The 288358-nt window shown below is 37.7% G+C and overlaps 4 protein-coding genes across 4 annotated transcripts; 2 read left to right on the forward strand and 2 right to left on the reverse strand.

The window, feature by feature from the left end:
* Positions 1–1192: 1192 nt before the first annotated feature.
* Positions 1193–9153, reverse strand: LOC134754395 (ATP synthase subunit gamma, mitochondrial-like). The gene is made up of 5 exons (XM_063690699.1): positions 8961–9153; positions 8649–8875; positions 7525–7688; positions 2132–2296; positions 1193–1630 (listed from the first exon to the last, which is right to left on the reverse strand). The coding sequence occupies exons 1-5, from the start codon at positions 9050–9052 to the stop codon at positions 1364–1366; spliced, it is 915 nt and encodes a 304-aa protein (XP_063546769.1). The 5' UTR covers positions 9053–9153; the 3' UTR covers positions 1193–1363.
* Positions 9154–17616: 8463 nt separating this feature from the next.
* LOC134754333 (protein henna) lies at positions 17617–37333 on the forward strand. The gene is made up of 6 exons (XM_063690601.1): positions 17617–17730; positions 25123–25426; positions 28497–28856; positions 30300–30562; positions 31001–31230; positions 36269–37333. The coding sequence occupies exons 1-6, from the start codon at positions 17671–17673 to the stop codon at positions 36423–36425; spliced, it is 1374 nt and encodes a 457-aa protein (XP_063546671.1). The 5' UTR covers positions 17617–17670; the 3' UTR covers positions 36426–37333.
* Positions 37334–39345: 2012 nt separating this feature from the next.
* LOC134754392 (LIM/homeobox protein Awh) lies at positions 39346–165776 on the reverse strand. The gene is made up of 6 exons (XM_063690697.1): positions 165404–165776; positions 65308–65489; positions 41015–41232; positions 39932–40174; positions 39583–39678; positions 39346–39467 (listed from the first exon to the last, which is right to left on the reverse strand). Exons 1-6 carry the CDS (start codon positions 165506–165508, stop codon positions 39388–39390), a joined length of 924 nt encoding a protein of 307 aa, XP_063546767.1. The 5' UTR covers positions 165509–165776; the 3' UTR covers positions 39346–39387.
* Positions 165777–221113: 55337 nt separating this feature from the next.
* LOC134754251 (G-protein-signaling modulator 2) lies at positions 221114–277947 on the forward strand. Its single transcript, XM_063690450.1, has 10 exons — positions 221114–221384; positions 236296–236525; positions 237033–237311; positions 246064–246303; positions 249714–249978; positions 259335–259520; positions 259740–259978; positions 271776–271971; positions 276972–277109; positions 277724–277947. The coding sequence occupies exons 1-10, from the start codon at positions 221340–221342 to the stop codon at positions 277784–277786; spliced, it is 1881 nt and encodes a 626-aa protein (XP_063546520.1). The 5' UTR covers positions 221114–221339; the 3' UTR covers positions 277787–277947.
* Positions 277948–288358: the final 10411 nt, after the last annotated feature.

The following is a 288358-nucleotide window of genomic DNA, read 5'->3' on the forward strand; positions in this document are numbered from 1 at the left end:
TCGAGACGAGCAAAAATCTAAAAAAATATACCTTCAACCCCCCCTACACCCTCAGCTCACCCCCCACCCCGAGGACTTTGATGTGTTCATCTGGACACCACAAGGTACAACTATACCAATTTTCAAAACTACACGAATTATTCCCGCAAATTTCTTTAATTTTCTTGGGTTAGAAACCCGGGAACGACAAAGTACCAAAAAAACTGCGAAAACGCATGGAACTTTATGGAACAAGCACTAAAACATTGTATTCATACTTTCAAAATGTTAAATTCAGTGTTTGTTTAAACATTTTTAATACCTATATTTGACTTTGTCCATTATACCTATGAAAATCGTCACCGCCACGTGCTACAGATTATATGTTTACAAAAAAAAAAAATATTAGTCCCTACTTTGAAGTGATAGTTTTAACGGGAGTAGTCACGGACGAGTGTTTTGCGATTTCGGGGTTGGTCCCATAGTAAAAGTAGTTCAGTATGACCTACAATACCTATTCACCCCTCAGAGTTCGGTCAGTGATAACAAAATCATTCTGTATGCAAGCTAGTGATGAAACTTACACTCACAACCCTAAGCTTCTTAAGTAGGTGACAGAAAAAAACAAAAAGCTGGAATGAATGAAAGATGGATGATGGTGGTTGACAATTCGATGACCCACGCAGCGTATGAAGACTTGCTGCTTAACCATGAAGAACACTAACGACATAGGGCCAGTTGCGACCACCACAATTGACGAACTGTGATCAGCAGCAATCGGCATCGGCAGTGAAGAATTTAGTATCCCATACAATATAATTTAGCGAACGTTTTACCAGTGACAGAGTGCGGATCGCAGCCGTTCATACATAAGAATTAAGAAGGCCAAGATCATGACACAGTTTCAAAATTATTTCTTAGTGGTCAGATCGTAGACAAATAAATGCATTATTGGGTTTTATCTTTTTATTTATTTTCTATTTATAAATAAGTAATACCGTTACCCTGCAATAAAACTTGCCGCGTGATTGTATCGTATCGTATACATGTTAAGTAGGTAACATCTTATTACAGTATAGTAGATTTAAACAGAAATTCGCTGCGACTGAATAAGTAGACATTCAGAACTAGACAAAGTAGTTAAATTTGTAGGCAAGTAGAAATTAAACATGTGCTTCACAATCACAATTGAAAGTTTATTATATTTTCCTTATCAATATTTTAACGATGAAATGCCTGAATCGCTTTAGCTCAAACAAACATTAAATGTATTTATTGGACCGCATCAACTCTTATAGGGTACTTGAAACATGGATTCTCTGCAAAATGTGAAAGTAACTGACTTGTGTGAAAAACACGAAGTTATTTTATGACGTACCTATCCTTACTCCAACGCAGCTGCACCAGAAATGATCTCGATGAGTTCCCTAGTGATGACGGACTGGCGCGTGCGGTTAAAAAGCAGCGTAAGCTTTCTGATCATCTCGCTGGCGTTCTTGGTGGCGTTGTCCATGGCCGACATGCGCGCCGACTGCTCGGACGCCGCGCTCTCCTTGAGCGCGTAGTACAGCAGCGCGGCCAAGGTCCACTCCGTGTAGCACTCCAGCTGGTCGGCGTCCACGTCATCGAACGAGTTCATGTTAGGCGCACTCTACACAACAAATCAAATTAATCACTTTACTAACTACCTATCTCTACGGCGCGGCGCCTTAAACTGATGTTCCATTGAAGACCTTTTGTATTTAGGTATGGGCAGAGACTAGTAAATATTCAAGACGAAAAACCTCCATACAACATCGCGTTCCTCGCCACGTATAAAATCTTTCACCTACTGCTTTTATGACTTTTAAAGTTTAAACATTCAAACGTTTAATCTTTTACAGTATATATGGTGCTACTTTACCGCACTAGTGCGATAATTAGCACATTACGCAACTATGTCAAAAATGTATAGGGCCATATGTACTGTAAAACGTTGTACGATACATGTGCGAATAGGTAATTCGCAACTCGTGTCGATTTAAAACACTCCCTTCGGTCGTGTTTTAATTTATCGCCACTCGTTACAAATTTCCTATTTTTCGTACTTGTATCGTAATGTACTATTGTTACCTTTCTTTGGAAAATCACCGGAATAAGAACAACAACTCACCTCAACCTTATCTTTGTTGAAAAAAGGTATAACATTTAGTTCATATTTGACAGCGCTGTAGAACTTATTGTAGTAAATATCTCCTATGTCATAAACGTATCCAGAGTCGGATAGCGCAGCGGCCATCCGAGACGCATCAGCAAACACAGGTGTTTGGCGACCAATCTAAAACAATACAATTTCACATCACCTATTCGAAAACGGGCTTTTTCACCACACCAGCTGGTAAAGGCTCTCTTGTTTGTTTAAAAACTGATGAGAAAGTTGGCAATTTATGCAACAAGTGCGGAAATCATCGTTACGCACGTGTATCATACAATGTTTTACTATGCATTGTGCGAGTAAATAAAAAAACATATCATGGCAAATAAGTTTAATTATTAAAAAATTTAAAACAAAAAGCACTAGGGCGGAAAAGTGCGCTTTTCCGCACTAGTGCGAGAAAGTAGTACCATATGTACTGTAAAAAAAATGAAAACAAAAAGCACTAGTGCGGAAAAGTAGTACTTTCCGCATGATATGGCTCCGTAGGAAACGCACTTTTCGAGCACATGCAATGAAGTAGTTATTTACGATACAAGTGCGGAAAAGAGGAAATTCGAAACGAGTGGCGATAAATTAAATCGACACGAGTTGCGAATTACCTCTTCGCACGTGTATCGTACAACGTTTTACAGTACATATAGCCCCTTAAACTTTCGACATATGCACGAAAAGCGCTCTTTACGCACTAGTGCGAGAAAGTAGCACCATATGTACTGTAAAGTAATTAAATACATATTTTGAGTTTTTTCCTTGTTGGCTGGTAGAATTGACTTTTAAATTATATTTTGTATCCATACTAATATTATAAATGCGAAAGTGTGTCTGCCTGTCTGTTACCTCTTCACGCTTAAACCGCTAAACCGATTTTGATGAAATTTGGTATAGATATAGTTTAGGTCCAGGACATAGGGTAGTTTTTATCCCAGAAATCCCCCTTTAAGGGGGTGAATAGGGGGGTGAAAGTTTGTATGGGGAATCAATAACCGCTGAACCGATTTAGTTGAAATTTTGTATACGGATAGTTCGAGTCCAGGGGAAGGATAGTATTTTGAGGACAGGACAGGACAGTAGAGAAGAGAGAAGAGAAGAGAAGAGAAGAGCAGAGAAGATGACCGACGCCGACGCCCGCTAGGGCATGGTAGCAGAAGAAGAAGAAGATAAGATAAGAAAAGAGAAGAGAAGATAAGAGAAGATGAGTGGAGAGAAGATAAGGTAAGCTAAGGTAAGGTGAGCTAAGATAAGAAGAGAACTACGTCTTTTTCGCTCATAAAACTTGTTTCTTTTTTGCTACGATTATTGCCGATTCCGGGTCGATACATACCTAGGTGTGAAGAGACCTGACGCGGCGAATGATGATTCCTATGACAGTTCATTTTTGTGTGGAGTTACTGTCAACGTCAAATGCTTTTAGATTTTGTTGGTACATACCAAAGAAATGTGTGTTAAAAGTACCTACTAAAACACATTATTTTATTTAGAAATGTGACAATCCATACTAATCCATACATACTAATATTGTAATCCACTAGGTTTGCCCGCGACTTCGTCTGCGTGGAGTTAATTTGCGTGGAATAAATATTTAATTGATTTGCTTTGATTTTATTTTATTTGATATTTAACAGTTAGCATTTTCCTTGTGTGTTGGTGTGGTTCAATTTTGGAATCTTTCGCTTGCTCGGGTATCAACTATCAATATTAGCAGGAGAGGTTTAATTAAACATCAACTTTGCTCCCTTGTAAAACAAATAAGTATTAAATGAAATAAAACTATGACAACGGATTATGTCGCGTATATTGAATTTATTATTTATTTATTGACGTTGACCACGAACGCTGTAAAGGGTTCGAAACGTCGGGATGTATACGCGATATAATCCGTTTTCATAGTTTTATTTTATGAGTAACTATCGCGGCAACCGAAGACAATATTAACTATTAAATGTTCTTAATGTCTTGTGGGTAATAAACACATTTGATACTTGTGTCTGTTTGTGTGTTTTATAGTTTTCGTAAATAACTCGTTAACGGTGGCCCATAGCAAAAAACCGGTCGTGCGAGTTGGACTCGCGCTCGAAGGGTTCCGTACCATTACGCAAAAAAACGGCAAAAAAATCACGTTTGTTGTATGGGAATACGAGCCCCGATGCAAATTAGTTCGTTTATTCACACACAACAATTTTGTTTATTCTAATAAATTTTACACATGAAGATAAAATGACCCAGTAATGGGAACCATAATAGTAATGTTTAATCTAGTTTATTTTGATCGTATAATAAAATTGCATGAGACTCTTATTGTTACAAAAATGTACTTTTCAAAAACGTTCTCCAAATCATATTGTCGTCTCCTAGAGCACTGCTGCATGCATGGGCTCGAAACAAAATTGTCAGTACATTGGTAGAGCCGTGTTGCTTTCCCTAGTAATAGCCCTTTTCACAAATGGTCAATTCCTACCCGTCCACTAAAAAATAAAAAATCGTAATTTTTTTCTTTCAGTACAAACGATATTTCTTGTATTTGGATTTAGTTATTGGAGAATATTAAACTACATTAGCATTAGCATTAAATGTTAGTGATTTTAATTTTTGTTCCAAACGCGAGAACCTCAAAAAATGGTCTGACTAGACGAAAACATATGCATCGGGGCTCGTACACTTAAATATTTATTTTATTCCGTTTTTAGTATTTGTTGTTATAGCGGCAACAGAAATTTCAACAGTCTAGCTATCACGGTTCATGAGATAGAGCCTGGTGATAGAAGGACAGACAGACAGACAGACAGACAGACAGACAGACAGACAGACAGACAGACAGACAGACAGACAGACAGACAGACAGCGAAGTCTTAGTAGTAGGGTCCCGTTTTTACCCTTCGTGCGCGAGTCTGACTCGTACTTGGCTGGTTTTGTTTTTAAGCGTTTGTAACAAACGACTGAGCAGTTACTACAGTGTGGCAAGAGGGGCATAGTGAAATAATGCCATCACACATTGTATTGCTAGTACTGTAAAATAACTAGTATTTTGGCAGCAATTGCGACCATACGATTATCCGGATTACCCGGGTATATCAAGTTAGTAGATATATTAACTGATGTCTCTTAAAGCTGCTTAGAGAAATGTCGCGGTATGTATGTGGCAATTCAACTTATTCATCGTAGATATATTAACTGATGTCTCTTAAAGCTGCTTAGAGAAATGTCGCGGTATGTATGTAGCAATTCAACTTATTCATCGTAGATATATTAACTGATGTCTCTTAAAGCTGCTTAGAGAAATGTCGCGGTATGTATGTAGCAATTCAACTTATTCATCGTAGATATATTAACTGATGTCTCTTAAAGCTGCTTAGAGAAATGTCGCGGTATGTATGTAGCAATTCAACTTATTCATCGTAGATATATTAACTGATGTCTCTTAAAGCTGCTTACAGAAATGTCGCGGTATGTATGTAGCAAAGATAGATATAACTCCGTAATAGATGGATACAGTCTAAGGAAAAAACGTGCCTCGAAAATCAAGAAAATTTGATTCTCGTTCAGAGGGCGCTACTAGTTTTGGCCTACTGTCGTATAGATGGCGTTGACGGTTTCGTTTGTTATTTACCAATTTTAACGCATATCAGTGAAAGAACATGGGTCAAAATCATAAAAATAATTAATGCAAATAAAAATAAATCATTTATCTATATTTAAATACATTCTATCGTATTTTTATAAATCTTCATTTTTAGTTTTAAAGTGTGTCGACAGATGGCAGTGAATTTACTGGGGTTACAAAATTTACTATGACAGTACCGCTCTAGTATAAGTTACTCTATGGTATGTAGCAATTCAACTTATTCATCGTAGATATATTAACTGATGTCTCTTAAAGCTGCTTAGAGAAATGTCGCGGTATGTATGTAGCAATTCAACTTATTCATCGTAGATATATTAACTGATGTCTCTTAAAGCTGCTTAGAGAAATGTCGCGGTATGTATGTAGCAATTCAACTTATTCATCGTTGATGATTACGAGACGGAAGTGATTATTTAAACCAATGTCTATTATTGTTATTCAGTATCCATTATGGTGACTATTATTTAGCTCTTGATTGCATCAGCCTTGAAGACTACAGATTTAATTTTATCTATCTATAGGTACGTGATTAAGTACTTACTAAGAATTTCAAATTAATTCTACCTATGTTACACACGTAAGAATTAAGTGATAACATATTAATTTATGCAGAGTCTAGTAAATAAAGAAAACTAACAGTCCTCATACAACGTCTCAAGAATCGTCTCTCTTGTAGATGACTCTGATGCACACGCCGGCTGTACACACAGGCCGAGAACGAGTGTGTACAGTGAGCAGCAGACTGCAGAACTTCCTAAGCGGGCCAGGTGTTCAAAATGATCTTGACGAGTGTTTGTGTACAGCCCGCAATGCCCGCATTCATGAAAACTGTCACCCTATACTGCTAATTATAATTTCAAAACGTATAAAATTGGACTTGACTGACCGCAGTTATAATCACAAAAGTAGATTTAAAGCACAACAAAAACATATGGAGCCCACACACAAACACACATCAGCATGCATGAGCATTATGACAAATGGTTTTAAAACAGAAAAACAAAATCAATAAGAATTACGCCTAAAATGCTTTTATTATGCTTTAATCCTTCGGAACCCAGACATTTAATTGTACTATTGTGTATAGGAAAGCGGCCATAGGAAAGTCGGATTTTACGTTAAAAAAAGTGTTTAGTATTTTAAGAAAAGCGTTTAAAAGCGGTAGGTTAAAGATTTTATACGTATGAAGCTAAAATGAAAATATATTATAAAGACACATGAGGAACGCGGTGTTGTATGGAGTAGAGATGCCACGAATATTCGGCAACTAAGTACCTATTCGGTATTTGACCACTTTCTTGAGTATTCGGTATTCAGCCGAATATTGCATACTATTCGGCCGAATACCGAATTTCTATTACTTATGTATAGGTACGTATTACAAATCATTATAATTATTTAATATTTAAGATGTATTTTTGGGATATAAATTTTGAGAATTTCTTGCTTGGAAATGATTTTATTCATGTACTTACATGATAGGCTAGATTTGCTTGACTCAAATACTCAGGTACTTACACTAATGAACAACAAAACTATCTTAGCAAACATCAGTTTTCATATTAAATACGACTCACAATAGTACCTACACATATTTTACCGAATATTCGGCGCTTCGGCCTGGAGAGTGGCTGAATATTCGGTATTCGGCCATAACCACTATTCGTGGCATCTCTAGTATGGAGGTTGTTCGTCTTGAATATTTATTAGGCTCTGATATATGTCATACGTCTTTAATGGAAACGATCATGTTAGGCGCAAACTGGCGTCGAAGCATGCCGCGTGATTTGTCCCCTATGGCGAATATTTTGTGGGTGGCGCCCTCTGCGTTTCTCGCTACCATATCACGGCGAATGCGACGAGCTACGCCGCTGTGGACCCCACCGCATAGTCCTGTGAAATAACAACTTATGCCATGAGCCGGCTACAGATGGCAGCACTATGCATTTATTAATCACTACTGAAAATATGTAGGTACACTATTACACTGTCTAACAGTGGCGAACAGTCCACATAACTCGATTACCATCGGTTTTCCTAACATAAAACAGTTTGGAAATTTATTGCAGCACCAATGCCTAAACAAAAAAAAAGATTCTGACGAATTGAGAACCTCCTCCTTTTATTAAAGTCGGCAAAAAATAGATAATAAATTAGCTTCAGCCTGCCTTCACATTTGACAGACACCTTTCCCTGATATCTGAAATTTTATAGAGTATTTTTCTTGTTTCAACTGAATCTGCTTTGATATGATATAGTCCAAGTAGTGATGTGGGGAAACAAGGCTATAATTTTATTAAACTATAAAAAAAAAGTATATGCTTAAATTAACTGAATAGCATATAAAATGTCACAACTTACGAAACGATGTTCTTTAAAAAAATATCTTTGTTGACAGTAGACAGGAAATATATATAAAAGGATGATGTCAACGTTTTATTTGCAATATTAATTAAATCAAGTTATTATTGTCTCAAGCGATCAATAGCGGCATTGACACATAGAATATGCAAACAAAATGGAGTCAATAACGTACGATTATAATCAAAATAAAATAAAATAAAATAAAATAAACTTTACGGCAATGGATGAAGCTACATAGCTAATTTTATATCGAAATGAGGAGTAAAAAAGACTTTTTGATCTACATACAGAGACAAACTACGACTATATGGATATTTAATCATAATCGTAATGCTATTTTTTTGTTAATAGTCTTAAACGATTCTTAAGTTAGCACTCTTCACTAATTCCTATCAGTCATACGTTGCTCACTGGCGTATCCGTTTTTCACGCCTCCAACTTCACTGTATAATATTAAGTTGCAAATTGGTTGCAAAGTCTGTATCCTACCTCGATCAGAAGTTACAGCAATGTACACTCTCTTGAGTTTCTTGTCAGCGTCGTGGTCAGGTGCCGCCGTAGCCGCCGGCGCCACCGCAGGCTCAGCTGCCGCTTTCTTGTCTTCTCCTGGCTTGCCATCGACCGGCCCCGCCACCAGCTTACTCGATTCGTAGAACTTTCGTGGGGCGTAGCCGAATGGTCTGGCAGCTCTTAATTCCCTTTCTGCCCTAGTAAACCTAAAAAAATACCTTCTTAATAAAATAAAGTTTATTAAGGTACCTAATTTAGGACATACTTCGATAAAAACTGTTTTCACTTTACTTGCTCGCAGAGACCATCTTCATTGTCTTTGTAATTTTTTGAATATTTTTTATGGACTTTAATCGTAATGATACTTGCTTCAATTGTACCATTTTGTAATTTTAATGTTCAATTACAATAAATAATGTGAATTTAGTTTATCAAATACCCTATACGGCGTAGAAATGACAGATTTGTGACATTTTCCAAATTGACAGTTTGACAGTTGAGGTAAACGCAAAATAAGTATGTATGTTGTAGGTCCAGTTTAAATAACTAAATACTATAAACTGTAATAGATGCCATATATTAAAAAAAGAAAAAGTGACGAAGCCCTCCAGTGGTGAAGGCCGGATTCGAATCGGCGTCTTTAGCTATCGCGGCTAACGGCATGAACCCCTAGGCCACTAGGAGGATATTTTGTTATATCCTCCTAGCTAGGTCACCTCGCCACGGCGGTACCCGTCCCAATTTCTCGACTATATAATGCCATCTTAGTAAGACTAGGCGTCTTTGACCAACTCTAAAGCGAAGTTTAGACTAACAAGAACTTGCATGCAATTTTCATTACATTGCAATATCTGATCAATCAATCAATCAATCAAATGTTTTATGATCAAACTTTTGAATGCAGTTTACAGTTAGTTGCAGTTAGTAGTCGGCAATGTAACCTAAATTGCATGCAAGCTCTTGCTAGTCTAAACCTCGCTTAAGGGCAAGCACTGCGCGCACGAATTCCTTACGGAATAACTAAATACTGTTCGGAAAGAGAAAAGTAGTGAAATGTATGGGGTCCAATACATTCCCCAACTCTTCTCTTTCCGAACAGACTACATGAATTACTTACTTACATGATCGACTATGGACAAAAACGACCCTTTTCTGCGTCTTCTATTTTGCATGGTGTCTAATAAAAAGATGTAAACAAATACCTATTATATGTATAAGTATAGAGGTTTATCGCTTACATGGGTCCTGTACACCATGGGCCAGTGTAGTAGTACTATGCCTTATGGGAAACGGCCGAAGAGATAGTTCAGATCCGGAAACCGCCACCAACTTTTAGTATGTTGTTGGGTATGGTATTGGATCTTCAAAACTGCCGGGAGACAGCGTCGCCGGCCATCTACTTCAGCGGAATGACGTCATCAAAATGACTCCCGCCTCGTTGCGAATATTGCATATTGCACCCAAACTATGCATTGCACATACACGTGTGGGGTATTAAACAAAAGTCAATAAAATATTATACTATTGTCTTCGGTTACCGCGATAGTTACTCATGAAATAAAACTATGAAAACGGATTATATCGCGTATATTGAATTTATAATACATCCCGACGTTTCGAACTCTTTACAGCGTTCGTGGTCAACGGGTGACTGAGGAAAAATTACAAAATGCAAAAATACCCACATACTAAAATAATGAACAATCATAGACTACAAACTTTAAGGCTGGTTGTACATGCAAAATCGGTTCATAAGGCTAGTTATACACTATAATTATTTTTCAAGTAAAGATATATATATATACGCGATAAAAATAAACTATGCCGGCTCCAACCCTACACCACGGACCCGAGAAGATTTAATTCCCTCCTAAATTGTAGGAGGGTATCCCAATATGGGACCGGCAACAAACTCGGCGGGACACATCTTTTCAAAACATCAGAATGTCCAGCATCATCCAACACTACGGTCTCACAGTCTATGTCTCGCTTGCTCCTTTATCAGGTGGACTACAGGATCCCAAGCTGGTGGTAGAGAAAAGCCATCTTCCCTATTAAAGTTTGGATATTTCTTAATCTCAATGGCCTCGCGCAGCATTCTGGGTATGTAACGCTTCTCCTTGGCAAGAACCAGAGGCTTATCAAACTTGATTGAGTGATTGGCTTTATCCATGACATGCTCACAGACAGCAGACCTAGGTCGACGGTGCTTGACATCAGCTATGTGTTCCTTCACCCGAGTGGAAATGCTCCGTTTCGTCTGCCCGACATATGATAGGCCACACTCACAGTCCAGCCTGTACACTCCTGCAGTCTGTAGAGGGGTATTGCATTTTACAGGCCTCAGGAATTGTGACATCTTCTTCATTGGCTTGAAATATGTTTTTATAGAAGCACGCTTCAAGATGTGGCTGATCCTGTCCGTGACCCCCCTGACAAAAGGCAGAATGGCAGGCCTGCGCTCGACTGTGGGGATCTTAATGTGGGACCTCTGGTTGACCCGCGGTATCCTGAGCTCGTTTGCCTGGAGCGCGCGCCTGGCATGCTGGAGCTCCGCGGCCAGATGCTGGTCATCACATATCCTCTGGGCTCTCTGAAACAAAGATTTGCCTACTGTAACAAGTTGACTGGGATGGTGATGCGATTTGCCATTTAAGTACCTATCAGTATGAGTAGGTTTCCTATACACAGTGCGACCTAGGGTGTTATCAGGATTTCTTTTTACCAATACATCTAAGAAGGGGAGAGAACAGTCTTTTTCCATCTCCATAGTAAATTTTATTTTGCTATGGATGGAATTTAGGTGATCCAAGAAAGTTGAAACACTACTTTTTGGAAGTTTAGTAAAAGTGTCATCTACGTATCTTTTAAATATCTTCGGTCGCACAGGAGCCAATGAGAGTGCCCTCTCCTCGAAGTCCTCCATAAAGATGTCAGCGACTACTGGAGACACCGGAGACCCCATGGCCACGCCGTCGACTTGAAGATAGAATTCACCATTCCATAGCAAGTAGCCAGATGTAAGGCAATGTTCCAACAGCTTAGCATATTCCTCTGACATGTTCTGCTCACATAACCTCTTCTTGACAATTTCAATGCAGTCTTGTAAATCTTCTCGGGTCCGTGGTGTAGGGTTGGAGCCGGCATAGTTTATTTTTATCGCGTATATATATATATCTTTACTTGAAAAATAATTATAGTGTATAACTAGCCTTATGAACCGATTTTGCATGTACAACCAGCCTTAAAGTTTGTAGTCTATGATTGTTCATTATTTTAGTATGTGGGTATTTTTGCATTTTGTAATTTTTCCTCAGTCACCCGTTGACCACGAACGCTGTAAAGAGTTCGAAACGTCGGGATGTATTATAAATTCAATATACGCGATATAATCCGTTTTCATAGTTTTATTTCAAAATATTATACATTTCACTAATACACTATGTACCAAAATATACAATAGTTTAAGAGAAACTTAAAAATAAATCAAGATGATGAAAAAAAAATCGATTATTTGGGTTTTACAACCAAACCAAAAGTTGGACGTTAAAGCAATGTACTACAACATTAAAGCTGATGTCTCAAGCCATACACTGATATCAAAATAATCAAAATCAGACCAATAATGTGAAAATTATGCATCAAAATGTAGGTATTTGCTAGAACAAATGTTAAAGTTAAAAAATCGAAATTGGTCATTTTCAGGATAATCCGCATAAGCTTCTAGTATATAATCAGCAATATAAAAAGGATCATAAAACTGCTGGGAGACAATCTCTATTCTATAGTGCCTGAGTGAAAAATAATGGCGTCATACATGTGACCGCTGCCAAAATTTGCAAAATCTAAATTATAACTATACCATGAGTCATATATACACGTATGCTACATCAAACGAAAGGTTATTAAATATATTATGATTCGTTAATACATTATTTATAAAAACAATGTATAATTTAGGAGCTACAAACAAAGAAAAACCACTTTTTATGAGAAAAGTTCGTGTATATATATTTTATAGCTAAACTAAAAACGTTATAACAATGTTGCGTCTAATATAAAAGAAGGTACAAAATAGGTGTTGAAGTATCCCTGACTTCTGAGCTAGGTAAAAAACCTGTGTTACAGAAGTCAGTGTGCTTTCCCAGACAATAGAAATAGTCAGAATTTGCTGTCTACGTGTGATGTACTGTTTACATGGAACTACTAAACTGATTTTGATAAATGAGGCGTCAAGTCATTCGCCTTAGTAGCCCAGGTGCACAAAACTTAAATTTTAACCGACTTTCAAAGGAGGAGATTAGGTACGAAAAGAAACCGTTATTTTGCTTATTTATCAAACAAATTCAATTTATAAATTATGATACCACTCCAAAATATCGTATTCATGTGTTTTATGTAATGTTCTTTCATTTAATACCCGATAATTAGGACTATTCTCTGCATAATATGAGCGCATTAAGGTAGAATTGTTGGCGCGCTTTAGTTTTTTTTGTACAACTTCCACAGTCGGAAATTAAAATTTTTGTCGGAAATTAAAAATTTTAGCTGTGACGTATAGTTGAATAACTGGTTTCTTTTATATTAGACGCAACATTGTTATAACGTTTTTAGTTTAGCTATAAAATATATATACACGAACTTTTCTCATAAAAAGTGGTTTTTCTTTGTTTGTTTCTCCTAAATTATACATTGTTTTTATAAATAATGTATTAACGAATCATAATATACTTAATAACCTTTCGTTTGATATAGCATACGTGTATGTATGACTCATGGTTTAGTTATAATTTAGATTTTGCAAATTTCGGTAGTGGTCACATGTATGACGCCTTTATTTGTCACTCAGGCACTATAGAGATTGTATCCCAGCAGTTTTATGATCCTTTTTACATTCCTAATAACATACTAGAAGCTTATACAAATTATCCTGAAAATTACCAATTTCGATTTTTTTAACTTTAATGCGTTTGTTCTAGCAAATACCTACATTTTGATGCATAATTTTCACATTTTTGGTCTGATTTTTATTTTGTTGGTGGTTGGCTTGAGACATCACCTTAATGTTGTAGTACATTGCTTTAACGTCCGACTTTTGGTTTGGTTATAAAACCCAAATAGTCGCATCTTTTTTTACATCATTTTGATTTCTTTGTAAATTTCTCTTAAACTATTGTATATTTTGGTCCATAGTGTAGAAATGAAATATAGAATATTTAATTGGCTTTTATTTAATACCCCACACGTGTATGTGCAATGCATAGTTTGGGTGCAATATGCAATATTCGCAACGAGGCGGGAGTCATTTTGATGACGTCATTCCGCTGAAGTAGATGGCCGGCGCCGCTGTCTCCCGGCAGTTTTGTAAACCCAATACTATGCCAAATAACATACTAAAAGTTGAAAGCGGTTTCCGGATCTGAACTATATTCCCAAAAGGCAGTGCACTATAGGCCAGTCCAAGGAACGCATTTATGAGTTAGAGGGAGCAAGTGATATTGCTATCTCATTCTACTGTATAGCTGCGTCCCTAAGACTGGCCTACGCTGGGCCACGGTGTACTGTACAGGAGCCATTAGAAGATATTATGGTCAGCTACGGAGTGGTTGAACCTTTGGTTGCATAATGCTGATTTGTGTTATGTTAAGTAGGTAAGTAAAGTTACAAATAAATTGACATTAATGTAATTTGTACTGTAATCATATGTTGTGAAATAAATATATCTAATCTAATCTTATACCTAAACTAGTTTTAGTCACAAAAGTCAGCTAGCTCTTGTACTAGCTATAAGAGAATCACCGTGCATCTTCCATACCGACTGCCTGAGATAAGTAGAAGCCTTATACTTGCGAATTTATGTTCTGTTCCATTCCCAGTCTTAAAGGCTGACTTCATATAGCTTACCGCGGACTTCCATAATTTTAGACTACTGCCTATATATAGTAGATGGCCGCATTATTCGCATTAAGTTTTTGCTTCAACTCAGATGTGGACCAGTTTTGCCGGATGCTTTGTTTACAAGTGTACCTATACTGTACACTTACACTTACTGTTTATAGTGTACTTACTGGGCCCCGTTTCTCAAAAGCTTATTGTAGTTTTGAATGATTCACGGTTAGTTTCACTAGACTTATATTGACCGGGATATAGACCGTGATTACCTTTTGTATTATTTGTGAGCTACAAAAGGTAATCACGGTCTATATCCCGGTCAATATAAGTCTAGCTTATTGTAACTTGTAATACAAGCAGATGTCACTTTTTGACAGCTTTTGTTAGAAAGGGACTTCCACTTATATTACAAGTTACAAGCTTTTAAGAAACGGGCCCCTGGTAGACTATAGTTCCTATCGATTCTACGACGAGTTATCGTGTCATTTACCTACTTGGTACTACTAATGACAAAACACTTAATATTGTTTTTTTTATAAATTTTTCTGTCTGTTGTTTTGTTACATTTTGATAATACTTGTAAAACGGCATCTTAATAAGAATAATAAGAACCAAGCTGAAGAACTGGCGATTGTGTGCTGGTCTACATCTCTTAACTCTATGATGCCGTTAACAAAATATGGAGATAGACGAGTAACTTAAAATTTGCTTTTGCTCTTCAATCTCCAAGCTTCAATGAGATTATAATGATATTAAACAATTTTTAATTACTATAATTAGGTAAGGGTGGTTGGGATAAGTAGGTAGGAATACGAGGACAAGAGGAATGCTTAACTATTTAATTAGTGTTATATATTATTATTATTTAATTTTAGTTTAGTTTAGAATAGTTAAATTAGCATGTACAAATTATAATAATTATTATTTTAATGTAATGCGTTGTAGGGATGAATTTATATTTTGTTTAGTCAATAATCCGAGTGCAGCTGTAAGCGCTGCGCGCTATACAGGACGGTCTAATGAGCGGCCCTCGGTTGCAGCGCTGACAGCGATGCATTGCGCCCGCCGCCCGCAGGCGCAGTGAGCCCTTGGAGACGCATGTGTTATTCTTGCTGTCACGTAAAATTGCATTTCAAATAATTTGTATGTTAAATAATTGTTTTGCATGCGCTTTCGCTTTTCTCCTTCTATTTTATATAGATGTGTATGGTGCCTAAACTGTTACTCTAATAAATCGGTGTGTACAAAGTTTGGTGCCTAATTATTACCACATCTACAGGTTGATACCTAAATAAATAACATTTTTATTTATTTATTTAAATGGATATTTCATGCTAGGTACTCTTACTACCGTGAAACTAAATTTTTCCCGCTTAAAAAAAAAACTATCAAAGCCTAATGTTTTTTCACCGAATCCATTCTTATAATACGCATTACTATTTGTGCACTTTTACATCCATACAAGTTGCATACAGCATTTACAAAAGTGTTAGGATTGTTACTTTTAAGAAAAACTGTTTCAATAGTTTAATGGCCGAAAATATTATTTTTGCTGCATTCTTCAACTTCTAAACAAAGGATAACGAGTCAAATTAAATACAGTAGGTATATATGTATAAACTTACTTTGGTGTATTATGTCTTACTGCTTTACTCTTTCCATCATCTAAAATATTCATTTAAATTTATTTATTTTAAAGGCAGCAGCGAAATTAGGATACTCATCATCATCCTGTCCTGGCCGGTTTCGGCCACGGCGACAGGGTTAGTATTGGCTAGTGAGAGCGACGGTCGTGAGCTCTCAGGTGGCTGACGTAGCCTATTTTTGCAGTGAATGTACGGCCACACTCACCGCAGGTCAGCACACCTCCGACAAAATTGTAGTTGATGACCGCAACTCGTCTCTGCTCTTCGAAGGCCTGCACTTCAGTCGATCTTGTGCCGAAGTCTGCCAGTGCAATGGTTCAATGTCACATCTCCGCATGTGGCGCTTCAGTACATCTTTGTATCGCAAAAGTTGGGCGCCCTGTTTCCGCTTCCCACTGCAACTCTGAGTAAAAGATTTCTTTCTACTTCTAGATATGTATAGACTAGATCCAAAAACAGAATGTCCAGCATCATCCAACACTAAGGTCTCACAGTCTATGTCATATGATGTGTCATGTGTGTGTCTATGTGAGTTTGTTGCCGGTCCCATATTGGGATACCCTGAGTATAATATGTTTTGAAAAGATGTGTCCCGCCGAGTTTGTTGCCGGTCCCATATTGGGATAAATACCCTCCTACAATCTAGGAGGGAATTAAATCTTCTCGGGTCTGTGGTGTAGGGTTGGAGCCGGCGTAGTTTTTATCGCGTATAAATATATATCTTTACTTGAAAATAATTGTAGTGTATAACTAGCCTTATGAACCGATTTTGCATGTACAACCAGCCTTAAAATTTGTAGTCTATGATTGTTCATTATTTTAGTATGTGGGTATTTTTGCACTTTGTAATTTTTCCTCAGTCACCCGTTGACCACGAACGCTGTAAAGGGTTCGAAACGTCGGGATGTATTATAAATTCAATATACGCGATATAATCCGTTTTCATAGTTTTATTTCATGAGTAGTGTGTTTTTGAAGGAAAATAAGATATCAAGTAAGGCAACTCCAAACGCTTGTTGCATCGACCAGTGAGTTAATTTGAGGCGTAGATATGTCGAGGCCAACGAGCTCGGTCTGTGTACGTTTGTACGCGGTACTTTTTATATTTTAGATAACCTTTAACGACTTGTACGGTTGGATATAATAACTATAATATCTGAACATGTTTTTATGCCCAGTTTATAAAATTCTTCTATGACCTGTGAAGTAAGGTAACAAACTGATACTCAGCAGTGAACTACATATTAAAAAATCCATACAATAAAAATTAGCGAACGCTTTAACGTTGACAGACGCTTTGGTCGAACCGACCCTTAATCAGTTATGCACTAGGGCGATGTGTTTTGAAGTGGGTTTTATCGAGATGACGTCACGGTACAGGCGACATAAAAGCTGCGCGCGAGTGCTAGCCGGTTGTTTACGTAGTAGCGAGCGAGGGAACGCTCGCACATTACACTTTTAACATGGAGGTATACAATGCTCCCCAAAATGAAGACAATCTGTCGTCTTCGCCACCAGACAAGGTAAGTGACTAAGCTTAATCAGCATATTTGTACATATTTATAAATCAGGAGCGTGATTCATTATTAAAATAAAAGCTCTTTTTACCACGTGTATCCGAGATTTTAAAGATGAATTCGGCAACGGACGTTTTACTTTTTGGGTAGATCAACTCTTTTATTGTGGTGTCAGCCAGGAGACAACAGAAGAACAGAAATTAAAGAAATAATACGTACAAGTACAGGTACCTCCACACACACATAAGGTGTTGTTTCTTTATTATGTGTCATATTTTTACCTAAGTATCCTGCTTTTACTGAATATGAATTAAGAAACTTATTATATCGCTTGCTACTAAATATCCAGCCATAATTAAATTATGATCCACATAAGTACTTATAATATCAGCTCAGACAGCACTGCGACTCATATAAATGTTGTGAATTATAATTGAATAACTCCCAGCGCTCCATTTATATTCCCTTTTTTCTCTGTAAGTATGTAAATAAATCCGTTTATAAACATTGAGAAGCATCATTACCATAAATTACACTTATTATCGTATATTCAAGAAGGTTAAGTTGATAATAGGAAACCCAAAATAAACAAGCAAAAGCATTACTATCTACTTAACTAAGGTACATACACGATATAACCAGCGAACGAAAAAAGCATGGAAGACTAACTTCAAACAAAATGTTATCCTAAAAGGGGTTCCAAAATTAAAATACGCATGCTCACCAGCGGACTAATTGCAACTCGTTTAGGTATGGGTTTCTTTGACCAAGATTATGATTGATCAATTTCACCAACCAGAAATACTATTGATCTATTATATTATAAAATTAGTCGCTCTGATTGGCCGTAACACTTGACAGTTGAAAATACATGACAATGAAAACTGTCTCTTAGTAGACGGTTTCATGCAATATAAATAGGCGTCATTTAATCGATCTGCAAAATATTCCTATTTTGATGAACAAAAATATATATTTGGTCATCCAAAATGTATACTTGGTCAGCAACTTAAGGTTAGCAAGTATTTCTAAACCAGTTCGCAATTAATGTCACACAGATCGAGCTGCTCTAAATTTATTTGGTTGGCAAATTAATTATTTAATCGGCACTCGGCAGTAAGCGTTCCCCATTAGGCTGAGAACGCACTGCGATGATATTATTGCGGTTTCAGAACCGCAAAAAGTGTAACATACGGCATGCTTCATAAGCGCACGCACTTAAAAGACTGAAACCGCAAGAAATTAGACTGAAACCGCAAGAAATTAATCGCAGTGCGTTCTAAGCCTTAATCAAATTTTGTTAAGCAATCAGTGAGTAAGCGATTATTCCATTTTGGATCACAATTTAACTGATCCGCAGAAATTGGTCAGCTGAAAAATCAGTTGATCAGTAAATGTCTAACCAACCTAACCAATGCTGAATAGCTCATATTTAAACAAAAAAATATTGTCCATCATTTGATTACTTCCCTTTCATTTTGTCCTTCAAAAAACTTACTGCGCAATAACTTTGTTTTCTAGAAGCAGTTGGTTTCTATGAAGGTCGCAGTTCTAACCTAACCTAACCCACTTCTAGTAGCAGTTGGTTTCTGTAAAAGTCGCAGTTCTAACCTAACCTAACGTAACCCACTTTTATAGTAGCAGTTGGTTTCTGTGAAGGTCGCAGTTCTAACCTAACCTAACCCACTTCTCTAGTAGCAGTTGGTTTCTGTAAAGGTCGCAGTTCTAACCTTCCTAAAACACTATTCTAGTAGCAGTTGATTTTTGTGAAGGTCGTAGTTCTATCCTAACCTATCCCACTTTTCTAGTAGCAGTTGGTGTCAAACAAGTAATCATCGAATGAAATGCACGCACACGATTGGCTGCTCGTGTCACGTGGACTGTTTTCGCTCCGCCTACACTGCCGAGACATGTTTTTTCTACCAGCCAATTTTTTAGTTTTGTTAATATCGCAGTCGGCAGCAGATTGCAGCGTGCCATTACTGCCTTACTGTTGCAAATGTCAATAGTGATAGCGCTGCCAGGATTTTTGACATTTGCGGCAGTAATGCAGTCGGCAGTAATATCGCAATTGGCAGCAGTATTGAAGCACGACATTACTGCCTTACTGTTGCAAATGTCAAGATTGATGTAGCTGCCAGGATTTTTCACATTTGCGGCAGTTATTCATTCGGCAGTAATATTGCAGTAGGCAGCAGTATTGCAGCGCGACATTACTGCCTAACTGTGTCAATTGTCAAAATCGATGTCACTAAAAGGATTTTTGACATTTGCGGCAGTATTGTCGTCCTGCAATAGGGTAAAACCTCCAGTGAATAAACACTTAAGCATTTTTTCAATTTCAAAAAATCATTTCTCAGTATTTATTAATAATTGTAATAATTAAATGCAATTTTATCAATCCTCATTTAATGAAGAGGAATATAATTTCTACGATTTTTTATTACTTTTCTAGTTATTGCGTTATAGACAAGTTTATCAAAAAGTACCCAAAAACCTAGTGAATGAACAAAAAAACTAATGAATGAACACAGTAAAACCCAGTGAATGAACATAATTTCGATCTTTTTAATCAGCATTAAAAAGATCTTTTTAACACAAAACCCGTTTCCAGCTCTATTCTAGTAGGTATAGCGAAAGCGTTCATATCTTTTTAATACAGTTGCTCAAAAAGTGCTACTTTTCGTGGCTGTATAGCGTGCGGAAAGTTGGTTTTCGCGAACTAGTGCTTTTTACTTTTCCAATTTTTTTAAATGTTTACTTGTTCCAATTCATGACTACTTATTGATGTGTTAATATTAGTTTCCTTTAAACGTCGTAATCAACATAAAAACCTACTGTTAATGTGAGAATACGAAAAATATGCATATTTAATATTTTATTACTTACCTCTTCATCATTATAAGTATTATAACACGTTTATTTTTTAATGTTCAAAAACCGTTCTTATTAAGTTGTCTGAATGGAACGGAAAGCCTTTGACAAGAGGCGTATTTTCTTACTGCAAGAATGTTTTGAGTTTTCAAAGGCAACATTCGATATTGTTTTTATAAATATACGATACACAAATAATCGTAAATAACGATATTTAGGTAATAATAGTACAATGTTTTAATATTTACAACTGTTTCTGTCTTATAGAACATTTGAAAAAAAAAAAACTTTCATTGAAGTGGGTTCAATAATAATAACAAAATCTATTCTAGTCGAATAAAAGCTAGAAAAACACCTCTTCATAATGTCAATGTCAATGATGTCAGTGTCACAGAATTAATAATATAAAAGTTTCGAATTCCATTCCTTACTTGTTGCTTTTCTTATTTTTCGCAACTGTATTAAAAAACGTCGTTAGATACACATGCGGATATGTCATTCTTCACTCGTCCCGAGTCTTGCCACGAGCCGTAGGCGAGGCGAGGCGTAGACATACTTTCCGCACTAGCATCGAAATGTACTATTTTATCCCCTCCATTTGATATTAAATATATAAGAATGTAATAAAATGATGGTTATTCACCAATAACACAGAAATCTGTTATATATTAATAAGAAAAAGAGAATCAATATTTATAACAAGAAACAACGTGCATATTTTGATGAAAAAAGGTCATACTCAGCAAATAATGCTTAAAATAATAGACTTTTCATTCCGTTGTTTGTGGTTACATTGTTCATACATAGAATTAGTAGAAACCCAATGAATGAACAAGCCAAATTTTGTACTGTTCATACATAGGCATGAAAAATCTAGTAAATGGACTATAGAAATTTGATTTGTTCCAATACTGGCTGAATGAATCAGAATCGTTTTCTATGCAGAATCACAAAAAAACAAGCTCAATAATACCATTTTATTTACGTATAAATTTTGAAAAAAATTAAATTTAGACGACACCAGTAAATGAACACCCCGTTCATTTACTGGTTTCAGAACATTTGATAAACAAAATTCAAAAATTCAAAATTCAAAATGTTTATTCTGTAAATAGGCTTAAGCTAGCTCTTTTACATGTCAACTTATAACTATATATAGGTATACATCAATATTCTATTTTAACATAAATGCATCCTTATCTTCTACGAATTCCTTAACCGTATAATAAGCTTTTTGTAAAAGCTGTCGTTTTACAATTGACTTGAATTTATTCATTGACAATTTCGTTAAATTAGTTGGTAACTTATTATAAAAGCGCACACTGTTCCCCATAAATGACATATTGTTTACTCTATTTAAACGGAATTTCGGAATCGCCAATTTATTTTTATTTCTAGTGTTAAAATTGTGTATGTCACTATTCAATTTATACATGTCGAGATTTTTTCTTACATACATTATATTTTCGTAAATATATTGACAAGCAACAGTGAGAATATTGATTTCTTTAAATTTATCTTTAAGAGATATTCGCGTTCCTAAATTATATATGTTACGAACAGCACGCTTCTGTAAAACAAAAATTGAATTAATGTCAGCGGCTTTGCCCCACAATAAAATGCCGTAAGACATGACGCTGTGGAAATATCCAAAATACACCAGCCGTGCTGTCTCAACATCTGCAAGTTGACGGATTCTTTTAACTGCGTATGCCGCTGAACTTAGTCTACCTCTCTCTAGTAAGCCAGTAATGGGACTATAAAAAATAAAGACTTAATCGCATAATACGCCGACAAAGTGTACATTTATAGGTTTAACTCTTAATCTACCCAAATAACTAAACTTTGTACAGGTAAACATTAAATAAGCACTTCATATGTTGCTCCAAACGTACACTGTTCTTATCTGGGATCTAATTTTTCCATACAAAACTTCAAAACCAGAAGCACGTAACCTTCAAACGCCAGTCACATTCAAACTGGTCGAAAATAAATGTATCACGGGTTGCCATTGCATAGGAAATAGAGTTGTTAATAAGAAAAAAAATACGACTAATGGTAGAAATTGCTATATTTCTTATTTTAGACAAAAAACGTGATTTTGTTCATTCACTGGGGGGGGCGTTCATTCACTGGAGGGTTTACCCTACTGCTGCAATCGACTTCATCACTTCAGGAACTTAAAAATACATAGGTCATTATCTAATACAAAATCTATCAAATTTGGCTATATAAAAATGTATCAAAAATTATCCGTTCCGTAGAGCTGCGCCGCAACCACTAGAACTGGTGAGGGCCGCATGTACTTGTAGCGGAGCAACGAAATGAGAACCTCCTCCTTTTGAAATCTTGAAGTCGGTTAAAATTATAGGTTCAAAATACAACAGAATGGAAGGCCTTTTTACAGGCCTCTAGGCTGCGAAAGGTTAAGTGTTCTATCTAATCAGCACTCGTGCTAGAAATATTTACAATATCTTTGACCTTAGTACAGATACTTTTTACAGTTATCACAAATTGACTGATTATAAACATAACAAATTGATGCAAAACATTATGTTATTGCTTTGTTCTTGTATAATTATCGACACAGGTAATAAACTAATAAGTTCAATTTTTTTTTCCTTTTGATGTTGACAATTGAGTTATACTTATATTAAAGAAAAAAATAATAGTATATTTCAATGCAAGTGTGGAAAGTGTGTTATTATTCACGAGTCGCGACATGTCTTTTATGAGCCGTAGCTTCGCTCAGGAATTAAAACAGTCCTGAGTGCAGCGAGGGATTCAAGCTCGCCCAATACGAAAACAGCTTTATCCCAAAGGAGAATACTCTACTTTTTGCGAGACAATAAAAAGCAAGGCTACTTACTACTGTTGTTTTTATTAAAACAAGTTAAATTATAATCTTTCAACTTCAACCTCCTGCTACTGCAGCGTTTTGCAACACTCGCGGCTATTGTTATATTTTCTTTGTTTTGCGTATATGGCTTGAAGTGGCTAGTTCGATTTTCAAATAAGTTCTAATTTCGCCGGGTTGTATAAAATGTGATGGGTTGATACCTGAATAAATAACATTTTTTAGGGTTCCGTACGCAAAGGGTAAAAACGGGACCCTATTACTAAGACTCCGCTGTCCGTCTGTCCGTCTGTCCGTCCGTCTGTCCGTCTGTCCGTCTGTCTGTCTGTCACCAGGCTGTATCTCATGAACCGTGATAGCTTGACAGTTGAAATTTTCACAAATGATGTATTTCTATTGCCGCTATAACAACAAATACTAAAAACAAAATAATATAAATATTTAAATGGGGCTCCCATACAACAAACGTGATTTTTTTGCTGTTTTTTTCCGTAATGGTATGGAACCCTTCGTGCGCGAGTCCGACTCGCACTTGGCCGGTTTTTTTATCTCATAATATAATACAGCTTTACCGAGTAGTAGCGCTACATACTTATTTAATTGTGTACCTATGTGTTTAAGGTAACGTTGCAATTAGGATAGTCAGGGTAATTAGGGTAGCAATGCAATTGATGAATCAATCAAGACTAATGTATTTTAGAAGTTTGATCTGAGAGTGTGTGCCTAACTTAGTTAAAAAGCCCTTTTATCTGCCACGGGTAAGGACGATACCTAGTAACAGTACGAGTTGTATAATATAGTATACCTACTCGTACTGTTATATTATGTTATAACATAACATGTTATGTTCTACGGTATAAGTAATATGTCGTCAATGCTCTGAATTAAACACAGCGATTGATCGGGGTTGGAGGTTATCTCGTTACTAATTCTTGATGTAACCTGAATTCATTATTTTATAGGGTGATACGTTATACGTTATCAATGAGAAGTTCGACATTTATGATTTATGAATGACGACAGGCTGACATTTATCATAATTATAAATAAAAGTCACGTAGGGAATGACATGACACATGTTGAATTTTATAACAAAATCTAGTAAAATTTAAAAAGAAACAAATTTTAAAAGAAAAACAAAATAAAATCCAAAAAATAAGTAAAAACTGTATTAATTTAATTTCAATTATATTTAAAAAAAAAGGGCACAAAATAATTTGTATATACCCCACCCGTTATCCTTGTCCAGTCCCTATCCCGTCGTAAAGCAAATTTCTGAACTAAACATGTCTTTTTTGTTGGTTTATTGTTTAGCAACTATATACGTAGACGCAATATTTTCTTGTTTTCCATACTAAGATGGGTTCTCAGTTGGACGATGACGTCATGTTCACTTATCGGTTCGCGAGTGAAGTATAAATTTACGGCTGTCTGACTGTCATTTCTGACTATAATATTGATTTAATGCAATGGGCCCTATATAGACATTTGATCCTACAAAAAAACCTGATCGACTGATACTATTATTAATAAAAAAATGTCATCAAGCCTATTCTAATAAGGACTCCTTTCGCTCCTAAGTTTTAAAATTTGGTGCACTAATTCGGCATCATGAGGCAATTTTGATATCCATCCACACTTGTACTTAATTTACCTTTTTTTTTCAGCCAAAATTAATGCACGGTGGAAACTACATAAAAGAAGGCCGTGATTCGGCCAAATCTACGTGGTTATTATTTTCTGCTGAATCACCCGACCAAGCTGGTTGCTTGGCCAAGTTTCTAAGCATTTTTTCTTCTCATGGAGTGAACCTCAGCCACATTGAGTCCCGGTCTTCAGCCAGGCGCCCGGGGTACGAGTTCATGGTAGAGTGCGAGCATGGCACCGGCGACTTTGGGGCTGCCTTAGAAGACCTAAAAATGAACGTGGGCTACCTTAACATCATTTCCAGAAATTACAAGGACAATAGATGTAATTAAATTATTTAACTAGAGAGAGATATCCAAGTATGAGCTAATTTAAGTACCTATATTAATAAGTTTTTGACAAAAATTTCCTTTTTTTTTTTTTAATAAAATACAGAGTATTCTTACAATAATCATAGCCCCGCAAAACTCAATAAAGAGTTTGACTGTGGGGTCATCAGTCTCTAGTTACATATGTACTTAACTTAATTTTATAGTAGTGCAATTACTACAAAATATTGAGGTAGTGTATTTTTAACATAGATTTAAATTTAGACTTCCTATTTTCACATCTTATGGCTTCGGGCAAACTATTAAGCAAATATGGAATTCTTTTCCTAAGGGTTCTATCCCCGTAGTAGTTATTAATTCTAGGAACGCATAGTTTGCCTGAAGTCACAGCCTTTGTGAGTGTGATTAACTGGTGTTAATGCATCCTCTGAGTTAAGCTCCTGCCGGCCATGGACATAGTGACATGTATAAACATCTAAGTGTGCTAATAGGAACTTTGAACTTTAAGTGAAAGAATTTACCTAATAAAACTAAGTTTTTCATAAATATTTTTTTTTGGTACAAGCTTCTATCACTGACTGTACTTTTCTTTCTACAGGCAATTAATAATCATCGAGACAATTCAAACAACCCCAAACACGATAAGGTTGCGTTGTTTTATCACCGAATACCTATATGGCCACCTCCTTGCTGTCTCCATAATCAGATCTCAAAGAACATAACATGTTATGAACATAGATCAACTCGATGGTACCATAATATTGCATTGTGACCCGACTTATTTGCATACATCTATATGCAAATTTTCGGCTTCACCGGGAACCGGGAAGTGGGTCAAATTTAACTCGCAAGATTTGATTACAAACAGACAACGGGACAGATGAAAGTAAATAAAAGCTTGTTAAAAATCCGGGAAGTGGTAGTCGTAGCATCGGACATTGTATAACGATGGGTTTTACGTATGTGTGTATGTTTGGCTCAAATGTTGCAAGCTAATAATGCTTACCATTATTCTATTGCGCTGAAACTTCACATACGGGTTGTTACAATTGTCTCGATGATTTACCTATTGGTTGCATGTGGAAAGAATAGTACAGTCAACGAAAAAAGCTTGTAAAAAATAAAATTTTGGACAGAAATCTTGCTACTTTTACACACTTTTATTTAGCTTGACCCTGTATCTGTAATCTTTGCACCTATGAACCTATACATATAATTATGTATATGTGTGCTTCAAATCTTGTAACTTAAACCTGTAGGTACCACTTCTCTGTATCTGATTCTGTTTAAATTTGGAGTAGGTACATCCGTAATTCCAATGCTAATAAGGTAGCAAACGAGTTTTGGTTTATTAGAAAGGTCTCGAGAAGTACTTGATATACAATATACATGCTAATGAGATGAAATAGGTACAGTCAGCAAAAATATTTTTGACAGTATCTTGTTTATTATTAGTAGGTATTGATAGTTTTGATCAGCAACGAGAACTTGCATGTAATATTAGATCATTCAGGGTTGGGCAGTATTTCAATTACATGTATTTGAAATAGGTACAAATACGTGTTTTGTATTCGTATTTCAAATACTACTTGGAAAAGTATTTTGTATTTGGTATTTCAAATACTGCACTCACATGTTTTTAGTATTTCGTATTGCAAATACTCTTCAAAATACATTTTATTAAATCCCTTGTTCCCATAATGGAACGTCTTTTTTTATATATATTGGACGAGGGCATATACAATGCGATGGCTACCAGAATCCTGCTACATAGGGGACTGGAAAATGTTACTATAGTAGTTTATAAACTACCTTACGATTACAACGTTGGAGTAGAATTTATAACCCCTAAGAATCGAACAAGAATGATGACAATGTCTTCATCGACTTCATCGTATTTGCTGATTTTAGGTACATTATATAACAACATCTATATGGTGGAATTAGAATTTCAGTTTTATAATGATAAGGGAAAAGAACTAAGCGTTCTCAAGAACGCTAGGTATTATAGTCCGTGGTGCACACGGCATAAAAGTGCGATTTACGGCAAATGATGATGATGATGATGGAATTTTATTTTGCACAGTTGCTCCTTTTGACTCACAGATTAATTTACTAAACTTGACCACATATCAAAACTTTATTTTTTACAAATTTCGGGGGCACCCCCCTTAAATCAAAATATTGCATCAAAAATTCGATTGGCTCCCCTTCCTAAATCATTATCTGAGTCAAAAGGAGCAACTCTGCAAAAGGAAATTTCATCATTATCGTTTGCCGTATAATTAAGTGTACACCACGGACTATTAGGACCTTCATAACAATCCACCAGCCAGCCACCACCAGCTGGTGCTGCTCCGCTCCAGCCTAGATACAATTTTCATTGTCTGGATATATTAGTTCAACTTCTGGGCGGAACCTATCCGACAATAGCCAGGGATATGTTTTTAGGAAGATTCGTTAAAAAAAATTAATTAAAAAAAATATTTTGAAAGGTATTTTATATTTGAAATACATTACTTTGAACACTGTAATTTGTATTTTGTATTTCAAATACTTTCAAAAACTTATTTTGTAATTTGTATTTGAAATACGTTGAAGCCAGTATTTTGGCTAACCCTGAATGCATTGCCAATTACTGCAGAGCAGAGTAGCTCAGAGTACAATGAATTCAGTCGGTCGACCATATACCGCAACGTAACGAAAATCGCATGCAAGTTCTTGATCCGTCTAAATGAGCCTTTATTTTCACATCACGTTCTCGTTTACGTGCTTAAATGTGACAAAAATACAAACATTAATAAATAAATAAAAAATAAGTTAAGTTAATATGTCTCACGATAGTTTAAATTCGAAAATAAAAAAATCGTTTAATTCAGACCAGGAGATCCATATTGTTGTTAGTAAATACACTACAAAACATACATCAAAAACTAAAAACTGATTTTTGTGTGGGTATACCTGGTTGCTGTAGTGACAATAAACATACCTACACCTTAAGTACATTTTACCCAATGGCCGATGTAGGTACATAATAGTAACTGTCATTTGTATTTTTGTTACAGCTGCCGTGCCGTGGTTTCCCAGACGTATTCGTGACTTGGATAGATTCGCCAACCAAATTCTCTCGTACGGGTCGGAGTTAGATGCAGATCACCCAGGCTTTACGGACCCCGAGTACCGCGCGCGGCGCAAATACTTTGCCGACATCGCTTACAACTACCGGCACGGTCAGCCGCTACCGCACGTCAGCTACACCTCGCAGGAGACCGCCACTTGGGGTGTTATATTCAGGAAGCTCACTGAGCTCTATCCGACGCATGCTTGCAAGGAGCACAATCACGTGTTTCCTTTGCTGATTGAGAACTGCGGATACAGAGAAGATAACATTCCTCAATTAGAGGATGTATCTAATTTCTTAAAAGGTTAGCTATTCACATAATTAAGAAACATTTTTCCTTTGCCTTCACTTAAATTTTAAAGAGATACTATGAAGTAATAGAAATTGCAAATAATGTAAACAGACCAATTTACATACTTTAATAACTTCATAATGTCGCACTTTTTAAGAACAACCATGAGCTTGGCAACAGTGTAATAAGTTACTTTTTAGTCAAGAGATCTGTGAGTTATCTTATATAAACCTACCTTTAAACGAGCAATTCTTATATATATATATATTAGGTTTAGGGGGCTCGGAGTTCGCACTTCGGCCAGCTCGGCCTTACCTGCTTTTCTGTCTTCCGTGTACGGCTCGCTGTCTCTCATCGGTGTCATTCTAAACCTTCCACAGATACTCGATGATCAGGTAGCGAGCCTCAAGGAGGCCAGAGAAGCATGGTGCCAGTCGTGCCCGAGTGCGGATATCCCAGACGCCAAGCACATTCAACGGGCGCGGGACTCCCCTCGTCTAGAGGTAGTCCATGCCTCAGTTGTAGAAAATAGCCCAGACGACTTTGAACGCGCTCGCATTCTGGCGGTTTCGGCCCCCAAGTCGGGCCACTGGTTACAGGCTCTCCCTTCTAAGGCAATAGGCACGGTTCTGGACCCAAGTAGCTTAAAGATAGCAATAGGCTTGAGGCTTGGGTCCAGAATTTGTGTTTCCCACACTTGTGCCTGCGGCAAAGGTGTGGACCAGCTGCGGCCGCATGTATCGCCATGGCACTATCAACGATTTGTTCCGTCGCGCGCTTGCCACCGTCTCTGTGCCTGCAGTTTTAGAACCAGTGGGCATGGCTAGAGACGACGGCAAGCGTCCCGACGGAGCCACGTTGGTGCCGTGGAAATTATGTATATCGCATTTTTTAGTTTTTATATGTTTTCCGAGCAAAGCTCGGTCTCCCAGATATTTAATATTTAATTGAAAACAACCATTGAAAAATAGTAGTTTATGCAACTGATACGAGAGGCCTGAAAACACAAGTGTGGTTTTATGAAACGAGCGTCAGCGAGTTTCATAATAGAATCACAAGAGTGTTTAAGGCCTAATTATGTACAGTTGCATAAACTACTTTATCTACACACATAAACAATGTTGCGTTTATGATTGCTATACATTTTTTTAAATAAAATGTAAGGAATCGAATGGTACCGTTATTTTTTCCTATTTGAAAGTTAAAAAAAAGTTTTTTTCGAAGAATTGAGGTCTTGTATTTTTTTATTATTCCCATGTAACATTTTTAAGTTCCCAATTTATTGTGATAAATTGCTCATTTGCTATCTATCTAGATTTAGTTATAAAATTCAACTTGTGTCAACTACCAACTACCCTATTACTGTACTGTACCCTGTGACTGTACGTTTCTTTGTTCCGTGCCAAATGGTTCTCGTGTCACAGTTGTCACGTAACAGCTTCTACTTGTTTGCAGACTGCACCGGCTTCACCCTGCGGCCAGTAGCGGGGCTTCTATCGTCGCGCGACTTCCTCGCGGGGCTGGCCTTCCGCGTGTTCCACAGCACGCAGTACATCCGCCACCACTCGCGGCCGCTGTACACGCCGGAGCCTGATGTCTGCCACGAGCTGCTCGGTCACGCCCCGCTATTTGCTGATCCTGCCTTCGCTCAGTTCTCGCAGGAAATCGGCTTAGCATCTCTCGGAGCTCCAGATGACTACATCGAGCGATTAGCTACCGTTAGTTAAACACTTTTTATATTTAATATCTATTTTTACCGTCGACACAAAAAGAGGGGTGTTATATGTTTGACGGCAATGTCTGTCTGTCTGTCTATATATCGGTCTGTCTGTGGCAGTGGCATCGTAGCTCTCAAATGAATGGACCGATTTCGATTTTCGATGCGGTCTTTTACGTGAAAGCGAGTTTCCTTATGGTGGTTCCTAGCTATATTATATTAAAATCGATCCCGTAGTTTGAAGAGTACCTATCAGCTATTTTCCAAAATAGTTTTTTTTAATTTTATAGTTATTTTATAAACTCTTTCTTCGATATTTATCTACTTCCTTAGAGACAAGGTCAGATTAGTATATTAATTAATTCATGAGATGTTTTTATTATTTGTTGTCTGTCGTTGAGATTTTATTTATTTAAATGGATTTAAACTATATTGACAGTGCTTCTGGTTTACCGTGGAATTCGGAGTGTGCCGACAAGAAGGCAAGCTGAAGGCGTTCGGGGCGGGGCTGTTGTCGTCGTTTGGCGAGTTGCAGTACTGCCTGTCGGGCAAGCCGGAGCTGCGCGACTTCGAGCCCGAGCTCACCGGTGAGGAGAAGTACCCCATCACGGAGTACCAGCCCGTCTACTTCGTAGCTAACAGCTTCGAAGATGCCAAGGAAAAAATGATGTAAGTTATCGTACAAGTCCGTTAACTCTCAGGTCATTAATCTCTGTTCTGCTTTCTTATTAACTCACAAAAAGTTTTAAATTTACTGTAAAAAGTTAAATTGTCTCGATGTAAAATAAGCCCTGATTTAATGATATTATGCTTAATATTCGGTTAATGACTATATTGCGATTTGACTTTTTGTCATAATCTAAATAAAACAAATAAAATATAATCAGAATTTGAAATTCGAAAACAAGTTTGAAAACAGATCGTGACACCGTCAGTTCTGATGGAAATTATATAGAGTTGATAATACCAGTCATATAAAAATTATACAATTGGAAAATTGTGATATTATTGTTATGCTGGTATTAACTAGGTACTCTATATAGTTTAAGGCTGAAAAGACGACTGCACTCTTTAGGTGTTGGATTGCAACTAACTCAGTAAGAGACTGTCATTTTCTCTTATTTTTTATTACGCGATTACGACCGATTTTACCCGAAAAACTAATGTCATTCTGAGAGTTAACGGACGTAGGTATTTATGTAGTACTGTAGTACCTACATATTTTCACTCGCGCTCTCGTCATCGCAACTATCTTTCGACAAAGGCAGAATACCGTAAAAACTAGTTTCAACTAGTGAAAATGGGTTTTTTCTAATCAAAACTAGTTTTAACTAAAACATTTTGAACTAATTTTGAGGAATATCGCGGTCGCCGTCGTGGGCGGTCGTGTCATCTAAAATTCTGAATTTATTGTGAAACTGTCAAACCTACATTAGCACTTTTAGGCGAAGCAATAAGAAGGTATAGAGGGAAATGCTAGGAACACAATTTTTAACTTCGTAACACTGGGCCGTCCGACAGGACACGGTCCTGCTAAGCGGCCCGGGTACGCTCTTTTCACTTCGATCTTCATCCATTCTCTCAAGATGGCCAAACTAACGTGGTCTGTGAGCTTTAGTCTCCCGATAGTACCTAGTTAATACCAGCATGACAATAATGTCACTTTTCATTTTGTATAAGTGGCCATGTCGCTCAGACGCATAGTTTCCGAGATATAATCGAAAAACCGAAAAATTGAACCTTCAAACCCCCCTCTCCCCCCCAGCACCAGGGTTACGGCCGGGGACTTTTGATATGTTCATCTCCTAACTAGTCCAAAAAAAGCTACGAAGTTAAAAATTGTGTTCCAAGCATTTCCCTCTATACCTTTTTTGGGCATTTATTTCCTGGCCTATTTTCAATAACTGTAAGTTTTACACTTACACGTTTTGCAAATCAAAGTGTATAATGGGAATAAAATTATGCAAACATGGGAGATGCATTTAATAGAAGTTCTAGGACTCTAAGGACTCCACGAATACGGACTGACGGAAATCTAGTTTTAACCAGTCCAAAACGCGTTTTCACTGAGGCGTAATGAAAAACTAGTTTTAACTAGGGAAAACGCGTTATCACAAAAAAATGATTTTTACGGTATCTCTCTCTTTCTTCTTTAAGAATAATAGTACATTCCTACAGAGGCTGGGAAGTAAGGGGTTGCCGGCCGAATGCATATATACGGCCGAACGTAGTGAGGCCGGATAGTTATGAGGCCGACAACCCCTTTCCACGCCGATGTATGTATAGTGCTTTTCTCAAACATGCAATGAAATAAAAAAAGAAATCTCCACGAAATTAAAGTTTTATTTCTAAAGAAACTAAAAGTAAACGAGGCACAAAATATAACTACCACCTATACGTAGGTATCTTTATCACATGTGTCGTATATTTTACACATGTAGTTTATCAATTTATTACACAAATTTTCAAGATATATTTATGTATCTTTGATTTTTTCGCCTTGCATCCGTCTGACTGTAGTTTTAGCCACATAACTAAGATTACATAGTTTTTTATGTTGATATTATGCTTCACATACATCGTTGCCTTACATATAGTGATTTTTGTATTTTTATAAACAAATCCAGCACTTCCATTTTAAAAATTGACATTTGATGAAGTGGAACTGCTGATGATGATCAGAACGGAACTCTTCAATGACGCATAGTTCACGTTTGGCGATTTGTCCTCTTCGTTATGTTTGTTAAGCAAGTTAGGTTTTCAAGAAACATTTTTGTCAAGCTCGAGTTCTGATGATGGGATCCATGAGGAATCGAGGGAACTCCTCAAATGTGAAAAGCATACATATAGCGATTTTTGTATTTATATCAACAACTCCAGCATTTCCATTTTAAAAAGTGACATTTGATGAAGTGGAACTGCTGATGATGATCAGAATGGAACTCTTTAATGACGCATAGTTTACGTTTGGCGATTTGTCCACTTCTTTATGTTTGTTAAGCAACTTAAGTTTTTAAGACATATTTTTGTCAAGCTCGAGTTCTGATGATGAGACCTACGAGGAACCGAGGGAACTCCTCAAATGTGAAAGGCATACATATAGTGATTTTTGTATTTTCATCAACAAATCCAGCATTTACATTTAAAAAAGTGACATTTGATGAAGTGGAACTGCTGATGATGATCAGAATGGAACTATTCAATGACACATAGTTCACGTTTGGCGATTTGTTCTCTTCCTTATGGACCCAAACCCAAACTTGGACCCGGACTCGGACCCGGACCCGGGTCTGAACATGGACCCCAACTCGGACCCGGACCCGGACCGAACTCTGACCCAAACCTAGACCCGGACAGCCGGACACGGACCCGGACTCGGATCCGGACCCAGACCCGGACCCGGAAATGCTACTAGAAAAGTGGGTTTGGTGGGTGGGTGTGTTTTGAACTGCGATTCTCACAGAACAGAACTGCTATCAGAAAAGTAGGTTAGGTTAGGTTAGAGCTGTGACCCTTTACAGAAACGAAATGCTACCAGAAAAGTAGGTTAGGTTAGGTTAGAACTGCGACCCTTACAAAACGAAATGCTACTAGAAAAGTGGGTCGGTTTACCTCCTTTTCTACATAATTAGGCAAAAGATGCTGTCTTTTTCATTTCATTGTCTGGAATCTAAGAATGCTTTCAGCGGCATCCCCCATTGAAGTCGGTTTTTTTTTCTTAAAAATTATTTTGTTCTTATTTACTGCCAATTTGGTTTGACCAACTATAAATTTGCAATTCAATATTATTGGAATTTGTTAATAATGTTTTATTTATGATTTTTTTGGGAATTTTATACCTACAAATAAAACTGCAAAATATATCAAATTCTTCTTCTTTGTTTGCCATGCCCTAACGGACGTCGGCGACCACCTTTGCCATCTCTCTCCTGTTCTTAGCCATTTCTACCAGCATGGCTGCGTTATCGACGTTCGTCCATTTTTTATGTTGTCAAGCCAGGTGACCCTCCTTCTTCCTCTTCCCCTCTTGCCATCAATTTTTCCTTCTAATATTAGTTGTAGTATATTATATTTCTCATTTCTGTATATGTGTCCAAAATATGATATTTTCCTTCTTTTTACCGTGATCAAAACTTCTAACTTTTTATCCATTCTATTAAGTACTTACACATTCGAAACTCTATCGGTCCAGGAGATTTTTAACATACGCCTATATAGCCACATTTCAAATGCTTCTATTTTCTTTTCCATAGCCTTATTCAGAGTCTACGTTTCGCAGCCAAAGAAAAGTACTGATAGTACATAGCATTTCACAAGTCTCCAACGAAGCTTTAGGTTGATATCCTTGTTGGTGTAAATAGACTGCATTTTCACAAAGGCGTTTCGCGCAACCTCTATCCTGACACGTATTTCCTGCTCCTTGTCCCAGTTCTCGTTCAGCCAGCAGCCCAGATACCTATACTTTTGTACTTTTTCTATAGGTGTATTATTTAATCTTAAAATGTGTGGAGTTGTATTAGATTTGCTTACTACCATAAATTTAGTCTAGCTAATGTTAATTTTCAACTTGTAATGATTTATTTTCGAATTTAAACGCTTTAATAGATGTTGTAATTCTTCAGCACTATTTGCTAGCAGGACGGTGTCGTCTGCATATCTTAGATTATTAATATACTTCTCACTACATTTAATGCCTATATCAACCCCATCAAAGGCTTCTGAGAAGATACGTTCGGAATATAAGTTGAAAAGGCTCGGGGATAAAATACATCCTCGGCGGACGCCTTTTAATATTTCTAAGTCTTCGGTGGCTATATTTCCGACTTTGATGTGAGCAGTTTGATTCCAGTACAAATTTTTAATTTTTCGAGCGTCTTTGCTGTCAATATCTGTTTGATAAATTACTTCCATAAGTAGCTGGTGATTTACGGTGTCGAATGCTTTTTCGAAATCGATAAAACACAAAAACACGTCTTTTTGATGCTCCAAACAGTTTTGTACCAGCACCTGGACCGCTAGCAGAGCTTCTCTTGTTACTAGACCGTTTCTAAAGCCAAATTGAGTTTCGCTGATGCAGCTATCTATCTTACTAAATGTTCTGTAGTGTAATATAAATATGCCATGATGCTGTGTCATAAATATATGTGAAATGGAAATAAAAAAAGCCACTTCCCGGCCTAGGCCTGCAACTTTGTATGAAATTTCATTACAGACCTCTCGTCTAGCCGCGCCTGAGACGTGATACTTCCCAGCCTAATATAAAGAACGTAATATCAATATTGCATAGCATGTTTGAGAACATTTTATATAATGCTTATTGGAGTTACTTTTGTTACCTTACAATAACACCATTTTTTGCATTAAAAAAATTGTAGGAAGTGAATCAGTACGTAGATATATATTTTGTTAAGTACCTAATAATGAGATCTATACCTTACCACACACAACCACACATAACACTGTATGTGACAATTGAAAAGTCATTCAATTATTTACTGTATTCTAGCGCAATAAAATACAATTTAGAAATGGTTTGTCCATATAAAACACAATTGTTAAGTTGAAGTGTGTTTTGACAGGCTCCATCTTTATATAAGTAGTATGCTTAATATATTTTTATTAAATGAGAAAATAATTCAAATAATTCAAATATTATGATACGAATTAATATGATAAAGGACTAAAATGATGACGTTTTTGTTTTAAGTAAGTACGCGTCTACGATTCCGCGTGACTTCGGTGTCCGATACAACCCGTACACGCAGAGCATAGACATCCTGGACTCGGTGCGGCAGATGAAGGACCTGCTGCGAGGCATCCACCAGGACATGGAAATGTTGCTTAATACTATGGAAAAGTTATAAGTGCATAATCTATAAGTTAAGATTAGCGTTACGTATTTTTAATAATCAACAATTTACAGTTAGTTTTCCACGAAGCGACTTCGTTTAAATAAAAAAGGAAAAAATTGGTCAGCGTCTCTTAAGATAATGGCTATCATTGTTAAGTAGGTACTTGAAAATAGTTTAGATGTATAATTATGAGACTGTACTATACTTCCTAAGAAACTAATATGAAAAGAAGTCTTCAAATCTAATCACTGTATATTTCGGGGAGAGTCGGATATATCGTACCGCCGGTTAAATCGTCCCACCTCTAGTTTTCCCATTAAACAACCTAGTTTATTTACACGTTATGTACCAAACAGCTTAGTGCTCTAATGGAATTAAGCTCAATAATCTAAGCTGAGACAAAATATGATTTACGTGGGAATTGATCTAACTTTTGATGTGGGTTTGTGACAACATAACTTGTGATCTAGATAAGTTAAAAATACGCAGTAACCAGTATTTATCTACAAATATAAATGGGTTAAAAAACAGTTCTTTTTATGATTTGATTTTTGTACTGATTATTTAAAAAAATACCAATACAAACCAAGTATTTTTAGTTCGTATAAGTATGATTTCGGATGCTGGCAATAAATATTTGTTACTTAAACCTAAATTAAGGCAATACACTTGCCAAACGCTTCACAGATACCATTTTAATAAGGGTGGTACTGTGCTTCTGAAAAAATGCATGTTGAATGTGTTAATTTAATCCCAGAATTTTCGGAATGTATGTAGCCAAGTAACTAAACTTTTATATGCACAGTAAAATACAACCGTAACTATATCAAAAAACATAATATCCACGTTTAAATAAAAACTGGTACGATATATACGACTCTCCCCTATATACCTACATATTTATTACGTCACAATTGTTTTGTGAATGTGTGAAAATGTAGTTTATTTAGAAAAAAATTGCCATTCCAAAATAAATTCATAGAGCGCCTCCTTCAGTTTTAAAATCTGTGCTAGTACCTACTTACCTAAGTAGTATAAGGTATATAGGTCGTGCTCAACACTGAATGCAGGTAGGTACGTTTGGACACTAGGTATTTAAAAAAGTATTTAATTTTTTTATCAACATATTTATATTTAATAAATTTGTACAAGATTAACTTAAAGTACCTAGTACTCATCAAGCATATAATATTACAATGACGAGATGTTGAATCGCGTTCACATAACAACCTGGCATGTTTTTTGATAAAATGACTAAGTATCACTAGCTATTTACATAATTTAAACATCAGGTAATAAGGAAGTAATGTTCTATGATACTCGCTGGACACGTACAACTTAGAATAATACATACAATATACAATTGACAACTATAACTAGAATTGTAGACTAATCAGTTAGTGGAATTACTCGTAAGTATAATTAAGAATCACGTATCTAAAAAACCAGAACGAAGGCATTGGCACTTGGTTATCATTGAGCAAGGCTAATTTGCATAAAAAAACTTTGTTGAAGGATGTATATATAAGTCCCTAAAGTCCCTTATATATCAAGATCTGTTATATAAAACAGGTAATTAACTTGTGAGAATGTGTTATATTTATGTGATAATGTCTTAAGTAATGACTTTAATAGTTTAATTGTAGCGTACATATGGAAATTAATTCCGGAACAAAATAGTTTTATTTCATTTCATTTAATGATAATGACCATTACTTATTCTTAAGGCTCCGTCAAATTGACGCGGAAGCGATCCGGAGCGGTCGCAGAGCGGCGCGGTAGCAAGGTGGTGATGTCACATTGAGCGCGGTAGAAGGATTGTAAGCGTTTTGATCGCGGACCCGCGTTGTTAGTTACCTACGGCTACGGGTAGGCGGGCGCAGGCAGCACAGCCGCTCCGCTTCCGAACCGCGCCAATGTGACGGACGAGTCGAGCGATTGACCGCGACCGCGCCGCTTCCGCCTCGCTCGCTCCGCGTCGGTTCCGCATTCGGTCGGCGTCGGCGTATCGAGAGCGGATTGAACGCGGTGCCGCGCTTCGGCATTGTGATGTAGCTCATAACGTTCTGTGCATTCCCAGTTGCGCGGTACCGCGCGCAATCCGCGTCGATTCCGCTACCGCGTCAATGTGACGGAGCCTTTATAGTCTAAATAGATTGAGTAATAAATAAAAATATTGTATATAGTTATGTTTCATTTATCATGTTGTGCAAATGTTAACAGTGAGCTTAGTGAATATTGTTACAAAACCCTTCGTATGTATAAGCTCACTGATCAGTGCGAACGAATTTAAACCTATTGGATGGAAAACAATGGACTTAAATTCGTCCGCACTGATCAGTGCATAGACATACGAATGGTTTACTTACATTGTTTGAATGCGATGCGATTGACATTGTCTGAGATTGATTCCAACTTATTAAACTGAGAGCGAGAGATTAGATGATGGAATTGGATATCAATATATTTATGTAAGTATAATATCACTTTATAAATTATGTAGGTATTTACTTACCTATATGAAATAGTTCACTGAACAAAACTTAGGTTTTGGCACAAATATTGGATCTTTTACATAAGTTGGTAGAAGTGAAAAAGTACTAATTCTAGTGATTTTATTATTTGAAGCTTATATGTACTTACCTACACTTAGACGTTAAAATACATTCTATTCTAGGAGCTATTAATTCAAAGGCAAACAATAGAGGTTTTGAAAGCAAACGTAAGTATCACAGTTACTAAAAATAAATAAATAAATAAGTATAACTTTTTACAATAATTTAGAAATAGTTAATTTGATTAGGCTTTATTTTTATACATTGACTTAAATACTATTAATTTACATTAATTTTCTAAATATCTAGTATTTGTGGTTGATCTTCTACCCTCACAAAAGTAGCCAACCTCGAAACCAAAGTTGTAAATTCTGATTTTAAACAAATTACTCGTTTAAAGATACCTATTGGTTTTAATTTTAAACTTCACTCTGCATACAATGGATCGACGAATCTTCCGAGAGCTCATCCATCGAGGAATCCGTAAACGAAGTGCCGTCTGAAACAGCAAAAACAGTTTACGCTTCAGTAAGTAATATGTTAAATTGTCTACCGCTATAATATAAATTCAATTAAAGAACTACTTGAAATAAAATACACTTATAACATGTTACCTATCGGGACAAAAGGGGGCTTGTTCTGGAAGGAGTAGGTGAGGTGCAGGTTGATCGGCCGGCCAAACCCCACCGGATCCGTGTCCCGCGACATCACTGTGGACAAAATACAAAATACACCAACCTGAGAACGAGTCAAACACTTGTTAACTATTCACTTATAAAAAATACGTCAAATTTGTACTAAAGTCGCAGTGACAACATTTCGCTTAGCTACACAAATAAAATTCGCCTGAGGTACAATATCCCGCTTAGCCTGCTAGGGAGGGGGGGGGGGGCATCGGAGAGAGTTCGGCGCGCTACAAAAGTTTTCCCACTGCAATCTGTCAGCCGAGGAAATAATACTAACACTGGTTTTGTTTCCCTTTCCCAGTGTGCTGATGCTTCTTTTGGCGCGCGCGGCTGTTCTGGAACCAGACTTGCGTGACACGCTTGCTGAGCCCCGTCACCTGCGCGATGCGCTCCAAGTCCTGTCCGTCGGGGTTCGAGTCCAGTTGGAAGTTCGCCTGGAGAACCTGCAGTTGCTCCTCGGTGAAAGTCGTTCTTACCCGCTTGGCTTTGCTTTTGTGATAACCTTCAGAGTCGCAACCATCTAAAAAAGAGAGTAAATGATTATATTTATAAACTTAAGAACAATGAAAATGGGTCTCTGTTTTAGTAATTTTCATGCAGTGTCATCGCTTTAGAGCAGGTTTTCTCAAACTTTTTGCAGTCACGGACCATTTTCACAATTTAAACAATTCCATGGACCCCGGTCAAAAAATATTTTAGGAAAATAATAAAAACCCACATTTTCATTTAAAAATTTACTTTTATTATAAGTTTCATTACACTTAAGTAGGTCTCGTCAAACTTGACCTACAATATTTTCTAATAAGTATGTTTATAGTCATGCAAGTAACTGACCTACTGCGGACCCCTGATAAACATGCTACGGACCCCTAAGGGGTCCGTGGACCCCACTTTAAGAAACCCTGCTATAGAGTGTAGTTGGCAATCGTCAATTTAAGAAATGTCAATGTAATTAATTCTTATACCCATTTTACGAGGAAAAGAATGCATTTAGCACCGAGGTGTTGAATGTTGTACTTATGTTTGAAGTACTTATGCATGCCCATTATCACTACATAGTATAAATCAAAGTCGCTTTCCCCTGTCTGTCCGTCCGTCTGTCCCTATGTATGTTTAGATCTTTAAAACTACGTAACGGATTTTGATGCGGTTTTTTTTAATAGATAGAGTGATTCAAGAGGAAGGTTTATAAGTATACCTATAATTTGTAAAGGTTTTGTGTAAATTACTTGAACTACCCGTGCGAAGCCGGGGCGGGTCGTTGGTTAATTATAAATTTATATCGTTGCTGTGTAGGTATAGGTTAGCCTAAGCAGATAGCCATATAATGTAATTCAGTGAATATATGTTAATGTATCACCGTCCGAGGAGATGGAGCCGCCGTCGAGTGTCTCGAGGTAGTGCGGCTTGCAGAGCACGCGGTCCTCGTGCAGCGCGAACTGCTCGCCGGTGGACAGCTGGCGGCCGCACGCGTCGCAGGCGAAGCACGCCAGGTGGTACACCTGCTCGCGCGCCTTGCGCACCCAGTCCGACGACGAGATGCCCCGGCAGCACTTGGAGCACTTCGCGCCGAAACTCCTACGCAAATAGACCAGGGCTACTTCAAAACACGCTACAACTTCTATATCAGTAGACACGCATAGGAATACAAAAATTTTCAACAAGTTTTTATTTTTACGTACAGTAGGATTTACCTGGACGCTTATCTATATACTACTACTACTACTACCACAAAAGCTAGAAAGTTGAAATTTGCACATCAGGTTGCATTTATAAAGTGTACAAGAGATAAGAACCAATTTTGAAAAATTCAACTCCTAAGGGGGTTAAAAAGGGATGATAGTTTGTATGGGGTTCAAGTTTTATTTTAAGCTAGCAATTTGAAACTTGGTAAAAAGATATATTATTAGAATACAAGAAAACTAATTTCAGCGTTTTTGAAAATTCATCCCCCAAGGTGGTGAAAAAGGGGTTGAAATTTTGTATGGAGATCAAAAATTTTATCAAGTGCAGGACTTGAAACTTTGTATATGTGCATACTAATAGAATACAGGAAAAGTAATTTCAGCGTTTTAAAAAATTCATCCCCTAAAAGGGTTAAAAAGGGGTTGAAAGTGTGAATCCATTACAAATGCTTTGAAACTTCTTAGAAAGGCATAATAGCCGCTTACAAAAAAAAAATTCGACGTTTTTTGAAATTCAACCCCTAAAGAGGGTTAAAAAGGGGATGAAAGTTTGTCTTGTGGTTCAAATTTTATTATAAGCTTAGGAACTTGAAACTTTGCAAAAAAGTATTATATAAAAAAACAAGAAAACTAATTTCAGCGTTTTTAAAAATTCATCCCATAAGGTGGTGAAAAGGGGGTTGAAAGTTTGTATGGAGACCAAACATTTTTTTGAGTGCGGGACTCGAATCTTTTTATAAAGGCATATTATTAGAATACAAGAAAAGTAATTACAGCGTTTATAAAAATTCATCCCCTAACAGGGTTAATAAGGAGTTGAAAGTTTGAATCCATTACAAACGCTTTGTAACTTCTTAGAAAGGCATAATAGCCGGTTACAAAAAAAGCGATTTTGACGTTTTTGGAAATTCAACCCCTAGGGAGATTAAAAAGGGGATGAAATTTGTCTTAAGTTTCAAACTTTATTCTAAGCTAGGAACTTGAAACTTTGCGAAAAGGTATTATATTAAAAAACAAGAAAACTAATTTCAGAGTTTTTAAAAATTCGTCCCCCAAGGTGGTGAAAAGGGGGTTGAAAGTTTGTATGGAGGCAAACAGTTTATTGAGTGCGGGACTCTAACATTTGTATAAAGGCAAATTTTTTAGAATAGAAGAAAAGTAATTTCAGCGATTTTAAAAACTCATCACTTAAAGGGGTTAAAAAGGGTTGAAAGTTTGTATAGAGTTCAAATTTTATTTTAAGCTAGGAATTAGAAACTTCGTAAAAAGGTATCTCATTAAATGAGATTAGAAAACTGATTTCATTGTTTTTGAAAATTCACCCCCCAAGGTGGTAAAAAAGAGGTTGAAAGTTTGTATAGAGATCAAACCTTTTTTTTGAGTACAGGGCTTCAGTCTTTGTATAAAGGCATATTATTAGAATACAAGAAAAGTAATTTAAGCGTTTTTAAATATTCATCCCCTAAAAGGGTTAAAAAGGAGTTGAATGTTTGAATCCATTACAAATGCTTTGAAACTTCTTATCATAGTATAAATGGCATTATTTTACGGCAATAAAGTGCGTGTTCAGAATTTTTGAGAACCATGCACCTTACAGCATTTACAGGATACATGTATATTCATACATAAACGTAAATTGAACCTCCTGTTATTTATTACTCTATTAATTACACTACTTTCACATAGTAAATAATAAAAATATCACATTGAAACCCAATGCAATAACCGTTTACCGCGCCAGTTATTTGTAATATTATCCTGCAAAAAAAGACCATAGAATTAATACTTTACTAATAACGTAACAGTTATTATGATGCCAAATGAAAATGCAATGTCCATCTTACCCGCAACTTTGCAGTCTGGAATTTGAGACCATTTCGAATCCCACTCTCTCGTTTTAATACTCTTGTCTCTCAAATAAAAGTACAATTTGGAAAAAGAGCTTGTGTCAAAGATTTATTTTGACGAAAAATATTTCATTTCAAAATAATACGAACCAGGGTCATAAATACTGCGACGTCTGCGACAAAAAGTTAAAATTTATATTTTGCTGTTCCTGATGGTTAAAATATTAAAATAAAAACGCGAATAATATAATATATAACCCATAAATTGATACAGTAAACTCTTTAACCTCTCAGGAACAGAAAGAATAGGTTAGCAGTCATCAATATTCCCAAATTAAACGCTAACAATCGCATAGGCTAGGCGAGGCAATAGTTATTTGTTTTACAAGGCGGCAAACTTGTCATTTAACCTCTCGTGCTAATATTGATACCCAAGCAAGCGAAAGATTAAAAAATTGAATCTTGAGCGTTGAGAGGGTTTCAAGGCACGAGGGTTAAACAAATTTTGACACCGAGTGAAACACAACATTTTTCACCACACCACAAGGAAAATACTAACTGTAAAATATCAAACAAAATCAAAGCAAATCGATTCAACATGAATGTTATTAAAGTTTTATAATTCGAAATCATCATTTTAAAGTCAATTTTACCAGCAAACATAAGAAAACAACTCAAAATTTGCATTTGATTAATTTGCCTCACATGTGAATAAAATGCAACTTTCTTATCAGTTTTTGAACAATCAAGAGAGCCTTTGCCAGCTGGTGTGGTGGAAAATAAATAAAATTTTATTGTAATTTTAAATACTGAGGCAGAGACAAGGGTGAATTGCCAAAAACATTTACGTAGTTAAGCATAGTTAAGGACCTATAATTAGTCTTAGGTTAATTGATTCTATTGTGTTGGGACCAGGCATCGTAAACTGCGAGCGAAATCCATTGAAGTACTAGGGTTGTTACTTAGTCAAGTCAAAGTACGTCATTTCAATGGATTTCGCTGGCAGTTTACGATGCCTGGTTGGGACAATTAACTATGTAAATTATATTTTATTGTATTTATTTAATTCATATACGTTTATAGCATACACTAACACACTTTCATTCATGTAACTTAAGTAAAAATGATTGGAACACAATGTAATCAAATAACTTAACACTAATTGTGTACTATGTAAGTAAATTTATCTGCAATTCATCCACAAACGCATAATTTCAGCAAGAATTTGATTAACTAGGTACCAATTGATGTAGTGTCATAAAACAGTTACATAACAAAAATCCTGTAATAAAACTTAAAAATACATGTTATTTTATGCCAACCTCTATTTATTTCCCTAAAGTATTCGTGATAAATAAAAAAACACGTAGCAGCAGTTTTGCAAGATGACGCTTCCAGGACGCTTTAATACCAAGGAAAAGACCTACAAGTAATTAAGTAAAAAATAAAACAAATATGTTTGGCATGGTAAAATGACCTTATCATTTGCTGGCTGCTCAACTTACCTGATTTCTATTCCAGAGACCTTTGTAATTAATTACTGTTATCAACTTATCACTTATACCAGTTCTTACCGATTTCTAAATTTCGATGGAGGAGAGCTTTTTTATGTATTTATATTTTAAGCATGGGTTTGGTAGCTACTTTCCAAAAAAGTGACACACAAAAAGTGTCACTCTGTCACTGCCCCTTGCGATTACGGTGCGTCGACCTATTCTGAGCGTTGCGCCGCCGGTGTGGATTATACGCGTTACAAACATGCAACATGGGACACAAATGACACAATCACTGCGTTGACTGCGTTTATGACACGTTAGCCTATTTGGATGAGCTGTAGTAGCCGATTTTTTCATAAATAGTGACAGATATGTACTATATCGCAGTAATTTCGTCAAAATCCTTTCTCTACAATAATATTTTGGAAAACTTGAACAAAAAAATTAAGCCGCCGAAAAAACTGAAAAGCACAAAATAATAAACCTTTTTATTTAACCTTAATGAGTTATTAAAGTAATGTAAGTATACCTAAGTAATTTTGAGTCAGCGCCAATCAATCAAGTTCTTCATTTTCTGACGAAGGGGCGTGTCGCGCCGCGCATCACGCTTTACGTAATTAATTAACTTGCTTATTTGGCGCCGACTTAAAATTTCTTAGGTATACTTACATTACTTTAATAACTCATTAAGGTTAAAGATAAAAGGTTTATTATTTAATGCTTTTCAGTTTTTTTTGGCGGTTTAGTTTTTTTGTTAAAAAGTTTTTTTTTTTAAAAATGGAGCTATAATTTACTCACCCCTGTTAAATCGGTTATGTAGCATAATTTCTATAAACAAATATCCATAGCAAAATAAGCAACCAATTGTCACTTACCACCTAAGACACTATTGTACCTACTTATTCTTTGCAAATAAATACTTACTTACTTACTTATGAAATCCCTAAAGACAGAACATCGAAAATCAAAATGTCTAATGTACAAAATTCCTAAAATTGCATGTCCTACGGTTAATCAACCAATTTTTTAAATGTCTGAAGTACAATACTGCTAGTGCACGAAAATACTAACGACCTTTTTTCTTACGTCCAGTTGACTTAAGTTCAAAATGTATAAATTGCGAAAGGCCATGCCAGTGAGATAAGCTAAGTGAATCTGTCCCCAGTGAGTATTGGCTTGTAATTTTTTTTGATGATATGGCTTTCTATTAGTAACAATTAAGTATGCAAAATTTCAGACTCCAAAACTTTATAGTATTTTGCAAAAAAAAAAACAAAATATGATCTTTCTTCGATATTTCTTTTTCTAGCCAGCCGATTTTGACGTGCGTCACGTATGTTATGCGTATAGTAATGACAATTATATGACATCAATTATTTGAATATATTGCAATACAAGAAAAAAACATTTTTTTAAGTACTTTCAGATTACAGACCGCTCCAAGTTTTTCACCAAAGCTTGCATTATTTGTCGGTTGTATTTTTCTACGGGGCACCCGCTTAATGTAAAATCTACCACTCAAAAAGGCATGTAATTTTTTTTCACAATTTTTAAATACATTTAGGGGTCGCTCCCGCACCTGAAAAATTTGGACCCCGGACTAAAATAAAAAGTTTAGAAGTTATTTAAGAAAATAGCCAAAAAACGACAGTTCCCCCCTTTATCTCCGAAACTACTCAGTCCAAAATTTTGAAAAAATTATACAAAATAGCTCTTTACCATAGATCACAGGAAAACCTATTAGAAATGTGCAGTCAAGCCTACCCTACGGATTTTTTAAAGACATCTCACGTTTCACATAAAAAATAGGTACATTGTTAAAAATTGTGTAATGTACGGAATCCTTGGAACGCGAGTCCGACTCGCACTCGACTTGGCCGGTTTTTGAATTTTCTCATTTACCCCCCAAAACTGGCCCCCATGTCTAAAATTCATTTGCTTACGTTACATGCCCGTCTTTGGGTCACAAACTTACGTAATATGTGTACCAAATTTCAACTTAATTGGTCTAGTAGTTTCGGAGAAAATAGGCTGTGTCAGACGGACAGACAGACAGACAGCCGCACAACACGAGTAATCCTATAAGGGTTCCGTTTTTTTCTTTTGAGATACGGAAATAAAAAAATATATATACGCGTCGACTTGAGAAACTCCTTCGTTTTTTTCGTCGGTTAAAAACACTTCTGTCTGATATTGATGATACCCCACAAACTTACCCATTTAATAATGTGTGTGTAAATAGTAGATTGTTAACCAAGGGTTGAATGGCACCCATTACCGTCGAGGAGGTAGTTTGGCGCTCGAACGCAGTGAGAGCTCCAATAATCCGAGACGGAAATGGTGCCTTTCACCCGAGTTAAACACTCTACTTTTCATATCGAATGCGAGGAAACCAAACAAGACAAGGCAATTTTGCAAAATCAGTAATTAAAGTATCTAATACGGCCATAATTTTTTTTCTACGACTTGCAATCGGAGACTTTTTATGTGTGAAGATAAATAACCCCTAGCGAAAAACATTTAGATTGCAATATTTACGAAAACACACATATTTTAACAAACTGCAGTAATTTTAAAATGATTTGTTCATTATAACACGAAAATCAGCGGGATTGCCTCTTACTTTTTAATTTTTTACTTTTTCGTTCTAAAACTCCCAAATAGTCAATGGCATCCCAATCATTTAGCCAACATAATAAAAGTATTTAAAAAAATGTAAATATTAAATTACAATTTAATGAATAAAATAAGCAATTTATCTTATATTTAATTTAATGAATATAGTGCTAAATAACTTTAAAACCCATTCAATTTCAATATCGTACAAACGTTTAACTGTGGCTGTATAAGATTTTATCTTTGCTCATTTACGCAAGTGTAAGGTTTAAAAAAAATCCTTATGAAATCGAGTAAAAACAATTCAATAAAAGAAATCAAGAATAATTTAATTTAACAATTTACTTACATCATTTTTGATAGAAAACGTTTTAATGCGGGATTAGTAAAATTAGAGCAATTACCAATTGTTCCAGGCGGGGAAATAAAGCCACTATTTAACCGACTTCTTTATAAGTTTGTTTCCAGTGGGACGGGGATGCAGAGGAGTACACCACTTTTAATTTTGCACTATGGCAGAAACGTATCACTTTCTGCGCACTTTTTCGAACAACAACGACCCACTTTCAGAGCATGAGATATGAAAAGTATATAACCAAACGTATTTATTACGCATTCTTTTACATACCTACGTAAATATTTTTCTCGGGTCATTTTCAAACGCGACCTACCACAGTATCCACATACTTACTAAAAATATATATTTAAGTAGGTATTTTATAATTAATTTCTTTCTATGTTAAACTTTATTAAGATGAAGTGCAAAGTCGCGTGTTTTAAGAATATTTATTAAGTTGGCCAGTTCTTATTATCGGGTTCTTATCAGCGTCGGTGGCTTAAAGCCGCTTTTGCATTAGGAAATGCAGAATATGTTTAGAAAGAGCACCACGTCTGTGCCCGCGCCGCGCCGCGTCGCTATCACTGCTTATTAACATTTTGTCGCCATCTGATTCAATTAACAGTGGTCCTTGCATAATAATTAACCAAGTGACAGATTAACAAGTTTTAACACTCTGCCGTAATGAAGATGTTGCGTACCACCGCAATGACCGATAAATACTCGAGGTGTTGACTATTCATGATTCATGAAGGAGGTCTGTGTAATTTCCGATATTTATTATCCCCTTATCCAGACTCTAGATAGCATATCCGATGTGGAATAGTTTCTCCAGATTAAACATTTTTTGTCGGGGTCGGGCTTGCGTCGCTGGCGGGGCGCGGACGCACCGGGCTGCGCCGGCGCCGGCCACGTTGCGCGCTGCGCTTGGGCTCGGCCGCCGCGGGCGCCGCCAACATAAATCCTCACTCGTTGATTGCTTTCCGTGGCGTGCGCTCGTCTCCCCCGCGCCTGCCTCGCATTTTAATATCCATTCAAACCGACCATTCACTCGACGACATGATTTAAGTTATTTGTTTTAGATACAACCTCAATCGGAGATTCATTGGCATATTATACGAGCGTTTGTTTTAACAATTTCGAAGCACTCAAGGCTTATGCTCTAGGCAACACGCTGTTGATGAGGAGCATGTAATGCATTCGGGCATAAACAAGCTACTCTTGATAACCACGCATAGATATATGGTTGCTGTACTTGCGGTTGGACGTAGCGTAGGTACAACCATTTATATTGGATTGTTTATCGTAAAGTTGAACTAGAAGATTCATAATTAAAGATGAATTATTCTGTAGCGTTGTGATTGTAAATACCCATTAGAGTACATATTTCCATACAAAATAGACCGTTGTCATTGCTCTTAGTTGTAACAGCTAGGAATATCAGTTTCCACGTCCTTATTTTAGGTTTGGATTATTTTTCATTGGCATCCCATTTTGCAGTTTATTACCAATTACATTGCAGCTATTAACAAACCATTTTTTTACACACGTATCAATAGTTTTTTGCACGTCTATCATTTCCCATTGAGGCCTTACTAATGAGCCCAAACTCGAAATGGTCGCGTTTTTTCGCCGAGAAGTTTCTAACGCCACCTAACGGGCAGTGAAATTGTAGGTACCTACTGTTTTTCAACACCTATCAACAAAACAATATACCCTTCACCATAACCACTCATCTCATGTAGTATACAGGGTTAAGCAATAATGTGCAATTTAGTGGAGTCATTAAAGGACCTAGTTTAATAATGGTGCTCAACCTCGGAAAAACAACAGTACTTATAGGTTTGTACTAATCCAACCGAGCTTTTGCATTTCAGTTATGCAAGTTATATAGAAAGTCATAATCTACTACAATAGTACATTTCGATGCTAGTGCGGAAAGTATGTCATTACCTCACGAGTACCGGGACGAGTGAAGAATGACATTTCCGCACGTGTATCGAACGACGTTTTTTAATAAAGTTGCGAAAAAATAAGAAAAGCGACAAGTAAGAAATGGAATTCGAAACTTTTATATTATTAATTCTGTAATATCATTGACATTGACATTATGAAGAGGTGTTTTTCTAGCTTTTATTCGACTAGAATAGATTTTTATTGAACCCACTTCAATGACAGTTTTTTTTTATAATGCATGTTCTATAAGACAGAAACAATTGTAAATATTAAAACATTGTACTATTATTACCTAAATATCATTATTTACGATTATTTGTGTATCGTATATTTATAAAAACAATATCGAATGTTGCCTTTGGAAACTTAAAACATTCTTGCAGTAAGAAAATACGCCTCTTCTTTGACAGGCGTTCCGTTCCATTCAGACAACTTATTAAGAACGGTTTTTCAACATTAAAAAATAAACGTGTTATAATACTTAAACGACTTAGACACCTTCACTAATAACTGGCCGGAAACAGCTCAACAACGGGTCATGGAAATCAAAGGGAGAGGCCTTTGCCCAGCAGTGGGACACTACAGGTTATTAAAAAAAAATACTTATAATGATGAAGAGGTAAGTAATTAAATATGAAACATGCATATTTTTCGTATTCTTACATTAACAGTAGGTTTTTATGTTGATTACGACGTTTAAAGGAAACTAATATTAAAACTCATCAATAAGTAGTCATGAATTGGAACAAGTAAAAATTTAAAAAAATTGGAAAAGTAAAAAGCACTAGTTCGCGAAAACCAACTTCCCGCACGCTAAACAGCCACGAAAAGTAGCACTTTTTGAGCAACTGTAATTAAAAAAGTATTATCAGTTGCAGATGCCTGAGACCATTTGTGCACTCCCGTTTGATGCTCTTACTGGAAATTGTATTGGATAAGAAATCACATATTAAATAGTCTGGGTTTAAACTATATAATTTAATTATAAAATAATATATAACACGAGAGTGGAAAACAGTTCGATGTAGGTCATTGTCATTGCCCTTTTTTTACCTGTAAAATATATTACTATATACAAATAAGATTCTGGCAAGAATTTAATTTTTGGTACAAGCTTTTATCGCTGACTGTACTTTTCTTTCCACAGGCAACTAATACTGATTAGGACAATTCTAACAACCGGTAACTAGTTTGCGTTGTTTTACACTTTTATCACAGAGTTCCCAAGGCCACCTCCTGCCTCCAACATCAGATCAGCTCCCTGTCTTCATACCTAATATTGCATTTTCATTCGATTTACATATGAATGCAAATTTTCATATCAATCGGTAATCGGGAAGTGGGCCAAATTTAGCTTCGAAGATTTGGCCCACACTAATAACTAACATACATACTAACAGGGCAAGTTAAATAAAAGCTTGTAAAAGCAGCTGATTTTGATGAATGTTGTTAGAATCGGAACCTGCCCAGTGTTTAGGTTTATTAAAATTGAACTATAATAAATACAATTTAATTAAAATTATAATGTTGGCTCTAAAGTAAAATGCATGTTATTTTTTTTCAAATTAAAATAATTTCTCATATAAATGAAATTGTATAAAAAGGCCAGTTTTGAAAAGGTGAATTTAAAAGTTTCAAATAGACAAAAAAGTTACAGTTTTGTAAACTAGGTATTTTATGGTACAGATTACAGATTACTTAGCAGCTCGGGGTCACGATTTCAAGTATCATTGTTTAATATTCTGTGAATCGATCTAAGGCTTGTGTTTGTTTATGCGTCTAGAGATTAATTAAACCCGCTGAAGACATGGTGCATTTACATAAGACATGGCGCGCGCATTTGCAACTACTGCGGTGTGGGCGAGGGACATCGCGTGAGAGCGAAATCCATTGCCTGCGAAAACTGATATGGGACTTTCGGATAATACTTTGAAATCATTATTAAACGAGATACGATGCACAACGACACTATATCGATACACAGGCGAACAAAACAGTGCAAGTTAAGAGTGAACAGATGCTTTCGCGCCTTCGTCCCGAGTGTTTCTTGAACTAGCGACAATCAAACATCCTGTTAAAAACAAAAGGGTGTCGTCGTAGGTGGACCACTGACGCGTAGTAGCGGCTACCAGACAAAAAGGTGCGCTAAATAAACAATGAACAGATAATATATCAACAAAAGCAATTACGCGCGTTGCCGCCGGCGACTGTCGATTTACGTTATGACAACACCACTCGTTATGCGCGTTCCATAATATACAAATATCGTTATTGTGAAATCGTTCACGTTGAGCGAACCCTTAACCGGTCGCCATTTACAGTCCCTTAATTCCTTATACACACAATTATATATTACAAACTTGTCACTCCTTGAATACAGTCGCTAATGTAACCAATTGATTATAAGGTACCTGGGTGACGGTTTGATGGTTGATTTTGTTTTTAATTTAAGTTACACAGTCAAGCTAGTCATCATTTACAGAAACAACACTTTATTTAGAAGCCGTTTTTCACATGCCTAACAGCCAAAATAGCCGTTATTAACGAATAAATACCTAGTTACCTACTCGTTTTGGATTGAGGTACCTACAAACACAGAACAGGTAAAAGGGCGTGATAATTAGTAGGTAATTGCTGTTACGATCTTTAATGGGGACCTAGTTGAAACAGAAAGATTTTGAAGAGTGAAGTGTGAAGAGTTTAAAAGTGATATGCTAACTAAATACGAGTATATGCCGCCCGTCAAGCCCTGGTGGCATCATCGATCAATACTTAATGTCAAGGATGTGAATTGATAGTTAATACGCGAATGTTCTCCCACTTTGTGAAACGGACACTTTGTTCGTTCGTGACGTTCGACATGCCGTGACCTTGTAATCAAACTTACATTCTTATACCTAATGCATTGAGTAAGGGGAGACCAAGATTCGAACAAATTTTACTTTTTCGGTCATAACTATTTGTATTAGAAGCTAGATTTACGGAATCTGTATCATCTGATAGCAAATTCCATAACCATTTACCACCCAGAACAGAAATACCATAGTGTACTTTACATAGACACACATCTTTAATTGATGAATTTAAACAATAAATAGCAAAGTAGTGTCACCAGTAACCTTAGTTTAATTTAGAATTTTAGTTTTTTATTTCAAAAATATGCTACATTAAATCAATATTTTTGTGAAGTAAACTAGTTGTTAGTGACTGAAGCATTATAAAATACTTGTATTTTTCAATAAACTTTCAATTAGTAACCAAAGTGCTAAATTAAAATTGAAAAATATGATTGTATGATTGTGTATGGTATGAACAGCCTCTGACAAACTCAAACAAAAATTAACGAGGTAAGTTGCAACAAGGTGTTTCAACATACCTTACCCTTGTAGTTTTCAGATGTTTACACTTCTTTGCACTTTAAGTTTACAAAACATGGACTTTACTTAAAAACGTTGATATATGTCCAGATATATGATAAAAATCTCTGCCAGAATGCTCCAAACATATATCGAAAAAATGCCAGTGATACGGAAACAGCCTTGAAAAAATGTCGAAAAACTTGCCTTTAGCAATATTTTAGCTGTAACCGCTGTAAACTTTCTTGGGTCATACTTCTAGCGTCTATAGGTAGTTTGCGAGATATCGACGCCGTGTCAACTAATCTTTGTGTTAACTTACCTCTGTCTCCCCTACTTACTTACTTACCCTATGATAATGAAGCGTTCATATATTTGGGCAGGTAGGTACATATAAGCATTTTCTTCGTATCGTATTCGTAACATTGGTTTTTAACGTAGGAGGGTCGTCAACCCAAGGGTATTGACGGAGGAAGGTTCGACGGTCGGTCTCAAAATTAGCCAAGAGAAGACCGAATATTTACACATGCGGAGGCGCAGGAACACATTGGAGCAAAGAGAGAACTTAGTTGTCGATGGTGTCTCGTACAAAGGAGTGAAGAAGTCGAAATACCGGGGCTGCATTATTAATGACACCCACTGCAGAAAAGAGGACATTGAACTTCGCATCCAAAGTGCCCTCAGATGCGCGGCGGCTCTTCACAAAGTATTGGTGTCCAAGATTATGCGCCGGAAAACCAAGATTCGTGTCTACAAAACTGTTATTAGACCGATCTTGATGTATGGTTGCGAATGTTGGACACTTACTCTGAAGGAAGAAAATCAGCTCCTTGTCGCCGAAAGAAAAATATTCCGAAAGATCTTGGGGCCAACACAAAGAGCAGATGGTAGCTGGAGAATCCGAAAAAATCAGGAGAGGAGGAGAACCAAACATCATCGGCGAAACCAAGTCAGCAAGACTCCGCTGGCTTGGGCATCTCGAGAGAATGGCAGGCGATAGGGCAGCCAAAAGGGCCTACGTTGGATGCCACATACCTATGTGGCATCCAACGTAGGCCTTTTTGTACTTAGGACGACAGCGGTACTTAGGACGACCTGCTGGGCGTCGACCTCGACGCCCAGCAGGTCGTCCTAAGTACCGCTGGAGAGACCAAGTCGAGAAAGATCTACGCGCCCTGCAAGCAGAATACTGGGAGCGTAGGGCGTGTTGGCGCCAACTCGTATCGGAGGCCAAGACTCACTTCGGGTCGCTGAGCCAGCGGAGTTAGTTAGTTTAGTTAGTTACATATAAGCAAGTAAGGTACATGGGGATAATTTCGACTGTGGGAAATTTCAACTAATCGAAATATCTTCCATGTTTTACATTATTAATTAAGTGCCATATATGTTCAGATAGCGAAAAAGATTGTGCATAATATCACCACAGAGGGTGTTAATAGACCGAATTCTTTCTGAGTTACGTGGCCATTTTGTTTTTGACATTTTGAAATTCGTTGTAGGCACGTGCGAGTTGGCTCTTCAATATATAAATGCACGTGTCCTGACTGACTGACTGACTCATCAACGCAGAGGCGAAACTACAAAAGCTAGAAAGTTAAAATTTGCACACCAGGCGTCGTAGCACGGTACGCTTATCACCATGCCTGTCACGTTCTAACAAGTATGTGAGTGCGAAAGTGACGGACTTAGTGATAGGGGAACCATGCTGCGCGGGCAGGCTACATTTATAATGTGTACAAGAGATAAGAAGCGATTTTGAGAAATTCAACCCTAAGGGGGTTAAAAAGGGATGAAAGTTTGTATGGGGTTCAAGTTTTATTTTAAGCTATGAATTCGAACCTTGGGTAAAAGATATATTATTAAAAAACAAGAAAAATAATTTCAGCGTTTTTGAAAATTCATCCCCTAAGGTGGTGAAAAAGGGGTTGAAAGTTTGTATGGATATTAAAAATCTTATCAAGTGCGGGACTTCAAACTTTGTACATTGGCATATTATTAGATAACAAGAAAAGCAATTTCAGCGTTAAAAAGTTTGAATCCATTACAAATGGTTTGAAACTTCTTAGAAAGGCATAATAGCCGCTAACAGAAAAAATAATTTCGACGTTTTTGGAAATTCAACCCCTAAGTAGGTTAAAAAGGGGATGAAAGTTTGTCTGGGGGTTCAAATTTTATTATAAGCTAGGAACTTAAAACTTTGCAAAAAGGTATAATATTAAAAAACAAGAAAACTAATTTCATCGTTTTTAAATATTCATCCCCCAAGGTGGTGAAAAGAGGTTGAAAGTTTGTATGGAGATCAAACATTTTTTTGAGTGCGGGACTTCAATCTTTGTATAAAGGCATATTATTAGAATACGAGGAAAGTAATTTCAGCGTTTTTAAAAATTCATCCCCTAACAGGGTTAATAAGGGGTTGAAAGTTTGAATCCATTAAAAATGCTTTGAAACTTCTTAGAAAGGCATAATAGCAGATTACAAAAGTGATTTCGACGTTTTTAGAAATTCAACCCCTAAGGGGGTTAAAAATGGGATGAAATTTGTTTTAAGTTTCAGTTTTTATTCTAAGCTAGGCCCTTGCAATGAAACTTTACAAAAAGGTATTATATTAAAACACAAAAAAACTAATTTCAGCGTTTTTTAAAATTCGTCCCCCAGGGTGGTGAAAAGGGGGTTGAAAGTTTGTATGGAGATCAAACATTTTATTGAGTGTGGGACTTGAATTTTTGTATAAAGGCATATTATTAGAATAGAAGAAAAGTAATTTCAGCCATTGTAAAAATTTACCTCTTAAAGGGGTTAAAAAGGGGTTGAAACTTTGTATAGGGTTCCAATTTTATTTGAAGCTAGGAATTAGAAATTTTGTAAAAAGGTATGTCATTAAAAGAGTAGAAAACCGACTTCAGTGTTTTTGAAAATTCATCCCCCAAGGTGGTGAAAACGGGGTTGAAAATTTGTATGGAGATCAAACATTTCTTTGCGTGCGTGAATCTTTGTATAAAGGCATATTATTAGAATACAAGAAAAATAATTTCAGCGTTTTTAAAAATTCATCCCGTAAAGTGGTTAAAAAGGGGTTGAAAATTTGTAGGGGTCCTAAATTTGAAATTTTGAAACTTCGTAGAAAAATATTTAATTAAAAGGGAAGAAAACTCATTTCAGCATTTTTCAAAATTCATCCCCCAAGGTGGTAAAAAAGAGGTAGAAATTTTTTATGGAGATCAAACCTTTTTTTGAGTACAGGACTTCAGTCTTTGTATAAAGGCATATTATTAGAATACAAAAAAAGTAATTTAAGCGTTTTTAAATATTCATCCCCTAAAGGGGTTGAAAGTTTGAATCCATTACAAATGCTTTGAAACTTCTTAGAAAGGCATTGTATAATATTACAAAAAAAGTTATTTCAACGTTCTTATTAAGAAAGATTCAACCCAAATTCAAAGAGGTTTAAGAAGGGGATGTAAGTTTATATGTGATTCAAGTTTTCGTTTAAGCTAGGAACATAAAACTTGGTAAAAGGGCATTATATTAAAATAGACGAAAATTGATTGATAAAATTTGCATCGGGAGCGAACATTTTTTTTAAATAGTGGACTTGAAAATCTAAGTGTTAAGAGGGAATTATATCGAGGACAATTATTTTAAGTTAGGGGCTTCAAACTGCGTAGTTTGTGAGAGACAAATTTCATGCGTCGTATAATTATTAACAAATGATTAACCGTCCCTACTGATATCTTTTGCTGCATAATGTTCTATGCTCATGTAAAATATATAACCACCAACATACAAATCCACGCGTACGAAGTCGCGGGCAACAGCTAGTATTCTATAAAAATAGTAGTTTTTAATGGGTCTATCTGTGTATTTCAAAGGTGAGTCCCATATTTATAGCCTATTCTATGTTTGTATCTCACTGAATCTAATGTAATTATAGTATAAATAATGCCGCTAAAATTGAGATGGCGGCTAATCTCGACTATTTGGTAGTTGAAATTACCCCTCCATATTTTATATGAAATTGAAAAACACTAGTGATGTACACGATTCGAGATTGTTATCGATGCAAATACCTCATTTAAAAATACTGACCCTGTAAAGGACTGTATTTTTATTTTATTATGCACCAAAGGAGATCGTCGATTTTCTTAACCCTTGCTTGCATGTTTTTTTTGTGAAATAAATCCGGATAATATTAGTTGACCTCTAGATTAAGAACAAAATATTAATAAAATAAGATAAGATATATCTATTTTTCAATATGATGGAAATTTCCATCATTATACAATCAGGTCTTAAGATGGAAAGGAACGACCGTCTCGAAACCGGTTTTCCATATAAACGTATTCCCCATTCTCCTCTCTGGATATTAACATTATTGAAAATATTTTGACACTATTTGATGTATTTTAATCATAGATTTAATTTTTTACTTAATGTAAAAGTTAGGAGCGAAAAACAGGTTTCATATACAAATTTATAAATGTTCCTAACTCTTATAATAAGTAAAAAAATCGAAAACAAAAAACATCACTATACATTTTCTAGAACATAGAATACTAAAGTTGTTGCTGCTTGTTAAAACGACCTGATTAAACCCTCTTTAGAGAAACGTTCACAAACGTGAATACTGGCCATTTATGAAAATAAATAAATAAAAAATAAAAAAGATGTGTAAACCTGTAGACATTATCGATTGATTCTTATAGACACGAGTTCCATCACTACATACTAGGGAGACCAGTTGAAATATTGTCTTTTTTTGCAAAGATAAACGCAGCTACATAAATAAACGGGTTCAATTTAGATTCCTTACGCCATGACTAACCACAGGAGCTCAGGTTTAGCAGCTGTGCAAGTTCACTGTAACGAAACTTATTATCAATAATTGTAATTGCCCCTCGGTGGGGCAATTACAACTATTTTTGCCTTTTCATATAAAATACTCATTTTAAAGTATAAATACCCAACACTTTTGGATGTAAGTCTGAAAAAGTAAAACCAAGATAACTAATCTACAGTATGAAGGTAAAATCAATTTTTTAACATGCAGATACGTGCTGCGAGCGATCCTCCTACTAAATTACCCCACTTGCTCAATTGGTTAAGAGCAACGCACGGATTGCGGAGGTTGCGGGTTCAAATCCTGCCGGAAGTGTAACTTTTTCCATTTTTTCCTTTAATATAAAATTTGGAGTATGAAGGTAATCAATTGCCAGTAAAAGTACTGTAAATAGTAGTTTTCGGTGGTCACAGTTGCACTTTATAACTTACAAGTCGAAATTGTCCCCCTGTACCTTACATATGTTTAGTGTAGGAATCACAAGGACTGACTACTGAGTATAAGCACTCAGTAGTCAGTCCTCACTACTTTTGGGCAACAACTCAGAAGCACGAGGACGCATTTTCACGTAAGTAGATTTTGTATTGACCTTCACAAAACTGACACCCAAAATTTGTATAAAACACTGGGTGCTTTTGAGTCGAAATAACCCAAAAGTTGTTAGTTTTTCGAAAAAAAGTTAATGGTACCGACACTTTTTTCTGAAAACCCTCGTATATACGTTCATAATGTATATGAAGATAAGACCTACAGTTTAACTGATAAGGTGATAGCCTGCTGGGGCCACACTAACGGGAAACGCTGGGAAACGCGTTAATTATCGCGTTAATTCGACATTTTTCATACGGCCAAACTGGGATTATCGCGATAATCAACGGCGTTTCCCGTTAGTGTGGCCCAGGCAATAAGGGTCAATTCATTACTGTCAAATGTTGGATCTTACGTTGCGCCAACTATACGAATACCAATAGTTAAAAAACAATCACATTTAAGTGCCTATATTTTTATAGTACATATCATACCTATCTTTTAATACCTATCTACTTACATTTTTGCAAGTAGGTCCGTCCGAATTGTTGGCGGCAAATAGCACAAATGAATTTTTCGTTAACATAGGCAAAAACCTGGCAGAAAAAGTCCAGGGCGAGCCGTCTGCATTCCCTTCAAGAATACTTTCCGATACAAATAATTCATCCAAATCATTTGTGCTATTAAATACGGATGAAGCTGAGGTGGAAAGAATTATCATGAGCCTAAAAGACGATTCCGCGGCTGGTTTGGGATGGGATATCGAACAAAATAATAAAGACATTCAGACACATCTTGGTTCCACCACTGACACACATATTTCAAAAGTGCATCTCTGAAGGAATATTTCCAAAATGTCTGAAAAAAGCCGTTGTAATCTCTGTCTATAAATCTGGTAGCAAAATACAAGTAACAAATTATAGACCGATTTCTCTTTTACCAGCGACATCTAAAATCCTGGAAAAAATTATTAATAATAGACTTGTTCAATATCTGGAGAAAAATGCCTTCTTGGCAAAGACGCAGTTCGGTTTTAGGTCCAAGTTATCAACCGCAGATGCTGTACACGAATTGACTGACTATTTAGTTCAAAACTAGACAAGGGAAACAAGACAATTGGAATCTTCCTGGACCTCGCAAAAGCTTTTGACACCGTTTCTACTTCCATTTTACTGCACAAGCTTGAATCACTAGGCATTAGAGGCACACAACACAAATTAATCGCGAGCTACCTAGACGGACGAACTCAATGCGTTAAAATAGATAACATTATCAGTTCCGACTTAGATAACACATCTTTTGGCTTGCCACAAGGAAGTGTCCTGGCCTCGACCTTATTTTTAATTTACATTAATGACCTATGCAATCTAAAAATAGATAGTGGCAAAATCATTTCCTACGCAGATGACACTGCCCTACTTTTTTCCGCAAAGTCAACAAACGAGGTCTACGAGTTCGCACAACGCGGATTTAATGTTGTAACTGACTGGCTAAAACGTCATCTACTAACACTGAACTCTGACAAAACGAATTTAATAAGTTTTTCCATGCGGAAAACAGATCCGGTCGCACATAACCTCAAACTTTACGCACATAACTGTAAGGAAAAATCGAATAATCCCTGTTCATGCCCATCTCTAGCTAATACTGACAAAATTAAGTATTTGTGAGTCTTGATCGACGAAACCCTCACTTTCAAAAATCACATTGAATCATTATGCAATAGAGTCCGAAAGTTAATATTTGTATTCAAAAAACTTCGTTCGATTGCTGATCTAAATTTAATTAAGCAAGTATACTTTGCACTATGTCAATCAATACTAACCTACTGCATTTGTTCCTGGGGTGGCACAGCTAAAACTACCCTACTAACCCTAGAAAGAGCCCAGAGAGCGGTACTAAAGGTAGCTACTTCCCGCCCATTTTTATACCCTACTGACCTCCTTTATAAATCATGGGAAGTACTAACTGTTCGTCAATTATATATATTAAGCACAACACTAAAGCAGCACGCCAGAATTCCTTTCAACCCTGAATACAGAAACAAAAGGCGCAAAGATATAATAGGTATTCAAACCGTTCAAAGGAAACACGTATTTTCATCTAGATTTTTTGTCTTCTTGGGCCCATTTTTGTACAACAGGTTAAATGTAAAACTAGACCTATACCCACTTAGCTATGCTTGTTGTAAGAATACTCTACGACGCGCCCTTCAAAATATGACGTACGATGATACAGAGAACCTACTAATAGTCGTAACATGATTGTGTACTTTGAAATTTAATACTTAAGACCCATTTTGTTAAGGCGATTAGACTTCTATTGTGTAAGTACTACTATTAATTTATAATTAAGTGAATAATTAAAAATTGATTAATTTTGTCCTTCACTGCCTGAAACACAGGAACTCCTAGTTCAGGCATTCGTAAACCACTTTCCTCTACTAACAACTCTTAGTCTTTAAGATGAACCTCTGTACAATACTTTTTTCAATAAATTATTTGTATTTGTATTTGTATTTCGGATACCACCACGAAGGAACGTTTTCGTTCCGAGGACCATTGCGTTGGCCGCTAGCTGTCTCGATTAAGGTGGTTCGACTAGGTTACCCAAAGCTTAAACCCCGCTAGATGGCGTCACTTTCGCAAATTTTCAGGTTTTATTTTTTTGTGGAATAGTGTTGGTATCTGTATACTTAAAAGTATGTTTAGCGCACTCTTTACATAAATATTGAACTATTATAATAAACATTGAATACTTCATTAGTGTAAAAAACACTTTTAAAGTCGACAGAATGTTTCTGTCATGCTATTTCCTACTATTACTCACACATGTAAACAGTGTTTCCGTGATTGCTTGTAGTAGACAATTTCATGCAGTGTAAGTATGCTGCAATGGCGTTGCGGTATGTTCGTGGAAATACGTGCAAGAGGATTCGGGTTCGAGACTGGTACGTCAGGGGTACTTTTTTTGTCCTTTTTGTGTTATCTTATGTTTCTTATACCTTTTATTCTTCGAATTCTTGTCCGATTCCGATACAACCGAAATATATTTCAGTGATATCGGAAACGGCTCTAACGATTTCGATGAAATTTGCTGTAAGGGGTTCGATCTAGCTAGGTCTTATCTCTGGGAAAACGAGCATTTTTGAGTGTTTACTTATGTTTTCCTTTTCTCCCAGATATTCAGTATTATTAATAAATTAGTTTATAACGTTTTATAAAAATATGTGACGTTTTGAACTAAAAGGTACCACATTGTCGGTTGTCGATTAGGTTGATTTCATTTTGAAGCTTTATGGAAATATGACAACAATAAGTAGGTACCCGTTTGGTTGAAAACGCCACATATATTGAAAACCTGACTTTCACAAATCTCACCTTTTTGGGTTCTTCCAACTCAGAAAGGATGGAGAATACTGACGATTTTTAGTAGCACTAGCCCAAGGAAGTCCAGGTTTGTAAGTGTCAGGTATCAGTTGTTTTTTAAAGCGCTAAATATAGTTCTACAAGTAAAGCAATCCCTTACTGCCCAGCCTCTATAGTATGTTTCAAACTGGAAGGGTACAATGATAGATTTCATCTCCGTACAATTTATAACCTAATAATGCCAAATGTTGCAAAATTATATTGAATTGAGATCTATCATCGTACCCTTGCAGTTTGAAATAGTTATTTACGATACAAGTGCGGAAAAGAGAAAATTCGAAACGAGTGGCGACAGATTAAAACACGACCGCAGAGAGTGTTTTAAATCGACACGAGTTGCGAATTACCTATTCGCACGTGTATCGTACAACGTTTTACAGTACATATGACCCTTTAAACTTTCGACATATGCATGAAAAGTGCTCTTTACGCTCTAGGGCGAGAAAGTTGCACCATATGTACTGTAAAATACTTTTTAGTACATATGGTGCTACATATACGTTACCGCCCTAGTGCGGTAATTAGTACAATACGTGCATATGTCGAAAATGTAAAGGGCCATAATTATGTACTGTAAAACGTTGTACAATACACGTGCGAAAAGGTAATTCGCAACTCGTGTCGATTAAAACACTTCCTTCGGTCGTGTTTCAATTTATCGCCACTCGTTGCCAATTTCCTACTTTTCGCACTTGTATCGTAATGTACTAATAATAAAGTAGTAATTGTAAAATAAAATTAAAACTTTTTTTATATTTTTTTTTGATTCAAGTAGGTACAGTGAGTAACAACATTGCATGGCCTTCTAATTATAACTATTATAGAAAACGGGATATATTTTTCATATTTGTTATCCGTAGTTGTCCCTGTACCTGAAAGAAAAATAATATCATGATAGCACAAAATCTCTAATGTTATAGGAAGAAAGATGAAGCAACAATATGGATTCTAATAAAGTTATCATTTACTTACCTAGTAATAATTGTGTTTTTCATTCATAGACAAAATTCCATAATTTTCATCCCCAGGAAATTTTTTATTTTACTTTATTGCAGTGAGGATGTCCTGATTTTTTTCTGGCTAATGAAGGAAAACATTTTATTTCCAAGAATGCCTCTTCATTTTGCACAATACCTAAAAAAAACCTAGAGTTAGTGACACATTGACTATTCGGCAACCAAAACAGTAATAATTACATTATATAGGTATTGTTCACTGCTTATATCTACCATTACGGAAGAAGTGAGAATTATTTTCTAAAAAGATCGGCACGAGAAAATTACAATGTACAATGAAGGAATGAAACTTACGAAACTTCACCATCATGAATTCCGCTTCAATTGAGTCTGAATTTTTCTGGATTTTCGCGGACCAGAACACCGATGATTTTTGTAACTTGATTTAGACGTTGCTACATATATTATTATACTCTTTGCGTTGCTATCATTTTCAATTTATACAAACAAATTGATGTCACAATAAACATGACCCTATGTGTCAGTGTCAACACTGTCAAATAAAAATGCACTAAACATGACGGCACTGCAAATCCTGCCAGGTCGGCCAGGCAACGTCGCCAACGTCATAGAGTGGCAACGCCGCACGCAACGTATTTGTACACGACATTTGTGACACACACATACGTAAAATTGATGAAAAAATTACGTTGATTTATGTATGATTTCTGTATGAAACAAAGTTTTTCTATTAATTTAGCGCAAACGAATATTCGAAATTAGATAAATGAGCAAATATTTGTGTAGTAATAGTGTGTAGTGCCTTAATTAAAGCAGATTGAATTTTGTATGAAAATCGAACCACCTTAAAATATATGGTTTCACGTCGCATCCAGTTATCACAATCATAATAAATGACATATGAAAACGCTAGTGTTGCAAGTCACGGAGCAGACTTGCCGGTGTGGTGTATTTTTTACCCTGGCAACGTTTCCCGTCACCGCTTTGTTGTTCTACACTCGTCCGACGGATTTTCAATAAAACCACTCGTCGGGACGTTGGCCTGTTTTTTCTATTTAGTCGATATGTTCTCACGCACCTGTTGCGAGAGGACTCTTTATTTCCCATTTAAACTGATGTTTATGTAAATCGGATCAGATGCAGAGGTGTTTTAGAAAACTTCCTTTTAGTTCTATCTCCCTATTGGTTTTATTTTTGTACAGCTATACATAGTATCATTACCGTGTGCATATGTGTTGCACGTTGCTAGATTAAGTTCGTATTTGTCACACATATTCAACATTGTGTATGGTACCGACATAAATAGGTATGTAATAGTTAAAATTGATATACGCAAGAAAGCAACTGACCGTTTTGTACTTGGTTCCTTCACCCTTATAAGGCGAACTTTGTAATGATAAATAGGCCAGTATTGCTGCAAGCATCGATCAGACGTCAATAATACTAGTGGGTATCGATTCAAAACTTTCCGCTATAATATCACAAAAAGAGCGACGTGTGCCTAGAGCCTGTCAATAGTGCATCATCACGCTCGCCACACAGCGCGCAAGCAGGTCAGAGGTCGGCTACACACCGGACCGCCTACCCTGAGAGCATACCTCCGCACATACCTCGAGCAACCCAACCACTCTGACAATAGCCATCTCGCCGATGCCATACCTAGCATACCGCGGTGATTTCGATTCTGGTCGGCTATTTCGGCATCACGGATGACTTGGTAAATGATGACTTTGGTTATTTCTAATACGTCGAAGGTTAATTGGACGTAGGCAGCGTATTGTAAAGGATTAACGTTTGACCGTCTAAACGATTGTAACGTTAACTTGTGTTTTACGGATCTGTTGGCCAGCTATTTGATACCAAGTTCAAATCCATGAGAAGTTCCTACTTGGGTACCTATGTATATCTTAAGTAAATATTAATAAATACATCTGTCGGCTTTGGGTTCATATTGTCTGACTATACCTACTAAACTGACGTAGCTATTTTAGGGGAAGAATATTGAGGTAAAAGAGTAACAAAAATATACAGATTTTGCGTTTACCTACATATTAGTTTTACTGCTGGCAATTTCATCCGCGTACTCGTATAACGGCTTTTTTAGGGTTCCGTACAAAAAGGGTAAAATGGGAACCTTTTGCTAAGACTCCTCTGTCCGTCTGTCTGCCTGTAGAAATGTGTTATTACCTACATATGTACTTATTTATTAGGTTATGTATATTCTGATCTAAAGCACAAGAGAGCAGAAAACAAAAAGACGCAAATACGAGTAATATAACGTAGGACATAATTTCCAAATGTTTTTGTTGTTTAGATACCTACTGTTTTATAAATTAGTTTATTTTAATGCATTAAGTACCGAAAGGAATTGAGCATTTCTTCTTGGTTTAAGTGGTGACGCAAGAAGCCCTGTGTTTTACAAACAACATATTGGTGTTACACAACAGTCAGAGCGCAGAACTTTCCTTCTTCACATTTATAAAAATCTTTCTACATGAAGTTCCGAGTAGCACGATTTTACCAGTAGAAGGAAATTGCTGACCTGCAAGAAGAAAATATAGGCCACAGGCGGGTGGGACATACTCACTTGGCGTAATCCTGCTTGCAGTAGACCTGGCGATCGCGCAGGAAGCAGGAGGGGTGGCGGTCAAGCTGTACGGCGCACACGCAGCAGCGCAGGCAGGCCGTGTGCCACGCGCCGCCGCCCACCTCCAGCAGGAAGCGGTCCGCGATGGGCTCCCCGCACGCGCAGCACGTGCGGTGCTCCGTCTACAAACAACATACCTACGGTTTACTTAATTATCTATATTAGTCTTTACAAACAATTCTTGCGGACAAGGCTCTCATGAGCAGTGGCAAACCAGTGGACTGCGCAAGGAAGATGATGAGTCTTTACAAAACAAGAACCCGGCTAAGTACGAGTCGGATTCGCGCTCCCAGGGTTTCGAAAATTACCTTTTTTTTCGTCTCATTGATATCGACTTTTTAATGTTCATTTAGGGGAGAGTGGGTAACCCACGTCACGGGTAACAGTGGATCTTTTGCAATAACTTTACTAATATTACTTGTACAAGGGTAAGCGCTTACGGCGTTACCGCTTTTATGTCCCTCCGTTTGCCTAATTAGATACCATCTTCAGAACTAAAATTCACAGTACTAGCGATACTAACTTAAGTAACTAAGTACCAAGTACTGTAAAACTATTTTTTTACACGATTTTCAAAAGAATTGTTTTATTTAAGGCTTGTGATTACAAATTATTTCATTATTGTAAATATGGTTTCAACTTTTAATGTATGAAAAATCGATTTATTACCTTATTTTAACCATAAACCAATCAAATACATTTTTGAGTGATATGTTTTATACAACTACCATCAATGGAGAAGAGTGGATCATATGAAATTGGGTCACAGAGGATCAAAGAAAAATCGGGCATGAAAATTAAAATATTTCTTTTAGAAAAAAAAACATGATAATAGAAGCACAAAACTAATATAAATCTCCACACAAAGAGCGAAATCCCTGTTCTTCAAGTTGTAGCCAGTAGGTATGCAAATAACAAGATAAAAAATCATTGCTCACTATGAAAAAATTATGAACAACGGTTATGATAAAAAATTTGCACATAAATCATAAAACTTATATATTTTAATGGATAAATGTTCAAACAATGCAGCAGCTCTTATCGTTTCGTTTATTCGGACGGTGTTCCACTGTTACTCACACATGGGTAACAGTGAATGTTATTTTATTTCTAGCTTTCTTTACAGCTTTTTTCTTAATAACGTTTAAGAATTAGATTGATAGGCTTAGATAAGAAAATGATACACAATTTGAAGTTAAAATGGCGTACCTACAGCTCTTACAAAAAAAAGTGATTCACTGTGACCCACTCTCCCCTACTTACGTAACTTGTCCGGGTGCAAACAGTACAACCAAAAAGTTTTTACTAAAACATCTGATAAAAAACCCTACGGTTTTGGCTTTGATTTAGTCTGGTCATAGAGAAATAAACTTATTTACATAATGAAACCGAACCTTACTTCAATAAATGTTAATAGGGTAGGACGGGGACAATTAAAACACGTTATGATTGACACAAGTCAATTTTCTTGAAAATTACAAATGTGACGCAATAATGATTGGCGCGAGAAAAAAATTAAGCTCGCTTAAAATTTAACTTCTTCGCATAACTCGCTTTTAACTTATTATCCACGTATGGAGTCAGCATTCTAAGCTAACCTACTTGTTTCTCTATGGTTGGGTAAAAGGCACAAATGACTACAAGAATCTATGTATCTGAATCTCTGAATGGCTGGGAAGGAGTAATAGTCTTGACAAAAAAATTCAAAATCGCTCTCCTTCTTGATGCGACTGGCAAGTCGTGTTACTTTTTGGCAACCGGATTTTTTAACCAAATTTGACCCCGCTGAATCCGAATTTGCCGGTTGCCCGATCGAAATCTTGACCGGAAGTGAGATATTCAAGATGGCGGCCATAATTACCCTACATAGCGACCCTAATGAGTTCCTTGTATGGAGACCTATTTTTTTTTGGATAATTTTTATCCCCAATGACCTACGATCCGATCTGTAACTGTCCATTTTCTCATGATTTCCATGGCTTATCGTATTAAAAATGACGGACTTTACGAAACAGAACTCCAAAATCCTTGAAATTTGCTAGACTTAGTGGACTGCTATGGCTTCCTTTTAACGGTTTTCTTACTGAGACTTCTTTCTTGTTTTCTCATTGCTGAGGATCGCGACCACATGCACTTTAGTTGCACGTCGAATACCTCTGTTCTTCTAGATATTGTCGAGGTTAGACATAGCACTTAGCCATGCCAGCTCTGCGGCGTATCTCGGTGGTGCAACCACCGGCACTGGTTATCAATCCAAGATATACAAACTAGCTCGCTTTTTCGTAATCGCCGAGTGCGTCGGTAACTGGGTGAATATTTGCCCTGTCTACTACCATAAGACTCGACTTAAGACAAAATTGAATATAAAAGTTCTAGAGAGCTAGAACATTTATCTTCAATTTTCTTCAGAAGAGCCGCCTGAGCCGCCATTTCTTGTTGTTATTCCTGTCAGGCAATTACAAGAACTATGTACCAAGTCATACATTCTTTTTAGATGGGCCATTATGGAAGGCTTATAATATTATAAGTTTATAACTACTACAAAAATGTTTGATTAAAAGCCCCAGTAACCCAGGTGACTGTAACCATAGCAACGAGTAACAAGAAAATGTTGCTTCACACATTTACAGCTTACACATTTCCGTAGGGCAATCGTTTGCGCGGTTCGCCAGATTGACAGTGAATCTACAGTGTTGTCACTCTCTCTCTCTTTCTTTCTTTTTCTCGAGAGTATTCACACATAGATATTTTCAGATTTTTCTGGACTTAAATACAGTTTAAGACGCAAGCAAAGAAGTAAGGATGATGGTCGCAACATTAGCCAGTTAGTTTTCCTTTTCCATTCCACTTTGAGGCCCATGTTACATGAGCCCTGTGTTTTCGTTGCTCGCAAGTCTTATCATGACTGAAAATTCTGCCTTCGTATGTGAGGCAATGTGAATTCACAATTAACAAGAAAAAATCCTACTTCATATACCTATCTCTCTTTCATCTTTCTTGAGGCCAAATACTGAGGATTACCCAGTTACTTTTATCGGTGTGTCAAACAGTTTGTGCAACTGGCTATTCTGTTTCATTTAATTAACAATTGATGTATATTTGACAACTGTAACATATATAATACAAAAAAATCCATATTGTAATTCAAATACCAACTTGGAATAGCTAATTAACAACACTCAAGGTCACGCCGATTTCACGACGATCATTTATCGGCGGCGGCGGCGCGCCGGCGCGGCGCACACGTCTACCCTGAAAGAAGCTAAACTGCGCAAAAGACCAAAACACCAAAGAAACTAGCTTATCAATACTTTGTCTGCGAGAGCAGTGTAAAGCGCAGTGCTAGGAGAGATCGCCGAGTGAGAGCCTGCTGTACCGGAGCTGTACCGTGCTGGTAAGAAGCTATGCAACAAGCCACCATCCAACCGACCCATAGAGGACAAAGCGGGAAAGCTTCTTACCACACAGGAAGATAAAATGCGCAGATGGCATGAGCACTTCGCTGAAGTCTTCCATACCGCAGTCGTCGGCGACAGCGTGTTCGAAGCTGATGAGAACAAGACGTTTGCTCTGAACATCAGTGTCGAGACTCCAAGTAAAGCCGAGACATCGAAGGCAATAAGAGCGCTCAAAAGTGGTAAAATATCTTTTGTAAATATTGATCCTAGCGAAAAGTGTTTCACATGTTTCTTGTAGGAAATTCTACGTTAATTATTTATGTAACATGTTTTTTTTACGAAATTATTTACGAAAAACTAAAAAAAGGAACCTAGAATTGATTATAATTAACTTTCCCGCGTTTATATCTCTGAATATTGACCCAATCTAAAAATTGTACGGAATCCTTATGCAGATTACTTGTGTAGAACATTTTTTGCTATGCGCCACCGTTTAAGAATTATTTACGAAAACCTAAAAAAGGGACCTAGAATTTATTATAATTAACTTTCCCGCGTTAACATCTCTGAATATTGATCCTATCAAAAAAAATTACGGATTCTTTCTTGTAGGCAATTTAATTGATATTACTTGTGTAAAAGAACATTTTTTGATATGCGCCACCGTTTAAGAGTTATTTACGAAAACCTAAAAAAGGGACCTAGAATTGATTATAATTAACTTTCCCGCGTTAACATCTCTCTGAATATTGATCCTATCAAAAAATTGTACGGAATCTTTCTTGTAGGCAATTTAATGGATATTACTTGTGTAAAAGAACATTTTTTGATATGCGCCACCGTTTAAGAGTTATTTACGAAAACCTAAAATAGGGACCTAGAATTGATTATAATTAACTTTCCCGCGTTAACATCTCTCTGAATATTGATCCTATCAAAAATTGTACGGAATCTTTCTTGTAGGCAATTTAATGGACATTACTTGTGTAGAAGAACATCTTTTGCTATGCACCACCGTTTACAAGTTATTTAAGAAAACCTAAAAAAGGGACAGAATTGATTATAATTAACTTTCCCGCGTTAACATCTCTGAATATTGATCCTATCAAAATTTTTTACGGATTCTTTCTTGTAGGCAATTTAATGGATATTACTTGTGTAAAAGAACATTTTTTGATATGCGCCACCGTTTAAGAGTTATTTACGAAAACCTAAAAAAGGGACCTAGAATTGATTATAATTAACTTTCCCGCGTTAACATCTCTCTGAATATTGATCCTATCAAAAAATTGTACGGAATCTTTCTTGTAGGCAATTTAATGGACATTACTTGTGTAGAAGAACATCTTTTGCTATGCACCACCGTTTACAAGTTATTTAAGAAAACCTAAAAAAGGGACAGAATTGATTATAATTAACTTTCCCGCGTTAACATCTCTGAATATTGATCCTATCAAAATTTTTTACGGATTCTTTCTTGTAGGCAATTTAATGGATATTACTTGTGTAAAAGAACATTTTTTGATATGCGCCACCGTTTAAGAGTTATTTACGAAAACCTAAAAAAGGGACCTAGAATTGATTATAATTAACTTTCCCGCGTTAACATCTCTCTGAATATTGATCCTATCAAAAAATTGTACGGAATCTTTCTTGTAGGCAATTTAATGGACATTACTTGTGTAGAAGAACATCTTTTGCTATGCACCACCGTTTACAAGTTATTTAAGAAAACCTAAAAAAGGGACAGAATTGATTATAATTAACTTTTTTTTTCGCGTTAATATGTCTCTGAATATTGATCTAGTGAAAAATTGTATGCAATCTTTCTTGTAGACAATTTTATGCAGATTAATTGTGTAGATGAACATTTTTTGCTATTGAGTTATTTACGAAAAACTAAAAAAATTTTTTGTTTAATCTTTAAAGGGCTCTATATTTAGAACTGCAAACTTTCAGAAAATACATGTTATTATTACTGCTATTTTCTGCAATAATTATTATACAAAAATATATTTAAAAAATATGGGTCTCCGTACAAGGAACTCATTAGAATAGAATAGAATAGAATAATGTTTTATTGTATAACTGTGTACGTACAAAGGTGGTAATTAAAAATAATAAGTATCAACAGTTGCCTGCTAGGGCGTACAATTATGGTAGACAATCTACCTATCTTAAAACTAAACTTATACTTAAGTACTTACATCGTTATATATACATAGGTGTCTGTTAACTTGCAAAAAATTCATTGATATCATAAAATACTTTATCTATCAGCCAGTGCTTGAGCTTTCGTTTGAACATAAATCCGTCTAGCGCTTTCATGTCTAGAGGGAGATGGTTGAAAATACGGATAGCCATACCAAAAGTGCTCTTTTTGTACATAGAGTTGGAAGGTATATATCGTATTTGTACTGGTCTCGTATATTGCTTTTTAATGATGACTTATTTATAAAATATGCAGCTTGACTTTTTATGAATAAACATAGCTCTAGGATGTAAATACATGTCAAAGTTAAAAGACGTTTTTCTCTAAATACAGTACGAAGCAATTCCTCAGTGCGCATACGGTATACCGTTTTTAGGCATTTTTTTGTAGTTTAAATGTTTTTTGAACATCGACAGAATTGCCCCAATAGATAACTCCATATGAAAGTAGTGGATACACACTTCCATAATAAGCATTTATGATAAGATTAAACTAACTTACCTGAAGTAAAGTTCAATCTTGATTATATGAAGTATTTAGTCCGAGATAATTACTAGAAGAAGAAGCTCGCCTTTTCGTTGTCCTACGCGATTTTCAGAGCCACTACAAAGAAAAAACAACTGGCAACATTGCCGTCATCTGTCTGTCACTTCGTTTAGAGTATCTATACAGTAAATGGGACGTAACCCATGGTTACCTGAGGAGGATGGGAGCCCCCTTATCCCGGACTAAATACTTCATATAATCATGATTGAACTTCACTTCAGGTAAGTTCGTTTAATCTTATCATTATATTTGTATTTAGTCCGAGATAATTACTAGAAGATGTTTAGAGGCTAATATAACATCAGATAATATGTTAAATTAAGTAATAAGTAACCCCAGAGTTAGAGATGTAAGAAAATTATTTATAAAAATCTTAGTTACAAAATCTTTGTAAACCTATCAAAGGTGAATTAAACATTAAAAGAAGCGAGAAGACCTTCTTGGATTTAGTCTTTCAAACAATGTTCTTAAAAATTAATAATTTTGATAGTACTACAATTTTATTTTCTAATATTATTAAAGGTACTTCTGTAAGTACAATAATACTAAACTGTTAATAAGTACTCTCTAAAACAGCAAACCATTTGGTCACTGAGGGGCAAACACAAATATCTGAAGATTATCTTGTCTGATAGCTGGGTCATCCCATAGTATTTGGGACACACCTGTAACTATTTACTCCTTTATGATAATTTACTATTACATGTTAGGATTATTCCCACAAATTTACAACAAGGAATTATATGTCTACTGTAATAAGGATATATAGAGTACCTATAATACCTTTTCTTTCAGTACCTAACTAATTTGAGACACTTGTAAATAATCTGTACTAACTTTAAAGTGAATATGATCTCTTTTTAAAAGTAAGGATTAAATAAACAAATAATAATAGTCTCGCTTCACTTTATCCTTTTGCCATAAATAAGTAAACTAAACTGGATACCTACAATTTAACTTCAGAAAACTATGATTATAACATGATTTGTAAATTATAACATGTAGGTAAATGTTTAAACTTGAGATTTTTTGGTGACATTCAACATATAATACTCGTATAATATAATATTAATAACATTACAGTCTTTATTACAGTTTGGTCTCTAAGATTTTCACATTACTACATATAGTCTTATGAAAACAGTATTATAACTTGGTTCCAAGTGCTTGAACGTGCACATATTAGGTGTTATTTGCAAAAAGCCTTAAGCTGACTTCCTAAATTCCACCACTATGTGGTTACTTATTTGATTCATCTAAGTTGTAAACTTTAATGTAGATAGGATAATCCTTAGACCGTTAAGTAGGTAATTAAAGTGTAAAGTGGCATTAACATAATTTACTGCAAATTAAGCACTTATACAAATTTACTCACAAACCACCTATAGGTATATTGGCGTAAAGCAATCCCTATATTACTATAATCTACGCTAAGAATGCTAACATATTTAATAGTACATTGTTGATGCATCTCTGTCAATATGCACTTCACAAAAAGGGAAACATTACACATTAAAACTGGATTGAATGTAATAAAATAATATTCCTAAGTATTATTATTATTATTAACAATTTATCTTCTTTAGGTGCCCAATAGGATTGTGTACTTAATTTGGAGACACACCCATGTCCATTATCTGTAAATTTTAATTAATTTTGGGACCATTGAATATGTACGTACGTTTACGTATATTATACACTCCATGTAAAAAAGTTGTGTTGTAATTAGCATTTTTTACTATTAATTTAAGCTGTGAAATGGCTGTGAAGCAATTTTAACCAGTACCTATTGGGGCTATTGGTATATCAAAAATAGAGTGTATAATACCTATCATCGGTATATGATACACAACATCATGTTTTCATTCTAATTCCCAACATATTTTGGGTTACCTAATTATACAAATAAAAGTTTTAATTTTTATACTAATTGTATGGTACTACGTAAACGAAATTAATAACTAGCTTAAATCTAGAATAGGCCCTTGAGGCATTGTACCAAGGATGCTGGCGGCATTTCCTCGCTGTATCGCAATGCTGATACGTTGTGCGAGAAAGCCGCCAGCTCTTCGGTCACCAGTTACGTCAACCAGACGCTTCGCGATTTCTGCAAACAACTTATGCGCGCTGGGACCCCATGGACCTAGAGTTTCAACTCCAAATGGAACGAAGTGATACTCTCTACCGAGGCTCTTATATTTATTACGTTTTAAAATTTCGGCGCTTTCCGCCGCTCCGCCCGCTTTTACATTAGTCCGTTGGAGGTGGGACGGTGCCAGTGTGTCTACGCAGGTAGCATCCCACACCAACATCCGTCCCAAGCTCCAAGGAACCAAGGACATCCCATCGGGCCTCTTGCCATCATCTCTGATAATGCCAGTCGGCTCAAGAAGAGCGGGTACATTGATGTTGGCAAGAGACCGACGGATTATGTCATTAAGCGACGCATGTCTTGAAAAACGGCCGGCACTTTTTTGACAAGATAATCCATGGTGTCCCAGTCGGTCCACGTCCGTGCCACAAGAGCATATGTGTGGCGTACACACCGAAACCCCGAGTCGCAAACCAGTCGCCAGTCTAAGGGAGGCCGGATCCAAGAAAGTACCAGTATTAGGCGAAGGATGGGCATGTAGCCAGTAACCCGCTTCCCGGGCTCCGACCGCCAAAAGCCTCGCGCGGTCTGGACCTGTACAGTTGTTTATGATACATAGTTTGTTAAAGTAATCTTTACTTCTTATCTTGTGTAAGATGCAAGTACAATTAATTGCTTCTATCATAGATCACTAATCACTACTTTACTTGACTTTCAAAATTGTCCCAAGTTCCTCTTCGTCCTATTATAGGGATAGGATTTGTTAGATATTCACTTTATAATGAAATTGTACACATGCTAAATTTATTAGCAAAACCTCTAAATGTAAAAAATGCGGCTGCCCAAACAATAATGTTGGTGAACGTAGGTACATTGTACACGTTTTGTCTTGTACACGCCGTTTGCCAGACTGTAAAAAGTTAGTATTCATTGCAAAATTAAATGCCAACCATATGATTATATTGTGTTACTTGTGTCATGTGTGGATTTATAAAGATAACAACAAAAAAGTTTGAAAACATGTTTCACCATTTTATATTAAACACCTTTAGTCCAGTTTATATACCAAACTAAAAAACCTATTACTATGAGGTGAGATGATCTCTCCCAAACGTACCAAAGCCAAAACAAAAGTATCAATATCTCTGCCAGCTATCGAACTGTTGGTATAGTTGAAACAACAATTTATTTAACTATTAACAAAGATAGATATAACTCCGTAATAGATGGATACAGTCTAAGGAAAAAACGTGCCTCGAAAATCAAGAAAATTTGATTCTCGTTCAGAGGGCGCTACTAGTTTTGGCCTACAGTCGTATAGATGGCGTTGACGGTTTCGTTTGTTATTTAACAATTTTAACGCATATCAGTGAAAGAACATGGGTCAAAATCATAAAAATAATTAATGCAAATAAAAAAAAAACATTTATCTATATTTAAATACATTCTATCGTATTTTTATAAATCTTCATTTTTAGTTTTAAAGTGTGTCGACAGATGGCAGTGAATTTACTGGGGTTACAAAATTTACTATGACAGTACCGCTCTAGTATAAGTTACTCTATGCTATTAATTAATTATTCTGTATATACTGTTTCATATCTGTGATAAGGAAGTAATTGCGACCATTTTGATCATTTGTTAAAAGGACCCAAGTCACGATCCTTCTTCTTAATTTTACTGATATAAATATTGTATTCTGATCAAAAACAATGTAATTTCACCAACCTAAAAAAAAAACCTAAATACATCCGTACTACTACCTACCTACCTACCTACCTAATTTATCTAAATACATACACTTAACTAATCCTGATATGAACTACCTACATTGTCATTAAAATCCTATAGGCCTGAGTTTAATTTAGTAGGGAAATAAACACATTAAGGGATTTAACATATCCCAAGAACTAAGCGATGTTCTAAATACATAGGTAATGAATACCAATATTACCAATTCACACAAATACTTACTGTTCTCAGTCCAATCGTTGACTGGTAGATAAGTAATACATTAAGGCTTTATTTGTGCACCTATTTACAATGAAAGCCGAATATAATTATGTAAATCATTAACATCATTATATATCTTCCAAAACCATTTGAAGTTATTCATTATACGAGTATGTTTAGCATAAATTCACATCCTTGCTAAGATTCCATCTTGTTTTTTAATATTGATGATAACATCATTTTAATATGAATGACTCATGCTTGTTTACAAATAGTAAACATGGAAGATAAAAATGTAACAACAGCTTTCTAATGAATTTTCTGAAGGGAATTAGATACCCCAAAAAAAAAACTAAAAAGCAATACCTTGTTCTTAAATAACAAGTTTATTTACTTTGCATAGTAGGTATGCATCTTGGCCATTTAATTTTGGTGAAAGGGACTTTAAGAACCGCTGTACTGTCAGAAAAATGAGGCCGTAAAGGATGAAATTTGTAAGGTATTGTTCGGTCAGGCTAATTGATCAAAATCAATATTGGTATGTAGTGATATATAAAAAACTGCCTACCACAAGTATACCCATTAGTATATTTTCTTTATTTCTATTTTTGCTATGAAATATTTGCTAATGAAGCCCCCACTATGGGAATAGGTACTTGAATGAATATATTGTACCGCTGAAATAAAAGTATTCAGTATACTTGCACAAGTATAACTTGCAATATGCATGTTAGAAGCACACTTAAGTAATTGTCACAATCTTACTTTATAAAGATTATTAAATTTGGGTCTAAAAACCACTGAAGTCATCAATTTATCTAAGTAAATTTTTATCTCTTGAAATAAATATTGTAAAAATTTAGTACAGGGTTCTTTAAAAAGTTAGTTCACTTCTGAATAACAGCCCACATCAAATACTTATGACAGTATGATTAAAAATATAGCATTTTTAATTATTTGCAATAATAATGCTTCATTATTATTCATGTAATTTTAAGACTCCAAAGAGTGCATCAATGATAGTGTATTATGAGCTTATAGGCATCCAGAAGACTACAAGTAAATTATGATTAGCCTGTGAAAATAATTGTCAACAGCCACTATGGCTGGTACTCAAATGTGGGACATTCCCATTTGATTGTGACAGGTTCTTAACTCTGGCTTACATACGGCAGCTCTGTTTGGACCTCTAAATTTAAGTAAAGTCTATAGTTCTCTACCAAAATAGGTTGAATCATAATGAAGTCCATCTCCATCCAACGGACGGATACCCCATCGTCACACGATGGAGTGAATGACTTTCAACAGATGCTGATAACTAACCCCATGGGTTGGTCATAGGTATAACTCGGATAAAATCATCAAATTAAAGTCTATGTCCCACGGACAGATCGCACATCGTCACACGATGGAGCGAATGCTTTGCAACAAATACCCACCCCACGGGAAGGTATATTCATATTTTTTTCATATTTTTATAAGTATAACACCTAGATAAAATCATTTAGTAAAAAACACTTTTCGCCGCGCGAATATCCTCAAGTTGAGGTTAGGTGTATAAATGTGATAATTATAATATTTTGCCCTCAAACTTCCCCACGGGAAGAATGAGATTTTAATTTGACAGGCCTTTAGCAGGTTACCCCACGGGAACCATGTATTATTACTTTAAAAACCAAGAAATCAGAATTGTGATCAAGGTTACTTACAGTTATTTCACTATTTGCATATTTCCACTTAATTTACACTCTGTAACACTTTCTGTAGAAGAGGAGAATGAAGAAGAGGAGATTAAAGAGGAAGAGGGATTTAGAAGGGGAATTTCGATAGTTATGGAAAAGTAACACAAGCAGTTGACTTATTCGCACCAGGTTTAATAAAGTACTGACATAAAAACATGAATTACAGACATACGTCAAGGGTTTAAAAATAGAGTTCTAGAAAAGAAACTTAAAACTAAACATAGACAATAAATAAGTATCAAAAACTATACAAATACAAATACAACCTCAACATCCCACCCCCTTGTGTGCGAAAGCACACAAAAACTAGCCAGGCTAGGTATGAAGTAGGACTATGTCTCTAGCCTGACCAATTTCTTGGAGGGTCGGCGAAGGATTCCACCTGATGTGGCTACGTCCACCACCCTAACTACTCCGTCTCTGCCAGGGAATGTTGCAACAATGCGTCCACGTGGCCAGGTTCCTCTGGGCAAGTTCTGATCCACAACGATAACTAAGTCGCCAACAGCTAGGTCGCGTTCTCTGTTCTCTCCTATCTGGCGAGGTTGCATGGTTGGCAGAATTTCTTTGACCCATCGGTTCCAAAAGTGGTCGGCCAATCTTAACGCCTTTCTCCAATCAGCACCTCTTAGGAGGTCTCGGTCGTCAAGGGTTGCGGTAAGAACCTGGTTCGAGGATGAGCCGATCAGAAAATGAAAGGGTGTCAGGGTTTCTTGGTCTTCTGGGCCAACAGGGACATGAGTCAGAGGTCGAGAGTTTACAATTGCCTCCGCTTCTAGGAGGAGTATCACTAGGACTTCCGGATTAGGCTCTCTTTCGTGTAGTGTGGCATTCAGAGCGACTTTGACGGTGCGAATCAGTATTTTCCAACATCCGCCGAAAAAAGGAGCAGCGGCAGGGATAAAGCTCCTTTTTATACCTCTGTTAGCAGCAAAATCATTGACCTCTCTTCGATAAAATTCTCGTAAGATTCGGTCGGCACCAACAAAACATGTACCGTTGTCAGAAAATATCGTATTGGGAGAGCCTATCCTATCAATAAAGCGTCGCAAGCTCATGATCGCAGAGTCAGCAGAAAGGGAATGTACAAGTTCCAGGTGAACGGCTCTGAATGCCACACTACATGAAAGAGAGCCTAATCCGGCTCGAAGGACCAAATGTAGAAGAGGAGAATGAAGAAGAGGAGATAAAAGAGGAAGAGGGATTTAGAAGGGGAATTTCGATAGTTATGGAAAAGTAACACAAGCAGTTGACTTATTCGCACCAGATTTAATAAAGTACTGACATAAAAACATGAATTACAGACATACGTCAAGGGTTTAAAAATAGAGTTCTAGAAAAGAAACTTAAAACTAAACATAGACAATAAATAAGTATCAAAAACTATACAAATACAAATACAACCTCAACACTTTCTTTATACATTATTTCTAGTTCTGACATAATTATATTGATAATAATGGAAAAAAACTAGCAAAAAACTATGAATTTTTATAATTTGAAACAATAACGATACATACGCGATGGACGCGAAAAGGAAAAGTGACAGACAGATGACGGCAATGTTGCCAGTTGTTTTTTCTTTTTAGTGGCTGAAAATCGCGTAGGACAACGAAAAGGCGAGCTTCTTCTTCTAGTAATTATCTCGGACTAAATACAAATATAATTACTACAGTTTCGGAACATGTTTGTGAAAGTATTGATAAGGCATAACAACTACTTGAAATCTTGCTATTTATGTACTCAATATGAGTCTTCCAATTTAAATGAGAGTCTATTTTAACACCAAGAAAGCTAGCACTTGCAATTTCCTCAATAGGAGTTCCGGCGTCAAATATATCTAAAGGAGTTGGTGGAGTTTTATAATGCCTTAAATGAATCAGCTTAGTCTCATTTAGTCTCAAGCCTATCTAGAAGTGTTCTAAGGCTGCGCTTAATATTATCGTTCATATCTGTATCCCTATTTTCACATGAAAATAATATAGTCGCATCATCTGCAAACATCACACATGGTTCCTCAATTTTATTTGAAAGTTCGTTAAAATAAATAAGAAAAGAAGTGGACCCAATACGCTTCCCTGAGGTACCCCCAGTAAAACCTTTTGAAAGGTAGATTGTTTGTGCTCAATTATTTTGTTTTGCCTATCATATTGTTCAATAAGCACAGCTTGCTCTCTATTGGTTAAATAGCTTTTGAATAGCTGCAATGCGTTCCCTCTAACTCCTATGTGTTCAAGTTGCTGTAAAAGTACGTTATGTAGCACACAGTCAAAAGCTCTTGACATATCAATCAATAGGGAAACGCACGGTTTACGCTCATTAACGTTGTCAGCTCAGTGTTGCTCAGTGAGGTCGATTTCCCTTTTTGAAATCCAAATTGGGGTGGGCTTAAGGTACCATTTTTATTGAGAAACTTGCTTAGCCTTTCGTGAATAACTTTTTCGAATACCTTGGAAAAAGCAGGAAGTAATGCTATTGGTCTATAATTTCCCATATCAGTTAGGTTGCCTTTTTTGTATAGCGGTTTAATCAGCGCTTTTTTCAGATGGTTGGGAAATATGCCAGATTCGAGCGTCAAATTTATAATATAAACAAGAGGTTCAGCAATTTGGTCTATGCACGACTTAATGAGTGTCATAGGTATGCAATCATAACCTGTACTCTTTTTATTCTTTAATTGTCTAACAATTCTTTTAATTTCATAAGTGTCTACGGGAGCTAAGAATATGCTATTTGTAGTGTTTATTTGAGATGATTTATATTTTGGCGATTGAGTAGAGCTGTGTGCGTTTTGATTAATAAAATATGTGTTAAATTATCAGAAGCATTTGATAAGTTTATCAAATGCTTCTGATATAGCAGAAGATCATAGTTGGTATTGAATTTGTAGTACTTGTATGTTTTTTAATTAAGCCCCAAGTAGCTTTAGATTTATTAACACTTGTTTTTATAAAATTATCATTTGTTATAATTTTAGATAGACGTATAACTCTCTTTAACATTTTACAATATTTTTTATAGCTGTATAATATAGTGTCATCTCGCTTATTTTTCTGTATTCCTAAATACATTATACGTTTGCTTTTACTAGACTTTAAGATGCCTCGCGATTTCCAATTTTGCCTCTTCCTATGATACATTTTTACACTCTCATGTGGCACGCAGAGGTTGAATATCATTGTAAATGCGTTTATGAATTCGTTATAAGCAGCGTTTGGATCTGACTCCATGAAGACACTCGTAAAGTTCATTTGCTTTAAGTATTTTAAAAATATGTCTAGATGGTAATCTATTCGCCTAATTTTCTTATACCAATGCTTTTCCTTAAAGCTAAGACTAGTTGGTATTATAATTATTTGGCCAGTATGGTCTGATATTCCCAAATTTAAAACGTTAGCACTATATTTAGAGCAATTGGTTAAAATATTATCAATGCATGTCTGAGACTGAACATTAATTCTTGTTGGTTCCTTAATTGTGTGACAAAGATTAAAATTTCTAAGAGTCGAGAGATTCTTTTTTTGAGCTGTGGCATTATTTAATAAGTTTATATTGAAATCCCCTGCAACAACTAGCTTTCGTTTCAACTGTCTAGCCCGAAGTGTTAACTTACTAAGTAGAGTTTCAAAATTCTTCATAAATATTTCAATATCGCTATTTGGGCTTCGATACACACATACAATAACAAGGTTAAGTTCGGGTAAGAAAATCCCACAGGTTTCAAAATGTTGTTCGATAGACATATCCGTAACCCACTGTACATTATGACATGTTATAGAGTTTTTAAAATAAATACAAACTCCTCCGCGCGTCTTTTTTGTCTGGCCATTTTGTATTCCTCGATTAGTAAAATAGATGCCTCGTGTCTTTTTAAGAAAGATTCAGAAAAACATAATACATCATTTTTTGCCGAATCAGCAAAGATTTCAATTTGACTAACCTTAGACTTTAAACCTTGCACATTTTGATGGAAAATGCGCAGATTACCTTCATTAGGGACATTTATTTGTATTTCGTTCTGACTACTGTTATGCTGCACTCTTGGTGCGAAAAAAGTAGTACGGTATTGTTCCTTTTTGAGGTAAAATTAGGGTCGGAAATAATGGCCGCCATCTTGAATATCTCACTTCCGGTCAAGTTTTCGATCGAGCAACCGGCAAATTCGGATTCAGCGGGGTCAAATTAGGTTAAAAAACTCGGTTGCCAAAAAGTAACATGATTTGCCAGTCGAAATCGATTTTGTCAAAAGTATGACCTGACTAGTAACTATTAAAACAAATTACAACAATTACACATGATAACACAGTAAGGGCCGCGGAAATTAGTTTAGCGACACAATAATTATCTCGACGCCGCCGGCAACATGTGCGCGCCCGCAGACAAAGCCGCGGCGCAAACAGTATTTATTTGATTGTCCCGGCGCGGAGCGGGGGTGTAATCCAATAAAACTGTTGTATAAATATTACACCCCTTTGATGTACTATGTAATGCTAGTAAAATATACACTTGGGATTAACATAATTATTTGTCTGAACTCTGAACGAAATAAATAAACCCTCTACAATGCTATTTGATAAAGTTGTTTTGCCATTTTTTTACCGACTTTAAAACACAAGAGTAGACGGCGGGGCTGATGAGTCCGCGGCGTCTCCTCTGCGCGAATGGATGAGTGATAAAGGAGACGTACTAATTAAAAACCCATGTATAAAACAGTAAAAATATTATGTGGTAGGTATTATGATGATGACTCACTACAGTTGAACATGTTCCCTGTCCGGGTGCCCCCGATGTGGGGACATAAAGGCTGTTTATCAGGAGTCCGCGTGCTTCCACTATGGGTTCACAACTTTAAAATATTATTATTATTTCTCTTTATTAATCTTTTTTCTTAAGTTAGGATTTTTATAATATGTATATAAAAGTAAAATATAAAACACTAACAAAACAATACAAAATACATATAAACACATTATAAAAAACCTAACCTAGGGTGCCGCCAGCAGCGAGGCAGGGCCCAAGCTGCCGGTGGTCAGGGCCGCAGAGAGAGGAACCGGCGGACTATCCGCGCCGTGTCCAAGATCACCGCCTTCTGCATCTGACCCTTGATCCAACCACCCAGCGAGAGTCTCTCTAGGTGTTGGTCGAGACTCTTCGCAATGAGACCGTTCGCTGACACGACTATAGGAACAATGATCGTCGAGTCAACATTCCACATGGCGGTTATCTCGTGAGCCAAGTCTAGGTACTTGCTGGACTTGTCCTTCTCGGCCTTCACGAGATTCTCATCATGGGGGATGGTGACGTCGACGAGCACTGCCCGGCGCTGCGTTCGATCTATCAGCACGATGTCAGGCTTATTGGCTACAATAGTCCTGTCAGTGATGATAGACCGATCCCAATAGAGCGTGGCACGACCATTCTCGAGAACTGGCACAGGCAAATACTTGTAGTACGGTACTTCGCGGTCCACAAGGCCATATAGAAGAGCAAGCTGCTGGTGAATAATCCTGGCTACGAGATTATGTCTGTGCAAGTACTCGCCGTTAGCAAGATGAGAAAAACCGGAAATGATATGCCTGAGTGACTCTCCGGGACGGCGGCATGCCCGACAAATGTCGACTGTACCGTCCTTCAGGATATATTTCCGATAGTTGTTCGTCATCATAACTTCGTCCGCAATTGCACAGGCAAAACCCTCGGTTTCTCCGAAGAGGTCCCCGAATCGTAACCAGTTCACCGACGCGAGCAGGTCTACATCGGGTCCCGTGAGGGCCTTGTAGAACCGCCCGTGTAGCTGCTTATCCTTCCATACCGCCCTGCGGTCCGCAGTACTTTGTACCACAGGTTTGTGCCAGTTCTCGTTTGCCAAGGAGAGCGGCGTGAGTTTCCTGTCTACTGCCACCACGTCACAATGTATCCCACACTCGTTGTTAAGGAAATAATTCCTGAGATTGCACACCTCGCGGTTGTGGAGATCTTTGGCGTTTAGGAAGCCTCGGCCTCCACACTTCCGTGGGATGTACAATCTCATAACTGACGAGCGTGGGTGTAACATACGGTGTGTGGTGAGCAGTAGCCGGACCCTCCGATCCAGGGCATCCAGCTCGGTCTGAGTCCACCTTAGTATGCCAAAGGAGTATATGAGTAGGGGCATTACCCAGGCGTTGAAGGCGCGCACTTTGTTGCCTCCTGACAAAAGACTGTTAAGGACTTTTGTGAGCCGACTGAAAAAGCGCTCCTTCACCGTCCGTCTAATACCCTCATCCTCAATACCTAACGACTGTGACATACCAAGGTATTTATAGGTTTCTGATTCAGAGATAGATCTGAAAGACATAGTCTCAGAAAGTTGTAAATTTATTGAACTTACAACCTTCCCCCGCTGTACATGCATAACCGCACACTTATCGACACCAAACTCCATTCTGATGGCGGTACTGAAAACTTCTGTGGTTTTCAGTAGCACCATCAAGTCTTGGTTATTTGGCGCAAATAGTTTGAGGTCATCCATGTACAGAAGGTGAGAAATGACTTCACCCTCTCTCCGAAGCCGGCAACCTAACCCTGAATCCTTCAGCGGGGTGCTCAGGGGATTCAGAGCTAGGCAGAACCACAGGGGACTCAGACTGTCACCCTGAAATATTCCTCGCTCGATCCTTATAAAGTCCTGCGGGCCAGGGCGGTCATCTCCACCTCCTGGTTGACGAAGGACTGTGATCCACTGCCTCATACATGCACTTAGGAAGGATATTAAAGCTGCATCAAGTTTATACAGCTCCAATACCCTTCTCAGCCATGAGTGAGGCACCGAATCATCGGCCTTCTTATAGTCAATCCAGGCGGCCGAGAGGGCCCCCCCGTTCCGACGAACTTGTTGGCATATGGTCATGTCTATGAGGAGGAGCTCTTTAGTACCACGGGACCCAACCCTACATCCATTTTGAGCGGAGGCCAAAATATTGTTTGCGACAATATGCGCGTTGATTTTTGCTCTCAAAATGGATGTAAGGAGCTTGTAGAGTGTAGGCAAGCATGTGATGGGTCTGTAGTTCTTCGCTTCCGTGGTACTACCGGACTTGTAGAGCAGGAAGGTGACACCAGTTGTTAAGGAAGGTGGGAGAGAACCAAGCTCGAGGGCTTGTTGAAATTGTGCTGCCAAGCAGGAGTGCGAGCATCGGAACCATTTTAGCCAGAAGTTGTGCAATCCATCCGGCCCAGGACTTTTCCAGTTCTGGGCCGTGCGGATGGCACAACTTATGTCATCGGGGCTGATGGTGACTGCCCCCATAGGTTCGATGGACTCGCACTCATGCTCAACAACACTCATCCAACTCCCCTCTGTGTGTCCGACAGGCACCGACCAGATGCTACGCCAGAAGTCAGTCATGACAGTAGCATCCGGCGTCTGCGTGTCGGACGCGCGAAGGTTGGTTTCCTCCCACCTTCGGTACACCTTCCTTTGGTCACTCTGGAAAAGACGATTCTGTTGGAATCGATCCACACGCTCTCTGTAGCGGCGAATACGGTTTGCCCATGCATAGACTTTCTGCTTTAGAAAGTCGACGCGCTCTGTAACATTGGCCATGTAGTCGCGGGGCCTGATATCCGTCCCCGCGAACGCCTGGTTCACAAAGCGCATTACTCGGGGGCGATTATTGCCCCCCCTAAAGCAGATCAGCTTTGCAATGAGAGTCCTAAACGAGCTGATACGTCGCTCGATCCGCGCTTGCCATGCAGGGACACCTCCGGCGGTCCTAGGTGCACGTTCAGCGTCCGGAAACTTGACTCGAGCAACACGGCACGCCGCGATGGCACCGCAGTACATGATCGAGTGCGTATCTTCTAAATCTTTACTAGTCCGCAAATATGGCTCTAGCAAAGCGTTTAGGGCTCCCATTATCGCTAGATTGCGTCTATTCATAGGCAAACGTGGTAATCGTGGCCTAGTGTCGGGTGCGGAGCGATACTGTGTAATTGCCTCTTCCAGAGTCCTCCTCAGTTGCTCATTGGCTGTGCTACTCACACTCTGCGCGAACTCCTCCTCGTCGGCACTGAGATCCACCCGCGGCGCCCCCGGTGCCTGGTCGGGTGCCGGCACCGGATCCGGCAACGTGGCGGGCGGGTCCCGCGCCGAGGTGGAGGCCGCGCGAGCAGAGAGAGCCTCCAGGCGAAGCCGATCAAGTGTCGAGTCATCCAACCGCTTTAGCCGCTGAATGACACGCACCTGATCCGATAGTCGTTGCGCAGTGACGTCGATGGTCGGTTCAAAGGCCTGAAACAGAGGATGCATCCGGACACGATACGCGGATAGATTAGTTCCCCCCTCTGTAGCCCCATAGTAGGCGCGCATGACGTTCTCATTCGTGGATTGAGACCATCGCATGCGACGCACTACACCACCGGCAGCGGGAGCCGTGGGCGGGGCAGGATGTCCCGCAGGCCCCAAGCGTGCCGGCAGCGGTGGCCGCCCTCGTCGCGCAGGTGGTCGTGGCGGCGGCGGCGGCGGCGGCCCGCACTCGTCGCTCGACTCGCTGGTGTCGGGCGCGGTGGCGAATTCATCGCCCGACGACGATTGCGAGGAGACGGACGAAGCGGGCGAGGGTGGTGAACGTGCGCATTGTAGAGACGCTGATTGACTGCGTGTTTTGCTTCTCGTTATCATTTTGACGTATGTATCTTGTAGTACATGTCGAACATATTTATGGTAGCTTATACCCGATATATACTTGATAGTATGTAGACATGTCTAGGGTACCATTTCCCATAAAAGTAACTTAACGAGCCGAGTAAAACTAGAAACGATTGGTCCAAGCTTTCAAGTAAAAAGAGGAGTAAGGCAAGGCGATCCCTTGTCCCCAAGAATCTTTATTGCTATTTTAGAAAACATTATTAGCAAACTAGATTGGCAAAAACAGGGCTTATTGATACAAGGAAAAACCTTAAGTCACCTTAGATTTGCGGACGATTTAGTACTACTGGCGGAAACAGCACCGAATCTGCAGTACATGGTCGAAACTCTACATAAAGCTAGTCGGCAAGTAGGACTTGAAATGAACATTTCAAAAACAAAAATCATGTCAAATCACAGAAAATCAAACATCACTTTAGATAATGAATTACTAGAATATGTGGAACAATATATATATTTAGGGAAGCAAATTGGATTCAACAGAAATAACAATGAACTAGAAGTAGAGAGGAGAATAAAAATTACATGGAATAAGTACTGGAGTCTTAAGGAAGTGTTTAAAAGTAAAATGCCAATAAAGCTGAAAAGGAAAGTTATGAACGCATGTATAATTCCATGTTTAATATATGCAAGTCAAACGTGGAAATTCACCAAAAAAATCCAGAATTTAATAATTACATGCCAAAGAGGTATGGAACGTAGCATGTTGAACTTGAAAAAAATTCAAAAGATACGACACACGAAGATAAGAACCGCGCTTAAAACTATAGATGCTCTCAACCAAGCTCAAAAGTTGAAATGGCGATGGGCCGGACATGTGGCACGACTTAAAGACCGCAGATGGACGAAAATCGTCACCCTATGGAAAGGCCCTCAAGGCAAGCGACGCAGTGGAAGGCCACACTCACGCTGGGACGAGGACATCATTAAAATAGCTGGACCAAACTGGCATCAAACCGCACTTGACCGATCAAAATGGCAAACTTTGGAAGAGGCCTTCACCTGAGAGGGGTTCCTGTTATATACAAATTATTTAGTAAATATTTATAAGCAACTAACAACCAAAAACTAGTATTTAAGCAAAAAAAAAAAAAAAATTTTTTTTACTAACCATCATAAAGCAAGAAATCGTTAATAATGTATCTGTAATAATTTAGCGGGAAATAAGGCTTTTTATTTTTATTTTATTTATCATTTTGACGTATGTATCTTGTAGTACATGTCGAACATATTTATGGTAGCTTATACCCGATATATACTTGATAGTATGTAGACATGTCTAGGGTACCATTTCCCATAAAAGTAACTTAAAAATCAACACGTAAATACAAAATATAGAAAATAATTTAAGAGAAATTAGAAAAACACGTTTGAAGTTGACAGCGTCATTTTTTTTTTTTTTTTTATTATTATTATTATTTGTATCTCCTTGGATATCACGGGTCTATAAATCCCGGTCTTTTGATAGGCTTGCGTGGGGATATAGATCCAACACGTAGAGGCCCCTTGGAGAGCTTTAATGTCATGTAGAACGCCTGCTGGAACCCGTTCACAGGCGCAACAATAGACACCCATGAACCGGTCGCAGCAGGCATTGGGACTATTGCAGAAAAAGTGAACAGTATACTGGTCTATGGATTGAAGTTTGGGTGGACAATGAGACTGGGCTATTGTAAAGAACTCCGGACACCTGCCATAACAATGTTAATACACGTTATCGAGGCAGGTGGTGACTTGCCGCTGACTAGATGGGCCCCTGAAACTGCCGTCGTGAAGACGACCAGGAGCAACACCGGTGTGAGCGGCTCAGGGGTGTCGAGAGGTGTGCGCCGCTTTCTACCCAGTGGCTGTTAGCAGCCACTGTGCCAACTCGCGTCTTATGCATCTTTCACTTCCACCCCTGGAGCATATAGCTCTTACGACTCCCCTCTGGACGGCCAATGAAGGCAAGCCAGAGCTGAGAGTCCTGCGGGTCCCCTTGGGGTCCACTCCGACCGACGAAGACACGCCGGAGATGGAGACCCTGGCCGACTCTCTGGAGCACTCGGGTCCGTGGGGTCGTCACTCCCCAACAGCTCGCCACAAGCTGCCCTTTATTATTATTATTATTATTTTTAATTCAAAAATTCAAAAATTCTTTATTGCGTAAGACACACTTATTTCATAATATAAGGTGATGGAGCCACCCGGTAAGCAAAATGCCTGTGTTGGGTGGCGCCGCTCTTCCTTCAGGTTACATAACTATATTATAAGTATATTACGTACTTATGCTGTGGTAGGTATTATGATGATGACTCACTACAGTTAAACATGTTCCCTGTCCGGGTGCCCCCGATGTGGGGACATAAAGGTGTTTATCAGGAGTCCGCGTGCTTCCACTATGGGTTCACAACTTTAAAATATTATGTGGTAGGTATTATGATGATGACTCACTACAGTTGAACATGTTCCCTGTCCGGGTGCCCCCGATGTGGGGACATAAAGGTGTTTATCAGGAGTCCGCGTGCTTCCACTATGGGTTCACAACTTTAAAATATTATGTGGTAGGTATTATGATGATGACTCACTACAGTTGAACATGTTCCCTGTCCGGGTGCCCCCGATGTGGGGACATAAAGGTGTTTATCAGGAGTCCGCGTGCTGCCACTATGGGTTCACAACTTTAAAATGAAAGCACACTTGGACGTGTGACTTTGTCATACGAGTAGCATTTTGTATGGGGACAGTGAACGTGTTAAATTCGATATAAGGAGGAGGTATTCAATCAGGTAGAAAATTAGAATGTTTATTTTACTTTATATCTTTCATACCCTAATGGTACTAAAACAAGAAAAATAATACCTACTTTAAAGGCCACATTTGATATTACATATTTAGTAGAAAATGTGCATTCACCGAAAACAGTTGTTTTCTGCAGGCGCAAGTTTTTTAAATAAAAATTGTGATAAATTGCTCATTTGCTATCTATTTTACTAGATTTTGTTATAAAATTCAACATGTGTCATCATCCCTATTATACTAGTTTAATCGCTCGCAGTACCATAAAGCGATATTCTTTTTAGGGTTCCGTACCCAAAGGGTAAAAACGGGACCCTATTACTAAGACCGCTGTCTGTCTGTCCGTCTGTCACCAGGCTGTATCTCATGAACCGTGATAGCTAGACAGTTGAATTTTTCACAGATGATGTATTTCTGTTGCCACTATAACAACAAATACTAAAAACAGAATAAAAAATATTTAAGTGGGGCACTAGTTTGCTCCTTGCAGTTTTTTTGCGTAATGGTACGGAACCCTACGTGCGACTTGTTGAGTCCGACTCGCACTTGGCCGGTTTTTTTTGTTGTTTTGATATATGGATTCAATTTTTAAACAAAGTAGTTTAAATTTTAATTACCTACTTATTTATTAAAATTATTTTAATATGTTAAGTCTCACGGGAATTTTATACCTACCTTGTTTGTACTTTGAACTAAATAGTCAAATAAGTTGATATATAGGTAAGCATGATTTTTTTAACGATTAATAAATGATAATATATTAGTAACAGTAACTGCCGTTTTTGCCGTCTTGTCTGTGATTCTGATAAATAAATAGTTCTGTTAAATAAATAATTCTGAACGCAATGTGATTCTCGTGGCTCGGGACCCTAAATGTGCTTTTATAATTACGTATGTATTTTTGTACATTTATTTATACCTTCTGACTTTAAAAGGGAATTAGGTACTTATATTGAAAAAATATGTAGAATTAAATAATAATATATTATTTACCTCTACTTTGGGGTAAAGGTAAATAATACCAAAGTAGAGGATGCAAAGATAAAAGCTCGGCGGCTTAAGTGGCAATGGGCAGGCCACATATGTAGGATGGAAGATAATAGGTGGACCAAACGGCTGACAGAATGGCTTCCGTATGATGGAAATAGAAATCCTGGACATCCGAGGAAAAGATGGAGGGATACATTTCAACAAATAGTTGGCGACAACTGGATGCAAAAGGCCCGCGACAGAGAAATGTGGAAACGCATGGGGGAGGCCTACGCCACAGAGGCGACTACTATTACTAATATGTAATTTTTATTTTTTTTATTTTATTTTATTTTATATTATTTACCTCAAAAAGTAATTTCTCTGTCTTTTTGTATTTTGTCTCTACATAGATTTTATTAGAAATAGTATATTTTCACAACCTTTACAATCATGTACAAACCCTTCGTTCACCAAACACGCCCAATATCTATAGGTTCATGTCATGCAAACCGTGCCTTCAGTCCGTATCCGTATCGTATAGATATGGACCCGCACCTACTCACAGACAGAATTACGCTTTATCAAACTCTCTGTAATAAATTACTATAACGGCATGTTTGGTTGTTGTACTTCATTATAACACTACTTATTTAAGACGAAAGTGGAGGACCCGTGCGAAATCCTTTAGGCGGGCCAGGACAGATTCGTATTAAATCAGTTGAGGTTAAGGCCTTAATCTGAGTAAGTACGACTCTAAGGTTGCCAGTTTCAATTTAATTCGGATTCTAAATAGGTTTGATTATGAATAGGGCATTTTCTAAGTTATCCAAGTTCCTAAAATGTTAGGTTATTAAAATCTCAAATTCCTAGCACTTCAGATTCTCATTATGCCGAATTCTGAGTGGGACAGAAAATTACATATTGGAATCTTAGTATGTGTAATTCCGAGTACGACCGATTCGATGTTGATCGGATTATGTTATAAAAAAAAAATTAAAAAATTATCTACAAAATATGTACCATTATGCCAAAATAGATACTTGTGCATTGAACATTTCCTTCTTACCCTGAGTCGACGGAGCCCCGCTATGCGGGGCTCCTATTTCTCGGCGGTTTGCCCTTCGGGCATCTAAAGCAACCTAACGAACCTAACCTACCTACCTAATGATTTAGTGTGACGTTATTCATCATTAAAAGATTTTGTTCAATTTCTTAATCGAATCGTTGCTAATCGGATGAGATAAGAAACTGCATTAGTCCTAATCCAACTCGTTACCAATCTGACGTAGTACTGTCATGTCACGGGACCCCTTTATTCGAATCTGTCCTACTCTGAAATTGGTTTAAAGAGAAAGTGACTTCCATATCATAAGTCGTATGTCGAAACTGCTTTATTCAGAAACATACCTATAGCAAATCAGACCTAAACAGTAAACTTACTTAGATTCTGGCCTAAAACCCAACTGCCTTAATACGAATCTGTCCTGGCCCACCTAAAGGTGCGAAATCACCTTTTCATACAAACGTAGTCCTCATTTTCCTCTCTCGATATTAACATTATTGAAAATATTATGACACAATTTGTTGCATATCAACCACAGCTATGCCCCTACGTTTGATTATTTTTTAATTTTTAATTATTATAAGAGTTAGGAGCATTTCAAAATTTGTATGAAATCTGTTTATCGCTCCTAATTTTTACAATAATCAAAAAATCTAAAAAAGTCAAACGTTATGGGTATGGGTATAGTTATGGGTAATGTACATCAAATTATGTACAAATATTCCAGAGAGGAAAATGGGGATTACGTTTGTATGGAGAAACGGCGGTCCTCTTTCCTCTTAAGCTTGCAAGCACTTTAATCCGTGCTTGCCATACCAATATCGTAAGAAAAACAACACATATCGTAATTCGTAACGCGATTTCAAACAGGACAAGACATAGACATATGTACCTACTGAGGCATTACGAGTACCAAAGATAGATATAACTCCGTAATAGATGTATCACTCTAAGGAAAAACGTGCCTCGAAAATCACGAAAATTTGATTCTCGATCAGATGACGCCACTAGCTTTGACCTACTCTCGTATAGAGGGCGTTAACCGTTTCGTTTGTTATTTATAATAGGGTATTTGACAACATTAAAATATATAACGAATTGCTGTCATCCTGAAAGATAATAAACTAATAAAGTATATTTCACTATATTTGAATGTAAATTATGTTTATTTTTTGGAAAATGAACAAAAGAAAATTTAATATTTTTTGAAATTTCATCAGGGACGTGAACGCTCTGTGATTAGTCAACGCTCGGATGACGTCACACGCGGGTAAACATTCTTGATTGTGTTGAGTGTTTTAGCAGTTTTATTTGTATTTAGTTAATTTTAGTTATTGTTTCACAGTTTTCTGATATATCCGTATATCTATATTCTGTTTTTTTATTCCGTAGACTAAAATGACATTTCATGTGGTACTAAGAAATGTTATCTCATACACATGAAACGTCATTTTAGTCTACGGAATAAAAAAACAGACCTTAGTGGCACAATATTCATAAGAATCTCAAAATGGAGCCGAAATATGTGAAAGCTGATAGCGGCAACCTACCAGACATAGACGCATTAATGGTTGCACTTTTCTTTAAAGATAATCCGGATTACTATGCTGCGGAACTTAGAAATGTAAAAACAGCTGTGTGGGTATACGTAGAAATTGTTTATTTACAGACATTTCGTTTTTGATGATACGAATACGACGATATATATATATATAAATAAAATAAATAAAAATAAAAAGCTTTTATTTCAGGCATTTACCCATATTGCGTACAAAATTAAATACTACTTAAGAACTAATTGACACTGTAAAGGGGTGCCAGTCATATTAAAAATAAGTCTAAATCTAGTTCAGTCATTTTCTGTTCTGATCCATGTGAACAGAAATCCAGCGCTTAAACACCGGACTCCTTATATCGTCAGAAACAGCCACAAGTATTTTGTTGTCGGAACAGCGCAGTCTCCTCCAGAACAAGGCAACGCGGGATCTAATTATCGCGAAAAAGTCGGGGACCCCGCGTCCGCGAACATGCCCGACGCGCTGCAGCACCGCGGCAGCCGCATAAGAGCTCGGAAAGCGTCATTGTACTGAACTCTTATTCTGCTCATTGCCTTCTGCGTGAACGTTATCCACAGCTGAGAGGTGTACATGCCTAAGCCGTACGCCTTGAAGAGTGTGTGCTTGCTGCACTTAGAAAACCGACGAGCGAGCATGTTGCCTCTGACGGCGAGGGCCCTCCGCTCGCGCTCAATATCATCGTCGTCCTGCTTTCGTTCCGTCAACAAATGTCCTAAATACTTGAACCGCTTAACAACATTAATTTTCGACCCATTTAAATACACCGCAGGTACGCTGTCCGGCCCAGAACCCGACGCGAATACCATCATCTCCGTCTTGGAAACATTATATTTCAGTCCATGCGCATTACCATAATGCTCACAGACCGAAAGTAGCCTCCTCATTCCCTTGATCGAAGGGCTGAGCAGCACCATATCGTCCGCATAACTAAGGTTGTTTACACAAACATTCCCTACATGACAGCCGACATTGGTGCTCCTCAGCTCCTCGACCAAGCCATTCACGTACAAGTTAAACAGGACCGGAGAGGTAACCCCCCCTTGAAGGACCCCACACTCTAGCCTGTACTCGCTAGAGGTTGCGTCGCCCCATTTTACAATGTTTGTTTGGTTTCCGTACCAGAATCTCTGCAGATTAACCACTCCATTAGGCACTCGGGATGCACGTATAGAATACGATGACGAGAATAGTATCTCCATACTGCACTTTAGTTTGAAAGAAAAAGTATGCTACTAACTACCTACTAATGCTGAAAGAGCTATGTTATGAGGTTATGTAGTAATACATTAAATACCTAGATGTTGTTTCGTTAAATAACAAAATCCGCTGCTTTAATTACCATATTTATTTACAGTTAAATATTACTTACATCGAAGTGGTCTTCACACATAAAAACATTTGTATGCGCTAAAATGCTCTTTGGGGTCTCTTCGCGCTAGTTTTAAACACATTTTTCTTATTTTGGGATTCGTTGGAATGGAAACAAACGATTTCTCTGGATTTTTTATAGTCGTACTTGAACATTGCGGCACTATACACCATTTATATACCATTTTACAGTGAAATAATGAATTCAATGCACATAAACCATAAGATTCACTAAGGTCATTGACTGAGTTTACTTGCGCGTGACGTCACACGTGTCACGTGATTAGCCCCTTTGCAAAAACAGCGTTTAAGGCGCGTTCAAAATAAATAAACTACATTGTTTTTTTTTTATATTTAATGCAGGAAATTTCACGGAAATATCAATGTAGTGTAATTATTAAGTCATAAACAATCAATTAAAACCATTTTCAAAAATTAGTCAAATAGCCTATTTATAATTTTTATATCAGTGAAAGAACATGGGTCAAAATCATATAAAAATAAAAAATGCAAATACAAAAATCATTTATCCATATTTAAATACATTTTAACGTATTTTTATAAATCTTAATTTTTAGTTTTATATGGCAATTTAATTAATTTTTAGATGGCAATGATTTTACAGTGGTTACAAAATTTACTATGACAGTACCGCTCTATCTTATTATATCCTCTTTGCGAGCACCTTACCGCCGTACAACTACACGCGGATTATTAATGTGAATAAACAAATCTTACCCGCTTAGAGTTGATCAGGAATGAGTACCTACACACATGTACAGTCTACCTACTTTTATTTATCACTACAAAATACTAACGGACCAATGCGCGCGAGGCGTACATATGTTAAAAACGCATCCACTTCAAGTTTAGCAATAAACTACGCTGAACAGTGCCATATTTTTTGCCCCATCGTTACAACAAACCCTAAAATGCCGCAGTTATTGACTCCTCGTAAAGCGCACCCGGCCAACGACCAAATAATAACAAACAATACACGAACAACATTAACGTTTAGCGACGCTCCGACACCCCAAAACAAATTTACAGCATTTTGTAAGCAATAAATATGTTGCGGCTGCGGCCGCGCAGCCCCGACCGGCCCTAGCGCCGATCGCTACCTCGTCACCCCGCACCAGCGCACATTATGTAGAGGCTCCCCTGGTACTGTTCCTACACGAACAAAAGCCGTTACCACCTATCAAAATCTTAGTAACAAATTTCTTAAGGGTTCTATTGATAGCGGCGCATAATAGAGACACGGTGTGGTCGCATTGTGAGGACCTCTCCAGCTTGATGCCCACCATTTGACACTGTTGGATCCGAGTGAGCAGCTACTCGTTTATAATGACGTTGTTTGAGTATATTTAACGCACCATTTAAAAGGGTTTGCTTACTTTATATTTCGGTTAAAATTATGCAAATAAGTTCGTTCCTTTTTGTTTGTCTGCCAAGTTTGTGATTTTCGCTCCACGATTCCGCGCGTACGCGGGCGGGCGGGCTCTGTGACGCATAAATGAATACTTTAACAGATCTACTACATTAATTAATTGCTACTGTGAAAATGTTTCACATAAGCACATTCCATCAAGTGGTCGACTCCTTTTGCATTTCCTTTGTTTTACTCTCAACAATCACTCGCTTCGTAGGTTTCCTTTCGTAAAACTTTTTCCCTTGGTGACTTATAAAATCAAATAAAGGTTATAAAGAGATTTTTTGTAGTAAAGTGAAATGATACATCGTTTCGAAGTACTTATTTTTTGTAGCAGACATGGATAACTAATAAAGGTTGACAAAAGAGTCAACAACGGCTCCACTCAATAGCCGGGCGAACACTCGTGTGGTGTAAGCGCCGTTACCAACGCATTGTGAGATCATTTTGCCGGGCGTGACGAGTCTACTAAATTGATCTGTAACCGGATAACTCACACGGTATTCGAATATTGATTCTATAGGGATAGGGTATTTGACTACTAGTCAAATCAGTTTCTTTTTTCGAACTGTCAAAACGATTTTCCACTTTATATGAATCACTAGCAAATGACGTCACGGTCAAGTTACCTACTCTTTATAATTATATATATACGATTTATAAAATATAAATTGAGTCTTTAAATAACTTCTGTCTACGTTTCTTTATTAAGGATCTGGTGCTTTATTTCATGCATGTCGTGAAATAATTTATTTTAAATATAGTCAACATCCCTATTATATGTATTTATAAAGTTTAAATAAGAAACAGTAACATAACACAACAAACAGTACCTACATATTTATTTTCTCGTTCTTAAGCTTAAACGATATCTGCGACATATAGAGTCTGTGCGGAAAGAGAAGTGGAATGTATGGGGCCCAATATATACATTCCACGACTTCTCTTTCCGAACACTTGTATTATTTTCGTCGTTACAAAGACTTCGATGAGCTCTTGAACTTGAAGTGATGTGGTCTCTATTTAACATATATTAGCAACTTGATTGAAGTAGGATAAGCAAGCAGGCCTCGGAGCTTTCATAGCACGGTAAGACGATAGTGAGCTATAATAATAATTACATTTTAGGGGAGCGTGGGGGAATGGGAGCGAGCGGGTGGGTGAATTTCAACAGGTTCAAAATTTACCTAATTTTGGTGGGATTTTTTTATTTTTGTAGTTTACGTATAAATTATGTATCGATAACACGTAACTAGTCACAATCGATATTGTGTAGCAATGGCACAGAATAAGTAATAGTATTATCATACAGAACGGCCACGCACCGCCCCGCCCTGACTCGAATTACCTCGCCCCGCGACACCAGATTGCTGGCTTTTCGCCGGCGCTCAGGTCGGTTAGCGACGCGGTCACGCGATGACGGAACGTTCACAATGCCGATGCATGGGTGACTATCAAATTGGAGAAATAAAGAAGATTTTTTTTAAATATGTACTTAATAATACTTATACCTACGTGTAGTGTACCTAACATGTAGGTACCTATAATACTGATAATACATCAAATAACGCGTTTTCTACAATCTCATTCATTTAAACTACAATTTGTCGAAAACCCAAATGTACGTCAATATAACAATGTAAAAGGTGTGATAATATTTAGATAGGTACCTACCTAGTATCTACCTACCGATTTCAACAACCTGTTCGTTGCACTTGTGAATGTTATCTAACGTTCAACTACCTATAGGTAGGTACATAGATTCCTTCGTAAATATTTTGCTTTTTGTTACACTTTTATCATATCTAAAAAAATATAATATTTATATATAATCGGTTAAATTAATAAAAACAATAATGCAACCTATTTATAATAATTCCGCTTTCAAATTAGATACAGTTGAGTGTAAGATTATAAACCGACCAAGGACCCGGTGAACGGTAGATTGCCCATACAATTTCGTTTGTTTACGTTTCGGTCGAGTTTTCCTGCGTGTGCACGGCCGGCCGTGGCCCGCTCGTGTCACTTCGGCAGGCCTCGAGAATGTTCGGCTCCGCCTTACCCGTATGTCAGATTGTCAGCGCCGCACGAGGGCTGCTGTGCGTGTTGTATTTGAAACTTTAATAGTGTTTGATGTTGTTACTTCTTGGAAAAAAATTAATAAATTAAATGTTACACTTTTAGTTTTCAATTAAGAGCATTGTCCTGCAAATACAACATATACTTTTCTTTCACATTTTGTGCAAGTAATCCGAGGAACTCAAACCATGATTGGAAATATGAACGCTGCCCTGTATTCTCATAAATATGACGGGCATAAATGGGAAAAATAGAACCGCGTAATGTAAATTTTGCGAACTTAAAAATGGTTTCTTTAATTAAGGAATAAAAATATTTATATTCCTTAGTTAGATATTTACATTATAAGAATTACGACAACGCTCCGTGAACTCAAAACATCTAAGTGGCAGCCCTAAGCAGCTTACGCACACAAAGACGCGTGTACAAACGTGCCGTTCACACATATAAACGCAAGCGAGTTTTGATGTATGGCGTGTCCGCCCTGTGGCAATGGCCTTTCATTATACATAGTTGTTTTAGAGATATTATGATTTTAATAATTTGGTTGCCACTAAAATTAGATTTACTGGCCACCAAAGTTGTATATCCACACCAAAATTAGATATTTCTGCAAATTAAAAGTAAATTTAACTAGTTATCAACTGAAAATGAAACGAAGACAAATGTTTAGTAGTTTTAGATACATTATGATTTTAATCATTTGGTTGCCATTAAAACTGCGTCTACACCAAAATTGTATATCCACATCAAAATTAGATATGTAAATTTTAGTGGCATTAAATGTATTTTTTTACATTACCACCAAAACCACTAAAATTGATGCACCGAAATTAGAACCATTGCATAAAAGTATGTTTAAAAGTAAACCGTATCATTCACTTCAGTTTCAAGTTTATATTTTGAAAAATAAACTATAAACATGCTTTAAATACAGTTCACACAAAAACAACTACTTTTCGGTCATTAGTTAGATACACCACCAAAATTGCATTAAAAAGTATTTTTAATACACCAAAATTAGATACTTCCGCGTTTGCTGGACACATCTAGACACGTGCGTCATCGCTCAGTGCCGGAGCGGAACTGAATTAACAGGTTACTACATCTTTGTTAGCCTTGTTGCGTTTCGTTCGATCATAAAATCATTTTCAATATTTACCACCAAAATTTACTATTTTATCCGGACAACTATTAATGCTTAGTTTAGAGTATCGATTCATATACTAATCTTTACTTTCATTTTCTTATAATATACGTAGACTAATAATGAGTAAAAGTTTGTGAAATTTTAGTTAAATCAATGGATGATATGGTTCTACCATAGAAATTATTCAAGAAAAATGGATTCCGGACACTACACCAAAATTATAATTGCGCCGATTTTTTTTTTTAATAAATATCAATAACTTTTTTAACATTTTGCGATTTGGCTTAAGATAATAATTTGTGTAAGGTTTTCAGAAAAAAAATACCATTCTGAAACAATTAGTCCACACTGTCATTATCAGCTCCGCCGCAAAAAAAATTCGTTGAGATAATCACCCGGGTAATGAGAACGGTGTCAATATAGACTAACTTAATGATAGTATTTATACAAATGTAATTCAGGAGTGTCAGGAATCCTTCGCCAGGGCTTGCCTCCTATGGACAACCTCGTAGTTCCCCGCGATTAGTTGCAAGAGACGAATGTTTGTTTTTGGCTCCGCGGTTATAAAAAATATATAAATTTCATCATTGTTGATTAGCATTAAGATATATATATATATATATATATATACTGTTTTGTATTTACACGAAATATATGGCTAAGTCTATTTAATCTTCAGCGCTACTTTTAAAATTGCAACTGCGAATCACATATATATATATTGCACGGGGGGATATGCGGCTAATAAGAGCCTTCATAATACCATAGCAGAACTAGTTAAATTTAGCTCCCATTACCCCAACGCAGTTTATAATTGTTTTCTTATATATTTGACTTTATTTTCCTTTCTAAATGCCACGAAAGGAAGACCTTACAACGAAAAAAGCCTTTTGGACAGTAGAAATGTAATCCAAAACTATTTGAGATAAAATTTGTTCTTTGGCTCTGATTACCCGAAGTGCGGGGTAATGGGAGCGAATTCCATTCTTTTGTTTTTCGTGTCTAACCGATGATGATGGTTTCATTTTTGTGTTTTTTTCTCTGATCATGTATAGCCAGATAAGCAACGCTTTCGTCCATAAATAAAACATTTTTTAATTACAACAAATATAAAAGTTATTAATAAATATCCTTAGTAGGCTCCAATTCCCCCACGCTCCTCTATTTATTACTGGAATATTTTACTACTTATACAATTAGTTAGAATGTTTATACCTGTTAAATAAAAAAAATAAAAAACCCCCGCTATGCCAACAATAGTAAATTGTTAACCAAGGGATGAAAGGCACTCATTTCTGCCGAGGTGTCTTGGCGCTCGAACGCAGTGAGAGCGCCAATAGTCCGAGGCAGAAATGATGCCTTTCACCCGAGTTAAACACTCTACTTTTCATTTCGAATACGAGGAAAGTAAAATGCATGTGTTTTTTCAAAAACATGACGAATAATACATTTTTATAGTATTTATTGAGGGAACTTTCAATTAAAAATTCAGGCAAAAGTATCGTTATTTATGGAATGGAGAGTCAAGTATCACAATGGAAATTGTATAACAAATCCATTTAAACTCAAATTTCAATTGCTTATCGTAAAAAAATTAAAAATATCGTACTTCGAACGTAAAATGCTCTAGTGCAGACACGTATCATTTTCTGCGCACCTTTTAGAACAACAATGACCCTCTTTCAGAGCATGAGAAATGAAAAATCCATTTTATACCAATAATGCCTTACATCATTTTGGAAAAGAGCTGACACTCTTCAAAGTGCTGGATCGATTTATGATATGAGGGGCATGCCAAAAAAAAATTAGATACCATCGGAAACGCTGGTTATTCAGTTATAAATCTCATAATCGGCCGAGAGCATGTCGGGCCATGCTCAGTGTAGGGTTTCATAGTTACTATTCTGTCAAAATAGGCCCAACGGGCTATAGAAGGGTTTTATACGTCTCTTTGCAGCGCTTTGTACGTCTTTTTACTAAGAAAAGAAGATTTTTTGCAATAACCCAAAAACTACTGGACCGATCATGTTCGCTATTATTTTCATTGAACGTATTTATTAAGCTTTTGTTTCACGATTTATTTCATATTTTTTGGATCCATGGTAAACATATTTTATTCTTTGGGACGGATTATTTCCGAAAATATTAACTATTATATATCAATCAATGGTTTTTGGAGACCCTTATCCGTTTTGAAAGACCTATCCACAATACCCCACACTATTGGGATAAAGCAGAAAAAAAAAATATTGTATGGGAGGTACCCTAAAAAATTTTTTTTATACTTTTTATTTTACCGTTCTGTCGCAATGCATGATTTATGTACCAATCCATGCCAAATTGCAGCTTTCTAGCACTAACGATCACGGAGCAAAGCCTCGGACAGACAGACAGACATGACTAAACAAAGGGTTTCTAGGTGACTACGAAACCCTAAAAATGGATCACCCGGTTAGCCTCTTATATTTTTAAAAATATTTTTTTTTTTCTGAATGAATCTGGCGGGAATTCGCCGCGATGATGGAGCTCACTCGACGTGATTTTCGGGTTATGATTTATTATGACTTCAAAAGCCTCAAGCATGTTTTGAACTTTTAGTTACAACTTTCGGTGAATTTGCGTGATCCTGTGCCACAGTTTTAATTGATCTGCTGAATTCAAAAGAGGGCGGGGTAGGTTTGAAGATGAGCCTAAGACGGGGCGGCCACCAACCTCAGTTACTCATGAAAATGTGCAAGCTGTAGAAAAAAAAATTGGTGCGAACAGGCGAATTACATACGTAGCAGAGCTTGAGCGTGAACTGGGCATTAGATCAGCAGCATTACAAACAATTATTCACGAGCAGCTATAATGTAAATTTATGATAGAAAAGTTTGGCGCCGGTGAGAAAAATAATTGGCCAAGCCCGAGTCAAAGCTCGAGGCATTTAGTGTTCCGTGCGCATCGTTATACTTTACAGGGGTTGTTTGCCTGTTTTTAGTTAGGGTTCCGTAGTTAGGAACCTTAAAACCAGACGTAGTTTCGCCATGTCTAACCATGTTTGAACCATGGGTCGAAAAGTATGTAAAAAAAACGTGAAACATGATCAGTCAAGTCGTTTTTGAGTTATCGCTTATCGCAAAACGTCTTCCTTTCATAGGAAAACGACGTACAAAGCGCTGTGAAGGTATTCCATTTTGCTTGTTATGTGCAAATGCAAGTAGCACTAATGTTAGTTCTACGTTTTCGTTTCGTAATTCCACGTTTAATTAAACGTAGAAGCTACCGTGTCGTTACTTGGTCGTTACCGTGTCGTGAAGAGATCACAGAAAATAAAAATTTAAATGAACCATTTTTTTAGATACTTAATGAAGATTAAGCCCGAGGAATTAATGTATGGAACAGAATGGATACGGAAGTGCTAAGGAAGTACTAAGTAGTCAAAGTAAGTGATCTTCTTCGGCGGGAACGGGCTCGATTAAATGCATACGCTGCATCAAAAGTAATACGTCGCGGGGACGGTAATTTGTGTTTTGGGAAAGTATCCTATGAAACTCAGTGACACATTCATACTCAATGTAGTCATTCGCAAGTATATACGAAAAGCGAGCCATTGTATTCGACAAAAACTTAGGAGATACGTTATAGAAGTTGTGCAGTCAAAACGGCAAGTGCAACGTTACATCCAAGCGCTCAGACTCGAATAGGTCAATTTTATGGTTCACCATTATAGCTCGGTATTCTATACTGCTTCAATTTGAATTAAATTTAGAACTTATTATTTTGAGTTGATTTTGTTTCTAGTTCCATGTCATATATATATATATATATATATATATAGACTTTAATATTATTTAGAACTGCTAAAAATATAGTTTGTCTAAGCTAACAAAGTGAGAGTGTAAGTAAGTAGTGTAAGAATGAGATAAACGTCATATTTTCATAGAAATTTGACATTAATGATGACAAATTGACACTCGGACTCTATCAATAATTGGACGTAGTTTAGGGAAAAGGATCTAATCCACAATTTGTTAAAAAAAATATCTTTCTTTCAAACAGAAAATCAATTAATTTAAATGTCATAATATTTTATGGATGAATCCTTTTCACTAAACTACGTTGACTTGATACTGAATTCAGTCCGAAATTTTATAATTAAGTTTTTATAATGTTTTTATAACAATATAAACCGCATTAATGTTATTACTCTACTTAAGCTGTCAAAAAAGTATAAGTTATGAGTAAGTTATTTATATTTTCTGTACGTCTTGAATTTAGGACAAGGGGAAATATATAACATTATCGTGTTTTTCAAAGAATTTAAAAAAGAAAATCTTTTCCATTATTGTTTTTAAAAGAAAAAAATATTTTAGTAGAACTTGGATTCATGAGTACCAAATCTTAACTGATATTTTTGTCGCTGGCTCTAAGGTTGACGAAATATACTGCCCGATTCCAACTTTAAGATACGTCAAATATTACGACTAGATACGATATGGATTAGATATGTCAGTGTCATAAGTGTTGTTTGTTCAAACAAAAAGGTATCGTAATATAATCGTAATATTTGACGTATCTTAAAGTTCGAATCGGGCCGATAAAGTGAGCCGATCTCTCAAACAAGTTTGAACAACATCGGCTCAATTTCGTCAACTTTACCTGTTTCCAAAAACTAGAATAAAAATTTTAATTGTCATATACTATAGGTCTTCCAAGATTATTTTTTCATAACAGAACGGGATCTGGTTGCTGCTCTCACCGATCCTTTCAAAAATATACACACTGTATACAATTATACATAAATGTCATCGTACTTAATGCAAAGGGATATTGTGTATATTGTTTCGACGAATTAGATACTCTCTAATAAATATTAAATGACTTTGTTACTAACTCCATGTGCTTTATTGTGTAAAAAAACAAAACGACAATAAAGAACCGAATTCTTAATTTAATAATTTAAAGTTTACTCCAACAATAAATATGATTCTTGCTGAGCACATCGCCGCTATACTTACTCAACCTCGTATCTGCAACATTCATTTGATGACAAAAACACCCGTATTCCGAATGAAAGAAAAGCGACATTTCCATCAAATGATTGTTGCAGATATGAGGTTGAGTAAGTATAGCGACGACATTGAGATAGTCCATTGGTTGGAAAGCCCGTTCAAATTTAAGCTTATTTGCATTACAACAAGGTTGTATTTTGTAGATCTTTTTTTCTCTCATGCGTTTGGTAGACTATTATACAAAAAAAAAATAACCCACAAAAATAAGCAAGTTGTATTAAACTTTGTGTCACACACATAAGTCATTAATTTCAATGCCAAAGTTTTAAGTAAAGATCTTTCTCGCTAAAACGACTTCCTAATATGAAATTACCAGTAAGAAGCTGATCCAAGCTAGTAACTGAACCTAAGTAACCTAAGATCAGGCTGCAGTTAAAAAACTAATAAAGATAAGGTTAACCTGATAATTTTCCCGCCGTCTCCATACTCGATTTAGTTGGCTACTGGCTGGTTAGCTGCCTGTTAGCTATAGTTTTTCCGAAAATTCCCAGGACAGAGGCGAATATTTTTGTATGAAAACTTGCAACTTTAAATGCATTTTTTATCGAAACTACTGCAGTCTAAAATGAAGTCAAAATCAGTCTATCGACTCAATTTTTTGCAAGCTTTCTAATGGTATCCCCCTGGATTCTAACAAATAAAATAAAAAACAGGTTACCCTTCTTAACCCCCTAAATTACCCCCTAAAATAAGAAATAAGCGGTTTTGACTTATTTACAATATTAGTGGTGGTAATTGCTATAACTGTTTCAAATTTTAGGTATCTATGTCAAACGGTCTCTGAGAAAAACGCATTTAACTGATTTGCAAGACCGTGGTGCTGGAGGATCAACGAACAGTTAATTATCAGCTTGGTGCAACAATCGGCCGAAGTCAGGAACCCGGCACCTGCTCTGGCACCACGACAACGCCGCTCCACACAGTTCAGCCAGAACACTCGACTTCAAAACATATTTCTATCTTGCCTCATTCACCATATTCCCCTGACCTAGCACCCTGTGATTATTACTTGTTTCCGAAAATTAAAGAAAATTTAAGAGGAAAGCGGTATGACAGCAAAGAAGATGCCCTGGCTGCTTATTATTATGAAATTTCTGAGGTGTCTAAAGAAGAGTGGTTGTCGGTATTTTCTAAATAGTTAAAACGGATGGAAAAATGTATAATATATGATGATGTTGCCGCTATTGTAACAGCTTCAACCATAGATGGCGTCCGTCAGGCATTGAACGAAACTGCAGCGCAGCTTGCTCTGTGGTTCAAAACAAACGGCCTCGCACTGAACCTAAAAAACTCACTACATTCATTTCAATTTAGCGGGCCGTGCTATGACACCACTCCCTGTTCAGATTGATGGAACATCGCTAGACCAAACCACCACCACAACCTTTCTAGGGTTTGAAATTGACTCGGGTTTGAAATGGGATAGGCACGTCGACAAGATGTGCAACACAATAGCTAGTGCCTGCTACGCTCAAAGCCGAGTAGCTAGGACAGTGACTCCAGAGGTTGCCCGTACGTGTTACTTCGCTACCGTCCACTCTCTTGCAATATGGGGCTGAACTCTGGGGTCGCTGTGCCGAGTAAGAAAGGGTTTTTCGCCTACAAAAACGTGCCATCAGAATCATTGCACGAGTACCAATTGATACACCAGCTAAACACCTGTTTAAAGAGTTAGGCATACTTACGTTAACTGCTATTGTAATTATGCAAATAGCAGTGTATGTGCGTGAAAATATTAACACGTATAAAACAAATGGCATGGTACATGGTCGCAATACTCGAAATGCAGATAAACTCGTTTCTATCAACCGCAGGCTAGCCAAGTCCTCGAAACTGACTTGTGACGGGCCTCAAGGTATAATATAACCACCTACCAAAAAATATAACTGCGGCTCCTAATGCAAGCAGCTTTAAGCACCGCCTAAAAAGATGGCTTAATGAGCGCTCTTTCTACAATTATGACGAGTTCGTAATAACCAAGGAATTATAATTGTAAAAATTACTTGATTACTTTCTATTAAGTGTTGACTTCCATAATTAAGTAAGATTTATATAATTGAATTATTACCTTGTATCTTTTTGGTTTTAAACTGATATTTAATGTGATTGCGCTTACTATGTAAGGATTATTTATTTCCAGTAATTTTTTTAAGTTGTACCCAAACTGACATGTAAATTAGCTTTACCAATAAAATGATTATGATTATTATAGGTACGTATTCGTGGTCAATAATATTTAAAAAAATAGATACCTGTATTGAAGAATAAACATTACATTTATTGAGTAACTAAATTCTTTTGGCATGACCCTTGTATAATATAGCTAAGAACCACCGCAAGAAAACTCGCTAACAAGTAAAAAAAACGCATCGATATCGATACGCCCCATCCGTTGGAGAGCTACGTTGCCACAGACAAACAGATAGACAGACCGACAGACAGCCATACATTAGCGTCAAACATATAACAACCCTCTTTTTGCGTCGGGGGTTAATAAAAGCAATTCAGAGCGACATTATGAAAAGAGGATGAGTACTTAAATTTTAATGTTAATATATAATATCGTCTCCCATAACATTCGTCTTAGCGCCACTTGTACCATCCAACTAACCCGGGGTTAACCGGTTAAACCGTTACGTCAAATTGTACTGGTAACCATGGTAACTCCAGGATTAAACGATTAACTCCGGGTTAGTGAACGGTGAAGTGGCCCTTACCGTGCTATAATAATTCGGGGCTTGACGATAAGATCGGTTTAGGCATATACTTACTAACTAAAAAAAGTTTTTGTGGGAGTCCTATTCCTATTCCTTACATGTACAGTCAGCAACAGCAAAACTATTAACTTGCGCTTATACTTACTAAAAGACCTGTGTTTAAGAGGCCGGTGTCGATTTTAGTCGCAAAAATGTAAAATTGATAGATTTAGTCGGTGAAATTGTACACCTTTTGTTACCTAATTGAAATAACAAGTACTGATTTCTATTAGCACGTCTTCTTATCTTGCCTTTTATCAGATCAATTTCTTGAAAACAGACACTAAATTAGTAACGATTTTTTTTTTCTGATAGACGTTTAGGTAAACGCGCGTAAAGCACTGATTTTGTCGCTCTTTTTTGTCAATTTCGTAAAATTTGGACTGGTAAAAATGGTAAATTTGTATTACACATATTCTGTACTTGACCTTTATCAGATTACATTTTTGTTATAGTTCGAGGAAATGAAAGTTAAACGAATTCAATTTTCTCCAGAAATTACTTCAAAACAAGTGACAATTTCTCTGACAATCGACTTAATTTCAACGTAATTTTGATACTTAAACAATCTACAACATTTGCTGAAACTATTCTTATACATCAATTTGTATAATTTACCACCATACATTTTTGATGCATTTTTAAAAACTGCCCCTTCTCTTTATATATTTCCGGTGACGCACTCTCGCGACCTCATTATTAAAAGGCAAGATGAGAAGACGTGCTAATAGAAACCAATACTTGTTATTTAGATATTACGTAACAAAACGTGTATAATTTCAACGACTAAATCTATCAATTTTACATTTTTGCTCCAAAATCGACTACGGCCTCTTTGACCTAAGACTTGAGACTATTTAGACCTGAAAAAATGTTTCATCCGTCTTTCTAACTAGCTATTTATAAGTGCAATAAACTTAACATTGCGGTGATAAATACTGATCCCTGATTATGACGAAATCTTGTGATAACTATGCATGATTACGATTGTATTAAGCTCCTAATAGGTTTTCTATAAACCTACTAATATCCGCAGTAATCGGTCAGAATGACGCCTACAAATAATGAATGCGTGACAAAAGAGAGTTCATAAGGCAGTGTATGAAGTATAATGGTAGATCGGATACGGGTCGGGTGCGGACGCCGGGTGCTGGGCGGCCGCGGGCGGGAGCGCGGCCGCTCCGCGGCATTGTGTCGCAAACTGTCGCGCCCGACCATTAGCTCACGGCAGCTCAAAGCTGGCATCATCGCACGGCGCCTGCCTCCTCTATTGTCATGGGCTTACCTTTGCAAATCCGATTTATATTTGAATATAATTGACTTTCGGCCGCATCAGGTACCGAGAGCTTGTAGCTCATTGTGTACGGCTGATCTCTATGGCGTTTTTATCGGCTGAACATGATAAATGTATTGAAAAGATTAAGTTTAGTAGTGGGTGCGCTTTACTTTTGGAGCTAAATGGGCGCGAGAGCTATTCAAAGGTTTTTTGGAATGCGGTTGCTGAGACCAAGATTTCCATCTGTTTTTCATATTATAATACCTATATAAGTAACAACACAAACAAATTTTTGCTAGGTACTTATATAATATTTACCTAGATAGATTTATAAACACACAAGTAGACAAATTTGATTCAATGAAGTTTTTGAAGTCATTCTTGTTTGCACAATAGGCCGCAAATGAGATACAGTTCTCGTGTACATTATCATAACATTGCTGTATACTCGTCGGTTGGTAAAGTTTTTTTCGGGCGCCGTTTTGCATTGAGGGAGAAAACGATTTCTGAGGCGAGAGTAAGCAGTCAGTCGGAAAACTCACAAAATGTATTCAAAATATTTGTCTCAACAACTCTGTATCCTTAAATTGCTTTCAGTAGACGTTTGTTTGGAAGAAATTGAATGTTTGCTGTAACTTTAGAAAGGAACTGATAGAATATTTATTTTAATATGCCATATGCCAGCGAACTGTCTGTTGTCGACATAATAATGACATGATACGCTAAACAGCTCGATAAGAAGTTACGAATTATTCTCTAGAACAAACACCAAGTGCGTGTCGGGCCACGAATAGGGAGGGCATTGGGACCTTTATACGATATAAACAACCATAGTTACCAGCAAAAGAGCGTATATTGCCAACTCTTACGCCCTTTTAACAAGAGAAGTGTTTGGAAGAAACTCATTATAATGGGTCGACCGATCAAGTTTAAAATAATTTTGTTTTTTAATAAATGTTAATTTTTTATTTCTCAACTGAATATTGGGTCACAAAATACACATATGTTCCAAATTTCATTAAACTATAGGTTAAAATAGTTTTCGAGTAAAATGGCCGATAGACGGATAGACATGACGAAACTAAAAAGAAGGGTTATTTTTTTGCCATTTTGGCTACGGAACCATAACAACCATAGTCAGGTTATAGTTTTTCACCCTTCTACTTAAATCTTAAGCTGTTAAGTAATTTTATTATTTGTAATTCTACAAATAATTTATGTCTATTTGGTAGAGTTTAGGTGGAAAAATAAGTAAAGCCTCTTTTGCATGTGGTTGTGTATAGTTTACAAAAACAGGCCAAGAACATTTTGTCGGGCCCAGCTCGGTGTAGGGTTCCGGAGTTACCTGTCACAATAGGCTGCCTTGAACGGGGGCTATCAGTGGGTATCATGTACAGTGAGCTGCGAAATTGCATGGAGAAATTATGAATTAATTAATTGATAAAGTCGCGCCATGCACTTTTGGCCTTATGCTACAAAAACGGTCTAACCGATTATAGTTGCTACAGTTTACGTTAAAATTATTTTCTAATCTTTACTTTTTTTTTGACCCATGATTCAAACGTTACAAGTGGGTCTGAGTAGCGCGAGCTACGTGCTACACAGTCGCAGCCTCGCAGCCGAATAACACGTTGTTTCCGCTTTATGGCGAAAATCGCCTAAGAACAAAAAACCCGCCTGGGAGTGTATGTATCTAATATCAAAATTATATATAGCGATAATTTACGAAGATGTTCACTAACCGAAAAATATTTCTTGAAGACCCCTATTAGGCCTATCCAATTACAGTTCACACCATAGGGTGAAGTGATTTTACTATTCAGACATTTTGCGTTTTAGATGTTTTAAATCTTAGGCAATATGATTTTAATGCATTTTGCTTATTAGGTATATAGCTTCTTAGACATTCGTATTAGGCATTTTGCTAAAAAGGCGTTTTGCTTTTTAGAAGACCTGCTCGTAACCGAATCTATTGGCTGACGAAATTAAAAGTATAGAAGATTTTAAAACTTTTGATAAAACAGTTAAAGAGTATTTTTGGAGCCGTCCTTTTTACTCCATAAATGAATACTTTGACCATGTACCTGACATATTTTATTTCACTATAAGAATGATATCTGATTTGACATTATTATTAGTTGTTTTTTTGGACATAGTGTTTAGGGTTCCGTACCCAAAGGGTAAAAACGGGGCCCTATTACTAAGACTCCTGTGTCCGTCTGTCCGTCTGTCTGTCACCAGGCTGTATCTCATCAACCGTGATAGCTAGACAGTTGAAATTTTCACAGATGATGTATTTCTGTTGCTGCTATAACAACAAATACTAAAAAGTACGGAACCCTCGGTGGGCGAGTCCGTTTCTCACTTGTCCAGTTTTTATTATCTCCATAACTTTACTACTTACTATCTACATACAAGAGAAGCTTTACATAATTTTAACCTACAGATATTTTCTCTCAACATGACAAGTAAAGACAATCTTATCTATATTCTATATATATATATATAAACGTAAAAGTCCTGACTGACTGACTGACACACTTAAATCGACGCCCAGCCCAAACCGTTGGACCTAGAGAGCTGATTTTTTCACAATAGCTAGCTTTTATGACGTTAGTATCCACTAAGAAGGAGTTTATTAAAATTCATCCCCTAAGGTGGGGAAAGAGGGGTTGAAAATTTGTATGGAGATCAAATATTTTTGTGAGTGTGGGACTTGAATCTTTGTATAAAGGCATGTTATTAGAATACAAGAAAAGTGATTTCAGCGTTTTTAAAAAACCATCCCCTAAAGTGGTTCAAAAGGGGTTGAAAGTTTGTCGTGGTCCTAATTTTATTTTAAGCTAGGTACTTGAAACTTCATAGAAAGATATATAATTAAAAGAGAAAAAAACTAATTTCAGCATTATTAAAAAATCATCCCCCAAGGTGTCAAAAATGGGGTTGAAAGTATGTATGGAGATCAAATATTTTTTTGAGTGCGGGACTTGAATCTTTGTATAAAGGCATATTATAGAATGCAAGAGAAGTAATTTAAGCGGTTTTAAATATTTATCCCCTAAAAGGGTTAAAAAGGGGTTGAAAGTGAATCTATTACAAATACTTTGAAACTTCTTAGAAGGGCATTGTATAAGATTCCAAAAAAGTTATTTCAACGTTCTTAAAAATTCAACCCCTAAAAGGGTTAAAAAGGAGATGTAATGTATTATGTAGCTTATATGTGGTACAAATTTTCTTTTAAGCTAGGAACTTGAAACTTGGTAAAAAGGGCATTATATTAAAATAGACGAAAACTGATTACTTACACCGTTTTTGAAAAGTTTGTATTAATAGTTTCGGGAGCAATTTTTTTTTAAATAGTGAACCTACTTGTAAATCTTCTAAGAGGGTCGAGGGATTATATCGGGAACAATTTTTTTCAGTTAGGGTCTTGAAACTTCGTAGTTTGTGAAAGACAAATTTCATGCGTTGTATAATTATTAACAAATGAATAACCGTCCCTACTGATATCTTTTGCTGCATAATGTTCTATACCTATTATGCTCATGTAGCATATATAACCACCAACATACAAATCCACGCGTACGAAGTCGCGGGCAACAGCTAGTTTAATTATAGTTGTGATTGCATGTAAACCCAAAATGTACCTACATTGTTTTTGAACAACACATTAAAACTAAAGTGATAAAAAAGGGCATTTTTTATGAAATTAAAACGTTGACGGCGACGCGCAGGCGAGGCGCTGCGGGCAGGCAGGCCGCGCACACAAAGCGGAGAATAGCGCAGCAGGCTCCGTCGGGATAATGCCCAGCTTCACACCATTCGCAGCGCTCTACAGTTTTTATGATGACGCGGGTCACAAGGAACATCCGTCATACGATAAGACAGCAGCCTCATTCAAATATATGCAAATGTTACGCTATCGAATAGTAGCTTCTATTATATTAAATTGTGGTAGCATTCTTAAAATGAAAAACGTCCCACTGTCCTTAATGTGACATTTTTACGTGTTAGAATATGCAGGGATAAAATTTATTGATATTCTCAACGTTGACATATTAATGCCTACGTAAAAAGTATTTCCCGAATGTAAGGCATTAACGGTAGCAAAGCGCTTGTAAAAAAAAGTTAGGGAAGCGACCGACTGTACGCCGACCGTCAGCACAATGTTTCTTTCAACACAAATAGAGTGCGGCACGTAGTCTGCACGTAATGGTCGGGGAGCCCAAGAGGGGATTTTTGGAGTCACTCGAGCGCGTCAGATTAATATCTTAATGGGGGGTACCTTGCATCCTGTTGAGTACCCCCACCAAGTACCACCGACACCGACACCCACCAACCCGAATCCCACCAGTCAGTTGGTGAAGTGACACCGAGCAGGGAGTCCAGGACAGCCCGTCAGAATAGTAAAAAGAAATTGCCACCTTGAAATACTTGAGCGCGTCAGATTAAGATATGGTGGATTAAGTACTTGTTAAATAGTGCCATTTTAATAATCTGACGATTTTAGCGACCCGTAAGCGAGTGGCAGGGTCACGAAGTTGCAAAAAAAATCGCGACCTTGACTTACTCGAGCGCGTTCGATTTTTTTTAAAGTAAATAATGCAAGAATAACTAAATAAATAAAAAATCTGCCGATTTGAGCAAGCAGAAGTGTCAAAATCGTTTATGAAGTGTAGTGCACCCAGCACTTTTTCCCTTTCACTTTTTAGCTATCTCTGGCTCGTATTTGTAAATTAAGTACACTTATAGATATTTTCTAGGTTAAGTAAAAAAAATTTAATGTAAACATTTAAAATTAAATTTAATTTTCATTTATATTTTTTGCTGGGGTAATATTTATTGTATTTCCTTTTTTTTCTCTCCCACACCGTACCTATAATAGCCCTCCGTTGAATTTATTTTACCAATACGCTTTTTACGAAACAATTAAAGTATTGGTAATAGTAGGCGAGTCCACGATGTTAAATTTGAAGTCACTCCAGCGTCGTAGAGACCTATTGCGTTCGTCCGATTAGGTGATAAAAGGTTATAAATGGTTTCTTTTCTAATATATAGATAGATAAGTCTATAGATTTTAAATAATGAAAAAAAAAAAACAACATTTGTAGCACTTGCGACCATCAGATATGGATTTGATAGTTTCGGTCGCGTAACTGTTACGCGACCGAAACTATCAAATGTTACCGTAACATACCACTGCTATTTTTTTGAATTTACCGTACAGAAAATTCACTCCTTTACAAAAGTCAGATTTAGGTATAAAATTATATCTATACTCGCCGCCTGCAAGCAAAATTGAAACATAACCGCGCACGAACCGTGAATCTTCTTTGCGCGCCGCAGTTTTATGATTATGACCGAGCTGCGAGTGTCGGCAAGGGGTTGTCACTTGACAAGTTTTTGTACCTATACCTACTTATTTATTATTTTTAAGACAAATATGTAGGAATTACAAACGTTGATTCTGTAAACATAGTTTTTTTATCCGGAGATGGTATGTCTGATTCTCACGGAAGTAGTTATGCCACAGAAGTACTTATTTCTTTGAAAATATGTCGGTCAATATAGTCCGGAATTTAAAAAAAATGTTATTTCTGCTTCCTTGTTCTTCCGTATATTCACACATCCGTAAACAGAACAATATCTATAGATTTAGGTTTCGAAGGCATTATGCATTTTCAATTTTGCGCGAGTCGAGCGGCAGCCCATTGCCATACTCCTGCCCGGGAGGCGCGCCGGCCAAATGTAGATACCTAAACTGCGAAGTGACACCCCCCTGATTTTACTTTCAACACAACCGGGGTGGGGCTTAGGTATTGGACGTTCAGGTCATACAAATGACCGATCACAGGTTGTAGCTTAAATCACAATACTGTGCTACATATATGAATCTTTTAGCAGTACGCGGCCACGTTAGTTGTGCCAACAGGAGGGTTCATCCGGCCTCTCCGACTGCGGGGCGGGGCTGGGCGTGGCGCCCCGTTACCTTAGGACTCGGGCGGAGTGACGTCACCGCTGCCTGCCTGTGTGCCATGCCAGCATGCCACGCAGAACGCAGTACTCGTCTATTGAGTCTATAGTATAGACAGCGCATAATTTCAAAACTATAACTAAGTATTAACGACGATTTTATAAATAAATATTTGTCATTTCTTGGTATTGTTTTTTTTAGAACAGATCAAAAAAGAAAAAAGTTTATTGCAATTTTTAACAGAAGTAAGTTTCACTAAAGTTCTGAAGAGAATAATATGTACGTATGTCATCTGCCGGTGCCGCAATTAATTACCTCGTCCTCCACCATTGGAAATATAAGGTGCTAACAAATTAGTTACCTACCAATATTTTCCCGATTTTTGCCCGAAAACGGGCCCCTGGAGCCGAGTAATCAGCGGTAACGGTATTAGACTAATAAGATTAGTCCACGAACTGTCAAGTCGTATGAGTTACCCATGAAGTTATACCCTAAACAGGAGCGAGCTGTCACTTTTTTTGCCATACTAAATTGAACCTTATCACCGAGCCAGAAAGGTGTTCGTACGAGACTAGAGAAAACGGTCCACATGTGATAGCAAAAGTGGGTCGCGGTGTCCCACTCGCACATGTTGCCAATGTTAAAAAAATACCATTTTGGTAGTATTTATATCAATAACTACTAAAATTAAATACCTTCTTATATTATTTAAGTGCTATATTCAGAGTGCGGTTTTGATATCTGTTACGTAATTGGTAAATAGTTATAATGTCAATATTATTAACTGATTTAACCAAGCATGTGCACATCAAAAAATACATTAATTTTAATATGGTAGACATTGTAGTAACTTTGAATATTAATTGGTATCCCCAACTTGATAAAGAAATTTTCAAAATACATGAATGGCGGCGCTCAAGATTTATTTGCGAAATAAAGTATAAAATGGGTAAAAGATATTGTGTGAAAGGTTGCAGAAGTGAAAGTTTTGTTGATTGTGGTATATCTTTTCACAGGTAAGCCTCAACTATTAAAGTTTACGATAAAAATACAAGAAAACATTGTCAAACTCATTAGGGTGACTATGATGTCGGCACGATGTGAATCGGCCTTTATTTCAATTTATTTCAATTTCAATTTATTTATTTCCTTTAAGTACAATTTTAATTTACATCATGTTGTTCATAAGAGCAGGAAACGATTCCTCCGTACTAGTAAAAACTGTATGACGGCAGGAAGCACCACCTCTCCCGGATCACATTTAATCTTATCTAGCAGTAGGTATACATGTATTTGCGCAGTACTAGATATATATACATATATATATGTAATATTGTATAAAGATGACAAGAAAATGAAAAAATAAAACAGGTTGCAACAAGAAAAAAAAAACAAAGCAAATAGCATTGGAAATAAGTGTTTGTGTATGTGCGCGCGTGTGAGTGTATGTGTGTGTGTGTATGTGTGTGTGTGTGTGTGTGTGTTGTATGTGTGTGTTTGTGTGTGTAGTTGTCATCACTAGTGAGATTCTAAAGATCATGAGAAGCATAGCATGTATGGAAGCATATATGGATATATGATGGATATGTAATATGTGAGGGAAGCACAACGTATATAGAAAAAAAAAAAAAATAGATATCAAGATTATCAAGCATTGCGTGTTCATTTTAAGTGGAGGGTAATTCTTTAAAAGTCCAGGTTTTAGTAAGTTAGGTAACCTTTTTGTATTAATTGTATTTAGTTTAGTTTAGACAGTGATTTTTAGGAGTTTTTCAGTGTCATCGTAGTCGTATAGTTTCAAAAAAGATGTAACGGCCGCTTTACAACGATTCACTGTTAGTTGAGTTAAGTTAACATTTTTCGAGATCTTGTTGTACAGAAATGGGCCAAGGAAAAAGGCAAAGCCATGGGCAAAGCTAGTTCTACTAGGTGGATTGATAAAAATTCGGTTTCTCCTTCTCTCAGAAACTGCTGAAGATGGTGCTTTTTTGTGTTGTTTTAGAATGATGGACTTTATATATAATTGTCTTACCGATAGAACATTAAATTCTCTATATATAGCGGTCGTTGAGTATCTGAAATTTTTAAATGTAGCTACCTTAATAACTGCTCTTTGAGCTCGTTCTATTGCAATCATGTGAGACTTTTTGGCACCTCCCCAAGCTTCAATGCCGTATGCTATAATGGACTGGCATAGTGCAAAATATACATTTTTGACAACAATAGGATCCCTCAAATGCCTAATGTTTTTAAATATATACATTAGTTTTCTTACTCGAGAACATAGAGTATTAATGTGGTAGTTCCATTTTAGATTTTGATCTATATTTACACCAAGATATTTAACAACATTAGTTCTTTCAAGTGTGTAGCAGTTGCAGGGAGCCGCGTAAGTGTCTGGACAAGTGTGACCTTGAATATAGAAGTTAGATGGTTGCATGGAGTTCTTTATGCTAAACGTAACATATTTTGTTTTGCTTAGATTGAGAGAGAGGGAATTTTGATTGAGCCAATTCATAACGTGATACAGGCCTTTTTCTGCGGTGTACTTAACATCATGCCATGATGGTCCATCAAACATAAGTACAGTATCATCAGCAAAGGTCACAATAGCTGCATTTCTTAGTTTAAGGCGACAGAGGCCATCTATATATATTAGAAATAAAGTAGGGCCAAGAACGCTACCCTGCGGTACTCCGAATTTTACCAGCGTCTCATCACTTTTATGTTCACCTATTTTAACAACTTGAGTTCTATCAGTAAGATAGTCAGTGAAGAGTTGGTGAGGAGTTCCTCTTATGCCTAGGTTCTGTAGTTTATCAAGAAGGATTGGGATAGAGACAGTGTCGAAGGCCTTGGCTAAATCAAGGAATACTCCTATGCATTTGGATTTGGAATCGAGTTTGTTGACAATATGTCCGACAACGTGATTAATTGCATCTGTAGTTGAAATATTATTTCGATAACCATATTGATTACTAGACAGTAGGTTAAAACTTTGCAGGAAATGTGTGAGACGTTTATTTATAACCTTTTCAAGAACTTTAGATACAACAGGAAGTAGTGAGATCGGTCGATAATTAGTGACACTGTCTTTATCCCCCGCCTTGTAGATAGGAACAACCACAGACTTCTTAAGCGCTTTGGGGAATACACCAGTAGATAAGGCTAAGTTACAAATGTGGGCAATAGGTCTAGCAACTGTGGAAGTCGAAAGCTTAAGAAGTGCAGATGGTATACCATCCCAACCTGTAGAAGAGCTGTTTTTTAGTGACATAATTATATTTAGTACTTCAGTTTCATCAGTAGGCAACAATACTAGCGAATTAACCGGGGTCTCTATACAAGGTTGTTCATCTGGCACATTAGAGGGAGTGTGAATGAGGCGCGTAGTAATACTCGCGGCAAGGTCTTGTCCTATATTGGTAAAATATTCGTTGATAAAGTTGACCGAGTCTTTAGGATCTGATTTAATTTTAATTAGGTTAAACGGTTCACTTTGAGGTTTTTTCATATGACATATCTCTTTACAGAGTTCTTATTACCTACGTACTTACTTAATGTAAAAATAAGTTTACCTAAATAAGTATATCTTTATTTCGGCATGTTTAATTATTAGGTTGATAGATTGATAGATAGATAAATGATTTATTTGTGCACGTAATGAGAGCATATAATTGCCAAAATTTAAATCCAAAATCCTTAAATATTACAGACACATTTATACATAATATTCTATATAAGTTGAACACACATTTCCGTCAGTACACGAAGGCGGCAAAAAAAAAAGGGTGCAATTAACTACGATGACGCTTAACGCTTAAGGAATAGCTGAAGGGTGCAAAAGAGAAGCCATTACGTATATGAACATACCATGAGTGCGAAACAGGCAGACTACAAATGAAAAAAAGTGACCATTTTTAGGGTTCCGTACCCAAAGGGTAAAAACGGGACCCTATCACTAAGACTCCGCTGTCCGTCTGTCAGTCTGTCTGTCATCAGTAACAGCTTTTATAACGACTAAATTAAGTAAGGTTTTGAGAAGCGTTTTACAGAGGAGAGAAAAACTATATCCATTCTCTCTGACTTCCTATGCATGAATGAAAAAAGATCTTGGCCAAACTATACATTCCAACTTATCCTAATATCCCACATACATATGACTTATGGTCACCCTAATTAGAACGAGATGCAACCGCCCACTTTGACTTCTCATGTGGACACACTTTTTGGCCCGTGTACTCCATCCGGTTTATTAAAATCTAAATCCGTGGAGTTACCATGGAAACAGACTAATACCGTTCGAGAAATGGGCCCCTGCATGATTGGCGCGAGAGTATCTCGCCGCGACATAGACTACCCGTTCCCCTTTAATTCGTACAGTTAGTAAAAGACGGGTAGTCTATCTCGCGGCGAGATACTGTCGCGTCAATCATGTGCTCGGCCTAATGGAGTATATATGTATGAAACATATATTAAAATCACATTTACAATCGGGTAACAAAAACAAAAATAAAACAAACAAAGGCAACAAAATAAATTCGCGATAGACCCGATTGTAAATGTGATTTAATATGTTTTCAAAACGCGAAAGTTTTAAATGTTATATGAAACATATAGATCATGGAGACTAATATAAAGGAGCCAAATCAGGGGGGTGTCACTGCGCAGTTTAGGTATATTTGGCCGGCGCACCGCCCGGGCAGGTGTATGGCAGTGGGCTGCCGCTCGGCTCGCACGATAGTCGTGTCACGTTAGTTATTCTGTGGCGAAATCTCTATGTATGAAAAGTGTCCATCAAAAAACAGTAATTAGGCGGCGCCACCATACACCGAAATACTACCAAAAACAACCTACGTAATTTGGTCGGGTTATTTGTTGCCTTTTATGGTTCATGTTATACTCATATCCCAGAGCCTAACTAGCGCCACCGGAGAGATTAGGAACTATTATTTAAAGCTGAAAGCGGTCACTTTTGCAACAATTCTGCCATAAGAGATTGGCATCCTTTCTATACCATCCATAATAGAGGTTTTAAGTATGACGTTTTTATGGGGACAATTGGAAAACATATTTGCTTACGTAAAAACACCCTGTTAATGATATAATTAAATGAGACCTTATTGAACAGATTTTAGAACCTCTTTTTACCTAACACTTAACTGGCCACTTCGCGTTGATAAATCAAATATGTACTTGATTGTCAATGTCATGCTATTTGTTGTCTGGTGGACATAATGACGTTTAAGACAAACAATTGTTGACATCTTGTCAGTTAAATGGACATTTATTTGAGTTAAACCAAGAAAAGTCTGCAGTTGTCATTCAATTAGGAGTTACAATTATATGGCAATCACTAAACGTCATTCACATGGCATGTGTATTGTCAGAATCGTATAGAATATATTGTTGTGTTTGTCTTGTGTTTTGTGAAAACCTTATAAAACCGGCATGCGGGAGCATCAGCACGAGGCTATTCAAGCTGAAAAAAGGCAATGTTTACAATATTTGGAGTTGATGACGGGTAAGTGAAATGAAACATCTTAATACTTGCACCATATGTAGATAATATAATATTGGTTTAGATTAAGGTTTCACAGCAAATTGAACACACCTAATAGGTATAGGCATACTTACCTTATGAACTTCATCTTTAAGTTCCACGTTGTTATGTTTTAAATGTAGATTAGGTACTGTTTAATTAAATACATAAGTGAATGAAAATTGTTAATATTAGGTATATCCTTTCGTATATGGGCGAGACCCGAATCGGGCATCAGTTTTTGCGCCATTTTAAATTGAAATGTTTGAACTTCAAGGTCACTATTTAAATAAAATATTGACAAGCCACAGATGAAAGGATACGCTTAGGGTACCATTTCTATTCAAACTGTACCAGCATTCCTGCTGTAGTATTGTGCCGCGACATTGCTGCTTCACTGCCAGTCGAAAATGTCGAAATCAATGTTGACGGACAAATCGTTGACATTTTCGGAAGCAATTGCTAGATCTGGGCGTAAAGGGAAACTATAAGAACATCATACGAAGATGTATATTGTCTAGAGAATAATCACGAGTAACAAATTAAGATTATTCAGCAGCAAGGTCGAAAAGAATGTGACGGCATCACGCACGCGAACAAAAGATGTATATTATTAAACATTTAAACTTGTTCCACTTGCGTTTATGCATTACCTATAAAACAAGATTCTTTCAGCAATAGTCTGAATCCGAATGGTACCTTTGACAATTTACAACAGTGACAACTCATTGTCTTTTTCGTGCTTTGTGTCTGCTTAATGTTATCTGCTGGAGCCGACTCCTCAACCGAATTCCAAAACCTGGTAACTAGTTCGTCCTCCAATCTGACATCTAATAAACCCTGCTCCCTCCTTCACTTGCTAAACAGACTCCACTAACCCGAGGTTAGGTTAGGTTATAATGCAAGTGGGAATAAATTTCTAAAAACGCAGACTTTTCTTGTTTGCTATTATTGTGTCTTTTTACAACATTTCAAGTTCACTATTTATACACATTTTCGTTCCCTATGCAAAAGCATTTGTAATGGATTCAAACATTCAACAGTTTCAACCCCTTTTTAACCCTTTTAGGGGCGAATTTTTTAAAACGCTGAAGTGACTTTTCTTCTATTCTAATATGTAATACGCCTTTATACAAAAATTCAAGTCCCGCACTCACAAAAATGTTTGATCTCCATACAAACTTTCAACCTCTTTTTCACCACCTTAGGGGATGAATGTTCGAAACGCTGAAATTAGTTTTCTTCTCTCTTCATGACATACCTTTTCACGAAGTTTCAAGTTCCTAGCTTAATGTCAAATTTGAACCCCATACAAACTTCAACCCCTTTTTAACCATTTTAGGGGATGAACTTTTAAAACCACTAAAATTAGTTCTCTTCTCTTATAATAAAATAGCTTTTTACGAAGTTTCAAGTTCCTAGTTTAAAATTAAATGTGAAACCCATACAAACTTTCATCAACTGTTTAACCCCTCTCATCAAACATTTTTTAGGTCGCCACGACGTGCCGATGGTAACCTTTAGTTCCTAGCCTGGTCGCCATAACGTCGCCATGGCGTCGAAACGACCGAAAATGGGCCCATTTTATACGATTCAGCGTCGTAATAAAGTCGCATAAGACATTAATTGGTTGTATAATTGTTGTATAAATGTCGTAACATCCATTTATTACCGCTGCTTTACGACATTTTGTTGTATAAAAGTGTTTATCAAGGTTTATCACGACTATTATACGGAATTTTGATGTAATGCCGTGATACAGTGCCGTAAGGTTTTATATTTATTAATTATGTTTTAAGTTAAACTTGACATCTGCCATTTTATTAATATACTTCAACGTAGTGTTTCATTTCCGAAACTCGTATTCAATATATATAGGGACCCAAATCTATTGGGAAAGTAATTTTATCGACTAATATAATATGTTTATTTTCTCAATATAATCAATGCTCTTCATAAATTATTTAAAATAAATAATATTAACAAATGTTTTAAGAGTTACCTTTATACGACTTAAAGTAGTAAACGCCACCACTTAACTACTTCTTTAGGACTTTTTCGCTGTGTGTACAATTTTTTTTCTGCATCTCATCAGCCATATTTAAAAAATAGTCGTTTAAAAGTCGTAAAAAGGTGTTGGAAAAGGACTTAATATCGTATAAAAGTGATATTTATTACTCTTAAACGACCGGTCACATAGAAGTAGGGTAAAAAGTAGGTCGCGACTCTATTACGACTACTCTCGGTGTAAAAGTCGTAAAGATATTACTATGACGACCATTTTGCTTAATACCACTGAGAGTTGAATAATAGTCATGTAAAACAGTTGTATAGAAGTTTCTACGACGTCTATATGCGACAATAAGTCGTATAAAATGCTATAAATACTTCTTTGCGATGTTTATAGCATTTTGAGTCGCATTAATCAACGACTAAAATGATTGTTGGGCTATGGGGTTGAATTTTCAATAACGTTGAATTAACTTTTTTGTAATCTTATGCCTTTCTAAAAAGTTTAAAAGTATTTGTAATGCGATTGAGTATTTGTATTTGTATTTGTGATGTTAAATTCGATTATTTGTAATGGATTCAAACTTTCAACCCTTTTTAACTCTTTTAGGGGACGATTTTTTAAAAGCTCTGAAATAGTTTTCTTGCTTTCAATAAAAAACATTAAAAAAAACAAATTCCTAGCTTAAAATAAAACTTGAACCCCGTACAAACTTTCATCCCATTTTTAACCGCCGTAGGGGTTGAATTTCTCAAAAATCGCTTCTAATCCCTTGTACCCTTTATTAAATGCAACCTGGTGTGCAAATTTCAACTTTCTATCTTTTGTAATTTCGGCTCTGCGCTGATGAATCAGTCAGTCAGGACACACGCATTTATATATTAAAATTGAAAAAAAAAAACTGTCCTATGTTAAGAAACATAAATATTGTTATTCATATAACATATTTCTACATTTAATAAAGGTTTAGTAGGAAAAAACTACATTTTAGTTTTTAGATTTTAAATTCGCTCCAAAACGACGAAGTGACGTCAAGGTCATATAAACAAAACGTACGCTCTAGACGTTCCTTAGAAGCTTATTAAATAAATTATTTATTTCGTATTATTAAATATGAATACCTAAGTGTATAAATGTTGTGCGGTTCATCAGTGTAATAACACATCAGTAACTACTCCTAATAAATTATTTGTGCATGTTCCACACAATAAAACAACACGAAACAAGTAACTTAAACTTGCAAGGCGAGACAAGGGCCGTATTGCCTAAGACTCATCTTTATTTTATGAAGATCATTTCGATATCTATCTTTTTTGAGGCGTATCTTTATAAAAATACGATTTTTGAAATTCACCTATTTATTTATTGTCCTCAAAGCACCTCCTTTGTTCCGTAAACGAGGACCTCTATAATTGGCACAACATTTTTCGAAACTGGATGTATAATTGGTAAGACCTGCATAAATTAAAAACTTGGTTAATTGTTAATTGGCATAAATTGCTACCATTTTGATACCTACACAAAAATACAATGGAGTGACCTTCAACGCGCCGCTCCCCGCACCGCGCGCGCCGGCACAACGCTAGGGTTGCCGACGCTTCTTTCAAACACTTAGGTAGATATCTAGCTATAAATGTGTCGTAAAAAACATTACCTACATCTTTAAAACAATTTAATAGTACCTACGTAGCTTGTAACTATCGTAAAAATAATAACAGTAGGTGTAAGTACCTATATTGAGAATGTCTACTTACTTTACCTCATCCGTCGAAAAAGGAAAAAACTATATTTTTTATTTGTTTTGTTGTTTCTACATCCATCCACATTCTACACTACCAGCTGTGTTATTTGTTTGTAACGAAGACATTTCTTTGGCATAGCGCGCGGTGACGTGCGTGCGTGAGCGCGTGTGGCAACCAAGTGGCTAGCTTGAGTCCCGCCGGCGGGAAGCGAGTCGTAGGTATAAATCCGAGCTCGCGCGGAGAGTTCCATAGGCCTGGTATCGTGTAAATCGAGTAAAGTGATGGAATCCCTGACTGTAGTGTAAACTGAAAGTAAAAGTAATGTAGAGTTATTTTATTAACAACCACATTGTACTCTAAATGAAAATAAACGCGCTAACCTCGCAGATAGCGCTGCAATTGTTTAAAAAATCTGTTTCTCGTTGTTTGCTGTTCATGACTGATCCATATAAGAAAAAAAACAACCTCAAATATAATCCAATCCAATCAATAGAAACGTATTGACTTGCATAGGCCTAAATGTATTATTAATTTTATAATATATATATTTTTTTGTACTAACACTATATGGGTTCTGTTCTGTGCCTGAAATAAATATTTTCAATTTCAATAATTGTATTGTTCTTCCAATTGTAAATAATTTTTGAATATGACGATGTACAATTACTACAAATAAAATATATCCTATTCTATTCTAATCTATAATATAACTAAAAGATGTGGTCTCTATTTATTACTTTCAACCAATAATTTCATGGGAAAGAGGAATATTGTTTATTGTCTATCATCGATAACTGTTTTGATTCGGCTCTTGTCATGTTTCATAAGCAACTAGGTTCGATGCCATAATCGATTGCAGCCTATCATGACATATTAAGTAATAAACAGCCAGCGGTGAAGGCGCAGCGCGAGCATGGAGCGCTAATTACAAACAATTAGGCGGCCCGGTGCCGCCCCCCGTCGCGGTTATCATTCTATTTATTGCATGTAACACAAAAAACCAACCTTTTTAATAGTCCATTACGTGTTTCGGGATGCCTGACTTCATCTTCAAATTTACCCGTGAAAGGGGTCTAAAACGATAATGAAACTAAGTAAGTAATACCTAGTAACTAAGTACTTACAAACTTAAACGTACTAAAACGATTCTGGTATTTTTAATAAATATATGTAGGTTATCGGGCATGTCGATTTTTATTTAATGTTACCTATTTTACCTAATAATTTTTAAGTTTACGACACTTATGTTAGGACACTTAGAAATAAAACAAATTTCTACTACCTTTACCGTGCCTGGCTGTGAAAATGACTGTATTAAGTTTTTGGATGAATAGAGTTCATATTTTCTCAACGTTACATAATACATACGCGACAAACCTGTTATTTTTTTTAAATGTTGTATTTCGAAATCCATTCCGAGATATGAGGTTTTTAAACAGTTTCCGACATTTGCTGCGATATAATAATCAAGGATTGAAGATATTTCAACAAATATACTGATGACCTTAGTTTGACCTTCTCGTGAGGCTGAATATAATAAAGTCATCGTATAATAAAAGTTATCGAACCATAATAAATCCGTCACTCACGTAATGTCAAAGTTGTCATTGTCATCAATTGTCATAATTAAAAATTTCAGTTAAACCGCTAGTTTCTTACGATTTGATTTATAATTTTTAATACCTAAACAGTAGATTTTGATTGCTTAATATATCAAAAACCTTGTTCCCACTTGTGGGAATGATTCACAAAATTTAGAGTCCGCGAAGACCTACGTGAAAGACGGTGTTGTCGTGAAGTAAATGTGGAATGGAATACTTCAAGTGTTACATTGCTGTGAGGATCACGTCGATGTAAGTATAAAATTAATATTATATTACTATGAATATTTAAAAGTCCATTTTGGTGGTCAGGTCACTATTACCTATTTATTTTCTGTGATGATGTGGCCAGAATATCTAAAGACAAACCGTTTAACACAGCCTATCCCCTACTAGCTCCGTTTTACTGCTTTGAAGTTAAATTCAACAAACAGACATACATATATGTAACTTATAACCATCTTGTAAGCAATAAATAATATACATACAAGAATACATGGATGAATACATTATTCCTACTCAAAATACAACATGAAACTGAAAAGATAATTTCTAATTTCCAGGTACCTACAAGTTGCAGTTCAAGGTTCAAGATGGTTCAAGCTGCTGATATCACGATCATGGCGGACAAAACTAATAAAGAGTTGTGAAAAATAAAACATCTTATTTTTTACTTTTTATTAATTTAGGAAAAACCTGTTTCCCAAAAAAGTGTATACATTATATGTTCAACATGTTCTGCACGTGAGGTTGACAATTAGGGCTTTGTTTAGTAGCATTCAGTTGAAGTTGATGTAGGTGCTACTCTTGTTGAACCAGAAAAAAATTGTATAGTTTGTTTTTAAATCTATGCCCAAGCCCAGGCACTATTCTTGTTACAACTACATTCTCCGCCTTCTCTAGAAATTTGTACATTATATACATCCAATAAAACAAAGTTATATAACTTAAGGCAGATTTGTAGAATCAGGTTTCACAAATTTAGCGTATTTGAGATTATTGATTTAGAGATTCAAATAATACGACGATATTATTTATAGAAACGCGTTATACTAACTTCTTCTTCTTCTTCTTCTTTTAAAATTATGGCTTCAGCCCAGTGGGACTATTTCGCCAGTATCAAGGTATTGAGAGGTTTACAAACGACAAAAATTGTACGGTTGTACAAGACAGTGTACGGTGATTTGTTAGCTCTTGTAAATCGATAGCTAGACTTTACAAGAAGCACGTGGACTACCGGCCGTTGACTCCAAGATGGTGGTTAAACGCGCTTCAAAATTAATTCTCCATTCACTGCACACTACCACATTAGTTTACTGTATAATAAGCTATCGATATTACACTTTAAACAATATTAATAAGCAAAAAACAAAGTAATTAATCACGATGCTAACTATCAAGATGGCGCTCGAACCGGAAGTCGCGTTATACTAACATTAATGACAGATGACAATTATAATTAATTGACAACATAGAAGGTAGGATCCTGTAGAAGTGACAATAATAACGCTTTCTCTGCTACTCCTTCTGAAAGATACATAAGACTATCCCGTTCTGACAGTTCACCCCACCACTCATGCCTATTCCAGATCTATACTAGATTCATGATTGACAATGACAACTACATATTTTTTAATGCTTGTTGTTGCTTGTGCTTTATCAACAGCCACGACATGTAATTTACGAGAAGTCGTATCTCATATTTTCAATAAATTATAAATATTCAACCGAGCCATGAATTACTAAATCATTCAAATTGGTATCCTAAATGAACCTATATTTTCAGAAAATAAAATAAAAATGGGGGGTTAAAAAACATGAACAATGCTAATTGGATCAATTAAAAGGTCTAGTAATTTAGCGTATAAGCTAAGCCAGAGTGGGATTCCGCAGCCGCGCCGCGCCGGGACCGAGCCAAGCCGGCACAACACAACTGTCAAATAACTCAAGTGTTAATAGGGGCGGCCCTCTTGCATCAACTATTAAATACTATTCATGTTTTACGATAATGCCCGACAAACTCATATTGACGTATAAATTTTGAGTTTTATCTTATAAAAATAACCGCAGGCGCCAGTTGTTTCTCAATAGAAATATTATTAATAAACGTTGCTCGTTCTGTTTTTCGGCTTTAACTGCGTCCAGTCAGTGATCGTCAGAATTTCGATTCTGAATAAGCGCTTCAAGAGTAGTAAATTAGTTCGCCGGCAAGCCGCTTTAATATTCATAGGGTCCGGGAACATTTATAAACTAATTAAAAGTTTTGTTCATAACCGTGTCGAAGGTATAGAGACAAATGCGGATAACTCGCCACAATGTTATACCAAACATAAACTTTGAAAACATTTTGTTTATTGCTATCTTTGAATGATTAACTTACCTATGTTCTTATTTTTATTATATAATTTTTTAAACAGCTTTTATTTATCCCACAATATTTGTTAGTTGGTTGGGGCCAGCAAGACAGAAGGTGGTCATAGGAACACAATAATAAAATCATGTCAACTCATTGAGTTAAGGCTCGTAAGAATCGCCTTGATCAGCAGGGTCAATTTTTCATCAGAATCACTTTCATATACATTGTCGATGTAATGTAATAGATAACGTAAGTAATTCAGATATGAATGGGTCAATTGAAGCTATTTGCGAGTGAAGAATATCGATGTGTGAAACCTTGGCGCGGCTGGCGAAGCGCGCGGCGGGGCGCCCGCTCCAGCCGCGCCGCGCCGCTCGTGCCGCGCGCCCACGCACCTGCTCAGCTGTACGACGGCCATTCATACTGCCTTCTTTTGTCTACAAAAACACGCCAAACTTCCTCGTCTAACATACATATTTCATTCTCTTCCCATTACTCTTTAAATAATGAGTATATTATGTAGGAGTGCAAGTAAAGCCAGATTAAGGGGTTCCCCGCGGTTTTCATCGATTTTTGACAAGTTTTGAGCCGTTACTCCTACATTGGCACTACAGATAGAATTATAAGACAAACGGCTAACGGTTCTTCAATCTTTTATCTCCATTCTTGTCTGCCGGTTTGGCCGGATATTGCAAGAAACACTTTTTTCGTAACTCGATTGCTGTTACATATACGAAATCTACATATTTGGGTTTGTCTTTGACGTCAGAAATTTAAAAATTAAAATTGACTAATATTAACACAAAAGTTATGGCCAGTAAACCAGTTTTTTGCCCTAAAATTCTTCAACTATGATGCCAAATATCTCAAAGACAATGAACTTTGAAGTAAATATGGGATAGGGGAGAGCGGGGACAAACGTAATGGCAGATGGAAAGTAACTATTGCTCTGTAGGTTTATCTAATAGGGAATAACTACGCGAAACTCTGCGTAGGGGGCGCCACTACCACAATCTGAGGGTCTATCGCGAAACAAGAAAATCGAAATTTCGTTATCTAACATCTCTGTCACTCTTGCATATTCGAGCGATAAAGAGGCAGATAGTGAAATTTCGGATTCGCGTTCCCCGGTAGGTTCTCTGTAAACAAACCGCCTTGATGCATCAATGTCATATGTCATATTATGTTATCTCTGAAAACTTGTCAAAAACCTGTTAAAGGTACCTATGTATAAGTTACTCTATGGTTTACTAAAAAGGCTAGTCCTGCACTCTGGTGCATTGCAGTAATATCCCCTATACCTAGTCAAAACTCAAAACACCACTCCGCTGCTATTAGGTGATAGCCGGTGGCGCCCCCTTCACTTCATTCAGTCGAAACAGTGCCGCCACGTGCTATTAACGCATTCACTGTCAGGGGGCGTGGCCTAGGAACAAACTTGTATGACGGTGAACGCACATGTTCGTTGGGGTCAGTAAATGTGTTAAGTTGTGTGAGAGGACGCAACGTGATTGTTCGTATATCAAAAGTACGTTTTGTGACTTTTAGTTATTTAATGTTTCTGTTGTATTAAAAGATGTACCTACATTTATCTGAATATCTGCATATTGATTATTGATTAAATTGATTTCAAAATGTTTTCATTTGTTTTTCTCTAGGACGTTCCATTTCAAAGATATATCTTTCATGTTTTCAGAAAAATGCGTTCGGGTACAAAATTAACAAAGCCGTATGGGTACAAAAGTAACATTTACATCCCATATCCCATACAATGTATTGGATCTTATATGGGGTCACATGCGTAATGTGTCAATGTATAACACAATAATGAATCACATCACTTGAAATAAAAATAATTTCTAACGAGGAATTAATATTGATTTGTTTTCTTAAAATCCTAAGGTTTAAGTAGTTAAAATGCAAATATTATAGTGTGCTATAAATAATAATTTACATAATTAGTACTTTGTTTTGATTGCATATATTATTATTCATTACAAGTCTTGTTACTTTTGACCCACAACGTGTTACTGTTGCCGCCACGCATCACGCTTTACGTAATTAATTAATTTACTTGTTTGGCGCCGATTTAAAATTACTTAGGTATACTTACATTAGTTTAAGAATTATTGAGGTTAAATAAAAAAGGTTTATCATTTTTTGCTTTTTAGTTTTTTCGGCGGTTTAATTATTTTTGTTAAAAAGTTTTTATTTTATATTTTTTTGTGGTTATAATCTACTCACCCTTATTAAATCACCTCTGTTTTCCCACCCTTAGGGTAGGTTAAGTTTTTTTTCTAAATTTATATCGGACCAACTTCGAGGAAAAAAAAAAGAATTATCAAAATCGGACTACTCTGTAAAAAGTTATGCGTGGTCATACATAAAAAAAATATATATATATGCTTCGTCGGTTGCGGAATAGCAAAGGGGGGCCGGGCCGTTCTTGTGACTTTCAGTGTAATTTTTCTTTCGAACATAACACCAACTCTTTATTACCTAATTATGGAAAAAATGTTAAAATAATGTATAATTTTTCTCTAAGATCACCCATTATTAAGATAGACGGGTTAGTAATCGTCAATTAAAATTAAGTAATAAACTACTTACTTTTGACCCACAACGTGTTACTTTCGGCGTGCCAAGCCAACGGGGTTATTAGTAACAAAAGACACATTTTTTCGACACACAGTCGAATAGAATTGTTAAGAAAACTAAACAACGAAGATTTTTTTAAATATTTATCGGATTAAAAAATAAATACTCAAGATGAGTTAAAATTAAAAAAAAAACTGTTGGGGTGTCAGTTTTTTACAACTTACAAATCGGTCACTATAATCGTCTATTCTATTTTCATATATACGGAAATCTTCATCACATTTAATTGCGTATTGACAAACTTTTTTCCAATCTTCTGGATCTGGACCAATCATATTGACCTTCTCTTGCAGTAGATTATTTACGCTTGTCAAAGTCATGTCAATATTACGTTGAGCTACGTATTGTTTTAATTGGGCCCATATTTTCTCAATAGGATTAAAGTCTGGGTGGTACGGGGGTAAACGCAGAACAGAATGACCATGTTCAGCCAGTATTTCATCTATGGAATATTGAATATGTTCGTCGTAAATTCGTGGTTTTGTTAAGCTGGGGTCTACTGGAATATCATGTGTTGTCAACCAATCTATCATGTCTTGTTTCCGGGTCTAAAGTTGCGGGTTGTTGCCGGGAATTGGGCAGTTTTTCAGTGTATTTGTTGTGATATGGGGCATTATCAACAACTAACACTGAATTCTTCGGCAAATTTAGAATAAACTGATTTTTAAGCCATTTTTCATAGTTCTCACTATTCATCTCTTTGTGATAATCGTCCGTTGTGTCTGTAGATTTATACATAAGCAACGCACCAGGTATAAAACCATTTTCACTGCCGGCGTCAGCTATTATGAGACGTTGTCCTTTGGAAATTGGTTTTTTAATTCCTGCGTTGCTAGAGTCTGACCAACCTTTGCTACCAATGTGCGACGTGTGTATATACGACTCGTCCATATACACTATATCCCTTCCTTCATTCCTGTTTATTTTAATTTTATCTAAATATTTGGTCCTTTTCAGTCGCACATCATGCTTTTCCATCAAAGTTTTTCGATTATCCCTTGTTTTACAGTACCGAAATCCCATTTTTCGTAGAATTCTTCGTAGCGTGACTGTAGAACCCTTGAAATAATTCGCTTCAACCGTAAATTCTTCAAATTCGGGAAATCTTTGGTATATGATACATCGTAATCAAAACTATCCAGATTTAACACAAAGTCTCGGTCTCTTTTTCTGTGGCGTTTCAAAGGGCATGGATGAAGGTTTTTGGTCGGCTTCGCTTAATATTTTTCTTAATGTATGTTTTGAAATTCCTGTTGCTTCTATCACCCGGTCTTGAATTTTATTAAAATATTTACAAGTATCACTATTCTTAAAAGTTTCCGCTTTTTTTATTATATTTATATGATTTCCCGTGACCTTTTACAGAAATACCCTTTTTGAGACGAGTCCCCATTTAGTTGCCAAAAAATATGAAATTAAATATATTCATGAAATAAAACTATGAAAACGGATTATATCGCGTATATTGAATTTATAATACATCCCGACGTTTCGAACTCTTTACAGCGTTCGTGGTCAACGGGTGACTCCACGAACGCTGTAAAGAGTTCGAAACGTCGGGATGTATTATAAATTCAATATACGCGATATAATCCGTTTTCATAGTTTTATTTCATGAGTAACTATCGCGGTAACCGAAGACAATATTATTAAATATATTGTTTACCTACTAGTTATGGTGGTATTAACTACTCTATATAATTTAAGGCTGAAAAGACGACTGCACTCTTTGGGTGTTGGATTGCAACCAAAGATAGATATAACTCCGTAATAGATGGATGTAGATGTAGATGTAGTGTAGGGACGCCCGACCGGAGGCAGGCGGGCTGTCGATCACGTGTCGCGTTCATTCAGCCCAGTTCCCTGAAGTTGGAGCTGCAGGTTACTGTCCCGGCGGCATTCCCACACTATTCTCCTCAAATCTTCTTATTTTCCTGCAGAACAGAAGGACATCTTTAAGTACGACATCCTTTAGTTCATTCTCTTTCAGCGTGTCTCTACCGAATATATTATATCGCGATGCCGCATACATAATACACTCTGCTAGTAAGTGAAAGCTAGTCTCCTCCTTACCACAATGTGGACAGGAGGCGTCTCTGCTAATTTCCATTATCTTAAGGTGTCTGTTGAGAGTGTTATGACCTGTAATGATACCTGTCAATAGTCTTAGACTGCTCTTACCTAGTTTCAAAAGATACCTGGTTCTCCTGTGATCTATACCTTTAATCATCATCTTCGACTGTCTGCATCCAGCCTCTTCTTCCCATACTCTCTGTGCTTTTATCTCTTTTACCTTCTCTATGACTCCCTTCGTGACATCCGCTGACATGGGCAGAGCCGGTTCCGGACCGATATATCCCGTCTCCGCCCCTATCCTCGCCAGCTCAACTGCTTTCTCATTTCCCGTTACTCCCTGGTGTCCTGGTACCCATGCCACCGTAACGCTTCTTTGCTTGCTTATCGAGTTAAGCTCCTCTCGAAATTCTCTCACCAGAGAGGAGGTAACCGATATTTTCTTTAGTGCCTTCAGTGCTGCTTGGCTATCTGTGTATATTACAACAGCACCCTCTTGCTGCACACTCTCTTTTACTATACGTGCGCAGTGCGCTATAGCACATACCTCTGCTTGGAACACGCTAGCATATCTACCCAGTGGTATCGATACTTTCTCTCCCAGTTTAGGGATCACTATGCCCGCTCCTGCTAGTTTCGTCGAGCTTCTTCTTGAGCCATCCGTAAAGCAGATAGTCGTCGGGTGTCTGAATTCCACCTTCCAGTTGTCTCTCTCTCCTATATGTACTCTATATTTCTTATCAAATATCTCCTGCCTCTTTATAAGGTCGTTATTGGCCATCATCATCTCAAATTTTGATAATGCCTCTCTTTGTATCAGCGCGTGTCTCTTGTCCACGCAGCTTCCCCTCCATTCCTTGCATGCTTTCATTCTATACCACTGCTCAGTGGCTCTTTTCTCCACCTCAATCCAGAGTGGCTTCAAACCTAGCATTACCTCCATTGCATGTGTCGGGGTCGTTCTCATAGCCCCTGTCATCATGAGGCACGCTAATCTCTGTACTTTGGTTAGGCCTTTTTGATATTCCTTAATATGTGCCCTATGCCACCATATCACGGCCCCATATAGCACCCTGGGTAGTATTACTATTAGTAGGATCTACATCCAGTGGATCATTCCTGGCTTCAGCCCCCAGTTCTTTCCCACTGCCCTTTTGCATTGAAACAGTGTTCTTATAGCTTTTGCCGTCTGTTCCTTGATGTGAGATTTGTACCTGAGTGTACTGTCTAGAGTAACGCCCAGATATTTCATCTCGTCCACCATTTCTAGTTCTATACCTTGTATCTTTATGGGTTTTATCTCCTTTATCCTTCTATTAGTGAATAACACTAGCTTTGTTTTAGATGGATTGAGATCCAATCCTCTCTCTCTACACCACCCCAGAACCTGTCTGAGACCTCTTATCATTATCTCTTATGACGCTAAGAACCGTCCCTCTCACTAGTAGCACTCCGTCATCAGAGTAAACCTGCATGTACACGCCCCCTCTGTTGAGCTCTTTCACCATTGAGTCTAGCAGTAGGCACCACATCAGGGGGCACAGACATCCACCTTGTGGGAACCCTCTTCTTGGACTGATCTTCTTTGTTGCTCCTCCCAACTTCGCCGTTATGGATCTGCCTTTGAGCATTCTTTCTATCCATTGCGCTATTGTCGGTCGGATACCCTCTCTCTTCAGGCTTTCCTCTACGGCCTCAAAGGTTGCCTTATCAAAGGCCCCCTCTACGTCAAAGAAGCAGCCTGATGCGAATTGTTTCGTTTCTAATGCCCTTTCCACCCTTACCGTTAGGTTGTGTAGGGCTGTCTCCTTTGACTTTCCTGCCATGTAAGCGTGCTGATTCCCGTGTAGCGGGTCTCCGCTGCTTTCCACTTTCTCTCTTATATGCTTATCTATCACCTTCTCTAAAGCCTTTAGTACAAAAGACGACAGACTTATGCTTCTAAATGATTTCGCTTCTTGGTACGATTTCTTACCCGGTTTTGGCAGGAAGACCACCCTTACCTCTCTCCATACCTTTGGAATGTAGCTTAGTGCTATACTTGCCCTATATAATTCCACTAGGTCATCTTTTATGTATCTATATCCTTTCTGCAGTAGTGCCGGCAGGACTCCGTCAGGGCCCGCAGCCTTGAACGACGCAAAGGAGCTAATCGCCCATTCTACCCTCTCCTCCTCCACCACCTCCAATGCCGCCGCCCAGTCGGACTCCTCCCGACCTTCCTGTTCCTCTATTTCCGTTTCGCAGTCCGGAAAGTGTGATTTCAGCATGACGCTTAGTATCTCTTCCGGTTCCGTGACTAAGTTTCCATTCACTCTCAGACTACCCAGTTGGAACGCTCGGTCTCCCGCCAGCAGTTTCACTACTCGCGCTCCCTCTGAATAGCTGTTTATATCTCCCGTGAACCTCCTCCAGCCCTCTAGTCTAGCTTTCTCTCTCAGTCTGGTGTATTTCTTCCTGACTTCTCTGTACGCGTCCCAGCTCTGAGAGTCATCCCTTTTTGTTGCTACTCTCATTGCCCTACGCACCTTCTTCCTTTCCTTCTGCAATTCTCTGTTCCACCAAGGCTGCCCTTTCCCTGTTTGTACTAGTTTCTCCGGGCACGCCTTATGGTATGCTCCTATTATGATCTCTTTCAGTCTGAGTGCCCCATTTTCTAGGTCATTCACATTCTCATATCTGACTCCCGAGATAGCTGATTTTCTTAGCTCCTCTTCGTACTTCGTCCAGTCAGTTTTACGTGGATTTCTTACCCTCATCTTCTCTAAGCGACTTTCGATACTGTAGAGTATTCTGCAGTGGTCAGACATGCTGTCCCTCTCATCCACCCTCCAGTTCTTTGCCTTGTCGCGCATCTCTTTCATTGCTAGGGTAATATCAAGCACTTCTCTCCTTGCCCTCGTTATAAACGTTGGTGTGTTACCTGTGTTTATAATTTCTAGGTCGTTGCTAATTATGAATTCTATTAGGGACTCGCCCCTTTCATTGGTGTCGGTGCTACCCCACACCTCTTGATGTGCGTTAGCATCGCAGCCAATAATTAGGGGTATTCTCTTCCCTCTGTACATCAGTACCGTATCTTCTAGTTCTTTTGTAGGTGCCACCCCGTCGCCCGGCAGGTAGCAGGACGCCAGCGCCACCTTGTATCTTATCCCTTGTTTCGTCATGAAGTATGTCTCCACAACAACGAGGTCTCTGTAACATATAGTCATGATACTACCCATGTTTCTTATATTATTGCTCACATATATGCATGATCTGGGAGGTAGCTCACCATTCCTTTCGTAGTAGAGAGCTCCCCCCAGATGTCCCAGGCCTGCCACCTGATTCTTCCACGCATAAGGTTCTTGCATCAGTGCTATATCAACTTTGGCCCTCGTAACATATTGTCCAAGCTCGGACATTGCATCCTTGCAGTGTTGGAGGTTTACTTGGCATACATTTGTATGTTGGTGTCGTTTGCTCGGGCCAGATTTGGTATCCCCTTTGGTTTTACCCACTGGAACACCAACCCTTTGGGTAAAACCAAAGGGGATGCCAAATATAGATGGATACAGTATAAGGAAAAAACGTGCCTCGAAAATCACGAAAATTTGATTCTCGATCAGATGAAGGTTTGTCTCGGTGTACCGAGACAAACCTTACTGGTTTAACGGTACTTTTGTAATTAAGTTGTATATTATGTGTATTTACCTGATTAAAATAAATAAAATAAAATAAATGACGCCACTAGCTTTGGCCTACTCTCGTATAGAGGGCGTTGACGGGTTCGTTTGTTATTTATAATTTTAACGCATATCCGTTAAAGAACATGGGTCAAAATCATATAAAAATAATTAATGCAAATTAAAAAATCGGTTTTCTTACATGATTCTCGAAGTACACTACCAATTTCTTTCCCATATTTTCGGGTGACAAACTTCTTCGTCAATGTAGGAAATGGTTGTGTGGCTTTAAGACTCATAATAATATCTTCGTAAAAAAGAAGTGTGTGTACCTTCACTATAGTACTTTTTATATTGTACCAATATTTAGAGAAAGATTAACGGTCGTTTTACGATTTATTTACTGAAAATTTAAGTAAAAACTGATTTTTTAAAGCACTCCCCCAAGTACCGGGAAATCCCGGGAAATCCCGGTTCCATCCTTGCCTGGTACCGAAAATCCCGGTTCTTTGAAACAGTACCGGTTCTGCAATCCCTACCGACTGATGACAGTTCAAACCAGAACAAAAAAAAATATTTTTTCGCTGATAAACTTCGGAGATAAGGGAGGGAGGCGGGAGGATGGTATGTTTTTTCACATTTTCCTTCAAAAAACTTTGGAAAAAACAACAAAAAAATGTTTTGGAATGTACAATTTGAGCTCTTTCAAATGACACCCCACTTGACCTAGTAACTAGACTTTGAAATTTTCCCCCCTCTTCATAATGGGAATTTTCCATAGTTAATAAAAAAAAACACTCAAATTGTCTAAGTTAGCGTTGTTCATAACTATTCGAAATCTAGCTCAAGTAGTTCCTTCTCGAGATATTTGGCAATGTGACAGACAGACGGACGTACGGACGGACAATCGCACCATAAGGGTTCCTTTTGTACCTTTTTGGTACGGAACCCTAAAAACATCGTGTATAAACTACAGGCAACAATCTGTCAAACAGGACCTTTTATAAGCAACCTCTATACCTACACCACAGCAATAGACAGTTTTACCCCATTTCTGATCATTTAAAAAAATACCTACCGAAATGTTTTGTTTGCTTATGAAATAACACCGACCAACGAAATACATCGCAAGCGGCCTTTACAAAACGAACTGAAAGTAGAAATTGACACAAGTGATTCCTGCGCACTGTAAACAAACGCGTCTGTTCACACAAACACTTTCATTTTACTTTTACTCATTTGTAACGTATAGTTTGAATTATACGGTTGTTAATTGATTGACGGGGGCTCGTATATAAGACCTTCAAGTATGACTTTACGACAGGCTTAGTATTAAGACGTCAGACTGTGGCTATGTATATAAAGACTTCAGTTTGTGTTTCACACGCGCTGTCTTCTGTTCGGCGGCGTGACACCGATCTGAATAAGTATATACCCTACATTCTTAGTTTATGGACCGCCGGGTAACACTAACAAAGCGAGGCGAGTGCTAGATTTACAGCAGCAGTTAGGTACAACGCGTTGTCAATGTCGACTACACCCAATTCACCATGAATTCTCCTAGGGTCCAGAGAAACACTCTCGCTAAACTATTTCCTTAATAGATAGTTACTAACTACATAGGTACTTTTTTTATTTCATTATTTATTCTATATTAAAATCTTACATTACATCAGACAGAAAAGTGCCGTGAAAAGTGGGTTTGTATCGATACTGCTGTAAAATGGGGTACCTAGGTAAAACCAGCTGCCCAAATATTGAGAGGTCAAAGAACATATTTTAAAATATATAACTTACCCCATTCATGTTGCAGTTACCGAATAACTATATTATATGTTCAATTAATTTGTTTTTGATTTTTATTACGTTTCCTCCCGGGGAAAGTGTGGGGACAGTTATAAAATCCGCCTAAATAATAATTTTTAATACAGTTGCTCAAAAAGTGCTACTTTTCGTGGCTGTTTAGCGTGCGGAAAGTTGGTTTTCGCGAACTAGTGCTTTTTACTTTTCCAATTTTTTTAAATTTTTACTTGTTCCAATTCATGACTACTTATTGATGAGTGTTTATATTAGTTTCCTTTAAACGTCGTAATCAACATAAAAAGTATAAAAACCTATTGTTAATGTAAGAATACGAAAAATATGCATATTTCGTATTTTATTACTTACCTTTTCATCATTATAAGTATTATAACACGTTTATTTTTTAATGTTGAAAAACCGCTCTTAATAAGTTGTCTGAATGGAACGGAACGCCAGTCAAGGAAGAGGCGTATTTTCTTACTGCAAGAATGTTTTAAGTTTCCAAAGGCAACATTCGATATTGTTTTTATAAATATACGATACACAAATAATCGTAAATAACGATATTTAGGTAATAATAGTACAATGTTTTAATATTTACAATTGTTTCTATCTTATAGAACATGCATTTGAAAAAAAAACTTTCATTGAAGTGGTTTCATTAATAATAACAAAATCTATTCTAGTCGAATAAAAGCTAGAAAAACACCTCTTCATAATGTCAGTGTCAATGATGTCAGTGTCACAGAATTAATAATATAAAAGTTTCGAATTCATTCGAATTCCATTCCTTACTTGTTGCTTTTCTTATTTTCTCGCAACTGTATTAAAAACGTCGTTCGATACACGTGCGGATATGTCATTCTTCACTCGTCCGGAGTCTATCTCGGTACTCGTGAAGTAATGACATACTTTCCGCACTAGCATCGAAATGTACTATTGTTATACCTTTTTTTTTTGACGCAGGGGTAAATGCATTTACGCGTCTCGGCCCCCGGGCATTGGTGAAGCCCATTGGGGGGGGGGTGTTTTATTTTATATTTATTGGTTTACCAACAATTGTTTACACTTTGTTAAGTATAACTACAAACGTTTATTATCGCTTAGCGTAACAATTACTTAAAGGTAAACACCACATGCATTGAATGAAGTAAGAAGACTGCATCTACGTGACACACTTTACAATAATAATAATGCATTAATTATAACAGGGACTAATACTGTTTACAATCGAAATTAACTATCCTATCGTGAGACATATTTCAAGATGTTTAGATCAGTACGGCTTCACTCACTATTATTTTTAGTTCGTTTAATAATAAAATAACAATGCAGAGATTACTAATAACTACCTTAAGTGGATATCATTAACTTATACTATACTATTATTTTTTGCTAAGCAGGAGCGAACAGATTTTTTAAAATGATGCGCAGAGTCAAAGTGTGCATTCATTACATGGCTACAACTATTCACTACTTTGCACAATCTAGGGACAGGTGAATTGCTGCCATGGACCGTCCGACGAAGCGAGGGGCACAGGGGAGTTATCGGGTTGCGGGGTATTCTCTTCGGAGCACGGAAGTGAAGAAGGCCTAGGAGTTGAGGACAATCTATGCCATTATTTAATAATTTGTACAAGAACATTGCATCCGCAATGCTTCTGCGTAGTGATAAGGACTCAAGTTTGAAAAGTTTCAATCTTTGGCATAAGAAACCACGGTTTTGGCTTTGCCCTCTGCAAAAGTTAGGTGCCACAAGAACCGCTTTTGAACCCACTCCAGTCTTAAAGAGTGAGTAGCGTAGTGTGGGCGCCACACTACACTACAATATTCTAATATACTCCTCACAAGGCTGTTGTAGAGCAAGATTTTGGTATTACTTCGTCGAAACATCTTGACATTCCTTATAACAAATCCTAACATTTTATTGGATTTCTTAGAGATATGTTCCACTTGAGGGATGAAAGTGAGTTTTTTATCAAAGATCACTCCTAAATCGCGTATTGTGTCTACTTCTTGAAGAGTGTTGCTGTTAATACTATAATCTGCGGCGTTTCCGTCACCTGCCGTTGACGGGAGGCGCCATGTGATCGCTAGCATTCTAACCACGACGCCTCCCCGACTATTGTTATACCTACAATATATAATGTTTAACCTCTCGTGACCATATTGAGACCTCAGCAAGAGAGATTCCAAAAGTATACGGAATTACGGAGTGATTCAAAAACTGGAATTTTGAGCGTTACAAGGATTCAAGACGTGAGTGACGGACAAATTTTACTGCCAATAAAAGTGACATACGTATTTTATCTTAAATCCGTGAGGAAAAATCTAATCCAAATTATTGTTTTAAAATATTTACCATTCATCGCTAAAAAGTGTATTAAGTGTACAAGATTGTTACTTAAGTGTTTTGTGCAGGACAAAGGCTTCCAAGTAATTAATGAATTTTATTGATTTTGGTGTTGATCGAAAAATACTAATATAATAGAGATGTAATACGATCGTCAACGGCGCTTTTAAATAAATGTGCAATATTCCAGAGTTCTTACACAATAGCAAGTAAGCTCAAGTCACTAAGAGACCAATTTATAAATTATAACCCGCAGAACATCTATAATCCTATCGAAATGAACACTTAAAGGGATTACAAGGCGAAGCACCCTGACCAATAACATTAACTTCTTTGCCAGGGCCCAAGAGGCTCCACCGCGTTTAATATGTTGTGCGAGCGTAGCGCGTGATGTATTGCTGCTCTATTGTGCTCGATAGCCGAAGGCATTTGTAAGCACGCGCTTAATATAGAATGTACACAACGTTTTTTTATTCATTTATAATGAAAAATGATATATATAGGAACGTTAATAAGAAATTTATTCAAGGCTGTTCCAGTTGCTTTTTGTCAAAAATTCAGGTGCTAGGGAGCTTTTTCAATTTATCATTGTCAGCGATTGATTATTATTATTATTTTAAATATTAAAATTAGGTTAAGTAAGGAAGATAAAAATCTAATAATATTAAATGGATATTGAACACAACCATGCCAACATAAATAGATTTATACAGCAAGTGAAGATTTTGGGACTACGCTTTCAGAAAACTGTTCCGGTCTCAGCTCCGGCGTCATGTCTTAGAACCTATTGAAATATTTCTGACATTTTGTACGTTTAAAGTAGGTATATTTATCTTTTGAACTTTTTCTCTTCGTAAGCCAAGGATTCTATTATTTATTACTATAAATTCTTTCTAATTGGAAAACGTTTGCGAAATGAAACATTATCTCTTGGTAAACTCTTGTGATGATGATTGTTGTCGTGTTGAATAAGGAACTGTTGAGAATGAGATGGACACGGGAGCACCCAACTATGAAATAGTTATTTGTTATACAAGGGTGCAAAGTTGTATTTTACCCGCGAGTGTTTCAACACACGAAAAGTACATTTCGATGCTAGTGCGGAAAGTATGTCATTACTTCACGAGTACCGAGATATCTTGCCACGAGCCGTAGGAAAGTGGCAAGACTCGGGACGAGTGAAGAATGACATATCCGCAGTTCCGCACGTGTATCGAACGACGTTTTTTAATACAGTTGCGAAAAAATAAGAAAAGCAACAAGTATTAAGGAACAGAATTCGAAACTTTTTATATTATTAATTCTGTGACATCATTGACATTGATATTATGAAGAAGTGTTTTTCTAGCTTTTATTCGACTAGAATAGATTTTGTTATGATTATTGAACCCACTTCAATGAAAGTTTTTCAAATGCATGTTCTATAAGACAGAAACAAGTGTAAATATTAAAAAGTTGTACTATTATTACCTAAATTGTGATTTCTCTTGTATAGATTAAGTTTTTATTTTTATATAATACTTTAAGCTATATGTATTACCTAGTATTAGCACAATGTCAAAACTTCAGCGTAGGAAGATGTTAATTAAAAATTGGAATTGTCTCAACTGACTCGACAAGACAGGCCTAGGCTAGTGTGGAGATCATAGGTTAATAAAACAATGTATAATTGTTTGGTAAATAAACTATTTTTATTTTTATTTTTTAAATATCATTATTTACAATTATTTGTGTATCGTATATTTATAAAAACAATATCGAATGTTGCCTTTGGAAACTTAAAACATTCTTGCAGTAAGAAAATACGCCTCTTCTTTGACAGACGTTCCGTTCCATTCAGACAACTTATTAAGAACGGTTTTTCAACATTAAAAAATAAACGTGTTATAATACTTATAATGATGAAGAGGTAAGTAATAAAATATGAAATATGCATATTTTTCGTATTCTTACATTAACAGTAGGTTTTTATGTTGATTACGACGTTAAAAGGAAACTAATATAAACACTCATCAATAAGTAGTCATGAATTGGAACAAGTATAAATTTAAAAAAATTGGAAAAGTAAAAAGCACTAGTTCGCGAAAACCAACTTTCCGCACGCTAAACAGCCACGAAAAGTAGCACTTTTTGAGCAACTGTATTAAAAAATACATTTGCACCCGTGTGTAACACAAAACTTTAATGGTGGAAGCTTTGTTTAATAGCAATTACACTGAATGGCAGTCTTTCCATGACTTATTTATGGCATTAGTGCACAACAATGAGTCTTTGCAAGATGTTCAAAAGCTACATTACCTAAAGAGCAGTTTAGCTGGAGAAGCGGAGGCATTATTACGACAATTTTTAATAACCGCTGAAAATTATAAAGAAGCTTGGTTAGTACTTAAGAAACGTTATGCCAATAAGGATACATAGCAAACTGTGTTTTTAAGAAATTTTTTACACAAAAAACGTTAACACACGAATCGGCTACAGCTTTAAGACAACTGTTGGATACTTCGGTGGAATGTATGAGTGCACTGAAACATCTAGGCTTACCTACGAATAATTGGGACGCAATTATTAACTATTCCATAGTATCAGGTGGGATCGTGGTCAAACGCCTGCCTATTCATCATCATAAAAAAAAAAAAAAAATTGAAGTCGTTCCTGGAAAATAGATTCCGTACCCTGGAGATGGTTGAGCCTGCAAGTATACAAACCTGTGAAAACAAAGATGTTTCATGTTACTGCAACGAACGAATTGAAGTGCACATTCTGCAATGAAGATCATTATATTTATCAATGTAAACAGTTTTCCAAGCAATCTATAGAAGACAGATATAGTTTCGTGCAGAAAAATAATCTCTGTTTTAATTGCCTAATACCGAACCACAATGTATTTAAGTGTAAACAAAAGACAAATTGCCAGATTTGCAAAAGAACGCATCATTCGTTATTGCACCGAGAGAAACAAGCAAGTGGAGAAGCGCATACGTCTGGAGAAACAAATAACAACAATGAAGAAAAGATACAAACCGTCGTCGTGGCCCACACGTCGAGCTTATCACAAGTTCTACAACCTGGTCAAGGCACCTTGTTGACAACAGCACTGGTGCATGTCACAGCGTAGTCGGGGCAGTCACATGTGCTTCGGGCTCTTGTTGACCAGGGATCAGAGGAGTCCTTCGCGACTGCAAGGGCGGTCGAGTTGCTGGGTTTGAAGAAAACTAAAATCAGCGGAGTGATCTCTGGTGTTGAGGAGTGTGAGACGACAATCAAACATAGGGTAACGTTACGCATTCAATCAAGGTACGATATTTCCTATTGTATAAATGTAGAAGCTTATGTATTTAGCCCATCAGCTACCATCTAAGGAAATAAGAAGTCTTAATTGGCCACAAGTTAACGAATTAGATTTAGCTGATCCCATCTATGGCTCACCAAGGAGGATTGACATTCTTCTTGGTGCGAGAGTTTACAGCGAAATCCTAGAAGCAGGTTTAATGAAAGGACCAGGAAATTTTCTTGCTCAAAAAACACACCTGGTCTGGATTTTGTCAGGGGGTAATAAGGATACTAATGCATCATTTACTGTTTCACAGCACATTACAAGTCTACATGTTACAACACAAATTGAAGAAGATAATAAACTCCTGAAAAGGTTTTGGGAGGTAGAGTCTGAACAATACACGAAGCACAGAATGTGGACGAAAGAGGAAGAAAAGTGCGAGGAAATATATCATGAGATGAAAAGATGTAAGAGATGGCTAGATTACAAGAACAAAAAATATGATATCTTGAGTGCTGATGAGTTGGATGAAGTTGAAATCTGCTGCATAAGATATTATCAGAAACTGGTATATAGCCGAGAATTTGAAGACCTGAAAAAGAAAGGAAAGGTTAGAAACAAAAGTTCATTAATTAAACTTACCCCGTATGTAGATGAACACGACTTACTGCGAGTTGGAGGACGGTTGAGTAAAGTGGAATTGCCAGAAGACGCTAAACACCCGATTATCGTACAAAAACAAAACGCAAGACTTCTGGAAAATATGGCAGTCACATTACTTAAACACACTCCAGCACAAACAGAAGTGGTACAATGCGATGAAATCACCCTGTATAGGAGATGTTGTCATTATGAAGGAGCAGGACTTACCACCAGCCAAGTGGTTGCTTAGCAAGGTCACGGCACTGCACGCAGGGCCTGACAACTAAGTACGTGTTGTGTTGTCCAGTGCAAGGGCAATCACATTCTAAAAAGACCGTTGTCTAAATTAATATTGTTACCTAAAACTGCAGATTGATAGGTTACATCTGTAGTGGACAATAATAAGCTATGGTGGGCGGTTACATTTATTTCGTTCGTTAATACATTTTAAATAGATACTAATAATGCTGGCCGACTGTAGTTATAATTTATAATACCTACTCAATACATAAGCACAAAGATTTGTGACACAAGCTATTTTGCAAAAAATATCATTGTTATGTTATTTATTCATAGCGCTAAATACTTTGGCCTATGTAATTTATGATAAGTATTAAAAAAACTGCTAAGTTTATGTTATTTACGTATTTATAGGTGGATGCATTAATTACATTTTGTAGATGTTACGTGTATAACACGGATCCCCTCTAGGTTAATTCTTGATATTGGGTTACCGAGCGGATCCCAGACCTTCTTATAATAAGCAGTTAAGCATATTATTGCAACTGATGACACAGCAGTTATATTTTCTGGAAAATCTTGGGATGAGGTGAAGGTCAATGCTGAAAGTGGTATGGCTAAAATCTCGAATTGGCTGAGGATAAATTTGTTAACACTAAACACGAATAAAACAAAATATATTTGCTTTAGTATAACAAATTCTACTCAGCCTACTTTTCAAATGGACCTTAAAATTCACTCGTGTGAGCAATCTAACTCGCCTGTTTGTAATTGTCCAATTATAGAAAAAGTATCTGAAACAAAATATCTAGGTGTGTGTCTTGGACTAACACTTGAACTGGTATTCTCACATTGACCAAATCACTAGTAGAGTTAGGAAAATGATCTGGATATTTGAGACGCTGAGGTACATTACTCCATGTAAAGTGAGCACAAGTTTAACCAACTCCCGCAACGTTTTAAATGAAATTTATATATCTCTGGTACAATCTATAATAGTGTATTGCATACCTGTGTGGGGAGGCGCAGCAAAAAGTCGTCTCATTGACCTGGAACGAGCTCAACGTGCACTGTTAAAAGTCATGTTTTTTCAAAAAAAATAGATACCCTACCGACTTGTTATTCCAAACCAGTGGCCTACTTTCGGTCAGGAAGTTATACATACTACAAACAACACTAAAAACACACAAATTATTACCATATAACCCTAACTACAAAAATATTAGACGTATTATCGATGTAGCTAAGACTTCACGTACAAGATCGCACTTTGCAAGGTCGCAATTTAACGCAAAGTCTGCCTATTTACATAATAAAATAAATAATGAATTAGACATTCACTCAAAGTCACACCGTGATTGCAAAACACTCCTTACTGCGTGGCTAAAAACAAAATCATACGAAGAAACGGAAAAACTACTTATTATTATAAATTATTTAAGTTACAATATCATAAGTTTGTTAAAATTTAGTGTAAGTTAAATGGTCATTTTTGTTGTTTTAGTTTTAGAAATTAATCTTTAGATTTTAAATTTTTATTTGTACAAATAGTTTGCTTTAACCTAGGGAAGAGCGGTGCCTCCCGACACAGGCACTTTTTTGCTTACCGGGCGGGTCCATCACCTAAATCATGGCAATTTGTGTTTAAAACAAATAAAGATTTTTGTATTTTTTGTAACTTTATTATTATTATTACATACAAACGTAATTAAATGCATACGTAGAATAGGTTTGTAAACCTTTCATTTGTTTAGATGTTAAGTTTTTAACCGACTTCAATTTCATAGAAGGAGGAGGTTCTGTTCTGTATTCGGTTGTGGCTATTATTATTTTTTTTTTTATGTATGTTCACCGATTATTCCGAGACCCGTGGTCCGATTTGAGTAATTCTTTTTTTGTTCGAAAGGAACTACTTCCAAGTTGGTCCCATATTAATCTGGTTCTGATCTGATGATGGGATCCCTGAGGAATTGAGGGAACTCCTCAATTTTTAACGGCACATGTATGGTGATTTGGGTGTTTTCATAAGCAACTTGAGCATTTTCTCTCGAAAACGACCAATTTGATGAAGTGGACCTGATGATGATGATTGTTTTGAAGATAGTGATGATGATTTTTTTGATGTAGGATGTTCAGCGATTACTCCGAGACCCGTGGTCCGACATGAACAATTCTTTTTTTGTTTGAAAGGAACTACCACCAAGGTGGTTCCACATTAATCTGGTGCTGTTCTGATGATGGGATCCATGAGGAATTGAGGGAACTCCTCAATTTTTAAAGGCACGTGTATGGTGATTTGGTCGTTTTCTTAAGCAACTTGATCATTTTTTCTAGAAAACCACCAATTTGATGAAGTGGAGCTGATGATGATGATTGTTTTGATGATAATGATTTCAGCGATTACTCCGGCACCCATGATCCGATTTGAGTTATTCTTTTTCTGTTTGAAAGAAGTTACCTCTCCAAGGTGTTTTCGTAATATTTTTGGTTTTGATCTGATGATGGAATCCGTCCGGAATTGAGGGAACTCCTCAATTTTTAAAGGCACGTGTATGGTAATTTCGGTGTTTTCTAAAGTAACTCAAGCATTTCCTCACCAATACCACCAATTTGATGTAGTGCAACTGTAGCCTAACCACGAGTTTGGCACTAAATATTCTTCGTAACTTACTTTGTACACTAATACGCCAGTACGAGCGAGATGCATAAACAGTAAGTTACGCACACGATAGCGAATATATCAATGTCAAACTCGTGGTAAGGCTACTGATAACTTCCCTCGTATGTGTATTATGATTTTTGATGTAGGTAGTGTTGGAAACAACCAAAGAGACTGAGAGGTGAAGGTAGAGGGTATTAGTGTTTGGGGGGTTTGAGGTTGGGGGTTGAGGGGAGGTGAGTTGATGGATCGGAGACTGAGGGGTTGGGAGTTAAGGGATTGGGGGTTAGGGTTAGGAGTTAAGGGGTCTGGGGTTAGGGGTCGGGGAATGGCGGTTGAAGGGTTGGTGGTTTAGGGTCGAGGGGTTCAGTGATCAGGGGTTGATGTGCTGTGAGGTTGAGTGATCGGGGGGTTTGAGGGATTGTATCAGTGGCGGGGCGGAGAATGGATTTACTGACAGGAATGATTTCCCAGACGGACTCGAGGAAAATTCTGATTATTTAATAAAGTTTACGAATTTACAGATAAACATGATTATGTTTTTCATTCATGCGTCACGCTCTTAACAATGTCTTAAAACTAAAAATGGAAAAATAAAAACTTTTATAAAAAAAAGATAATCCGACTTCAAAAAGGATGAAATAAAATATTATCCTTTTTAGGGTTCCGTGTTTAAGTATATGCGTTACCAACTGATATGTTTGAAGTCGGTGCCAAGCCAAGTACTCCAAGTAGTAACAATACCAGTCAAAAATAATCAGCTTTATGTCTATAAATCCCATTACAACTGTACAAATGTTATAAACGTGAAAGCAATTATGTCTGCCTCTTTGCTACCTTTTCATGGTTAAACAACTGAACCGCTTTAGCTGAAATTTTGCATGAAGGTTCCTTGAATTGTTTTATATTTTGAAATGTAGTCCTTTAGATAAGCGACAGAAAATAACTCAGTCCCAATCCCACACTTGCGTGCTATGACTGTTTAAGAATTAGTAAGAAATGCTCTTTAAAAAAATACGACGACAAAACGTATTAGATTTACACTAACGTGCCGACAAGCATGGTACGAACTGCGCCAAGAAGGTTCAACCGTGTGTTCTGTTCTGAGGTGTACAGGAAGTTCGTTTATTGTCGTCGTGTAACGCTGCGTCTTACATAGGCGAACACTCGCGAACACGAAGCGAAGCGACGCGGCACGGCGCGGCCGGCCCAATTCGTTCGCGTTCGCAACGAGATCGCCCACGTAGGACACTTCTATATAGGTATCAAAGGATTAATTAAGGCGCCGTGCCGCGCCGCTTCGCATTCGCGTGTTGTTCGCCTACGTAGTACGCTGCATTAGGTAATCCAACGTACATACTTATATAGCCGCATCTTTATCGAATTGCACCAAAATCCCTATGAATATATGGTTTAAAATTTGGCTTGGCACCGACTTCAAACATATCAGTTGGTAACGCATATACTTAAACACGGAACCCTAAAAAGGATAATATTTTATTTCATCCTTTTTGAAGTCGGTTTATCTTTTTTTTATAAAAGTTTTTATTCTTATTTACTTACCTACCTACATTATTCAACTTGTTTTTAGCATAGAACGATTTGTTTGTTAAAAGCTTATCTAGTTGTTAAGATATTACTTATTATACTTCAAGTCATCCGTAAAAACGAACAAAATACATACCTACATAATACAAAACATAGAACCTCCCCTTTTATGAAGTCGGTAAAACAAAAATAATTTTAGTTAAGTTTACAGTCCACTAGTGTATGTTATGTAATAATTTTGTTATTATGGCTGACCTATTTACCTAATATTAATCTTGTATTTAGAAATAATCTTAGGTACTAAAATGTTAACAAAAGACCCTACGCGGGCACGTAATTATTACCTTCTCGACGCAGGCAGTTAGTTGTTTACTTGTAGAAGTTGAATATTATTTATCAGTATCATCTTGCTTTGGCTCCCGCCAGCGTCGCTCGGATTGTAGTTAGTAATTTGTTGTCATGCAAGTGAAATGCATTGAAATCATTAGTTTTGTTTATGTGTTGAACTTAAAACATACGGTTGTGATATTAGTGCTTGTGGTACTTATGTGTTTTGGATGCATCAATTCAAGCAACTATGTTGTACGTAAGTTTTAGGTTATATATTTGCTTAGTTAAGTAAAAACTGTTGTTTTTGGTGGGCGATATGTTTTGTCGATTTCCGTCCCCGTATACCTACCTACCTACCTAGCGTATAGGTTCTCATTTTTAGTTTTCAATAAATAATGTAACAGACCAGACGCGTTTGCTTCAAATCTTCACCCGCAAGCGATATTGAACCCTATCTCGTAGAAAACAATTTTTTTTACTATAATACGATAATGTAACAGAAAACTCTGAAAGTTGTGTATTTTTACATGTCGGGGTCGGTGAGAAAAATTTTGTTGACAATGTTGACATTTCTGATGATGCGTTTTGAAATTGCATCGACTCAACTTGTGCGTTCCGAATGACATTCAACATCATTTAAAAAAATAAACGTTTCTTATGGAATTTAAGGTTTATGAATATCAATAAATAAAGCTAAATTTGGTATCTTTTTATTAAATTCTCAAACCATTTATTTAATGATAATTAATATCGAACGAACCATTATTATGAGCGTTTTACGTTTTGTTATCTGTGAAAAGGTACCACGCTCCAGCCAAGGTCAAATTACATTCCCCACTAGTGGATAAAATGCGTTTTTCCCCGCTTGTTTTAAAGGTTAAAAGACGGCTTTCCGAGCTAGTGAGGGGAAAAAATATTTAACCTTCAGCCTGCCTATTTAAAATGATATAGCCACGTAAAATGTGATAGTGAAATTTGTGACGGCTATGCTTAAGCGGATGTTAAGAGTTATTCTGGCCTGCTTATGGTGAAGATGTTTCTTTGTTGATAGCCGTGCACTTGAACTGTACACACAGCTGCAAAAGTGCAGACCACTTTATGAATAAATTCCATTCATAATGTGCCCATGTAATTTTGCAGCTCGCTGTACATATGTACAGTTCAAGTTAAGGACCCTTCTGTGATGGAAAGCCTTCCATTACAGAAGGATCCTTATGTTTCAATTCAAGTGCAATAAGGACGTTACCATCTGAAATTCCAACAGAAATTCTGACAAGGTCCTTACTGCAGATGAAGCATAAGGACCCTTCTCTGATAGAAAGCCACATAAGTATATACATTTATGTACGTACGTAGGTATACACCTGCGTACATACGCGAGGCGTCGAGGCGCGGATGCGAGGGCGCGCGGTCCCTAAATCATCACCACAAAGCGTCTTCGCATTATTCATTCACTCACAACCACTCCACCACACCACACCTTAATAATCATAATCCGAATCTGTTCATAATTCAACTGACCGCTGTAAATCGGGGTAATCCTTAATATAAGGCCGGTCTTATGCGTATAAGTATACTTATATTATTTCTTAACTTCTTTCCCCCAACAAACATGAATTATGTAATGTCAATAAATAATTAAGTAAACGTAGATCAATGTACTTTCGGTACCTTTTTATCAATATCAACAATACAATATCTACTGATGTAGGTGGCGAATCTGTCATTTTTAATTAAATGCCTTTTATTTCTGGTCCAACAAGCAGATGGTAGAGCCATCACCAATGAAAACAAAACGATTTTTTTCAACAAATTTCAAGATCACAAGCTCCGAATAATGCATTGATCTTCACAAATCGAGGGCTCGATTAATATTACGCGGCTCGAAACTCTGCCGTCAATACGCATCTGTTTGATGAAATATTAATATGGTTGGATTCGTGGAGTCCATACCTACGCGAGCCATAGAGCATAGAGCACATAGTGACCGCGGCTATATTAATCATCGCAACCCATATTGTTGCATTGTATACTGATCGATCAGGATTCGCTCCTTTTACAACCGTTTTATACTTCCACTCTAGCCCTCAGATATAATACATTTAGGTTTACTTTTTAACCGACTTCAAGATTTCAAAAGAAGGAGGTTCTCAATTCGGTTGTTTTTTTTAAAATGTTTGTTACTGGGATCCATGAGGAATCGAGGGAACTCCTCAAATGTTAAGGGCATACATATAGTGATTTTTGTATTTTCATCAACAAATCCAGCATTTCCATTTAAAAAAGTGACATTTGATGAAGTGGAGCTGCTGATGATGATCAGAAATATCAGAAAGGAACTCTTTAATGACGCATAGTTCACGTTTGGCGATTTGTCTTCTCTTTTTAGGTTTGATAAGCAAGTTAAGTTTCCAAGACACATTTTTGTGCAGCAATACCAAAGTCGGCTGCTCTATTGATGGCACCATCATCAACAATTTAAGCTATGCAGATGACATGGTGTTGTTGACTCCGGCAATGAGTGCTCTGAATAAGCTGCTGAAAATTTGCGAAACATATGCGGAGAGCCACGGGCTAAGGTATAACGCAAAAAAAACAGAGCTCCTCGTGTTTAGGCCGCAAGGTGGTCACGTGGGTGCGGTGCCACCAGCGTTCCTGTCCGCAAATGAGATTAAGCGCGTGTCACAATTTAAATACCTGGGCCACTGGCTCACCGATGAATTATCCGATGGAGTTGATGTTGAGAGGGAGAGAAGAGCTCTGGCGGTAAAATGTAATATGCTCGCTCGCAGGTTCGCACGTTGTACGAAACAAGTAAAAATCTCCCTTTTTAAGGCATACTGCCAAAGCTTCTACACGTGCAGCCTGTGGGTGAAGTATACGCAGAGAACGTTGAACACTATAAGAGTTCAATATAATAATGGGTTCAGGATGTTAATGGGGCTGCCGCGACACTGCAGTGCCTCGGGTATGTTTGCAGAAACGCGTACAGATGGGTTTCACGCGATTATACGTAAGCGAGTCGCATCCCTGGCGCAGCGTGTTCGTGGCAGTACCAATGGCATCCTGACCGTAGTGAGCAATAGGCTAGACTGTCCTTTTCAGAAGCACTGGATGGAGCTTCATGTTAGAGCGCCTACCCAGTCTAGGATGTAATTTTATGTTGTGTGTTTATTTTTTGTAATTGTTTTGTTTTGTGTCCTATGTAATAACTAACCATAATTTAATTACCTATGTTACCTACATGTAAATATTAATTGTACCTATACTAACACACTATGGACCACGGTCTGCAATAAATATTTCAATTTCAATATTTCAATTTGTCAAGCTCGAGTTCTGAAGATGAGATCCATAGGGAACCGAGGGAACTCCTCAAATGTGAAAGGCATACATGTAGTGATTTTTGTATTTTCATCAACAAATCCAGCATTTACATAAAAAAGTGGCATTTGATGAAGTGGAACTGCTGATGATGATCAGAGTGGACCCAGACCCAAACTTGGACCTGGACTTTTTTATGAACTGCGATCCTCACAGAACCGAACTGCTATCAGAAAAGTGGGTTAGGTTAGGTTAGAACTGTGACCCTTACAGAAACAAAATGCTATCAGAACATTGGGTTAGGTTCTTTTAGTTAGGCAAAAGATGCTGTCTTTTTCATTTCATTGTCTGGAGTGCACCATCAACAATAAGTAACCTTTCAACGGCATCCCCCATTGAAGTCGGTTTTTTTTCGTAAAAAATATTGTCATTTCTCCATACAAACGTACTCGACTGTTTCCTCCGTGGTTTTTGAAGCTAGAGGAATGATTTTTTCAACACAGATTAATATTGTCAATATCTGTGTCGGTGTGTTTTGCTTTTTTGATTTTTGTTTTTTAAGGCGCTAGAGCCCTTCAAACATGGCCAATAATGGCCTCACTGACTATGCCGCAATGAGAGGCGTGGTATTCTAAACTGATATCAATTTGCCAAAAAATCAAAACAGTCCGACACAGACAATTTCATAATCATTTAGATTTCCAAATTTGGTTACGATTGGTTAAGTTTTGGAGGAGGAAACAGTCGAGTACAAAACCTCGATTTTTGAGATTTTTACGCAGGATTTTTCGCCTAAGCTGCAGTTATTCTTATCGCACTAATTTTAGGGGCGGGGTCAAGTTTCTAAATACGTACACAGGCAGAAAAGTGATGGGCAATAGTCGACATTGAATGTCGATAATCTAGTGATGTGATAAGATCGATAAACCATAACAAAGTCGCGATTTGCCTCTTAGTAGGCGAAGTAAGTATGCACTTTGGCCTCAGGGGATATCGTTTAACACTATTTATTATTCCTTGGTTCATACAAATTTGAGCTGACGCACTAGCTACGAGATTAAGTCCTGGCTACCCCCCGAAAAGGGAGGGGAAAAGTCGGCTTCTGCGGTCCAGTTTGCCTTTATTTCTACCTATCTGTTGCTATAAGATCAAATTTGGTATAAATTTTGTGTAAATTAGGGACGAATAATTTATTTTCGAAATAATAGTTTCACGTTTTCATACACAAATCTGAATATATGAACGAAACATTAAAATAAAATAAATATTCAAATGGGGCTCCCAAACAACAAACGTGATTTTTTGCCGTTTTTTGCGTAATGGTACGAAACGCTTCGTGCGCGAGTCCGACTCGCACTTGGCCGTTTTTTGTTAATAGCTTTTGATTTTTTTTATGTGGGAATAAACGCTTCGAATACATTTTTCTAGACATCATTCCGAATCCAATGAGGTATCATACGTATTTCTAGAAGTTAGTATCTCTATTAGTGGCAGCCGTACAATTAGCTCCATGCATGAATTTATTTTTATTTTTGGATTCATAATTTATATCGTTGAAACACCGGAAATGATAAAAATACTTTTGTAAACCTTAACATTATTTTATTAAAAAATATTTAAAATGTTGAAAATTATTGAGCGGTTGAAACGCTCATAATTTTTGGCACGAATTCGACAGAGCGTGATGACGTCACACGTTGGGCGGCCCAACTGACGTTTGACACTAATCTGTCGAACGCGTGACGTCACGTGGCGTTTCAAGCGTTTCGCTCACTAGCTTTTCGCGGGCAAATTTTTGTACTTTTTATTTATAATTTTAAGTAATTAAATGGTAATTTAAAAACGGAAATGCATTTGTAACATGATATAACGGTAACAAACATCCGAATAAAACATATTTCGTTCAAATATAAACTTCATGCATGAGGCTAATTTCAATGAAAAACCGCAAATCGATGTACAGGTTAGCCTTTTGGCACACGCATACTAAGAGGTCAAAACAAAATTAATGACCCGCAGTTCCTTAAAAATATCCCTTAGGGGTGTGCTGAAACTTTTTTTTTGTATGGAAAAAAAAATTTTTTTTTTCAAAAACCTATCGTGTGTGGTATCATACGAAAGGGCTTTTTGAGGCGATTCTAAAAGTATACCACATCATTACGTTTTAGCAATTGTTTTTTTGTAAATTAAAACAAATAGAATTTTCAAAACATACCAAGTTTGGGGTCAAGTTAAAGGGTTAAAGAGGTATTTCCCTTTCGATATATGGATATTACGTATCATTGTATGATTAAATGTACCGTATCTGCAGTACAGTTCCATAAGTCTCGTAAAATAGGTGTTGAAGTAGAACTGTGTCACTTTGTATTGAAAAAAAAAACTAAATAAAATTATTTTTTAAATTGCTTTTTTGGGGTTAGATATGAGTATATGAGGATATCACGTATCATTTGTGGTATATTGTACAAAAAAATCAGCCATATCGTATCTGGAGGAGCCCAAACTTGGCATGTTTTAAAAATATTTTTTGTTTCAATTTAAAAAAAACGGCCAAGTGCGAGTGGGACTCGCGTTCCAAGGGTTCCGTACATTACAAAATTTAAACAATGTATTTTTTATGTGAAACGTGAAAGTGAAATGTCTTTAAAAAACCCGTAGGGGTCGGATCAAAAACTAGGTAATTAAGTCCGACTCACGCTTGACTGCAATTTCTAATAGGTTTTCCTGTAATCTTAAGGTAAAGATCTATTTTGTGTATTTTTTAAAAAAATTTAGACCCAGTAGTTTTGGAGATAAAGGGGGGAATGGTCATTTTTTGCCTATTTTCTTGAATAACTTCTAAATTATTTATCCTAAAATTATAGAAAAAATATATTTGAGATTCTCACAATGAGCTCTTTCATTTGGTATATAACACGATATAGTTTGAAATACTTTATTTTTAATTTTCTCATTTACCCCCCAAAAGTGGCCCCGATGTTTAAAATTCATTTGTTTACGTTACATGTCCGTCTTTGGGTCACAAAGTTACATATGTATACCAAATTTCAACTTAATTGGTCCAGTAGTTTCGGAGAAAATAGGCTGTGACAGACGGACAGACAGACAGACAGACGAGTGATCCTATAAGGGTTCCGTTTTTTCCTTTTCAGGTAAGGAACGATAAAAATGGCTAAAATGTAATGATGTGGTATATTTTCAGAATCGCTTCAAAAAGGCCTTTCGTATGATAGATAAGAGAAGAATCCGATAGGTTTAAAAAAAATATCCAAAAAAAAAGGTTTCAGCACTCCCCTCCTAAGAGAATTTTTTTTAGGAACTGCGGGTCAAAACGGGTAACCTGTACATCGATTTGCGGTTTTTTTATGCGAACAGCTTCCACTATATTTTTCACCACCTTGAACGTTTTGTAGACTAGACTATTGTCCCAAATTGGGGTTTCATATTTATTCCGACCAGAATTAAGAGCTCTTCAAACATACCTATTTTTATTAAAAATCTGACTCATAAATAAAAAACGGACAATTAATAAAACTGTATAATTACATCAAAGTAAGAAATATCACATGTCACATGTTTCTTTGTTATGATATTTTATCTAACCTGAGGCTTTTTTTTTTCTATTCAACGTAGCCGGAGAGCGGCAAATTTGTTTTTCATCACACTTGCTCTAAAAGATCTTATTTTATGCAGGTGTACTGAAGGGAAAAGGCCTATATTGTTCCCGCGGGAGTTATAGCTTTCTTTTTTAATTAGGTATGTCACTAATTCATACGAACCAAGTAAGTTATAAGTAAAATACTTTGTATAAAGTCAAGGTATAAGGGAGTTTTACTTTTAAAATACTCACGACTATAATTTAATATTTTTGTTTATATTTAAAAATATTTAATTGGATTAATTTAACAGCCGTTATCTTGTATGTTTTTATACAACAATGTTTTCTTGAATGTCCATGTTATGTTATGTTTTTTTACTCTTCTGTACCTCGAAATGTTATTTAGATTGCAGGTTGTAGAAGGATATTGAATTCAGTTACTTAAAATAGGGTATAAGCAAACGCTTAGTGGTGGTAGCGAGCGAACGAGTTATAATCGAAGAATAAATTTGTAAGAAAAGAACTGGGTATAGCGTGGTATGTGGTATGCATAGCTATAGCGTAGCGGGCCGCGACATGCCGCGACTAAATGGGCCCACTGACTATCAGTCCGCCGGACGATATCGGCCTGTCAGTTGTTCGGAACTGTCAAATTTTTGTTCAAACTGACAGGCCGATATCGTCCGGCGGACTGATAATTAGTGTGCCCCTTTACCACCGCGCCGCGCGAGCGGAGGCCGGCGAGGAGCGCAAATAGCGTGCGCGTCTGTGTGCGTGCACCACACACACTGAGATAGTCCCTCGCTACGCGGTACCGCCCCCGTCAGCGCGACGGCGATATTCACCTTGAAATCTCAAAATTGAAAACGGGCTCACCTCCTGTTGGCTCTGTTGTATCCGCGCGTTTAGTCCCAAAAGAGCTATGCAATATAAGGTTATAATTTCAGTAAGTAAGAATGATACACGATATATGTGTTGCTGGTGATATTGCAATTCTCACAAAATTAATACTTACCTTTGTTTCACACTGATTTAAACTTTCACGATTTTTACTCATTATTATTTACAACGACGGGACTTAATCGCGTAAAATAAGTATTAAACCCACCTCCGACGTTTCGAGGACGGCGTTGTCCCCGTGGTCTTCCTAGGAAATTTTTGAATCAGAATGGCTGGTATCTAACTAAAATATTTGTACGTAAATCTTAAATGGTCATTTAAATTTCGTCTTGGCAACATTTTACATGAAGATGTTTTTGGCGGGATCATTATTAGATGGAACAGACTTGCTTGTTTTGTTCCAAACGATAAAAAAAACTTTTCTATTTTCTAATACCATTATTTTTAATTTGACTGGTAATTTTTGTTGTACGGTGGCCGCTAGAAGTAAAATCAGAAATTAGAGTATAAACAAGTTAACCGTGAGTCGCAAGAGGAGTCGTCTCAGACGAACACACGTATGCACGCACAGTGACTAATGCGTCGGTGAAGCTCTGTTCTCGAGTCCGATTATAAACAGAGGTGTAAAATATTTACCAGGCTAGAGGTGCCGGCCATCTGTCACTGTCCAAACATCGCTCACAGCGAGAACAACAGAAACGCAACGTTTTTGTGTTCGCCGTGGATTAATCTCACAGCGGCTACTTCGCGCTCGTAACGGGTTAATCTTCGCTTTGCTGGCTATTAGTAAAACCATTAAGCTTTCAAAAAGATTATTAATTTACTAATATTAACATATCACGGAGCTAAAATATTACGCCCTCTTAATGTATATATGCATGGTCCAAAACCTAATTACCTAAGTGTGCATTTAATTCATTATTCATTAAGTGGCTCTGATTGAAGCCTCTGCCAATTTATTATTTAATACTTTAATAAACAACTTTATCATGTAGGTCAAAAAATATTAAATGTTCACAAAAACTGCAAGTCATTTATTATATAGGTACACAGTCCTGCGTATCAAAGTCCGGGTAAGTTTTTATTTATTTTTCCGGTCGTGTAACAATGACCTTCAAGAGGACAATTGATTAGTGAGATGCTCGTCTTCGTATTAACACGTCGTCCAGGGAAATGATGGGCTTATTAAAAAATGAAGCTCCAAAATGGAACACGGAGCATTTAGTTGAGTTCCGTATATTTAATTCATATTGTCTCTCAACTCTCCAATATCTAAACGGAAACTGAGCTCTATTTCAGAGATACCTACGAGTATTACAAAGCTTAATAATGTAATGCAGCTGTACAACGCTATTATACTTAGGTCTGTTAAATTAGTGGTATGTTTCGTAAGACGATATAATTTACAAGTACCTAGGTAACTAAAAGTATTGTTGTTAAAGTAACGAGGTACCACTTGAGGGACATCGAGTAGTTTAGGTACTCTATTTTTCTTTACTGCTTAGGAAACACAACGGAAGTAGATCAGCGTGGCTGGAGTGCACTGCGTTTGTATGGTTGCGTAGCCCGTGTGGTGCTGCGCCGAGCGCGGAACCCAGCGCGGAGAACGGCGCGTCATCGCGCACAAAGCCTCCCGCCCGCCGCCGCGCCCTGACGTGCACTCAATACCTGCATCTTGCCCTTGTTTATTCTATAAACAGCCCAATCCTCCTCTACACTTCAACTCCCCTGTCACTTTGATGCCTTTTAACCTCTTTTAACATTCTTTATCTTAGAAAATCTGTTACATTGACGACTTTCGGTAGCGAGTCTTTGGCATCTCAGAATTTTATTTTAGTTAATAGAAATTAAATTAAAAAATTATATGTGTTTAGAAGAGACAATACAACCCATATATGCCCATTGGGTCGTTTTCGACCCACTGAATAATACTCGCTTGTACTAATTAAAAGTAGTAGAAGAATGAGCCTGCATGTAACCTTAAGGTAAAACAAGTTTTGGGCATATATGGGTTAAGTAATATTATGTAATATGTAAAGTTTGTGCCTTGGCTCTTAACAGATCAAATATTTGATTGTGCAGGAAGAAGACATTCGCCAGTCTGTTTTTGACGACCGGTGATACATTCCGATCATTAATATCGGTATTGAGCTGGTGGCAGCGCTGCGGGGCTCCGAGCCTCGCTTTAAATAACATATTAGTCCCCAAAGCAACCGCCGCCATATTTCTCATATATCGAATAAGTTTTTCGGTAAATCGGAACGTAACGAATTGCCGCCGACGACAGCCGACGGCGGCGACGATTTATCGCGTGCACCCGATTCTACAGTAATCGGATTTGATGGAACGACCAGCCAGGCCCAGTCCGGATTACCCACATACCTACCTGTCCACCAAAATCACAAGTAACATGATGTATTGTTTTTCATCACACTTGCTCGAAAAATACCTTATTTCATGCAGGTGTACTGAAGGACAAAGGCCTATATTGTTCCCGCGGGAGTTATGGATTGTGAAAAAAAAAAAGGTTCAACTCCTCAGCTTCAGGGAGTTATAGTTTTTTTACTATGCCACTAATTCATACGAACCATGTAGGTTAATAAGTTAAATACTTACTTTGTTTAAACTCAAGGTATACAGGAGATTTACTTTTAAAATACCGGCGATTATTACTTAATATTTTTGATTGTTGAAAAATATTTTATTTGTAACACAGGATTTCAGATTTCATTTATTTGCACACATGGACAACATATTTAGTATTTACACCATTGTTTGTGAACATGTACCCTGGAAGGGTGTAGCAACTAAAAGCATTATAACAATGTTGCGTCTAATATAAAATAAACCAGTTATTCAACTATACGTCACAGCTAAAATTTTTAATTTCCGACAAAAACTGTGGAAGTTATACAAAAAACACTAAAGCGCGCCAACAATTCTACCTTAATGCACTCATATTATGCAAAGAATAGTCCTAATTTTCGGGTATTAAAGGAAAGAACATTACATAAAACACATAAAAACGATATTTTTGAGTGGAATCATAATTTATGGGTGCAATATGCAATATTCGCAACGAGGCGGGAGTCATTTTGATGACGTCATTCCGCTGAAGTAGATGGCCGGCGCCGCTGTCTCCCGGCAGTTTTGTAAACCCAATACTATGCCAAATAACATACTAAAAGTTGAAAGCGGTTTCCGGATCTGAACTATATTCCCATAAGGCAGTGCACTACAAGAACTCTGTTAAATCGTAATACACTTTGTTCACTAGCATGTTTTTTAATCTATTTACAAACGAATCGTGTTTCTCTTCTGCTTTTATATTATTTGGTAAGTGGTTATAAATTTGGATGGATGTATAGTGCGGGCCTTTTTTGAACATTTCCATTTTTGATTCGGGTAGGACTAGGTTTTGGATACGACAAGGGTTTGTTTTATCTATTATCTAAACAAATGCATGTTTTTACGCACAAATTTTGCTGATTCCAGTATATATAGAAGGGACGGTTAATTTATTTAATCCTATGGCGTATATACATAAATATTCTATATAAAAGTGGATAATAGTCTGAATAAGATAATTATAAGTCCACATTTAAGGTCCCGAGCCACGAGATTACGTCAGGTGTTAATTTAAACCGATCTTCCGGGGGCCTGCAAATGAGTGCAGAGGGCAGCGCTGTATAATGTGCTCAACGGTTTGAACCTCTTCACCACAGTCGCAGAGAGCAGAGTCCCGCCAGCCCCGTTTATGACGAAAGTAGTTACAGCGTCCGTGACCTGTCCTCAATCTGTTTTCACGACACCAGAGTTTTCGAGGCAGGCGAAACCCGTCTGGTTTCGCTGTGGGATCTATGGCATGTAGGGTAGTTCCAGTAGTAGCTTTGCTCCACTCGTTCTTCCAGCTCTGGTTGACGTCAAAACCACTCAGTTCTTGGGCTGTAACGCATGCTGGGTGACGAGACTTAAGACGCTGGGGTGGGGGGTGGCAGAAGGGCTGGTGGCAAGGTAGAGACTGTTGCGCTTGTATTTTTGGCGCTTCTTTTTTTAGGACTTGCAGTCTACGCAGACGCGGCGGAGCAATATGGCTGAGCACCGGGAGCCAATGAAGTGGCGTTGATTTAATTGTGCCTGATACGCATCGCATTGCTTCATTCAGCTTGGTGTCCACTTTCTGAACATGTGCGCTCTCTAGCCATACTGGAGCACAATATTCGGCCGCTGAGAAGACCAGTGCTGTAGCCGACGTTTAATACTTTAAAGGTGACTGTCCATTTCTGACTGCTGCTGCACTGCAGCTGCGACGTTACGCGGTGCAGCACTACTGTAGCAGCACGACTGCGGCTGTTGCGGCGTGCAGTCGCGACAGCGTTCGTTGATGGCTTGTCAATGTCGTCATATAATGTCAGACGTACAAATAAAATACTAATTTACTTTTGTATTTTTTACGTGAAGAAGCGAGTGACAATAATGCTACATGCTACATGAAAAAGAAGACCAGTTTGCCTTTCTACAATAGTCAGAGTCCGACGAAGGCAGCTACGCAATATTAATAAAAAATCTGATATTTAATGGTGATCGTTTATTTAGGGAATAGTGCCGATTAAATGAAAAGCAATTCAACATTGAATGAGACTTAATAATTGAAGAAATACAATCAAATTACTCAAATGAAGTTATAGGAAAAATTATTCTTAACATTAAGGTAAGTTCACAATGGGATATTATCTTCCCCATCCTCTTGCCTAAATGTGTGACCACCGCACACAGCAATCCGACGCAAACGGAACTCATGTAGTATATATACATCACGTATGGCTGGATTTAGAAGTCTGTAATAAATGTCTCCTCAAAACCATGCCAGGTAGGCTCTTTTATCAGGTCTTATATCTTTTTAAGTATCCATATTAAGCCAATTTTACTTTATTTAGGTACCTAACAGTGAAGTATGATGAATTAAATAATTAGTAAGAGCTATAAGTAATTGCGTAATTTACACTTCATATTGTCAAGTTTCCTATTTGAAACTGAAACACAAATTAAAATCCCTCTTGTGTTGCAGGTGTCCATGGGCGGCACGACACTCTTTATGATATGACCGTGCATCCATATAAAACTTGACGGGCGAGACAAGAAATCCTTTATGAAGAAAGCTATTTCCCTCACCTAGGCCGATAGAAAGAACTTTTAATAAATTATTTTGAATAATAAATGGTTTCCTCGTGTTGGTGTGATGAAAAATTGCGTGCTGTACTGTAACAATGTTTGTTTAACCCTCATGCCTTAAGACCCCCGCAAGTGTCAATATTCTAAATTTTAAACCATTCGCTTCTCTCGTGGTTCAATTTTGTATCCTTCGTATGTTTGGATATCAATATGAGTATTATCGGGAGGTATTAAACAACATCTTTGCCCCTTGTAATAAAAAATAATGATTGCTTTGTTTATTTAGCTCAGGAATGGCTTTGCAAATTTTGCAATGACAAAATTAGAAAGTTTCGCCATAAACGACATTATATAATATGATATTACGACTAGAGTTGCCAGGAATATTCGGCCTATTCGACCACTTTGCCGAACATTCGGTATTCTATTTGCCCCTCTATCACTCGTGCCCTGTCGAGCTTATAGCTATCCTCGCAAAACTACGAAAAAATAAAAGAACCGTTTTTTTAATGAATTTATCATGAAATGATAAAAAAATTACGTAGGAAAATATAGCTTGGCCAGGATTAGGGAATATTACGCGAAACTGCGTAGGGGGCGCCAGGGCGCCACTACCACAATCTGAGGGTCTATCGCGAACCAAGATGAAAATCCAAATTTCGTTATCAAACATCTCTGTCACTCTTGCATATTCGAGCGATAAAGAGGCAGATAGCGAAATTTCGGATTCGCGTTTTCCGGTAGGTCCTCTGTAAACAAACCGCCTTGATGCATAAATGTCATATTTTGTTATCTCTGAAAACTTGTCAAAAACCTGTTAAAGGTACAGTATGTATAAGTTACTTTATGGTTTACTAAAAAGGCTAGTCCTGCACTCTGGTGGCAGAACACTGCAGTAATATCCCCTTTTGTCTTAGGCTAGTATACTAGCACCTAAAGGAAATGGATGAGTAGATTTTTGTTTGTTTTTATTTACTGACAAATTGGGACACTATTTCCCCTCTGCCGAGGTACAAGATCAATTGTGCATGCATACAACTAGCGCGTTGCGTGTTGTACACAGTTATTGTGTACAACACACACCGCGTGTTGCACACAATACTTGTACACAAGTTTATTACAATAAACTATAGACCGATATCCTTATTACCTACGCTGTCAAAAATATTTGAAAAACTATTAAAGGTGAGGTTGCAAAGACATCTAATTGTTCATAATGTCCTAAACAATAGACAGTTTGGATACCAGAAAGGCATCCAAACTGTCTATTGCAGAGGCAATAGGCACCTTGGTTCAGGACGTGGTAACAGGTCTGAATGACAGGATGAAAGTGGCTGGCATCTTTCTAGATCTCAGCTCCGCTTTCGGCACTAGACCATGACATAATGCTAAAAAAACTTGAGCACTATGGTATTAGAGGAAAAGTCCTTGAGATATTAGATTCGTATTTAAATAATAGGAAGCAGTACATCGAATTAAAAAAAATAGATGGAGACACTGAGAAAGCGGTCAAATCAAAGACTGCTACTATAAGACGCGGAGTCCCACAAGGCTCAATACTTGGCCCACTATTTTTTGTCCTTTTCATGAACGATTTGATACAATATATAATAAATTCATAGCTTCAAACGAAGTTAGTTGTTTTCGCTGATGACACTAATGCTATTATAACTGCTGAAAATAAACGCAGTTAAATGAAAGGGGGAATGCTGCAGTATTAGCTTTTAATAAGTGGTTTGCAATATATAATCTAAGACTAAACAGTAACAAAACCAGTGTCATACTATTTTCGGCGACAGGAAAAAAAATCGGATAGTTTGGAAATAAGTTTAAATGGCAACAAGATTATGCAAGCTGATGTTTTTAAATTTTTGGGGGTCTATATTGATGCACAACTTAACTGGAATCATGAAAAGCAGGCACTGAGCAGTACTATTAGTTCCTCTTGTTATGCCTTACGCTGTCTGCGAGATGCTATAGATGCCACGCAACTAAAAATGGTATACCACGCTCTTGTAAAAGCGAAGCTTCGTTATAGCATCAAATTATGGGGCAATTATAATGTAAATGCTGCCTTTATACTACAAAAAAGGGCAATCAGAACGATTATACGCATATCACAGATGGCATCTTGCAGAGAGCATTTCATAAAGCTCAGAATCGTTACCGCACCGTGTCTTTACATACTTGTACTTTTGACGGACTTAGTAAAACACAAGTATGAGAACCGGATGGATGGACCCGAGAAATCAGGCTGTCCACTAGGCGGAAAGACATAAAAAAATTCTGATGAAGCACGCCACAAGTTACCAGTGGCAATGCAGCTAGCATATTTGGGACGTTTGGGCCAGGTAGGGGTGAGTATCAGGATGGCGGGTGTACATCAACAAATGGAGCTGCGGTATACGTCAGGAGTTAGTGCTAGCAATGTGCCAAATGTGCGCCAAAATTGGAGCAATGTGCTCTTTAAACTCCAGAGATATTTAAGATATAAATGACGTCCGCCAACCTGACGTCAGGTTGTAACTTGATCCTGTAACATTTTCACTACTTGGTCTAACAAATTATTAGAAACCGTTCAAAAATTTCACAATCCAGTTGTCTTTGAACGGCTATATATTGAAAATATTGAATGGATTATTCCAAAATACATACCAAGAGACTGTGAATATCCTCTATATAATGTTAAAAAATAACTAACCAGATATATCCAAAAATAAAAAAGTACATCAAGTTGAATAACAGTATAATTTTCTGTTACATTAAACTGCAACTACTATTAAAACAAATAAAAAACCTGACTGTTTACATATATTTTCGAAATGGTCTTTTCACTAGCTTTCATTTGGTACCCATATTGCTATAGTATTATTTGTAGAAGACTTCCAAACCAAAAACCGTCCCTCTGTAAAAAAAGTCTGCTTAAACCCACTGACAAATGAGAGTAGGTATTCTTGATGGCAACGTGACGTCACTTTGAAGGACTACAACGGGATGAGATGTTCCCGATGAAATGAATGAAACGGCGCGCTGCAATGCCTGCAATAGCTGCAATAATAGGCCTACACTTCACCATCGTTTCAAAGGTAAAATGTATGTAGGTACACTAACTAGGTACTTATCGCGGTATGGGGATTTTCATAACAAGTCCACAATCTTCATTATTAAGGTGCAGTTATTGATTCTTTTGCTGACTAACTTTTATGTAGTACCTATGTGTTTGTGTAGTAGGTATAATCTCCTGTAACTGAAAGAGATAGGTGGGGAGAAGTCGCAGAAGGAATAGGTAAGTGGTGATTTTATTTTATAACTCATGAAAATTACAGCAAGTATGTAATGCCTACCTATGAATGAGTACCTACTTTACCTACAGGCTTTATGTCTGAAAAGTGTAATAGTACATAGGCACTTAATTCATAGAAATAGAATTTAAAGAATACGGTGAGGCCGGTGATCGTGAATGTAGTAATTCTTATAGGGAAATCAATAAAGTTCATCATCAATAATTTTATTATGAAAAATACCTAGCAGAGAATCATAGAAAGCGTCAAGTAAATTGAACAACACATTGCAAACTGGAAGCAAAAGAAAAACTTTACTTTGACCTTTGTGCACTAGTACGAGTACGACAAACCGATGATCAATCTTGTGCACTAGTACGAGTACGACAAACCGATGATCAATCTTGTGGTGTGCACCAATACCTTGGCCGATCCAATTTGTTCACGCCACTATCATACCCTCTTCTCTAAAGGCAGACAGAAAGGAAAGGAAGACAGCTGAAGGTGTCAACAGGCATAGGTATAACAAGGGTAAATATAACGCTCAGTTATACTGGCTAAACAACTTAAACCTTGTCAGCTAACAATACTTATCTAGTTAGTAGTTTGAGAATGATGGCCGTGTTGAGTTTCCTATCATCAGACAGCTGTGTGGCGTTATACTTTTCCCAAACTTAACAGAAAACCGTTTACTGGGACACTTTCTCGATAAATGGGAAGGGGTAGGGGGCGAGAAGGATATCCGTGGCCGTGGTGTGGGCAGCAAGCTTTTTGCAACTTACTCTACTCTAAGGTACCCAGATTCCTATATATCTCAAGAAAACCGGCATCTTGATTGTGTAATTGTGTAACGGACTTAGCTCCTTGGTAAGTTATTTAAAATAAAATGTAGGTTGGTACTATACCTACACAAAAAAGAAAACGTAAATACCTAGGTCCTTGTGAAGAAGTTACCTGACTACTGTAGGTTTTTGCTTAAATATATCTGAAATTCCACGCTCATTTTCAGGTTAGGTAGGTTAGGTATGGTGTAGGTACGTTTCTCCTGAGCTTTTAAGCATAAGAATACATAATTACTTACATGTTGTAAGATATAAAGCTATACTAATATTGCAATGATCCAATATATGATACGTAGCAACTAGAGGCCTACCTTCATTTCCACCTTTACACCCAACACTTTGTTGATATTCTTCAAATGTTCACTCATAAATAAGAAAACAAAACAAACATTAATTGTGAATTTGGCTGCCTTCATTCATCTTTTAAGTAATTTCAGAAGCACAGGGGTACCGCAAACACTGACGGATGTATGGTAGAGCACCCTGGAGTACAGTTGTGTGGTGGTGGGTCGGGAACGCGACCGCGCCTCGCGATTGTTTCATGTCAACTAAGGCGGCCGCGGTGGCAAGGCGGGCCCTGCGCCGACTCCCTCGCCGGCACCCGGCCCCATTGGCTCACGATCAGCGCCGGGCGTGGTTTAAACACATTTTATTAACTAGACACGGTAGTCTTCGCCTCTTCTATGTAAAACGTGTTCGATTACAGTATAAAAAGTAAAGGTAAATTATTGCTACGGGTACGCTTAAAAGCTCTTTTAAAACGGTTTTTTGCGTTACTTACGCACTTACAGTCTAGCATGAAAGAAACGCATAATGTAGTAAAATAATAGGAACTTACAAAAAAATATCAAAGTATATATAATAAATAAATTAATTTTATTAAAACCAATTTACATGTCAAAAACTTAAAATTACAATACAGTTAAAATATAAATTGAGATAAAACTTAAAATTAATATCTAACTCAACATAAATTTTTATTATGTATTATTAAAATTAACCTATACTTAAACCTAAATAAAAAACCGGCCAAGTGTGAGTCGGACTCGCGCACAAAGGGTTCCGTAAATTACACAATTTAAACAATGTATTTTTTATGTGAAACGTGAGTGAAAGGTAAATTGCGGTTTACGATTTAAGACGTATATAAATAAAACTACTTACTAGATCTCGTTCAAACCAATTTTCAGTGGAAGTTTGCATGGTAATGTACATCATATATTTTTTTTAGTTTTATCATTCTCTTATGTTACAAGTTACAGGGACACACACACACACACACACATTTTACCACTTTGGAAGTGTCTCTTGCGCAAACTATTCAGTATAGAAAATAATAATATTAGAAACCTCAATATAATTTTTGAAGACCTTTCCATAGATACCCCACACGTATGGGTTTGATAAAAAAAATTGAGTTTCAGTTCTAAGTATAGGAAACCCCCAAAATGTATTGTTTTTCCTATTTTTGTGTGAAAATCTTAATGCGGTTCACAGAATACATCTACTTACCAAGTTTCAAGAGTATAGTTCTTATAGTTTCGGAAAAAAGTGGCTGTGACATACGGACGGACAGACAGACAGACAGACAGACAGACATGACGAATCCCTTATGGATTCGGTTGGTGGTTCCGTTTTTTGCCATTTGGCTACGGTCCCCACAAAAAGAATGAAAATACATATATGGATGAATGATTTTTTATATTTATTTTTATTATTTTTAGAACGCCATATGACTTTGAACCATGTTGTTTCACTGATATGTTTTAAAATTGTGAAATATCAAACTACGTCGCCATCTACTCGAGTATAGGCCAAAGGTATGGCGCCATCTATTCGAGCATAAATTTTTCTTCATTTTCGAGGCATGTTTTTTTCTTAGACTTTACTTATCTTATACGGAGTTGCATATATCTTTGGTAGGCATGCCCAGTACTAATATCGTCTGCATAGCAATGAATGTCGTCGATAGACAACATGTCATTGATTTGCAGCAAAAACAGCGTTGGGGATAGCATAGAACCTTGCGGAACGCCAGCGTTAATGTCCATGCTATCAAAGCAGCTTTCATCTACTACGGCTCGCTAGCTTGCATCTGCCTGACAAAAAGCTAGCGATCCATTTGCATAGTCCCTTCCCGCAGTCCATAAGATGGTAACTTTGCCAGTCCCGATCGAACGCCTTCGCTATATCTAGGCTAACTGCCAATGCCTCACCTGGCGTGGCGGAAACCATACTGGCGGTCGCTGATCAGATTTTTGGTTCTTTTTGGAAGTTGCTTAGTGACAATATTCCATCCCCTAATTGGAAGGGTGGGTGGGTGTTGATTAACAAAACCGGCCAAGTGCGAGTCGGACTCGCGTTCCAAGGGTTCCGTACATTACACAGTTTAAACAATGTATTTTTCATGTGACACGTAAGTGAAATTTCTTTAAAAAACCCGTAGGGGTCGGATCAAAAACTAAGCAATTAAGTCCGACTCACGCTTGACTGCACATTTCTGATAGGTTTTCCTGTGATCTATAGGTAAAGATCTAATTTGTGTATATTTTTCAAATTTTTTTGACCCAGTAGTTTCGGAGAAAAAGGGGGAGAATGGTCAGTTCTTGCCTATTTTCTTGAATAACTTCTAAAATGTCTATCCTAAAATTATAAAAAAAATATTTGAGATTCTCATAATGAGCTCTTTTATTTGATATGTAACACGATATAGTTTGAAAAACTTTATTTTTTTATTTTCTCATTTACCCCCCAAAAGTGGCCCCCGTGTTTAAAATTCATTTGTTTACGTTACATATCTGGCATTGGGTCACAAGCCAAACTTCCAAATTTCAACTTAATTGGTCCATTAGTTTCGGAGAAAATAGGCTGTGACAGACGGACACACAGACAGACGCACGAGTGATCCTATAAGGGTTCCGTTTTTTCCTTTTGAGGTACGGAACCCTAAAAACAAATTAAAACTAACAAAAATAAATTAAACTACGAACTAAACAAACGAAACTAAAACTACCTAAAAAGTCCTATAAATAAAAAATTGGCCCCAGGTCTGTGCCGTCCGGTAGGGTGCCCAGAAGGCTGGCGGCGTTGCCGCGCTGAACGGCAACGCGGATGCGTTGGGCGAGGTATGCTCCAGCCTTCCGGTCACCCGTTGCGTCTATTAGGCGCTTGGCCAACTCCTTATAAATGCTGTGCGCGCCTTGACCCCACGGCCCAAGCGTCTCCACACCAAACGGCTCAAACATGCAGCCGGTGTCAATGGCTGCATATTTGCGCCGCATCGGCAGCAGCGCCAGCCCCAGCAGAGATCCCTGGAAGATGGGACGGCGCGAGGGTATCCACGCACGTGGTGTCCCAGACGAGGGGTCGACCCAGCCTCCAGGGAACCAGTGTCATGCCATCTGGCCTCTTCCCATCGTCACGCGCTAGACCCGTCGGTTCTAGAACCGACGGCGCTCCGGCGGTGACGAGGGCCCGGCGCAGTATGTCATTAAGACTGGCGTGGCGTGTCGAGCGGCCGGCGCTCTTGGAGCAAGAGAATTAGAAGTTTTTCAAAGCATTATTAGGTATTTTTCTTAAGTAGAATCGAATCGAACCTTCGGCCCAAAACCTCCTTTACTACAAGTTTAAGCATGTATTTTGACGACCGGTCTGGCCTAGTGGGTAGTGAGGTAGTGACCCTGCCTGTGAAGCCGATGGTCCTTCTTCCTTCTTCCTCGCGTTATCCCGGCATTTTGCCACGGCTCCTGGGAGCCCGGGGTCCGCTTGACAACTAATCCTAGGAATTGACTAGTTTTTACGAAAGCGACTGCCATCTGACATTCCAACCCAGAGGGGGAATCAGTTCGGTTTCCTCACGATGTTTTCCTTAACCGAAAAGCGACTGGTAAATATAAAATGATATTTCGTACATAAGTTCCGAAAAACTCATTGGTACGAGCCGGGGTTTGAACCCGCGACCGCCGGATTGAAAGTCGCACGCTCTTACCGCTAGGCCACCAGCGCTTGTTTCCCGGTAAGGGCATTTTTTTGTGCGATGAACACAAATACTTGTTCCTGAGTCATGGGAGTTTTCTATGTATATAAGAAAGTATTTATCTATATTAGTAAATGTATATCGTCGCCTAGCGCCCATAGTACAAGCTTTGCTTAGTTTGTGGCTAGGTTGATCTGTGTAAGATGTCTTCTAATATTAATTTATTTATTATCTATTTCGTAGTCGTATATGATAACATTGATGACTCTATCGCCTTATGGATTTCAGTGTTTTTACCGAGGCAACGCAGGTCGCAATTTGTGGCAAGCGGTTAAGAAGTAGTGGCGCTTCAGAAAAAGCACCACTTTCCTCCGGGAGGGATATGCCTCTTATCTCTGGCTTGTTTTTGCCGGCTATATAGGGTGGAGGTGGACTTGCAATTCGCGAGAGCTTAGTTCTCATGGGTAGATGCAAACACATAGCTAAGTAAGGAGTTGGTAATAATGGTAAATGTTACCTTCAAGTCTCTACACTCCGCACCGCTGTTGCTCTGAAGCCATCTTTGAAATCGATTTTTATGGGGACACATTATCCGAATGGTCACTGGTCAGTCTCAGTCATCTTCTGGTGGAGATAGATTTGGAAATCTTTTTTTAGACAGGCTTTAATTTTTTCGCACAATACCCCAGTAGTTAGTCTATTCTTTTCACCCAATAGCCTAGTACCAGTACCACATTATAGATTTCATCAAATCCCAATAGTAACAGAAACGGGTAGATAAATTTATTTGTAATGTCGGGTAGTTTAGTGTTATTTACCAATATCTCGATTGACATTTGCTGGGACGTCAGTCTTCCGTGACCACAGCTAGTGCAAACTAGTTGAAACGTCGGAAAAAAGGTAAAATAATGGAATTTAATCGCTTTAGACCCGGTAATGACAGTAATTAAATCCCAATAGTGTTTAGGTAGGCCTCCAACGAGATGGAGCGACGACCTGGTGAAAGTCGCGGGAATTCGGTGGTTGCGAGCGGCACAGGATCGGTCGGAGTGGCGAGCCTTGGGGGAGGCCTATGTCCAGCAGTGGACGTCTATCGGCTGACATGATGATGATGATGATGAGTGTTTAAAATCCGATGAGTGTTTTCTCTGGTTGCGTTCGGTCCCATAACTACCCATGGCAGGGACAGAATCCGTTCCGTGTGTTTCTTATTTGATTATTTAAATGTCGAATGCGACTCTACCTACTGTTGGCTTTGGTTCTGCGCACACTTCACAAATGTCCGGGACACCATAACATTGCCTCGTGTTCAGTAAACACACATTAATATCTACTTATTTATTTGTCATAAAACCTTTACATGTAAGCTAGAAAAAATAGGCAAGTTAATTATTGTCAACCAAGATAACGCCCCACAGGTGTCCACGGTCACACAGATGCACTTATAGGTAGGCACCTACTAATGAAGTATATACCTACACTTAAGCTGTGATTCTGCAAAGGTTTTGACATAGGTTATTAATTCGTTTACCGTTTATCTGCTAGTAGAATTGGCCGTATCAGTAGCACATGGCGGACACGCTATACCTACATCAAAAATCACTTGCGTTTCTATGTGTGAACGGCACGTCTGTACACGCGTCATGCGTCATAGTGTGAGTAAGTTGCTTAAAAATAGTACTGAGCGGCCGACAAACGGCCGTCAATCTGCTGTCGCGGGGCGAGGTAATTCGAATCGGGGCGGGGCGGTGCGTGGCGTATTACTTATTCTGTGCCAGTAGTCAAGGGACTTGACACCGCCGTTAAGGTGAATAAAAAGGCCAATCAATATAATGTGCTTTCGAAATTGCTTATAATTTACTTACCCTCGTAGGGTAAGTAAATATTTCTATATCTTATACACTTACATTAATGAAGACTATGCCGCCTTACCTGCTGCGGATGTAAATATATCTTAACCTCTAGCCCACTTCTGGTATGATGTTCGAGAACATAGATTTCCTGCTAACAAAGTGGCAAACAAAATTTTTACAAATAACCCGTGTACAAAGTAAAGTAGTGAAGGAGTTTTTTTTTATCCTCTATTGTGAGAAGCCGTTGTGAAGATCTTATGGGAGTCTAAACAAAAAAAATTGTTTTGGTTGGATCCTATTGCAAAATATTATTTTAACTTTCAGTAATATAAGATCTCATTCCTCATTCATTGATTTAGTGGCGTTTTGGCGATACCATTCATATTCTTAAATTTTAAGAAAAAATAAATAGTAAGTATTAAAACCATATTACATAAAATCAATCTTCCCCTGTCAATATTGCTATTTGTATGTATGGCATGACGATGTGACGGCTGCTATTGCGTCCATGTTATATTTAGTAAATATCGAGCACTGATGACGTTTGTAGATATTGGTTTAGTTAATGCAATTGGTCCCATGTAGATATTTGATCCCCACAAAAAAACAGGATCGATTGAGACCTACTAACGAAAAAGTTATTTAGCCTATTAGAATGTTGGTTTTTGAAACGTTTTTGGATTTTTTGGATATACCTACGGTTAAAATCTAATTAGAATCTTATGAGGAATTCCAGGTGGATTCTCTAACTAGAAGATTTTCCAACATCAACTATAAAATAACCAATGGTGAGCAAAGGCTAAACCAATTCTGAATGATAAATAAAGTAAACTCTCGATGAAGGATAGGTCGCACCAAACTGTCCTAAATTTTATACCTACTATACATATTGCATAACACATTGCATAATATTCACATAGTCGTCATACTTTTAAATAACACGTTTCTTTTCTTGTAAGCTCTGTTCATGCCTGATATAAACTTTAACTTTTTTGTCATATATTCGCGATTTCGGGGTTGGTCCCATAGTAAAAGTTGATCAGTATAATCCCAAAACCCTGACAATGCATTTATTTTTTAGCCACCGTGTATAATAAATATAATAATACCTGTTCCTATTTAATTGATTCCAATCAATAGCCATTTTTCTCAACATTAAGTCAATGGCATTTTATTTCAATATTTTAAAGTCGGTGTCTTTTTTTTCTTAATCTTAAAATGTTTTCAGTGCGATGACTAACCAAGAATTGCAGTTTTATCTCCCAACTTTTGCTGATACGGCGTGCTGTGCTTTTCACAAGCATCTCAGCAGTACGAGAATAGGACTCCCAGCCGATTACTTGATGAAGTTATGAAAAAAAAACAGTTCCACAACACAGCGTGCATCCAAATCGAAGAAATAACGAATTATATTTAGGGAAATTCTGTGGTCTTTGTCATCAGATCTGCTTCTCCGTATTATATTGGTGGTTATTGAAAGAAAATACGTATAAATATTCTCATAAAAAAATAAGAATTCGCCATAAATCTCTCATTACTTCAAAACCAATTTCTTATGGAATGGGATCACCTGTGTATTTAGTTGAGCTTATAACATATACACCGAGGTTTTGTGTAAGGGAATGGTTGGGTAGGTATGCATATACCAGGTGAACTTTTATCACTCCACCAGCGTAAGCCGAAAAGTTAGTCTGCAATCGCAACTGATGTACTCGTACCTACCTATTTAAAGCATGTTTAAAAATAAATTCTACCATTTGAATTTTTTCCGATAGCCGTAACCCGTAACAAAGTTTTCATGTACAGCCCTTTCGTTTCTTTATCTTCGTAATTTTTTTGAAAGAACTATTTTGAAATACGCATTGGTAACTCAGTACTTAACTGATAGAAAAAGTAATACAACGGTTAAAGTGTCGTGCCGCACTCGCGCGTGGCGTGAGTAGATAATGAGTAGGATTAGCAGGGAGCGCGCAATCAGCGCCCTTGTTGCAGACTCAATGACACTCCAACGGTTTTACTAACTGTCATTTGGGTGACTCGTGATTTGCAAGACTCAAAAGCTGACGCTAATGACATAATTTGTTCTGTGTAATCATACGTTGATAAACCACCATAACTTAATGTCTACGAATTACATTAAACACCAGAGTTAGAATATAAACATAGATAGATAAACCATTTATTCGCTTGCCACAATACACACATATAGACAAAAAAATAACGATACCAAAATAAAAATAAAATAAAGAACAAGAAGCATCAATAAAAGGTAGGTAGGTTTGCTGTGTGCGTTGGATTGGAGCAAAACAAAAGGGCTCTGGCTCAGTAATACGCTCTCCGCTCTTTCGGGTGAAGCACTGATAATTCCGCTAGAGCTAGGTAGCTTCTGGTAAAGCTAGCTTTCTTTTAAATTGAAGGGTTGCCAAGCAGACACACACACACACACACACACACACACACGCACACGCGCACGCGCACGCGCACGCACACGCACACGCACACGCACGCACACACACACACGCACGCACGCACACGCACACACACACACACACACACACACACACACTCTTCTTTCGAGTCCTGTATAGAATTATAGTCCGATCAATCGAGCCAACAGGAAAAAAAAATGTATTCCGATTGATCGGACTAGTCAATCGGACCATGCGACCTAAGGATATATTTCTAGTGTCCCCCCCCCCTGGGTTTAAGTGTGAAGAGGTAATAGACAGACAGACACACTCGCATTTATAATATTAGTATGGATATGGATATATAGGAGTGTGACTACTTTAAAATATAAAAAATATTTAATAAAATAATTTGATTTCATATTAAATCACATTTACAATCGCAATCGATTTTAAATCAAATTTATAAATTCGCGATAGACCCGATTGTAAATGTGATTTAATATGTGTTATCATTTCATATTTACCAGCCGTTTTTCAGTGAAGGAAAGCAATGTGAGGAAACCGGGCTAATCCTATTAAAACAATGTGAGGAAACCGGGCTAATCCTATTAAAACCGCCATAGAATTTTTCATCGAGCGTGCTCGTGTCGCCGGCGGTACGAAGTTACACGAAGTTTTGTCTTATTTATCAGACCTCGGCGAAATAAGCCCGATTTTGTATGTCTTATATATAATGTCTTATTGTAAGGCCTAGTTTCCCCTCTAAGATCAGATGGCAGTTGCTTTCGTAAAAACTGGTTCCTACTTCGATTCGTCGTGCTTACGAAGGCCGCAAAAATATGTGGCACGCCCTTGTGCGCTACAAATAAGATCGTGTCAGATATTTTTGCGGCTTTCGTTGTGACTTATTATTGCAGGTGTTTGTACGAAACTGGAACTAACTCTCTTCTCGAGGGTTTTCCTGTATATTGGAACCGTTTATGAACGTACGCTGCACGCTGTTCAGTCCCATGTGCTTAAATAATAGCAATCAATTAAACGATAGAGTTTTCTTCAGTTGAATATTGTTTAGTATGGTAACTGGAACTACGAGATTTACATGTTATATAAAAACCTTGAGAAAAAAGTCTTCTTTAAAGTAATGCTGCACTGAATTCCAAATAAAAAAATAGAAGCAGACTATGAAAGTTGTAACAAATATTTGCACGCAAGAATCCTTTGAATTTAAATTGAGTTGTAGTGGCTGGCACCCTGTGCCCCGCGCCCCGCGCCCTCTGCCTGCCGTGCCGCTCGTTCTCGGGGAGGTATACTCGTAATTTCGCTTACGTATCACGAAGCCCCCCTGCAACGTACGCTCTCGGCGACTCGAATGAATCCATTTAAATGTGATTTAAAACCTCTACGGATTTTTTTGAAATTACGTAAGTCTTGATTTTACTCATGTTTTACTGGTGTTCGTCTGTAAATCATCTCCAATCATCACTACATAGTATAAAACAAAGTCGCTTTCTGCTGTCTGTCTGTCCCCATGTATGCTTAGATCTTTAAAACTACGCAACGGATTTTGTAGTATAATAGTTCAATGTTCCCATCAGGTTAGAATTTTCTCTTTATTTCAGGAAAACCAACGGAAGCGAACGACTACGCCAGGCAAGCGGCAAGCGCGGGCGGCGGGCGGCGGGCGGGGCGCGGGGCGCGCAATTACTCGCCTTTCAGTTTGCACGAGATATCCGAGAGCCGCTTCCGGGACGCGAACACACTTTTTAAATTCATTCCAAAGCCTCTACTGTCATTCGGAATATCTGATGTAAGCGGAAATGAACTCCAATTGGCCGGAAAGATCGAATGATTCTGTTAAAACGTAACCTATATTAATTTGCAATTCTAACTTCAAATAACGAGGCGCTCCGATTTTCCTTACTTTCGCTAGCTTTTGAGGATATGATGCTACCGAGTAATGCATTATTTAATGTCTGTCTGATATAAATAAAAAATGTGATGTACCTAATAATTTACATCTATCTAGCATAGGGTAGGTGTGTTAGATTTCGTCCAATTATAGGAGTTGCCATCTTTGAAATGCGAAAAAAAACTTAAAGTAGGTACATTTACTTAAGGCGATTGGAGCAGTGGGTAAATATTCATATTCTGTCAATTTACCCCATTTCACACACAAGCGCACTTCACGCACACTACCTCACTTTACAGGGACAGGTCAGTGACCCCATCATGTTTTTTTAAGATAGCACTTTTAGTTTAGTACACAGATACACAGTACTAGTACACAGATATTTGGTGTATTCTATGTATATCTTTAATTTTTAATACGTATAATGACTTGGCCATCGCACGGCTGCATAATGCAGCTTGAGCATTACACATATTTAGGAGTACGGTACGAGTAAAGCATTATGTGCGATTGCAAAGTCATTATATGTATTAAAAATTAAAAGATATCTAATATTGATTTAACACCCCCTGGCACTGACTAAAATAACCGACTTGGTATCACATTACATCTCTAAACTTTTTTGTAGTAGAAGTATTCCGTTGCGAGACTGGCATCTATTTTTGAAATTGAAATTGAAATTGAAATATTTATTGCAGACCGTGGTCCATAGTGTGTTAGTATAGGTACAATTAATATTTACATGTAGGTAACATAGGTATTTACATGTAATGTTTTTGATGGGATCTCATCTCTTTTTGTAGGCAGTCCTTCCTTTCGGGTACTACTTCTTGTACGCCAGCTACCACTTTTCTCATAAGCTCATACTCATACCCGTCCCACACTATACTCGTAATCTCGTACTCAACCTTTACAATACTCATGGCCATACCAAGCTATAAGTACTTGTATTCATACAATACTCATACCCAAGTCCCCATCCCACACCATACCCGCACATGAGTGTCATATGTATGGTATAAACCTATACCATATTCATAGCCATACCATACACATACTATACACATCTTTATACCTACTCACATCGTACATCTTAGACCTTTACTTCACCTACTATTCACCTACTTTATTTGCACTATGTTCTTTTAATGTAGGTATGTCTATTGTCTGTGTGTTTACGAATAAAAAGCCTTTAGACGCATAATGCCAAAAACGCAAAACGCCATTTTGTCGTTTCACGTAATTAAAAAAAAAATACGCATAACGCCAAATACGCTTTATGCCAGAAACGCAGAATGCCAAAAAACGCATAATGCCAAAAATGCGAAACGCCAGATCACTGTCAGAGTTCAGATCAATCTGTTTCCAAGATTTTTCAACCTATTGATTTAGTGTGACATCCGTGAAAACATTACACTTTGTGGAAAAAAGCGTAGGTAGGTAGGTAGGTTAGGTTCGTTAGGTAGCTTTAGATGCCCGAAGGGCAAACCGCCCAGGAATAGAAGCCCCGCGAAGCGGTGCTCCGTCTAGAACGGGTCGAGGGGTTTCGTACAAAAACGAAAACAAGGTTTGGATGATATCAAATAATTTGCTGGGTGTCATTAGCGTTTGGTATTTGGTTTTTTTAAATGTTTGGCATTATGCGTATTTGGTTTTTATACAGCTTTGGCATTCCACGTGTTTGGCATTAACAGAATTTAGCAATACACGTCTTTGGCGTTTCGCGTATGAATGGCGTTTTGCGTTTTTGGCATTATGCGTCTAAAGGATAAAAAGTATTCTATTCTATTCTATTCTATTCTATTCTATTCTATTCTATTCTATTCTATTCTATTCTATTCTATTCTATTTGTTGGAACTGCAAAAGTAACTTTGTAGTAGCATATATTCATATGGGACTACAAACTTACTTATGCAGTTTCTAAATCTTTAAAACGTGACTGATATTGCAATATTGTTAGGTTTTTTATGGCTTGTTAAGCTAAAAACTACTTATGTTTAAAATTTGAAGCTTGTTGGTTGCCTAGAAGTACCTTAGAATTATGATGATCGGTGAGTGAGTGTGTCAGTGACAAAAGTAAGGAACTTTGACGTGCAATAATTCGTAAACTACAAGATTCATTTGAATGTTCTTGGGAATAGGTATATGTAAGCCAACTCAATGCCCTATATGTCACTGAAAATTCAGGGCGTTAGCTTTAGCCAGCACAAAATTACAGGACGTCTATGAAAGAGAAAGGATGGTACGGCCGTGCCCCTTTGGTTGGCTCGACTTGGTTGGCGGGGGCACTGCCGTGCCCCCAGATATCAGTGAACGTATGTATATCGTCGCCTAGGACCCACATAGTACAAGCTTTGCTTGGTTTGGGGCTACGAGTAGGTCGATCTGTGTAATAAGATTGTTTCCAAATATTTATTTATTATTTATTTATTTGTGATTTAGGTTATAAAACTACTTCGTCGGATAAAAAAAATTAAAACAAGATAATATTGGAGCGCTTTTGACATAATTTTGATTATAAGTAAAATATCTTCGTTTGTTATACTATAATGGATGTCAGCGTTACAAAGAATTCCATCAAAGAACAGTTACGAAAACTTGTCCTTCCAAGGAGTTCCAATTACCACACTATAATTATCCCATCAACAGGCTTTGGAATCTAATCAAATTTATAAATGTAAACGTAAATTTGAGCACATGTGAATGGTTAAATATAATAAAAGTAAAAAATGACATAGATTTCAAATTTTATTTTTAAATTGAGATTGACATTTTAACACTTTTTAATACTAACTATACCAAGTTTCATTTTATTATAAAATAGTACATTTCGATGCTAGTGCGGAAAGTATGTCATTATTTCACGAGTAGCGAAATAATTTCGTGACGAGTGAAGAATGACATTTCCGCACGTGTATCGAACGACGTTTTTAAATACAGTTGCGAAAAAATAAGAAAAACAACAAGTAAGGAATTCGAAACTTTTATATTATTAATTCTGTGACATCATTGACTGACATTATGAAGATGTGTTTTTTTTAGCTGGGTGTTATTATTATCGAACCCACTTCAATGAAAGATTTTTTTTAAATGCATGTTCTATAAGACAGAAACAATTGTAAATATAAAACATTGTACTATTATTACCCAAGTATCGTTAATTACGATTATTTGTGAAAACAATATCGAATGTTGCCTTTGGAAATTTAAAGCAGAAAGAAAAAACGCCTCACCTTTGACAGGCGTTCCGTTCTATTCAGACAACTTATTAAGAACGGTTTTTCAATATTCAATATATAAAAAATGACGTGACGTGTTATAATGATGAAGAGGTAAGTAATAAAATATGAAATATGTATATTTTTCGTATTCTTACTTTAACAGTAGGTTTTTATGTTGATTACGACGTTTAAAGGAAACTAATATTAACACTCATCAGTAAGTATAGTCATGAATTGGAACAAGAATAAATTTTAAAAAATTGGAAAAGTAAAAAGCACTAGTTCTCTAAAACCAACTTTCCGCACGCTAAACAGCTACGTAAAGTAGCACTTTTTGAGCAACTGTATTAAAAAAGTTATTTATTATTAACTTCAAATTGTTGTTTTAGGAATACATTTTATAAAATACCCTTTGTTTCTTATATAACGCAAATAACTTGAAAAATATGTAATTTAATTAACTTTAATATCCTTATACCAAACCGGATCCGATCCGACCGGATTGTGGCCAAAATCCGACTGATTTTTATCAGTCCAGTTTTCAATCGCTGATGGGGGGGTGTTTACCATAAGTATTTCGCTGGCGCTAATTTATTTACTTAGTTGGTTCATTCTCTGAGAATATGTCTGCGGTTGCCTCTAATTGCCACGACTCTTTTCATACATTTTGTATGGGTCGCGGCCAAGGCTCGGAACCGGTTTTTTTAAAACCCTAAATAGCTCAATATTTTTAATTATTTTATGCTCTTTACGTATTAGGGCTGAATCATGTATTTAGGTAACAACTTCGTTGTATTAGATTGTCCCATTAAAAATGAAATAATAAACAAAAGCACGAAAAAGAACATAATAATACCGGTATTATTTTTATGAAGGTAAAACCGGTTCCGGGCCTTGGTCGCGGCAATTAAACCGCAGAGATATTTTTTTAGGAACCTGTTGCAACAAATAAATAAAAAACACTAGGCACTAAGTCCTACATATTGTATTATGTTAGATGACTGAATTTATACAATAGAAGGGATTACAATAACTATTATAATTGTTGCCTTAATCAAAGTGAGATTCACCTGTCGCACGGTCCATACTATCCTTGATCAATATCTACCCCACAACGCAACAAGAGACGATCAATTAGTAACATAACATACATAATATAACTAATTGAATAACGTTGTGACAGCGGGCAGCATATTGAATAGAGCCATGAAACCGTGAACACAAACCATAAACTGTACACCTCGGGATAAGCTTAAAAAATGTAAAAATTTAACTAAGTAGGTACTTACTTCGTTGAGTCATTATCACGGCCAGCTGGCACTTAAGTAACTAAGCCAACCTTCCGACATTTGAAGTTGCAAAAGCAAACAATGTATACGGGCAAAGAGTGTGAAAGTGCATCTTACCGAGTATTTTGAATAGATTTTCAAAGGAATTATTAAAAACAAAGAAGTACGAACGAGTGGACAAGCAAGATACATTAAACTATGTCCACGAAAAAAGTGGTCGTGGATGATCTGGTATATATTTTTACCGAATGTACATTTTCAAATACTATATAACAAAAAATAAAATCGTATTTTAATGTATGGGTTTGTGTGTTTTCGCCAGATAAATTCCATCATACCTTTCATTGCTTGTACAGCGTTTTTTGACAATCTTCACTGGCTTCCCGCTACAATGTCACAACTATGGACGGTATAGAAAGGACGACAATCTCTTATGGCAGAACTATTGCAAAAGTGACCAGCTTTCAGCTGTAAATAATAGTTCCTAATCTCTCCGGTGGCGCTAGTTAGGCTCTGGGACATGTGTATAACATGAACCATATAAGGCAACAAATAACCCGACCAAATTACGTAGGTTGTTTTTGGTAGTATTTCGGTGTATGGTGGCCCCGCCTAATTACTGTTTTTTGATGGACACTTTTCATACATAGAGATTTTGCTCCTTTATATAGTCTCCATGGTCACAACTTTACTTGTATTTTTTCTCAAAAATGGACGGCAAAGTCGACGTTGCCGGTTAAAAAGTAGGTCGCGAAGTGCGTAGTTTATGGTCAGTCAAAAAATTAAAAAGTTAAAAACATTGCAGTCTCGATTTCGGGACTGCAATGTTGCATACAAATTCCATTATTTGTCGAGTTCCAAACTTTTTAAAAGTTGAAGTGGCAATATCAAATGAAGGCATAGGTCCATTAAACAGCCAAACAGATGATCAGTACTTATTATTATAATGTTGGTACCGCGACTATTTAGGTGTCTCAAATAGGTTGGCGTATTTTTAGCAGAAAAATACACTTCCATTTTTAATAATAATTATTATTATTACGAGCTTATTGTATCCCACTGCTGGGCAAAGGCCTCCCCCTCTTCTTCCACTCCTCCCGGTTTTGAGCTACATCTGGCCAGTCGCTCAAAAAGGAGTCCAAGTTATCCCGCCATCGCCGACGAGGTCTGCCGGATCCATCCCCGGTTTGACTCATGGGGCACCCACTCTGTGGTTATTTTGGCCCACATGTCATTCGGCATGCGGCAGACATGACCAGCCCAGTCCAACTTTAACTTGTCCGCTTTCCGAGCTACATCTATTATTTGGGTTTTAGAGCGCAGCGTGGTGTCTGTCGACCTCTTTTTCTTGTCACGCCTGGATAGAGATTATTTGGCCCAAATAAAGGTATTCATGGACATATGCAATGTGTTCTCCGTTTACCTCAATCCTACGTTTTGTGCTGTTAGTCATGACTTTGGTCTTTGACATAATTTTTATAATCCATTTATAATTAAAAAAATAAAACGGCGGCAAAGCAAATCTTTTTACTTTTTTCTGTGAAAATATTTACATAAGAATGTTGCTCTGTAAAATATTTCTATTATATTTGCATTTATTGCGCCATTTTTGAGAAAAGCACTATATATGACTCGACTGGAAGGCTACTTGCTGGCTTCGGATTCAATGAGGGCTATCGTTTTTTTGCTCACCAGTTGGCGCCTCTGTTGATGGTGGTCCATGAAGCTGTACCCTAAACTGGAGCGAGCTGTCACTTTTTTGCCATACTAAATTGAACCTTATCACCGAGCTAGAAAGGTGTTCGTACCAGACTAGAGAAAACGGTCCACATGAGATAGCAAAAGTGGGTCGCGGTGTCCCACTCGCACATGTTGCCAATGTTAAAAAGATACCATTTTGGTAGTATTTGTATCAATAACTACTAAAATTAAATACCTTCTTATATTATTTAAGTGCTATATTCAGAGTACGGTTCTGATATCTTTTACGTAATTTGTAAATAGTTATAATGTCAATATTATTAACTGATTTAACCAAGCATGTGCACAACAAAAAATACATTAATTTTAATATGGTAGACATTGTAGTAACTTTGAATATTAATTGGTATCCCCAACTTGATGAAGAAATTTTCAAAATACATGAATGGCGGCGCTCAAGATTTATTTGCGAAATAAAGTATTAAATGGGTATAAGATGTTGTGTGAAAGGTTGCAGGAGTGAAAGTTTTGCTGATTGTGGTATATCTTTTCACAGATAAGCCTCAACTATTCAAGTTTACAATAAAAATACAAGACAACATTGTCAAACTCCTTAGGGTGACTATGATGTCGGCACGATGTGAATCGGTCTTACAGAATTCTTATTACCTACGTACTTAGTTAGTTATGCTGGGCATTTTCCGCAAATCGACATCCAATGTGCCTATTTTGCGTGAAACGAGGTAGCGCTACTCTAACCACCCCAGCTCCTCCACGAAGCCTAGCAAAGTCTTCAGGTTGCTAGTTGCCTCTTTTAGTGTGCATGGATTACCTAGGTATTTGCTCCTATACACTTCTACCTGTTTACAGTCTAGGAGAATATGTTTTGTTGTTTCTTCTTCTGCCATGCACGCTCTGCACATGGGGCTGTCCGTTTTACCCATAATATGTAGGTGTTTGTTTAGTGTGTTATGTCCTGTTATTAATCCTACTATTTTACGTAGTTGGCTTCTTGGTGTTTTCAGTAATATTTTGGTAATTACCTACGTACTTACTTAATGTAAAAATAAGTTTACCTAAATAAGTATATCTTTATTTCGGCATGTTTAATTATTTGGTTGACGTAATGAGAGCTACCTATATCATTGCCAAAATTTAAATCCAAAGTCCTTAAATATTACAGACACATTTATACATAATATTTAATTACTGAAATGTTGGTTCAAACTATACCTATCGATATATCGATTCTATATAGGTTGGATACATATTTCCGTCAGTACATAAAGGCGGCATATTTGAAAGAGAAAAATGTTGCAATCAACTACGATGACGCTTAAAGAATAGCTCAAGTGTGCGAAAGAGAAGCCATCACGTATATAAACATACCATGAGTGCGAAAGAGGCAGATTACAAATAATAAAACGTGACCATTTTTGAGTTGTGGACGCCAACGGCTGACATTTATAGTTTGTCAAAGGACTGTCTTATTTCAAACATAGACAGAGAAAATCATACTATATTTATCTTAAGGGGCCCACTGACTATCAGTTCGCCGGACGATATCGGCCTGTCAGTTAGAACAAAAATTTGACAGTTCCGAACAACTGACAGGCCGATATCGTCCGGCGGACTGATAGTCTGTGGGCCCCTTTACACTAGTACCCGAAAGAAAAGGATGAGTATAGTTCTTTTTGTTCTTATTTACTGCCAATTTGGTTTGACCAATTATATTTATAATATAGTTTGTCAAGCAAATCTTGTCAGTAGAAAAAGGCGTGAAATTCAAATTTTAGGGTTAATTTTTAGGGTTCCGTCCGTACCCAAAGGGTAAAAATGAGACGTTTTTCCTCAATCATCCGCCATTGCTATTTGCTACCAAAAACAAATGAATACATATGAGAATATATAATATGTTTATTATACTTATAAGTGATAAGCAGATTTTTTACGATGCCTGTTTTTGAGAGACAGCATCTCGAACATATACGCAATACAATAGAAACGACATCAGCATTAGACTTGCTTACCGTCTATAGGTAAATATTTGCATCATAATTATCACGTAACACACATAATAAAATCTTATATTTAACTTATCACACCTAATTTATCATGACATTTCGTGATTTTTAATCCCACTTGGTCGAAAAATATTTTATTTCATGCAGGTGTACTAAAGGACAAAGATCTATTTTGTTCCCGCGGGATTTTGAAAAAAAAAACCTGTAATTTTCATTAATATAACTTCCTAGGGAGTAATAGCTTTTTAATTTGGTACTTGGTTCGTATAAATTAGCTCCTAGCAGGGAAGAAAAAGGCCCTTTCTGAATAGGTGAATTCCTTTCTGAATACATTCCAACTTATCCTAATATCCCACATACATATGACTTTTGGTCACCCTAATTAGAAAGAGATGCAACCGCCCACTTTGACTTCTCATGTGGACACACTTTTTGGCTCGTGTACTCCATCCGGTTTAATAAATCTACATTCGTGCCCAAAACACATTACCTCCTAGTAATACATGTATTTCAGACGGACGATAAAAACTGGGATCCGCTAACTTAATAGACGCAGGAATGTCAAAGTGTGATGTGTCAATTTCTAAACTTGGTGTAAGTCCTGATACCTTTGGCATAACCAAACAAGACACATCTATTTCTAATTGGTCGGTTTTATATTGTACTATAACACCGCTAAGTTTTGAAGCACTGCCAATCAGGCAGTCATTTAATCCAGTTATAGGAGTCGGCTCAATTTCACTGTAGGTAAGGTTCAACCTTCTTTGCATTGTTGTAGATATATAAGAAGATTGACTCCCTGAATCTAATAAAGCTTTAGTAATGTGAGTTTCTTTTGTTACAGGATTAACTAAATTTACCTCAGCAGTACAATAACAGCACATAACCCTTGTTGTCTGGGTTGAATGAAGACATTGCAACAGTTGCATTTGTATATTCAAATAAATTTGTATCATTGTTGTCATTAGCTTCAATATGTAATAGTGTATATATTGTGTTTTTATGACATGTCTTACATGGGCTTAACCGGCAACGAAAGTGGTGATGACCAGGGCGCAGACAATTTTTACATAATTTGTTTTTCGCAACTTCATTTTGCCTGCAATCCAATGACATTTCCTTAAACTTGTCACACTCAAAATAGAAGTGATTTTCTTTGCAAAACGCACAAGTAATTTTGGTTTTTGTGTCTAAGTTATTAGCACTAGCTGTGTATTTATTGTCACTTGTACCTAGCATTGTTGTAACGTATTTGTTTTCTCTTATTTGGTTAGTAGGCTTATCATGTTTTTGTGTAGAAGCACTGAACTGTATTGTTTCCAAAACATCCGCTCGATTACGAAGGAATACTAAGAAATTATCGAGCTAAGGAGAAACTTCGAATGTACCTTTGTGTTCTTCCAACTTCCTACTAGTGGCGCCATCTAGTTTCGACACCATCATGTATATAACTAACGTATCCCAACTATCTGTGGGCTCTTTGAGTGTGTAAGGCTCGTAGGTTTTTGGAATAAAAGTCAATCATGTACCTTATAGCCTTATGAGATTCCCTAGATATTGGTTCAAAGTTGAACAGTGACTTAATGTGGTTATTTATTAATATTCTCTCATTGTTGTATCGTTCGCACAGTAAATCCCATGCGACTTTGTAATTAGTACTTCTAACTCAATAGATTTTATGACTATCGCTGCTCCACCCTCCAAAGATGCACGCAAATAATAAAATTTACTTATTGTAGGGATGGACTCGTTTTTATTTATTAATGAATCTAAGCTATCGCGAAACTCCGTCCATTTTGCATAACAGCCGTCAAAGGAAGGTAATTTTATAGAAGGAAGCCGAATGTGACAGTTGACAGACGCCTGAGAACTGCTATTTGACTGAATTGAACCTTCGGCCCGAGAAACAGCGGTAGCATATTTAGTAGTCGCTGGTTGGTTCGACTCAAGTATCAATTGTGACAATGAAATCAACCTTATGATAGAATCCTCAACTTGCTCACGTTCTAAAAGCTGATCATAAGCTGATCGGCTAAGTTGATGTCATCTAAATTTTCAATTTCTGACTGAATTTCATGGAACTGAGATAACAATTCTTGAAATCGTCCTAGTTTCAACTGGAGTTCACCGAATAGAGCCTTAGTGAAGTTTTCCGTCGAAATCGTCTTTATAGTGTCAATATATTTTTCAAATAAAGTAACCTTTGCCTTTATAGTGCCGCGCTTGCGAACTAGCGGCTTTAGTTCTTCAGACATTTTGTAAATTCACATACAATTAAGAAACCGGCATAAATAAATTGAACAGACTGTACTAAGAATAAATTAAAATTAGCTGAGCAGACATGACTGCTGCCTTCCAGAAGGGTTGAATACAATTAGAAAAATTGTTTCTTTTGTGAAAACAGGACGTCATAAGGTATAATTTGGATTATATAATAAAAAAACTATATATTTTGCAGGAAAACTTGGTAAAGACTGCCAGAAGACGCCGTACAAGAAAACATGGGATATAAGTATATTGCTAAAGTTAAGTTTATTATTACCTATATATATATAATATGATTTTCATAGAAATAAACAATTTAAATAGGTTAAAAAAAGTCTTTTGTGCTAATGTCCGCCATTTTGAACATTTTTCCAAAAGCCGAAACGACAGAAAAAATCTATCTAAATATCGAACCTGCTCACAAAATATCACGAGTATTTGTTTAAAAATGCGACCTGCAATGGAGAACATCCGGACATACAAAAGTAGGTACTTTTGTCCAAGCTCAAACGGAGACCTTCGCTAACGCTCGGTCAGTGAACACTATGAACTAGTGATTAAAAAGATGAAGATAAAGTGTTTAGAAGATACATTTTGTGTGAAATGTCCAATTACATAATAACAGCTTTTATGTAAATGCGAAGTGTCAATATTCATCATCATAATCATCATCATCATCATCCCATCCTGGCCGGTTTCGGCCTCGGCGACTGAGTTTTGTCTGGCTAGTGAGAGCGACGATCGTGAGCTGTCAGGTGGCTGAAGTAGCCTATTTTTGTAGTACGACCACACTCACCGCAAGTCATCACCCCTCCGACAAAATTGTAGTTTATGACCGCAGGTGGTCGGGCCTTTAACTGGACACGCTTCGCGTCGAGTTCGACTCTCCTCTGCTCTTCAAAGGCTTGCACTTTTGTACTCACTGTATGCCTCCACTTCGGCCGATCTTGTGCCGAAGTCTCCCAGTGCGATGGCTCAATGTTACATCTCCGCATGTGACGCTTCAGCAGCAGCAGATTAAAAAGATGAAGATAAAGTGTTTAGAAGATAAATTTTGTGGGAAATGTCCAATTACATAATAACAGCTTTTATGTAAATGCGAAAGAGTTAGACTAAGGCCTGATTCGTAACGAATTTTCCAAATTCAAAGTACTTTTTCTTGAATATTTTCTAGCCTACTCTATATATCAAAGAATATAATACTCACTAGTATATATACACTCCACCATTGAAATTGCGAGAATCACGAAATTATTACAATTAGGTGTAGGGTTGGAGCCGGCGTAGTTTTTATCGCGTATATATATATATCTTTACTTAAAAATAATTGTAGTGATAACTAGCCTTATGAACCAATTTTGCATGTACAACCAGCCTTAAAGTTTATATTAGTCTATGATGGTTCATTGTTTTTAGTATGTGGGTATTTTTGCACTTTGTAGTTTTTCCTCAGTCACCCGTTGACCACGAACGCTGTCAAGGGTTCGAAACGTCGGGTTGTATTATAAATTCAATATACGCGATATAATCCGTTTTTATAGTTTTATTTCACAAAAAATAATAATTAAAGTGAACGCCAAAAATAATTCTGCGCCAAATTGCTGTCAAAAACTTGATACGTGTTGACGAAAGTAACGCTCAGTAGTGACACACGCACAATAGGACACACGTCAAAGTGCCAACATAGCGATAAACGTCAAAGAAGTTTTACTTCAGTCGCGCGTAAAGATTACACACACAAACTTTTTTTTATAGCGTATGGCTGTTCTTGTGCAATTTCAAGTTACCATGAAAAACGCATAAACACTCCAGCACAATCATCCGAAACCAATTAAATTAACAATTACTACTGTTTTGCTGCGTTGTCGATATTTGTCTGTATCTATAGTCTACCCGTGTCGCTGTATCAAGAAGGGGTGTATCGCCGGCGCCGGGGGAGAGAATTAACAATCAGCGCGGGGTTTGTCCGCGTCCGTTGATTTGAGACACGCAGCATGAATCCTGATTATTGACTCAAACCGACATAAAGTCAAATAAGGTGGCCACGAAAGAATATTCTCGTTTACTCAATAGGTACTAGACAAATTTAAGTAGCTATGTATATAATGTCATATCAAATTTCTCTCGACAAACTGGCTTTAACTATTGGATTTCGCGAGTAGATTTGATGCGGTAGGAATATATTGTGACAAAAATAGCCAAAGAGATAGTGAAACATGAGGCAGTGAAGTGGAAAGGACAGGTTAGGCACATTTATACGTAACATGCCAAAAAGGGAAGCTAAGTGAAAAGGAAAAGTTATGTCAGATTTTACCAATATGACAAAGAAGTTACATGGGGTAGGAGCAAAAGAGTTTAAATATCTATTTTGACCGTTAAGAATATACCTCAAAGTAAGTACGAGGTTATAATTTCTGTGGTACAAAACCCTTGTATTAACGATTACCGTAATGTTTTCGTAGCCGTTATTAGTCAATCATCGACATAATAATATGTGATAACATAATTATAACATAGGTATATCGAAAACACATTCAATGAATATCCCTAGTCAACTAACTGAATATATCGGCACTTATTCTACATTCTTCAGCCCACACCACTCAAACTCAGGTGAAACTTATTTTTCCCCTCACTAGCTCGGAAAGCCGTCTTTTATCCTTTAAAACAAGCGGGGGAAAACGCATTTTATCCACTAGTGGGGAAAGTAATTTGACCTTGGATGGAGCGTGTTTAAGTAGCTTGACAGATAACAAAACGTAAAACGCTCATAATAATGGTTCGTTCGATATTAATTATCATTAAATAAATGGTTTGAGAATCTAATAAAAATACCAGATTTAGCCTGATTTAATGATTTTAAGTCATAAACCTTAAAATTCCATAATAAACGTTTGTTTTTTAATAATAATTTCAAAACGCATCATTGACATTTCATACGTCAGAAATGTCAACATTGTCAACAAAAATTTTACTTAATAACTTCTAAGGAGTAGCGCGCTGAGTGAGTGGTTCGTTTTGAGGTTATATTCCCATAAATAAAACAACTTTCCTTATTTACTAATCAGGTGGTGGTATATTTTAATATAGGCGTTTAGATGGATGGTAACGAGAAGGAGAAGCCTCCAGATGAGGCTGATGATAATGACATGAACTGGGAGAACGTCTCACGTAAGCGTAACTTGGATTTATCACCGACCAAGCTGGAGCCTTCCCCTAAAAAAATTGTAATTAACACGACAGAGGCCGACAAACAGTCGGGTAATACAAATAATACAGTCGAGCCTAATAATAGTCATGTGGTCGAATTAAATAAAAATAATCCAATGGAGGTAAGTCAAAATACTACAGTCGATTTAAACAAAAACAATCCAGTCGAGTTCAACCCACATTTATACAAACACCCCAGTCTGGACAGCAAATACCGAGAGTACAATGCCGAAGATGGTGGACCATTTATAGTTCACGTCTCTAGAGAGTCTGTACCATCTTCCAATGCTTCCCTAAAACCCATCAATGTAGGCCTTTTGCTTACTCAAGCAAAGGTTAACAACATCCAAAAAGAAGGTGGTATTAAGTCAGTAGGTCGCAACAGAGTAGCAGTTACTTTCACCACAGCAGCTGATGCAAATAGCCTCTTAAAGCACCCGCTACTAGCCCAAAATAAGTTTATAGCTGATATTCCCTCATACCATGTATCGCGTATGGGAGTTATACGGGGAGTTCCTTCGGATTGGACTATGGAGGATTTAGTCAACGGTACAAACCTCAAAGAAGGCAAAGGAAAAATCCTTAAGGCTCGCCGTCTGCAGCGGAAAGTGACAAAAGATGATGGATCCCCATCCTGGGCACCAACCCAGTCGGTGGTGGTTACCTTTGAAGGACAATCCTTACCGTCAAAAATTTTCGCCTACTACACCTCACTAGTTGTAGAAGTATATCAACTGCCAATTATTCAATGCAGAAAGTGCCTTAGGTTCGGACATATTCAAACACAGTGCCGGTCTGATGCTAGATGTTATAAGTGTGCACAAAAACACCCCGGTGATGGATGCAATGTAGCTCCAGAACATGTGACGTGTATATTCTGTTCAGGCAGACACTTTGCTACAGACAAAGTATGCAATGAATATGGTCGACAAAAGTCCATTAAACTTACCATGTCTGAGCAGAATGTCTCATACGCAGAAGCAGCAATACAGTTCTCAGCGGTTCGTAAGTCATATTCAGATGTAGCAAGAATCATGTTTGAACAGGTTACAGACTCTTCCCGATCTTCCCAGCCCCCATGCGACCCTAATACTTTCAGGCCATCTCCTTCTCCTCCGCCCACCACTTCATATCGTAAAACCGTATATCGAGCGCCCCGAACGAGGGTCTCTCTCTCTCCGGGTTATGATAGAGAAGCCCACAACAATATTGTCCGAACTCCCCCACCTCAACTCCCCAATGGCCAAGCTCTGAATAGTTCTTACAATAGAATCACCCACAATGAAGACCTAATGGAGTTCTGTTTAAAAATTTTAACAAACATAATCGCTAAGTGGAGCGATTGCCTACCGAACGACGTTGCGCCCTTAATGATCACACTCGCTGAAAGACTTACATTTCACAACAACGGCCCCCCCGGTCACATTTCTACAATGGAATAGCCGAAGCATTGTCCCAAAAAAACCTGACCTTATTCAGCTCATCAACAACTATGCTGTGTCTGTTGCGGCTATTTCGGAGACGTGGTTACGTCCCGGCACTCTTCTCAGAGTGCCGGGCTTCTCATGTCTCCGGGAGGACCGTAATGATGGACACGCCGGATGTGCGTTGTTGATCAAGCGCAGTTACCCTTTCTCCCAAATTCCTATCCCCCCTCACTCGGATGGGATTAATGCCGTAGCTGCCAGGGTTATGGGCATTAATTTCATCTCTATATATATCCCCCATCCTGAAGTAGTTAATATGCATGAATTACAATCTATTCTCAAATCGATTCCACCTCCTCTTATGATTTTAGGGGACTTTAATTGTCACAATATGTCCTGGGGGTCATACCATTCGGATGCGTTTTCATCAGCCCTGCTGGATTTGTTCGATGAAATCAATGTAGGAGTTGTTAATGACGGAACTCCCACGCATCGGTTATACCCAGGCCAGAACCCCCAATCAGTTCCCGATTTATCTGTCTGTTCCCCGAGTTTGTCTTCTTTACTATCCTGGAGGGTATTACGCCAGTCGTTTGGCAGTGACCATTTCCCGATTATTATCACCAAGCCTTCTTCTATTCTTCCATCTCCTTCCCCCGAACCTCTTCTGAAACACAAAATTCAATCAGCAGACTGGCCCAGTTATGCATTATTTATAGAGGAAAATATGAAAGAGTGGGACACGAGCGAAATAAGTCAGGATGAAAAATATATAAAATTTAAAAATGTGTTAATAGAGTCCGCCGATAAATATATACCAAAAAAGAAATCTGCTAAACTCAAAATCCCATCACCCCCGTGGTGGAACGCAGACTGTACGGCAGCCGTTAAAAAAAGAGATGCCGCTGAGCAGGATTTCAACAATACAGGAAATTTGGAAGACTACATTTCTTTCAAAAAAATCTCGGCCCGTACAAAACGCTTCCTAGCAAAGGCAAAAAAGAGGGGATGGAAGGGGTTCTGCGAGAATTTATCTCCTAGAACCCCTACATCACTTATATGGCGGAATATAAGGAGGTTCAGGGGTTCGTTTAATCCAGAATCTATGGCCACCACAGATTCTTCCTGGCTGTCAGACTTTGCAGATAGACTTGCCCCGCCAACTGTCCCTGAAGCATCCTGTTTGTTACTTCCCCCGCTGCCAGGCACCGGGAGCTCTCTAGACATGCCTTTCTCATTCTCAGAGCTTAGTCTAGTGCTTAGTGGATTGAGAGATACTACACCGGGAGAGGATGGCATACCATACTGTTTCCTATCTAAGTTAAATACATCCTCACAGGAGTACCTGCTTGGTATTCTAAACCATGCCTTTGGCACGGGAGAGATCCCTGTTGACTGGAAGACCCAAGTCATTATTCCAATCCTAAAGCCGTCTAAAAACCCAGACGAGGCTAGCTCATATCGCCCGATTGCCCTGTCCGCGACAATGGGAAAGATACTGGAACATCTGGTTAAAAACAGACTCGAATGGTTTGTGGAAAACAAAGGTATTCTAGCTGACACGCAGTTTGGCTTCCGAAAGGGCCGTAGTACAATGGACAATTTAAACATTTTAGCAACTGATATCCGACTAAGCTTTTCGAAAAACGAACATCTTCTGGGATGTTTCCTAGATATCTCTGCGGCCTACGACAATGTCCTTCTTCCGGTGCTCAGGGCAAAAATGCTTCATCTGAGCATTCCCGCGAAGATTGTACATATTGTCACCAACTTATTCATGGGTAGGTCAATTAAAATTAGAAATGGTAATTCCTAGTACCCGCCTCGGACTTTGTGGCGAGGTCTCCCGCAAGGATCTGTACTCAGCCCCCTGCTTTACAGTATCTACACCTACGACTTGAAACAATCTGTCCTTTCCTTCTGTAATGTCTTGCAGTATGCTGATGATCTGGTCTTATACACCTCAGCAAACTCAATGGACAAAGCCACTGCTAGTCTGAATACAGCGCTGGGTTACCTCAAAGATTGGCTTGATGAACATGGTCTTACCCTATCGCCAACAAAAAGTTGTTTAGTGACTTTCAGTCGCAGAAGGATCATGCCTCCTGCAGATGTCCGTTATGGTGGTGTCATGATACCAAGTAAAGAGTCAGTAAAATTTCTAGGTGTTATTTTAGACCACAAAATGTCGGGCTCCTCACATCACAAATATGTACTGAGTAAATGTGAAAAAAATATTAATATTCTGCGAGCATTATCAGGTGTTTGGTGGGGCTCTCACCCTTATTGCCAGAAGCTACTATACAATGCCATCATACGCAGCCATATAGACTATGGGTCATTTCTAATGGAACCTTGCAATAAGGATGGCCTAGATAAATTAGACCTCATACAGGCAAAATGTTTAAGGATCATACTGGGTGCTATGCTTCCTTCTCCCAAAAATGGCATGCAGGTAGAAGCTGTTGAACCTCCTTTGTCTCTCCGCAGACAATATCTTGCCGACAGGTTCTTGATCAAAGCCAGCTCTTACAACAACCACTTGTTGCTTCCACGCTTGCGGGCACTGGCACTGGAGGTCACTGAAAACCGATATTGGACATATAAAGCCTTTCCAAGAATAATAATGTCTTTTTCAAAACTGTCTAATATTAACCCCAGTCTATATAAATCCGGCGCTAACCCTTTATTTGAGGTGGCATTTGAGACCTTAATATATTCACCTAAAGTTCTATTAGATATAGGAATTTTCAAAAATGATCCAGGAGCAAACAACAAGTTCAATAAATTTTTAGATAAATGGCAAGATTACTTACCGGTTTTTACTGACGCTTCAAAGGTGGATCCTACAAAATGTGTGGGAGCAGCGGTGTGGATTCCTCGGTACAATATTGCCCTCCCATTTAAATGTCCTCCTCAAGCATCCATTTTCACAGGCGAGGCAGTTGCTATTCTTGAGGCTGTCAAATATGCAGAGACCCACAATATTAAAAACACCATTATCATCTCTGATAGTAGGAGTTGCCTGCAGGCTATTGTAGGCAACCAATTCAAATTCAAAGCAAAATTTCCATTGATTCTCGAAATCAAAGCTTTGCTACGTAGGTGTGAATCAAGGGGCCTACATATTGTTCTCGGGTGGGTTCCAAGCCACTGTGGTATTAACGGCAATGAGATGGCTGATATGTGGGCAAAACGAGCGATTGACATCGGATCAATAAAGCAGGAAATTTACGGTACTGACCTATTGAGTTGTGCGCTATCCAATATGTTTAATACATGGCAGAAGCAATGGGATACCTCTAGAATACAGACAGGTAAACATTATGGCTGTGTACAACCTCGAATTACTCGAAAACCGTGGTTCTATCGTTTTCGTACTTCTCCGAAATGGGTAATATCGACCATTTGTCGTTTACGCTTAGGTAAAGTATGTACTCCGTTATTTCTGGCTATGATTGGTGTCCGTGCGAACTCATTGTGTGAATGCGGGTTGGATGAGGGTAACTTGGACCACATCTTCTTTGCTTGTTCAGGGTGTAGCTATTCACTGTACGATGTATTACCCGAAAATGTTCCACGACCTATATGCTTTAGCTCACTGCTTTGTCACATGGATACTAGGCTTACTTCTATACTCATTAAATATTTACAAACGAACAACATTAAACTCTAAATAGCGTCTTATCTTTTATAATCTAATGCGTCTAATTATTTATGTTTTATTCTATACTTCATATTTATTTTATATATCGTTTTCTTCTCTTCCACTTCCTTCATGTTGGCACTATTAACGTTCTGTCACCCACTTCCCGCTTTTCTACTAATTTTTGTATTCGTCATGTGTTTGTCTGTGATGTTCATAACAATTATTCGTTTTTAGGTTTTCCCAACCACACCTCCCAGACTACCGAACATTCTCCTCACGTGTGAAAGTCAAAAACCGACATTGGCAAATTCACCCCGTGCAAAATTGCGGGGAGTAAAAGCCAGATAGGATAAAAAAAAAAAAAAAAACTTCTCACGTAAAAGTACAGAATTTCCAGTTTTTTGTTATAATATCGTAAAAAAATGAGTGATTCCAGTTGATGAAGATGATCTAACGCCTGTGGATGTTGCACTTTCCTCGCTATAGTGAGGGGAAAGGTTTTGTGTTACACACGGGTGCAAATGTATTTTACTTCTCGTGTGTTAAAACACGAGCAAGCGAAAGGATTCTATTTTAGAACCACTCGTTTCGCTCGTGGTTCAACTATAGAATCCTTTCGCTTGCTCGTGTTTCAATTCCACACTCGCGGGTAAAATACAACTTTGCACCCTTATATAACAAATAACTATTTTATATTTTTTATAAAGCCTAGATAACGTTTGTTTTCTCTACTATAGGTACTTGTACTTACAGCAGAATTGCTCTTAGTTTATTTTTTTAGTTATTGTCTCCTAAAGAGCAGTAATAAAAACTGATTAGTTAAAAAGAACGGCATCGACATTTGGTGCGTCAAATTGCAGCGTTTGATCAGCCCTTTGTGCGTCTTAAGACTATTAGGACAACGAGATTACGCGGGCAGCGCTCGCGCAGCCGACCGAACAATGCGATTACCGCGCCCGCGCTCGGCCCACTCGCCGTACACCCCTTCGACGTACACCCCTATTTTTCTCTGACTTAACTAAATTTTTATTCTGAATATTGATGTTCGCGGTTAAAACATTTTATCATGAAATTTCTAACTCAAATATAAAAATTATTTCGCTGTTAACATAGGTTTTGTTACATTTAAGATGATACGGACATTATAATACGATTTATTATGTATTCTAAGTATCAAACATTTTTATAGGTTCTTAGATGGAAAATAATAATATTGAATTAAGCTAAGGAAAACTTTTAAAACCATAAACAACTAATTCTAGACATAGCTAATTACATTACAATAAAATAACAATATTTGTGAACAAAACTAAAATGCTTTTACAGGCCTGAATTTCACTTGTAACGTAGTATGTATCCGTTTATTAAGTTTGTTAGTTATTTTCAGGATGCTACCGAAGACTACGAGTAGGCTAGGAGGCCGTTAATGGCCTCTAGTGTGTTAGCTTATTTTTATCATTTCTAAACCATTTTTCAAAAAACTGCTAGATTTAGTTCATTTATAATAAATTGTTTTTATGCAGATATCAAAGATACTTTTATACCGTATTCCGTTTATATATTGAGGAGGAAATGTTTTGAGATCTAAATCTTTATTAGGTACAATAAAGAAAAATAAAACAAAACAAACAATACCTCGAATAAGCAATTAAATTAAACTTAAAAGAAACTATTAAACTTAAGTAGGCATCTTAAGTATATATATCTTGGATTTGTATATTTAAGTATTTACGGGAGTCACCATCCTATTTAAATACTTCTTTATATAAATAAAATTAAACTAATAACCGATTGCTCCTACTTGTTCGCTCCCAGGAGACTTGTTAGTGTATAGAACAGTTTACACCAATTGTCGTGTTTATTGTCTCTGATACAGCGTCCCAAGAGACTGCACACAGCCCTGGGGCTCAGAACGCGGGGATGGAATACGTAGTGAGTTGCAAAACACACGATCCCATAGGGACCGTGCGCGTTGGAGAGTCTGCCATCTTGTGGCCTGAATCGGAATCATAAACATGTACATCACATGTACATTGACAGATTGACACTTCACGCCAAAGCAAGTGCTGCCATCTTGCGGGCTACTTTGGAAGCATAAACTACACATTTACGCCTCGCGCCAAAAATCTGACGTCACCTGTGCTGCCCCCTACAGTTTATGCACGCTCCCTATAGGCCATATTGACCGATACAGTGATAAGTTCAATAGAATGTATCTAATATAGGTACTTATAGGCGTAGGTACGTCAACAATAATAAAATGAAAACAAATAAAGATACCAAATAAGTTGACTGTGATTACTGTGAAATATGTTGTATAACAAATGAATATCATCCAAATAAGTAAACTTAATTTAGTCACACTTAGCTACAATTATACATTGAAATGATAAACAATGATGACAAATAATGAACTACTTATAACTAATATATTAAAAATCAGAGATGTTAATTATTTGAAATAAATGCATTTGAAATACAAATACTAAATACAAAATACCTATTTTTTTTTTATTATACTTTTATCGAAAACTATTTTGTATTTTATTTCAAATACTAAAAAGTACACGTATTTTGCATTTTGAAAAACTTTAAAATACAAAATGCTTTTTGTAACTTTGTAACGTAAAACGGATGGTACCGGAACCGGGCGAAAGAAAAGTAATTCTATTATTCTATCTTGCCCTGTCTCTGACAACTCTAGCTGTGATGTGATATTGACCACACCTTCGGAAGCGTTTGCAAACAAATGCCGCAGCCGCAGTGCAGTGTATTTCGAAATTTTATGCGATGCCGGGAAATGTGTAGAACCTATAAATTATAATTAGGTGCAACTAATACAATCGATTGACCGATCAAATGCCGCAATCTAGAAGAATCGCATCTCATGCGGTTTGTTGCAAGTGTTGCAACAAGGATCTCCATAGAAACAGTACTGGTAGTGGTACCGCCGCGCGCCGGCCACACCGTAGGAATATGAAAGACATCAGCCTGTTTGAACAATTAGTGGTACTGAAGACATCATTAAAGCCTGCAAAAATTTAAGGTTTTTTAAGTTCCTTTACCTTTCATTTTTACCTTTACAGATTAAAGTATTTTGAAAATACCTATTTTGAATTTCAAATACCTTTTAGTAAAAAAACTATTTTGTTTTTTTATTTGAAATAGGTAAAATATCTTGTTTAGAAAATATCAAAGTATTTGCATTTTTTATTTAAATACATTACGTTACCTATTTTTAACATCTGTGTTAAAAATGCATTAAAATATATTATAAATATTTAAAATAAAAAGTATTTATAAGGGCACGCGTATGCGTTTTGCCAATTAGTCACTTTATATAATTACATTGTCGGAAATCACAAAAATCATTGCGTCCATAATGAGTGGCTTGCGTGCGAACAATTTTCGTGAGAGCGATGCGGCGGGCGGCGGGCGGCGGGCGACATGCGCTGCGCCGCCTCGCTGCTTCCGAATACCCATATTTACCAACACGGATTTACCATTGCGACCCCTCAAAACAGGCCTTAGCTTTTTACAAAGACTAAGGAGGAACTATTTATTTTACCGTTCTGTCGCAATGCATGATTTATTTTCATACCAAAATGCAACTTTCTAGCACTAACGATCACGGAGCAAAGCCTCGGACAGACAGACGTTGGCGAAATTATAAGGGTTTCTAGGTTCGACCCTAGAACCTAAAAAGAAACAACGTTATTATGCCCATCACGTCCTTAAAGTCTCTGATACTGGAATAAATAGCGGGAAAAATGTTCCAGTATCGTAAAATCCCGAAGAGACAGGGGCGAAGCGGGAAGGCCGAGGGGCGAGATTAGATTACCTGGCCCCGTGGGCTGCAAACACTTCGTTACGAGAACAAGACGCGTAACGAACTCACACTGTAAAGAGGTCGACACACTCGTCTGCTCTCGGACGTAACGGACTTACCTGCTATTAATCCCAAGTTGCCAAAACAAACTTTTTTGGGAACCTATTAGATCAATTTTATTTAGACAAGCTTTTATTAAGTGTCTCAGAGACTGTCATCGGGCTTCTCTACCAAGAGGGGGATCTAGACCTTGTTGAGATTAATACTTGTAATATAATTTAAATGATATTTCGTCCCGTAGTTAGTTTCATAAAACTCATACATACGAACCGGTTTATGCGTAACTACTGTACCTGCGGAGTAAAATGCACCTAAATATGACCCTAATGACCTAATAATGTAATAGGTACCTACCTATTCTGCAGGGTTTACCAAAGATTGCTTGTTTTCTTGTTAATATAGTTCTTATCCCACTTATATCTTGTCCCACTAGTTAATATAGTTTCATTTTGCTTTGCATTAATGTTATATGCCAATATTTAAGTAACGAAGAGGAACCGAAGATGTGCCCGCAGCACATGGATATTTCTGTTCCGTTTCATGATGTTTTGTTCAAGTAGAATTGATCACGAACAAAGGTTGCTTATAAAATTTTAATTAAGTACCTATAATTGCAAAAGCGACTGTTTGAATAATGGAAGATAATGTATGTGTGGGCGAAAATTCAATAAATACATTTTGAAACTATCGGCGGCCCCTTGGTACGGCTAAACAGAATAAATTTGAATAACGCGGGCCGTAATGAGGCGCCACCGGCACCGGCGGCTGATGAGCGGGAATCGAACCCCGACCAGACGAACAATTGTCATTCATTCAACTGTAAATGTATTTCTTCAATCCTTTGACATATTCTTTGTAGTGTAAATTTTTGGTTGGCTTCATCAGTGAATTGAATATATATTTTTATCAGATTCATTTTCAAGCTTGTTTAGAAAATGTGATGAAAATGTTATTTAGCACATGACAGTGATTATTTTAAAAATTGGATACTTAGCGACGCAATTAGTTACATAACTTTACTGGAATTAGACTTGGAGAAGGTGGTCAGGAAGCTGTCTGCAATATCCGAAATAATTAGCAGGCTTGTCAGCGTTAGGCCAAAGCGTGTTTACACACGGCTCGATTTATTCGCCCGGCGTCGTAAATAACGTCACTCGCCAGCGCTGACAGATATATGGGGCCCCATATTTATTATTATCTGCTCCAACGGTACCGTCAGCAACGTATGAATATTGATCTACATTCCACTAATTAGGTTCTATTCGTCGATTTAAAGCAAAAAGTTATTATCACTTTTTAGGTAGTTAAGTAAGTGCTTATTGAATGTTCGCCCGTGTAGCACAAAGTTTCTGTAAGTAGGTAAATAAGACAGTATATGCTACGAGCTACGACGTAGCACATAATAAATGTTGTTTGCAAAATATTTTCGTTATATTTCCTTACTTAGAGAAAAGAAATAAAATTATAATCGGAAAGTACCAGTACGAAGTATTTAGTCAGTTGACAAATGAGCAATGTATAGTCAGCTGCATATACATTTGTTAGCAGGAGGTGTCAACTATCTATCTTTGCAGCTGACTGTACATTACTCAATTGTAAATTGACCAAATACTTCGTACTTTCCGGTACATGGCAATAGTTTTTGCCGGAAGTTGAGCCAATATTTATTTATGTTTTCCTATAATAGTCATAGTAATATGTATAAAGTAAAACATTTTTTTTTCTAAACGTTTGGTAATCTTTAATTTGACGAAGTATGTAGTTACCCATGTTTTTGTTTTGTTGCCATGGCAAAATATAGGTACCTATTATGTTTCTTTATCCGATCTGATAGGAAAATGTACAGACAAACCTAAGTTTTATTTTAGTTCCGGTCGCCACTTTGGCTGGTGTCGGTACCCGCGCCAAGCGAGCCTACACACATCGTTTCTGAATGAGCGTGTTTTTTTCGCGCGGCAGCAGCGTCAGAGCGCATTAAACCACTTCATTGTATTACTTAGATATTTAGTAGTTGTGTAACAAATAAATTGCGGTTTTATAATAAAAGCAGGTTTTTTTTCCACATTGGACAACATTTTAAGCTGTTATCAACGCCCAACGGGCTGAGTTACGACCGGCCGGCCACGGCCGAGACGAGCTCAGTTTTTGCCATATTCTCATAATCAAATTTTGATTTACTACCGAGCCAGTTATTAAAATCCTTTAAGTTGTGTTCGGTTCGGACACACGAGAAGGCAATTTTTGGAGTTTTAATACCATTGACACAATGTTAAATGTAATTGAATACTCTTTCTGGAAAGCTAGGCACGTAATTTGTATGTATTATTTGTATTTACCTAATTGCGAGGAACTAGGAACCCCTATAGTTTCCCCATGTCTGCCTGTCTGTCTGTCCGTCTATTCGTCCGCGGCTTACCTCACTGATCGGTAGTGCTAGTCCCGCATAGTATTTCCTTCTTAGAAATAAGACGTATACAACTACTGCGAAGATACTCCCAGAACGCCCTTTTGATTGTTATGTAGGTACTTACATAATTTCAACTAATAGGCCCCGTTCAAGGCTACATCTACATACATTAACACCATAAAAACATTGTGGACATTTCATTCCAAACTTGACTAAACCCGCGTCATAAGTTTAGCGGTGAAAATGTAACAGACAGAATTCATAGTTTTTGTGTGTAGTGTGTACCTAATATTTCTTACTTTAATGTGATACTACTCAAACTTAACAAAAATTACGACTACCTATGCAAATATAAAGAATATAATGATACCTACCTTTATATAGGCATAAGTGGCATAATCAGTTTAAAAACATCAACGGCATACGCTATCTACTTTGTAAAACACTTAAAACGCTTGCGCTTTTTAAATCGAAATGCCATTGTAAATGTTTATACGGGTTTCGGGTGAAGAGCCTTGTCGCGTCCGGCGCGGCGCGGCGGATAAATCGCGTTTACCGGCGTGTCAGATCGCGATCGAGCTAAATCATGCTTATTGGTAACGAAGCATGGCGGCGCGTGCGCTCTCCCTGTGCCTGCGACTGCGCTGGACCAAGGCAGGCTTCGCTGGTGTTACCAAGCACCAACGATCGTTCCGTTCATTCGGTTCATTACAGGCGAACATGGGGTCCACTGTAAATTTAGTTTTTCGAAATTCGTCTGTCTCCATTTCTGTCATAGAGTGACAAGTGATGAAGAATATATTTACAACGAATCATTTTTACGGACCTCGGGGTCATACCTACTTTACTGGAACACTTGAAACAAGCCATCGTCCGTGCTCAGTATCTAAGCATTAGGAATACAAAACCCAAGTACTGCAGGAGGGGCCAGTGCCATTTCAGTTTCGACTACACACACAAAAATTTAAGTTTATCTTAAGCTCAATCTTAGGTGACAAACTATAGAGAAAACATAGAAAGTTGAAATTTGCACACCAGGGGCCAGCTTCTCAAAAACTTGTAACTTATAATTATAATACAAGCGGATGTCACTTTTTGACAGTTTTTGTTAGAAAGGGACTTCCACTTTGTATTACAAGCTTTTGAGGTTGTATTTATAAAGTGTACAAGAGATAAGAAGCGATTTTGAGAAATTCAACCCCTAAGGGGGTTAAAAAGGGGATGAAAGTAGTAGTAGTAGTAGTAGTAAACTCTTTATTGTACAAATATACACATTAAAAATTACATGGTACAAATAATAAGATGTACAAAGGCGAACTTATCCCTTTGAGGGATCTCTTCCAGTTAACCTTTGAGTAGATGAGAGGAGAAAGTGAAAAGAGGGTGACAAATGTAGCAAAATGTACAACAAGGTACCAGAAAGATAAAGGATATAAATACATACAAAATTAATAGGATAAACATATAATATATTACACAAAAAGGAATGGGGAAAATACACTAAAAATTGGAAAGAAGTAGAAAAATATAAAGCAACATACAATACAAATATAGGCACATTAATCAATCAGATAACCATAGCTTCCTAGAAAGTTTGTAAGTATGTGGTTTGTTTTATTTTAAGCTAGGAATTTGAAACTTTGTTAAAAGGCATTTTATTAAAAAACAGAAAAACTAATTTAAGCGTTTTTGAAAATTCATCCCCTAAGATGGTGAAAGAGGGGTTGAAAGCTTGTATAGAGATGAAAAACATTTTTGAGCGCGGGAGTTGAATCTGTGTGGAAAGACATATTATAAGAATACAAGAAAAGTAATTTCAGTTTATACATGCGTGTGTCCTGACTAACTGACTGATTCATCAACGCAGAGCCAAAACTACAAAAGATATAAAGTAGAAATTTGCACACCATGTTGCATTTATAAAGTGTACAAGAGAAAAGAAGCGATTTTGACAAAAAAGATCATCCCCTAAGGGGGTTAAAAAGGGGATGAAAGTTTGTATGGGATTTAAGTTTCATTTTAAGGCGCTTCGCGCAGTTTTTAGCCAAAAACTGTTACTTTCTAGAGCCTATATCTTCTTAATAGGTCAACTAAAAATTATGATAAAAATATATATGCATCTTCACTTTATGCACAACAATTGTGACATTTGACTATTTTCCTGAAATTTCTAGTTTCACCGAAAAAATAATAATACGACAGGCCGTTTTGCGGCTAACTTTGCTTATATCTACTAAACGGCTTAATCGATTAAAATTATTTTTAAACTAACAAAAATGTTTTAACAGGTTCTACAAATACAACATAGCTGTTGTTAATCAATAAATATTTTTGTAAGAAATCGTACGTTTTTCCACATTTCATGCGTATGCAGCCTAAAAAGGGCGTGGCCGGCACCCGGCAGTCGTGTGCCAGCTTTGAGACGAGGAGGCTGTGTCGCTCGTCGCTCCGTGCCTTCCTTGCACTATGTTCGCTTATGCACACGCAAAGTGCTATAATATCGGAGTTATTGTGGCCAAAGAATAAATAACTGCAGAGCGCTGATTTGGTTGCGACGCGCATTAGCGAGCGCAACACGGTATTTTGCGGTCTATTACAATGAATGTAATGATACTATCCGTATATATCATTGTAAATTATAGACGCACTAGTTCATGACAGTATAGGTGTTTATTCTGTGAAATCTAGGAGAATACTAAACAAAATGGGAATATAAAAAGGAACATAAAACTACAAAAAACAATACAATTCAAAAATATAGAAAAAGTAAACATGTAAAAAGTGCGTCGTCCACATTTCCCCCCTTTTTTGTTAAAGGGGGAGCTTCACCAGCTTCCGCAGGGGCCGCCGTAAAATGCCTCCATTGGTGTGCACGTCCGCAACTCGTATGATGCTATCAGGGCCTGGGAAAACAGCTGTGATGCGTCCACGGAGCCAGGTACCTCGGGAAGTATTGCCGTCAGCAATGAGCACCAAGTCACCAATTGCAATTTGAGGAACTTCACCTCGACCACGTCTGGGTATTAGTGTCGGAAGATATTCTTTCAACCAGCGGCGCCAAAAATGTTAATATACGTAATATAAACTATAATATACGTATGTTTTTGTAGTTTAAAAATAATTTTAATCGATTAAGAACTAGCAAAACGGCCTATCGTATTTTTATTTACGGAAAAACTTACTATTAAGCTCGTCACAGACGGAGCTATTATCTGTCGCGCGTGTAGCGCCAAGTCGAACTAAAACAAAGAAGCATGGCCGTACCATCCTTTTCTCAAAGCTACTCAGGCCATTTTCAACGTCCTGTAATTTTGTGTTGGCTAAAGCTAGAACCCTGAATTTAGTGACACATATGGAATAAGATGGCTTCGATATATCCCCAAGAACATTCCATTTGAACTTGTAGTATAAGAATTATTGCACGTCAAAGTTGCTTACTTTTGTCACTGACACACACACCCTTAAAAGATGATTTTGGTTATAAAAACTATCCTATGTACTGTCCCGGGACTCAAACCATCTCTGTACCAAATTTCAACGAAATCGGTTCGGCGGTTTAAGCGTAAAGAGGAGTTTTATAAAACAACATTTTTTTTAAATTTGGTTTTACTTAGGAATGGTGTCAATGTTGATACCATAAATGAATTCAGCACCCCCGATTTATACGAAAACTATCCCAAACCCGGCCTAGCAGCTTCACTGATGTAGATAATCAAGATAAAAATGAGAGCCCTAAATAAACCTTCAAGAGCGGATACAGTACCGGCTAATAATATATCACCTCCATGTTTTTACGGTATAACTTTTTTTCTATATTTGTGAGTGACTTTCACCTCACTGTTTTAGGTAGTCTAGTAGTATTTCTTTGTACGGGCGATGAGAAAAATTGGTCTCATGTAATAGTTTTTTCATAGACTTTTTTTTTAATGTATTGATAACTTCATTTTTTACTAGAGGTTTTTTTAGTAATATCTTGAGTATCCTATTGTAATTCACAGTATTTCATTGCAAGATTCGTCATATATTTGTATTAAATGACTAGTAAAATATGCAATCTACAAACTAACCTATATTGTTTACTCTATACAAGCTCATACAAAAACACTCAAAGGTGATATATTATTGACCGGTACTGTATCTCAAAAACTGTACAAGATATCGAAAAACTTGACTGAATAAAACTTGTAACAAATTAAATCTCTTTTCATTTTGTATAAAGTGGCCAAGTCGCTCAGACGCATAGTTTCCGAGATATAATTGAAAAACCGACAAATGGAACCTTCAAACCCCCCTCTCCCCCCCAGCACAAGGGTTATGGGTACTTTTGATATGTTCACCTCCTAACTAGTCCAAACAAAGCTACGAAGTCAAAAATTGTGTTCCAAGCATTTCCCTCTATACCTTTTTTTGGGCATTTATTTCCTGGCCTAGAGGATATTCACAGTCATTGTATATAAATTTTGGACTAATCCATTCAGCCATTTTCAATTTAGAGCAGTTCAAAATCAACTCAGGATTGTGTAATTTATGAGCGTTTTCTAATAATATGTTAGACCAAGTAGTCAAAATGTTAGACTATGTTATATGTATATTTATTTTGTAATCTACTCACAATGCCCTTACATTTGGTACCCCACATGGTATGTTTAAAAGAAAAAAGTTAAAAACTTTGTACTGCCGATTTTGTGACGTCACAGTTATCCCCCCCACACTCTTAGAAAATGACAAGTTCTTATTTCGTACTCAGTAGACTACCGAACACAACGTTACCACTTGTCGGTAGTATACTGTACAGTCACATTGAATGGTGTTTTAGGCCATCTGGCCGCTGTACTCGACGAGTAGAAAATAGTACATTTCGATGCTAGTGCGGAAAATATATTTCCGCACGTGTATCGAACGACGTTTTTTTAATACGGTTGCGAAAAAATAAGAAAAGCAACAAGTAAGGAACGGAATTCGAAACTTTTATATTATTAATTCTGTATGACATTATTGACATTGACATTATGAAGAAGTGTTTTTCTAGCTTTTATTCGACTAGAATAGATTTTGTTATTATTATTGAACCCACTTCAATGAAAGTTTTTTTTTTTCAAATGCATGTTCTATAAGACAGAAACAATTGCAAATATTAAAACATTACATATTATTACCTAAATATCGTTATTTATGATTATTTGTGTATCGTATATTTATAAAAACAATATCGAATGTTGCCTTTGGAAACTTAAAACATTCTTGCAGTAAGAAAATACGCCTCTTCTTTGACAGGCGTTCCGTTCCATTCAGACAACTTATTAAGAACGGTTTTTCAACATTAAAAAATAAACGTGTTATAATACTTATAATGATGAAGAGGTAAGTAGTAAAATATGAAATATGCATATTTTTCGTATTCTTACATTAACAGTTGGTTTTTATGTTGATTACGACTTTACGACGTTTAAAGGAAACTAATATTAACACTCATCAAGTAGTCATGAATTGGAACAAGTAAAAATTTTAAAAAATTGGAAAAGTAAAAAGCACTAGTTCGCGAAAACCAACTTTCCGCACGCTAAACAGCCACGATAAGTAGCACTTTTTGAGCAATTGCATTAAAAAATATTTTTCATTCTTAAAAGTAAAAAAAATACAAAAAAAAATTGTACGCATTTCCATACGTATAAGTAAATAAATATTTATAGGAACTACAGAGGAAACAGTGGTCCGTACACAGCTATCACACAAACGGCGCAATCAGGGGATAAATTTTGTTAGTCGTTGCCCTGCAAGCCAGGGGCGAGGGGTTGAACAGCCCCAATATTAAATTAAGACTGTGTAATCATGTAGGCACGGAAGCGACCCAGACCCACGGTGATGTTGGCAACGCTCCCTTTGCACTTCTGATGCTATGCGATGCGGGTCAGGCGGCCTAGCCAAGGTGACGATCGCTTGCGCTTCGCCATCCAATCGCTTTGTGTCTCTCTATCACTCTTCTATGTATATTAGTGCGACAGTGACAGTTGCGTTTCGTTCGCTACGTAGCGTTAGCGTTTGGCATGTTGTCTACGGGGCCTGGTCTAAAAACTTTCAATAAATCGTATAAATACCGCATAAGGCCTGTACTGAAAAAAAACTGTTATTTTTAAAAGGCTGTAATTTTATTTCTAAGCAAGATGACGACGGCTTTTTTACCGCAGTTAAAAGTTCTATTCCAATCACTAAGCATAAATTTTAGGTCTGTGATTCCAATATAAATAATTCTGGTTTTACGCCATGCGACATGCGACGTTAGGTACACCGGTGAAGAGATGACTGAAATGTGGTATTTTCCAAATGGCAAGAAACTTTCAACATCCTCCATGCTTGCTTTCGATACACTTAGGCGGTCGTCACACTGCTCCGTATCTCGCAGCGGCGTCCGTTGATGCGTTTTTTAACTTTGTATGTAGAATCTTGATTTTGTATAGAAAAATCGCATGGTACGACACACTGGCTCCGCCTCGACGCGCGAAGGTGCGAGACGCACGACGACTCGCGCGCTCGGACGGAGACGCGGTGCGTGCCGCAGGGTATGTCACACCGAGCTCCGCAGTGCCGCGTGCCGTACGGATTTTAGTGCAAGAAGGACATAGACGCAATGGATATCGACGACGATAAGTTTATTTTTGTAATTGAAAGTCGTCCATTTATTCGAAATATTGTTTTAATTCCTAATCTATATAGTTTTATAGTATCGGTTTTAATCATAATCTAAATATAAGGAATTCTTATAAAAGTATAATTAAAGATTGAAGTAGTACTTATTACTTACTTGAGTGTAAGCCAAACCTTTTCTTCCGCCGTAATAGAACGTCGAAAATTTGTGTCCGCGCCAGTAATAATCACTCCAATTTTGCTTAGCAAATAATCAAATGACGCGGTTGACATAATACGGGTGCAATTAACATTTTTTCTTTGTGTTGCCTTAAATTTTGGTAATCTCTAGCAAAAGGTCTGGTTTGTAAATAGGTATGTACCCGGTGTCTTCTGCGTTTTATGACTCGATTGTTCAAAAAACAAACCGTTTCCATTTTATCGACAAATAGGATTCACCTTAACGTTCGAATGTGAAATGAACGCGAGACGGAAGTAACGCGGGACGTCGCGGATCGCAGCTCCGGACGGAGATGCGGAGAAAACTCGGACGTTGGTGCGTTGTCTCCGCATGCGAGTCCGCTGCTCCGCGTATCGCAACGAGACTCGGGGGCAGTGTGACAACCACCTTAAATTACCTGTCGTGCATTTCGTAATAAATAACTAATTTAGTACATTTTCTCTTGAAGCGGCAGACCTCTAGGAACAAGTGACCCTATCCCATCAGAAAGATTGTTAATAGAATTTGCGCACGCTCCCACATGCCATACATATGCGGTTAAAGTCAAACGAACTATAATCAAACATAGTACCATTAGTATTTAGATTCTTACAAAAGTAAGGATAGCTAAAGTAACCGAAAATTTGCGTAATTATTTCTAGGTCAAGTCGAAAATCATACAATTCTTACATAAAGTCGCATTTTGTAATAGACGATGAGCAAAGTAAGACCACCATACATCCTGCAGTGCCGTTCTCTGTATTAAAAGAGAAGTATAAAACTGCCAAAAAAAATTAACAACTCCAGCAGGTGTTGGGATGGTGCAGGCAAATATGAAAAACAGTTCCTTAAAAAGCTGCCACTGAATGCGCTAGGAAAAAGCTGCCTATCACTCCTACAGAAAATTTAACAATAATAAAAACTAATAATTATTTAAGTTAAAAGTAGCTTTATATTCTACTAATCCTAAAATCTAAAAATCCTTATCAATTGCATCAGTTAATTTTTCATTTGAAGTACAGTTTTTTGTTTCGGTACACCCCTTAGTAGTTACTAACTATCCTTTTGGTACCTAAGCATCATCTGTATCATAGGTACATATTAGGTACCTATGTCTATGTGTCACCATGCGAGTCATTTTATGAGGACGAAATGGGCTTAAGGAAACCCCACCTAATGCCGGAGCTTGTTGACTTCCACGTGATCGAGGGTTCGAGGGGTAGACGGCAACTGACGCGTGCACAAATTATTATCCATAATAACAAGTAGACGAGAGTGGCGGGTGGCTCACGGGCGGGAATTAGCGGCTGTGGGCGGCCATAATGATCCCCCGCCGCGATCGCATTGCACCGCCCGCGGTACACTTGCCGCACCTAAAGCCTGTTGCCTAACTATATACATACACTTGTGTGTGTTCTACCGCTTGTACAATGGGCTGTGCTCTGAAGAATTGTTTGACATGATGCCAACGGCCGCTTTCTATCACCGCACCGCTCGCCATCGGCAGGGTGTTCATCCTCACACCCTAGCACCTAAATGGTCGCGTACTGTGCGGTTTAAGAGGAATTTCCTCCCGCGTACGCTTCGGCTGTGGAATGAGCTCCCTGCCGAGGTTTTCCCGAGGGGCTACAGTATGGGGTTCTTCAAAAAAGGAGTGTACAGGTTTTTAAAGGGTCGGCAACGCGCGTGTAATATCTCTGGTGTTGCAGGCGTTCATAGGCTACGGTAACTGCTTACCATCAGGCGGGCCGTATGCTTGATTGCCACCGACGTGGTATAAAAATAAAAATATATACTTTATTACATAATTATACATACTTTATTTCAAAACATACATACTTGTATTTACTAGGTCTACTCGAAATAAGAAGAACAACTAGGTAACACGACTATGTATTATTTTAAAAATTCATTGTGCGCGTGAGATGCCTGATCACACGACTGAAGCTCGTAGGAGTCGTAGGTATAACTAAAAGATGAAAACCATATGAAATAGTTAATAAAGAATCGGCCTCCGATCTTAACTTTCGGAAACAGGCCAAAACTTTCTCAGTTCTCCCGTGTAGTTTAATTTCCCGGTATGTACAGTATAATAATAGATAGCTGAAACTTTTTAGTAACAATGCATTAAATGGTTTTTTATATATGCTCACTCCTAAATCCAACTAGGCGTGTCTAATCCATTTAAAAAAATAGGCGCTAAGGCTAACTCGAGAAGGAAGCTCCCAATATTGTGACCTATCGAATGATTGTTGACACGTGCGGCTATTCTCCGCGACGCCCGGCGCGCGCTCGACGCGTGCCAGACTAAATTACAGACCACCTAATTGTTAAGTACATATAATCAGCTTAGGTTACGCATGCTATTTTATCGCACAATGACATCCATAAGGGTTTGACTTACGCATTGATCGGGGGGAGGAGGGGTAGGTACGCTCAGGTATGCGACGCTGAGCTATTGGCCTACACCTCAAGTCCGTCATACACGTCCCCGTCGTCCCTGTATCTGCCGCCGCGGATCAGGGCCGAGCTCACCCAGGGTTACATTTGTGGGTGGGTCGTCTCCCCCGGGAAATGCTAGTGGTCGTAACGGGCGTCGCTACATTTACCAACATACCCCGGACCACTAGTAGCCAAGTATGAGGGCCCCGCCTGGTGTGGGCCACGCCAAGTGATTTGGAATTCCCACCCGCCAGGTGTCCCTTTCCTTACCCTAGAATTCCTGTCTGTAATCCCATGCTCCAAAACGTCATTTCCCGTCTGTTATTCCCGTCTTACCTTCCCTTCTCCTGGGGTTTGCAGTCCGGAGCCTGAATGTGCGGAATGATCCTCCGCACATTTGGGACCCGGAATGCAAATCCCAGGCTTCCTTTCACACCACTTCTCCTACTCCACTCCAAGAGGAGACAACCTCTTTAAAAAATCCCCAATCTAAGGTGGAACAATCGTGCCGAGAGATGCGTGGCTGAGGGGAAGCTCAGCCGCTAACGATGACCCTCTATACCGGGCAACCTCGAGATGTATTTTGCCTTGTTCCGGCAAGCGGGGCTCTGCTGGAACCGACCACATTTTTCCCTAGCTTCTCGTGGGATTTGTATGGAGAACGTTAATAATAAAACTGAAGGTACCCTGGAAGACCTATGCCAGGAACTAATGCCCCTGATGGTAGGTGCGGAAAACTCTGCCCAAACATCAAAGCAAGCCATGGAGGGAGTGGAGAGCGTCCACACGGATGAAATGAGCGATATTCATTGCCCAAACATCCCAACGGAGGCTCCCAACCCTGACACACGTAAGTCCGTCAAGAAATTGACGGGCTCTGCGAAGGGCCGCTACAAAGCTCTTAGAGGACTAGGAGTTGCGCACGAGGAGGTGCTACAACTGTCCGCAAAGAGCTTCGCGGAACTTAAAAAGTTGGGATACAAGTTCGGGTCCTCGCACTCCAAACCCGAGCCGAAATCGGCCTAACGGCCGCGCTCGGAGGAGAAATCACCGCAGGGGAACGCCAGCAAGAACCCAAAGGTGAGTGAGAGCCCCCCAACCCAACCCCAACCTCTACAACCCTTTAACGAGGTCCTTAGCCAAGTCCGGGTCGGAATCAAGGACTCCAAGCCGATGAACGTCGCGCAGTTGGGGTCCCTATGCAATACCATCTTGCAAAAGATTGCGACTCTGGAGATGGATGAGGGACCATGCATACAAGCCAGGTTGGTTACTCATTACATATATGCAGTGACCAAAGATCCAAAGTCTGGCTTGAGGAAGTAACACCAACCCTAAAACCATGGCCGGAAGCCAACCTCGGGGTCATCCCTGAAAATGTGCTTCCTAAGACGGATGGTGTTCATTCCTGAGATAGACGACTCCATGGTCAAGCAGTCGCTATCTCTACTCTATGCGCAGAACCAGGGGCTGCACACAGAGTTATGGAAGACTCTCCACACCAAAGTCGAGAAGGGTGGGGTTATGGTAACCCTGTCTCTGGACGACGTGCTGTCGGTGGAGAATCTTAAAAAAAGGGCCTAAAGGCAAACCTAGGTTTCCGGGAGGTCCAGTAATGGAGGGGTGGATTTTCCAAAATATTTACATTAAAGTCGGCGCATACGAGTATAAGTAGTTTCTTATACTAGAAGGTGATATTTTAAGTAGGACAGATTCCATTATGCTTTCAAATATTTCAAAATTACTTAAAGGCGCCCTATACACACAGACAACAATAAATTGCTCCAATTCTACTGCACTTAGTTCTATAGTCCGTTCAACAGACATGGATACAATGTCCTTACGTTCCTTAAATTTTAACTTACTATTTAATATAATTAACGACCCACTGTACTGTACATGTATGGAACTAAGTCTGGTGAACGAACTTCCCACCTGGTGGTTATTAAATTAACCAATGTTCAGTTATACATAAAATATCAATATTAAAGTCATTCAAAAAAAGTTCAATCTGTAAATCTTTTCCTCTAATACATTGAATGTTTTGATGCACCAGGTGGATATACTTTCCATTTTTGCAGTATATTTTGTATAAGTGGCCATGTCGTTCAGACGCATAGTTTCCGAGACATAAACGAAAAACCGAAAAATGGAACCTTTAAACCTCACTCTCCCCCCCAGCACCAGGGTTACGGCCGGGAACTTTTGATATGTTTACCTCCTAACTAGTCCAAACAAAGTTACGAAGTCAAAAATTGTGTTCCTAGCATTTCCCTCTATACCTTCTTATTGCTTGGCCTATAAGAAAATGCTCACGGCTCATCAGAAAGTTTATTTTGTGGCATATTTTGTAGAACTAAATGTAACTATAAAATCGTCAACACTGTGGGAATTTTATACTCCATGTTTAAGGCAACGATGTATGTGAGGCATAATATCAACATATGTATAACTATGTAATCTTAGTTATATGGCTAAAACGACAGTCAGACGGACGCAAGGCGAAAACCCCAAAGATACATAAATATATCTTGAAAATTTGTGTAATAAATTAATAAACTACATAATGTGCAAAATATACGAAACGTGTGATAAAGATAGGTATACTGTCCGCGCGCGAATTCCGTGCATTGGTCATTTTGTACGTACGGGCGCGGTCATCATGTCACTTCCTCGACCACCGAATGTGCACGGAGTTGGCGCGCGGAGAGTAGGTGGTATATTTTGTGCCTAGTTTACTTTTAGTTTCTTTAGAAACAAAACTTTGATTTCGTGAAGATTTCTTTATTTATTTCATTGCATGTTTGAGAAAAGCACTATACCTATACATACATCGGCGTGAAAAGAGGTTGTCGGCCTCATAACTATTCAGCCTCACTACGTTCGGCCGTCTATATTTTTTTTTTTTTTTTTTTTATACCACGTCGGTGGCAATCAAGCATAGAGCCCTATATACATTCGGCTGGCAACCCCTTACTGCCAGGATCCAGGAACTACTTCTGCAAAATGGTGCGTTCAAAAACCGTTTAAAAGAACACGAACAAACGATTAAGAAGCTTACGCTTGTTTGATCATCAACTCCGAAAAAAATGGACGGAAAAACGCCACGTAATAGCTCGAATAGGACATTAACAGGTATAGATCTGAAGCAATTTGAACACATCGAGAACCAGAAGACGACTGAGGAAATCGTACAGAAATCAACTAATTAAAACCACAAAAATCAGGAGCAAATGGAACGATAATGATAGTAACATTTCGACATCAGACTATCGCGACAAGAGACACGGATAATGCATTTCATAAAAATAGTTCAATTTCTGAAAATATCACCACCACTAATAGTAAGCTATGTATTGGTTACTGCATTGTCAGCACCAATAGCAGCCGAAAAAACCACAAATTACTAAATATGATGTTACAATGTTACGACAAAAGGGAACGTTTCCATTTCTCAACCCCAGGCGGCAGGATTCGGGAGCTTATGAAAAACTTGTAAGGTTTACAATGGAAACTATTTTGAACATAATCGGTTGAGGTGTTTTTTTAACGGACATTTTTCCATTTACACAGCTCTCATGAACAAAAATGTACTTAACATAGGTACATACTACTTAACCTCCTGTCCAGGTCCTGTTATTAAAGTCCTGGAGTACTAGCAAAATTTATGGGCGATCAAACACAAATTAGTGTGAGGGGGCAGAGTAGATAGCCCTACTCAACGGTGTCGTAAATGAAAATGCAGGTACCAGGACGACGAGGGTATTTATTGAGGACTAGCGACCCGCCCCGGCTTCGCACGGGTGCAATGCTCATGTATTATACATTTATATAAACCTTCCCCTCGAATCACTATTAAAAAAACCGCATCGAAATCCGTTGCGTAGTTTTAAAGATGTAAGCATACATAGGGACAGACATCCATCCAGACAGCAGGAAGCGACTTTGTTTTATACTATGTAGTGATGATAATAAAAGGCACCTGCAACAATACAGGCAAGGGGTTAGCCGTTTGATGGGCTAACAAATATAAGTAGATAAAACACTTTCTTAAATTACTTAATATAAAACTTACAATTAATGTGCCTTTCGGATGTAGGTAGAGGTGGGCTGGTTACAACAACAGGTCGTGCACAATACACAATTGCACTTGTGTTCTTAATGGATTTACTATTTGGATCATATCACAATATAAAATATAAACTTAGAAAACTATGAAGGAAAATGTTGATGTTTACTGATCTAAGTTTTGTACTGAACTGAGAAAGGGATTCCAAGAAGAATTTATTTTGAAAAGGGAATTTAGAATGTTAATTACTAGAAATAGTAGGAAGGTTGATAGTGTAACGCTCCGTAACACGCATCGTTACAATAGGGTATTTTACTGTATTTAAAATAAATTATTTTACACCATGCATGAAATAAAGCACCAGAAGATTAATAGAGGAACGTACACAGCTGTTATTTTTAGACACAATTTTTATTTTAAAACTATAAAGGGTAGGAAATTTGATTGTGACGTCACATGCTAGTGTTTCATATAAATTCCATAGTAACAAAATCGTTTTGACAGTTCGAAAAAAGAAACTGATTTGACTAGTAGTCAAATACCCTATTAGCACATGCAGTGTAGTGTACCTACCCCCAAACCAGTTTACTTACTCTACTCTAGTAGGGTCGACAGTATACGCGGTAGTCTCGTATAAAGCTAGTTACCGCAAGCGCCAAGCGGTAGCGGGGGCGTGGTGATCGGATTGACGGCTCCTGCACGGGTATTTGCATAGCTAACGAGGCTCCCTTCACCCGCCCCCTGCAACCTGCCCTCCTCTGGCCATCGGAATTCGCTGGTTTCTCTTTGTTATTAGATATATAGGTAGGTACCTATTTTCACGAAACTAGATTTTCATGTTAATTGCTGTTTAGTGATACGGGTAATTTAGCACGCGACACAATTTTGTCAGTCGTCAAATTGCGACTAGTGTCTTGAACTTCCGCACGTAGTTCCGCTCTCATTTTAAAACGACTAGCTATATTGCTCCGAAACTTTGTACTTATAATAGGATAAGGAATATCTATGTCTGTAATCAGTTTTTGTAGCTTCAGATACAAATAATAGTAAAAAAAAATACAGCGAATTTAAGTTCTTCATACAAAACTTTTTTTAATTAATGTCCATACCGGGTCTAACGCGATTAAATTTCATTATTTTACCTTTTTTCCGACGTTTCAACTAGGTTGCACGTGGGTTGCACTAGCTGTGGTTACAGAAGACTGATGTCCCAGCAAAATGTCAATTGAGATATTGGTAAACAACACTAAACTACCCCACATTCGTTTATATAAATGCGTTAGACCCGGTGATGATATTAATTGTGTACAAAACGCGAGTTTAAAGTGTTATAAAACTTGTTTTTGCTCTATTTCGTTTCTTTTATAAATGAGCTATATAAACTAATTACCAGAGGGCGGAGTACCGGTGGCAAATTTCACACTAAATGTATGGAGTCGCCTAAGTATTCTTATGATTAAATAAATAACGAATAAATGATTAATTTTGCATAATAATTTTTAGGAACTTAGAAATTATCTTACGAGCATACAAATATAATGTAATATGTTGTTAATATCTATAATACATAATAATCATGTCATTGTATGTGCAAAGTTTCGTTACAAGAGCGGAACTTCGTTTGTATGAGAAGATGCAATGAGGGCTACCGTTTTTGTGCTCACCAGTTGGCGCCACTGTAGATGTATATAGGTCCAGAAAAAGAGATCTCAAAATTCTTCTATGCTTATTTTTATAAAATCAATACGTAATTAATACACAAAGGTATTTTAACGTCTAAATGTGCCATTTTTTCAACCTGTTTAATTTTGCATATATTTTACTGATTTATAATTAAATTCCAATAATCTAACCTCACTTTTTCTCTTTTCCGTATGTTTTAAGAAACTAAACAAAGCTAAAAGGATACATCTATATTTATTTTAAATGCTAGAGTATGCAAAAGGGAAATTTGAGTTTACTTCTTTACATATTTTCCATTACTTATTAGGTACGAAAGAAAAAGGATCTGAGTGAGGTTGGTTTTTTTAACAGACTACAAGATTTCAAAAGGAGGCTCAATTCGGTTGTTTTTTTTAAATGTTTGTTAATCCGTAACTCCGTCATTTCTGGACCGATTTTAAAAATTATTTTTTTGATTGTAAGTATATATATACAGATTGGTCCCGTTTTCGTCAAAACGCAGTTCTGATGATGGGATCCATGAGGAATCGAGGGAACTCCTCAAATGTTAAAGGCATACATATAGTGATTTTAGTATTTTTATCAACAAATCAAGCATTTACATTTAAAAAAGTGACATTTGATGAAGTGGAGCTGCTGATGATGATCAGAAATATCAGAATGGAACTCTTTAATAACCCATAGTTCACGTTTGGCGATATGTCTTCTTTTTTAACCGACTTCAAGATTTCAAAGGAGGAGGTTTTCAATTCGGTTGTATGTTTTTTTTTGTTTTTTTTTTAATGTTTATTACTCCATAACTCCGTCATTTCTGGACCGATTTTGAAAATTCTTTTTTGATTGTAAGTACATACATACAGATTGGTCCCGCTTTTGCCAAAAAGCAGTTCTGATGATGGGATCAATGAGGAATCGAGGGAACTCCTTAAATGTTAAAGGCATACATATAGTGAGTTTAGTATTTTCATCAACAAATCAAGCACTTACATTAAAAAAAGTGACATTTGTTGAAGTGGAACTGCTGATGATGATCAGAACGGAACTCTTCAATGACACATAGTTCACGTTTGGCGATTTGTCCTCTTCGTTATGTTTGTTAAGCAAGATAGGTTTTCAAGAAACATTTTTGTCAAGCTCGAGTTCTGATGATGGGATCCATGAGGAATCGAGGGAACTCCTCAAATGTGAAAGGCATACATATAGTGATTTTTGTATTTTTATAAACAAATCCAGCACTTCCATTTTAAAAAGTGACATTTGATGAAGTGGAACTGCTGATGATGATCAGAATGGAAATCTTTAATTTTTTTATACCACGTCGGTGGCAATCAAGCATACGGCTCGCCTGATGGTAAGCAGTTACCGTAGCCTATGGACGCCTGCAACACCGGAGATATTACACGCGCGTTGCCGACCCTAACACTCCTCTCCCTCGTTGAGCTCTGGCAACCTTACTTACCGGCAGGAACACAACACTATGAGTAGGGTCTAGTGTTATTGTGTATTAGTGTCTTTAATGACGCATAGTTTACGTTTGGCGATTTGTCCTCTTCTTTATGTTTGTTAAGCAACTTAAGTTTTTAAGACATATTTTTGTCAAGCTCGAGTTCTGATGATGAGACCCACGAGGAACCAAGGGAACTCCTCAAATGTGAAAGGCATACATATAGTGATTTTTGTATTTTCATCAACAAATCCAGCATTTACATTTAAAAAAGTGACATTTGATGAAGTGGAAACTGCTGATAATGATCAGAATGGAACTCTTCAATGACAGTCCACGTTTGGCGATTTGTTCTCTTCCTTATGGACCCAGCCCTAAACTTGGACCCGGACACGGACCCGGACCCGGGTCTGAACATGGACCCCAACCGGACCCGGACCCGGACCGAACTCTGACCCAAACTTGGACCCGGACAGCCGGACACGGACCCGGACTCTGATCCGGACCAAGACCCGGACCCCGAAATGCTACTAGAAAAGTGGGTTAGGTGGGTGGTTGGGTTTTGAACTGCGATTCTCACAGAACAACTGGTATCAGAAAAGTAGATTAGGTTAGAACTGCGACCCTTACAAAAACGAAATGCTGCTAGAAAAGTGGGTGGTTTTACCTCCTTTTCTACATAATTAGGCAAAAGATGCTGTCTTTTTCATTTCATTGTCTGGAATCTAAGAGTGCACCATAAGTGAACTTTCAGCGGCCCCCATTGAAGTCGGTTTTTTTTTCTTAAAAATTATTATGTTTGTTAAGCAAGTTAAGTTTTCAAAACACATTTTTGTCAAGCTAGAGTTCTGATGATGGGATCCATAAGGAACCGAGACAGACCCAGACCTAAACTTGGACCTGGACTTTTTTTTGAATTGCGATCCTCACAGAACCGAACTGCTATCAGAACATTGGGTTAGGTTAGGTTAGAACTGTGACCCTTACAGAAACGAAATGCTACTAAAATAGTTTTACCTCCTTTTAGTTAGGCAAAAGATGCTGTCTTTTTCATTTCATCAACAATAAGTAACCTTTCAACGGCATCCCCCATTGAAGTCGGTTTTTTTTCTTAAAAATTATTGGAATTTAATTACAAATCAGAGTATAGTTGGCACTTTTTTAAACCCTTTTAAACCACTAACATTTATTGAGCTCACATTGAGCTATATCTATTGTTTACCATGATTAATCAAAGATGGACAAAGATTTAACACAATTATGAATAAGGAGTGAAAATTCCCGATAAACAAACTTGAAACCCCCAAAACTTCTGTGCATTTGACATTTTGAAAGACGCGAAATTAAACATCGGCCGAGCTTTCCGGGGACTTATTATAGGTATCTGAATAAAATTTCAAGTTTTCATTACCTATTAGTTTGTGTTAACAGTGTTGAGATTTTGCTTTAGAGGTTTATTTACACGATTTATCGTTGAAGATTGAGAATTACAAAGTCCTAAATTGTGACAATAATTCATCGACCGAGCTCAAAAACGGAACTTTCCGTAAACATAATAAAATAAAAAATATGACATGCTTTATTAGGCCGAAACTTTTTCCAAGCTGCTAAGTTCCGATCTTTTGCGAGTAGATATCGCAAGGGTGCAAGTAGGTTCCAATATGGGGCCCTAACACACCAACATTGGATCTAAGCCAACGTCACTATGCCGGTGCAATGCAACTACTGGGTGCGTAGCCAACTTACCAATCGTTTACGCTCCGTAGTGAACGAAACGCAACTGTCACTGTCGCACTAATATAGAAGAGTGATAGAGGGATAAGAGGGAGACTACCATACCGTATCGTTCGCCACGGAGCGAACGATTGTCATGTTGGCCAGGCACCCTGTACTGATGATACAGATGTAGTGCATAATTTTTTAATGGATTTACCAGTTTGAAGTTATATTATGCACTTCATCTGTACTTCCGCGAATGTTTGGCGGGCATTAAGTAGGCCAATCAAATTAGATTTTTTCGAAGAATTAATTTCCAGCAAGCTTGAAATAGTTTTAATACCTTCATTTGGTCCTAAATGTGTGTAATCCGAGTTTGATCAATCCCAGGTGTGCATAATTTTTTGCTCTTTTTCAGTTTTTTGCTTGTAAATGGAAAACGGTAATTCCGACGGAAAATTCATTCTAATCATGATGAAAATTGATATCAGAGGATCCGAAAGGTAATAAACAACTCGCGAACGCGGCGGGCCCACGGCGTTCGCGTTCGCAACGAGATCGCCTAAGTAGGACTCTTCTATAGATATCAAAGGATTGATTCACCCCGCGCCGCATCGCTTCGCGTCGCGTTCGCATGTTGTTCGCCTACATTTGTAGTACGCTGCGGGCTCCCAATATTTATGCACACTTCCTGGCACAGATAAGGCATATTGATGCTAAATACACACTATACCGACTATACATAAAGTACGCACATTATTGCCATATTATGTAAGGGGTCATCCACATATTAAGTCACAGCAAAACAAAACAAATTCCAAAAACTCAACATTTTGTATGACGTTATTAATGAATGACGCCTAAAATGAGGCCCATTTCTGGAACGGTATTAGACTTTAGACTAATATTATTAGTCCACGACCGGGGCCCATTTCTCGAGGTACTTATATATTGAACGAACGTATTCGAACTGTCAAATCGTATGAGTTTCCATAGCAACACACTAATAATATTAGTCTAATATCGTTCGAGAAATGGGCTTATATTATTATGTGTTGCCATGGTAACTCATACGACTTGACAGTTAGTGGACTAATAATATTAGTCTAATACCGTTCGAGAAATGGGCCCCTGTCAAGTCGTATTGGTTACCATGGCAACATACTAATAATATTAGACTAATATTTATTATACCGTTCGAGAAATGAGCCTCTGTTTGTAGCGAACGACGGGCCAAATAGAATTTTGTCGGGCTTTAATTTTGTAATTTAAACTTTCAATTTGTACATTAACTTTCTTCGCGATTTTTAAATCGTATCCCTTAAAAATCGCATCTTTATGCGAGTTACGCGTTACCCATAGATACGTTACCCATGGGTTACGTAAAATATTGAAATAAGCCATGAAAAAATCAGATTGCCTTTTCTTTTTTAATATTCGGCGAATACGTATATTTGTATTCGTTGCATATACCTCTACCCTCCATAATTCCATCACTAGAAATAAACTTAATTCATAAAAAAATATGGATCTACAACTAAATAATTTTGATATTATATAAAGTATACAAACTACATAACCCCGGGCCATCGCACTTATAAATAATCTGCTGATGCAGGTCCCGGATGCCGACATCTTTGCTAACCAGTTAGGCAATTTCCTAAAAGCTGTCATGCCTGTTCTCGATTCTGCATAAATGTAATGTATTGTTATATTTTTTTATTGACTTATTTTTTATTTATTTATGTTTTACTGACTTATTGATAGTGACATTTATTTATTCTGTATAATAATTGGTATCTATGAGTTCTGTGACTTAACAATACTGATAATATTGCCGACATTTTTGTAATAACATGTTATCCTCAACTTAATATGTCTAGATATTGTGTGAACTGTTTAGTTTTAAGTTTTTTTTTATTTTTTGTTGTATACCGTGTAAGCGTTTTGGTGAAATACTGTCAGCTTATATGTGGGAAATAAATGAAATGAAATGAAATGAAATAACTGATAAATCTATTTTTTTTTTATGTTGAGAACAATATGAAATTATAGGTGTAGTTTTGGAGCAAATTAGCTGTGACCGACGGACGGAGTGACCCTATATGACCGATTACGTTCTTCCTTTTCAGGGTACGGAAGTACGGAACCATAAAACGTTAAATAACGGTTAAGATTCGTAAAACATTACGAATTTCCAAGACCTACTAGTTTTACGAATAAAACATTAAAACTACGCTTAAACATTCGCGCCAAAAAACCTAAAAGGTTACAAACCTAAAAAAATATCTTGATGTGGCCAGTGATCAGAAGTAAAATCGTACTAAAATTCGCCACAAGATGGCAGTACTGTGATGCAAAGCAAGTTGTTTATTATTTTATAATTCAGATTTGTTACTTACACCCACTTATAACAATCATCAAAAACTCCAATTAGCTTGGCTGTATGAATATAACAAATTTAAGTATATTAATCGAGAAGACAATCACTTTTTTTAAATGGAACGCACCGCAATGAACGCAGCTTTTGTGGCGTACGACACGCCAATCACGCCATTCGCTAAATTCGCTTGAGTGTGCGTTGCCCGTCCGTTCGTTGTGTTATGCCATTGTAGATGCATTGTAGTGTTATTTTTTTAATGTGAGGTGTGGTGTGCCGAGGCCGAGCCGAACTACCAGAAGTTTGTAACGTTCGCTCAGTGTTCGTAAATTGCGCACGCCTTAATAGTAAAATATACATTAAATACTAAATATGATAGTAAATTAAGATATTTATCAATATATTTAGTTTTGTTCTGTTTAAGTATTATCAAAAGAAGAATGTCTGTTAGTGCTAGCGCCGAAAACCTATCGACAGATGCCCAAGTAAGTACCTAAGCATTATGTATTATTGTGATGCTAACTGCTAACGTAACTATTTGTCATTTCGAAGAACTTAATTAACTATTAGTCATTTCCACGGCAGTAATTTGAAAGTGGGTATTGTTTCGTATTAAATATGGTATAATATTCCGTTGATTTTCTGAAGTCTTTTGTGAGTCATAGCTTGGGGGACCTAATACGGAAGCAGTGACCTATTAGAGCCTATATCCGCGAGATTCAGCCCTCAGTGCACTATGCAGGTAGGCGTTTGGATTATGATGTTGACACTGTTGTTATTTTGTACGTACAAGCTATTTATTTAGACTGGAATCTACGGCATTTACAGTTACCTAGTTAAGCATATCAGTCCAACTGGGTTTTACAGTTACCTAGTTAAGCATATCAATCCAACTAGGTATTAAATTTACAGTTACCTAGTTAAGCATATCAATCCAACTAGGTATTACATTTACAATTACCTAGTTAAGCATATCAATCCAACTAGGTATTACATTTACAGTTACCTAGTTAAGCATATCAATCCAACTAGGTATTACATTTACAGTAACCTAGTTAAGCATATCAATCCACCTAGGTATTACATTTACAGTAACCTAGTTAAGCATATCAATCCAACTAGGTATTACGGTTACAGTTACCTATTTAAGCATATTAATCCAACCAGGTATTACGGTTACAGTTACCTATTTAAGCATATTAATCCAACCAGGTATTACGGTTACAGTTACCTATTTAAGCATATCAATCCAACTAGGTATTACATTTACAGTAACCTAGTTAAGCATATCAATCCAACTAGGTATTATGGTTACAGTTACCTATTTAAGCATATCAATCCAACTAGTTGTTACATTTTGTTTAGTCCTTTAAAAATATATAATTCAACCTTTGTCTTAAAGATATAGCCAAATATCTGATAATAACTTGAAAATTACGGCGGTGGCAGAATAACAGCGTCCGTTGCTGAAAACCTTTGGGGCTGCTGTGCCCCGAAGCCTTTTTGGCACAGACATCAGCTGAGCCACCTTCCCTTTCAATTAGTTTGTAAGCATTATCGTATACTTTTATTATGAACCTATGTTACAACTTCTTGAATAAACGTCTTTTATTATTATTATTATTTGTATCTCCTCGGATTTCACGGGCCTATAAATCCCGGCCTTTTGATAGGCTTGCGTGGGGATATAGATCCAACACGTAGAGGCCCCTTGGAGAGCTTTAATGTCATGTAGAACGCCTGCTGGAACCCGTTCACAGGTGCAACAATAGACACCCATGAACCGGTCGCAGCAGGCATTGGGACTATTGTAGAAAAAGTGAACAGTATACCGGTCTATGGATTGAAGTTCGGGTGGATAATGAGACTGGGCTATTGAAAAGAAGTCCGGACACCTGCCATAACAATGCTAACACACGTTATCGAGGCAGGTGGTGACTTGCCGCTTACTAGATGGGCCCCTGAAACTGCCGTCGTGAAGACGACCAGGAGCAACACCGGTGTCAGCGGCTCAGGGGTGTCGAGAGGTGTGCGCCGCTTTCTACCCAGTGTCTGATGTTAACAGCCACTGTGCCAACTCGCGTCTTATGCATCTTTCACTTCCACCCCTGGAGCATATAGCTCTTACGACTCCCCTCTGGACGGCCAATGAAGGCAAGCCAGAGCTGAGAGTCATGCGGGTCCCCTTGGGGTCCACTCCGACCGACGAAGACACGCCGGAGACGGAGACCCTGACCGACTCTCTGGAGCACTCGGGTCCGTGGGGTCGTCACTCCCCAACAGTTCGCCACAAGCTGCCCTGCGGGCTTATTATTATTATTATTAACTTGCAAAATTTATACAAAATTCAATTATTTTCTAAATCATCAAATATTTATAATCACAGTCACACTTCAGTCAGTGTAAGAATCAAGTAAATTTTACTAATTTATTTATAAACTGGTTATCTGGTAATAAAACAGCTGTAGGTAAACAAGTTGAGAATATGACCTGGTTTTATTTTTTTTAAAGCATTACTTGGCGAAGAGTGGCCCACGACAGACCTCAATGGAAAGAGCTAGAGGAGGCCTTTGCCAAGCGGCACACTGACCTACGGGACATACTCTAGCTCAGAATAAAAGGGCTAGATAGATAGATAGATTACTTGTTGAGTGAACTCACTAGGCCTAGGAGGATATAACCAAACGGAGTAGCCATTAACAGGCATTCCCCTCTGTCGAAAATAGTTGGCCAATGGTCATACACAATGTATGGACTGACGTTAATCCCGCAAAAATCGGCAGACTTTTTTGTACAGCAAATTACAGACGTGGCGTCTCTGTTTGGTTAAATCCTCCTAGCACTAGGCATTATTAGTCTGCAAGAATATTTATCTCACTATTTACATGCATTAGGTTATTATGTCTTGTTTACATTTATAAATTCACTGGTTTTCTTTATTTGCTGTTACATATTGTTTACAGACAAAAGTATATAAACATGTTAATTGTAAATTTAAAAAAAAGTACTTTGTTATAAAAGGTGGACCTCCATGCATTTAGTCATATAAGACAAAAAAATCATTATCTGAATATCTAATATCATGTATAACCAGGGCTCGGAAACCGGTCTCAATGCTCAAACCGTTATCGCTCATTCGCCTGAGAACGAAAAGGATTTCGTTGCCGTTTGCGGTTACCTGTTAAAGAACAGTTCTTTTGAGAGACCGGTTTACACCAATTCGTTCGCATTTTGTTCTAGAGTTCTTATTTCGTTCGAAATAAACTGGTTAAATTGAAAATGTTGCAGCAAGTTAAAACGAGTTTTTATTATTTGTAATCGGCAGTCCGGCAGAATATCAATGCTTTGCTCGAAAAAGCGAAGCATATTGCTGAGTAGGAATCCTTTTGCTGTGACAAACACAACGTGCTGCACCGAATATAGTTTTATTGTGTTCAATATTTTTTAGTTATCTTTTAATTATTGTATGTTTGTTAGTTTTTCCTGTTTGTTAACAAATAGTTTTTTTTTTTAATTCTTTGGGGGCGCAGATTTCAAAAAACTATGACTATTTTGAAATCGTTTTAGTTTGCCGACCGCGATTAAGTACCTACTATACCTAAATATATAATAAGAACTAGTGTATTTACATGTGTTTACATACTAAACATACTACATATAGGTAAGTATATAATAAAATAACTTTTTATAACAGTTTAAATAATTATATTAATTAAAGAAAGAAATATTATTAATATTTTTTATTATTTATTGAAAACCAACAAATTTAGTATTCAGTTTCAGTCACTCACTTAGTGACTGACTCATCAACGCAGAGGCGAAACCACAAAAGCTAGAAAGTTGAAATTTGCACAACAGGTTACATTTATATTGTGTACAAGTACAAGAAATAAAAAGGGATTTTAAGAAATTCAACCCTTAATTGGGTTAAAAAGGGGATGAAAGTTTGTATGGGGTAATTTTTATTTTAAGCTAGGAATTTGAAGCTTCAAGAAAAGATATTTTATTAAAATACAAGAAAAATAATTTCAACGTTTTTGAAAATTCATTCCCTAAGGTGGTTAAAAGGGGGTTGAAAGTTTGTATGAAGATCAACAAAAAATTCAAGTGCGGGACTTGAATCTTTGTATATGGGCATATTATTAGAATATAGGAAAAGCAATTTCAGCGTTTTTTAAACTTCATCCCGTATGAGGGTTAAAAGGGGTTGAAAGTTTGAATCCATTATAAAACACTTTGAAACTTCTTGGCTTGAAAAGGCATAATAGCCGATTACAATAAAAAGGGATTTTGTTGTTTTTGGAAATTCAATACCTAAGGGGGTTAAAGAGGGGATGAAAGTTTGTCTTGGAGTTCAAATTTTATTTTAAGCTAGAAACTTGAAACTTTGCAAAAAGGTATTATATGAAAAAAAACAAAAAAACTAATTTCAGTGTTTTTAAAAATTCATCCCTCAAGGTGGTGAAAAAGGGGTTGAAAGTTTGTATGGAAATCAAATATGTTTGTGGGTGCGGGACTCAATCTTTGTACAATGGCATATTAGTAGAATACAAGAAAAGTTATTTCAGCGATTTTGAAAATTCATCCCCCTAAGGTGGTGAAATAGGGGTTATAAGTTAAAAGTTTGTATGCAGATTAAAAAATTATTTAAGTGCGGGACTTGAAACTTTGTAAATGGGCATATTATTAGAATACAGGAAAGTAATTTCAGCGTTTTTTAAAATTCATCCCCTAACAGGGTTAAAAAGGGGGTAAAAGTTTGTATAGGATTCCAATTTTATTTAAGCTAGGAATTTAAAACTTAGTAAAAAAGCATTTTATTAAAAGAGAAGAAAACCAATTTCAGCGTTTTTAAAAATGCATCCCCCAAGGTGGTGAAAAAGGGTTTGAAAGTTTGTATGGAGATCAAATACTTTTTGGAGTGTGGTACTTGAATCTTTGTTGAATTATTTGAATTATTAGAATACAAGAAAAGTAATTTCAGAGATTTTTATAATTCATCCCTTAAAAGGGTTAATAAGGGGTTGAAAGTTTGTATAGGGTTCCAATTTTATTTTAAGCTAGGAATTTTGAAACTTCGTAAAAAAGTATTTCACTAAAAAAGAAGAAAACTGATTTCAGCGTTTTTGAAAATTCACCCCTTAAGGTGGTGCAAAGGGGTTAAAAATTAGTATGAAGATCAAACATTTTTTTGAGTGCTGGGACTTGAATATTTGTATAAACTCATGTTATTACAATACAAGAAAAGTAATTTCAGCGTTTTTAGGGTTCCTTACCCAAAGGGTAAAAACGTGACCCTATTACTAAGACTCCGCTGTCTGTCTGTCTGTCTGTCCGTCTGTCACTAGGCTGTATCTCATGAACCGTGATAGCTATACAATTGAAATTATCACAGATGATATATTTCTGTTGCCGCTATAACAACAAATACTAAAAACAGAATAAAATAAATATTTAATTGGGGCTCCCATACAACAAACGTGATATTTTTGACGTTTTTTGCGTAATGGTACGGAATCCTTCATGCGCGAGTCCGACTCGCACTTGGCCGGTTTTTAAAAATTCATCCCCTAAAGGGGTTGAAAGTTTGTAGGGGTCCTAATTTTATTTTAAGCCAGGTACTTGAAACTTCGCAGAAAGATATTTAATGAAAAGAGAAGATAACTAATTTCAGAATTTTTGAAAATTCATCCCCCAAGGTGGTCAAAAATGGGTTTAAAATATGTATGGAGATCAAACCTTTTTTTGAGTGTGACACTTCAATCTTTGTATAAAGGCATATTATTAGGATACAAGTAAAGTAATTTAAGCGTTTTTAAATATTCATCTCTTAAAAGGGTTAAAAAGGGGTTGAAAATTTTAATCTATTACAAATGCTTTGAAACTTCTTAGAAAAGCATTGTTTAGGCTAACAAAAACAGTTGTTTCAACGTTCTTAGAACTTCAACCCCTAAGGGAAGGGGGTTAAAAAGGGGATGTAAGTTTATATGTGGTACTAGTTTTATTTTAAGGTAGGAGCTTGAAACTTGGTAAAAGGGCATCTATCTATATATATATTACGCGAGGCCGATTTTTGTTCATCCCATCAGATCTACAGTTATGGTCCGATTTTGATAAATGATATGTCATTAAATTCGTCTCATGCTGGAGAGTTGCATAAAACTCCTGGATTTTTAATTTTTTTCTGAAAAAGTACTGAAAAATTAATTTGAAAAAGTTAAGTTAATTTGTGAGTTTGCACTCAAACCTGTAGTAAGTTGTTCAGCATGATGAAATGTTATTTTTGAGGGCAACATAATATCCGCAACACTTAAAACATGTACGAAACATTTTACTTACATCCATGGTACGAAAATACAAAAATGATTTTACAGTTTGTTGACATTGAATGACACAATATGTTAACTATATTGTGTCAACTTTTAAGGGGACTATTATGTCAATACTCTAAATTGCTAGGTTGTTTTCATTTTAAAAATGTTGATATATACAAACTTTTTTCGCATACCTATTTAAAATGTGGAGAACGGTCAAGTGCGAGTTGGACTCGTGATCGAAAGGTTCCGTGTCACTACATATGCATATTGACTAAATGTAAAAAACCGGCCAAGTGCGAGTCGGACTCGCGCACGTAGGGTGCCGTACCATTATTATCTTTAAAAACGGCAAAAAAATCTAAACGACCGACCATTGACGGCTGTTCTGGCTATCAGATTTACAGTTATGGTTCGATTTTAATAAATAAATGTCATTGGATTCGTCTCATGCTACAGATTTGCAATAAGCTCTTAGTTTTTTGATTATTTCCCGATAAAGTACTAAAAATGATGTTTGACAAACATGTCAGACATGTGTCATCCACATCGTACTCATCAAGATGACACGTGTTTATTTTATTGTCGCTCTGTCTACCCTCATTCTTGCGCGTCGGCTGCGTTCACTTTCAACGTTACCAACGGTCGCATTCACACTTGTTGGTCCGGTCGCGTTCACACTCGTTGGTCTGTCCAAACACACTACACTCACGGTGTCACTACGCGTGTTTGATTCGGATATCACTGGTTTTTTACACAAACAAATCACAGGATTCCACACATTTGACAGTTTAAATCCATCTTCACGATTAAAATTTTTGTTTTGTGAATTTCAACGGCTTCTCTTACCAATCTTGGTATATAGTGGCGTTCTGTCGAAATGACCTTGGGACTATGCAACTCGATCCAGTGATTTGTACCCGACTCAAGGAGATGCTGAGCAATAGCTGACTTGCGAACGTCATTGTTCTTGACCGCAGCAATGTGTTCTTTAATTCTGCAGGCAATAGTGCGTTTGGTCTGCCCAATGTACGAACTACCGCAGCTGCACTCAACTTTGTATACACCAGGTTTTTCCAGGGGAAAATTGTCTTTGGGCGACCGCAGAAATTGTGCAATTTTCCTGTGCGGGGTGAAGATAGTTTTTACAGAGTAGTTATTTAGTATTTTTGATATCTTGTCTGTCACACCCTTGACGTACGGCATAAACGCTGGCTGTCTCTCAACGCGATGAGTAAGGCGCTTGGTTTTTGTGTCCCGCTTGTCCATATTAACTATGTAGCCATTCATCCTCAGGACACTCTGAACATGGTTCAGCTCCTGGTTTAGATGTAGCGAGTCACACAGAGCGTGTGCTCGATTAGTCAGTGATGCCACAACCGAGTTTAACTGTCTGGGATGATGGTGCGAGCTCGCGTGTAAATAGCGGTCCGTGTGAGTCGGTTTCCTATAGACTGAGTGTCCCAGCATGCCACAACCTGTAACATTCAGTCTCACATCCAGAAACGCAATACTCCTTTCTTGTTCCATTTCCAATGTAAACGACATAGATCGGTGCATGCTATTAAGGTGTCCTAGCATCAGTTCAGCTTCCTGTTTACCACCCTTAATTATGCAGAACACATCATCCACGTACCTCTTCCAAATTTTAACGGGAACTGGGGGCGCAGAAAGGGCTAGGTGCTCAAAGTGTTCCATCCAAATGTTAGCCACCACTGGAGCCACCGGACTGCCCATCGCTACTCCCTCTGCCTGTATATAATATAGAAACAGAAAGTAATTTGTAGTGAGGCAGTGTTCAAGGAGCCTTACGTATCCTATTGGCATGCCGTTCTCCTGGATCTTGTTTCTTACTCAATGCTATCAATTACAGGTACGTTAGTGAACAATGACTCTACGTCAAAACTGACCATCACTTCATCAGGTTCAATCCTAACGTCCTGTACGATCTCAATAAAATGGCGAGAGTCCTTCACGTACGATTCCGTCTGCCCAACCAACTGTTGCAGCACCTTTGCGACGTGTTTTGCTAAGTCGTACGTAGGAGAATCAATCTGACTTACAATAGGCCGTAAAGGAGAATTAATCTTATGTATTTTAGGCAAACCATATATTTTGGGCGGCAGCACATTTCGGGGTCGCAAAAGAAACTTCACTGTATCCTCGCTTAACTTAACTTTTTAACAAAATGTCGTGATGCTAAAGTAATACCCGTGTGTATGCGAATAAAACCTCGCCCGGACATTCCTGGTTCCGCGAACATTCTGCAGAATGCGAGTGTAAAGTTGTTGCGACGGGCAATTCGTAATTGTCGGTACCTATTAGACAAAGTGCAGTGTGAGTCATACAATTTACATCTTAAGTGTAGTGTTGTGCTGTCAAGAGATGATTTTGACATATGTGATCGAATTACGTATATGAGCGCTCAAAGGTCACGTGAATTAAGCGCGAACAAACATCAACGTAAATTTGAGAAGTTAGTCGCTCCTAAGTTGGGTAATACTGACTACTATGATAACTCGCATGAAACTCGAACAGTTATCAATTTATCCAGCACTGAGTTGACAGACCCTACTCTTAGTGTACTTAAGAAGGGTTTAAATTTTGCTCCGACCCCGAAACGTATACCGTTTGAAGAGGTGATTGGGAGCACTGAAGAGGTAATCAGACGCAATAAGATCCCACCTCACGATGCTGACTCATTGCGCCAAGATGTTGCTGTAGTTCTGAGACATGCAAAACCTCCTCGGAGTAATTTTAATAAGGAGGAATGGGAAGCTCTGCATGATTTGCGGTCTAATCCTGACATTTTGACCTTGAAGGCGGACAAGGGCAATGCCACAGTAATTATGGATGTCAGTGATTATGAGAGCAAAATTAATGGACTACTTAGTGACGAGGCTACGTACAAGAAAATAAATTACAACCCTACAGCCCGGTACAATCGCTCTACATTGACACTAGTCAAGGAGTGTGAACAGGTGTTAAGCGAGGATACAGTGAAGTTTCTTTTGCGACCCCGAAATGTGCTGCCGCCCAAAATATATGGTTTGCCTAAAATACATAAGATGAATTCTCCTTTACGGCCTATTGTAAGTCAGATTGATTCTCCTACGTACGACTTAGCAAAACACGTCGCAAAGGTGCTGCAACAGTTGGTTGGGCAGACGGAATCGTACGTGAAGGACTCTCGCCATTTTATTGAGATCGTACAGGACGTTAGGATTGAACCTGATGAAGTGATGGTCAGTTTTGACGTAGAGTCATTGTTCACTAACGTACCTGTAATTGATAGCATTGAGGTAGTAAGAAACAAGATCCAGGAGAACGGCATGCCAATAGAATACGTTAGGCTCCTTGAACACTGCCTCACTACAAATTACTTTCTGTTTCGCGGGCAATATTATATACAGGCAGAGGGAGTAGCGATGGGCAGTCCGGTGGCTCCAGTGGTGGCTAACATTTGGATGGAACACTTTGAGCACCTAGCCCTTTCTGCGCCCCCAGTTCCCGTTAAAATTTGGAAGAGGTACGTGGATGATGTGTTCTGCATAATTAAGGGTGGTAAACAGGAAGCTGAACCGATGCTAGGACACCTTAATAGCATGCACCGATCTATGTCGTTTACATTGGAAATGGAACAAGAAAGGAGTATTGCGTTTCTGGATGTGAGACTGAATGTTACAGGTTGTGGCATGCTGGGACACTCAGTCTATAGGAAACCGACTCACACGGACCGCTATTTACACGCGAGCTCGCACCATCATCCCAGACAGTTAAACTCGGTTGTGCATCGAGCACACGCTCTGTGTGACTCGCTACATCTTAACCAGGAGCTGAACCATGTTCAGAGTGTCCTGAGGATGAATGGCTACAGAGTTAACATGGACAAGCGGGACACAAAAACCAAGCGCCTTACTCATCGCGTTGAGAGACAGCCAGCGTTTATGCCGTACGTCAAGGGTGTGACAGACAAGATATCAAAAATACTAAATAACTACTCTGTAAAAACTATCTTCACCCCGCACAGGAAAATTGCACAATTTCTGCGGTCGCCCAAAGACAATTTTCCCCTGGAAAAACCTGGTGTATACAAAGTTGAGTGCAGCTGCGGTAGTTCGTACATTGGGCAGACCAAACGCACTATTGCCTGCAGAATTAAAGAACACATTGCTGCGGTCAAGAACAATGACGTTCGCAAGTCAGCTATTGCTCAGCATCTCCTTGAGTCGGGTACAAATCACTGGATCGAGTTGCATAGTCCCAAGGTCATTTCGACAGAACGCCACTATATACCAAGATTGGTAAGAGAAGCCGTTGAAATTCACAAATACAAAAATTTTAATCGTGAAGATGGGTTTAAACTGTCAAATGTGTGGAATCCTGTGATTTGTTTGTGTAAAAAACCAGTGATATCCGAATCAAACACGCGTAGTGACACCGTGAGTGTAGTGTGTTTGGACAGACCAACGAGTGTGAACGCGACCGGACCAACAAGTGTGAATGCGACCGTTGGTAACGTTGAAAGTGAACGCAGCCGACGCGCAAGAATGAGGGTAGACAGAGCGCTGTCTACACAACTTTGACACCCACCCGCTATCTTCAGTCACCCGTGAACATGATGCATGTAACTGCGTCGAAATATCGGGAGCTCACAAATAATACAAAAGGTAATCACGGTCTATATCCCGGTCAATATAAGTCTAGTGAAACTAACCGTGAATCATTCAAAACTCTAATGTATTAACATTAAAATTAGTCATACTCATCCTCATTCTCATTCAGTAATTTCGCCCTGAAATGTCTAATAAACATCCTTAATAAGCATTCCTTTCTACTTAAATTATGAATAAAATCTATTTATTGTTATATTGCTATATTTTAACTCAATTACCTAAGAAAATCATACATTGATATATTGTTGCGATATATTTATCTGTAGGTAACAAGAGAGTATTATAATTAGTAATAATTATGGACTTATTCAAATTATAACATTTAAAACTTTCGCGGTTTAAACACATATTAAATCACATTTAGAAACGGGTCTATCGCGAATTTATTTTGTTACCTTTACTTAAACAACAATTTTTGGAACACAAGCTCACCATAAAATATATAACATTACACAAAATCATTGCAGGAAGAAAATATGTTAAAATAACTGAATGCAAATGAGGATTAGACTTTAATTTCAATGTTAATATTAACTCCATTATCTCACTTTAGTCTGCTTATTGCTGTACAGTAAAACCCGCTTAACAGATTCACCGCTGAGCTATGGTCGTAGCGCTACGGCGTTCCGTTAAAATGGGTTTTCCTGTATGTCGTGAAAATGCCCCATAGAACAGCAATGTGACAATGTGTCGTGATTAGCGCTGAATGGGTTAATACTGTTAATAGGTCTAGTTCAACTTGTTTTTTTTCTCAGTCAGTTATCTAACACCTACATATTTTTCTAGCACGAACGATTTCTTGTAAGTGACTGACAAAATAAAAACATCGACAGTCCTGCTATCGATAAGTACCACTTTAACGTCATAGAGGTAATACAAAGCCAAATATAGGGTAATAGAGTGCGTTAAAAAATACATGATAATAACAAAACTATTAATTTAATTATATTTTACACACTTCAGAAAACAATTTAGATTTACTTTCGTAACTTTCTTTCTTCGTGTCACTGAATTAATTCTCCCATAAGTCACTCCATGATACACACACACCGAAATTGTCTTTCAAATTGTTATATATAGGTATTTTCTCTTCTCGGGACGTTTTTCTGGGTGGCATTTTTTCGTATTCAGTCTTGTGTTAACAATATATTTGCCTTGCAATGTCAATAAACGTGACATTGAATGTCAATAATTATTTGCTTTTTTAATGAATAACGTCTATGAATATAAAAAGTTTGATGAACGTTTTACGTGGTCAATGTAATAAGTAGAGGAATTAAATGAAATATGTATTACGATATTGCTTCTTTATCATCACTTCGATGAATTGGATATTTTATGTGAATATTTTTAAATAGCTATACTGCATGTTTTCCTCACAGACTTATAATGAAGTACATGCCGCAAGTACAGTGATTTGTACCTACGTCAGCGAACATGCCCAACTATGAACAAATAAAACGTGACTTCAGTAGAATGTTTTTGAGAACATTGACTTGATAAACTTACCCTGCCTTAAATATTTTTGTAACACTTTTTTTATAAAATCTATGCGTGCGATATTCCAAATTTTATACTACCATCAAGATAAACAAAAAAGACAATACACCCTGAAAGTTTCATGTAGGCTGCTCTATAATAAAGAACTATTCATTGCAAAGTATAAAAATAAATTGGATCAAAAGTGTACCGATTACGTTCAATTTGTACAAGATCGGTGGCACGCGGCCTCTAGGCAGGTAGCCGATATAAGTCTGTGGTTGTATGTACTTCTAGTCGTTGAAGTAGTATGTACTTATCGATAACAGGATTGTCGATATTTTTATTGTGGCAAGCACTAAGCAAATGTTGTTCCTGCTAGAAAAATATCTAGGTGTATATCATTGGTGACGGAAATCTGCAATTAGGCATGGTTTATTGCATTGTATATCAATCACAATTTTGTTTCGTAACTCCCATACACAATACACACTAAGTATGGATGATTTAATTTCGCTTGTAACCTGGATGGAGTGTCATTGGCATTGGCAAACCCCATTATCAATGTTGCAGTTGCAGTTCATTCAAAATAAGGGTTAGCAAAAATACGTACCCTACATTTGCATTTAACATAAGAACAGAATACAGAACTGCCTTAACTAGCATTAAATCATAATTCCACTATAAAAATTTGTCTTGGGATCCATGAGCGGAATAAGTTTTAGTATAATTTTCATAATAAAAAAATGATAAGGCAGGTCAGGTGGCAAAGATAGGTTATTTTAGTTTTTTTTTTTTAGTTTTAAGTATTTTTACGCACTCCTTTTATTGTGAATTGAATGGCTATTTATTTCTTGGTTAAATTATTAATTTACTTGCGCGAAGGTGAGCACCAATGGTGAATTTCAGTAGATTGGTCAAAATTCTTTTCGTTGTCTTGTTTTTTGTCCCCAAAAAATGTGACGGAGTGGAGCTTTTTGTATGGGGTGAAATTTAGTATTTAATTTTTCTTAAGGTAAATTAAATCTTCAGCTAGAAAGACATGCAATAGCACTCAACTTTTTTTATCTATTTGATAAAAGACAAAAATAGTAGGGTGACAACAAGACAACGAAAAGAATTCTGACCCACTTTTGCCAACTCTAATTTTGAATGAATTGCAACATTCATATCGAGGTTTGGTTATTGGATAGGTCTGTCAAACAAAACGGAATAGGGAGTCTTTAATATCATTTTACTATAATTACTATTATTATTAATACTATTATTATTACTATTTGTATCTCCTTCTGGATTTCACGGGCCTATAAATCCGCGTCTTTTGATAGGCTTGCGTGGGGATATAGATCCAACACGTAGACGCCCCTTGGAGAGCTTTAATGTCATGTAGAATGCCTGCTGGAACCCGTTCACAGGTGCAACAATAGACACCCATGAACCGGTCGCAGCAGGCATTGGGACTATTGTAGAAAAAGTGAACAGTATACCGGTTTATGGATTGAAGTTTGGCTGGTCAAAAGATTGGGCTATTGCTGAGAGGTCCGGACACCTGCCATAACAATGTCTGTACACGTTATCGAGGCAGGCGGTGACTCGCCGCCGACTAGATGGGCCCCTGAAACTGCCGTCGTAAAGACGACCAGGAGCAACACCGGTGTGAGCGGCTCAGGGGTGTCGAGAGGTGTGCGCCGCTTTCTACCCAGTGGCTGTTACCAGCCACTGTGCCAACTCGCGTCCTATGCATCTTTCACTTCCATCCCTGGAGCATATAGCTCTTACGACTCCCCTCTGGACGGCCAATAAAGGCAAGCCAGAGCTAAGAGTCCTGGGGTCCCCTTGGGGTCCACTCCGACCGACGAAGACACGCCGGAGACGGAGACCCTGACCGACTCTCTGGAGCACTCGGGTCCGTGGGGTCGTCACTCCCCAACAGCTCGCCACAAGCTGCCCTGCGGGCTTATTACTATTATTATTAATTACTATAATGAATATTTATTATTATTTATTTCCTTGGATTTCACGGGCCTATAAATCCCAGTCTTTAAATAGGCTTGCGTGGGGATATATAGATCCAACACGTAGAGGCCCCCTTGGAGAGCTTTAACGTCATGTAGAACGCCTGCTGGAACTTGTTCACAGTTGAAAATACGTCCGGGCACCTGCCATAACAGTGTTTTCACTAGTTATCGAGGCAGGCAGCCTATCGTCACTAGATGGACCCCTGAAACTGCCGCCGTGAAGACGACTAGGAGCAACACCGGTGTGAGCGACTCTCGGGAGTACCTACTCGGGTCCGTGGGGTCGTTACTCCCCAACAGCTCGCCACAAGCTAACCGCAAACCGCATTATAATTTATTATTGTATGTCTTTCCCATCACGGAACAATGGTATTCCCGACCTTTGGGAGGCGTGCGCGGAACCGAAGCCATCATGTAGAGGCCCTTTTGACACTTTAATGAAATGTAAGGGGTACACCGAGCGGATGGTGTAGGAATAGCCGCTTTTGAGTTTTCGCAGTAAAAAGACTGCAAGACTGAAGTGCTACAAAGATACTCCCTTTTGTTTGCTACACTAATATCTACAATAACAATAAACCTCTTCCTAGTCTGCCTAGTTTAACTGATGGGCTATATCAGAACACGTAGCATGGCCTGACATGCTCTTGACCGTTTTTAGGGTTCCGTACCCAAAGGGTAAAAACCGGACCCTATTACTAAGACTCCGCTGTCCGTCTGTCTGTCACCAGGCTGTATCTAATGAGCCGTGATAGCTAGACAGTTGAAATTTTCACAGATGATATATTTCTGTTGCCGCTATACCTATAATAACAAATACTAAAAAGTACGGAACGAGTCCGACTCGCACTTGACAGGTTTTTATTTTTGTTAACTTTGAATTTTGATTTGGAATGTTTACTTGTTGTTCAGAGCTGCGATGGGGGTTCAATGTGCCTGGAGCTGGCGCTGGAAGGCGAGCGGCTGTGCAAGGCCGGCGACTGCCGCGCGGGCGTGGCCTTCTTCCAGGCCGCTATCCAGGCCGGCACCGACGACCTGCGCACCCTCAGCGCCATCTACAGCCAGCTTGGCAACGCTTACTTCTACCTAGGAGACTACAACAAAGCGATGCAGTACCATAAACATGACTTGACTTTAGCTAGGTATGTCTATATTGTCTATAACATCAAATCGATTACCGTTATCGGGAAACCAAGGATCGCCGGTTCCATTCGCCAAGGCTAGCCTATAGGACGCCGCTCTATGATTAAATGAGCACAAGGTGTTAATGACGTTATTATATGTATGTATGGTATTACAGGTTACTGCATTGCTTAAATGAATGAATGATCAAGAATATGGTGTTACAAAAATGTTCGTGTTAAGGCGGGATTCCACTAATGTGCGGCACTTGCGGCACAAGCAAATTCAGTTCAAAAATGCTTGTGCCGCACACTGGTGGAATCCCGCCTTTAGTAAACATGTTAATGTTTTTCGAGTGTATATACATGATAGATTATAAGGTGTATTTTTCTTTGTTTTAATATAACAAATGCTTTTGCGTAACGTGCCGTTTGCCGCCCAAACGGATTTTAAAGTTTGAGAATTAAAGCCTATGTCAGACTGTAAAGTGTGTTTAAAATTCATTTTAATTGATTTTTAATTTACAGGACGATGAATGACAAACTGGGCGAAGCCAAGGCATCAGGCAATCTAGGAAATACACTAAAAGTGATGGGGAAATTCTCTGAAGCCATCCAATGCTGCAAACGTCACCTGGAGATATCCCGTTCTCTCGGAGATCGGCTAAGCGAAGGCCGCGCCTTGTATAACCTGGGCAACGTGTACCACGCACAAGGCAAGCAACTGGGACGAGCCGGACAAAACGATCCAGGACATTTCCCGCAGGAAGTGAGAGACTGTCTGATGCAAGCCGTTTCTTATTATGAGTAAGTAGTTTTATCATGAGACAGTTTAATATGTTCTGAAAAATTTCGTCACAAAATGTCATGTCAATCGAATGTCAAAGGCAGTTTTCTCAAACACCATTAGAAGTAGAAGGTTGAGAATGATATTCGCAAATAACGGTCTTATTAGTCATGTAGTGCCTAAAATGTTTATTTTTAACCGACTTCAAGATTTCAAAGGAGGAGGTTCTCAATTCGGTGGTATGTTTTTTTTTTTATGTTTGTTACTCCATAACTCCGTCATTTCTGGACCGATTTTGAAAATTCTTTTTTCAGAACGGAACTCTTCAATGACGCATAGTTCACGTTTGGCGATTTGTCCTCTTCGTTATGTTTGTTAAGCAAGTTAGGTTCTCAAGAAACATTTTTGTCAAGCTCGAGTTCTGATGATGGAATCCATGAGGAATCGAGGGAACTCCTCAAATGTGAAAGGCATACATATAGTGATTTTTGTATTTTTATCAACAAATCCAGCATTTCCATTTTAATAAGTGACATTTGATGAAGTGGAACTGCTGATGATGATCAGAATGGAACTTGTTAACGCCTCGTCTTTGTTCGGGCATCTTCGGGAGCCGTCGCCGACGCAATGCATGGTGCGGGGCGCGGGGCAGCGGGACCGGCATCGGCCATTCTCTCAGCAATCTTGCGACGGACGGTCGAGCCCGTCCGCTTACAGTGATAACTTAACACCTCTGTATCACAAAGTTTATTATACGTGAATGTATTGGACTATGAGTGTCATTTAACTCACCTCATCCACGACCCCAAGATCTTCTCGTCCACCCCTACATGCGTGGACATCTGGCGACCGTGACTTCTTGAAATAAAACGGTCATAAGGCGACCGTTGAAGTTCGAGCGACTGTAATGGCGATTGTCGAGAAATAACGGACTACGCATCTACGCAAGAACAAAGAAACTGGAATTACTGCCGGGCGCTTTGGATTCTGCAACACTACAAGTTGAGATCGTCGAAAGTCAATGCCGATGTGAAGTAAGCCCGTTCCTTTTGTTCCCTAATTTTTTAAAACTTCTGTTTGCTACAATTAGTGTTAGCCTGCTTGCAAACGTCAGGTTATGTATCTCGCTTTATGCGTACCAGCCAATTTGCACTATTTTGAGCACTAAGTTATATATTGCTTGGTTTCCGTATAGATCAATGCATTTAAAATTGCAAAAGAAGTTGTTTAAATTCGGTAATTAGCTCGATAATGCTTGCCGGTTTTTTTTTATGCACCGTTATTTCAATCTTATCGCTTCGTCATAAATGATTTCTATATAAATCAATAAGTAGCTCGTCTTTTAAGTTTTATGGAATAACAATACGCTAGTAATTATTAGTTTAAAATAAGACAAATTAAGTTAATGTTTAAAAAGTGTACATTGTAGGTACCATTATAAATACCTACCGTTAATTTTGTTCTATGCCACGCTTGCTACTTCTATGCAATAATTTAGTTTTGCCTTCTTTCTTATGCATAAAGATTAATACATTTTATTTGCTTCGACTTATTAAAGGTGTATTTTCGTGTCTATTTGCATTTAATAGGTAATTACGAGATAGGGTTCAAAGTCCATTGAGGTGAATTCCTATGGTTCAAAGTCCGTTGTGGTAAATTCCAGTGTACTTCGCTGCGCGCTGTTACCGGGGCCCTGTTGCTACGCGGTTTCCGGGCTATTCGCGAGTACGAGCGCTGTGGAGACGGGTTCGCCTGACGCGGTCGGTGCTGCTGGCGGGCTCGGCGGCAGCGTTGCTGGACCAGACGGCTGGATCGTGTTACCGGTTTGATTGCACCATTTTATTTACCTAGCTCATTGTTTATTGTTTAAAATGGGTGAGGAATTGGTTAAAAAATTAAATAGAAGGCGCGGTGGACTTAAAAGTCAGTTGACCGTGTTTAAAGACTTTGTAAAGACTGTACAAGAGTCTGAGCAAACGTCATTATTAATAAAGGAACTCAGTTTGCGATTAGATGGACTTCGCAAATTAATGGTTGATTATGACGCCGTGCAAGTTCAACTTGAAGATATTTCCTCTAATTTAGACGAACAAATAGCGGAACGGACTCAAACCGAAAGTGTTTTCTATTCGCAAATTGCGTTAGCGCAAGATATAATTGATTCGTTTTCGGCCAAAAATAGTGTGGACAGTGGCTCAACTAAGTCAAGTTCTTGTCATGAAAAACATTCGTCAGTTCGTCTACCAGTAATAAATTTGCCGACGTTTGATGGAAAATTACACGCGTTGGTTAGAATTTAAAGATTTATTTGAGTCATTGATCAACAACAACGAGTCAATCGCGCCAGTAAATAAATTTCACTATTTAAGGAATTCGCTACAAGGAAGTGCTAGTTTAGCAATAAGGTCAATTGATTTTTCTGCCAGCGGATACGAGCTTGCGTGGAAAACATTGTGTGAAAGATACGATAATAAAAATATATTAATAAATAATCATTTAAGTGCGATCGTAAATATTAATCCTATACAAAAGGAGTCGTTCAAGGCATTAAGGTACTTAATTGATACTGTGTCGAAAAATTTAAGTTCATTGGATACGTTGGGTATTTCAACTCAGGGTTGGGACCCGTTAGTGATTTTTTTGGTCTCGGCGAAGTTAGATCCCAAAACAAATGGAAAGTGGGAAGAGTATAAAGGCAGTTTTTCACGTCTACCCTCAGGTGATTTAAATAAAAATTCTTCTGAAGTACCCACTTTAGAGCATTTTAAAGAGTTTTTACGTAATCGTGCTAATGTATTAGAAACGATGTTTTGCAGTCGGTCAAATGAGAGTAAACCTGTTTTTAAGGAAAACAAAAATAATAAGTCTTTTGTTTCTTCTGGCGAGGGACCACGAATTAAACCGTGTTTAGTATGCGGCCAGAACCATCATGTTTATCAGTGCACCAAGTTTAAGTCTTTGAGTCTAGAAGATAGGCTTGTTGAGGTTTCAAAACATAAACTTTGTAACAATTGTCTACGCGCGGGACATGATGGTTCTCAATGCACTTTAAAAGGTTCCTGTCGTAGTTGCAAGAATAAACACAATTCTCTCTTGCATTGCGACAGCGTCAGTAATAATAAGAATGTTGCACCTACCGACACTGTAAAAAATGTAAACTCTGTTGTTCACATGTCGACTGACGCTGACGCATCGGGTCAGGTTATGTTGTGCACGGCTCAAGTCGAAGTATATTGTCCTAAGAATAACACTACTTATGTCGCTCGTGCACTCTTGGACAATGGTAGTCAATCGTGTTTAATGTCAGAAAATTTTAAGCAAAAGTTGAAGCTACCTACAAATAAAATTGAACCGTTTGATATTAGTGGGATCAATAAACAGAAAACGGAGATATCGGAAAGTATCCAACTAAAAGTTAGGTCTCGCTTTAATTCTTACGAATTAGCTGCTGATTTTTGGGTGGTCCCCACAATATCGGATGACGTGCCAAATGTGGCAATCGATGTTGAAAAATTAGATTTCCCGCATGTTGAATTAACTGATCCGCTGTTCTATAAACCGGATCAGGTTGATATTCTGTTGTCAGGGGACAAATTCTTTAGAGTTCTTAAGCCAGATCAAATAGATCTAGGAGAAGGAAAACCTATGCTACAAGATACTAAGTTAGGATGGTTAGTAGTTGGTCGCACGGGCGAAAGCTACAACCAATTTAATGTTCATTGTCATTTAGCCACTACAAGGCACAAGACGTCACTACAAGAGGTCGATGATTCTCTAAAGCGTTTTTGGGAGGTGGAAGATTTGCCTTCCGATTGTAAGTCTTTGTCTGTTGATGAAGAGTTTTGTGAAACTCGTTATGTTGAAAATACTACTCGTTTACCTGATGGTCGATTCTCTGTACAGATGCCATTCAAGGAAAAACCCGAGGAAACTCTCGGAAACTCATATCCTATACTTATGAGACGTTTTCTTAACTTGGAAAAAAGGTTAGATAAAAATCCCAACGTTAAAGAACAGTATCGTAATTTTTTGCGGGAATATGCTGATTTAGGACACATGGCTGAAGTTAAACGGCCAAGTTTCGGGTGTTACTTGCCCCACCACTGTGTTATTCGTGAGCAAAAAGAAACTACAAGGCTTAGAGTCGTATATGATGCGTCAGCTCCGACGAGCTCAGGCAAGTCTCTGAATGACATCCAGGCAGTAGGTCCAGTCGTGCAAAGTGACCTACTTTCAATACTTTTACGTTTCCGTACTAATAGGTTCGTTCTAACAGGTGACATCGAAAAGATGTATAGGCAGGTCTCTCTTAGCGAACAACAGCGCCATCTTCAGCTCATTCTTTGGAGAGACCAGGCTGATCAGCCTGTCAAGATTTTTCAGCTCAGCACTGTTACGTATGGAATGGCTTCGGCACCTTTTATCACAACAAGGTGCCTCAAGCAGTTAGCACTCGAATGTCAAGATGAACTCACTTCTAACGTCATTAAAAATGATTTTTACATTGACGATCTTAATACAGGGTCGTCAACAGTAGAAGAGTTAAAATATATTTACGAAAACGTTGTTAATGTTCTAAATTCTGCATGCTTTCCCCTGCGCAAGTTTCGCACGAATTGTCCACAAATTTTAGAAGACCAGTCAGGGTCTACGAATTGCCTTGACTTTAATAATGATGCTTCAGTTTTAGGCCTAAAATGGTCTCCTCAGGCGGATACCTTGCATTTTCCGATAGACTTTGCACCACCAAATAAAATAACAAAACGAACTATCATATCTACAACTTGCAAATTGTTTGACCCATTAGGGCTTCTATGTTGCTGTATAGTAAAACCTAAGATTCTTCTCCAGAATTTGTGGTCTGCCAAATTGGACTGGGATACTCCAGTACCGTCGGATTTTGAAAAAAGATGGTGTAAATTTGTCAACAATTTGGATCATTTATCAAATATCAATCTAAGTAGACATGTTCTTTGTGATTTACCTAATACTGAGCGCACAGAGATTCATTGTTTTGTTGATGCGTCGCAAGAGGCGTATGGAGCTTGTGTTTATTTGCGGTCAGTTGATAGCAATGATCAGGTGACAGTTCGACTGCTTTGCGCAAAGGCCCGAGTGGCCCCTATTAAACTTTTAAGTATCCCAAGGCTTGAACTGTGCGCCAGTTTGTTAGGAGCTCAATTGTGCACGAAAGTAGCTCAGTCTATAAAAACAGAAATTGTCAAATATGTAATGTGGACCGATAGTATGGTCGTTCTCGGTTGGCTAAAATCGCAGTCTAAAACGCTGCAAGCTTTCGTGCGCATTCGAGTTAATAAAATGCCTTGACTTTAATAATGATGCTTCAGTTTTAGGCCTAAAATGGTCTCCTCAGGCGGATACCTTGCATTTTCCGATAGACTTTGCACCACCAAATAAAATAACAAAACGAACTATCATATCTACAACTTGCAAATTGTTTGACCCATTAGGGCTTCTATGTTGCTGTATAGTAAAACCTAAGATTCTTCTCCAGAATTTGTGGTCTGCCAAATTGGACTGGGATACTCCAGTACCGTCGGATTTTGAAAAAAGATGGTGTAAATTTGTCAACAATTTGGATCATTTATCAAATATCAATCTAAGTAGACATGTTCTTTGTGATTTACCTAATACTGAGCGCACAGAGATTCATTGTTTTGTTGATGCGTCGCAAGAGGCGTATGGAGCTTGTGTTTATTTGCGGTCAGTTGATAGCAATGATCAGGTGACAGTTCGACTGCTTTGCGCAAAGGCCCGAGTGGCCCCTATTAAACTTTTAAGTATCCCAAGGCTTGAACTGTGCGCCAGTTTGTTAGGAGCTCAATTGTGCACGAAAGTAGCTCAGTCTATAAAAACAGAAATTGTCAAATATGTAATGTGGACCGATAGTATGGTCGTTCTCGGTTGGCTAAAATCGCAGTCTAAAACGCTGCAAGCTTTCGTGCGCATTCGAGTTAATAAAATAAATGAGTTGACTCAAGGTCACGAGTGGAAACACGTACCTACGGACTTAAATCCAGCAGACCTAGCGTCGCGGGGCGTTGACCCTCAGCATCTGCCTTCTTTGTCTTTCTGGTGGGAAGGTCCTTCGTTCCTGAAGAAGGATTTCAGCGAATGGCCCTCTCAGCCTCAAACGCCTATAGCCTTACCTGAGGTTAAGGCGTTATTAACAGTTAAGGACGAAACTTTAAGCTCTGGTGATCCCGTCGTAACATTCGATCGACATTCGAGTTACGTACGTTTGAAAAGAATTTATGCTTACGTGTTCCGGTTTACACATAACTGTAGAAAATCAAATGCCAAACTTAAGGGACCTTTATCAGTTCAGGAGCTCAAGGATTCGTTAGCGTTTTTAGTTAAAAAATGTCAAGCGCAGTCGTTTCAAAAAGACATCCAAAATTTAAGCCAAGGTAAACCGCTTCATAACCGAAGTAGACTTTTGTCTCTCAACCCTTTCGTGGATCCCAGTGGTATTTTACGTGTAGGAGGGAGAATTAGTAATTCTAACTATCATTTTAATAAAAAACACCCAATTTTGTTAGATGCTAAGCATCACTTTACGAAACTTATTATGAGATACGAGCACTTACGTTTGTATCACGCAGGTGCTCAGTTGATTTTATCATCACTACGTGAAGAGTTCTGGCCAGTAGGTGGTAGGAATTTAGCTCGAAGTATGTCTCAAAGATGTGTTGACTGTGTTAGGCAACGAGGCAAAACAGTTCAGCCTATAATGGGTGATCTACCGAGCGTAAGAGTAGAAACAAGTTCCGCTTTCCATTCTACTGGGATTGACTTCGCCGGTCCTTTCATGATAGCTAATAAGAAGGGACGTGGCAGTCGTAATACTAAAGCCTACCTATGTGTCTTTGTTTGCCTCGCCTCAAAGGCGATTCACCTTGAGGTGGTTAGCGATTTATCCACCGAAGCTTTCATATTGTGTCTACGCAGGTTCGTATCGCGTCGTGGCAAGCCCGAGGTAATTTATTGTGATAACGGGAGGAACTTTGTAGGCGCGCACAATGAGCTGGGTAGAGTTTTACGGTCCAGCCGTCATCCAGTTTCGGATTACGCAGCTAACGAGTCGATTAACTTTAAATTTATTCCCGCGTACGCGCCTAACTTCGGCGGAATATGGGAGGCTGGCGTCCGAGCAGCCAAGTTTCATTTAAAACGTATTGCTGGTAACGCAAACCTGACGTTTGAGGAGTTGACTACTCTTTTTGTGCAATCAGAGGCTATTCTGAATTCCCGTCCAATCACTCCTCTTTCATCAGACCCCAACGACATGAATCCCCTTACCCCAGGGCATTTTTTGATAACTCGGCCACTGACTTCATCTGTGCCATCTCTACCCGTCACGGGCAACCCAGTAACCAGATACAAGCGCATCGAGCTTCTCCGGCAGCAGTTTTGGGAAAGATGGCGTCGCGAATTTATGGCTGAGCTTCAACAGCGAGTAAAATGGAAAACTAATCAGAGAGGAATCCAGATGGGAGACCTCGTTCTGCTAAAGGAAGACAATCTGATGCCGTTACAATGGCGCATGGGGCGCGTCATTCATCTCTACAATGGCCCTGACGGCGTTTGTCGGGTCGCTGATATATTGACGGAGAAAGGTCCAATCAAAAGGGCCGTAAACAAGATGTGTCTTCTGCCAACTGATCCTGAACCCGATGACGAGGGCAACAAGTCAAGGAATGATCAGACCGATCCCTAAAAATCAGTCTTCAGCATCTGATCCCTTGAAAGCAGTATGCTTTCAACGCCGCGGAGGATGTTAACGCCTCGTCTTTGTTCGGGCATCTTCGGGAGCCGTCGCCGACGCAATGCATGGTGCGGGGCGCGGGGCAGCGGGACCGGCATCGGCCATTCTCTCAGCAATCTTGCGACGGACGGTCGAGCCCGTCCGCTTACAGTGATAACTTAACACCTCTGTATCACAAAGTTTATTATACGTGAATGTATTGGACTATGAGTGTCATTTAACTCACCTCATCCACGACCCCAAGATCTTCTCGTCCACCCCTACATGCGTGGACAGAACTCTTTAATGACGCATAGTTTACGTTTGGCGATTTGTCCTCTTCTTTATGTTTGTTAAGCAAGTTACGTTTTCAAGACATATTTTTGTCAAGCTCGAGTTCTGATGATGAGACCCACGAGGAACCGAGGGAACTCCTTACATGTGAAAGGCATACATATAGTGATTTTTGTATTTTCATCAACAAATCCAGCATTTACATTTTAAAAAGTGACTTTTGATGAAGTGGAACTGCTGATGATGATCAAAATGGAACTCTTCAATGACACATAGTTCACGTTTGGCGATTTGTTTTCTTCCTTATGGACCCAGACCCAAACTTGGACCCGCACTCGGATCCGGACCCGGGTCTGGACATGGATCCCAACTCGGACCCAGACCCGGACCCGGACTCGGATCCGGACCCAGACCCGGACCCAGAAATGCTAATAGAAAAGTGGGTTTTTTGAACTGCGATTCTCACAGAACACAACTGCTATCAGAAAAGTAGGTTAGGTTAGGTTAGAGCTGTGACCATTACAAAAACGAAATGCTACTAGAAAAGTGGATGGTTTTACCTCCTTTTCTACATAATTAGGCAAAAGTTGCTGTCTTTTTCATTTCATTGTCTGGAATCTAAGGGTGCACCATCAACAATAAGTGAACTTTCAGAGGCCCCCATTGAAGTCGGTTTTTTTTCTTAAAAATTATGTTCTAATAATTTTCAGGGAAAATCTCGAGCTGATGCGAAGCCTTGGTGACAGGCAAGCGATGGGCCGCGCTTGCGGCAATCTCGGCAACACTTGCTACCTCTTAGGAGATTTCGCGAGAGCGATCCGATACCACACCGAACGACTCCAGATCGCTCAAGAATTTGGCGACCAACCCGCGGAGCGACGGGCTAACAGCAACCTTGGCAATTCACATATATTCCTTGGGGAATTTGAAAATGCTGCTGAACATTACAAGTATGTATTGTTAAAGCTCCATTAAGCATTTTTGTATCAAATTTGTTTGCACACTGAAATATACGTGATTGTTTTAAATTATATTTTCACATACTAATATTATAAAGGTATGTGAAAAAATAATTTTGATATAGTATAATATAGGCTTACTTTATTCGAGACGTTAAAGGACTGATGTGGCGTGGGTACCATACATGAGTCCACATTTCTGTTACTGACAACTGGGATAAGCGTCCTATTGTTATATTATTTGAAATACTTGCGATAATGACCTTGAAAGTTGAAATTCTATTTGAAGTAAGTATATGTGGCGGTATTTAGTCTGTTTAAACTAGAAACTAGGTATATTTTGTAATCCTGCATAGAAGGTTAAGGTTCGCTATTCTTTTTTTACTCCTTTCAACACCATGTCCTATACTGATGTGTATTATAATGTATGTATATCATTCGCACGCCAAAACACGTAAACCTTGTTTGAAAGCATCAAAGTTACTTTGACGGCATACGCTATCTATGCTTATAACAGTTAGAAGCGTTCTAGACGGTGAAACAACTTTTGTCATTCTTTTTGTCTACAAAAAGAATCATATCCATATCAGTCCGGGAATAATCATTAATTAGTGTCCGAAAATGATTAGGTTTTTATCTTCCAAGGTACAAGGAAGAAACCTTACCTTTATAACGTCCGCGCTGCGTGTCCTGGGCCCAGAAATTCTGCTACAACAAAATGCACACGCGACGTATTTTATTATTAACTTTTTGTACTCGTATTTACTGCGAGCTACTAAATAAATTTTATTATTATTAAATTTATAAATCAAACATGCCTATGATCAAAATTATATTAAATCTGAGAAGCCTAAATAAATCTAAAGTTAAATATACACACTGTTTACTGCCAGTTAGCTCGTTAATATTTATTTTCGAATTTAGGTATGACTTTGACAGTAGGTTAGGTACATAAAATTGACGTAACATTATTTTTTCTTTAGACGCAGGAGGCCTTTGATGCATTTTATGTAAAGGTTAAATACTTGGATCAACCCAAAGAATATAAGATCAACCTATGTTTAACCTCGGAAGCCCAATGTACATTACGATGACTCTGTTTCAATCTACCTAGTCTAGCCATAAATTCTGTTACAAAGTTAATTGTCTCTAAGCTACTATAATTTTAAAGTTATTTAATAAAGTTTTATACCTAATAAAGGGACTAATAACGAATAAAAAATGCCTAATAATTATTCCATGTTGCCAGCCCTCACCTTCATACATGCCTATTAAGGAGCAAGCGAAGAGGGCCTAATTTACGCACCATTTTTTGCAGAAATATGACATTCTTGTTATGAAAAAAATATGTAGGTGACCAAATTTTGACAATCTGAATACAGATCTAAGGAAGCGGCAGATGTAGTTAACAAAGTGCTGCGAGACTATCACCTCGTGTATTTTTTGGTTTTGTGAGCAGGCCCAGATAATAGGGTCACTAAGCCCAATTTTTGCGAAAAATTGATCTAACATTTGATTGATTACATTTTTTAGTGAATACACGTGCACGAGTGTAACACAGTTTAGCCTATTTGCAACACCGTATTCCGTAACTTCCCAAACCTGAACATGGATTAATTTCCCAAGGTTATTGAGGCAGCTTACTGACTCTCGGCAAGTCAGTGTTTGATCTACTGGATATTTTTTTTATGTATCTTAGAGAACAAGGCCCATTTTTTTAAAGCTATGGGGTCGAAATTCCCGACGGAGCTGGTGAAAAGGCACGTAAATACGTAAGAGACGACAAAATCTAATAATCATTAAAAAAAAATCGTCATTTGATATATAAAATCTGTTTCAATAACTTTTAATTAATAGTGGTATGTGTAATTTACGTTACGGCTATAACGGAATTTATGGCTAGACTAGTTAATCATAACCTTTCATAAACCAAATAAAGTTGCATTTCTTTTGTTTTATTTCTTTCTCAAACAATCGGCCCGACATACATAGCAAAGAATTTTAAATTTTTTATTAGATTATCTTATCCTATTATTTAGTCATGCAAATTAAAATGTACCCATTTACAGATTTTCGATTGAGCTAATTGCATATAAGCATTAGAACATGTCAGATGGCGATGCGAAATTATTAGTACACCTCTTATTACCTAACCTAGAAAAATAACCATCTTCCGGATCCATTGGCATATCAGTTCTAATATGGTTATATTAGAACTGATATGCCAATGGATCCGGAAGATGGTTATTTTTCTGCCAAGAATTAATTATTATTTATTAAATTCGGAAATTGATACATGAATTATGTGTAGTTATGTAACACAATAATGACAATGAATGTTATATATGTATATACATATTAATGGAAAATCTATGTCATGTAAATATTTTATAATGTAAATAATGATTGTAAAGCTTAATTTTAAGATTAATATTTGCATGCTGCCATTGGCTAGACACGTGATACTGTTTATAATGGTTATGTCAACTTAATTTTACTATGTTTACGCAAATAAATAATTATCTTATCTATGCTTGCGAGTTCAGCTCTACATTAACTACATCATTAAACCTCATTATTATTCAACAACGACGGGACTTAATCGCGTAAAATAAGTTTTAAATTTACCTCCGACGTTTCGAGGACGGCGTTGTCCCCGTGGTCTCGGAGAAGACTGGCTCAAGTTTAAAACTTATTTTACGCGATTAAGTCCCGTCGTTGTTGAATAATAATGAGTAAAAATCGTGAAAGTTTAAATCATTAAATCTGTTATATTTATATGATATACATTTCTGTAAATGAAACGCCTTGAAACATTCAAATAAAATATAAGTGCTCTGAAAAGTTCAGTGTATAAGATTAGTTACATTAAACCAATATTACTTATATAATACTTAAAAACCGGACAACTGTGAGTCGGTGTAGCCCATCGAGGGTTCCGTACTTTTTAGTATTTGTTGTAATAGCGGCATGCCTGCCTGCAGCCTGGTGACAGACAGACGGACAGTGGAGTCTTAGTAATAGGGTGCCGTGTTTACCCTTGGGGTACGGAACCCTAAAAAGACATGTTTTATTAACTTCGTCAGTGTTTAATGGTTCTATAGGTACCTACATTCATTCAACCATGCCTTTGCGATGATATAACATGAATACATGCGATCGATTTATAGGTGCAGTTAGTATTTATAGTGTAAACATATAGGCTATTTGTGATACCTACTAGCTTGGAAAATAAGGTATTGTGAATATCACGCGCGAATGCGAATTTAAACTTTAGAGTGTATAAATCAAGAATATAAATTTAGGTAAAGACTTGAAAAAAAAAGTGTTAGAGCCGTTTGTCCCAATTTATTCATTTCTCAAATAATGAGTTGTGTTGTAATAGAAGTACGATTTCACAGACGAACTTTGGCTTTGGCCGAGGAGCTAGGCGACGCAGCCGTGGAGGCGCAAGCGTGCTACTCGCTCGGCAACACGTACACGCTGCTGCGCGAGTACCGCATCGCCGAGGAGTACCACGCGCGCCACCTCGCCTCCGCCAGGAAGCTGCAGGACCGCGTGGGCGAGGGCCGCGCCTGTTGGTCGCTCGGCAACGCTCACGCCGCTCTAGGGAACCATGAGAAAGCTCTCTATTATGCCAACGAGCATTATAACATCTCTAAAGAGGTATATAATATGTCAAATTATAGTACATTGTTGCCGAGGGATGGAAAGAAAGGCATTTTCTGACGAGGTACTTCGATAGCCTCGGCCTGACATCTAGCCAGGACAAAAGGTCCGAGCCAGAAAATTTTATTTTATTTATTAACCAACTTTACATTTACAGTTAAACCAAACATGCAAGTTATGGGTTATAAACATATATGAACTTAAAATAATATGCTTATCACTAAATTAATTAATATTAATAGTTGTGGGCGTGGATATTGATTCTAGGTAGCGGGCTGCTGTGGCTAGGAATTTCGGTTCTGATTGTGAGAATATGTCAAGTGGGATTATGTAAAATTATGTTATTAATATGGTTAAGTGCGGTAAATAGAGGACTAGTGACTAGTGTCATTGTGCTGGTCTTGGGAATTACGAACATGGGTGAAATGCGAGGTGTAAGAGTAGCTCTAACGAATGGTGTCGGTACCTTTAAATGAACATATTCTAGTAGCAATGGATTAAATATTGATCCACGTATTAGTCTAAAAAAGTATTTTACTGTTGCAAGCTGCCTACGTACTTCAAGACTTTGATATGAGACCATTCCCAATATAAACGCCGTGGGATACATGTAGGAATAGTACCCATGTGTTTTCTAGTAGAGATACCTAATAAATGACTTTTGGATTTTTTCAATAAGAAGAATGTATTTTTTTTCGTGCGGGTTCCATACAATACAGTTAGTTTCTAGTAGGCGTACGCGCGTACGTACAAATGCATTATATAATAAAGTAATGACATGATAAATATTAAAGTGTTTTGACTGGCGCATAACAAAGCCAAGGGCTTTTCTCGGTCTTTTGCAAATTTGAATTATATGTTGACTGAGTGATATTTCGGAATCAAAAGATGTACCGAGATCACGCATACATTTAACACTTTGCAGGTTTTCACCATTCAATGTATAAGATCGATCCATGGTGTGTGGCGTCTTTGAGTAGGTCATGACTGCACATTTGCTTGTATTTAAATGAAAACTATTACGTACACCCCATTGGTACACGCTATCAATATCTGTTTGGAGCTTGATAATGTCAGATTGATCGCGTATAGGCAAAGCGAGCTTAACATCATCAGCAAACATCAGTATTAACGAATGCTTAATGTAATCCGGGAGATCATTTATAGTTATTAGAAATAATAGTGCACCAAGACTGCTTCCTTGACCTATACCAGACGAGACGGAGTATGTTTCGGATTTGGCTGCGTTATACATGACATATTGTTTTCGATCTTAAAGATAATTGGCGAAGAACTTTAACAGTATTTCGGAAAAACCTGACTTGGCCATTTTTTGTAGTAAAACATCACAATCAATCCTGTCAAAAGCCTTTTGAAAATCTAAATATATAACGTCGACTTGTTTTCTGTCATCCAAATGGTGGGCTGTGTACGTTACAATATTGAGGAGATTAGAACTGGTGGATCTGTTATGTATAAAACCATGCTGGGAGTCAGTAAACCATCCCTTTAATTGTTGATAAAAAAATTTATATAGAATACTTTCAAATACTTTACCAAACACAGAAAGAACGGCAATTGGTCGATAGTTTTTAAAATCCGATTTAGAACCAGTTTTATGAATTGGGAGAACTTTTGAGATTTTCCAGCTAGATGGATAAGTGTGTGTTTTAATGACTAAATTAAAAATGAATAATAATGGTTTCACGAAAGCTTCGCAGCAGTCACGCACGAAATACTGTGGAATGGAGTCTGGGCCTTGCATGCTCTTGGGAGCCAGTCGCTTTATAGCTGCACGTACATCATTTTCATTAATGTTGTCAATGGAAACGAGGTGATGTGATGGATCCCAGTGTTGACATGCATTATGAACATTTAATATGGGGGAGTCTGGTAGAAATACACTACTAAAATACTTTGAAAATTGTTCGGCAATTTGAGCTAAAGTTAAATCACTAAAAGTGGCGTGCTCGTTATTTACCCGGTTGCTTTTAACATAGGACCAAAATGATGTAACGTCTTGCTTAATGTTCATTTGGACGCGTTTATTATATATCTTGAAATCCTGTTCTGACAGTATTTTTGTTTGTCGTCTGTAATATGTAAATAAACTATATTTCAGATCATTAATTTGATAGTTACTTTGTTTATACAATTTGTGATAATGGTTTTTTAGCGTATTCATTTTGATAGTTTCTGAGGAGAACCATAACGGGTATAGGGTTTTACGTATTTTACGTATCTTAAAAGGCACTGCATTGGCAATATTTCCTTTGAGCGCACCATAAAAAGCAGAGACTGCATCATTGACATTATTATGAGAATAGGTATCGTCCCAACGATTAATTGCTATTTCAGCATACAAAAGAGGGAAATCAGCTTTACAATAATTTCTTTGTGGTGGTGAAACTGTTTCACTACGGGTTTGGTATTGACTGGTTCTAGAAGTCTGTTTTGTGTTAACTTGGATCCTTATGTCTAATGGAGTATGGTGTACTTCTTTAGAAACAATACCCTCACATGCAGATACCTGTACTCCGACTACAGCCTCATTCACCAAAATCAAGTCTAACATTCTACCGAGATCGTTACATACAGTATTTTTAACCGACTTCAAGTTTTTTTTTTTTTATGTTTGTTACTCCATAACTCCGTCATTTCTGGACCGATTTTGAAAATTATTTTTTTGATTGTAAGTATATACATACAGATTGGTCCCGTTTTAGTCAAAACGCAGTTCTGATGATGGGATCCATGAGGAATCAAGGAAACTCCTCAAATTTTATAGGCATACATATAGTGATTTTAGTATTTTCATCAACAAATCAAGCATTTACATTTAAAAAAGTGACATTTGATGAAGTGGAACTGCTGATGATGATCAGAACGGAACTCTTCAATGACGCATAGTTCACGTTTGGCGATTTGTCCTCTTCGTTATGATTGGTTAGGTTTTCAAGACACATTTCTGTCAAGCTCGAGTTCTGATGATGGGATCCATGAGGAATCGAGGGAACTCCTCAAATGTGAAAGGCATACATATAGTGATTTTTGTATTTTCATCAAAAAATCCAGCATTTCCATTTAAAAAAGTGACAGTTGATGAAGTGCAGCTGCTGATGATGATCAGAAATATCAGAATGGAACTCTTTAACGACGCATAGTTCACGTTTGGCGATTTGTCTTCTTTTTTATGTTTGTTAAGCAAGTTACGTTTTCAAGACACATTTTTGTCAAGCTGGAGGTCTGATGATGGGATCCATAAGGAATCGAGGGAACTCGTCAAATGTAAAAGGCATACATATAGTGATTTTTGTATTTTCATCAACTAATCCAGCATTTACATAAAAAAGTGACATTTGATGAAGTGGAACTGCTGATGATGATCAGAATGGAACTCTTCAACGACACATAGTTCACGTTTGGTGATTTATTCTCTTCGTTATGGACCCAGATCCAAACATGGACCTGGACTTTTTTTTGAACTGCGATCCTCACAGAACCGAACTGCTATCAGAAAAGTGGGTTAGGTTAGGTTAGAACTGTGACCCTTACAGAAACGAAATGCTATCAAAACATTAGGCAAAAGATGCTGTCTTTTTCATTTCATTGTGTGGAGTGCACCATCAACAATAAGTAACCTTTCAACGGCATCCCCCATTGAAGTCGGTTTTTTTTTTCTTAAAAATTATTCTGTAACAAATTACATTCAGCAAGAAATATTTCAAATTCACTTTTTACAGCAGGACTCGCAGAGTTTAGATTAAAATCTCCTAGTATAATTACTGGCAGTTTAGAATTATTAATCATCCTTCTTATACATTCAAAAACGGAGTAATATTTGTTATCAGTCACCTTAGGTGAGGTAAACAACAGAGCAAATAAAGCGTGTGCGACCCCTGCTGATCTCATCATCTTTACTCGCCTTGTATTATTCCACTCGTGCTTTTTCATTATATTATCCGACTGAGTTAAGAAGGTAACTGATTGCTAATAATATGCATGGAAAGGGAGCCTTCTTTAATTGGTCAGACTGGCGGGCACCGGCGCGCCCGACCGCCTGCGCGGTGCGCGGCCCGGCCGGCCCGCTCGCCGCCCGCCGCCGGCGGCCGGGGCGAGGGGCGGCCGGCAGTATGACAGATGCAACACACAATAGGCTATTTGACTAATTTTTGAAAATGGTTTTAATTGATTGTTTATGACTTAATAATTACACTACATTGATATTTCCGTGAAATTTCCTGTATTAAATATAAAAAAACAATGTTAAAGTTTATTTATTTTGAACGCGCCTTAAACGCTGTTTTTGCAAAGGGGCTAATCACGTGACACGTGTGACGTCACACGCGAGTAAACTCAGTCAATGACCTTAGTAAATCTTATGGTTTATGTGCATTGAATTGATTATTTCACTGTCAAATGGTATATAAATGGTGTATAGTGCCGCAATGTTCAAGTACGACTATAAAAAATCATACAAATGTTTTAATGTGTGAAGACCACTTCGATGTAAGTAATATTTAACTGTAAATAAATATGGTAGTTAAAGCAGCGGATTTGGTTGTATTTAGGTATTTAATGTATTACTACATAACCTCATAACATAGCTCTTTCAGCATTAGTAGGTAGTTAGTAGCATACTTTTTCTTTCAAACTAAAGTGCAGTATGGAAATACTATTCTCGTCATCGTATTCTATATATATATCGTCGTCGTATTCGTATCATCGAAATCGAAATGTTCGTAAATAAACAATTTCTACGTATACTCACACAGCTGTTATTACATTTCTAAGTTCCGCAGCATAGTAATCCGGATTATCTTTAAAGAAAAGTGCAACCATTAATGCGTCTATGTCTGGTAGGTTGCCGCTATCAGCTTTCACATATTTCGGCTCCATTTTGAGATTCTTATGAATATTGTGCTACTAGATATACGGATAAATCGGAATATATCAGAAAACTGTGGAACAATAACTAAAATTAACTAAATACAAATAAAACTGTTAAAACACTCAAGGCAATCAAGAATGTTTACCCGCCTGTGACGTCATCCGAGCGTTGACCAATCACAGAGCGTTCACGTCCCTGATGAAATTTCAAAAAATATTAAATTTTCTTTCGTTTATTTTCCAAAAACTAAACATAATTTACATTCAAATATAGTGAAATATACTTTATTAGTTTATTATCTTTCAGGATGACAGCAATTCGTTATATATTTTTAATGTTGTCAAATACCCTATACTAACTGTTTTAACTATTAAAATTTGATTAATATGAGTATCTTCTTTTTTTCTCGCAAGTGTGTTGAAAAACGTATGGAACGCGTGTGCATTGGTCATTACACACATCGGCTTTCTTATTGCGCGTTCGCTTGCAGCTCGCGCGCACAATATCGCCTCGTGTGTAATAACCAACTTAGCACACTTGTATCATAATGTACTATTGTATTTGTATCGGTTTTTTACTCCTAGGAGTAAAATTAATCATACGAATTTCATTTTTGCCGGGCGCGCGGGCCATGCGTTGTCGTCGCTGGGATAAAAATTAGGCACTTTGCGTTTTCGATTTACGAACAAAATGCGACCATTACTTTTCCGACCATATTTGAGAAATAAATCTAACTGTAACGTCTCTTAGCCCTTCAAGCGCCATCACCACTGCCGGGCCGGCAGTTGATTTACAAAAAGAATATTTGAGTTTAAAAACGCTGCTCACTTAATGCTGAACTCCCTCGAATGAACCACTTCACTAATAAAATTTGTTAACGTTTGGTTATATTTCTTACCGCATGTTATTCTGCCCTGCTCCACTACGAGGGCTGCCTTTTAAGTTGTGTCGTTTAAAATAAGTACAATCTAATAGATCATTACCATATATTGTTTTTTAAAGAATTTTCCGCGATATTTAATACACTTTTCCATGCGTTCGAACCAGTTTTTAGGGTTCCGTACCTCAAAAGGAAAAAACGGAATCCTTATAGAATCACTCGTGCGTCTGTCTGTCTGTCTGTCCGTCTGTCACAGCCCATATTCTCCAAAACTACTGGACCAATTAAGTTGAAATTTGGTACACCTATGTAAGTTTGTAACCCAAAGACGGACATGTAACGCGAACAAATGAATTTTCAACGTGGGGGCCAGTTTTGGGGGGTAAATGGGAAAATTAAAAAATAAAGTTTTTCAAACTATATCGTGTTACACATCAAACAAAAGAGCTCATTTTGTGATTTTTCATTTCATAATTTAAGAGCATGGCTCTTGTCGGTGGAGTATGCGCCAGTTTTCTCGGTCCTCGGCCAGGTTCTTTAGGTCCCTGTAAGACACGACATTTGCTTTCGCTTTCAGTTGTTGTGTGTAGCTTGCTCGTGGTTTTCCGCGGCCTCTTCTCGCTTCTATCTTGCCTTCTAATATAGTGTTAAAGAAAGTGTCGTGTCTTATCAAGTGACCTATCATTCTGCCTCGTCTATTTTCAATGGTTCTCAGCAGGTTTCTCTTCTCTCCCACAATTCGAAGCACTTCCTCGTTCGTTTTTTTCTCCGTCCAACTTATTCTCTCCATTCTTCTCCACAACCACATCTCAAAAGCCTCTAATCGCTTCCTATCTTTCTGCCGCATTGTCCACGTCTCACACCCATACAAAGCGATGCTCCAGATGTATATCTTAATTAGGCGTTTTTTTGTACTCTTAGAGATCCTAGCCTTAAGCAAATGTTTTTTGGCGTTGAAAGCTGTTTTCGCCATTGCTATCCTTGATACTATTTCCCCTGTACATCTGGAGTCTTGTGTAATTACGCTGCCTAAATATCTAAATTTGTTTACTTGTTCTATGTGTGTCCCTCTGATGTCAATTTGTTCCTTAACCGGGTGAGATTTTGAAGCAATAAGTGTTTTAGTTTTATTAGTGTTAATTTTGAGTCCAAATTGTGTAAAGATTAAATCCATCTGTTCCATTACTCTTTTTAATTCAGTTGAACTAGGGGCCAGTGCTGCTATGTCGTCCGCAAATCTAATAAATACTATTCTTTCCCCATTAAATTTGACTCCTCCTTCAGTTTCTTCTAAAATTTTTCTAATGGCACACTCTATAAATATATTAAAAATAAGGTGTGAGAGTGGACAACCCTGCCGCACACCTTGTTTTATCCTTGCTCTGCAACTTTCCTCTCCCTCACTAATAATTGTCTCCTGTTCCTTATATAAGTTAAAAATTATTCTTCGGTCTCTGAAGTCTAAGCCTGCCTCCCTTTAAATTTCCATCATGTTCTTCCAATTGACCCTATCAAAGGCCTTTTCCAAGTCGATAAAGGCTATATGTGTGTTTTGGCCCAAGTCTATTCTCCTGTCAACAACCATTCTCAGCGCCAGTATGGCCTCTCTCGTGCCTTTTTTCTGTCGGAATCCATATTGGTCCGGTCCAAGGTACTCTTCCATAACTGGTCTAATTCTATTTTGCATAATTTTCAGCAATATTTTCGATGCCTGTGAGATTAAGCTTAGTGTCCTGTGTTCCTCACATTTTAATGTGTTGGGCTTTTTGGGCATTGTGATAGTTTTACTGACTTGGAAATCCTTTGGTATAACTCCTGTTTTGTATATGTCTTGTGGTATTGAAAAAATCTCTTGTTTAATGGGGTCACATTCTGCATACTTAATGAATTCAATGAGAATCTCAAATATATTCTTATTCTTTTGTAATTTTAAAATAAAATAAATAGTTTAGAAGTTATTTAAGAAAATAGCCAAAAAATTAACATCCCCCCCCCCTTTATCTCCGAAACTACTGGGTCTAAATTGAAAAAAATACACAAAATAGTTCTTTACCTATAGATGACAGGAAACCTATTAGAAATGTGCAATCAAGCGTGAGTCGTACTTAATTACTTAGTTTTTGGCAGGACCCTACGGGTTTTTAAAAACTCACGTTTCACATAAAAAATACATTGTTAAAAATTGTGTAATAATTGTGAACACTGCTTAATTTTGGGGAACGTAAAAAAATCGTTAGGGCTCAACTGAGGGCTGTAAGGCGGGTGATCTAAATTAATATTTTAATTATGTTATCGAAATCACTACATAAAACAAAGTCGCTTCCTGCTGTCTGGGTGGATTTCTGTCCCTATTTATGCTTAGATCTTAAAAACTACGCAACGGATTTTGATGCGGTTTTTTTAATAGATAGAGTGATTCAAGAGGAAGGTTTATGTGTATAATACATCAGCATTGCACCCGTGCGAAGCCGGGGCGGGTCGCTAGTTTATTATACGGGTCTCGGAGTAATCGCTGAACATCCTACATTAAAAAAAATCATCATCACTATCATCAAAACAATCATCATCATCAGATCAACTTAATCAAATTGGTCGTTTTCGAGAGAAAATGCTCAAGTTGCTTAAGAAAAAACCCAAATCACCATACATGTGCCTTTAAAAATTGAGAAGTTCCCTCAATTCCTCATGGATCCCATCATCAGATCAGAACCAGATTAATATGGGGCCAACTTGGAAGTAGCTCCTTTCGAACAAAAAAAGAATTACTCAAATCGGACCACGGGTCTCGGAGTTATCGGTGAACATACATAAAAAAAATTGCCACAACCGAATACAGAACCTCCTCCTTCTATGAAATTGAATTCGGTTAAAAAGCAGCCCTCGTACAATACACGTTTACAAAGTAACCATTGAAAAACATATTCAATAAGGCATATTACGCGAAACTCTGCGTAGGGGGCGCCAGGGCGCCACTACCACAATCTGAGGGTCTATCGTGAAACAATTTCTTTATCTAACATCTCTGTCACTCTTGCATATTCGAGCGATAAAGAAGCAGATAGCAAGGTTCTCTGTAAGCAAACCGCCTTGATGCATCAATGTCATATTTTATTATCTTTGAAAACTTGTTAAAAAACCTGTTAAAGGTACAGTATGTATAAGTTACTTTATGGTTTACTAAAAAGGCTAGTCCTGCACTCTGGTGGCAGAACATTGCAGTAACATCCCCTATTGTTTACAGTATTCTTGAAAATAAATTTCCAATTTCTGCGGTTACGCCTGGTATCCTTAGTATCCTTGTCTTAGGGTCGGTTGCAGCACTGTTCGCAAAATTTTATTGTATGGAAAGTTTCATACTAAACCGCCGCGGCGCGTCAAGTGCGGATGGTGCATCTGGCACCAAGGCCCCATTCGCACGAGAGCTTAAAAAGCGTTACGTGTATGACGCACCCATAAGTAAGAGCGAGAAAGCGGTATCTCTTTCTCGCTCTTACTTATGGGTACGTCACACACGCAACGCTTTTTAAGCTCTCGTGCGAATGGGGCCTTAATGTCAACGTAACACATGTAATGATCTTGTAGCTAGGTGATGTCCTGGGAATGGCGACAGCTCAAATGAACATAAGCGACCTCCGCAAAGTATTGGGGCTGCCGACCGAGGCGGAACCCGCGCCGCCCGTCATCCCGGACGACAGCTGCGCTCCTCGCACGCCCTTCAACGCTCTGCGCGTCCGACGACAGAGTATGGAGCAACTCTCCCTCATACCTGTAAGTGGAACGCATCTTTATATGGTAGGAAATACCCTTGTAAGTAACTTATGTAAAGAATGCCAGGTTTGGATAAGTGATGATTAACTTCTCTTGTCCAAATGAATAATGTCTCCTCGACCAACCGCGTCCGAACTGGATCCAGAGTTGATAAAAGGTGTTCAAACTCTTGAAACTGATTGGTTTATAATAATGACATTTAATTTCGCCTCTTTTTAGATAACTCCTGATGGTAAAAAGAACGAGGAAGAGGAAAAGGATAAGAAGCCAGAATTGGTTCGAACAGAGTCTGAAGACAATCCCGTGGAATCATTCTTTGAATTGTTGACCAGATGTCAATCGGAACGGATGGACGAGCAGAGGGCGACGCTCAACGGCAACAAGGAAAACAGGCCTAAGACCAAGGGCTCCAGCAACAAGCTGCAGCGGTCTGCTAGCAGCGGCAATCCCAATAACGGGTATGTTCTCACTTTTGACAGTTTACTACAAAAAAACCATACATACAAGTGTCACTATAGTTTTTTGTAACCTATTAGTGAGTTATATTAGTTATATGTAACTACATCATAAAATATATTGATGCGACTCTAGCCAGGATTAACTGCTGGGAGACACATATTCTTTCTTTATTGTCGTACGCCAAGTTTTCTATTTCGGAAGGTTAGGTTATACCACTTATACCTTAATACAGGGTGTCCAGTGGCGAATTTCCGATTTCAAATCTAAATATTTTTCGAACTACGCTGCCAGAGAGACGCAGGGGTTTTTTTAGGGTTCCGTACTCAAAGGGTATAAACGGGACCCTATTACTAGACTCCGCTGTCCGTCCGTCCGTCTGTGCATCTGTCACCAGGCTGTATCTCTGTCGATGATGTATTTCTGTTGCCGCTATAACAACAAATACTAAAAACAGAATAAAATAAATATTTAAGTGGGGCTCCCATACAACAAACGTGATTTTTGCGTGAAGCGTAATGGTACGGAACCCTTCGTGCGCGAGTCCGACTCGCACTTGGCCGGTTTTTACTTTCGTGAGTTAGTGACAACCGATCGCTGGCCAGCCGAGCAGCGTGCACGTGCTATTGAGGCGTATCTAAATAATAATTTTTAAGAAAAAAAAACCGACTTCAATGGGGGCCGCTGAAAGTTCACTTATTGTTGATGGTGCACTCTTAGATTCCAAACAATGAAATGAAAAAGACAGCATCTTTTGCCTAATTATGTAGAAAAGGAGGTAAAACTACCCACTTTTCTAGTAGCATTTCGTTTTTGTAAGGATCGCAGTTCTAACCTAACCTAACCTACTTTTCTGATATCATTTCGTTTCTGTAAGGGTCACAGCTCTAACCTAACCTACTTTTCTGATAGCAGTTCTGTTCTGTGAGAATCGCAGTTCAAAACCCAACCACCCACCTAACCCACTTTTCTAGTAGCATTTCCGGGTCCGGGTCTTGGTCCGGATCAGAGTCCGGGTCCGTGTCGGGCTGTCCGGGTCCAAGTTTGGGTCAGAGTTCGGTCCGGGTCCGGGTCCGAGTTGGGGTCCATGTTCAGACCCGGATCCGGGTCCAAGTTAAGTTTAGGTCTGGGTCCATAAGGAAGAGAACAAATCGCCAAAAGTGAACTATGTGTCATTGAAGAGTTCCATTCTGATCATCATCAGCAGTTTCCACTTCATCAAATGTCACTTTTTTAAATGTAAATGCTGGATTTGTTGATGAAAATCCAAAAATCACTATATGTATGCCTTTCACATTTGAGGAGTTCCCTCGGTTCCTCGTGGGTCTCATCATCAGAACTCGAGCTTGACAAAAATATGTCTTAAAAACTTAAGTTGCTTAACAAACATAAAGAAGAGGACAAGTCGCCAAACGTAAACAATGCGTCATTAAAGAGTTCCATTCTGATCATCATCATCAGTTCCACTTCTTCAAATGTCACTTTTTAAAATAGAAGTGCTGGATTTGTTTATAAAAATACAAAAATCACTATATATATGCCTTTCACATTTGAGGAGTTTCCTCGATTCCTCATGGATCCCATCATCAGAACTCGAGCTTGACAAAAATGTTTCTTGAAAACCTAACTTGCTTAACAAACATAACGAAGAGGACAAATCGCCAAACGTGAACTATGCGTCATTGAAGAGTTCCGTTCTGATCATCATCAGCAGTTCCACTTCATCAAATGTCACTTTTTAAAATGTAAGTGCTGGATTTGTTTATAAAAATACAATAATCACTATATGTATGCCTTTCACATTTGAGGAGTTCCCTCGATTCCTCATGGATCCCATCATCAGAACTCGAGCTTGACAAAAATGTTTCTTGAAAACCTAACTTGCTTAACAAACATAACGAAGAGGACAAATCGCCAAACGTGAACTATGCGTCATTGAAGAGTTCCGTTCTGATCATCATCAGCAGTTCCACTTCATCAAATGTCACTTTTTTAAATGTAAGTGCTTGATTTGATGATGAAAAGACTAAAATCACTATATGTATGCCTTTAACATTTGAGGAGTTCCCTCGATTCCTCATGGATCCCATCATCAGAACTGCTTTTTGAAAAAAACGGGACCAATCTGTATGTATATACTTGCAATCAAAAAAAGAAATTTCAAAATCGGTCCAGAATTGACGGAGTTATGGAGTAACAAACATTTTAAAAAAAAAAAAAAACATACAACCGAATTGAGAACCTCCTCCTTTGAAATCTTGAAGTCGGTTAAAAACCGGACAAGTGCGAGTTGAACTCGCCCACTGAGGGTTCCGTACAAATTTTGAGTTCGAGTTTTGAGATTTTTTCCTGTACTTTGTAGTATATGACGATATTACTTGCCAAATTTCATAGTTTTAACTTTCAAAATCAACGGGAAGTAGTACCCTATAAAATTTGATTCCCTTGAGTGTCGAAATATACGTTTTTGCGGCATAAACGGCCGTATCTTTTTTTTACGTTAACTTAGAAGTTTGATTTTTTCACAGCTTCAAGGGACCATAGACCTGAGCTCTTAATTTCAACTCAATATCTCCACGCGTTCCCGAGATAAAGGGTTTTGACAGACAGACGGATGGACAGACCGACAACAAAGTGATCCTATAAATGTTCCGTTTTTTCCTTTTAAGGTACGCAACCCTAAAATCTGCTTTTTTTCAGTACTGCAAGTTTGATTTTATTATTTTCTTCTAAAACTGTTACGGATTGATCTGTCAGCTGACAATAGTCATTTTTCTGGTCCAAAAATTTCAGAACAATAAATTAAAATCAGAATCAGCGTAAGTTGCCATATTAATTTTAATATACCTATACTGTGATGCACTGTCGGCTAATCTGATTGGAAGCTCGGCAGAAAATGCAAAAAATTAAATCCGCATTCATCATCTTTTTATAAAGGCACCTATACAGTTTTGGTTTATATATCTGGGGGCACGGCCGTGCCCCCGCCAAGTCGAGCAAAACAAAGAGGCATATACCATCCTTTTCTCGAAGCCACTCAGGCCATTTTCAACGTACTGTAATTTTGTGATAGCTAAAGCTAGAACCCTGAATTTTCAGTGACGTATAGAGCATAACATGATTTAGATATATTCTCAATAACGTGTAATTTGAGTTTAAGAATTATTGCATGTCTAAGTTCCTTAGTTTTGTCACTGACACACTCTCACGATCATCATAATTCTAAGGTACTTCTAGCAGACCCACAAGCTCCAAATTTAAAACGTAATTAGTTTTTAGCGCAATAAGCCAATAAAAACTTAAAAATACTGCAATATCAGTCACGTTTTAAAGATTTAATTACTGCACAAGTAAGTTTGTAATCCTATATAAATATATGCGATAACAAAGTTACGTTTGCAGTTCCTACAATTAGTAGGTTAAGTATAGGTACACACTAACGATGACTGTGAGTATGAATTGTATAAATATGATATGTGTATTCATAGTATGAGTATGGTATGGGTATGGTACACGAAAAGAAGGACTGTCTACAAAAAGAGATGAGATCCCATCAAAAAAATTGCATGTAAAAAGATGCAAGTCTCGCAACGCAGTTCTTCTACTACGAAAAAGTTTTGAGATGTAATGTGAAACCAAGTCGGTTATTTTAGTCAGTGCCAGGGGGTGTTAAAACCGTAACAATATTAGATATCTTAATTTTTTAATACATATAATGACTTGGCAATCGCACACAATGCTTTACTTGTACTCGTATGTGTATTGCTTAAACTGCATGTCAGTAGGGCTAGCGCTACGTTCGCGTTCTATTAGTTAAATAGTTGACGAATTATCCTTATGTCACTATGTAGCCGTGCGTTTTTAAAAATGACTGATATTGCAGTATTTTTAAGTTTTTATTGGCTTATTGCGCTAAAAACTGAGTTCGAATAGCCATCGGTCTCCAAGTTGGGGCTGATGTTTGTGTGGACAACAGCTGCGTCTCTTGTGGGGCTAACGTTGATCGCCTAGGCCACCATGGACTTGCCTGCTCTTCGGGCGCCGGCCGCCTATCTCGTCATGCGGCTCTCGCTCGTCAGCGCCGGCGTCCCCGCTGCTCTGGAGCCCCAGATCGCGCGGGACGATGGCAAATGGATGTCGTTGATCCCCTGGAGGATGGGCCGTGCACTGGTGTGGGACGCTACCTGCGCCGATACGCTGGCAGCGGCCTACATTTCATCAACCAGCTGAAATGCCGCGGCGGCGGCCGACGCCCGAGAGCGCTTTAAAGCAAATAAATATTGTCTCGGCGCCAAATACGAATTCGTAGCTTTTGGTCTCGAGACACTCGGTCCATGGGGCAGGGGTGCACGCGGGCTCCACATGGAGCACGGAAAGCGGTTGAGGGAGGCAACGGGGGACCCTCGCGCGGGCAGCTTTCTCGCGCAAAGGCTTGATGCTATCGCGATACAGCGCGGGAATGTTGAATGCGTGATGGGCACCTTGCCAAGAGGTTTGTTATAGGGATTTTTTTAGGTAGGTTTAGTTTTAGTCGTTTTATTTTATAATTAGTCATAATTTTGTTTTATACAATTAATGTAAATGTTATTTTTCATCTTTTCAATAAAGAGTATTTACATTTTTTATTTAATATCAAATTTTGAAATCGGAAGTCTACCACTGAACATCCTGTAACCTTAATAAGTGTTATGAAAAATATTTATTTTCATTTGGTTGTACATGGGGTATCGGGTATTGATTGTTTTTTAGGGTTCCGTACCCAAAGGGTAAAAACGGGACCCTATTACTAAGACTCCGCTGTCCGTCTGTCTGTCTGTCACCAGGCTGTATCTCATGAACCGTGATAGTTAGACAGTTAAAATTTTCACAAATGATGTATTTCTGTTACCGGTTTTTTTATGTTTAAAGCCGTTTGAAGTAATAATTCAAGCAGAGAAATAAAAAATATGTAAGTGTATATGTATATTCCCTTGCCTGGTAGTTCCGTACAAAAAATCAATTGTCGATGGTAAGGTTATAAAAGAAATAAATCATTTTAACTAGGAGGATATAACCAAATGGAGTAGCCATTAACAGGCGCTCCCCTCCGTCGAAAATAGTTGGCCAATGGTCATACACAATGTATGGACTGACGTTTATCTGACATGGCTATTTGGACGTTACGTATACATTTGACGTTCCCCTCCCCCGCAAACATAGGCACTTTTTTGTACAGAAAATTACAGACGTGGCGTCTCCGTTTGGTTATATCCTCCTAGCACTTTAATGTCTATTAATATATTTATTTACATACAAGACATATACAGTGGTACTACGTAAACGAAATGAATAACTAGTTTAAATCTAAAATAGGCCCTTGAGGTACCAAGGATGCTGGCGGCATTTCCTCCTTGCAATGCTGATACGTTGTGCGAGGAAGCCGCCAGCTCTTCAGTCACCAGTTACGTCAACCAGACGCTTCGCGATTTCTGCAAAAAACTTGTGCGCGCTTGGACTCCATGGAACTAGAGTTTTAACTCCAAATGGAACGAAATGATACTCTCTAGTATCTCTACTGAGGCTCTTATATTTATTACGTTTTAGAATTTAGGCGCTTTCGCTTTTACATTAGTCCGTTGGAGGTGGGATGGTGCCAGTGTGTCTACACAGGTAGCATCCCACACCAACATCCGTCCCAAGCTTCAAGGAACTAAGGACACCCCATCGGACCTCTTGCATGATAATGCCAGTCGGCTCAAGAAAAGCGAGTACATTGATGGTGGCAAGAGACCGGCACTTTTTTGACAAGATAATCCATGGTGTCCCAGTCGGTCCACGTCCTCCAAACCGAATAGGGGGGGACGCTTGAGGCCAGGAAGGCTCACTTAGCTGAATGTTTAGAATCGTCTCTAAACTAATTTTGATCAAAACATCTAACGACAATAAATTTTGATAATTCCATAAAGGACAGCAGCGGAGCACATGTAAATTTAGGGGCAAAAAGACAAAATTTAAGAATCACAAGAGCATAATGACGGCTAATTTCGAGTAAGCGATTCGAGACTTTTGAATTTAGTTATAGAGTTAGAAATATAACCGGGAAAAGATTCTTCGAATATAGGAGAACCCAGGAGGCAAAGAGAATACTTGGCTACTGATTTGAAATTAGGAGCCAGATCGTCAAATTTGGGTTGTAAGTCGGCCAAAGAACAAGAAGATTTTTGAATAAAGAGTTCACATTGGCTGAAATTCAGTTCTAAACCAACGTTAATGTCTGTCTGTAATCTATTTATGGATATTTAAAAGCTGAAAACAATAAGTTTACTTATTTTTATTTTCAGCAGTGTCCATCTTGATATAGGTATCGACGCTGGAAAGGAGAAATGGGATAAGCGACATTTTTTGAGATATTGAGTTATATACATCGTTGGAATCGCCATATTTTTCTGCGTCGAATGGACTAGGTTTCGTACCAATCTGACGACTTTAGTGTCGCTTATCCATTCGGTGATTCAGGGAATCACGGACACATTTCGATCACTAAACGACTTAGATTTTGACATATTAGATGAAATGTTATTCCACATAATGAACCTTAGAGTTTTTTACTTATTTGCCAGTACAGTTTAATGTTCACTTGGATAATTTTGCCTTATGACAATTTAACCTTTCACTGTCGGTTAGATTTTTTTACCTGCCCTAATAATAAGTTTTAATGTCGTTTGAGACGTTTCACCTATATGCTTATGTGTAAATTAACATCAATAGATAAATTTACCTAACTGTCAAAGCTGAATTATCGGCGTTTATCTTTTACATTTACATTTAAAACGTTTGTCGTTTATTCCGTTTTTTCTGAAATTACTTGGAAATACTATAGTAATTTTTTTTATTACTTTCTTTTTGATATTATTTTCATATTTTCAGAAAATACCAAGTCAGGTTTTCAAAAATTATATAATCTAAACATTCATACATACTAACAAAACTTAGTGTTTGTGCTTGATAACTAAAAAAATAATAGGATGTACCTACCCTAGGTTAAATCTGAATGTGTCCCATAAGTTTAGTAGCTTATCAAATTAAATAGTTCCTTGAAAAGTGATTAGATAATTTATCTTGATTTTTTCCATGTCGATTTTTACATCTATATATTTTTACTTGACTCTATAATAAGCATCTTTTGCAATAAGATAATTTTTACTCGATTAATTATAATGCCAAATTTAGCTGGGACTCCATTACCTGAATAATTTCTTGTGAAACATGTCGGTAAGATAATTTTACCTAACTTTATTTTTACGGTAATTTTGCTTAAGCGACACTAAATTCTAAAATAACCTATTTAAAGGTAAAATTAATGATAGGATAATATAGGACATATCACTATAACCATACACATATAATGATTTTTTTTTTCTGAAAATATAGCGGTTTTTTGACTCCCTTGTAAAGTTAGCTACGTGTCGTTTATCCCATTTCTCCTTTCCAGCGTCGGTATATTCTTAATATTGTAGGCACTTAAACAAGCCAAATGTATCTAGAACTATAGGTACATCTCGCTCCGTGTAGTTATAATAATTATCTTCGGCAACCAGGCATTATTTTATACATCATCATCATCCAGAAATAAGAAAGTTTAGGTTACTTCAGTCAGACGAATCTTGGGATAAACTTGAAAACTACCTATTGAGGGGGCGCGTTAAGCGAGGAAATTAGAAAGGAGTAAAAAATATGGCGCGCCGCGCGAATCGATTGCGACGAATGATTTGACGATCCCGGGGGTTTTAACGTTTTACCTCAATAACTCTGAAATTTCGCTAGTAAAATCCATCCATATGATTTACTGTATTCAACATTCAACCTGCCAGAACATAGGATAAAAAAACGGCCAAGTGCGAGTCGGACTCGCGCACGAATGGTTCCGTACCATTCCGCAAAAAACGGCAAAAAAATCACGTTTGTTGTATGGGAGCCCCCCTTAAATATTAATTTTATTCTGTTTTTAGTATTTATTAATATAGCGGCAACAGAAATACACCATCTGTGAAAATTTCAACTATCTAGCTATCACGGTTCATGAGATACAGCCTGGTGACAGACGGACAGCGGAGTCTTAGTAATAGGGTCCCGTTTTTATCCTTTGGGTACGGAACCCTAAAAAGTGCTTTGCTGTATAGAAACAACTTTATTAGCACCACTGATAATCCGCAACATGGCGAAGGCCAAATAAAAACTTGTCAGGTTATACAAAAATGACAATATAAATAGTTTATCTATTATACAAAGGCTCAAGTTTATCATGATTTTTAATTTTGATGGTTGTTATCTGATTGGCACTTAAGATTTATCGAGGCGGGTATTATTATCGTTTCTAAACAACGTTTTCCTGCAATAGCAATTGTTAAGATATATCATAGTACTTTTTACGCTTGGTCCGGGAAAAGAAAATGTGAACATAATTTCCGCACGAAATATGTCATTATGAATAATTAAGTGAACCTCACTTATCGTCATCAGTAAATCAGTAATATTATACCATAATATAAGACAAGTGTAATGTGTTAAAATAACATAAAGGTATACATTGCGTTTAAAGTAGAGCGCTAGACGTTCAAAGTCAACACAGTGCCTGAAACCGGCGAGTGCGCAATCATGTACAATGGCTCTCGCGCGCAGTTTCAATGTCACTTGAGCGGCAAATCGTATGCTCGTTATACTTGTACCATTGTTTCACGCCATAGAAACGCAAAACATGGATAGCCGCCATGAGTCTGAGGAATTATTGAAGTACGTACGTATTTTACGTAATATTTTTTTTTGTATACATATCATTCATTTCAAAGTTTAAGTTGCGTGAAAAGTGGTTTACACTACACATTTGAAGAACAGAAAATCTTTATAACAGTTTCATTCTGATAAATATATTTTTTTGTAAATAAAAATTGTTACTGGCTTTTACCTTTTGTAAATTGATGACTAATAAAATTATTATTGTCGTTTTTTTAAATTTAAACCGCAACCAGCATTGCTAGGTAACATTTTTCAGATAAATGGTTCTTTGTAGTTGTAATTTGGGATAGGTAATATGTTCGTAGCCTTAGTAAGTACAAAGTATTGTATAGGTATGTATTGTTATTTATTTAAGACTGCGTCGACCGTCCAGTGGCGCCCTCATAGGGAAAATTGCCTTTTCTACTATACCAATTAATTTCTATATAAATCAGTATTTTAATATTGTTGTCAAAATACATGTTAGTTCGCTCTATACCCCTTTTTTAGGGTTCCATAGTCAACTAGGAACCCTTATAAAGGATGTCCCAAAAAGGAGGCAAGATTTGAAATTGATGAAAAACTTTTTTTTTGACACTCCGATGCAGCGTCGAATTTCCTCTTTTAAAGCATGAGTGGTTGTGGGCTTATTGACATAGACTTTACACTTTAAATATCCCTAAAAAGAAGTCTAAAGGCGTTAAATCGCAAAACTTAGGGGGCCAATTCTGATCACCGAATCGAGAGATCACAGGACTAGGAATTTTCGAACCGTACCCGCCAAACTTTCATTACTTTTGAAATATTGTTCAATAATAAAAACGCGTCGATCTTTCGTATAACCCGCCATTTTTACAAACCCTAAAGATTCAGCTGTCAAATAATTTTTAATAATAAATTTTCTTTTAGGGTTGCCAGCACTAAAATACAAAAATGGCGGCAAATTGAAATCTTGCGTCCTTTTTGGGACACCCGCTAGTTTCGCCATGTCCGTCCGTCCGCGGCTTTGCTCCGTGATAGGTAGTGCTAGAACGCTGCAATTGGCATCGATACATAAATCATGCATGGCGACAGAACGGTAAGGCTAGGTTCACACGGCAACGTCCTGCACGTTTTTTCACGTATTCGATTTTACACGCACAACCAGTCGGGTGTTCACACGGTAGATTTTCATTTGTTTAAAAACCGTTTTCACGCCGAATAGCCACAGTTTTCACGCAGTTGTTGCAGTGAGCAGACGTCTGTGATGGACTGATGGATCCACGCTTCATCCTACTTTTATTTTGGTATCGATGGCCATAAATAAAAAATCAGTGCGTAATAAAACATTTGAGAATTTATAGATACGCTAAACTTAGGAACGATGAAACAATTTTTTTTTAATTAATTAATAATTCGTTATCTATAGAAGATTCGTCACGTTTTGAAGTAACCACGAAATTACAAACAAAATACGAGCGATCCCTCCGAAAAACGCTCGAGTACTATAGACGCTTGGTTGATTAAAAAAAACGTGTAAATGTGCCGTGTGAATGAAATCGAACTATACTACTCGCCACTGCAATCCGAATACGTCAAAAGTTCATTCGATTAGCTTGACAAGTCCGGCGAGTATCCGTTTTAGTGCACTGCCTTATGGGAATATAGTTCAGATCCGGAAACCGCTTTCAACTTTTAGTATGTTGCTGGGCATGGTACTGGGTCTCCAAAACTGCCGGGAGACAGCGGCGCCGGCCATCTACTTCAGCGGAATGACGTCATCAAAATGACTCGCGCCTCGGTGCGAATATTGCATATTGCACCCAAACTATGCATTGCACATACACGTGTGGGGTATTAAACGAAAGCTAATAAAATATTATATATTTCACTACAACACTATGTACCAAAATATAAAATAAATGCTAACTAGGGTTCCTATGATATCTAATATTGTGGTAAAGAGGAGGACTACAATACTCGACATTTTTAGTCATAATGTCATAATATTACAGTTGACAGCAAGGTGTTGAATATTGGGTTTTAACATGTCGATTATTGGGGTGTTTAAGCTACAATAATATGTGCATAGTTACTCAGATTTAATTTTAGAGGAAAAAAGTTACCACTACGTTGGAGTTTATAAAATTTGTAATCTGAAAAAAAAAACGGACTATAACACCAACCAATTTTGGGTCTAATATCGGTCTGTGCAAAAATATGTACCTATAGCAAAAACCCGCGTCTCATAAAAGTGCTACCAGACAAAACAGCCAACGCAGTGCGTGTCTAACGGGGCCCCATCAGGGATTCCATCTATGTGAAAATTTGTAATCTGAAAAAAAAACGGACTATAACACCAACCAATTTTGGGTCTAATATCGGTCTGTGCAAAAATATGTACCTATAGCAAAAACCCGCGTCTCATAAAAGTGCTACCAGACAAAACAGCCAACGCAGTGCGTGTCTAACGGGGCCCCATCAAGGATTCCATCTACACGAATTGTACATCTTTACACTGTCAATAGAAATATAAATATGGTGCTCCCCCGTTGGCTATTATAAAATGTTATATAACATCGTGGGACAAGGATAACATAATAAAACACTATCAATACTATCATGCTGTCCCTTGCACCATTACTGGTTTCTAGAAGACTGCATAACATGAAACTTCTATAAATAGTTATAATATGTTAAAATCGATTACTAACAACAGTGAGACGTTTCGTTTCACATCGTAAACAGTTCCAATTTCTCCATTTTTTTTTTCGCCGAAACTAAACTAAACTAAAAAATCAACTATGGCAAGGTTTTTTGGCATTACTTGATTATAATTTAGTGTTAACTTGTGCTAGTCGGCGGCTGACGTGACGTCAGTTAGTCCCGCAATAAAAATGTGACACACACTTTTCTCATGAACCATCATTTTGCGTTTATATGTGTATTGATTGTGTTGCTGATGATAAAGACAGTGGAAAGATTAGCCCCGTTCCTCGTTTTGAACGACCAGGCGAGAATATAATAGATTTCATACAATTTTTTTATATGATTTGTCTGTTGTTCCAGGCCTACAGACGCAATGCTGGATATGATAACGGATAAGCAGTCGGAGCGAATGGACTCTCAGCGCGCCGAGCTGCGTCCAGCACCGAAGAAACTGAGCATAGAGAACAAGGGCGCTTCTCTACCAGGCCTGCGGCCGCAGCAGACCACCAGTACCAAGCCTGAAGACGATTTCCTGGACATGCTGGCTCGCGTCCAGGTAAGTCTTAACACACCGCGGTATACTGGGCCGAAAGACCTGATACAAAGTATGGTTAATTACGAGCTGCACTAATTGCCTAAACGAGTAATGCCCGTCCTAAGGCCAGGATTACACTCGTAAGTTTTACTTACGTAAGTAGGGACACAACTGTACTACAGAATGAGATATGAATATCGTTATCTCATTCTAGCAAATAGCTTTGTCCCTACTTACGTAAGTAAAACTTACGAGTGTAATCCTGGCCTAAACCAAAGATATAACTCCGTAATAGATGGATACAGTCTAAGAAAAAAACGTGCCTTGAAAATCACGAAAATTTGATTCTCGATCAGAGGGCGCCACTAGTTTTGGCCTACTTTCGTATAGAGGGCGTTGACGGTTTCGTTTGTTATTTATAATTTGAACGCATATCAGTGAAAGAACATGGGTCAAAATCATATAAAAATAATTAATGCAAATAAAAAAATCATTTATCCATATTTAAATACATTTTAACGTATTTTTATAAATCTTCATTTTTAGTTTTAAATGTCAATAGATGGCAGTGAATTTACAGCGGTTACAAAATTTACTATGACAGTACCGCTCTATTTTATTGTATCCAGTATACGTCTGCATTTCAAGCCTGGAGACACCGTATTCACTCATTCTTGCCGCACCCACAACTTCGCGAGAAAAACGGTCCTCGTGTAGGTGTGTTTGCAGTCACACATGTAACTTTACATAATTAGGCATTAAAACACTCGTGTGATCCTTTTGTGAAACACATTTTTCTTAAACATGCTATGTAATATTGATATTACGGTCTTTATATTAGGCTGGGAAGTATCACGTCTCCGGCGCGGCTAGACGAGGGGCCTGTAATGAAATTTCATACAAAGTTACAGGCCTAGGCCGGGAGGTGGCTCTTTTTTAATTTCCATTTCACATATATTTGTGACACAGCATCATGGCATTCAGCCAAAAAAAAACTATAACCAATATTTGCTTATGGTTCTGAATGACATTCTGCCAATCAGTGTTGGCCGAACGTTAATGCCATTGACCATTCAAAATTAACCATTGAAAAGGTTAATGGCCATTAACCATTAACTATTGACGGAAAATGAATTAGTAATGGCCATTAATACTAATTTATTTCAAATCATTGACAATTAAAACGAACTAATGGTTAATAGCTTCACAAACCATTAACAATTAAATCAATTTTTAATGAAAATTAAAATGTGATTGATAATTAACAATTAACAAGAAGAAATATCATAATTTTATAAAGGCGTCCAAGGGATCAAAGGTCTGCAAGACAGAACTTGTAAAAGTTTTGAGTATGTATTACTCATCCTCCTTATGAACCCTGGCAGTACCTAGTGGAACTTAGGTTTGGTGCAACATAGGCGCACACTGTTTTGGTCATCCGACTGGTCTTGATGAGCACTTAGGAGAGCAGTACCCTTTGATAGAGCTGATGCTGAACCCTGGCAGTACCTAGTGGATCTAAGGTTTGGTGCAACATAGGCACACGCTGTTTTAGTCATCCGACTCGTCTTGATGAGCACTTAGGAGAGCAGTACCCATGATAGAGCTGATGCTGAACCCTGGCAGTACCTAGTGGAACTTAGGTTTGGTGCAACATAGGCACACGCTGTTTTAGTCATCCGACTCGTCTTGATGAGCACTTAGGAGAGCAGTACCCATGATAGAGCTGATGCTAAACCCTGGCACACAGACCACCCCCTATAGACCGAGCTTATAGGACGACTCGCGGTCACCGCCCGTATGGTGTATAAGGTCTTATATAAGATTGCTCGCGCGCCGCCCCGATCAGTTGCGCCCAAGAATACGACCTATTAGCAGTGTGCGCGTCTGTACGAAAATAAATCCAAAATAATAGAATTCGTTCGCTAATAATTTATATTGCAGCATAAAATGGTGTGGCAAGTCATCTAAGACTTCCAAATACAAAACAGATGGAATAACATTCCAGTTAATTGTGAAATTCATTATTTTGATGAAAATTGTATCTTGTCCGCGGGGTTCATTTTATACTGGTCAATACGGTTGTACTGAGCAGCAACGAAGTATGCCCGTCCCTTTTCGTCAACATGAAAATGCAATGTGCTATCCCTTTCACGTTAACGACTAGTGATGTGAAGGTGATGCTTTCGTCAGTTGCGGAAACTTCGTGCTTTCGTTCGTACCGTATAAAATTTAAAAAAAAAATTTAATTGATAATAATTTATATGTAGAATCTGTAGTTTTATTTAGTTGGTAGTTTATCTTAGTAGGTAGATACCTACGTAATTTCGTTTTTAGGGTTCCGCGTACCCAAAGGGCAAAACGGGACCCTATTACTAAGACTCCGCTGTCCGTCTGTCTGTCACCAGGCTGTATCTCATGAACCGTGATAGCTAGACAGTTGAAATTTTCACAGATGATGTATTTCTGTTGCCGCTATAACAACAAATACTAAAAAGTACGGAACCCTCGGTGGGCAGGCAGTACCTAGTGGAACTAAGGTTTGGTGCAACATAGGCACACGCTGTTTTAGTCATCCGACTCGTCTTGATGAGCACTTAGGAGAGCAGTACCCATGATAGAGCTGATGCTGAACCCTGGGAGTACCTAGTGGAACTAAGGTTTGGTTGACAGATTGACAGTTTTTGTCATTTTCAGTGAAAATTATCTTTTTGAGATAGAATTTAGCACCAAGTAACATTGTTAAGTGTAGATTTATACTATCTGTCAAAATTGACATTTTGTGACATTTTTGACAGTTTTGGATCCCAGATCGAAATGGCTTGTCCAATTTTGATGGGACCTTCAACATTAGTCATGGAATGGAAAATGTAGTTTGACACATCTGTCAAAACTGTCAAAATTGACAGTTTGACAGTTTTTGTCATTTTTAGTGAAAATTAACATGTTTCGTTAAAGTTTGGTACTAAGTGACATAGTTTAGTGTTGTTTGACATATCAGTCAAATTTGACAGATTGACAGTTTTTGTCATTTTCAGTGAAAATTATCTTTTTGGGATATAATTTACCACCAAGTGACATTGTTAAGTGTAGATTTATACAATCTGTCAAAATTGTCATTATGTGACATTTTGACATTTTTGGATCCCAAATCGAACCGTTTTGTCCGATTTTGATAGGACCTTCAACATTAGTCATGGGATGGAAAATTTAGTTCGACACATCTGTCAAAACTGTCAAAATTGACAGTTTGACAGTTTTTTGTCATTTTTAGTGAAAATTAACATGTTCACTGAAAATGACAAAAACTGTCAATCTGTCAAATTTGACTGATATGTCAACCAAACCTTAGTTCCACTAGGTACTGCCAGGGTTCAGCATCAGCTCTATCATGGGTACCGCTCTCCTAAGTGCTCATCAAGACGAGTCGGGTGACTAAATCAGCGTGTGCCTATGTTGCACCAAACCTTAGATCCACTAGGTACTGCCAGGGTTCAGCATCAGCTCTATCATGGGTACTGCTCTCCTAAGTGCTCATCAAGACGAGTCGAATGACCAAAACCGCGTATGTCTATGTTGCACCATGGTTGCACCAAACCTTAATTCCACTAGGTAGTAGGTACTGCTAGTACTGCCAGGGTTCAGTCAGGGTCATTTTGCTGTCTCTTTTAAAATATCCCGAATTTAATTTTATTAATCGTTAATGCAATTGATCAATGGTTAATTAAAATTAACAATTACGGCCAACACTGCGGCCAATATCCCTATTAAAAAAATCAATAAACGATAATTGATATATTTTGCAGTTTTATTTGTATCAAAATAACAAAAAAATTATAAATAAAACATTATTAACAAATTCCAACAATATTGAATTGCAAATTTACCTACAAATACAGATTTAAAATATAGTTAGTCAAACCAGCTTGTCAGTAAATAAGAACAAAAAAACTATACTCATCCCTTTCTTTTGGGTGCTAATACTAGTGTAAGACAAAGATAGTATGATTATCTCTGTCTATGTTTGAAATGAGACAGTCCTTTGACAAACTATATTTCATTTAAATATTAGCGGTAAAAATGTCTACTCAAACACGCGTAGGTATTTTTAGGGTTCCGTACCCAAAGGGTAAAAACGGGACCCTGTTACTAAGACTCCGCTGTCGTGTGTCCGTCTGTCCGTCTGTCTGTCTGTCACCAGGCTGTATCTCATGAACCGTGATAGCTAGACAGTTGAAATTTTCACAGATGATGTATTTCTGTTGCCGCTATAACAACAAATACTAAAAACAAAATAATATAAATATTTAAATGGGGGTCCCATACAACAAACGTGATTTTTTGCTGTTTTTTTCCGTAATGGTACGGAACCGTTCGTGCGCGAGTCCAACTCGCACTTGGCCGGTTTTTTTAATCGTTTTGGAGGTAAAGTTGAGTTCATTGTGTATCTGTAATTCTATTTTATTGTATTTATTGTGCGTTGTTGATTGTGTTATTTAATATGAGTTCCGACGAAAATATTAAATGAATACCTGTTAATTATACTCCATGTTTAAGGCCACGATGTATGTGAAGCATAATATGAACATAAAAAACTATGTAATCTTAGTTATGTGGCTAAAACTACAGTCAGAAGGATGCAAGGCGAAAAATAAAAGATACATAAATATATCTTGAAAATTTGTGTAATAAATTGATTAACTACATGTGTAAAATATACGACACGTGTAATAAAGATAGGTACCTACAGGTGGTAGTTATATTTTGTGCCTAGTTTACTTTTAGGTTCTTTAGAATTAAAACTTTGATTTCGTGGAGATTTCTTTATTTATTTCATTGCATGTTTGAGAAAAGCACTATACATACATCGGCTTGAAAAGGGGTTGTCGGCCTCATAACTATCCGGCCTCACTACGTTCGGCCGTCTATATGCATTCGGCCGGCAACCCCTTACTTCCCAGCCTCTGTAGTAATGTACTATTATTCGTTTCATAAACCCACACTCGTACTCGTTGGTTCAGGGCTCCCGCTTGGAGGACCAGCGCTCAGAGCTGCCGCCGCCCAAGCCAGAGGAGCGCCCTAAGACCGTGCCCGATGACGACTTTTTCGCTCTCCTGATGCGCGCACAAGCTGGACGAATGGAGGACCAAAGAGCTACTGTAAGTTATATTCGTGAAAATGTGTAGGTTCATATTAAAGTATTGGCTGCCACTTCTTTCAAACTCTGAACACAATTGTACAGCATACAACTGTTATAGAATCACTCCTATTCCTTGTTAACAACCTACCAAGTAAAATGACAAGCCGATATGTCGAAGAAAACAGTCGTGAGATTCCGGTTTAGTCGTGTTCTCGATGAGTTATGATTATTATGGGAAGAGTAATTAGTATGAACCACATGCACTAAGGCGGTTGTGTTATCACATTGGATGCGATGCGACACGCACGTCGCTCGCATGTGCGTGCGAGCGGTGTGCGTGTCAAGCATACGGCCCGCCTGATGGTAAGCAGTCACCGTAGCCTATGGACGCCTGCAACACTAGACTAGAGATGCCGACCCTACACGCGAATACGCAAATAACGCGTGGTAAATAATACGCGAATAGCGTTGTCTCGCTCAAACATCGGAGCGACGTTTCATCAGAATTGCATCCAGTCTCCATAACCGCCTACATCCAGTTAGTTGCTCTTGCTTGCATGAACACTATTGTACTTAGTGAGGTCATAAGTTCTGTCACAAAGGTAAAATGTTTTAAATTGTTGTTGGTTCTAGATCCCGTTACAAGCATCTACTGACAATCGTCGCAACAAGGGAGGATCAAGCGTAAACAAGTAAACGTGTCGGTAACCACAACCACCAAGCCCGGAACCCTCGTCACATTATATCTAGTACAATATGTACCTATACAGCGAGCTTCGAAACTGCATACAAGTGGGCATGCGCTTTTGGAGCTGGGTGTAAATCGTCACATAATACAGAATATATGCGACCCCTGATGCATAAGTTTTCGTTTAGTCATCATTTTTATGGGTTCTATTTGTACCAAAAATTCGTTTCAGATAAAAATCTTACGCCTTTTAATACTATTGCTAAAATAGCCAACACTCAGCAAGCTTCGTTGCCCATACACGGTACTCGACTGAAAAGCTCTGCTATAATATAATATAATATATAAGGGGACATCTTATACAGATCAACCTAGCCCCAACCAAACTAAGCAAAGCTTGTACTATGGCTGCTAGGCGACGATATACATACTTATATAGATAAAAACATACATATATACATAGAAAACAGCCATGACTTAGGAACAAATATTTGTGTTCATCACACAAATAAATGCCCTTACCGGGATTCGAACCCAGGACCATCGGCTTCACAAGCAGGGGCACTACCCACTAGGCCAGACCGGTCGTCTAATAGAGAGCTTTGCCTGAGGTACAAGATTGAAAAGCTTGATTATATAACTATTCTATTATTATTATTATTTGTATCTCCTTGTGGATTTCACGGGCCTATAAATCCCGGTCTTTTGATAGGCTTGCGTGGGGATATAGATCCAACACGTAGAGGCCCTTGGAGAGCTTTAATGTCATGTAGAACGCCTGCTGGAACCCGTTCATAGGCGCAACAAAATAGACACCCATGAACCGGTCGCAGCAGGCATTGGGATTATTGTAGAAAAAGTGAACAGTATACCGGTCTATGGATAGAAGTTTGGGTGGACAATGAGACTGGGCTATTGTAAAGAACTCCGGATACCTGCCATAACAATGCTAACACACGTTATCGAGGCAGGCGGTGACTCGCCGCTGACTAGATGGGCCCCTGAAACTGCCGTCGTGAAGACGACCAGGAGCAACACCGGTGTGAGCGGCTCAGGGGTGTCGAGAGGTGTGCGCCGCTTTCTACCCAGTGACTGATGTTAACAGCCACTGTGCCAACTCGCGTCTTATGTATCTTTCACTTCCACCCCTGGAGCATATAGCTCTTACGACTCGACTCTGGACGGCCAATGAAGGCAAGCCAGAGCTGAGAGGACTCTCTGGAGCACTCGGGTCCGTGGGGTCGTCACTCCCCATCAGCTCGCCACGAGCTGCCCTGCGGGCTTATTATTATTATTATTACAGCTTTATTTTCCACTTAACAATGTATTTTTCAATTTATACTTTATCTATAACTGTCTTTGTTATGTGGCCCCTCTGAGGGTAAAAGCCTCCTCCATTCTTTTCCACCTTTCCCTGTCCTTTGCCGTATACATCCAGCTTTTTCCTGCTGTGTTTATTATGTCATCGGCCCATCTTTTCTTTGGTCTTCCCCACTTTATTTTGCCTTTTGGGCCTAGCCATATAGTTGTTTGACGCGACCATCTCCTATCTTCATATCTTGCCAATTGCCCTGCCCAATTCCACTTCTGTTTTAAACTAAAATGAAGAGCATCTGTTAATCTAGTTTTTATGCGGATGTCTGCGTTTCTCGTTTTTTGTATCTTCCTGAGTTTCAGTTTACTTCGTTCCATCGCATGTTGACAAGATAGTATTTTGTTTTTTACTTTTTCAGTGTAGACCCATGTCTGGCTAGCGTATGTTAAGCTGGGAAGAATGGAAGAATCCATTATGGTCTTTTTTATACTAAGGCTATAGTTCCCTTTTAGGATTTATTTTTGGGCCCAGTATTTCTTCCAAGCTATACTTATTAGTCTGTCTATTTCATTTTCGTTGCTATTTGCTTCAAAGGACACTAATTTACCTAGGTATACATATTCTTCTGCGTATTCTATCGGTTTTCCCTCTACATTTACAGTTTTCTTTTGGCTATTTATCATGATTTTAGTTTTGGATGGATTCATGTGTAGGCCAATTTTTTTGCTCTCATAGTTTAGGCTTTGTAGCATTGATTCTAGGTCCGTCGCTGATTCACTAAAAAGAACAATGTCATCTGCAAACCTTAGGTGTGTTAGTTTATTATTTAGTATCCATAAGCCTTTATTTTTCCAATTAATGTTCTTGAAAATGTCTTCGAGTACAGCTATGAATAGCTTTGGGGTAGTGGGTCTCCCTGCCGCACCCCTCTTCTAATTATGAACTCTTCCCCTTGGTTTTCCAGTTGCACTCTACTTGTACTTTTAGAATAGATGTTTTTTATGATATTTACATATTTTTTGTTTACTTTGTTATTTCTTAGTGCAGTCCATATGGATGGGTGTACTATGCTATCGAATGCCTTGGAATAGTCCACAAAGGCTAGGTAAAGTGGTTTATTAAATTCCTTATACTTCTCCCTTATTTGCTCTACTGTGTGAATGTGGTCTATCACTATTTTATACAATAATTTTTCTACGAGGCAAGAAAAATAATACTTGAAACTAGTAGAATTTGTTTTTTTTTTGTGTTTTTTTTTAAATAGGGGTTTTAAATGGGAACGAAAATTCTTTAATACCCCAGCACTGAATAACCTATCACATTAGGACATAAAACAATCATCATCATCATCATTTTGAGAAATGTGGTTGCCGGCGTGAATAGGGTTTGCCGGCCTCATAACTTCTCGGCCTCTGTAGTATGTAGGGTAGGGTAGGAAAAAAAATAGCCGGGTGCAGTGGCTCACTCAACCTAATTCTAACATGAGCCACTGTTTCCTACCCTACCCCACTATTGAGCTACCATTTTGTTTCGTCCTCTTGACCGCGGCGGCACGCGATTGGTCAATTTTTTATAGTTGACTACAGCGAATCGAAATGAATATTATAGTTGATTTGGGAGCCCATACATGATATTTGGTATACGAAATCTTAATTCAACCATTACAGTCCACGAGTTGAATCACTTAACGATTAAGTACAACCCTGTATTTGAAGGGCCAATTCATATATAAAGTACTAAGCACTCAAACTCAAACTCAAAAATTATTTATTTCAAGTAGGCTTAAAAATAAGCACTTTTGACAAGTCATACAGTCATAATCAAGAGAAAATAAAATATAACAAACATTCACTGAATAAAATAAAATTTTGAACAAATACAATTGGTTACAATTAATAAATTAATAGAGAATTTACACACAAGAAGGGAATAAAATGTCAGACAATTAGTAACAATTAATAAATTAATAGAAAATCAGTATCAAAATTACATACAAAAAATTGAATAAAATGTCAGCACAAGAAATAAAACAAACATAAATATCATTCAGTCCCAGGCAGTTTTGTCATTAATGTAATCTTTGGTACTATAATAAGCTTTACAAATTAATTTACTTTTAATGTATGTCTTAAATCTATTCATTGGAAGCTTAGTTATACTACTTGGCAGTTTATTGTAAAACCGTACACACCGTACGTAAATAAAAACATACTTTGTAATAAATGTCAACTGTTGCAGTACACAAACAGAGGCCACAATCACAACAGGTTTACAATATATACTACAAATCATTATCCATATACAAGTTGTATTCAAATTTGTTACTATTTGGCACCTGTTCGATCGGCGCTGAGAAGGCGACTGCAGCTTAAGGGCTTATTACACTTTGCTAGATTTAGTGACTAACAAGAGGGACGCCGCTATACGTGAGACGCGATAAGAGATACATCCTATCGTTTCTCACGTAAAGCGGCGTCCCTCTTGTTAGTTACTAAATTAGGATAGTGTAATAAGCTCTTTACCAAAGCTAAGTCTGAACAATATGACCACTACACAAGTTAACATTTAGGATTTGCCAAATTACCCTGAAATTACCCCACTGCTGACTCTGGAGAACTGGAGAACCCTACATGTTTAAGCACTTTGCGTAGGAAACGTGCGGATAAGAAAGAGATCCTTGTTCGCTGACTGTTTAGACTGCCAGCGAGAACTTCCTCGTTTTGCGCTTGTTGTCGGTGCAGTGGTGGCACAGCTGCCTTGGTTCGATACTGAATATATAGTTTGTCAAAGGAATGTCTCATTTCAAACATGGACAGAGAGAATCATACTAACTTTGTTTTGTATGATTACTTACTTTACACTAGTACTAGCACCCAAAAGAAAAAAATGAGTACAGTTTTTTTGTTTCTTATTTACTGATAATTTGGTTTAACCAACTGTAGTAACCTATATTTCTCATGGTAGTATCTTAGTATCTTTATTCAGTAACTCTTACAGATTGGAATAAAAATGTGGGATAAGGTGTTTACTCCCTAAATTTAAAACAAATATAATTATAAGTATTATGAGATCAAATGTTATGTATTCCTACTGTGTAATGTATATATTTCTTCGACGCGCAGCATAGGTCAAGACGAAAGTGATCATAATCATTTTTTTGGAATTTCTTTCAAGCATCAAATTATTTATTTCAAGCCCAATCGATAGTTCAAAATGTATACCTATTTTTTTATTTAAAGTGATCACTTATTCTATGGCTTTCTAAGATCACATCACATGTCTCTCGTCGGTTACATTAGGCTGAGTTTCTAAGATCACATCACATGTCTCTCGTCGGTTACATTAGGCTGAGTTTCTAAGATCACATCACATGTCTCTTGTCGGTTACATTAGGCTGAGTTTCTAAGATCACATCACATGTCTCTCGTCGGTTACATTAGGCTGAGTTTCTAAGATCACATCACATGTGTCTCGTCGGTTACATTAGGCTGAGTTTCTAAGATCACATCACATGTCTCTCGTCGGTTACATTAGGCTGAGTTTCTAAGATCACATCACATGTGTCTCGTCGGTTACATTAGGCTGAGTTTCTAAGATCACATCACATGTCTCTCGTCGGTTACATTAGGCTGAGTTTCTAAGATCACATCACATGTCTCTCGTCGGTTACATTAGGCTGAGTTTCTAAGATCACATCACATGTGTCTCGTCGGTTACAGTAGGCTGCGTTTCGAGGATGCGTAGACATGTTCGAGGATGCGTAGAGAGGGATGTGTTTATTAATACCAATAGAATCATTTCATTTGTTTTGAGTCTATTGGTTCTTAAAAACACATCCCTCGCTACGCAACCTCGCACATCTCTGGTGGGAACGCAGCAACCCCCAGTCCTACCAAAGGTACTGATTGTAGAGAACGTCTAAGAAAAAAAAGCGTTTCCTCTAGTTTGCCGAAATAGATGGCGTATCTTTATGCGATGAGTGTCAAAAACACTACTACTCGTTTGTCCTACCACCGATTTTATCTTAAGCACCTATGCCAATGACATTCGTGAATGGATGACTTTCACGATATTTTCGGCCGTCATAAGACAAGGTGGTAGGGAAACAACGAAGGCGCCAACGCTAAAACGTGTAAAGAATTGCATACATTATATAATAAGTCGATTGTGCTACTTGGATGGGGATCTCGAATAAGCCCAAAAATCTGTCGTTAACAATGGTCACTCCATGCCACGCTAACCTACCTACATTCCAACTATTAATGATAGTAAAAGTTATTAAAAACCCCGAATGCACGTACTATTAGTAAATAATGGTTTTGTGCCTAATAAAACGCTAACTCTATTACTTAAGGTATATTTTTTATGAAGTAAATATCTATATCACAGTTTGATTACTTCAATAAAAATGCTAGCATATATTATTAATTAAATAAATATATAAATTTTGTGTCCAAGACAAATGTTGGCTGGCTGTAGCAAGTTTTTATTATTATTTTGATTCCTAATCTCGTCAAATACACAAAAGTGAACAATAACAATTTTTAAGACAGCCACAGATTATATTTTTAAAAATTAAAAAACAAACTGATACATTGTTTCCGGATGATATTAAATTAGATATGGTGAATGCGCTTAAATTAAGTGCTTTAAATATTGTTAACTTTGAAATTAATGTTCTCTTACGGTTATGAAAGTTAGTAGATATAAATGAGAATATTTATAAATTGAAGGAATTGATTAAAGTTACGATGTTTAGAATAAACTCCTTGTCCGAAAGGTTCCCCATTTGGCTTGGTTGGGAAAAATAAGGAACCTTACTGTTGCTTAAATAAAGAACGAATGTTGTGGCTTGTGGCACCAGCACCAGCACCAGCACCACTGAGTGAATTTATGATATGAAAAGGATTTTACTTATGTGATATTTTAGCACTAATTGTATGAAAGTGTTCGATAATCTCTTAATCTCGTTCCAATATCTTACTAAGGTAAAGGAATCGGTACTTTAAGCGAATTTCACCAGATATGCATCATTTGAGTTAATAGCGTTTATTTGAACTTTAATTGACCGTCTTCCGTGAGATTACTTTTTAGTCTTAGTACCTACTTTTTATTTCAACTCTGCTACGTTTGAAAGAAAATGAAAGGAGATTTTGTATATCACTACACAGATTATAAAAACAGTATGATAAAAAAGTCTAATGCTTTAAGGTGTTTGCAGTCTGTTTTTTTTTTTTTAATTGCTGCATTAAAGTTTAGAGTTTTGAATGATTCACGTTTAGTTTCACTAGACTTATATTGACCGGGATATAGATTGTATTTTTTTGCCGACGCGCAAGAATGAGGGTAGACCGAGCGTGGTCTACACAACTTTGACACTAATTGACACCCACCCGCTATCTTCAGTCACCCGTGAACATGATGCATGTAACTGCGTCGAAATATCGGGAGCTCATAAATAATACAAAAGGTAATCACGGTCTATATCCCGGTCAATATAAGTCTAATTGCTGCATTATTAAATTATTTACAAGTTCTGCAGACTGCTCATTATGTATTTATTAAAAACCATTTTCGAATATTTATGAATGGTTACAAAGTAATACTTGATTTGTTTTTGAAAATACAAGTTAGACGATCGAATACGAGATAAATTATATGCGTGTAACAATATAATATTTACACATTTATGATCATTTATTACGATATCGTTTATAATATGTAAAGTACATAGCTTAAAAAGTAAATAAATTATAGATAAGGGATAAGGGCTTTGGCTATACAAGAAGCGTATGTACCTATAGTATGACTCATCTCGTCCACATTTGTTATTCTTGTAAAATGTACCTTTACTTTATTCTTATACTTTGTAAACATTTTAAAAATAGAGAATGTATTTATATAAATTAAATAACTTAGTCATTTATGGCATGGTAGAGCTACCTACTGAATAAAATAACAAATTTTGCATACCTTGTGTAATATGTCGATTTAATATGGGGTTGGGGTATGGGGTTCTTCAAAAAAGGAGTGTACAGGTTTTTAAAGGGTCGGCAACGCGCGTGTAATATCTCCGGTGTTGCAGGCGTCCATAGGCTACGGTAACTGCTTACCTTCAGGCGGGCCGTATGCTTGATTGCCACCGACGTGGTATAAAAAATAAATCCTGGGAGGTATATTAAAAAAATGACCTGCTAGACAGGACACTTCCTAGACTTGTAGAGAATTATGTTAATATCTTGTAGTGTAGCGCGTCCGCTAACGCGCGCGGTTGCACGGAGCGGGTGAGGTGAGCGGGTTAACGAAAGTAGTATGAGCATCCGTGCACTGGCGCCAGCAGTACTAGACGCCCGCAAATAGGAGAAACGTGTTGACTCGACACAAATAACTCTGCACCGGCACGACAATATAACTCCGCACGGGCACCATCCGAACAATACTCATACTTAATAACACGTATGTTTAGCCGAATAACCTCCCGTATTCTTTGATTTCAGTGTATGTGCTTCAGCTGTCATATGTAAAGGATGACTCCATTGTCATATATATCTAAGGACGGGCCTTACGGGTACTAAGAATGGTGCTAGTTCAGCGATGTCACTCACGCATTTGAGCCAATCGTGAAGTCTATCGCAACTAGTAGCGACCAATCGCGCGCGTGATGAGAACTCATCAACCAATCGCGTTGTGGCGTTAGACTGCACGATTGGCTCGAATTCGTCGTGGCGTCACCACTGTACTGAGGGCCTACCGCGAACCACGTTCCACGTGTTGCCTCTCTGTCGCACTTGTAAATTCGTACGTAAGTGTGACAGGGAGGCGACACATCGAACGTGGTTCGCGGTAGGCCGTCTGGTCCCATTCCTATTGCCCGTAAGGCCCGTCCTTAGATATATGTCAATGAATGACTCACGTTAGACCGGGCCGGGTCCGGGCCGGAGTTTACGGCGCTTCGTTTTCTATGAAAAGCATCTTGTGATCAACTGATCACCGGTCACCAGTAATAGAAAATTAAGCCCCGGAAGCCCCGGCCCGGTCTAACGTGAGTCATCCTTAAGTCAGTGATACTTCACTAGATAAATACTAGTTATTTTCCGTTTATATAATTTTTACATTCAACATTTTCACGTAAATAAAGTATTTGAGCTTACTTACGGACAACGATGAAAATGATGTTGCTTTGATAATGCTGCTATATTGTGTCACGATTTGTTTAAGAGAAGTTTAACGGGATATTTATTATGGTGTGGTAACTCGGTAAGGCTCCCAGACAGAAAACCCTTCCTACTAACAAATTTATAACAAACCGTTTGTTATGTTTCTTAATCTTACAATATTATAAGTGTACGTAGTTTTAGATGATAATTGTCGGTGTACAATTTATTAGTACCTAACCGAAAACTGCAGTATAGTGCATGTTTTAATATAAACGAAAACCTAAGATTAAGCATTTAATTGTAGTCTTGAGAAATTAAGTTGTTTCTAAAACCATTTTATAATAAACAAGAAAATTACTATATTGAATGTGTATTTCGTATTTTTAGTGGTTTTTTTACAACCGTCTAAGTAAATAAAAATGTATTTTCTTTTTACCTACGGCTATATGGCTTATAAGCTAAGGCTGAATAAATTATCACAATGTTTTTTTATTAATAATAAATAACATTAATTATTTACTTAAGGGGGTGTCCCAGAAGTAAAGAGACATAATTATTTCCAAAATGACTACTTGTATATATTATGTCTATGCATCTATAAGACTAAATGGAAATTAATGAATGGTTGTATGGAAATGTTTCCTTCATGAAGATCATTGGGATTCGCCGGAACATAGATTCAAGCGTCAATAAATCGTTGAGTATTTTTTTCAGTTATTTTATAAACTTAATGGTTACCTCTTTTGGTACGTTCCTCTTGGTCCTTTACATGGAAGCAGTTTGTTTCATATATATGGCTTTAAACCTAGATCGTTCCTTTTTCATTCTGGTGACAGACGACTGATAACTTGTAATTTATCCGCTGCCAGTTTAACGGACGTTAAAGGAGTCTTATCAAAAATCGATTTAAGTCTGTTAATATTTTGAGGTACCGTGATTGTCCTATTTCTAACCGGAATCTTAAAACTAATCTCATCCGTTTCTTCATAACGTCTTATTATTCTATATATACTATAGTTTGTCTAGCTTTTTCTTGAAGAAACTGTTTTATTACTTATATCCTTTTTAATATGAGACTCGTAAAATAAAGGCAATTGGCAATAATTCTATTAGCAAGTGCTTCCACCGAACCAATTCTACAGAGAGACCTGGAAGCCCTCGACGACTTTTTCACCCGCTGGCGCCTCTGTCCTAACCCAAGTAAGAAGGAAGTCTGCTGCTTCCATCTTAACAATAAGCTTGCAGAAAGAACACTGACCGTCAAGTTTAAAGGCACAATGCTTCAACATAACCCGCACCCTAAGTACCTTGGAGTTACTCTGGACAGAAGCCCTACTTACAAGTGTCACCTACAAAAAGTATCGGCTAAACTGCAGACCAGGAATAGTCTAGTGCAAAGATTAACAGGAACAACTTGGGGAGCCTCTGCCTCCTGTCTCCGAACCACAGCGCTGGCCCTGGTTTACTCGACGGCCGAGTACTGCGCTCCAGTCTGGATAAATAGTGTTCATACCTCAGCCATCGACACGCAGCTTAACCAGACTCTACGTTTAATAACGGGATGCCTTAAGCCAACACCCACCCACTGGCTCCCCGCTCTTAGCAACATAGCCACTGCGCACCTGCGAAGAGAAAAATGCCTACAACGCGAACTAGCGAAAGCCCACTGTAGTCCTGAGCTACCAATCCACCAAGACCTCGAGGGCTTCGGAAGAAAACGTCTTAAATCCCGAAACCCCCCTGCATTACTGATGGGAGATTCCCTGACCACCCGTACCCTGGAGGAGGCATGGACCGCAGAATGGGAAGCCCTCAGAGACCAAGCCAACCCCTTCTCTGCTCTACCCCTGCGAGTACCCCCAGCAGGCTTTAAGGAACCCCGTCGGGTGTGGTCCGCTCTTAACCGCCTAAGAACAGGAGTTGGCAACTGCGACCACCACTGGTCTAAACGGGGCTGGAGCTCCTCTTCTGCCTGTAGCTGCGGGCACCCGGATCAGACCATCAACCACATCATTCTGGAATTCCCTCTTACTAAATACACAGGCCATGTAGACGATTTTAAGATCCTGTCAGATGAAGCAGTCGCGTACCTGGGAAGGGCGAAATTC

The sequence above is a fragment of the Cydia strobilella genome, chromosome Z, assembly GCF_947568885.1.
Source record: "Cydia strobilella chromosome Z, ilCydStro3.1, whole genome shotgun sequence".
Taxonomy (NCBI): domain Eukaryota; kingdom Metazoa; phylum Arthropoda; class Insecta; order Lepidoptera; family Tortricidae; genus Cydia; species Cydia strobilella.

What these genes read in the sequence shown, in the direction of transcription:
- LOC134754333 (XM_063690601.1), top strand. Translation starts at nt 17,671, where the DNA reads ATGGAGGTATACAATGCTCCCCAAAATGAAGACAATCTGTCGTCTTCG. An exon ending in ACATCGAGCGATTAGCTACC is followed by an intron (nt 30,563 to 31,000) that starts GTTAGTTAAACA and finishes CTATATTGACAG; the next exon opens with TGCTTCTGGTTTACCGTGGA. An exon ending in GATGCCAAGGAAAAAATGAT is followed by an intron (nt 31,231 to 36,268) that starts GTAAGTTATCGT and finishes TTTTGTTTTAAG; the next exon opens with TAAGTACGCGTCTACGATTC.
- LOC134754392 (XM_063690697.1), bottom strand. Translation starts at nt 165,508, where the DNA reads ATGAAGGCAGCCAAATTCACAATTAATGTTTGTTTTGTTTTCTTATTT. An exon ending in CGGCTCCATCTCCTCGGACG is followed by an intron (nt 40,175 to 41,014) that starts GTGATACATTAA and finishes TCTCTTTTTTAG; the next exon opens with ATGGTTGCGACTCTGAAGGT. An exon ending in GAAAGGGAAACAAAACCAGT is followed by an intron (nt 39,679 to 39,931) that starts GTTAGTATTATT and finishes TTTTGTCCACAG; the next exon opens with TGATGTCGCGGGACACGGAT.
- LOC134754251 (XM_063690450.1), top strand. Translation starts at nt 221,340, where the DNA reads ATGTCTGTTAGTGCTAGCGCCGAAAACCTATCGACAGATGCCCAA. An exon ending in AATGCTGCTGAACATTACAA is followed by an intron (nt 246,304 to 249,713) that starts GTATGTATTGTT and finishes ACGATTTCACAG; the next exon opens with ACGAACTTTGGCTTTGGCCG. An exon ending in AGCAACTCTCCCTCATACCT is followed by an intron (nt 259,521 to 259,739) that starts GTAAGTGGAACG and finishes GCCTCTTTTTAG; the next exon opens with ATAACTCCTGATGGTAAAAA.
- LOC134754395 (XM_063690699.1), bottom strand. Translation starts at nt 9,052, where the DNA reads ATGGTACAATTGAAGCAAGTATCATTACGATTAAAGTCCATAAAAAAT. An exon ending in TGATCGTTTCCATTAAAGAC is followed by an intron (nt 2,297 to 7,524) that starts GTATGACATATA and finishes GTATTGTTTTAG; the next exon opens with ATTGGTCGCCAAACACCTGT. An exon ending in TCAACAAAGATAAGGTTGAG is followed by an intron (nt 1,631 to 2,131) that starts GTGAGTTGTTGT and finishes TTTGTTGTGTAG; the next exon opens with AGTGCGCCTAACATGAACTC.